At 38.3% G+C, this 288358-nt stretch overlaps 4 protein-coding genes across 6 annotated transcripts; 2 read left to right on the forward strand and 2 right to left on the reverse strand.

The window, feature by feature from the left end:
* Positions 1-52769: 52769 nt before the first annotated feature.
* Positions 52770-62581, forward strand: TRIM59 (tripartite motif containing 59). Its single transcript, XM_061193487.1, has 2 exons — positions 52770-52877; positions 60608-62581. Exon 2 carries the CDS (start codon positions 60611-60613, stop codon positions 61817-61819), a length of 1209 nt encoding a protein of 402 aa, XP_061049470.1. The 5' UTR covers positions 52770-52877; positions 60608-60610; the 3' UTR covers positions 61820-62581.
* Positions 62582-65354: 2773 nt separating this feature from the next.
* On the reverse strand, positions 65355-97885 carry SMC4 (structural maintenance of chromosomes 4). Of its 2 annotated transcripts, XM_061194511.1 has the most exons (24): positions 97804-97885; positions 96526-96669; positions 95457-95635; positions 94889-95080; positions 93156-93332; positions 86432-86596; positions 86032-86159; positions 85418-85558; positions 84606-84756; positions 82712-82876; positions 80955-81188; positions 78947-79132; positions 77799-77960; positions 75604-75829; positions 75444-75523; positions 74439-74591; positions 73475-73601; positions 69479-69668; positions 68214-68358; positions 67762-67935; positions 67148-67330; positions 66778-67010; positions 66066-66249; positions 65355-65584 (listed from the first exon to the last, which is right to left on the reverse strand). In XM_061194511.1, the coding sequence occupies exons 2-24, from the start codon at positions 96662-96664 to the stop codon at positions 65432-65434; spliced, it is 3867 nt and encodes a 1288-aa protein (XP_061050494.1). In that variant the 5' UTR covers positions 96665-96669; positions 97804-97885; the 3' UTR covers positions 65355-65431. The 2 variants fall into 2 exon arrangements, with proteins under 2 accessions (XP_061050494.1, XP_061050495.1); XM_061194512.1 differs by lacking the exons at positions 94889-95080; positions 95457-95635; positions 97804-97885 and having other exon boundaries at positions 96526-96595.
* Positions 97886-98307: 422 nt separating this feature from the next.
* On the forward strand, positions 98308-218073 carry IFT80 (intraflagellar transport 80). 2 transcript variants are annotated; one of them, XM_061193489.1, is made up of 20 exons: positions 98308-98385; positions 111094-111176; positions 113650-113872; positions 123045-123155; positions 124680-124748; positions 135195-135304; positions 146227-146316; positions 147621-147758; positions 174538-174717; positions 184582-184700; positions 188448-188522; positions 191783-191946; positions 197055-197119; positions 199115-199250; positions 199705-199852; positions 200963-201134; positions 202064-202153; positions 202244-202416; positions 210703-210826; positions 217720-218073. In XM_061193489.1, exons 2-20 carry the CDS (start codon positions 111141-111143, stop codon positions 217828-217830), a joined length of 2334 nt encoding a protein of 777 aa, XP_061049472.1. In that variant the 5' UTR covers positions 98308-98385; positions 111094-111140; the 3' UTR covers positions 217831-218073. The 2 variants fall into 2 exon arrangements, with proteins under 2 accessions (XP_061049472.1, XP_061049471.1); XM_061193488.1 differs by having other exon boundaries at positions 98313-98421; positions 217720-218072.
* Positions 218074-238618: 20545 nt separating this feature from the next.
* Positions 238619-239416, reverse strand: C6H3orf80 (chromosome 6 C3orf80 homolog). Its single transcript, XM_061193490.1, has one exon. It carries the CDS (start codon positions 239405-239407, stop codon positions 238685-238687), a length of 723 nt encoding a protein of 240 aa, XP_061049473.1. The 5' UTR covers positions 239408-239416; the 3' UTR covers positions 238619-238684.
* Positions 239417-288358: the final 48942 nt, after the last annotated feature.

Consider the following 288358-nt stretch of genomic DNA (forward strand, 5'->3'; position numbering starts at 1 on the left):
AGATACTTCCCAACCTAAAAATGAAAGTGCAGCCCTCCCTCCCCTTCCAGCTCCATCCTCCCCTTACCACCACAGCCAAAGTTCTTTTAAGAAGTTTGCTTCTTCCAATTGCTCAAGCCTCATTCTCAACCCATTAGTCTCTCATTTGCCCTCATCACTCCATAAAGCCCTTGAAAAATCACCAGTGCCTATATGTCACTAGATTAAATGGGCAATTTTTTGTCTTTATCTTGACTCAGAAAAACTAGACACTTGACCACTCCCTTCTAGATTTTCACGAATTCACATTATTTTTCCTCCTCTGACCATTGCTACCTCCTTCCCTCTCTCTCTCCCCTCCCCCGCCAAATTCCTAGCCAGCATTTTATCTCCTTTCTAGCACATCCTTTTCCCTGTCATTAAATGTTTAAGGGGTTTAACTCTCAACCCAGGGTTCTCCTCTCACACCAAACTTCCTTTAATCTATGCAAAGATAGAGTAATCACACTTCAAGGACCAGCTATGACATGCCACTGATTCCCAACTTAGTATCAGCTTTCTCTAAAATCTCCATACTGCTTCCTTGAAATTCCCACATAGATACCTGAAAGACAACCGCAACTGTAACTTGTCCAACACTAAGCCTGTGATCTTCCTCTCCTATCACCAAGCATGTCCTCTTGGATTGTTCCCTATCTCAGTGAGTATCAGCTCCTCTGAGTTCTCCAAAATGGCTCTTGCATCCTTTGACTTATCCCCATTTCTACCTCCTTAGTCCAACCATCATCTCTTTTCTTGAACCATTGCAAAAGTCTGTTAAAATGGTTTCCGTCGGCCACTGTGGCTCCCTTTCAATCTGATCTCTGCATTAAAGCCAAGAGTGATGTTTCTAAAATTCAAATCTGAGTGTGCCAGTGCTGTTACCTAGAACACTTCATATCTTCTCACTGCTCTTAGAATAAAAAACATTCTTTTTTCTCAAGTTATTGGAAATTTTATTTATTATTTAATAAATTTATTTATTTATTTATGGCTATGTTGGGTCTTTGTTGCTGCACGTGGGCTTTCTCTAGTTGCAGCAAGTGGGGGCTACTCTGTTGCGGTGCGCGGGCTTCTCATTGTGGTGGCCTCTCTTGTTGTGGAGCACGGGCTCTAGGTGTGTGGGCTTCAGTAGTTGTGGCACACAGGCTCAGTAGTTGTGGCACACGGGCTTAGTTGCTCCACGGCATGTGGGATCTTCCCGGACCAGGGTTTGAACCCATGTCCCCTGCATTGGCAGGTGGATTCTTAACCAATGCGCCACCTGGGAAGTCCCAGAAATTTTAATCATGTGCAAAAATAGAGTAAAATAATAAATCCTCATGTACCCGTCACCCAATTTCAACCATCATCAACACATGGTCAATCTTTTTTTTTTTTTTTTTTCCTGCACCGTGCTGCTTGCAGGATCTTAGTTCAACCAGGGATCAAACCCGTGCCCCCTGCAATGGAAGTGTGGAGTCCTAACCACTGGACCGCCAGGGAAGTCCCGACACATGGTCAATCTTGTTTCATCTCTGGCCCACCAACTTTTCCTATCTGCCTGGAATTATTTTGAAGCAAATCCTAGGCATTTCATTATGAATCTCTAAAAAATTAAGAACTTCTACTTCTTAACATAACCACAGCAATATCACATCTTTAAAAAATTAACACTTCCTTCATAGTATCTAGTCCATGTTCAAATGTCCTTGACTTAGCCAAAATCATTAACATGGCCACAGCCTTTCATTTTCTGGCCCCTGCCTGTTTCTCTAGCCGTTTTTTCATGCACACCACTCTTTGTGCTTTGACTCCACTGGCTTTTCAGATCCTCTTCTCATGAGGCCTTTGATTTTGTTTTCTCTGCTAGAATATCCCCTTCCCCCTTTCCTTGTTCATCTCTCAGCTTAAGCATCACTTTCTAAGAGAAAGTGGCACTTACTGCCCAACTTAAATTCCTTTATTAAAAGCTCTCATAGAACTCCATTCCTTTTGTTTAGCACACCTTGAAGTTCACAATTAAGATTCATACAACACTAGACTATAGCAGGAACCATGTAGCACATTGCCTGGAACATAGAGCACAAATACTCTTTTTATTTTTTAATATTTATTTATTTATTTATATCTTTGGCTGCATCAGGTCTTAGTTGCAGCGCGCGGGCTCTTTGTTGCAGCAGTCGGGCTTCTCTCTAGTTCTGGTGCGTGGGCCCTAGAGCGCGCAGGCTCAGTGGTTGCGGCACGTGGGCTTAGTTGCCCCGCGGCATGTGGGATCTTAGTTTCCCAACCAGGGATCGAACCAGCGTCCCCTGCATTGGAAGGCAGATTCTTAACCACTGGACCACCAGGGAAGTCCCAAGAGCACAAATATTCTTTAGATGAATGAATAAATGGATTTATGGGAGCAAAGAGGATGGGTACTTAATCCAGACTTGGGGAAGAGAAGTTGTCAGGGGAGGCTTCTTGGAGGAAGTAGGGCCCTCCTGACTGACTCAAGAGTTAGCCAGATGAAGTGGGGGGCAAGGGCCTTCCCCAATGAGCAATGTCAGGGATGGGGAAAACGGAATCATTTTTAGTCTAAAAGTTGACATCAGGGGTGGTGGGAAGGGACCAGAACAAGCAACACATAACATGCTTTATTTAGGAGGAGAGACTTAGGGATTTTAAGTGGGAGAGTGTCATTGTCAAATTTGAACTTTTAAGTAAATCACTGTGTCAACTTTGTTGAACATGGATTTCAGGAAGATAAGAATAAAGGCAGGGGCTTCCTTGGTGGCGCAGTGGTTGAGAATCTGCCTGCCAATGCAGGGGACACGGGTTCGAGCCCTGGTCTGGGAAGATCCCACATGCCGTGGAGCAACTGGGCCCGTGAGCCACAACTACTGAGCCAGCGCGTCTGGAGCCTGTGCTCCGCAACAAGAGAGGTCGCGACAGTGAGAGGCCCGCGCACCATGATGAAGAGTGGCCCCCGCTCGCCGCAACTAGAGAAAGCTCTCGCACAGAAACAAAGACCCAACACAGCCAAATAAATAAATTAATTAAATAAATTTATTTAAAAAAAGAATAAAGGCAGGAAGACCAGTTGGGAAGCTCTTAGAGCAATTGGGCATGAGAAAAGGAGGTACTGAATAGGGCAGTGCACAGTAGAAATAGAGAAGAGGGAATGGCCTAAAAAACATTTAGAGGTATATCCGTTATCAGTTGTCTTTCAGCTCCAAGTCCACCCTTCTTTGCCCTACTTTATGACACTGCAGCTGGCTGGTGTAAATGTTTTTCCATTACCAGCTAGCACAATGTTGGGCTTTGTTAATAAAGAGCCCTGGAGTAACACCACAAGACTATTGTGGCAGGATGACGCTTTTGGATGCCAATTGTCCATTTTTATTATTCACCACTAGAGCCCAGAGACCCTAAGGGACCAGTTCGTGCTGTGCCTTCCGGCCATGCTCTCTCAGCATGGCAGCTGCCTCAGGGCAGCTCCAACAGGCTACTTCCACAGCAATGTATGTATGTGTGTATCATACAGGAGATATGATGAAAATATATGTATAGTTGAAATTTTATCAGAAGAATAACTTTATAAGAAGTGTGCCAGATGAAGGTAAAGAAAACTTTAAATGCCACTGCAGGAAATCGATGTCATCTCAAACTGTATAAAAGCTCAAAACTCAATGATAAGAAAGTAACTCAATTTAAAATGAGGGGACTTCCCTGGTGGCGCAGTGGTTAAGAATCCGCCTGCCAATGCAGGGACATGGGTTCGAGCCCTGGTCCGGGAAGATCCCACATGCTGTGGAGCAACTAAGCCTGTGTGCCACAACTACTGAGCCTGTACTCTGGAGCCTGCGAGCCTACAGCCCCTGCTCCGCAACATGAGAAGCCACCACAATGAGACGCCCGTGCACCGCAGCAAAGAGTAGCCCCCTCTCGCCACAACTAGAGAAAGCCCGCGCACAGCAACGAAGACCCAATGCAGCCAAAAATAAATTAATTAATTTTTTTAAAACTGAGGAAAAATTTGCACAGACATTTCATGAAAAGTGATATGTGTTTTTTTGTTTTTTTAACATCTTTATTGGAGTATAATTGTTTTACAATGGTGTGTTAGTTTCTGCTTTATAACAAAGTGAATCAGCTATACATATACATATATCCCCATATCTCCTCTCTATCCCACCCCTCTAGGTGGTCACAAAGCACTGAGCTGATCTCCCTGTGCTATGCGGCTGCTTCCCACTAGCTAGCTATTTTACATTTGGTAGCGTATATATGAGTCCATGCCACTCTCTCACTTCATCCCAGCTTACCCTTCCCCCTCCCCATGTCCTCAAGTCCCTTCTCTACGTCTGCATATTTATTCCTGTCCTGCCCCTAGGTTCTTCAGAACCTTTTTTTTTTTAGATTCCATATGTATGTGTTAGCATACGGTATTTGTTTTTCTCTTTCTGACTTACTTCACTCCGTATGACAGACTCTAGGTCCATCCACCTCACTACAAATAACTCAATTTCGTTTCTTTTTATGGCTGAGAAATATTCCATTGTATATATGTGCCACATCTTCTTTATCCATTCATCTGTCGATGGACACTTAGGTTGCTTCCATGTCCTGGCTATTGTAAATAGAGCTGCAATGAGCATTGCAGTACATGACTCTTTTTGAATTATGGTTTTCTCAGGGTATATGCCCAGTAGTGGGATTGCTGGGTCGTATGGTAGTTCTATTTTTAGTTTTTTAAGGAACCTCCATACTGTTCTCCATAGTGGCTGTATCAATTTACCTTCCCACCAACAGTGCAAGAGGGTTCCCTTTTCTCCACACCCTCTCCAGAATTTATTGTTTGTAGATTTTTTGATGGCCATTCTGACTGGTGTGAGGTGATACCTCACTGTAGTTTTGATTTGCATTTCTCTAATGATTAGTGATGTTAAGCATTCTTTCATGTGTTTGTTGGCAATCTGTATATCTTCTTTGGAGAAATGTCTATTTAGGTCTTCTGCCCATTTTTGGCTTGGGTTGTTTGTTTTTTTGATATTGAGCTGCATGAGCTGCTTGTAAATTTTGGAGATTAAGCCTTTGTCAGTTGCTTCATTTGCAAATATTTTCTCCCATTCTGAGGGTTGTCTTTTTGTCTTGTTTATGGTTTCCTTTGCTGTGCAAAAGCTTTTAAGTTTCATTAGGTCCCATTTGTTTATTTTTGTTTTTATTTCCATTCCTCTAGGAGGTGGGTCAAAAAGGATCTTGCTGTGATTTATGTCATAGAGTGTTCTGCCTATGTTTTCCTCTTAAGAGGTTTAGAGTGTCTGTGAACTTACATTTAGGTCTTTAATCCATTTTGAGTTTATTTTTGTGTATGGTGTTAGGGAGTGTTCTAATTTCATTCCTTTACATGTAGCTGTCCAGTTTTCCCAGCACCACTTATTGAAGAGGCTGTCTTTTCTCCATTGTATATTCTTGAAAAGTGATATGTGGATAACAAACACATGAAAAGCTGTTCAACATCATTAATAATGAGAGAAATGTAAATAAAGACTGCAAGATACCACTACACTCCTATATTAGAATGGTTAAAATTTTAAAAACAAAACCAAGGCCAAAAAACTGACAACACCAAATGCTGACAAGGATGCAAAGCAACTGGCACTCTCCTACATTCCTGGTGAGAATGCAAAATGGCCCGGTCACTTCAGAAAACAGTTTGGAAGTTTCTTATAAAGTTAAACATACAAGGGCTTCCCTGGTGGTGCAGTGGTTGAGAATCTGCCTGCCAATGCAGGGGACACGGGTTCGAGCCCTGGTTTGGGAAGATCCCACATGCCGCAGAGCAACTAGGCCCGTGAGCCACAATTACTGAGCCTGCGCGTCTGGAGCCTGTGCTCCGCAACAAGAGAGGCCACGATAGTGAGAGGCCCACGCACTGTGATGAAGAGTGGCCCCCACTTGCCACAACTAGAGAAAGCCCTGGCACAGAAACGAAGACCCAACACAGCCATAAATAAATAAATAAAATTTAAAAAAAAAAAGTTAAACATACAATTTACCCTACAACCGGCAATCCCGCTCCTAGGTATTTACTCAAGTGAAATGAAAACTTCATTCACAGGAAAACCTGCATATGAATGTTTCTAGCTGCATTATTCATAATCACCCAGTACTGGAAACAACCCCCCAAATTACTTCAACTGGTGAATGGATAAATGAGTACATCCATATAATGGATTATTAGTCATCAATAAAAAGAAAGAAACTGATACAACAACATGAATGAATTTCAAATGCACTATGCTAAGTGAAAGCCAGATTCAAAGGCTTATACTGTCTGATTCCAATTACATGACAGTCTGGAACAGGCAAACTATAAGGATAAAACATTGGGTCAGTGGTTTCCCAGGACTAGGTGGGAGAGAAATTGACTATAAAGGGGCACAAGAGAAATTTCGAGAGTGATGGAAAAGTGCTATACCTTGATTGTAGTGGCAATTACACAACTGTATTCATTTGTCAAAATTCATAGAACTGTCCACTAAAAAGGATGAAATTTACTCTCTATAAAATATACCTCAATTAAAAAAAAATGCTACTGCTTGCTGAATGCAAATGGAGATTTGAATTAAAAGTCATATAAATTTCCTATATAAGACATCATAAATATGTCAGTTCCCTCCAAGTTGATCTTTTAAAAGAAAAAAATATGAAGAGAAATATGAAAATCCTGAAATGGAGTACTTACTAGCTCTGCCAGATTGTAAAATATAAATTTTTAATTAAAACAGTATAGAACTGGCTCATTAGTAATAGTTTACTAGAGACAAAGTTTCTGAAAATCCAGAAATAGACCTAAACACATTTAGAACATAGTGCTATATATTAAATATCTCGGGGCTTTTATTAAGTATCTCGGGGCTTCCATGGTGGCGCAGTGGTTAAGAATCCGCCTGCCAATGCAGGGGACACGGGTTCGATCCCTGGTACGGGAAGATCCTATGTGCTGCAGAGCAACTAAGCCCATGCGCCACAACTACAGATTCTGCGCTCTAGAGCCTGCGAGCCACAACTACTGAGTCCGTGTGCCACAACTACTGAAGCCCACGCGCCTAGAGCCTGTGCTCTGCAACAAGAGAAGCCACTGCAATGAGAAGCCCTTGCACCACAACAAAGAGTAACCCCCGCTCGCTGCAACTAGAGAAAGCCCACACGCAGCAATGAAGACCCAACACAGCCAAAAAATAAATGAATAAATAAAATACTTAAAAAAAAAAGCAGTATCTCAAATAAATGGGGAAAGATGAATTATTCAATAAATAGTAATAGAAAACTGAGTAGCCATCCAGAAAGAAAGTTGGCTTTATATTTCACACTGCATACCAGGAAAAATCCAAATGAATAAAAGTAAAACAACTCACTAATACTATAGAAGTACTAGTGGAAAGCCATGGGAGGATCATTTTACAAATGTAAAGGGAGGATTTTTTCGAATGTAATATGAAAACTCAGAAGCACCATAAACAAGAAATTGATTAATTTACTTACATAAAAAATAAAAATCTCTGCAGGAAAATCTTCATAAGAAAGAAAACTTCAAAAGAAAAACAACTAAGAAAAATATTTCTAATCATCTTAGAGAAAGGACCAATTTTTCTAACATGAAAAGATCCTACAAATCAGTTTTTAAATGTTCAATGGAAAATGGATTAAATACATGAAGTTTAAGAAAATATAAATGGCTCTGTTTTAACTTGAATTGTGTCCTCCTAAAATTCATATGGTGAAGTCTAACACTTCGTACCTCAGGATGTGACCTTATTTAGAGATAGGGTCTATAAAGAGGTAATTAAGGGGACTTCCCTGGTGGTCCAGTGGTTGGGACTCCACTGCAGGGGGCACAGGTTCAATCCTTGGTGGGGGAACTAGGATCCTACATGCCTCGCAGCATGGCCAGAAAAAATTAAAAAAGGTAATTAAGTTAAAATGAAGTCATTAGGGTGGGCCCTAATCCAATATGACTGGTGTCCTTATAAAAAGAGAAAATATGGACACAGACGTGTACACAGGGAGAACACTGTGTGAAAACTAAGACAGTGATATGCTTCTCCAAGCCAAGGAACGCCAAGGATTGCCAGCAACCCACCAGAAGATAGGGGAGGTGCCCGGAACAGATCCTTCCTCACAGCCCTCAGAAGGGACCAACCCTGCTGAAACATTGATCTCAGACTACTAGTTTCCAGAATAAGACAATACATTTCTGTTGTTCACGTCACGGACTCTGTGGTCTTTTGTTACAGCAGCCCTAGCAAACTAATACAGGCTGGTAAACATATCAAAATTTATTCAGTCTCACCCATAATAAGTGAAATTAAAAGTAAAACTGCAAGAAACCATTTATGGTCTAGATTGTTAAAGATCAAAAGAGTCTGGATAGGGCTTCCCTGGTGGTGCAGTGGTTAAGAATCCGCCTGCCAATGCAGAGGACATGGGTTCGAGCCCTGGTCCAGGCAGATACCACATGCCGCGGAGCAACTAAGCCCGTGGGCCACAACTACTGAGCCTGCACTCTAGAGCCCGCGAGCCACAACTACTGAGCCTGTGTGCCACAACTACTGAAGCCCGTGCACCTAGAGCCCCTGCTCCGCAACAAGAGAAGCCGCTGCAATGAGAAGCCCGCGCACCACAGCAAAGAGTAGCCCCTGCTCGCCACAACTAGAGAAAGCCTGTGCGCATCAACAAAGACCCAACGCAGCCAAAAATAAATAAATAAATTTAAAAAAAAAGAGTCTGGATAACACCTAATGTGTTGTCATTGGTGTTAAGAAAACAGTACACTCATGCCTTGCTGTTTGGAGGAGAAACTAGTACAAACTCAGTGGAGGGGAATTTGACAAAATCTCTCAAAATTGTAAATACATGTACCCTTTCCAAATGTGAGAAATGCCATCATACAACTTTATTTATGGCAGCATCATGTGAAAAATCAAAAGATTAGAATTAACTGTCAATCAACATTCATATAATGGAATATTTTACACCTACTAATAAAATTAAGGAAGACTCTGTGTATTGATATAGAAAAATCTCTAAAATATTGAAAGACTGAAAAAGCAAAATATATAACTGTGTATAGTATTCTTTGTGCGTGTATGTTTACATATAAACTTATTTGCTTGAATACGCTTAAAATATCTCTGGAAGAATAGGCACAAAAAAATTAACATTGGATTCTCTATGGAGAGGAACTGGGTTTCTGAAGGACATGGTTGGAGAGACACTTTTTAACACATGATGCTTTAAAAAATCTTTTTGAATTTTGAACCATGTGTAAAATATATAAATAAATATATAATTTCTACGTAAAAACAATTTTACTTTTTTCTGCCACAAGGTGGCAGTGTTAAAAAGGCTTTATGGAAGAGCACAGTATTTTGAAATTGGTCTCATGACAAATTTTTATTTGGCTTGTAATTTTCAAGGATCTAATCGAGGATAGAAAATGTATAAAATGTATTTTCAGGCAAGACAGCATATTTTGGGAGCCATGTAAATATTTTTTTCTTTAGTTCCCTAGTTTTTCATAGTCAATTTTGTTCTCTTTTTGCTTTAATCAAAGCGCTATAGGCCCATGGTACAACAAAACAAACAGATAGTACAAAAGGGCTTTTAATGAAACATCACAGTCTTTCTCTCCATCCCATTTTCATTCCCCAGAGGCAGCTACCTTTTATTATAATTGGGGTTACACGCAAAACTTTGAATAATATGGATATACCTCTAGTTTTTATTTTACCAACTTTAGATAGTATGTGCTCCCTATATATGAAAGACAGACTTAACTCACTCATATTACCCCCACTTCTATTCTTTTCTTACCAGTTCTTGATAAATTATTTTTGAATGCTTCTAGTGGTTACCTTTATACTTTAAATTGTTCATTTAAGCCTCCAGTTCTTATTCTGTCGGTTTTCAACATTATCTCTTAACCACCTGCTATGTTAGATAAGGTTGTTACCATCTCAACTCTTCTCTTCTCCTCTCTGCCCCTCTTGTCCACCTCCCAACTTTTGTTACCTTTACTTTTTATTTTTTTTCAAAAAAGCTTGATTGAGATATAATTTACAATCCACAAAGTTTACCCATTTAAAGTGTACAATTCAATGGTTTTTTGTGTATTTACAGAGTTGTTCAACCATCACCATAATCTAACTTTAGAACATTTTCTTTACCCCCCAAAAACGAACCCCATTCCCATAAGCTGTCCCTCCCCAATTCTGCACAACCTTACACAACCACTAACCTGCTTTCTGTCTTCATAGATTTACCTATTCTGGACACTTCATGGAAGTGGAATCATACAATATGTGGTCTTTTGTGACTAGCTTCTTTCACTTTGCATAATGTTTTTGAGGTTCATCGATGTTTTAGCATGTGTTTTATTCCTTTTTATTGCTGAGTAATACCTCATTGTATGGATATACCACATTTTGTTTTTTCATCTTAGGTGACATACATTTTGGTCTTTTCTACTTTTTTTTTCTTGCTATTATGAACAATGTTACTATAAACTGTTAGATGTATTGTTCATTTTATTCTGTAACTGTATTCTACAATCATTTTGTCTGTCTTTAACCATATTTTATAATCGTCTTGTCTGTCTTGATTATGGTTTGATTCTAAAAGTTGAAAAATACCTAATTTGATTACCTTATTGTGTACATGTTGCTCACTACAAGAGCCAAATAGTGTGCTGGGATTATATTTACTTCTCTGCAAAAGTGACATCACGGTCTCCTTTTTTCCCCTGTGGCATCTCTTCCAGAGCCTTCCACTTTCTGCCCCAATGTAAACTCATTACAAGAGGTAATCTGGGGATTGATAATTCCTGGGTGGATCCCATGTCTTTCTCTTTTTTGTTGATTCCTTTTGTTTTAAGGACATTCATCCTCAGGTAACTTCCTCAGAAATAGTTCATGGAGGTAACTTTCTGACGTGTTTGTACATCTGAAAATATCTTTATTTTACCTTCACATCAATTTGGCCAGGTATAGAATTCTTCATTCAAATCTAGAATTCTCAGAGCCTTGAAGAAATTACTTTATTGTCTTCTGGTACCTAATATCACTGATGATAATTCTTGTGACAATTGGGTTCTCATTCCCTTGTTGGTACTCTGTTTATCCCCCTTCCCCCTCTGAATCTTTTTATGATCTCTTTATACTTGGTGTTCTGAAACTTCATGAATCTTGCTTCATTTATCACGTTAGACAGACTCATGTCTTTCTTCAGATCTTGGAAATGTTTTGTCCTTTTTTTAAAAAAATAATTTCTTCTCCATTTTCTCACTTCCCTTTTTTTTGAGGACATAAATGTTGAATCTTAGATGCTACTTTTCATCCCTTTGTCTTTTTTTTGCTTAACATTCTGGGAGGTTTTTTGACTTTATCTACCAGTCCTTTAATTAATTTTCTTTTTTTACTTTGGCAATTTTTGTTTTTAACTTTCAGTGGCTTCATTTGTATTCCTGAATGTTCCTTCTTCTTTGCATTCTATTCTTGTTTTATGGGTTACTGACTTGTTAAATCTCTCTAAGTATTAATTAGAAGGTTATTTACCCCTCTATTCCCCAAATTATATTTGTTTTTTCTGTGATCAGGTGTTTTGCTTATCTGGAACCTTATCTTTCTTGCCACTGGTATTCATAAATGCAGTGATCCTTGGTTTTCTGTTCATCTTTAAGACTGAAGGATCAGGTTGATTGTTCTAGGGTGCTAGTTTGAGTTTTCTCTGCCATTGCATTGTAGGTCTTTTTCCCCAAGAGGCCTCTTCTTAAACTGATGAGGCTGAGAACTTTGCATGCTTTGGGTAGTTCATGTTGTCTGCAGACTGCTTTAAAGTGTGTGGACAGGATGCTGATCATCAGACTGAGAGCCTGAACACTTCAGATTATAGAAGAGGAAGCCTTAGTTCTTCCCAAGCAGATCAATTTCTTTGGGTAAAAGCCCACTTATTTTTCTTTTCATTTTGTTGCACTCAAGATAAATGTCAATTGTTTTACACATATATATGGGTAGGGAGGCATTTAAGGGGCCAAATGTTAACCTTCAGTGTATCCTTGTTTTCAGACCGCCCTCATCTCTCCATCCACCAGCCCTCTCCTGGCCTAGAGCCTCCCCAGCTTTCCACCCCTAAGAGTGGCTCTCATCTCCACTTCAGTCTCTTCAGACTTGGACTACAGGCTTCCTCCACTCTGATTAACCTGTTCCTGCTTCTCATCTTCCTGAAATCACTTGATACCTCTCTTCTGATGACTCACCCTTTCATTTATTCGCCTTACCTTTAAGGGTTTATTTCTTTTTGCTCTTTCACATGGTCATTTTCATTTCAGCATTTCAACAGGTTCTCATATGGGAACACACATGTTCCATTACCATACTGAACTGGAATACTCTGATGATGATTCTTAGTTCTGCATTTTTTCTCTTTTCCCCAGATCGTGTGTGTGTGTGTGTGTGTGTGTGTGTGTGTTTATAGCAGTAGTTTGCAACCCTAATACATGTCATATAAAATTTGGAAATGTGGGAAAATGAGAAATGTCTGTTACTCACCAAACAGAAATAATCACTGTTACCATTACAATGTATTTATTTTCAGTCTTTTCAATATGCATATGATGTATTTTTAAAAACAAACAATATTATACCAAGTAAAATTTTATATCCTGCTCTTTTCACTTATATCATGAGCAGTTTCTCAAATCACAAAATGATCATCTCCGGCATGATTTTTTAGTGTCTACATAGTATTTCACAATAGGGATAGACCATCATTCACTTACTAATTCTCGTTTTGTTGGCCATTTTGCTTGGTCCTAGGTTTTTCTTTGTTTTTGTTTTTGTTTCTTTTTGAGTTCTGCCAGTTTCTCTTTTTTTTTTTTAATTTAATTTTATTTATTTTTTTATACAGCAGGTTCTTATTAGTCATCCATTTTATACATAGTAGTGTATACATGTCAATCCCAGTCTCCCAATTCATCACACCACCACCACCACCACCCCCCCCCGCACTTTCCCCCCGTGGTGTCCATAAGTTTGTTCTCTATATCTGTGTCTCAATTTCTGCCCTGCAAACCGGTTCATCTATACCATTTTTCTAGGTTCCACATGTATGCGTTAATATACGATATTTGTTTTTCTCTTTCTGACTTACTTCACTCCGTATGACAGTCTCTAGATCCATCCATATCTCTACAAATGACTCAATTTCATTCCTTTTTATGGCTGAGTAATATTCCATTGTATATATGTACCACATCTTCTTTATCCATTCATCTATTGATGGGCATTTAGGTTGCTTCCATGACCTGGCTGTTGTAAATAGTGCTGCAATGAACATTGGGGTGCGTGTGTCTTTTTGAATTATGGTTTTCTCTGCATATATGCCCAGTAGTGGGATTGCTGGACCATATGGTAATTCTATTTTTAGTTTTTTAAGGAACCACCATACTGTTCTCCATAGTGGCTGTATCAATTTACATTCCCACCAACAATGCAAGAGGGTTCCCTTTTCGCCACACCCTCTCTAGCATTTGTTGTTTGTAGATTTTCTGATGATGCCCATTCTAACTGGTGTGAGGTGATACCTCATTGTAGTTTTGATTTGCATTTCTCTAGTAATTAGTGATGTTGGCCATCTGTATGTCTTCTTTGGAGAAACGTCTATTTAGGTCTTCTGCCCATTTTTGGATTGGGTTGTTTGTTTTATTTAATATTGACCTGCATGAGCTGTTTATATATTTTGGAGATTAATCCTTTGTCCGTTGATTTGTTTGCAAATATTTTCTCCCATTTTGAGGGTTGTCTTTTCGTCTTGTTTGTGGTTTCCTTTGCTGTGCAAAAGCTTTGAAGTTTCATTAGGTCCCATTTGTTTATTTTTGTTTTTATTTCCATTACTCTAGGAGGTGGATCAAAAAAGATCTTGCTGTGATTTATGTCAAAGAGTGTTCTTCCTATGTTTTCCTCTAACAGTTTTATAGTGTCTGGTCTTACATTTAGGGCTCGAATCCATTTTGAGTTTATTTTTGTGTATGGTGTTAGGGAGTGTTCTAATTTCATTCTTTTACATGTAGCTGTCCAGTTTTCCCAGCACCACTTATTGAAGAGACTGTCTTTTCCCCACTGTATATCCTTGCTTCCTTTGTCATAGATTAGTTGACAATAGGTGCATGGGTTTATCTCTGGGCTTTCTATCCTGTTCCATTCATCTATATTTCTGTTTTTGTGCCAGTACCATATTATCTTGATTACTGTAGCTTTGTATTATAGTCTGAGGTCAGGGAGCCTGATTCCTCCAGCTCTGTTTTTTTCCCTCGAGACCGCTTTGGCTGATCAGAGTCTTTTGTGTCTCCATGCAAATTTTAAGATTTTTTGTTCTAGTTCTGTAAAAAATGCCATTGGTAATTTGATAGGAATTGTACTGAATCTGTAGATTGCTTTGGATATTATAGCCATTTTCACAGTATTGATTCTTCCAATCCAAGAACATGGTATATCTCTCCATCTGTTTGTATCATCTTTAATTTATTTCAGCAGTGTCTTATAGTTTTGTGCATACAGGTCTTTAGTCTCCCTAGGTAGGTTTATTCCTAGGTATTTTATTCTTTTTGTTGCAAAGGTAAATAGGAGTGTTTCCTTAATTTCTCTTTCAGATTTTTCTTCATTACTGTATAGGAATACAAGAGATTTCTGTGCATTAATTTTGTATCCTGCAACTTTACCGGATTCATTGATTAGCTCTAGTAGTTTTCTGTTGGCAGTTTAGGATTCTCTATGTATAGTATCATGTCATCTGCAAACAGTGACAGTTTTACTTCTTCTTTTCCAATTTGTATTCCTTTTATTTCTTTTTCTTCTCTGATTGCCGTGGCTAGGACTTCCAAGACTATGTTGAGTAATAGTGGTGAGAGTGGACATCCTTGTCTTGTTCCTGATCTTAGAGGAAATGCTTTCAGTTTTTCACCATTGAGAATGATGTTTGCTGTGGGTTTGTCGTATATGGCCTTTATTATGTTGAGGTAAGTTCCCTCTATGCCCACTTTCTGGAGAGTTTTTATCATAAATGGGTGTTGAATTTTGTCAAAAGCTTTTTCTGCATCTATTGAGATGATCATATGGTTTTTATTCTTCAATTTGTTAATATGGTGTATTACATTGATTGATTTGCATATATTGAAGAATCCTTGCATCCCTGGGATAAGTCCCACTTGATAATGGTGTATGATCCTTTTAATGTGTTGTTGGATTCTGTTTGCTAGTGTTTTGTTGAGGATTTTTGCATCTATATTCATCAGTGATATTGGTCTGTAATTTTCTTTTTTTGTGGTATCTTTTTCTGGTTTTGGTATCAGGGTGATGGTGGCCTCATAGAATGAGTTTGGGAGTGTTCCTTCCTCTGCAATTTTTGGGAAGAGTTTGAGAAGGATAGGTGTTAGCTCTTCTCTAAATGTTTGATAGAATTCACCTGTGAAGCCATCTGGTCCTGGACTTTTGTTTGTTGGAAGATTTTTAATCACAGTTTCAATTTCATTACTTATGATTGGTCTGCTCATATTTTCTATTTCTTCCTGGTTCAGTCTTGGAAGGTTATACCTTTCTAAGAATTTGTCCATTTCTTCCAGGTTGTCCATTTTATTGCCATAGAGTTGCTTGTAGTAATCTCTCATGATCCTTTGTATTTCTGCGGTGTCTGTTGTAACTTCTCCTTTTTCATTTCTAATTTTATTGATTTGAATCCTCTCCCTCTTTTCCTTGATGAGTCTGGCTAATGGTTTATCAATTTTGTTTATCTTCTCAAAGAACCAGCTTTTAGTTTTATTGATCTTTGCTATTTTCTTTGTTTCTATTTCATTTATTTCTGCTCTGATCTTTATGATTTCTTTCCTTCTACTAAATTTGGGTTTTGTTTGTTCTTCTTTCTCTAGTTCCTTTAAGTGAAAGGTTAGGTTGTTTATTTGAGATGTTTGTTGTTTCTTGAGGTAGGCTTGTATTGCTATAAACTTCCCTCTTAGAACTGCTTTTGCTGCATCCCATAGGTTTTGGATCATCGTGTTTTCACTGTCATTTGTCTCTAAGTATTTTTTGATTTCCTCTTTGATTTCTTCAGTGATCTCTTGGTTATTTAGTAACGTATTGTTTAGCCTCCATGTGTTTGTGTTTTTTACGTTTTTTTCCCTGTAATTCATTTCTAATCTCATAGGGTTGTGGTCAGAAAAGATGCTTTATATGAGTTCAATTTTCTTAAATTTACTGAGGCTTGATTTGTGACCCAAGATGTGATCTATCCTGGAAAATGTTCTGTGCACACTTGAGAAGAAAGTGTAATCTGCTATTTTTGGATGGAATGTCCTATAAATATCAATTAAATCTATCTGGTCTACTGTGTCATTTAAAGCTTGTCTTTCCTTATTAATTTTCTGTTTGGATGATCTGTCCATTGGTGTAAGTGAGGTGTTAAAGTCCCCCACTATCATTGTGTTACTGTCGATTTCCTCTTTTAGAGCTGTTAGCAGTTGCCTTATATATTGAGGTGCTCCTATGTTGGGTGCATATATATTTATAATTGTTATATCTTCTTCTTGGATTGATCCCTTGATCATTATGTAGTGTCCTTCCTTGTCTCTTGCAACATTCTTTATTTTAAAGTCTATTTTATCTGATATGAGTATTGCTACTTTAGCTTTCTTTTGATTTCCACTTGCATGGAATATATTTTTCCATCCCCTCACTTTCATTCTGTATGTGTCCCTAGGTCTGAAGTGGGTCTCTTGTAGACAGCATATGTATGGGTCTTGTTTTTGTATCCATTCAGCGAGCCTGTGTCTTTTGGTTGGAGCATTTAATCCATTCACGTTTAAGGTAATTATCAATATGTATGTTCCTATGACCATTTTCTTAATTGTTTTAGGTTTGTTTTTGTAAGTCCTTTTCTTCTCTTGTGTTTCCCACTTAGAGAAGTTCCTTTAGCATTTGTTGTAGAGCTGGTTTGGTGGTGCTGAATTCTCTTAGCTTTTGCTTTTCTGTAAAGCTTTTGATTTCTCCATCGAATCTGAATGAGATCCTTGCTGCCTAGAGTAATCTTTGTTGTAGATTCTTCCCTTTCATCACTTTAAATATGTCATGCCACTCCCTTCTGGCTTGTAGAGTTTCTGCTGAGAAATCAGCTGTTAATCTTATGGATGTTCCCTTGTATGTTATTTGTCATTTTTTCCCTTGCTGCTTTCAATAATTTTTCTTTGTCTTTAATTTTTGCCATTTTGATTACTATGTGTCTCGGTGTGTTTCTCCTTGGGTTTATGCTGTATGGGACTCTCTGCACTTGCTGGACTTGGGTGGCTATTTCCTTTTCCATGTTAGGGAAGTTTTCGACTATAATCTCTTCAAATATTTTCTCAGGTCCTTTCTCTCTCTCTTCTCCTTCTGGGACCCCTATAATGCGAATGTTGTTGCGTTTAATGTTGTCCCAGAGGTCTCTTAGGCTGTCTTCATTTCTTTTCATTCTTTTTTCTTTATTCTGTTCCGCAGCTGTGAATTCCACCATTCTGTCTTCCAGGTCACTTATCCGTTCTCCTGCCTCAGTTATTCTGCTATTGATTCCTTCTAGTGTAGTTTTCATTTCAGTTATTGTATTGTTCATCTCTGTTTGTTCTTTAATTCTTCTAGGTCTTTGTTAAACATTTCTTGCATCTTCTCGATCTTCGCCTCCATTCTTATTCCGAGGTCCTGGATCATCTTCACTATCCTTATTCTGAATTCTTTTTCTGGAAGGTTGCCTATCTCCACTTCATTTAGTTGTTTTTCTGGGGTTTTATCTTGTTCCTTCATGTGGTACATAGCCCTCTGCCTTTTCATCTTGTCTATCTTTCTGTGAATGTGGGGTTTTTTCCACAGGCTGCAGGATTGTAGTTCTTCTTGCTTCTGCTGTCTGCCCTCTGGTAGATGAGGCTATCTAGGAGGCTTGTGCAAGTTTCCTGATAGGAGGGACTGGTGGTGGGTAGAGCTGACTGTTGCTCTGGTGGGCAGAGCTCAGTAAAACTTGAATCCGCTTGTCTGCTGATGGGTGGGGCTGGGTTCCCTCCCTTTTGGTTATTTGGCCTGAGGCAGCCCAACACTGGAGCCTGCCCAGTCTCTTTGGTGGGGCTAATGGCAGACTCTGGGAGGGCTCACACCAAGGAGTACCTCCCAGAACTTCTGCTGCCAGTGTCCTTGTCCTCACGGTGAGACACAGCCACCCCCCACCTCTGCAGGAGACCCTGCAACACTAGAAGGTAGATCTGGTTCCATCTCCTACGGGGTCACTGCTCCTTCCCCTGGGTCCCGATGTGCACACTACTTTGTGTGTGCCCTCCAAAAGTGTAGTCTCTGTTTCCCCCAGTCCTGTCGAAGTCCTGCAATCAAATCCCGCTAGGCTTCAAAGTCTGATTCTCTAGGAATTCCTCCTCCCATTGCTGGACCCTCAGGTTGAGAAGCCTGACGTGGGGCTCAGAACCTTCACTCCAGTTGGTGGACTTCTGTGGTATAAGTGTTCTCCAGTTTGTGAGTCACCCACCCAGCAGTTATGGGATTTGATTTTATTGTGATTGTGCCCCTCCTACTGTCTCATTGTGGCTTCTCCTTTGTCTTTGGATGTGGGGTATCTTTTTGGGTGAGTTCCAGTGTCTTCTTGTCAATGATTGTTCAGCAGTTAGTTGTGATTCTGGTCGGTCCCAGGTTTTTTTGTTTTTTTGTTTCTTAATTTGTTGTCATAGAACATATCTATCACCTCTGGCCTTTCTTCTGTGCTTTTATACTAGTCTGTTTTTTTTTTTTTTGGCCGCACCATGTGGCATGCAGGATATTAGTTCTGCGACCAGGGATCAAACCCATGCCCCCTGCAATGGAAGTGTGGAGTCTTAACCACTAGACTGCCAGGGAAGTCCCTGTACTAGTCGTAATGGCAGTTCAGAACTGTACTCTGTTTTACGCAATAAGGAATTTATTGAAAGGAAAGCAGATAGCCCACAAAATCACTACAAATCACCTGGAACTTATGATTTATTAACGTGTATATGCACAAGTTCAGGTGAGGGCTTCTCTTTTCTTAGTCATGGAGAATAAGAACTCATCTCCTGTCGCCTTCCTGCACGTTCTGAGAGGTCCACTTTACCCGCTGCGTGGAGCTCACTGCACAGCATTTCTCCTAGATGTTCCCTTTTCATTCCACTCCCCTCCTTCCCCTTCCCCATCCTTTCTGGTCAGACTTGCCCCTGATATTTGTCAGGCCTGGGGCAAAAGTACAAATTTGAATCAATATTATTATATCTAAATATTTAAATGTTACAAATTAACTTAAAATAAAAAAAAAAAGTTGTGTTCTATCTTCTTCTTGACCTTCATAGTAACCTGGAAGGCTGAGTTCTAATTTAGAATTCTTGTTCTGTGCCAGGATGTGATGATACAGGAAGAGCCAGCCGCTCGTCCTCAGCCTCAGGCCCTTGGTCCACCCTGCTTCTTTTCCACCTTCTACTCAATCCTTCACCTGCCTGTGGCTGCCAGGAGACGAGACCCTGGAAAAGGGCTCAGTGTTTCGCCAGAATCCTGGGGTCCCAGTACACAGAGCATGGCCCAGAAGAGGGGGGATGCAATTCCCTACACTCCTCACTCTTGTAGGGAAGTGTGACCAAAGAAGGAGTGGAGGGAATCCTTCCACGCTGGGTCCAGGGTGGAGCTATTTGGTCCACCTCAGACTATTATTCTTCCTGAAACCTCCTTTGTCTCTTAGAGTTCACAGTGACCTCACCTTTGCCTTTCATGCTCCCAGAGCATTCACCACTGATATCATTCATTTGAGCATTTAATCACGTATTCACTGTGTTGTCACTTAGCTATTTCCTTACAGTGTAGGTTTCCTGGCTCCCCAACTAAGAAGACCTGGGTTCATATCTTATAAGTGTCAAATATTTCAGTCATCACAACTGATGCTTTATAAATACTTGATAAATCAAACGACGAAAAAAAAAACACAGTAGACTAAACCAATGTTAATAACTTTGTTCTCAACTTAATGTCTTATTTGATATTTCAAATGTGACCATTTATGTTTTTGCCATAATTGCAGGATTACATCTTTTGATTGTGGGAAACACACATACACATAAAACACACACACCCTGGCAAAGCATCTTTTAATAGGTGGAAACTAGCGTTGTGATAAAAGTTTTTATATATCTAAAGTATGGCTCCAAAATGTAACTATTACATGGAAAAATTTTAAGTAAGCCAATACACTAGAATTACTGCCTTCAGTATAGGACATGCCAAGAAAAGAGTTTCAACATAGCATAAAATAATCAGTTAATCAGGCCACAAATATTTCCTAAACACCTTCCATTTACTAAATACTGTACAAGGCTCTAGGTCCTAGGAGTACTCAGTAGTAAATAAAATAAGACAAGGTCCCTTATCTCATGGAGCTTATATTCAAACTGATTATAGCAGAGGACTGTTTTATATATATATATATATATATATATATATTTATTTATTTATTTATCATTTATAAATGATGTAATGATAAATGTATCAGATATATTTATCATTAGGTATTGCAGTTGCTACTCTAAACCCGAATCCAGGCCAATAAGTGTGCAAGGGTGTGAGAAAGAACTTGACAGGATCAGTGTGGAGTCATTGCTTACACAGTAGCTACATCCTTCCTGCTGTTCTGAATTTGCTATAAATACCAAGAGGATAACAGGAAGAGTGGCACCACCTCAGGACGACCTGCTCACCTCTCTTCATGTTCCATCTCCTTTCCTTAGGACTGTAGCTCCAATTTTTCCAATGACTATTTAGGTTACACAGTCAAATTCTGTGTTGTCTTGGGTTTGATTTTGAAAACCCTAATTAAGGCTCCTTAACGTTCCTCCCTAGCAGTTTGCCTAAAAGCTTTTTAGGGACCACTGAGAACAAAGTTAGTCTCCTGGCTGCTCTGAATGGTCTTTATTATTCCGGTTCTTCCCTAAATCTTTCAAGTGGAAACAGAAAGGAAATAGGAAGGAGGAGGAGGAAGGACACACAACTTTGTTCAGGCTCTTGGAAAGCGCCACCTCCCAGGCTGCCCCATGCCAGCAAGGGAGCTTCTGTATCAGAGAAGTGATGCAACATGGTTACCTCAAGTTTTGCTGCCTGATCCACCGACAGCTCCCATGGGGTGCAGACCCTGAGTTGGTAGCGGAATGTCTACCCTGTGGCCCAGTGAGGCAACCCACCCAGAGGCTGAGGTAGAGAACAGGCAGAGAGACTGCAGAGAGAGTACGACAGAGACTCGGGGGTCTGCAGGCAACAGGAGTTGGGGAAAGCCAGGCGGCCAGGGGAGCCCCATTGGGAGCACTGCCCGCTGGAAAGAACCCAGTCACCACTCACACCAGCCTCAGACTTGAGCGACAAATTCCAGAAGCACAGAGAGGCTGAGTGGACAATGGATTTTGTACAGCTTCCAGGTACAAAACCAAAAACTGAACATGACTGCAAGGACCTTGCCTTACCCCAACAAGTTGCACAAAGTCACAGAGGAACAACTGTCTCCCCATCATCCAGACCCACCTTAAGGAGAGGAGGAGCCTCAAGAGACGAGTATTACCTAAAGAAACTTTTTAAAGTATAAGATTGAACTAAGCTTTAAATTGGCATTTCTTTTAAATACATTGTTTTTGTAAGAACTAGTGAGTCAAAGCTCGTGGGGAAGGTCTCCAGATCTGCTAGATCAGCTAGAGTTTAAAATGAAGAAGGTACATTTTATCTTCACATCCAAGTTGCAGAATGTTAAGTTAGGGTTCTCCAGAGAAACAGAACTGAGAGAGAGAGAGAGAGAGAGAGAGAGAGAGAGAGATTATGAGGAATTGGTCAGTCAGTTATGGAGGCTGAGAAGTCCCAATTTGTTGTGTGCAATTTGGAGGCCCTGGAAAGCCAGTAGTATAGTTTCAGTTTCAGCCCAAAGCCAGAGAACCAGGACCCACTGGTGTAAGTCCCATTGGGTGCAGGAGAAATGTAGGAGAAGACTGATGTTCCAGCTCAAGCAACAGGCAGAGTGAATTCTCCCTTCCTCTTTCTTTTTGTTCTGTTCAGGCCCCCAGTGGATTGGATGAGGCCCACCTACACTAGGGAGGGCAATCTGCTTGACTCAGTCTACTGATTCAGATGCTAATCGGAAACACCCTCACAGACACACACAGAAATAATGTTTAACTAGATATCTGTGCATTCTATGGCCTAGTCAAGTTGACACAGAAATTAATGCATCAGAGATGCATTCTTTTGAACACTGAAATGGGGAAGGATCTATTTGTGGTCCTTCCTCTTCCTCTCTGGACCTCCAATCATAAAGCTGCCTAAGCATGATTCTTGATATGCTAATGGAAGAGACAAAAGTTTTATAGGTGCTTTGTTTCTCAAGACAATAGTGTAGCATGTCTTACAAAGCTATTGTCTTATTTCAGAATTTTATTTTTGAATGTCAGAAGCTAATATTACCAGTAATATTCCCAATTTCTCTTCCAGGAAGACAGATGTCCAGGGCCAACTGCAATGGTCATTTATTCATAAAGACAAGGTATAATGCTCACTAGTAATTTCAAAATATTGTTTCAAGTATAAAGACATGTTATTACTTACGCAAATTTCTTTTGAAGCAATTTTTGCATACAACAATCCTTACTCCCTCACACTCTTGAACTGAAGGTATAGAATCATTACAAAGTGTTATAGGCAGAAAAAAAGAAAAAAAAGAACAAAAGAAGAAAGAAAAGAGAAATAGGTAGCCTCTAATGAAGTAGAGACTGTCCACCAACACTGTGCACTTGCAGACACTGGTTCTTTGGTTTCAGCAGGCCTGGGTTTGAATCTTACCTCTGCCTTCTTTACTACATGAGAACAACTCAATCAATCTAAGCCTCAGTTTTTTCATCTGAGAAAAATACATATGTTTTGTCTCCTGGTAAAATTAAATGAGGTAATAAATAATATATGCTAAGGGCCAAGCAGGAGAAGAAGGAGAAGAAGGAGAAGGAGAAGGAGAAGAAGAAGAAGAAGAAGAAGAAGAAAGGGAGGAGGGTGGGGGGAAGGGGAGGAGACAAAGAGGAAGAAGAAAAGAGCATAGCCAAAGCTATGGCTTTTTTTTTTTTTAATTTTTTTTACATCTTTATTGGAGTATAATTGCCCCACAATGGTGTGTTAGCTTCTGCTGTATAACAAAGTGAATCAGCTGTACATATACACACATCCCCACATCTCCTCCCTCTTGCGTCTCCCTCCCACCCTCCCTATCCCACCCCTCTAGGTGGTCACAAAGCACCGAGCTGACCTCCCTGTGCTATGCAGCTGCTTCCCACTAGCTATTTTACATTTGGTAGTGTATATAAGTCCATGCCACTCTCTTACTTCATTCCAGCTTACCCTTCCCCCTCCCCGTGTCCTCAAGTCCATTCTCTACGTCTGCATATTTATTCCTGTCCAGCCCCTAGGTTCTTAAGAACCTTTTTTTTTTTTTTTTACATTCCATATATATGTGTTAGCGTACGGTATTTATTTTTCTCTTTTTGACTTACTTCACTCTGTATGACAGACTCTAGGTCCATCCACCTCACTACAAATAACTCAATTTCATTTCTTTTTATGGCTGAGTAATATTCCATTGTATATATGTGCCACATCTTCTTTATCCATTCATCTGTCGATGGACACTTAGGTTGCTTCCATGTCCTGGCTATTGTAACAGAGTTGCAATGAACATTGTGGTACATGACTCTTTTTGAATTATGGTTTTCTCAGGGTATATGCCCAGTAGTGCGATTGCTGGGTCATATGGTAGTTCTATTTTTAGTTTTTTAAGGAACCTCCATACTGTTCTCCATAGTGGCTGTATCAATTTACATTCCCACCAACAGTGCAAGAGGGTTCCCTTTTCTCCACACCCTCTCCAGCATTTATTGTTTGTAGATTTTTTGATGGCCATTCTGACTGGTGTGAGGTGATACCTTATTGTAGTTTTGATTTGCATTTCTCTAATGATTAGTGATGTTGAGCATCCTTTCATATGTTTGTTGGCAATCTGTGTATCTTCTTTGGAGAAATGTCTATTTAGGTATTCTGCCCATTTTTGGGTTGGGTTGTTTGTTTTTTCTGATATTGAGTTGCATGAGCTGCTTGTAAATTTTGGAGATTAAGCCTTTGTCAGTTGCTTCATTTGCAAATATTTTCTCCCATTCTGAGGGTTGTCTTTTTGTCTTGTTTACAGTTTCCTTTGCTGTGCAAAAGCTTTTAAGTTCCATTAGGTCCCATTTGTTTATTTTTGTTTTTATTTCCATTTCTCTAGGAGGTGGGTCAAAAAGGATCTTGCTGTGATTTATGTCATAGAGTGTTCTGCCTATGTTTTCCTCTAAGAGTTTTATAGTGTCTGGACTTACATTTAGGTCTTTAATCCATTTTGAGTTTATTTTTGTGTATGGTGTCAGGGAGTGTTCTAATTTCACTCTTTTACATGTAGCTATCCAGTTTTCCCAACACCACTTATTGAAAAGGCTGTCTTTTCTCCATTGTATATTCTTGCCTCCTTTATCAAAAATAAGGTGACCATATGTGCGTGGGTTTATCTCTGGGCTTTCTATCCTGTTCCATTGATCTATATTTCTGTTTTTGTGTCAGTACCATACTGTCTTGATAACTGTAGCTTTGTAGTATAGTCTGAAGTCAGGGAGCCTAATTCCTCCAACTCCGTTTTTCTTTCTCAAGATTGCTTTGGCTATTCGGGGTCTTTTGTGTTTCCATACAAATTGTGAAATTTTTTGTTCTAGTTCTGTGAAAAATGCCATGGTAGTTTGATAGGGATTGCATTGAATCTGTAGATTGCTTTGGGTAGTATAGTCATTTTCACAATGTTGACTCTTCCAATCCAAGAACATGGTATATCTCTCCATCTATTTGTATCATCTTTAATTTCTTTAAGCAGTGTCTTATAGTTTTCTGCATACAGATCTTTTGTCTCCTTAGGTAGGTTTATTCCTATATATTTTATTCTTTTTTTGCAATAGTAAATAGGAGAGTTTCCTTAATTTCTCTTTCAGATATTTCATCATTAGTGTACAGGAATGCAAGAGATTTCTGTGCATTAATTTTGTATCCTGCTACTTTACCAAATTCATTGATTAGCTCTAGTAGTTTTCTGGTAGCATCTTTAGGATTCTCTATCTATAGTATCATGTCATCTGCAAACAGTGGCAGCTTTACTTCTTCTTTTCTGATTTGGATTCCTTTTATTTCTGTTTCTTCTCTGATTGCTGTGGCTAAAACTTCCAAAACTATGTTGAATAATAGTGGTGAGAGTGGGCAACCTTGTCTTGTTCCTGATCTTAGTGGAAATGGTTTCAGTTTTTCACCATTGAGAACAATGTTGGCTGTGGGTTTGTCATATATGGCCTTTATTATGTTGAGGAAAGTTCCCTCTATGCCTACTTTCTGCAGGGTTTTTATCATAAATGGGTGTTGAATTTTGTCAAAAGCTTTTTCTGCATCTATTGAGATGATCATATGGTTTTTCTCCTTCAGTTGGTTAACATGGTTGTTCCCATTGATTGATTTGTGTATCTTGAAGAATCCTTGCATTCCTGGGATAAACCCCACTTGATCATGGTGTATGATCCTTCTAATGTGCTGTTGGATTCTGTTTGCTAGTATTCTGTTGAGGATTTTTGCGTCTATTGTCATCAGTGATATCGGCCTGTAGTTTTCTTTCTTTGTGACATCTTTCTCTGCTTTTGGTATCAGGGTGATGGTGCCCTCGTAGAATGAGTTTGGGAGTTTTCCTCCCTCTGCTATATTTTGGAAGAGTTTGAGAAGGATAGGTGTTAGCTCTTCTCTAAATGTTTGATAGAATTTGCCTGTGAAGCCATCTGGTCCTGGAAAGCTATGGCTTTTGAGCATAGCATGGCTACCAAGAATGACCATAGTTAATCCTCTCACAAAATCCTTCTTAGCAAGCTCTGTTTCCTTTATGTCTCAAATATTACCACTAAACATATCTTCTGTATTCTCCATTTTGATTTCCCTTTTTAATCTCTTTCACCTTCTTTTGGACAGCATGGGCCTTAAGGTTTTTAGGAAATTGAGCAGGGGAGAATAAAATCCTTCTGCATGTAGAATTACTGAAAAATAGAATATTCCTAGTTAGTTCAACATTTTTTTTTTTTAGAAGCTTAAAGCAACACACATTTATTATCTCACAGTTTCTGTGATTCAGAGTCTAGCCCTGGTTTAGCTGGGTTCTCTGCTTCAGGATCTCACCAGACTACAACCAAGGTGTTAGTTATGCTGTATTCTCATCTTGAAGTTTGACTGTGGAAGGGTTCACTTTGAGGCTCACTCAGGTTGTTGTTCCTTGAAGCTGTATGCCCTTAGCTCCTACAGGCTACCTGCAGATCCTTGCCATGTGGGTCCCTTCACAGGCAGTTCATAGCATGGCTGTTTGCTTCTTCAAAGTCAGCATGAGAGTGAGGGCAAGATGGCCAGCAAGATGGAATCTTATAAACCTAGCATAATCATGGAAGTGACATTCATCACCTTTACCATAATCTATTGGTTTGAAGCAAGTCACAGGTCCTACCCACACTCAGGGAAGGGGATCATACAAGAGGGTGAACACCAGAAGGTGGGGATCATAGGGTCACTAGATAGTTCAACTCTTAAACTTGTTTTCACAGATGATTTCCTTCCTCCCTTATGGATTCCTCAAGAATCAGTTTTTAAATTGTGAATTAAGAATAATGGTTTGCCTTAAACCTTTTGTGAAATGAGATGGGATGTCCACATAGCTAAAAAGAACCAAAATAATTTGCTCTTCGTGTATTGAGGCAACTGAGACTACTTGTTCAAGGGGATGTATACTTTGAGCTATTTCTCAGTCACCTTCATGCTTTTTACTGCTAGCTTCCCTTGATCACAGGCACAGTTCAGAAGCACTATGGCTATAAAAGCAAACAAATCTCTGTGTAATGAGCATCAGGTAGTTGTCAAACGCCTGGCCTCTTAGCACCAAGATTTCATTTATCCAAAATTAAATCCACAGCTATTAATATTTAGTATACTAAATATTTAGCTATACTAAAATTAAAATCCATTTGTAAACATTTATCTAGTTCACAACTTCTTCAATACTCTCAAATAGTGTATAGACAGGAGTGATAGAATTATTCATTAGATTTTTGCCTGCATATAAAACTACATACAGTGACTCCCTAATAACCTTGGATTTGCTTTCATGAGGAATCTAATCACTGCTTTTCTACTTGTGTGTGAAGGAATAGGAAGAAAACATTACCTGTTAAATAAGCCAATGTGCTGCCATTAAATAACTAGAGTGATGACTAGCATGATTGTTTAGTTTTTCTAAATGTTATTCTTATAATTTGTAATAATTGTTATTCATTCACAGCAGACCTGGAATGGTGAGAGAGAACTGTGAATTGAGAGTCATTTAAGGCAGATGGATCTATCTACTCCTTCCACTGTGTATTTGTCCTAAAAGATTAGGTTTTAATATAAATGATGAGTGATAGTTTATGACACGCTAAACAACTTTTAATATTTGCCTTTGAAATAAAGTTAATTTTAGAACAAAATTTCATTTAAAATAAAGATGGTTCCATTAAAAAATCCTTCTATTCATTGGAAGATAACCTAATTTAAATAGCTCTAGGGTGCAAAAAAGCTTCCCAGGTGTATTCTGAGGCTATGTAGATTAAAAGAAGCACAAGGAGTGTCTGAGATCTGTGTATATAAATAGAGGTTACCTCTCTCTCTCTAGGTAGAGTCAAAATATGGTGGTAGAGATATTCCTCTAGCCTGAGTCAGAAAGTTCCTTTCCATAAAAGTAAGACTTCTGTTGCACCCTAAAGGAGAAGAAGGATGGATTGTGCCCAAAATAAACGAGGCGGGCTATTCATAGATAAAGAAGATTCTGGGCAATGCGTGGAACTAGAGAAGAGATTCTGTATGAAGTTTAATCACACTGGAGATCAGAATGGTGACTTTGGACCGCATATGCAGTGATGACCAAGGGACACAAACCTGAGGTATAAAAGGCTTTTGTATGAAAGCAGACGGCCACACACTGTCTCACGGAGGAGGTGGCTACCCAGCCCCCCTGCAAGGCCCTTACTCTGGAAAGTAATCAAGCTGTTGTGTGCTCTGTGACCTACCCTGAGAATTGCTCCCACTCTTCCCTTGTTTCCTTTCTTTTCCTCAAATTCCATAGCAGCAAGTTGTAATGCCAACTAGTTCAAATACCTAGAGACGCACTTTTTTTCCGTGATGTTCCTCTTCCTCATTTCTCTAGTTCTTGCCACATCTGTGGGAAAGCACATTTTGAATTCCAAACAGTTTAAAAGCAAACATCTGAAATATGCCAATTTGGAAGACGAGAATTTTCTCCCTAGGCTCAAGGAACTCATACTGTTATTTATTTTAATATACCTTTATCCATCTTTTTACACCTGCACTTACTAGGTATTGAATACATGAAAAAATAAAAAGAATTAATACACTTCCTAGTAAATACACATATATTATTCTTATTTATTTATTATTCTTATAGACCTGGGGCTATAAATTCCATCAGGACAATCACCTCACAGGTATAATATCAAGGACCCAGTTGAGATATTTTAAAAATTTTGTTTAAAGTTATTTTACAATTACTTACTTTCAAACAGAATTATAATAATTGATCTATGACCCCTTCCCAAAAAAGACTGGGGAAGAGAGAACAGGCAGAAATTCAGGGCAATGTTTTACTGTTTCTAATGTTTCTGTCTTTGTTACAGTGAGTGGTTTCATTGCGACTTAATCACCGGATACATGGGGGAGATTTCTCCAGAGGGAGAGAAGGTGAAGGAGAGGTAACGGCTTCTGAGTGACCCCAAGTAGCCAACGCAGGGTCCAGGTGGCCACGGCATTCTCTTCAGAGGTTAATCCCTTTTTTTCTCTTTTAAACAGAATGGTAATCACCTGTGATAAAAACCAAACCAACTCCACACTGCTTCCTCTCCAGCTCTACCTCTATCCGCAGTCAGCCAGAGGTTTGACTCTTCAAACTGGATGTTTGCCTCTTCAAACTGGATGTTTGCAGTGAGACAGACAAGAAGCCCCCAAAACTTTAACTCTCTAAATTCCTGAAGATGAGCTTTCACATGAACCGAAGGATTTTAAAGCATGTAAGTCTTCTCCCTCCTCGTTTGCCAGACACCTCAGGGCCCACCCTGTTTGCAAGGGTCTGGCCAGGAAAAGGACTCATGTCCGCTCTGTCCGGATGGCCGTTGTTGCTATTGTGTCTCACTGGCACTCGGTGTGTTTTTTTGAGGCTGGCCTTCCATTATCACAGGTGGTTACTGCTGTCCACTGAGTGATTGTGCCCACAGACCAGGTGGGGCACAAGCCTGAAGTGATCCTTTTAATCAGGACTCTCCTTCCCTCAACGCCAGGCTTAGCCAAAAAGGACCCTCAGTGGGGCGAGCCCCGTGCAGGACATCCCCACCCTGGAAGCTCTGTGTCACTGCTGGTCCTGGCATTCACCCCTCGGGGACCAAAACCACTGTCCCCACTCCCTCTCAGGCTGGTCAGTTTCTTCTTTCCAACTCTTGAAGCACAGGGGACTGATGACCCCACTCCCTAGGACATAGGGCTCTGGGCTCATCCTTCTGCAGGCAGCCACCCTGGGAGGCAGGCGTATCCAGACCACCCTGGCATCTCTCACTCTAAAGCTGGAAGAGGAGTCATTTTATCTGCAGGGGCACATATGGCAGATAAGCTGCTGAAGCAGGAACTCATTTTAACTTTCATGCCTCTCCCTCACCCACTTTTCTGGATATCACTCCTCATTCTCACTTCCCACCCCCAATAACTGTCATGTTTCTAAAGTTTCTCAGTCCATCAAACCTCAATGCCTGTCTACTACTCTATGGGGTGTATTAGAAAATTTTTAAAGAAGCAAATGTGATTGAAGGTGAAATAAGAAATATAAACCTACAAAATTAAAAGGACTATAGAAATAAAAATAATCATTAGTATATAGATTTATATTATATACCAGAAGGGTAGTTATGTGTATATATGTGTGTGTATAGGTGTATGTGGTTATTTTAGTGATAGTTTCTCTCAAACTAAACAAATATGTAAATGAGCAAGAATACTATAGCATAGGCTTCAATTTGCCCACAGTGGATACAACTCAGTGGTTAAGAGTTCGATGGCCAGCATCATGATGGTCAGCAGTTATTAGCAAGGCCTTTGAACTATAAAATTTCTACCTGGAAGAAACCCTAATAGCAGCAATCACTTTGGTTTGAGACTTTGTTCAAGTCCTAAACACACCAACAGAATTTCAAGATGAATGATCCTTAACAGTGGCTGAGTTTCTTAGGTTCTTTTCCATGGGAAGATTGACATTTTCCTTTCTTCTTGCATTGAGTCATTTGTTAGCGTTGTTTTCATCTAGAGTCACGACTCAATATAAAGTGTAACATTAATGTAACCCATTTTCTTCATGATGACTAGAGCTTTTTGTTTGGTGACTATGGTCTGGGAAGATCAGTATAATCTTGAAAGGACTTACTGAAGAGCCTGCCTCAGACCTTGTGTTTTACCCAACTCTCCACCTCTCTCACTTGGGCCTTATTTCATAGTCAGCCTTGAAAGAAACAGTGTATCTGTTTGTTTGTGGGACCAAACGACTTGGGTGGGGGAGGGAGGAGAATGGAATGAAGGCAGGAAGAGAGGAGGCATAGGGACTCTGGAACTATCTCTCCTCTGCAGCCCTGTACCTCACTTCCTCATGCTAAATACCAAACACTAGGGGTGGGAGGGTGGGAGAATCTAGGTTTGCTGCCCTCCCCAAATTTGGAATTTTGTAAAAGTATTACTTAAAAGATTTAAAAGATACTACTTATATTTAGTTACTTTCTTATTTCTGCTAGTGCAGATATTTGTAGTAATTGTTACAAATTTAAACCTTCATGTATTTGCAAAGGGGAAAAACTGCATGGCTTTGCAGAACTGCTGGGATCCAAAGAGCCCTGGGAGTACCGGCCTTTAGAGCTTCGGAAGGGAATTCAGAGATCAGTGCTCTCATTTGACGGATGAGAAGTGTGGGGTGGTGCAGTGGGTTAGTGGCAAGGCAGGGACCCAAGTTTCTCCTCCCCGGGTTTAGTGCTTGATCACAAAAGCTGACTCACTCTTTAGGAAATGTTTGGGTTCTCACCACGTGCCAGACACAGGTCTGGGTTTAGTCCCCCTCCTCAGTGAATGTACATGTTAGATGGTAGTGAGTGCCAGTCTTAGGGGAGGTACAGGGTGCTGTGCGAGGGGCGAGGAAGTCTAGAGGCAGGAGCTCCAAGCCTCTCTAGGTAATAATGGCAAGTCATTTGGTGTGATTGGAGCACGAGGAAGGAGAAGACAAGAGGGAGTGCGGGGGCTAGAGAACGGGGCAGAGTAAGATCTGGAAGAGCTGTGCAAGCTGGTGGGGAGCCACACAAGGATTCTGAGCAGGACAGTGACCTGGTAAAGTCTGTGCTTTAGAAAGTCCTCTCTGGCTGCAGAAGGATGAAGAACTTACTCCAGAGCTTCCCAGTGTGGAAAGAATGGCTTTCAAGTAAGCCCAGATTATGAACCCTCTAGCCTCTGGGCCAATAGACAGAACCTGACAGCTCTTCCGGTAGCTTCAAATGGTTGTCCCAGTGTGCTAGATGAAAGTCGTCATTTTCTGTGTGTGTACTATGATGAGAGACAGATTGGAAAGCACTGCCTTGAAGGAGAGCCAAACTCCAGGTGGTGAGCTGCTTAGATAGGAGATCCAAGAGGGAATCATATTGACCTGACCCAAGAGGTCAGGACCTGACTCGAGACTTTGTAATTTACTGGTTATAGAGAGTGAGGGGGAAGTAGGAGTAAGAGACCCCTAGTCTTGGGCAACTAGAAGGGTGATGTGCCTTTCACTGAGATTGGGAATGCAGGCAAAGAGCTTGTTTGTGGGGAAGGACTATGAGTTAGGACGTGTTAATGGTGAGGTGCCTGGAAGACATGCAAGAAGAGATGTCCAATGAGCAAGAAAATCTGTGGCTCTGGAGCAGAGAAGGAAGTCTAGGCTAAAGTGTAGATTTGGGAATCCTCAGCCTGTCTATAGGAACTGAAGCTATGACAGTGAATAAGATTGGCCAAGACAAATGTATGGAGTGAAAGGAAAATGGGCCCAAGAAAGGAGCATCAGCATATAGGCGTGGGCATAGAAAAGGACTTCCAAAAGAGAAGACATGGCCAGAGTTAAGGAAGAAGATCAAAGGTTGGGGTGTCCTGAAAGCCAAAAATAGAGCTTTTCTAGAAGATAGAGACGGTTAAGGGTGTAAAATGCCACCAAAGCTTGTTGTGTGGGGCTATAAATAACCCCCAACCCCTGGTATCCATTTGTATTCTCAATATGCATGGATATTGGGACTATCGGAAAGAGGAAAAAGACCAAAAAGAAGTACTATGTGAGGTGATGTATATCAACTAGCCTTGTTGTGGTAAACATTTCACAATATGTACATATGTCACATCATCACGATGCACGCCTTAAATTTACACAACGTCATTTGTCAATTATATCTCGATAAAGCTGGGGAAAAGAAAAACAACAAAAAGAGGAAAAAGACATTGTTGCCTAAGTGTGTGGAAGAGATGGAGAAAGATAAAGGAAATGGAGACCCCGAGAGTGTCAGGCAGAAGCTGTGGGGACTGGATAATGAGGGACCTTATGAGACTTTGGGTCTAAGGGATACAGAGCTGGAGACAGGGGTCTCACTTCTATGCAATACCAGGACCACTGTCTGCCTGGGCTCACCGAGCAGCTTGGGGGCAGCATCAGGGCCAGCCTCTAATGACTTGAAGAGGCAGTGATCTCAGTTTAAGATCTTGGAGAGAAGAGCAAGAGTGCATGTGAGTTGCTCTCTGGGGAAATTTGGGGGCGGGTGCTGAAGTTTTGCTGGGGTGGGGGATGAAGGAGCAAGAACAAAATGTGTTCTCTGTGTCCACACTGATGAGATGGGGGTCTTCAGGTACCTGAGTGTGGGAGAAAGAGCGGCATTCTTGAAGAGATCTGCAGGAGACAAGTTTCCTCAGGGAAAGGCCAGTTTTCAGAAGTGGAGGGAACTTTCAGAGGAAGGATGGAGAGTATGGGGGAGTTTGTTTTCTCAGAAACAGAAGTTTTAGAGGTCACAGTGGAAAGAAAAGCTCAGGAGGGAGTGGAATGGTAGAAAACTAGGTTGGGGAAAGAAAGACCGGAGAAATAAGGGGTTGAACAGGCATAGAGGAAGGATGATGAGAAATGGCACTGACCAAAGATAGTCAGGACTGGAGGCATAGATGGAAGAGAGAGTTTGGAGGTGGGGGGAAAGCAAATTCAGATCTCATAAAGAGCCAGCCATGCCCTGAGGAGGGCCTCAGCCCTGGGAAGTTCCAGCTCTCTCTCCATTCTTTGGAAAGGACATCAGTCTCTGGGAAATTGGGTATCCTCTTCTTCTGGGGAGCATTTATTCATGACCTGGTCTGTAGGCTTCTGGGGCTGGGTGGGGGTTGGGTTGCTGCCATGTCTCTTCCTTTCCCGTATCTCCTCTGTCCTCCAGGGTAACTCAAAGCCTTTAAGTTAATTACCTGCTGATAGTGGGAGTACCCATAGTTTATGTTAAGCTTTCAACCTCTCATCTTAGAGTTTGGTGTTTGCTAGTTAATTCCATGCACACCTTATCCTCACATGCTCTTATGCTAAGTGTCCTGTCGTGAATCCCCTGCCTATCAGTTACCCACAGGCTGGACCCACCCAGGTTACTCTGGAGTGGCTTGGCAACTTGGTGAATCAGGCTGCCTTCAAGGGGATGGTCAGGCCCCTGGCTCCACCTGTGTTCTGTAACAAGAAAGAGAGAGAGATCAGGAAACTTGCACAAGCCTCTTAGATAGCCTCATGAACCAGAGGGCAGACATCGGAAGCAAGAAGAGCTACAATCCTGCAGTCTGTGGAACAAAAACCACATGCACAGAAATATAGACAAGATGAAAAGGGAGAGGGCTATGTACCACATGAAGGAACAAGATAAAACCCCAGAAAAACAACTAAATGAAGTGGAGATAGGCAACCTTCCAGAAAAAGAATTCAGAATAAGGATAGTGAAGATGATCCAGGACCTCGGAAAAAGAATGGAGGCAAAGATAGAGAAGATGCAAGAAATGTTTAACAAAGACCTAGAAGAATTAAAGAACAAACAGAGATGAACAATACAATAACTGAAATGAAAACTACACTAGAAGGAATCAATGGCAGAATAACTGAGGCAGGAGAACGGATAAGTGACCTGGAAGACAGAATGGTGGAATTCACAGCTGCGGAACAGAATAAAGAAAAAAGAATGAAAAGAAATGAAGACAGCCTAAGAGACCTCTGGGACAACATTAAACGCAACAACATTCGCATTATAGGGGTCCCGGAAGGAGAAGAGAGAGAGAAAGGACCAGAGAAAATATTTGAAGAGATTATAGTCAAAAACTTCCCTAACATGGAAAAGGAAATAGCCACCCAAGTCCAGCAAGCACAGAGAGTCCCATACAGCATAAACCCAAGGAGAAACAGGCCGAGACACATAGTAATCAAAATGGCAAAAATTAAAGACAAAGAAAAATTATTGAAAGCAGAAAGGGAAAGATGACAAATAACATACAAGGGAACTCCCAAAAGGTTAACAGCTGATTTCTCAGCAGAAACTCTACAAGCCAGAAGGGAGTGGCATGGTATACTTAAAGTGATGAAAGGGAAGAACCTACAGCAAAGATTACTCTAGGCAGCAAGGATCTCATTCAGATTCGATGGAGAAATCAAAAGCTTTACAGACAAGCCAAAGCTAAGAGAATTCAGCACCACCAAACCAGCTCTACAACAAATGTTAAAGGAACTTCTCTATGTGAGAAACAGAAGAGAAGAAAAGGACCTACAGAAACAAACCCAAAACAATTAAGTAAATGGTCATAGGAACATACATATCGATAATTACCTTAAATCTTAAATAAACAATCTAACCTTACACCTAAAGAAACTAGAGAAAGAAGAACAAACAAGACCCAAAGTTAGTAGAAGGAAAGAAATCATAAAGATCAGAACAGAAATAAATGAAATAGAAACAAAGAAAACAATAGCAAAGATCAATAAAACTAAAAGCTGGTTCTTTGAGAAGATAAACAAAATTGATAAACCATTAGCCAGACTCATCAAGAAAAAGAGGGAGAGGACTCAAATCAATAAATTTAGAAATGAAAAAGGAGAAGTTACAACAGACACTGCAGAAATACAAAGCATCCTAAGAGACTACTACAAGCAACTCTATGCTAGTAAAATGGACAACCTGGAAGAAATGGACAAATTCTTAGAAAGGTATAACCTTCCAAGACTGAACCAGGAAGAAACAGAAAATATGAACAGACCAATCACAAGTAATGAAATTGAAACTGTGATTAAAAATCTTCCAACAAACAAAAGTACAGGATCAGATGGCTTCACAGGTGAATTCTATCAAACATTTAGAGAAGAGCTAACACCCATCCTTCTCAAACTCTTCCCAAAAATTACAGAGGAAGGAAAACTCCCAAACTCATTCTATGAGGCCACCATCACCCTGATACCAAAACCAGACAAAGATACTACAAAAAAAGAAAATTACAGACCAATATCACTGATGAATATAGATGCAAAAATCCTCAACAAAATACTAGCAAACAGAATCCAACAACACATTAAAAGGATCATACAGCACGATCAAGTGGGATTTATCCCAGGGATGCAAGGATTCTTCAATATACGCAAATCAATCAATGTGATACACCATATTAACAAATTGAAGAATAAAAACCATATGATCATCTCAATAGATGCAGAAAAAGCTTTTGACAAAATTCAACACCCATTTATGGTAAAAACTCTCCAGAAAGTGGGCATAGAGAGAACCTACCTCAACATAATAAAGGCCATATATGACAAACCCACAGCAAACATCATTCTCAATGGTGAAAAACTGAAAGCATTTCCTCTAAGATCAGGAACAAGACAAGGATGTCCACTCTCACCACTATTATTTAACATAGTTTTGGAAGTCCTAGCCACGGCGATCAGAGAAGAAAAAGAAATAAAAGGAATACAAATTGGAAAAGAAGAAGTAAAACTGTCACTGTTTGCAGATGACATGATACTATACATAGAGAATCCTAAAAATGCCACCAGAAAACTACTAGAGCTGATCAATGAATTTTGTAAAGTTGCAGGATACAAAATTAATGCACAGAAATCTCTTGCATTCCTATACACTAATGATGGAAAATCTGAAAGAGAAATTAAGGAAACACTCCCATTTACCATTGCAACAAAAAGAATAAAATACCTAGGAATAAACCTACCTAGGGAGACTAAAGACCTGTATGCACAAAACTATAAGACACTGATGAAAGAAATTAAAGATGATACCAACAGATGGAGAGATATACCATGTTCTTGGATTGGAAGAATCAATATTGTGAAAATGACTATACTACCCAAAGCAATCTACAGATTCAATGCAATCCCTATCAAATTACCAATGGCATTTTTTACGGAACTAGAACAAATCATCTTAAAATTTGTATGGAGACACAAAAGACCCCGAATAGCCAAAGCAGTCTTGAGGGAAAGAAACGGAGCTGGAGGAATCAGACTCCCTGACTTCAGACTATACTACAAAGCTACAGTACTCAAGACAATATGATACTGGCACAAAAACAGAAACAGAGATCAATGGAACAAGATAGAAAGGCCAGAGATAAACCCACGCACATATGGTCAACTAATCTATGACAAAAGAGGCAAGGATATACAATGGAGAAAAGACAGTCTCTTCAATAAGTGGTGCTGGGAAAACTGGACAGCTACATGTAAAAGAATGAGATTAGAATACTCCCTAACACCATACACAAAAATAAACTCAAAATGGATTAGAGACCTAAATGTAAGACTGGACACTATAAAACTCTTGGAGGAAAACATAGGAAGAACACTCTTTGACATAAATCACAGCAAGATCTTTTTTGATCCACCTCCTAGAGTAATGGAAATAAAAACGAAAATAAACAAATGGGACCCAATGAAACTTAAAAGCTTTTGCACAGCAAAGGAAACCATAAACAGGACAAAAAGACAACCCTCAGAATGGGAGAAAATATTTGCAAACGAATCAATGGACAAAGGATTAATGTCCAAAATATATAAACAGCTCATTCAGCTCAATATTAAAGAAACAAACAACCCAATCCAAAAATGGGCAGAAGACCTAAATAGACATTTCTCCAAAGAAGAGATACAGACAACCACAAAGCACATGAAAAGATATTCAATATCCCTAATTATTAGAGAAATGCAAATCAAAACTACAATGAGGTATCACCTCACACCAGTTAGAATGGGCATCATCAGAAAATCCACAAACAACAAATGCTGGAGAGGGTGTGGAGAAAAGGGAACCCTCTTGCACTGTTGGTGGGAATGTAAATTGATACAGTCACTATGGAGAACAATATGGAGGTTCCTTAAAAAACTAAAAATAGAATTACCATATGACCCAGCAATCCCACTACTGGGCATATACCCAGAGAAAACCATAATTCAAAAAGACACATGCACCCCAATGTTCATGGCAGCACTATTTACAATAGCCAGGTCATGGAAGCAACCCAAATGCCCATCGACAGACGAATGGATAAAGAAGTTGTGGTACATATATACAATGGAATATTACTCAGCCATAAAAAGGAACAAAATTGGGTCATTTATCAAGATGTGGATGGATCTAGAGACTGTCATACAGAGTGAAGTAAGTCAGAAAGAGAAAAACAAATATTGTATATTAACGCATGTATGTGGAACCTAGAAAAATGGTACAGATGAACCGGTTTGCAGGGCAGAAGTTGAGACACAGATGTAGAGAACAAACATATGGACACCAAGGGGGGAAAGCGGCGGGATGTGGGGATGGTGGTGTGATGAACTGGGAGATTGGGATTGACCTGTATACACTGATGTGTATAAAATTGATGACTAATAAGAACCTGCTGTATAAGAAAATAAATAAAATTAAATTTAAAGAATTAAAATAAAAAAAAAAAGAGAGAAAGAGTTTGATCAGAAGGGAACAGTGAGAAAAGCAGGAAGCCAGTGTAGTATAATGGATATGGAATGCGGTAAGAGAGGGACATATTTATTCCCTCAGTAGCTGGTGTGAGATTCCTCTTTTGGTGTGTGAGGTGCTTCTCTGTTCATAGAATTACTTCAGAGGCAGATGTGGGGTAGAGTTTAAGCCCTGGATCTGAGTGCAGAAGTTCTTAAACTTTAGCAGGCGTCAAAACCCCTGGGGGGCTTGTTAAAACCTGGATTCCTGGGCCCCTTGCCCCAGAGTTTCTGATTTGGTAGACCTGGGATAGGGAGAGTTTGTGTTTCTAACACGTTCCTGGGTGGTGCGATGCTGCTGTTTTGGAGACCAAATTTTGGAAACCAGTAGCTTACAAGAAACAGGAGACTGCCTGGTTAACTGAAGAGGAAGAATTTGGGGCTGGGGGAAGGGAGATCAGGAGTAAAGGAGAGAAGAGGGAGGCAAAGGAGGTGGTGGAAGCCCGGGTCCTATGTGAGACAATCCTCCAAACTCCGCTAAAGTCCTTTCAAATATAACATGTTTGGGGTGAAGAGATTTCTTGTGGAAACTGGAAATGAGGTTGAGCTCTGCATTTTGGGATGAAATGAGGGTGAAATAGAGACATCACCCATGGGCCAAGAGGACTTTAAATCCATGGAAGTTTTCAGAAATCTCAGGGGAACCCTTGAGACTCTCAGGTGTTAGAAATTGAGGGTGAGAGGTGGTTTAAAGGAATTGCATTTTAAAACTCAAGGGATGGGGCTTCCCTCGTGGCGCAGTGGTTAAGAATCCGCCTGTCAATGCAGGGATACACGGGTTTGAGCCCTGGTCCGGGAATATCCCACATGCCACGGAGCAACTAAGCCTGTGCACCACAACTATTGAGCCTGCGCTCTAGAGCTTGAGAGTCACAACCACGGAGCCCAAGTGCTGCAACTACTGAAGCCCGCGTGCCTAGAGCCCGTGCTCCACAACAAGAGAAGCCACCACAATGAGGAGCCCGCGCACCGCAACAAAGAGTAGCCCCCGCTCACTGCAACTAGAGAAAGCCTGCATGCAGCAACGAAGACCCAACACAGCCAAAAATAAAAATAAATAAAATAAATAAATTAAAAAAAAAACAACTCAAGGGATGGATAAACAAACAAAGAAATACATGAAATTCAAGGGATTGGGTGGGGTGGTTTTCACCCCCCACTGACGTCTACACTGCATGTCTTCTAGGAAGTAGTACTCACTGGGGAGAAAGAAAGTTTCTGGGAGGAGAGAGCATTACACATTATCTGTCCTTGAGGAGAATGTGATAAAGACAACGTTCACAATCCATCACATGTTAGCAAATACATAGAACACTGGGAGAATACAGAAGCCGCTCCACTTATGAATAAGAAAGGATTCAAAAGCCTTTTAACAAGGTCATGTGTTCATTAAGTCCAAGGTGACATTACTATGCAGGTGTCCACTAACTTCATCCCTTGGTGACTGGGAGGGACAATGGGGTTTTTACTCTGATGCCACTTTCCCCCATGTTTGTTGAAGTTTGAAAGTAGAGACAACTTTTTACATTGTTACATTACAACTTACCACATTGTTAATAGTGGCTACTCTAAGAGGTGAGATTACTACATTTTCCACTTTCTCCGTTTCTGTACCCATTTTTAAAAAAATAGGGAGTTGTATTACATTTGTGAATATTTTTAGAAAGCAGATTTATTTCATACTTTAGTCTTCAACTGTTCATGAACCTAGAGATTACTTTCTCACTTGAAAAGGGAAAAAGCATAAAACAGCTTTATCGTAATGATGAAATTGAAATAAAATTTAACTTTACCGTGTTGATACTCAACAGATATAGATGATGCCTTGCAAGTGTGTTTTCTGTAACTGAACTGAACTAACCTGTCTGGTAACAAGTTTATTTTAACAAACTTCCGACAGAAACTTGTGATGAATGCGGCCTTGTGGGCACACAGACTGCCCTTCTAGCTGGGGATTTCACTCCACAGCCCACAGACGGACTTCCCCTCACTGGGACACAGGTCAGGGCTGACTGCTAACAAAGACAGGCAGTTTAGTAACAACATTCAGAACTATCAATGCAGTTGTAACACCAGACAGTTATCCTACACACATCCAGTTCAAGCAGGGACTAATGCTGACTTTGCTCTTGTATTTCCACCTCCTTCAAATTGACGTTCTCAAAGATGTATTATAAGTAACAACATTTGTTTCATCACATATTTAGTTTCTTTGATAAAGAAGTCCAGATAACATCTCATTGATAGAGTAAATAGCCTTCTTTCAAGAATCACTGTTACTTCATTGCATTTGTAGGATATATTTTGTATACATATTTTTAAAAACTCAACTTTGGCAGGGCTATTGGGGCCCATCCCAGCCCCCTTGAGGTAATTCTGGCTAAGAAGACATGCATAGAAAAACGCTGAGGAGTTTCTGGAAGAGCTTTTCTCTCCTGATAAAAGGGACAGCCATGGCTGGCACCTTCCTTCCTCCCTTCTTCCTTTTCTAAAATTCAGGCAGACATTATGTCTGGAGCCTAAGGCACCTTCCTGCCGCCCTGGAGGGAGAGGCTGAGAGAACTGCTGAGGTGCCGGTACTGATATCCTTGAGCTGCTGAACGAACACAGGGGATGACCACTCACCTCAGATCTCCGGTTATGTGAGAAAACGAAACCCTTATTTGTCTAACATTTGTTTATCCTTACTTGGGAGCTGTTTTCTCTTACTTGCAACCAAAATAATTCCTAATTTATTTAGAATCCCATCTGGGTGTCATGGCAGTGAGACTAGAAATGGGCAATCAATGCAGATCCAGGCAGGCTGGGCATTGGTACCAGGAGGGAGAGTAGCAGGGTGTCTGCCACAGGATGGCAGCTCAAGGGGAGTCAGCAGGTAGGAAGCAGAATTTCTCTGCTGAACTGGAACCCTGATGTGTTATCAACCCGGGGCTTCAGGGTAAAAAAAAAAAAAAAAAAAAAAAATGCTCATGGGCCTAATCACAGGGATAAGTTGCTAGAGTGAAAACAAAAGGAAAACTCACTTCATGATAAGATCCTGAATTCGAGTTCTCTTTAAGCTCTCCAGGACTTAGAGGAGGACTGCCAGTAGATCATCAACTCTGGATGATTGGAAGAATGTAGGAGTTGACTGTTCCATTCGTTAGTCAGGTCTAGTTCATGGCCCAGGATCTGATAACCCTCAACAAATTGTTTGTGGACTACTTAGCCACATTGTAATAATCATGGCTTAACCATTTTCTTTAAACAGTTCTAGTTTCTTATATTGTGTTTTGGACACGGTTGGTATTCAAGGATAAGGAGGATTATTTATGACATTTGTTACCCCACTGATTTTAGAGTTATTTTGTGCTCAGGATTCATTTGGTTGCAAGTGACAGGAAATCTACTCAGACCAGCTCAGGGGGGGGGAAAAAAAAGTAAAATGATTGGGTTTTGTAACTGACTGACAGATAGATGCAGTTCAAGAATAGCTGGATCCAAAGATTTAAATAATGTCATTCCTTCTCTCTCCCCATCTTCCCATTCTACTTTCTTCTGTATAGATTTCATTTCTCATGGACTATCTCCAATAGAGGCAGAGAGGGCTGCATGTAGCTCAAGACATATCACACCAGTGGTGTGGGGATGGATAGGATATTTTTTCTTATAGCTCTGGCACAAGGGACAAAGTCTGGGGAGGATTCTTTTTTTTTTTTTTTAATAAATTTATTTATTTATTTAGGGCTGCATTGGGTCTTTGTTGCTGCTCACAGGCTTTCTCTAGTTGCGAGAGCGGGGACTACTCTTCATTGCAGTGCGCAGGCTTCTCATTGTGGTGGCTTCTCTTTGTTGCAGAGCACGGGCTCTAGGCACGCGGGTTTCAGTAGTTGTGGCACATGGGCTCAGTAGTTGTGGCTCGCAGGCTCTAGAGTTCAGGCTCAGTAGCTGTTGTGCACGGGCTTAGTTGCTCCGCGGCATGTGGGATCTTCCCGGACCAGGGCTCGAACCCATGTCCCCTGCATCGGCAGGCAGATTCTTAACCACTGCGCCACCAGGGAAGTCCTGGGGAGGATTCTGATTGAACTGACTTGGATCGTGGGCCTGTACTTGAACTAATTAGTGTGATCTAAGTGACAGAGGATGCAATGCTCAGCTTGGGCAGGCCTGGGTCACAAATCTATTCTTCTAGCACAAGTGGGAGTTGTCATTTATATTAACATTAGGAGGGAAAACAAAAACACAACTCATGAATTCACTCATTCTGTATTTAATTATGAATTGCACTTGCTTCCATCTATTTCCTTTATCCTTTTTTTTAGAGCTTTACTGATTCATAATTAACATACAATAAACTGCACATATTTAAAGGATACAGTTGGATAAGTTTTAACATGTATGCACCTATGATAGTAGCACCACAATCAAGACAAGGAATATTAAGTTGTCCTGTCTTCTTAGTCTCCTCCAATCGGAAACAGTTTCTCAGTCTTTGTTTTTCATGACGTTGACATATTTTTAACTTTTTATCTTATTTTATTTTATTTTTTGGCCATGCTGCACAGCATGTAGGATCTTAGTTCCCCAACCAGGGATTGAACCTGTGCCCCCTGCAGTGGAAGCACGGAGTCTTAAACGCTGGACCGCCAGGGAAGTCCCTAACATTTTATTTTTGAGTTAATTTTAGACTTACAGACAAGTTGCAAATGTAGTTTAAAAAGTGTTCATATATCCCTTACCCAGCTTCTTCTCCTAATGTTAACATATTTGCATGACCATGGTACAATGATCAAAACCAGGAAACTGGGGCTTCCCTGGTGGCACAGTGGTTGGGAATCTGCCTGCCAATGCAGGGGACACAGGTTCGAGCCCTGGTCCTGGCAGATCCCACGTGCCACGGAGCACCTAAGCCCGTGAGCCACAACTACTGAGCCTGAGCTCTAGAGCCCATGAGCCACAACTACTGAGCCTGTGAGCCACAACTACTGAGCCCACATGCCTAGAGCCCGTGCTCCGCAACAGGAGAACCCATCGCAATGAGAAGCCCGCGCACTGCAACAAAGAGGAGCTTCCACTCGCTGCAACTAGAGGAAGCCCGTGCGCAGCGACAAAGACCCAACACAGCCAATAAATAAATAAATAAATAAATAAATAAAATCTATTAAAAAAAAGAAAACAGGAAATTAATGTGGGTATTAACTGTTAACTAAAGCCCTTATTCAAGTTTCTTCATTCTTCCCACGACTGTTCTCTTTTTGTCCCAGGATCCCACATTGCTTTCAACCTGCCTTCTCTAACTGTTCCTCAGTCTTTCCTTATAACCTTGACTTCTGAAAAGTACAGTAGAGTTATTATGCATATTGTCTGTCAATTTGAGTTTGTCTGAAGTTTTCTCTTTTTGGCAAGATTAACACAGAGTGATGCTGTGCCCTTCTCAGTGGATTGCATCCTGAGGGCCATCATGTTGCTATGTCTCATTACTGGTGATGTTAACTTTGATCACTTGGTTAATGATGTCCGCTAGATTTCTCCACTGTAAATTTACTCTCAGACTGGGAAAATATCCTCTTTCTCATCATATTTCCACTTGAATTTTAGCAGATCTCGATGGCTTTTACCTGCAGCAATTATTCCTGTGGTGTTTGCCAAATGGTGATTTTCTTTTTCCATCATTCCTACTCCATCTATGAGTTGGAATTCTACAGTATTGAAGAGCTAGTGCTTCTCTTCTATTTACTTAATTATTCGATTGTTTTATATCAGTATGGATATATCCAAAATATACAAAGAACTCATACAACTCAATATTAAAAATAAAAAACCTGATTTAAAAATGGGCAGAAGATCTGAATAAACTTTTTTTCCTAAGAAGGCATACAGATGGCCAACAGGCACATGAAAAGATGTTCAACATCACTAATCCTCAAGGAAATGCAAATCAAAACAGCAATGAGATACCACCTCACACTGTCACTATGGCTATTATCAAAAAGGCAACAAATAACAAGTATTGGCAAGGATGTGGAGAAAAGGGAACACTTGTGCACTGTTGGTGGAAATGTAGATTGGTGCAACCTCTATGGAAAACAGTATGGAGAATCCTCAAAAAATTAAAAATAGAACTACCGTATGATCCAGCAATTCCACTCCTGGGTACTATCAGTAGAAAATGAAAACACTAATTTGAAAAGATACATGCGCCCCAATATTTATTGCAGCCTTACTTACAATAGCCAAGACATGGAAGCAACCTAAGTGCCCATCAATAGATGAATGGATAGAGAAGATGTGGCACATATATACAATGGAATATTAACCACAAAAAGAATGAAACCTTGGCATTTGCAACAACATGGATGGACCTAGAGGATATTATGCTGAGTGAAATAAGTCAGAGAAAAACAAATGCTGTATGGTTTCACTTACATGTGGAATCTAAAAAACAAAACAAATGAACACACATAACAAAATAGAAACAGAGAACAAACAGGTAGATGCCAGAGGGGAGAGGAAAGAAATAGGTGAGACAGATTTAAGAGTTACAAACTTCCAGTTGCAAAATAAATGAGTCACAGGTATGAAATGTAAAGTGTGGGGAATATAGTCAATAACAATCTATGTAATATTTTTAAAAAATGAAGTGAAAAATATTTAGCTGAGAAAATATTTTGAAAGTTATAATAACATTTGAGAAAATTCGAAATATTCTGGAATATTACAATGTGAACTAGGATCTGTTTCAGTAGGTAATTTTTTTCCCGTGGTAACTATCTTGTCAATTGCAAATGATTCTTCATAATCTAGGATCACTAGACTTATAAAAATAACACTGTCAATCATTTCTGACTGAGCAGAATATCCTTCAGCTGAATAATTTTATTTTTCTTAATTTTTAAAAATTTTATTTATTTATTTATTGGCTGCATTGGGTCTTCATTGCTGCATGCGGGCTTTCTCTAATTGTGGCGAGCGGGGGCTACTCTTCGTTGCGGTGCGCGGGCTTCTCGTTGCGGTGGCTTCTCTTGTTGCGGAGCACGGGCTCTAGAGCGCAGGCTCAGTGGTTGTGGCTCGCAGGCTCTAGAGCGCGGGCTCAGTAGTTGTGGTGCACGGGCTTAGTTGCTCCGCGGCATGTGGGATCTTCCCGGACCAGGGCTCGAACCCGTGTCCCCTACATTGGCAGGCAGATTCTTAACCACTGCACCACCTGGCAAGTCCCTGAATAATTTTAAATAATAGAAAGCTTCCCAGCTTTATGAAACATGGACCCTTGTCTTGTTGGAAATGTCATCAAATGAATTATTGTTGGTAACAGGCCACTAACCTGGCACTACCTACTTCTGTCAATCCTACAACTGGACTGAGTAAACTTTGTGAACAAGAGTTCAGCAGTTGTGAGTGAATTTGAAGCTTATAACTCCCTAATAACTGCTAGGAACCAGAAGCATTGAACTTTAGTCAAGCAAAGTCTCACCACACATGTGAATTTCATGGTTTTGACAGCTACATAACTTTTGCCTAGAAGATTATCTTTCTAAATGCACACAGCAGGTTATCTTTCTAAATGCACAACTCATTTTTGTTGCTATAAAATGGGTGTGGAATGAAAAACATAATGTCTCTTCAGTGGATGCCAGAATTGCTAGTAGAGAAAGAACGTTTTATTCATTTTAGGGAAAATAACTTGACCCTGTGAGTAGGGAAGTCAGAAGCTTATTAATAAGAAATGGCTAACCTGCTCTACATGGGAACGTGAATAGACTGTATTGCTGCTGGGAGAGGGCAATCAGAAGACAGGGCCCGTGAAATGAGGGAGGCAATGGTGAACAGTGGCCGTCTGCTTAAGCTGTCACAAGCTGGGACCCATCTCTGCCAACACTGTCCTACATAACAAACATCTTTTTGTTTAAGAGTAATAGATCTCCAATTGTTCATGACAGGCAGGGGAGATTGGGACTTTTGTTTTCGACGCAATATAATTGGTAATTTGAATAAGAACATATCAGCTCCAGAGCAACTTTAATTCTGTTCTTCAATGGTTCCTTTAAAATGTACTCCATGGGGAAAGTTCTTCCCCTGATCCTTCATGAATATGCCAGGAGGCTTGACTTTTCTGGTCACTGCTGGGGAACACAACAAAGCCCTGAGGCTCCTTCAAATTGCAAAATACAGTCTCATTTCAGAAATTAGTCCCACTGTCTAAGCTTCTAACTTCACTTGAAACTGCAGCTACACCCTCACTCTCAGCCAGGGAGGTAAGGTCAGCTACAGAAGGATTGCTGACTCCTGGGGAAGGTACAAGGTTGGCTCATTTCTGAATTGCTTCCTCCCCTCCCCCCCATCCCAACTACTTCAGTCTCTCCTGTCTCTAGTCCCTCCTGCATTGGGGCAGAAGGTGGAGAAGAAAGTTCTCACTTGACTGATGCTCTGGGAGCCTGGATGGCCTTCCCTGGTCCTGGGTGATGTTCGAAGCTGATTCTCTTCTCCTGAGGCTCTTTGTGCACTTTGGGGTTCTTTCACAGGTTCTCTGGAGTCTATCCTTGGGGACGTCTCACCTGAGTTTGCTTGGGCTGGTGGATATGCTCCCCTCGGCTCCTTGTTCACTCTTTCTGCAGCCTGTAGGAGGGCTGGGACACTTTCAGGGTTTCTCCACTGAAGCTTGCTTTCCCCTCTAGTTGGTTCATTTGGGCAGGGCCTTAGGGAAACCCACACTGCTCATGTGATCCTTGGGGAGCACTCATGCTTCCCCAGCGCCCACCAGCTTGGGGGATGCAGGCCAGTCCCCATGCAGCAGCAATTCTCCTTCTTTCTGGGTGTCACCTCTTAGACTTCCCAGGTGCTTTTAGTGTTTAGTAGATGCACTCAATCCCTCCAACACAGGGTAGACATAGCCGAGCCCTTCTCTCCAGGCTTGAGGTGAGGGGCAGACACTAGGGGAGGGACGCAGGACTGAAAGTGCCCCCCACAAGCCTTTCCAAAGGGAGTCCTCCTCACAAACCCTCTCCGCAACCCTGCACACCTTCCCTGAAGGTGAGAGGGAGGTAAAGACTCCGAGCCCCCGTATTCCATAACTTCCCCAGAGTGATCTGCCTCACGGTTCACTTCAGTGTTTGATATCTTGTATCTTGAAGCTGCAACTGAAATGTCTAATACAAAAGCTATCTGAGGAAAAGTAATTTATTTGGCCTAGAGAGGAGGAAATTGGTCCAGTTCTAAGATTTGGACATGATACCGTACATATAGCAGTTGGCCACAAATAGATACAATTATGTAGCTTTCATAGCTATGTGAAGCTTAGTCTAGCTGTGAAAAAAAAAAAAAAAGTTTTTCCTGGCCCTGAGATCTGAGAGAAATTTGTCACAGAGACATACTGATAATTATTATTATCATGATTCTTCGACAGATGAAAAACACTATTAACCACACAATGACATATATTAGTCATTCTCTGGTCACGTGAAGTGGCCTTTGGATAGGGCATCAGGGAGTTTAAGTGGGGCCTTGAATCTGCGATGCACTTGGTGTGTTACCTTGAGTGAGAGGCCCCTCTCCTTTGGGTGCCTCTACGTTCATCCTGCTGAAAATGAGGAGGTGATCTCTGGGATTCACTCTCTATCTAGTTTTCTGTGAGTCTGTGAAGCCCTGAACACTGTATAAGTGACAACTACAACCCTCGGAGGTCTCAGTAGGAACGTACCGTGGGTTAAATGGTGGTTCCCGCCAAAGGTATGTCCACATCTTAGCCCCCGGAACCTGTGAACGTGACCTTATTGGCGAAGGGTCTTTGCAGATGTAGTTAAGAATCTTGGAGAAAAAAAAAAAGATCTTGAAATGAGATAATTCTGGACTACCCCGGTTGACACTAAATCCAATGACAAGTGTCTTTATATGAGACAGAAAAGGAGAAGGCCACGTGAAGCAGAGGCTGAGATTGGAGTTATGCAGCCAGAGCTGATCTGGAAGATCAGGCAAGGAAGATCTTAAGTTATTCAGCCAAGGAAGATCTTGAGTTATTCAGCCAGAGCTGAAAGAGATGAGGACAGATTTTTATCTGGGGCGTTCAGTGGGAGTGTAACTTCTAACAACTTGATTTTAGACTTTGGTCTCCAAAACTGCAAGAGAATAAATTTCTGGTTTCAATTCACCAAATTTGTGTTGATTTCTTACAGCAACCCTAAGAGAGCAATACCGAAGGTGTGGAAGAAAATGAAAGCATACAGCCTGGCATGAAGAGCACCTGCCTTGGGGTCAGGGAACCACGCTGCATAGCCCTGAGGGAGCTATTTCAACTTGCTGGCATTTAATTCCCTCCTTTGTAAAATTAGGATAAAAATAGAGACACTGTTTTTTTATACTTCATTTAAAAGTTTACAAAATAGTAACATTTATAGAATGGTTGTGAGGATTGAGATAGTGAATTACTTAGTACAGTGCTTGGTTCATAGTAAATGATTAATAAAGGTTAGCCATTGTAATTAAGGTTATTGCATATGTGAGATGACAATCTCTTCCTCTTTCCAATGCTGTCTCTAAAACTTGCTTGGTGTTTACTCATATATTGCTAGAAAAATCTCAAAAATGAGACAGGCTACAAGAAAAATCACACCATATGCTTCTGTCTCCAAATCTGCCTAAATGTTAAAAAAAGGGTGAATTCTGGTTATTATGAATGTTAATAGCATCCTCAAAAAGGAAAGAAAAGGCACTATATATTGTCATCCACATAAACTATTTCAGGGCCTTATCGCACACATGTATTCAGCATTTGCCCTCTGAATATACAGGATGACATGTACATTGTTGTGTGCCAAGTAAGAGGAACTTGGTAACTAGAAAGACCCTAATCTTTCTCCTTTAAAAGAGTATGGGGCAGTGTCTCAGCAGAGGATTTAAACAACACAGGTGTTTTATTCCCCTGGCTCCAAAACTTAAAAGTTGAATGTTTCTTTCTTTCTTTTTTTGTATTGAATTGTAGTTGATTGACAATGCTGTGCCCATCTCTGCTGTACAGCAAAGTGACTCAGTTATACAATATAGACATTCTTTTTTAATATTCTTTTCTATTGTGGTTTATCACAGGATATTGAATGTAGTTCCCTGTGCTATTCATTAGGACCTTGTTGTTTATCCATTCTAAATGCAATAGTTTGCATCTGCTAATCCCAAACTCCAAGTCCATCCCTCTCCCTCCCCCCTCCCCCTTGGCAACTACAAGTCTGTTCTCTGTGTCTATGAGTCTGTTTCTGTTTTGTAGATAGGTTCATTTGTGCCATATTTTAGATTCCACATATAGGTGATATCATATGGTATTTGTCTTTCTCTTTCTGACTTACTTCACTTAGTATGATAATCTTTTGTTGCATCCATGTTGCTGAAAATGGCATTATTTCGTTCTTTTTATGGCTGAGTAGTATTCCATTGTATATATGTACCACATCTTCTTTATCCATTCATCTGTCAATGGACATTTGTTTCCATGTTTTGGCTATTGTAAATAGTGCTGCTATGAACATAGGGGTGCATGTATCTTTTTGAATTATAGTTTTGTCCAGGTATATTCTCAGGAGTGGGATTGCTGGGTCATATGGTAATTCTATTTTTAGTTTTCTGAGGAACCTCCATACTGTTCTCCATAGTGGCTGCACCAACTTACATTCCCACCAACAGTGTAGGAGGGTTCCCTTTTCTCCACACCCTCACCAGCATTTATTGTTTTTTTTAAATTAATTAATTTATTTATTAATTTTGGCTGCATTGGGTCTTCGTTGCTGCGCGTGGGCTTTCTCTAGTTGCGGTGAGCAGGGGCCACTCCTCGTTGCGGCGCGGGCTTCTCATTGTGGTGGCCTCCCCTGTTGTGAAGCATGGGCTCTAGGGTGCACGGGCTTCAGTAGTTGTGGCTCGCGGCCTCCAGAGTGCAGGCTCAGCAGCTGTGGCACACGGGCTTAGTTGCTCCGCGGCATGTGGGATCTTCAGTAGCTATTAAAACCCCAAATCAGAAAGTGTTTTAGCTTGCCTACGGGGCACCTCTCTGTGACTGAGGCCTCCTGTTTTGGCTCTTGAGACAGAAGTAGAGAGTCTGACCTAAGCACCAAAGTTTGTCATAAAATTCATGTTTTATTGCCTCCTCTTTGTATCACCTGTTAATAACTACAAAAAATTTCTCATCTTTTATCCTTTTCCTGTATTCCATCAAAAGGAGATTGGTGCAAGTATATAGGCAGAGACCCAAAGCAGCTGATCTTTCTCCCTCCTCACTTTTTTTTTGGGTGGCCGAGCGCCTTAGCACCTCAGATTTTTAAGCTTATGGATTTTAAGCATGTACTTCTACACCTGAGTGTCACTCTTGTCTAGTCTTTCCAGGCCAGCATTATCTTCTGGAGAGTGCATGAAACACAGTCCACAAACCCACGTATGCCAAGAGTTGACTGTTATTGCTGAGGCTGCTGTTGTTTCTGTAGGCTTCTGTAGCTCTCTGCCACTTCCTGGTCATGCTGGGTTATAGAAATCTTTGGTAGAGTTGGGAATCCATGGGCCTCTAAGCCAGTCTCCCTGTAGGAACAGATGTAGCCCTTCCTTTTAGGTGTCATAGCTTCCCTCCACTAGGTCCGATTAATCTCTATTTGGGGGCTTCTCTCTTTTTACTTCTCCCAAACATTCAGCCTCTTCCCTTCAATGTTATTTATCTCAATGGATTGAGGGGACTGAGGCTTTTTGGAAAACAAATGCCAGTTAAGTCTAGTGAAAGGTACTTCTGCTTTCTTGCTACATACATAACTCTTTAGGTAAGGAAGTGCAGAGGGAAAAACACAGGTGGGAGAAATTATAGCTCAAAGCATTATTCAGCACTATTCATGCATTCTAGAGGCAATTACACTTAAAATTAAAAAAAATATTAAGACTTTATCTTATTTTTAGAGAAATTTTAGGTTCACAGCAAAATTGAGGGGAAGGTACAGAGATTTCCCATATATTTCCTGCCCTACTCCCCATGCATAGTCTCCCACATTACCAACATCCTCCACTAGAGTGATACCTTTGTTACAAGTGATGCATCTACATGGACACATCATAATCACTCAAAGTCCATTGTTAACATCAGCCTTATACTTTAAAAAAAAAAAGAATATTTTTATAGAAGTATACTGCATTTATTGCTATGGAAAGATTCATAACCTATTGTTTTGACAGCAAGTTAAAAAACTGTTTATCAGGATGACTGCAATGTTTAAATAGAAAACCTATGTGCATAATAAAATCTAAATGGATATATGCCACCGTGTAACAGTGGATATCTTGGATATCACTGGAACCCACACATCATAAGCAAACTCTTCAGCAGCTGAATTGGTGAAGACATCTGAGATTGACTCAGGACTCACTGATATTACTTTTATTCTGTTTAATATTTTTCTGTAATTTACTGTATAAGAAGCTAAGACCTGAAAGTACTGGCAATACACAGTATACAGAGGCTCATAGCTTTATTTAGCACAGCTGTAAATGACTTCTAACTACATTTTAGAGAGGGAAGCTGTGATGAGTGTCTTGCCATACAGCTGGATAAAGTTTCTGAAGAGAAAGAAACTGCGAAGGGACTACTGAACTGTTTGCTTTCTAATTCTAAGGGTTAAGAAGGTGAAATAGGGACTTGGAGGAGAAATTGAATTGGAAGTCAGGACTTCTTTGCAACAGTCATTGCCAGGCAATAATTTCATAACGTGGAAAGAGGGGGCAGAGGTGGGAGGAAGAATAGGGAGAGACAGAGGGAGATAGTCCTAAATGAGTCCTAAGGTCCCAACAGCCCACAGAGATAGCTCTCCTTAAGTACAAGAGAATTCTCAATAATCAGAAGCCGTCTCCTCCTATGCTGAACCAATTACTCTGCTGGGTTTATGTCTCCAGATGCCGTAAACAAAAGCAAACCCGGGCTTAGGGGAGGACGGCGCTTGCCCACTGGGGTGCGTGTGCGCTCAGGAAGCCTCAGGGAACCTATTAAGTCACAATGCAAGATGCTGCGCTTTAAAGTCTAGAATCAGGACGTGCCAGCTTGGCTCCAGGTTTAAAAAAAAAAAATAGCCCTATGAATCCTTTTTGTAAATATCGTCTGCCTCCGCCAGGCCCCGCCTTTCCCGGGACGCCATCCCGCGGCCCCAAGAGGGACTCCAGGCCAGGGTCACGGCTGCCAGAAGCGCCCCCGCACACTGAAGCGCCCCCTGCGGCGCGCCTCTGGAGCTCCGGAGCGGCAGCCCGCGCCCAGCACGCAGGCACAGAAAGCTCGCCGCGGGCCTCGTGCCAAGTCCTAGCGATCACGCCCCCGCCTCGGCCCCAGAGGTCGGCGGTTTACTTTCGAACACCGGCCCCGCGCTCTTCCTATTGGCTGATGTTACGCAGTTGAAGGTTGCCGGGAGACCGCGCCTGCGTCTGGAGGCTCTCAAGCCCCGCCTCATCTGGGAAGCCGAAGGCCCTCAGGGCGGAGGAGGGAGGGCGGGAAACCGAGCAGCTCTCAGCGTCAGCCCGCAGGCTGTGGACCTCTGTTTCTGCTGGTGGAGTTGGCTGGTTTTCCCGTCCCCACGGTGAGTTTATAAGGAGCTTCTCTTCGGTCCGAGAAGGCGGCTCTGGGTCCCTCTTCTTTCCCTGTAGCGCAGGCTGGTGTACTGCATGTGTCTGGGGCTTGGTGATGGAGAGGGCTGGCTTGGGTCCCGCGTCTTGGGTCCCTCTTGTCCCAGGTGGAGAGTTTGGGGGACCTCGTTTTCCTCCCGCCAATAAAGAACAGCATTTCCGTGAGGGAAGAAGGCCCTCTGTGGTGGGGAGGCGGAGAGGAGCTGGACTCCGCCGAGCTGGGCGGCCTCGCGGCGGCTCGGAAAGGAGGGCGCCGAGGCGCGTTGGGAGAGAGGCCCGGGAGGATTTGTCGTAAACCTTCGGGAAGGGGAAGGGCAAGGGCACTGCTGTTTCCAGCCGCTTCTCTGGGAGGCGTTCTCATTGGACTTAACCGCGTAGGTGTAGTTATGCCCATTTTACAGATGTGAAACGTCAGTTCTGAGAGGCACTAGGTAAAACTGACCCAGGGTCTCAACATTTAAATGGCAGAATTGAGAGATGAACAGACGTATTAATGGGTATAACCTAAATCAAGATTTATAATTTTAAGCTGGCAAAATAGTTCACTCTCATGGGTGCTTCTTGTCTTCCAGTTAACTTTCAGCAGTCTAAAATGACCGTGAATGTTTGCTCCGTCATCACCATTGTTGGCTGATATTTTCAAGAGCTCATAAGATACTTGACGCTATAAAAAGAGGTCCTTTGTGGCAATTTATTTGATCACAGACTTGTTGGGATTTTCAAGGTACAGGTGATACCTCTCCTGCTGCACCACAGCTGTTGATATTTGTCGCTACTTTAAAAAAAACACAGTGACGCTTAGGGAAGGTAAACGTCAAAGACAGTGAAATTACCACCATTCCCTATGATATCGTACTTAACATACGTTTTGAGAATATAAGTCTAGAACATTAAGATAAAATTATTTTTATTTTAGAATAAAAATAAAAGAATCTGAAAAAGTTGAAGATACATATTCAGTCTCCAAACCAGAAGGTCAATAAAGTGGTAAGTTCTGGGAGATTAAGTAAATACCAAAGAAATTTTCAGTAAATTTTTACTGAGTGTATGATTTAAAATGTAAGGGGAAAGTTTTAAATCTTTTGAAAAAAGGTGTGTATGTTGGTGGTGTATAAAATTCAAACCATATAGAAGGATCATAAAGTGAAAAGTAAACAACTCCCTTATCTGACCTATATTTTAAAGTTAGTCACTGTTAACTCTTGTTTACCTTTCTAGAAATCTTACAAGGATGTGTGCATCTTAATACAGACACACACATTTAACACATACAGATCTGCAAGTTGAATTTATTAAGTTATCTGGATACCTTTTTACCATGTATTTTCATATTGATCTGCATTCCATTTTAATGACCAAGTAGCTATCCTTTAAAGTAAGGTACCATAGCTTATTCTGGCAAGACGAAATTTTGGTTTTAGGTGATGTTAGTTTTTTTTTTTTTTTTTTAATATTTATTTATTTATTTATTGGCTGCACTGGGTCTTCACTGCTGCGTGTGGGCTTTTCTCTAGTTGCGTCGAGCGGGGGCTACTCTTCGTTGCAGTGTGTGGGCTTCTCACTGCGGTGGCTCCTCTTGTTGCGGAGCACGGGCTTTAGGCGGGCGGGCTTCAGTAGTTATGCCATGCAGGCTCAGTAGTTGTGGCGCACGGGCTTAGTTGCTCCACGGCATGTGGAATCTTCCTGGACCAGGGCTCGAACCTGTGTCCCCTGCATTGGCAGGCGGATTCTCAACCTCTGCACCACCAGGGAAGTCCAGTGATGTTAGTTTTAACATTGCTTTTCAGCAAACATATTGCTGAATTTTTCCCACCAAATATATATATATTTTTCACTTTCAAAAATATTTAAAAAAAGCAAAGAAAATCTTAACTGCTCGTATCAGTTCCTGGTTAAATTGCATTAATAGTTTCTTTTTTAGTTTGGGGAAACAGGTTGATGTCAAAATGCAGGAAAACAGTGCAAATGGGCAGAGTTAAAATCAGATCTGACCGTAGGATTTTTTTTGAAAGAGTTAGGTGATCCTTCATTATTTTTGTACATTTATATGTACAGAAGTATTTTTAAAATCTTGCCCCATATTTATAGATGGCACAAATGTAGTATTTCTAAAGTAAGTCTTGAATTGCATAAAATGTGCTTTTTATCAGTTAGGGCCACAAAGATGTGAGACCCAGCCTGGGAAGTGGCACCTCTTGAATTTTCCCAGACTTATTATAGCTGACTCACTCTAAGTCCTAGAGCAAGTCATCTAACTACAATGTGGCAAATTTCTCTTCAGAGGGTGTAAAATGTAATGAATGTTTTATAACCATTCATGTTTAGAGATGAAAGGCAATAATGCATTAGGGAATTAAAACTTAAAAAACAGTTTACACAGGAGAATGGGTAATGATATGTTTGGTACTGCCCAGTTCTCCATCATCTGCTCTCAGGGCTGACCATCCATAATATGCTGGTTAGACATTATGGAGGCTCCATAGGAAATCGGCCCTCTGGAGAAAGACTGCATAAAAAGTTTAGAAATTCAGTAATGTGTTTGTTTTTGACACTTAAGCACAATAAATTTGTGAAATAATTTATATGTAGATGATTTAGCTTCAGGTTTATTTCCGAAAAGATTTCTTTTTTACGTTCATATTTCTTGGTGACTTTTAAAAGGGAAGCAGGAAATCTTGAACTAAGTTATCAATTTGTACTTGGGCTTTTAGTACCCACTGGAGGAAAATAACATTTTACATGGGTTATTTTAATTTAATTTTTTTGTTTTTTAAATTATAGATTAATATAAATCAATTCTAAAATTAATTTGATGGGAAAGGCTGGTTAATAGGCAAGACACTTAAACATTTTTAAAGTTTTTTTATTGTTTTGAAACATACATAAAATTTACCATTTTAACCATTTTTAAGTGTGTAGTCAGTGGCATTAAGTACATTCCACATTGTTGTGCAACCATCACCATCTATCTTCAGAACTTTTTCATGTTTCCAAAGTGAAACTGTGCACTCATTAAACAATAACTCTCCAACGCCCCCTGTAGCCCCTGGCTTGTTTATTTAAAAAGCCAGCTCTTGGGTTTATCAACTCTAAGAATTTTCTATATTCTAATTCATGGTTTTCTTCATGCATTAGAATTGTTTTCTTCTGGTTTTCCTAGGTTCATTTTCTTTTCTCTCTTTTTTTTATATAAATCCTTTTTATACTACTTCTTTTGTTTGTTAATGAAAGTATATGGCTTCAGCTCTGCCCTGTAGAACTTTTTTTTAACCCTGCAGATTTTGCTAAAGAGTATTTTTACTATTTCACATGGATAAATTACATCTTGGCTGTGTAGAGAATTCTTAGGTCATATCCTTTTCTTCCAGATCCTTGTGGATATTGATTGCTATATGTCTTTTAGCATTCCTAGTTGCTTTGGAGATGTTCTGGTTATCTACTGCTGTGTAACAAACGTCTGATGGTTTGGATCGCTGCATGTCCAAGATGGCTTTTTCACTCACATGTCTGGCACCTCATTGCTTCTCCTTTTGGCCTCTCTCATCAGCAGAGTAGCCTAGACTTTTCACATACCGAAGAGGCAGCAATCTGCTAGGCTAGCTAAGGGCTATACCCAGAACTGTCATAGTGTCACTTGTACTGTATCAGATTGGTCAGAGCAGTCACATGTCCTGTCCAGATCTTTTTTTTTTTAACTATTTATCTATTTATTTGGCTGCATGGGGTCTTAGTTGTGGCACGCGGGATCTTCGTTGCAGCATGTGGGCTTCTCTCTAGTTGTGGTGCAGGCTCCAGAGCACACGGGCTTAGTTGCCCTGCAGCATGTGGGATCTTAGTTCCCTGACCAGGGATCAAATCCGCCTCCTGTGCACTGGAAGGCGGATTCTTAACCACTGGACCACCAGGGAAGCCCCAAGCCCAGATCTTTTTGAGGGGAGAATAGATTTCATCTCTTGATAGGAGAATACCAGCAAAGTCACATCACAGAACAACATGTGGGAGTTAATTGTTGTGGCCATCTTTGGAAATTATAGTCTCCCAGAGAATTCTGAGACCATTATGTTTTTTGTTTTCCTTTTTTGGGTATCTTAGTTTTCTTCCTGGATGCATGTGGGATTGTCTTTATTTCTTTATTTAAAATTTTAATATTTTTAATTGTATGTTAATAGTTGAAAGTAAAACAGAACTTAGGCTTATAATGAAAAACAGCAGCCTCCTGCCCTCACTCTCCCCACTCTTGATTCCTGCTCTCCAGAAGCAGTCACTTCATTTCTTTTAAATATCTCTTTTAGTATTGCTTCTCTATTCATAAATAATTTGCTTTTAATGTGATTTCTTGATTTTTTCATTTTTAGGCATGTATTGACTTCTTATAAGAGAAGATTAAGATAAGTTCTTAAACTTTGTTTCCTTCCCTTATTCCCTCCTCCCAACATAATTTTGTCAGTTTCTTAGTTTGGGCTGTTATAACAAAAATACCATAGACTAGGTGGCTTAAACAACAGTCATTTATTTTTTTGCAGTTTTGGAGGCTGGGAAGTCCCGGATCAGGATGCTGGCAAAGTTGGGTTCTGGCGAAAGCTCTCTACCTGCTTTGCAGATGGCCATCTTCCTGCTGTGTCTTCACATGGCCGAGAGCAGAGAAAGAGAGGCAGCAAGCCCTGTATCTCTTCCTATAAGGGCCTAATCTCATTCATGAGGGCTCTACTCTGATGACCTAATTACCTCCCAAAGGCTCTACCTCATTAATACCATCACACTGAGGGTTACGATTTCAACTTATGAGTTTGGGGAGACACATTCAATCCTTAACAGTCATGCTTTTTGGTAAAATCAATATTTAATATTTAAAATATTATAAAATAGGACAATTGAGCTATATAGTGTGCTGTAGTATTTCCTCTTTTCATGATTCCATCACTTTTCCCTAAATTTAGTTTTCTCATTACCTCTCAATATGTTCAGACACGTGAAATATTCTGTCAGTTCTATTTATTTACTTAAAGGCATTCCTTCTGGATTTCTGTCTTCTTCCTCCAGACTACTATTTCTCTAGGCTTGCTGCACAGTTATCCAGGACTTCATTTCATAGTTATCCTGGTGAGAATTATTGTTTTTCTTTTCTTCCTGCAGCAGCTTCTTTAGAAAGGGTGGGTGATGGGTGGTTCAGTTTTGAGACCTCTTGTGTTAAACTATCTTTAGACTACCTTCAAAATTTATTTACTTTGTCTGGGTATAGAATTTTAAGTTGGAAGCCATGCTTTCCCGAGAATATTGAAGAATTGCTTCATTGTCTTCTAGTTTCCAGTGTTGTTACATACACACAGCATAGCTAAATCCAAGATGTTCATACCAGAAAATATTCATAGGAAAAATTTTTTGCTCCTTTATTCCCCCTCAGGAGTCTAGGCTGGTTATAGAAAATTTCTGATGCATAAAATTTCATACTAGTTTCTGTAAGAACTAGCCCCTAAGCATGATAGCCACCTTTATCTTCTGTTTCTCAGGCAGCAACCAGAGTTAGAAAGTTCCTGGCCTTACATAGTTATTTTCAACCAGGCTTACTTCTATTAGCCAGTTCTGACTTACAAATTTGTTGCCTAAAATCAGTTTTTCATAAATCAGCCAGAAGAGGGTAGTCTTAGATTTGATTTCTGTATCTTCAAGTTATCTACACGTTTCTGATTAAATTTTGTTAAAAATTTTATGTGCTATGGAAGTAACTTTTGAGACCAGGATATTTGCTTCCACTTTATGTAAGTTTAAGAGATGATATTTTCTTTACAATATTGTTATTGAATATCCTCATTCTAAAGAAAGTTGAGCTTTTGGGTCCTTAAATGAGTTCCCAGGGAAAATGATTTCTAACTTTTTGACAAATACAGGACTTTGGAGGGAAAGGTTGGGTTCTGTTTTAGGGTTGATTTTTGGTACTTACATTAAATAACTCTAATATTAAATCTAAATTGAATATATGTCCAATGCTCAAATTTTATTCCTTTGCAAAGTGCTATTCTGTTTATTCCTTCATTATGAATTCTGACATCACTGAAATAAACTGAGAAACGTTTGTTTTTCTTGGGTGGTTTTTCTATTTCAGAGCTCTCTGTAGGTAAAGGATAGTCATAAAGGCTTCCCACCATGTAGGCACTTAAATTTATCTGCAGTGAATGTCATCTTCTGTTGTCCAGTTACTTTTGTTTCCTGGAATGCCTCACAGTTCAGGCTTATTAGTCTCTCACATCTTGGCTCATTATGGTTCTTAATGTTGTCAGTCTGAATGGAGTATTTTCTATTTTCTGATGGACTCTTGATAAAAGCTTTTCCTAAGCAGAGATTTTGCTATTTGAAAAAAAAAAAACCCAAAAAACTAAGGTCTGACATTTTATTAACATTGGTCTCTTAAGAGGCAGTGTTTATTCAACCAACATTGAGTGAATGCCTATTGTGTGTCAAGTTCTGTGCTTAGACACAATTCCTGCCTTATTGCAGGCTTATATTCTAATGTATTGAAAAATGTTACAAAATTCTTTGTTTTTTTGACTGCGCCACGCAGCTTGCGGGATCTTAGTTCCCTGACCAGGCATCGAACCCAGGCCCCGGTAGTGAAAGTGCTGAGTCCTAACCACTGGACCTGCAGGAATTCCGACAAAATTCTTTTAAATAAAATCCATATAAAGTGCTTGCTATAAAGTAGAAGTGCAGTGTTCAGTGAGATTAGGGGACCTAATCTGGGGGAGGAGGTGGGACTCAGGTTGAGACTTGAAGAATGAATGAGTTTGGTTTTGCAAATGGTGAAGATGAGGCGCATAAGAGCTATAAAAAGTCTGAAGAGGTTTTTGTTTCTTAAAAGTACAATTAGTTATTTGTAGATACTCTAACAGTTTTTATAGAGGAGGATTTGGTAAGCTTTAGATTTTGCATGAATGGCACTTGGAAGGCTTGTTGGAAATATCAGTAATAGCTTGCCAAGATGTCAAGTTACTTGTGTCAGAGAGGGTCTCTGAACTGTTGCTGGATTTCTTTCATGAAGGAAAGATGACTAATGATGTTCTTTACCACTAATGCTCTAGTGGTCTGTAATTCATAATTACCACAATCAACACTTCATCTTTCACACTTTTTTATCACAAGGACTAATTCAGAAATGTTACTCCCTTCCAAATCTTCAAATTAACATTACTTGAGACTATTACACTGTGCTGATTCAGGGCTTTAAGCATACACACTAATATTCCAATTCAAGAAGCTTGAAATTTATACAACAGTTAGAAATTTAATAACTTACTTTAGAAACTGTGGTTGAGCCAACTGGGAGTGTGAATTGAAGAATGTAATTTTGCTAAGAATTAACTTTTTATTTCATAGAAATATTTAGTCTTACCTATTCATGATTTGTGTATAGTTTTGATTTTAGCATCTTAGAATGTAAAAAGTTGCACAGACTAGTTATAATCATTAAATAGACTTCAACAGAACACACCAAAGTAAATAAGCTCTTAAAGGTGATCAATTATTCAGTGTTAGGAATTGCATTATATAGAAAGCTAATTTTAAAAATCTTACTCTTTTAAATGACAAGTACAGTATATTAACAATTTGGAGGTTAACACCTAAAACTTTACATAATATGTGCATGTGTCTTTGTTATATGTAGAATTAAAATACTTTTTTCTCTTGACAGGAAATGCACAATTTTGAGGATGAGTTAACATGTCCCATTTGTTACAGTATTTTTGAAGATCCTCGTGTACTACCATGCTCTCATACATTTTGTAGAAATTGCTTGGAAAATGTTCTACAGGCATCTGGTAACTTTTATATATGGAGACCTTTACGCATTCCACTCAAGTGCCCTAACTGCAGAAGTATTATTGAAATTGCTCCAACTGGTATTGAATCTTTACCTGTTAATTTTGCGTTAAGGGCTATTATTGAAAAGTACCAGCAAGAAGACCATCCAGATATTGTCACCTGCCCTGAACATTACAGGCAGCCGTTAAATGTTTACTGTCTCCTGGATAAAAAATTAGTTTGTGGTCATTGCCTTACCATAGGTCAACATCATGGTCATCCTATAGATGACCTTCAAAGTGCCTATATGAAAGAAAAGGACACGCCTGAAAAACTGCTTGAACAGTTAACTGACACACACTGGACAGATCTTACTCGTCTTATTGAAAGGCTGGAAGAACAAAAATCTCATTCGGAGAAAATGGTCCAAGGTGATAAGGAAGTTGTTCTCCAGTATTTTAAGGAGCTTAGTGATACATTAGAACAGAAAAAAAATTTTTTCCTAACTGCTCTTTGTGATGTTGGCAATCTGATTAATCTAGAATATACTCCACAAATTGAAAGAATGAAAGAAATAAGAGAGCAGCAGCTTGAATTAGTGACACTGACAACATCTTTACAAGAAGAGCCTCCACTTAAATTTCTTGAAAAAGTTGATGATGTCCGCCAACGTGTGCAGGTCTTGAAACAAAGACCACTCCCTGAGGTCCAACCTGTTGAAATTCATCCTCGAGTAAGCCAAGTACTGAAAGAAGAATGGAGCAGAACAGAAATTGGACAAATAAAGAAACTTCTCATTCCTGAAATGAAAATTTCTTCAGAAAGGATGCCATGTTCCTGGCCTGATAAGGAGGAAAAAGAAGTTGAATTTTTTAAGATTCTGAACATTGTTATAGTTACACTAATTTCAGTGATGTTGACGCTGATCCTCTTTTTTAACCAACACATAATGACCTTTTTAAATGAAATCACTTCAATATGTTTTTCTGAAGCCTCTCTATCTGTTTACCAAAGTTTATATAAGAATGTGCATGATTTAAAGAATATACTATGTCACACTTTATATTTACTGAAGGAATTCATGTGGAAAATAATTTGTTGAAAATTCAAATCTGAATTGTTTAAGTAGGCTTATTCTGTACAGCAGACTAATGACCATTGCTAAATGGAGCAATAGGGGTAGCATGGGTAAATAAAATAGCAAGCTAAAGTTTTATTAGAGTTGCAACAAATATAAATAATCCCTTTCATGCTTCTGTTGAATAGAAAATATGTCATCAAAAGTTAGAAATGAGACGGAATGTCTCTCGTTTTCTGAAAACCAGAACAAAATCTAATAATTACTTGATTTTGAGTATTATCCCATTTTTATTGGTTTGAGAGGTTGACTTAATATCACTGTGATATTTAAATATTCTTGTACCAATATTATCTCTTAGCATTAATATACTGCAGTGGTTGGCTCTGCAGTTCTTTGTGTATACGTAGCTTTTAATTAAAAGATGGCAAAATCCCGAAAGGTAATAAGCTTGACACTTTTGAATGGACAAATAAGGATGGTGAGAAGAGGTTTTAAATTCAAGTAGCAAAGTCTCATAGTGAGAGTGGATTGCTTACATTAAAGATGTGTTTGATCAAATGTACCTGATCCACACACATTAATGTGTTTTAGGTAGATTTAAGAGCTCTAAAATGTTTATATCAGCATTCATTCCTAATAAAACTATTGCTTTGGGAAATCTAAAGTGCCATTAGGGACCAAACAGTAATATTCCCTAGTACTTATTCTATGGTTTGTGTAAATTTATTTTAGGATTGTATTTAACTTTTGTGTAGTCTTAGTCATGTCAGTCAAATCAGTTCTTGGCTAAAAACTCTAAAACAAACATGTTACTAGAATGGAATATTATTGATATATCCCACCCTCATCATATTTGAATGGCATCATGTTAACTGTTATGTCTAAAATTGTCTTAAATTTTCTGTTGAACTTTCTCTTATGCTAATGCCAAAGTACCAATAATTCGATCTTATTTTCTTGAATTGTATTATAAATGGAGCCTACTTAGTTATTAAGTCAAATCCCTTTGATTTAGTTTTCTTTTTATTAACAGGGACTGAACCGTGGTGCTTGTGGTAGGACTCTTAGCCCTTTTGTCCTTGTAACCCTAAGTACAAGCTCACTCACTTTCCAGAAATTCCAAGTTGGCTGTAGCTCTTGGATCACATATTTAGGAGCCTTACTTAGTTCACAGATTTTCCAGGTCAGATTAGGTCCTATAGCTGTGACTGTACTCAGGGCACTAGTTCTAAAATACTCCTTATGTCTTATCTGCTGAGAGCAAGTCTGAACACTAAGATGGCTGGCTGTATTGTCAATTTATGATCAGAATCAGAATATCAGAATCAGAATAGCACAACTACCTGTTGTGTGGGCAAAGAACATCTGGAGGTGGAGGAGGTATATATTCAGCTTACCAACTAACTTTAGACTGAAGTCGCATCAACTTGATTAAAGTAATAGTTACAACACAAAAATGCCACATACTTTTTGGAATACATATAAATATTAGTAAGCACTGAAATGTTAGGTATTATGTGTCAAAAATGTAATCTCATATTTCTCGTGTGTATTAATCCTTTTTGTAGATTAGGAAACAGACACAAAAGTAAATTGCCCAAGGCCATGTATCTAGTATATGAGACTCCATGTATTCTTTTCAGAGTTCATCTGTCGTGCTACCTTTAAAGGATTTAAGCCAAGATTTTTAAATTAAATTAGGGTTTCTAATATATGTCTATGGATCACAGCTAAAAACTGAAGCATTTTAAGTTTGACCCTAATATTTTTTGTAACTTGCCAGTTTTTAGTAGAACTTTACTGCTGGATAAATTTTATGTAGTGTGCATGAATATAGTCAAATATACAAATAACTGAGTCTTATACATGCTCTTTTTTGTTTTTTATCATCAGGAGGATGAGACTAAAATTTAAAGTATGTAATCCTGAAATATTTCTAAGTTTTTATGTATAACAAAAGTATATATTTTAATAAACTCATTTTGATATAAGCATTGAGTGGCTTAATAGGGCAGTCAAACTCAGGAGTGGTTGCTTTGGAATTTTCATATGGGCTACTGGGCTACAGGCATTACCTATCTATCTACTTTAACTCTTTAAAAGTTAGTACTGGGCTTCCCTGGTGGTGCAGTGGTTAAGAATCCGCCTGCCAATGCAGGGGACACGGGTTCGAGCCCTGGTCCGGGAAGATCCCACATGCCGCGGAGCAACTAAGCCCGTGCGCCACAACTACTGAGCCTGCGCTCTAGAGCCCGTGTGCCACAATTACTGAAGCCCACGCGCCTAAAGCCCGTGCTCCGCAACAAGAGAAGCCACCGCACCACAACAAAGAGTAGCCCCCGCTCTCAGCAACTAGAGAAAACCCACGTGCAGCAGCAGAGACCCAATGCAGCCAAAAATTAAATAAATGGATAAAATAAATTTAAAAAAAAAGTACTAAGCTTTACTACTCCATTGGTTATTAAAATATAAAAATATTAAATTCCATTCACCTCTGTTCTCACCAATGAAAAAGCCCTTGATTATGTTGCTACTTTTTTCTAGTTACTTTTCCCTTGTATAATCTTGATTTAAAACAAATGACCATACTTGAGTTATAGATCTTGCTTTATTTAAGTCCATGCTAATGTATTTACACTTGAACGGTTATATTATGAAACAGACTGTCTTTGTTGGGTTTTAGTACCTAAACAATACTGCACTGAACAACATGGTAATTTTTAATTTTAATTCCTCAGGATCAATATTCTAGAAACTGAATAGCTAGGGCAGACTTTTGATTCAATACCAAAATTTCTTCTGAAAACCAAGTGGTTGCTGGCTTACTTCCAGTAGCATTATAATATTCTTGGGCTAATACAGTGTAACACAACAACAAAAAACCCTTGACAACTTGATGGGCAAACAGCACTCCATCTTAATTGCCATTTATACTAAGGAAATTAGTCCTTATACACTTTATTCTTTTTCTGAAGTGGGTATTTTTCCTTTTCAACTAATGAGATATCCAAGTTATTTCAGACATATTTGCTGACCCTTTTGCAAGTGTTTTAAACAGTCAAGCATATCAAGTTTTAGAAAAGAATACAATATTTAAATTCTCATCCTTATAATTCAGGATGACGGTTTAAAAAAAAAATGTTCCTTGTATTTGGGTAATAAATACTGACTATCTAAATTACTAAGTGGAATACCTTAAAAATTTTACTATAGTAGCAGTTGATAGGCTTCTCCAGCGTAGGTCAAAAGTCCATGAGAGTATGCTGTGTCTTGATAACATGATCTAGTTTAGAACTGTACTGTTCATAGAGTAACATACTTTTAACTCTGCAGGTAGCAGTTTGGGGCTAAGGGTAAGTCACCTGACCCCCCCCAGGCATCTTATTTTCTCCACAGTCTGCTGCTTACAAAGTTGTCAGTTTCTTAAAATCTCCTAGAAGCAGGTATAGAGAATATTTTATTAGACTTGTAACATGTCTCTTAAGTAACAGCATAAAATAGAAACTAGTTATATGATCCAGTTTAAGAACATGTATTTATATAATTTATAACCCTTTACAAATAGAAAGTCAGTAAATACAGTACGCTGAATCTGTGGTGATTCAATCTGAGAAATCTTCAGTATAAACAAGTTTAGCAAAGTCCTTTAGATGCAATTTCTTTTGGGTTTACTGCAACACTTTTTGTTATATTGTATGTCTTGTAAATTCCAATAAGTCTATCTGAAATCTCAAACATATTATTTCGAAGAGAAATTATTATGAACTGGGCATTTTTTGTTTGTTCCTAAAGAGAAAGAAAGAATAAATTAGAAAAATTATACATATATTGTAAATATATAAATCATATAATAAACATCTAAGCTTTACTTCCCTGAAATATTTCTTGACGGTAAATTCAACATGACATTGATAATTAACATGAACAAGAATGACAACAAGGATAATTCATGAAACAGTATTTGGGTTTGAGAAGAATTTGGGTATTTGGAAGGATGGTTGCCTAGAATTCTTCTAGTAGAAAAATGGTATAGAAAAAAAATTTCTAGCTGTGTTTCTGCTACTAATTTACATTATCCATTTATATTTCACTTTTCCAAAATGGAACTATTTGGCTCAAATAAAGGATGTGGTCTCCTTTAATACCATGGGATGTGGGATTAGAGAACAGGGAAAAAGCTCAAAAGAAGTAAGTCGAAGAATTTCATCTGTAATGTTTAGGGAACCCATAAAATTTTCAGAATGAAAAGCTCTAAATGATTACTTACATATATATAAAATGCAACAATGGAAACATTTTTGAAATCCAGGGCTGCATCAATCTCATCCATGAAGTACAGGGGAGTGGGTTTGTAGTGGTGAAGAGCAAATACTAAAGCCAATGAACTAAGTGTTTTCTCTCCTCCTGAAAGGTTGAAGATCTTCTTCCAACTTTTCTTAGGTGGTCGGACACTGAAATAATTAAGAAAATCTCATTAGTCAAATTACTTGTAAAGCTAAATTAAGACTTCGTGATTTCTTTCCCATAACTGGCTTCTACCACCTTCCTTGGGAATCTCTAATTTCCTTTTCAAAAATATAAACTTCTGAGGGGTTCTTTTATAAACATGTTATTGGAGGATGAACACATAGGAACACCTGACAAAAATTTAAGATTTAAACAGCAAGCCAACAAGTAATTCTTGGTATTTTCCCCGTTTCCAATGCACTTTTTGCTTTGCAATTTTAAAATCCATGTTAGATTGAAATGGCTCAAAAATTAAAAGATGAACTAGACAAATATTCTGTAAAATCAAGTATTTACTGTTTGCCTAGAATTTATGCTGTAAACTAATATCTAGGCAAACTAGTATTTATGAAATAAAACAAGTTGTACATCTAACCTTCACATCCCACCCCTAAAAAAATACTGAGTTTGGAGAATATGTAGAGAGATATAACAGAAGAACCCGAAACTCAGTATACAGCATAATTACAAACCTGAACATGATTCCTTCAGAGAAAGGATCCAAGCTGTCTACAAGCTCCAGCTCAGCATCACCTCCCAAAGTAAGCATTTGGTAATTTTCCTTTAATTTATTTGTTATTATATAAAAACCTGCCATGAATTCACTAAGCCTTTGTTTCCGAAGATCTTCATATGCCTGTCTAAAATTATCTCTTTCATAAGTAATTTTGTCCAATTCTGCAACCCGTTGTAAATATAATTCTTCCTACGAAAAGAATAAGAAAAACATCAATTCAGTTATACATTTGAGATGAGAAATAACACTGCTAATTATATAAAATAAAGGCCACAATTTAGGCTAAGGTCTAGAGACTTCCTGACTATTACACAGTTTATTTGTACCTTCTTTTTATACTCTGCAATGGCACCAAGGTTTGGTTTCATTTCATGACACTGGGCTTCCAGAAGTGCAATTTGATTTGTTATAGAATCTGGGTTCTTGATTGCTTCAAGATTTTCTGGGCTTAGAAGTGGAATCTCTTCAACAGGATTATCTTCTATGGGATGCAATGATATTTTTGAAATCTAAAAGTTTAAGTTAGATCAGTGTTAGAAAAGGCATAGTATTATAATTCATTGTTAAACCTCACAAATTAATATGACAAACTGCCTATCAAAACGACATATACTAAGGAGTGGTAACTAATTTGTGTATCAACTATTTTTCAAAGGACTTCAAGAAAAATAGTTGTAGTGTTCAAGGTGTTCATGTAGCCATTTGTTAAATCTCCGTTATCAGCCCTGGGGTGAAAATGTTGACTAATTCTGACCATTATGCATATTTTTCTGTATATAATAACTCCTATATACTGTTCATTTTGTCCCCTATAAACCTGAGAAGTGATTATACACCATGAAATTAAGAATCACAACATACCTCAAAAACAAAAAAACCCTAACCTTTTTTCATAAAGGATATCTTAAAGTTACATTTAACTAACCATAAAAATTCTCACCTCTTTTTGCCAGTATTTTATTTTAGAATTATGTTCACCAATATGACCATCTACTTGTTCAAGTTTCAACTTAATACTAAGTGCATCTTTTTGAAGAGCATGTTCATTTTCCTGAATTACTTTAAGTTCTTGAAGTAGGTTACGGTGTTCTGTCTGGATATCTGGTAAGGACTCCTAAAAACCAAGAAGAAATGCTACAGATATGATCTTCTCAAACAGAACAGGGATTTTCACATTACAAAGATGAAGAAGCGAGCAGTCTCTCCCCACGTCCCTTCCACTTTAAATGAAAATGTTTTTATTTACAGAAAAGTTACAATACAGTACTCATTTTTATTGTACAGATGAAAGTTAATATAAGTTTAACTTACTGAGTGCTTACTAGGCAAGGTATTGATATCTATAAATCTTAATTGCTTTAAATACCATCCTCTCCCCTCTCCATGTCTTACCTCTGCAGCATTTGTATTCTTTACGACCTCTGTTGCTTTGTCTTCAAGACTTTTTAGCTCTGCTGTTAAGTCATCTACTTCTTTCTCAGTATCTTTTATTTCTTTCTCTGTGCGAAAGACAGAGTCTTGTGCTTTTTTAAGATTTCTAAACAAGCAAAATCATATATTAAAAATGTGGTAATGTGTGATTTGTTATTCTGCTTCTGAAAACCTACCAAAGAACTTTTCATTACATTAATGTAACATTTTTTTCTATCATAGATTTTAAAATTTATGATTTACTAAAATCCTTGAATTGGTTTTTTATGTTTATACATACACTTGTGGGATATTGTATATTTCATTAAACTCTCAGTATAAATTAATAAAACTTCCTTATATAAGCTTTTAGACTTAGACTATGAAGCAAAATTGTCCACTGGATTATTATATTCTTCTCATTTTCTTGTCAGATTGGAGATTCTTAAATCTTTACACCCATGAAGCTATACCATCAAGTAAATAAATACGCCCTGGTTCAAGTCAGGGCAAACAAGCGTTTTTGGCAGGGTGGAGCGGGGAGGAAACGGGACACATGATAACACACACAAACACACACAACTATTTTTTCCCTTAATAAAGTTACTTCTATTTTGACTGATAACTGTGTTTAGGCAAAACATATGGCTTATTAGCACCTTATCTTTGAACAAAAGACATTGTAATAACGGAATAACCAGATAATCAATATGTGACTAATGTTATAATTTTAAGAAAAAGAAACAGCTGTTTACATTTCAACATTTTTATACATACTTAATTATTTTAGAAATACTTTAATACTCTGAAAATTAATTTAAAAACAAGATCTATGTTATGAACGTATTAAAAACTTTTTGGGACAATGGAATAATCTAGTTAATTAAAAATTTAAGTTATTAAAACAATTTTGCTAAGAAATCTCAACCTTCTTATTCTCCTAAAACCTAGATCTATTTCAATGAATCACCCTCTACTCCTTTAAGCCAGAGAAATGAAACTCTGACTTCTTTGTCCTCACAACTTGGGAATTATATAACCACATTTTGCCAAAGCATACCCGTTTATGTTTTTAAAAACTAGTCATATGATGTTTATTATAGGTGTTCACCTATTAAACTCCTATTAGGTAACAACATGTCAGAAGGGCTTAATAAGTAACAGTAACAGAAACATTTAATGGACATTAAGTTTAAATACTAATGGGATGTAGGGAAGAGGAAGACAGGGTAGTATGCATACTCTACCTGTCAGCAGTCTTGATTGCTACTTGGGCTTTAGTAATAGCAGAAGCACATTCATCTAATTGTTTGTTTATTTTATCAAGTTTGTCTTGTTGGGCCTTGAGTTTATGGTTATTGATTTCTACGATAATATTGTGTAACCTTTTAACCTCAGCTTCCACTTTACCAGCTCTCTCAGCCACATTGTTATACTCTGGAAAAAAAAAAAAAGTGAAATTAATTTGTGTTTCTACGCTAATGAGCATCACTTGTTAGATGTAAATTTCTTCAGTCAATATGACTTAACCTGATGCATGCCCAAGAAATTTTAGACATTTAAGGAAAAGTACCTCAAAAAAAAAACAACAAAAAACCCCAAAACACAAAACCAGAATGCCCTATGTCAAAACAAATGGTGTTATATAACAACACATGGTTAAATTCTCTGGCTCAGCTGTGAACATAACCCACTTATCTCTTACTGGCTTCATGCCCTGAAGCTCTTTTCAAAAGTTTTTAGGGTATTTTATTGACTATTGGTCTCATAATGATTTTTATCCTGAGATAGACTATGTGCCTGACTACTGCCGTGGGGGAAGAAAATTGTGGTTGTTTTATTCTGCTAACCTAGAGTTCTCCTCCATATGTTATAACAAAAAAAAAGTGGGGGGGGATAGGATGAAGTGGCACTCTTCTCTGTGGCCCAGAAAGTTGTGACACTTCCTAGAGTCCCTTGTACCTAGGGTTCAGACATAATTAAGTCCATTCAATCAAAAAAAAATTCACACAATTTGGACGGCAAAACTGATGAATTAAGTTCCGCTGGCAGTCATGGAAAAGTCTGAATTTTCTTGGTGGTGTTAGAGGCTCTGGTGTCCTGTCAAAAGCTTTGTGAATATTGACAGGCAATGGCATTAACTTTGACGGTGTAGATTATAGTAGGTACAATGTGCTTCTGTTGTTGGCAGTTGTAGTGTCATCTTCCCAATTTGGTATTTATTTATTTATTTAGCTGTGCCAGGTCTTTAGTTACAGTATGCAAACTCTTAGTTGCAGCATGTGGATCTAGTTCCCTGACCAGGGATCGAACACAGGCCCCCTGCACTGGGAGCGTGGAGTCTTAGCCACTGGACCACCAGGGAAGTCCCTCATCTTCCCAATTTGAGAGATGACTTTCCAGTTGTAGAAGAGGCAGTATGGTTCCTTTCATGGTTCTACAGAGTAGCTCTGGAAATTATTCTTGATGTTCAACCTAGAATTTCTTAAGCCATCACAGTGATTCTATAAATAATCTCTTACTCTGTTAAACACACACACACACACCAAATCATATCTGTACTAACCAGAGTGGATTCTGTTCTCCATATTTGAATCCTAATCACTATACAATATAGGAAGGATGAAAGGTGGCAAAAAGGTAAGGAGTTCAAGCTTTCAATATCTATATCTAGAAAAGTAAGCAGAAACAGAGCCAACTTATGGAAAGCGACTCCCATAAAGCTCCTATGGGAGGTGTGTATCAGTACATTTAGCATAGGGGAAAGGAGGTAGGATGTGCTAAGAGGAAAAAATTAGATAAAGACTTAACTGTTGTTCCTCCAGATTGTCTCTTCTCTCCTGTTAGGTAGATTGGAATTTCAATATTCTCCAAATCTCACAACTTAGTATTCATCTTTTTGTCCTACATTATCAGAGAATTCTTTAGTCTGATCTTTCAAACTCATCTAGTGAGTTTAACTCCAACCTCTGTTCTTTATATTTCTGAGATCACCACTTGGCTTTTTAAAAAAACAAAGCAAAACAAAACCCTGCCTTTTTTTGGTCTTCTGAATCCCCTTTTCCCCCTAAGGATACTAAGATACTGTATTTATTGAAGGTATTGTTTTGCTCAAAGTGGTGATGTTCTCTGTGGTTTGTATGCTTAGCTCCCTCGTGGGGTAGAGTACCAGCTGCTGTGGGGTCTGGCATCATGACTTATACTGGGGGATGGGCCAGGTATGCAACTGGGAAGGGTTCCACCCTTCAGAACATCTTCTTCCTTATTTTCAAGTACCTAACATGCATTAAAAATTCTTTTCCCTGTCTATCGTAGCATGTCTATTAGAAGTAGGAGGGGAAAACTAACATCATATAGTCTATAATTTTGAAGTCACTATTTTATACCACCTTGCTCCCCTTACTCTATTCTCTACACAACAGCCAGAGATTTTTAAAATCTAAATTAATGTAAAATGAAATATTTAATCTTAAAGATATGCTTGCAGAAATGGGCTTCCATATTAGGTATTAACAGAGTCTACTAATAATAGCCAGTGTTTCCAAGAGAGGAAACATATATGGGGCTCCTAATAAAGTCAAGGATTCCCTTTCAAACAAGAATACAGATTCCTGTAGTCTCTGTGAAAGTGCTGCTATAAATGACAAAGATACACATTTTTTGTTTTAATTGACCATTAGGTTCCATCAAAGCAATCACAACAAATATTGTAGGTATTCTGGGGAAGGAGGGGTAGGGTGAAGTCCCTGTGTCTCCAAGGACAAAATATATACCCAAAATAAATGCAAGGAAAAAAAAGTCCTGTCAGATTATATCACGTCCGTGTATATGACTTTCCAATGGCTTTTAATTTCACATGGAGACAGGGCTTATAAGGCTCTACATTATCTGGATTCTTCCATCGTTTAACTCTAGCCACTCTGGCTTCCTAGTGTTCCTAGAAACTTCTGGCATACTCCTTCCTGCCCCAGGGCCTCTACTTACTCCTCTACATTCTTCCTGAAATGCTCTTCTCCCAAATATCCACATGTCCACTCATACTTCCACTGGGTCTCTGCTCAAGTATCTCTAGCGGTGGCCTGTCTAACCACTGTGTCTATCTGAATCCCCATCCCATCCTGTTTTCCTGGTTTTACTTTTATCACCTAGCACCACCTGATACAGTATGCAATGTATTTGTTTATTATCTTCCCCACCTCTTAAGTGTGAGTTCCTTGAAAAGAGGGACTTTATTTTGTTCACTGCTTGATCAACAGCACCTAAAACAAAGCTTGGCCAGTAGCAGATGCTATCTGAATGAATGCCTCAATATTAAAAACGTAGGTAAGTATGACCACAAAAATAAAAAAATTAATACAGCTATATATTAATAGTCAATGTGCCCAGTGGACATCTGTCTGCTTACAATCTGTATACCTCTTTTTCTTTTGGAAGAAAACGCGACCTCATTTTTTGAACATTTGGATAATTGCTCCAATTCCAGTCCATCTAGTTCTTTCGGATGAACAATCAGTATTTGCCTTCCTTTGCTCATGAACCAGACTGTAACAAGGGTCTTTCTTGAGGACATGATGAAGGCTCACTGTGTTTGCTGGTGTCCCTAAGATACTGTGTAACTCACCATTACCTCCTCGTGCAATAAGATGCACATCTACCTATGTTTAATTGAAGCCAACATGGAAATAGAAGCAGGGGTGCTCAAGTGCATGATCAGAGGATTTTAATGTCAAAGTCAATTCTGACTATGAGCCTATGAACTAATTCCCTTTCTTGCTGAAAGATTTTGGTAGAACACTTATATGTTTATATACAAGAAGAAAAAGTTCTGGAAGGAAAAATGTGTTTTCTCTAAGCTCTCAAACAAATAAAATAACTTACTATCTTGAAGGGTCCTTAGGAAGACTGGGCCAAAGTATACAAAATATAAAATTAAAAGCATGGGTATCAGAATCAGACTGCCTTGTTCCTGAATTCCTATACCACCACCATATGCTATGTGACCTTGGGCAAATTATATAAACCATTCTGTGCCTCAGTTTTCTTATCTGTCAAATGAAGTACTTAATAGTACTTTATAACCTTCTGAGAAATAAAAATAAAAACCATAAAACAGAGTGGTCACTTGTCTATAATATATGAAATCTGCTTTTTATTCTACAAACTGCTATCTTAAACATTCAAAATATTACAAACCTGTTTTCGACCACACAGGGGGAAAAAAAGGTGTATATCCTTAAACATACCTGTCTTGAAAGCAGTCACATTTTCTTCTAGCAATTTCTGCTTTTTTTGGTCAGGGGCTGTAGCAAGTACATTAGCTTCAAGTTCCTTAACTTGGACATTCAAATATTCTTCTTGCTCTGATAAACGCTACAGAAATGTTTTAACATTCAAAATTGTTAGTATTTTAAACTTACTAACAATAACATTTGCTTTAAACATTCTGAATTAAACGCTTAAAACACTGTACACATACTGGGTAATAATTATAGTTTTAGAACTCTAACCTAAGGAAATAATTGGATGAGTGTATTAAGGTCTGCCTAACAAGGATACTTAAAACACAGCAGTGTACATAGTCAACACAGAAAACTATTTATCAAATCGTGATACGAACAAAATATGCCAATACAATTGCAGACAAAGTAAATGTACATTGGCTTGGAAAGAAAACCGTAATTAGTAAGTGAAGAAAAGTTAATAAGACTCATTAAAAATCCATATGCAAATTTAATATGTATATCAATATCTACCATATACATAAACACATACATGCAAACTAGACACACTAAAAGTTGAAGGACATACATAAAAATTTAAGGTGATAATCTTTTGGGTATTTTCTAAAAACTGTTTTCAGATTTTGTTTTTTAAAAGAGACTGTGGGCATGTATTGCTTTTTCATAATTAAGAAAACATTCCACTTTGAGAAGAGAATGAAATAAAGGGTCACAGAGCTGCTAAGGGAAGACACATTTCTATGGAGTACAAATGGAAGCCAGAAATAGCTGTGGCTGGAGCAACACTGTGACAGGGCATTTATCCATTAGTACTCAGGGAAACAAAATCAAAAGATGCGCCTTACACCTAGAGACCCAGCTTCCTCCTCCCCCCTTATATTTTAAAACTATAAGCAAACAGCAAAATGCTTCTGCCAAATTGCTGTTGAACTCCAATAGTTTCAGCTAATATTGATTAAAAAAGTACCTGGATGCTTGCAGTAAACTTTTCTAGTGTATTCCTCATTTCTCGTTCACTATGCCTTAACTTAACTACTGCTTCTTCCAGTTGTACTTTCTGTTCCTGAATTTGCACTGCTTTTTGAGAGTCTCTCTGCAACTGTGATTCCATTTTATTTACCTACAAAGAAGAATACCAGTGAAATAAGTTTATTCCAAGAGTCATTTCAGATTAACAGCAACTTATGAATGAAGAAAACCCAAATTTCTGATCTTAAAGACTAGAAACAAACCAAACAACCCAGTTCCAATTCCAAAACCTAGGAGATGGTCAACTAATTTCTGCATCATAGAATCAGATGAAAAGACAATTTTTAAGTGTTGTATAGTCAACTATTACAATGAAGGTATACTACGCAAATATTTAAGTGGAAAAATATAAACTATTTCAAAATATGAAAAAAAATCAAGCCACAACTCTTCAGAAAAAGTTAGGTATCCAGGATATCCAAGTACATATTTTTAAGGAAGAAAAAAGTATAGTGTTCCGAGGGTGATGATGGAACAGAGCAGTTTTTCCTGAGCATTTTGACATTCTCTTATACTTCTGGACATATAAAATATTTTGAAATAAAATTTGCAAACATGTATCAGAAGTCTTTGCTATATTTACAACTTAAAGAATTATGTCAAAATAGAAAAGATAATTATATAATACATCAGTAACTATGTGAAGAAACAAATTAAATGTCAAACAGTAAGTAAATGGTTAAATAAATTATGATATGATCCAAATGTCATAACAGAGAAAGATATATATGTTGAGCATATATTTTTAAATTAACATACTTTTAGAACTTTAACAGGTTTCATATAAAATCCCACAGCTTATATACTCGTCATTTAGAGAAAATTCAATCTGTTAATTGAAAATTTGATTACAGTACATTTAAAATAGAATTTTACAGTATGTTACATATCAGTAAAGCTGCTTTAACAAAAATGTCTTGACTATAATTTTGTACACGCTGACCTCTTCTTCTGAGATTTCAACAACAACTGATGAACCCATCCTTCCTTTCATTACTTTGCTTCCACCACCAGTCATTGTACCTGGAGAAGAGAGAAGTCAGACTTAGATGTCTCCCCCAACAAGATTAAATAAACTCAATGGCAGAGAAAAAAAACATTACCTGACTGTTCTATGATTTGCCCCTGTAATGTTACCACTCTCCATCTTCTATCTTTTTGATATGCTACTCTTGTGGCTTGATCCAAGTTGTCAGCTACTAAGGTATCCCGTAAGGCAAAGTAAAAAGCTTGGCGAATTTCCTCATCTTTTACATTTACTAAATCAAATAATCGAGGAGTATTTTCAGGAGTTTGAATTTTGGTCATTTTCTTTGTCCACACTGCCATCTAAACATAAAAAAGAAAAATAATATATATATAAAGATATCGTTTCTGTTAGGTATCATTTATAGAAGTAATACACATGTATTAAACATAAGGACATGTATACAAAGTTCTGAGTATCTACATAATTATTACTTTACTGTTATTTTAAAAAAGAAGTTATTGTAAAACTATCTCTATTCACAGATGACATGATCTTATATGTATTAAAATCCTGAGGAATCCATACATTAAAAAACTATTAGAACTAACATGAATTCAGCAAAGTTGCAGAATACAAGATCAATATGCAGAAATTAATTGTGTTTCTATACACTAGCAATGAATAATCTGAAAATGAGATTAAGAAAATTCCATTTACAATATACTAAAAACAAAACAAAAACCCCAGGACACTCTTGATATTAAAGAACAAAATGAAAGGACTCCTTATTTTAAAGCTTACTACAAAGCTATAGTAATCAAGACAGTGTGGTATCAGTGTAAGGACAGACATATAGATAAATGAAGAGTCCAGAAATAAACCCTTACATTTATGATCGGTTGATTTTTGATGAGGGTGCCAAGAAAATGCAACAGGGAAAGAAAACAAATGGTGCTGGAACAACCCGATATCCAAAAGAGTAGAGTTGGACCCCTACTTTACACTGTATTGTAAAATTAACTTAATATGGATTAAAAAACTAAATGTAAAACCTAAAGCTGTAAAACTCTTAGAAAACAGAGGTAAACACCCTGCCATTGGATTACACAGTAGTTTCTTAGATATGACACCCAAAATACAGGAACTAAAAATAAATAAACTGGACTTCTATCTAAATTTTTTGCTTCAGAGAACACCATCAAGAATGTGAAAAGACAGCCCACAGAATGGGAGAAAACATTTGCAAATTACGTACCTGACAAGAGCCTTGTATCCAGAATATATAAAGAATTCTTAAAACGCAACAGTAAAACAAACCAATTAACAAATGGGCAAAGAATGTGAACAGATTTTTCTCCAAAGATAAACAAATGGCCAGTAAGTAAGCACATGAAAAGATGTCGTACAAAAACCTGTGTACACGAATGTTCATGGCAGCATTAACCATAATAGCCAAAACATGGAAACAACCCAAATGTCCATCAATTGATGAATAAACAAACTGTGCTACATCATATAATGGAATATCATTTGGCAGTAAAAAGGAATGAAGTGCTGATACACATGTATGAGCCCCACCCCCCACAAAGAGAAGAGAGGGAACTTATTTATTTATTTATTTTTGGCCACACCGCGCGGTGTGCAGGATCTTAGTTCCCTGACCAGGGATTGAACCTGCATCCCACAGTGGAAGTGTGGAGTCTTAACCACTGGACTGCCAGGGAAGTCTCAACATGGATGACCTTTGAAAACTAAGTTAAAGAAGCCATACGCAAAAGGCTACATATTATATGATTTCATTTATACAAAATGTCCAGAATATGTAAATCTAGAGACAAAAAGTAGATTAAAGGTTGCAGGGGGATGGAGGGGTGGGAGAATAGGGGTAGTGACTCCTAATGTGTATGGGGTTCCTCTTTTGGGATGATGAAAATATCGTGGAATTAGACAGTGGTCATGATTGAACAATCCAGACCATGTGAATGTACTAAAACCTGCTGAACTACGTATTTTAAAATAATGAATTTTATGGTTGTGAATTGTATCTCAGTAAGTGTCTTTCTTTTTTTTTTTTTTTTTTTTAAAGTAGTTATTGATGATGGAAGTTAGAAATGCAAACTACCAGTCACTGTAACATTGGAATGTATATTCCTTTAGGGGAGGCAGTAGAGGATTTTTTTTCACAACCATGTAACCCCAGGGCCTAATATAATCCTCAAAACCTATCAGGTGTTCACTTAAATAACTATGAAAAAAAAAGCTAGGATTCAAAATTAAAAAACACCTGGCACTTAAAAACTAAATTACAGGTAGATTATGAATACCCACCTTATCCAAACCTATAAAGGTTGCAACTCCAATATTTTGTCTTTTAAGGAAGTTTACACATTCTTGGGCCGTATCGATAGAATCAACAACAATGTAGTCTAATGCATGACAACAGGATGAAATAGCAATATCATATTTTTCATCAATTGCTCCTAAGTCCCCCTAATAATTGAGAGGAGGGGGGAAAAATCAATGCACAATCAGCAAGGAATTAGGCACAGGATCATTTTATTAGTATTTCATATAAATTTTTCAAGTTGCGTTTAACTGAACTATACCTACATATGGTTTTAAACAGTACAAAAAGGGTACACAATGAAAAATTGAAGTGTTCCTCACATTCAACCTTTCTCTTCTGCAAAGGCAATCACTACTAGAGTTTTTAATCTACCTTAAAAAAAACTTATGAAAAACAAACAAACAAACAAAAAAAACTTATGGATATACAGAGTTTGAATTTTTAATGAGCACAAAATGAGAACTGTTTTCACTGCATGTAAATGAAAACGTATAATGTGAAGATTTGAAACCTAAAAGTATTATAAGCAAAATAACTTATAGAATAATAAAACTCTGAATTATTGAAAGCCATTTAAGATTATGTAAATCTGCTTCTCAGTCTATTAATAAATTAGCTATCCCCATTTCCTTCCAGCCACCTTCTAGCTGGCCACAGCTCCCTTCCTTCTTCAGGCTCAGGAGCTCAGGCTTCAGGTACCCACTATCCCTAGCCTTGGGTTTTGACATCATCCCTTGTTGATTTTCCTAAACTCTAGCCGCAACATTTAGTATAATGGTATAAAACCCAGAATATAATTTATCAAGTTCTTATTTTTTTTAAAAAAGAAAAAAGGAGTTTGTTAAGTTTATCACTAGAGTTGGATCACTTTCTTAAAATGACTATAATTATACAAAATTTAAAAAAACCCCCAAAACTATCTGTAACATGAACAAATCCATACCACAAAGAATTTTATCATGCCTGAGTGTAAGAGCAAAATGTTTAAAAATGAATGTCCTTTAAAAGAAACAAAAGTAGATGTTATTTTATGTACAGAGACACTTAATATACAGTTCTTTAAGTCAAGGTAAGAAAATTATAATATCTGAGAAAAATGTATAGTCATTTACAAATAAATTTACTTTACCAATCTTCCATATATTCCTGGAATTCTGCCAGATTTTTTTTCTTGAATTATTGCATCAAGGACTCTCCCCCTACTTCGATTCATTGCTAAGGAACTCTTCGCTTCTTCAACTTTTTGGAAAAGATCACGAACCAAACTTTTGAAATTTATTTCTTCTTGTGTAAGTTTTTGAAGTTGTTTTTCTTTCTAAAGATGAAAGTAAAGAAAATGAATCCCAGAAGGTTACACCCTATCACAGTATAGAATTAGTTGTAATACCTAAAAAAAGGAAAGGCCAATAATCAACACTTGAACCAGGACTAAGCTGTCACATTGCAACCGTTGGTTTGATTTTGAAAAATATGGATGGGTTTTCTGTTTTAAAGGGGGCATAAATTATTTGGGTCAATAATAAGGAATATAAACACAATATAGACCTAGGAGCAGTGCACTGACTGCTAGAACTAGAAGAGTTAGGGTTGTGGAAATCCCAGTTTGGCACCACACAGTTACGCATAAATGTGTCCTAATTCTTATATTCTTACACTAATCAAAAACAGACCTCAATACAGGTCTCTAGTTATAGGTGACCGGGCAGGGCTATGATTACACTGTGCCTTGCTTTTTAAATAAAAGGAGATTTATTATATAGTATTATATAGCATATATTATTATATCTAATTAAATAAAGGAAAACAAAGAACAAAAAAAAGCATAGCTCTGAAATGAAGGAGAGCATGATGAGTGAACAGTACTATTGCTAAACAAAAACATCAGGCTGCCAACAAGAGGAACCACACACATGCACACAAAAAGCCTAATTCTCAGTTTCTCAATCTCCAAGTTAGAGCAGCCATTTTTCTAACTGACATTTTCCTTCACTTCCTGGCTTTAAGTTATTACCTCTATTACCAGTCATACTGGTTTAAAGTATTGATAAAAGCTCAAGTTACAGATGTAATTTATCCAAAAATAAACTGAATCACGAGGAAGATAGAAGTAGTCACTGAATATAACTTAAGTTTACATTTAAATTCTACACGGCCATGAAGTTCTCTGATGACCAAGTGGTGTGCATTTACTAAAATGAAAAAGACTTCATTTTCAGTGTAATTTCTCTCCAAGCAGCATTTTCTATTGCCATCTTGCCTAATGATGCTTTGGAGATTAAAGTTATGAAATTCCTTAGATGTCGAATTCACTCAAGGATAGCAGAGGACATGGATGAGCTAATAAGCCAGATGTCTTGATTAGTTTAACACCTTGCAGTCCCAACAAAGAAAATACATTCATAAATTCAAAAACAGAAAAAAATATACTAAGATAGTTGACTTGCATATTTGTTCACACACACACTTACACTTATTTGTGATTTTCCTTTACCATTGCCGAAACTGTCTACACTTAGATTTAGGGAAACAAAAAACTTTCTTTTGTTTAAATTTTTACCATGGGAAATAATGGTGGCAGCAGCGATATTATTTGTTGTTTGACACTTGAAGGGAGAACGCAGCTTCTTGATAGTCTCGATTCGTATCAGATAGAATACTGAAATATTAACCCCATTCTTTTGGGAAAGATTACACTAAACAATAACAACAAAAATACCTATGTACCAGTCACTTAAGATGTTGAGATCAGGACTTCCCTGGTGGCGCAGTGGTTAAGAATCCGCCTGCTAATGCAGGGGACACGGGTTCGAGCCCTAGTCAGGGAAGATCCCACATGCCACGGAGCAACTAAGCCCGTGCGCCACAACTACTGAAGCCCATGCGCCTAGAGCCCGTGCTCCGCAACAAGAGAAGCCACCGCAATGAGAAGCCCGCGCACCGCAACGAAGAGGAGCCCCCACTCGCCACAACTAGAGAAGGCCCATGTGCAGCAACGAAGACTCAGCGCAGCCAAAAATAAAATAAATTAAAAAAAAAAGATGTTGAGATTAAAAAAAATATATGTATGTAAATATAAAAATAAATAAAACCAGGGTTCATAAACAATGTTCAGATGAAATACAGAAGAAAAGATTTACCTCCTTTAGTTCATGTTCAGTTTGAGGGAGTTTTGCCTCTATATCTCCAATTGCAGCTTTCCTTTCTTTGAGAGTCTCAGAAGCTGCCATTAGAGCTTCATTGGCCTTACTTAATTGAGACACTGCGGTATTATGACGACTGAGATAGATATCAAGTTCTGATTGGGCTACATCCATCTTTGAACGTGCTTCATTTACGGATTTGCTGAAATCCATAAGTTCTTTCTCTCGACTCTGTTAAAATATGATAGACCCCATTAAATCCGAAATATATGTTTTCAAACCTAAACTGAAATGGAAACCATACATTTTGAATTTAACTTAATAGATTCTACAAACACAATATACAGAAATAAATCTCACAAGTGGAATGGACTAACAGTTTTTGCCTAGTTGTGAATGTTCATGGTATATAAAGTCTTTTCCCAACTGATTTCACAAGAGCTTAACGAGGTAGATACCATACTAATATCTAATATCTCAATTTAGAGATTAAAATGACAAAGAAAGAGTGGTTGAAAGAGAACAAAAATTTGGATCTGAAATCTAGATTCCATGGTCTTTCCACATTACCTTACCTAAAACGGTAAGGTATAAGGACTACTCAGCAGAAAGTTTCCTCAAGTATATTTATGTTGGAAATCTTTTTAAGTTTTAGAGGTAAGGTGAGGTAATCCCCAACACAAGTCATAATTTGATGAGTGAGTAGAAATTTTGGACTACTGTAGTTGACTGTGTAGAAAGGATCTACTTATTAGAATAATGGAATAAGAAAAGCCCTTACAAAAGCCTAACCCTTTTATTTCACATACAAAGCACTGGCCCAGTAATACAGTATGATATTAGAACATGTCCATATTTCAAAACAGAATCAATTTAGTCTGTAAAGAAACTCCAAAACACTTCATGGAGGTATAATTAACAAAGGTCTTATGTAACTGACTTAAGTAATGTAAGTCAATTCAACTCAATTACTGTCATCTATTAAATATCTATTTAACATGCTCAGTGTTGTCTAAAAGGCTGTGGTGAATATAAACAAAGATAGCTAAACTCTGTGCTTATACTCTTGTTGGGGAGACAAGACATATCAATGAGACAATCTCACACTCTTGTTTTAGTGAAGCACTAACATAATGTAGTAGTTAATATTTATTAATTCCTTACTTTCTAGGCACTTTATGTAAGTAAACACAGGTTTTATTTTCACAAAGATTCACAAGATGGGTAATATTTTCTTCCGCATTTTGAGGAAGATAACTTGGAGACATAACCTGAACAAGTTCAGAGATATAAGTGATTGACCTAGGATTTGAGCCAAGAACTGACACATGAGCCATGGTTTTAAAACTATTACAGAAGAGCTACAGAAGCAAAGAAAGGAGATGTCATCTATGGTTAGTGTGGTCCCAAGCATTTATAGGTAGTAACCAATAAATTACCAAGAAAATAATTTAAGAGAGGATGAAAAAGAAAATTTGATGATGAATTCAATGTGTAACGAAGAACTGCACATAAAACAAAGTATTTGATGAGTATTTTCTTCTACCACTATAAGTTCTCGTTAACTTTTTTTTAAAACGAGAAAGCAAAAAACAAAAAAGGCAGTCTAGGCTGACCATTTTTAGGAATGTTAGATATTAAAAGTCCAAACTTTCTCTTCTAACAGTTCATTTTTTAATATTACTATAAAAACGATCTTCAAGATTAAAAAAAAAAGCCACCAAAATATATGCCAACCAATAAAGAAATCTTACTTCTTTTTCTTTCTGAAGCCCTTGTGTTTCCTGTTTAAGGCTATCCATAACTTTCTTTAATTTTTCTTCTTCTTTTTCTTTTTCTTTCTCAAGGGCATTGTTTCTAGTTGTTGTCTCAGTTATGATATTCTCACTCTTGGCAGGTATACTTTTAAATTCTTCAACCTAAGATTATAAAACAAATTAAAGTTACTAGAAGCATGTACCTTTAGGCTATCCAACACCATCAATATCTGGCTTATTTAAAAGCATTTCTCAGGATCTTCTAGATCTTAGCGGTTTTCATTGTAATTAGGTTTGAAGCAGCTAGCTTTAGCAAGTACTTCCTTAACCATCTGCTGCAATTTCTATGTTCTCTCAGTCTAATGGTAAAACTAATTCTACGAATTCCTGATTCCTTATGGAAGACAATTCTTCCTCGCTGAGCAGTAGATCTTCCTTCTGCTCCAACTTTAGGCCGTAATTATCCTTCTTCACCTGTGAATATGGTCTGAGTACATGGAATTCCCTAAAGTACCCTTCAAAGTACATTACAACTTACCACAAATTACCCATACACCCCTAGTCTCCCTCAAATCCTAAGATCTTTCCCAACTTTACCCTTCCAGAGTCACCACATAGGACTAATATTTTATTCCATTAATACCTTCCAGTAGTAATCACTTCTCCACAGTTGATGCCTAAAGGCTAATTATCTCTACTACAGTTACATTTGGCTTAATCTGCCCAATTCAGGGGTTTCTATCAAATCCATGCTATTTTGTTTATTCTGATTTATTACCAGAGAAATTAAACGTTTCCCAAAATGGTGTCCCTCAGACACTGATTCACATAGATGTGTTACTGTACTGAGCATAAAGTATTTTGTGAACAAATGCATTTGGAAGAATGCTTACAAGGTAAAGCAGAGCCTGTCTTATAATTACCATGTAATTATATGGTACAAAACTTTTTTTTTAAATAAATTTATTATTTTATTTTTGGCTGCATTGGGTCTTCGTTGCTGCACGTGGGCTTTCTCTAGTTGTGGCGAGCGGGGGACTACTCCTTGTTGTAGTGCGCGGGCTTCTCATTGCAGTGGCTTCTCTTGTTGCAGAGCACGGGCTCTAGGCGCGTGGGCTTCAGTAGTTGCAGCACGCAGGCTCTAGAGCGCAGGCTCAGTAGCTGTGGCACACGGGCTTAGTTGCTCCACGGCATGTGGGATCTTCCCGGACCAGGGCTCGAACCCGTGTCCCCTGCATTGGCAGGCGGATTCTCAACCACTGCGCCACCAGGGAAGCCCGGTACAAAACTTTTTTGAGGGGAGGGGCTTTATGTGTCTCGTCTATTAATATCTGATTAAACTATGAATATAGTTTGAAACACTCCAAATTGATTGATTTATTAGTCTGGCTCCTAGCAAGTTAGACATTCTGGTCTAAACCTCATCTTTCTTTTTTTGATACCTCAGTCTAGCTAATCAACCACTTGCTGTAAATTATGAACTTCCCCTTCCCTCCTTTTTAAGGGGAAACTCCTGCTGATACTCTTAACTTGATTTCTGCAGACAAAGGTACTATTTTAAAAAATCTATGATATGTAGCCAAAAACATCTTTTTAAATCATACACTCTAGGAAGAAGAAAATTATTTTGTCACCAAAATAGAATTGCTGATTTGGTAAATATTTTGCCAACAATGTATATCAGAAACATAAGCTCTAAAACTCGAAGTCAATGGATACAGGATTTCCCTTTGGGGAAAAATCAGGTTGAGATAAATCCTAAAACACTTAACATTCAGAATCCCAACGCATTCTCTTAGGTAGTATGGGGTAAGAACATTCATGAAAAATAATAAAAACTACATGTGATATTCAGACCTGAAATTTTAAGAATTTCCCCCCTATAACTTACCTTTTCTTTATCTTTTTGAAGTTGTTTTTCCAGTTTTCTGGCTTTACTTGTAGCATGTTTTAATTTTTCCCTAACTAGAACATCTTCCAAATCTAGTTTTGTAAATTTTTCTTTGTTCTCCTCAATAAATTTTGTAATTTTGTTCAGCTTCCTAGCAAAGTAAGAAAATTCTCAGTCACTATGTTGGATATTCCGATATTTCAAAGCCACCTTATATACCTTGCCTGGTTATAAATGTATCCAAGTTCTTATAAGGTAGGATCCTGTTTCAAGCTGACCCTCTCCTCCACCCATATTTGAGGGAGCTGTTAAAATGTGTGACTATAGGAGTTATTTTGTCCTTCTAAGCTGGATTGGAAATAATGACTATGATGTCTAGGTATAGAAAAATTTGACCATAAAAAATAAGCAAAACTCATTTTAAAGAATAAAAAAGAAAACTGCATAGGTAAGGGATATTGGTGTCATTGAAGACTGATATGAGAAAGGTAATGAGAAAACTTTAAGACAACTAACCTGTCAGGTTAAATGCTTATGTTTGCTATGATGTTTTGTGTTATTATGTTCTGCCACTAGGGGGTAGCATCCTGCATTATTTTAAGACCAGTGTTGGGCACTCAAATCTGTGATAATCATCATCAACTAGATGTAGGTCAATTAAGTTTTTTGTTTGCAAAAGGAGACCATTTTATATGCTGGCAAATGTATTACACGCATGTGCTGGCAGTAAGTTTATATACAGACACACATACATGCAATAAAATGTAATTAAATAATCTAAATACTTTTAGTACTTTCCAAAAGATTATTACTTCTCTACATCTTTTACATCTTTATTCTTAGCTTTCATTTCGTTTGACAGTATATTGCTCTTCTCATTAATTTCTTTGGTATCTTCATGAATTTTTTCCTTTTGAGTCTCCATTTCAGCAATTCGTTTCTGCAGATCATAACTAGAGAGAGGAAAAAAAAGATATCAGAGATCCTAAAAGACCATTTCTAAAATTCTCTTATTTTAGTAAAATCAGCTGTTTCTAAAGTATTCTTAACCACAGTCAATTAACAATTACCTAGGATTACTGACAGGGAAGGGGGAAACCAAGCCAGGGTCAAGGCTAGAATTAGGAATAAAATAGGCTCCATATAAACAAAATTAGATCTGCTATTATATGAATTCAAAAGAATGTATATGCAAAACTATTAAGCATAGTAATACTTGTGAACCCACCTCCCAACTTAAAGTAGGATACTTAAAAGTCAACGTCAATACTATGGTAAACAACCCTAATTTAATGAATTCATCACATAAAATAACTTTTAGAATTTTTTTAACTTCGGTCTTCACATTTCTCTAATATGGGAAAAGAGAAGGGCTTAGACTTACTGTCAGAAACTAATACAAAAATTGGTAAATTAAGGTACTTACATGTAATATTGACAAACATGATTCTTTTTTCTAAATATTTCATTTTCCAAGGTAAGAAATTCAATGGCTATGTTTTTCTCTCCTTCTAAGGCGTCCTTTTCCTTTTCCACCATCTTAACTCTGTTTAACTACAAAAGTTAAAAGTGTAGAGATTGTTCATATGAAGTGTATTTGAACAATCTGAATTTAAAATATGCCAACATTAGATAAAAAAATATAAACTACATTAATATAACAATGTTCCTCTGAAATGCCAATAAGAAAAATATAAAATTCAACCTAAAACACTAAACTTTGCCTGAATAATTATGACTGTAACTTGAATATCTGGCTCAGTAAAATTAGTTAATACAGAAAACATGCTGGTTTACAATACAACTAAAGTCTACAGAAGATTCACCTTCTCTCCTCTGTGTTCATTTAATATTTCAAATCTCCGACACAAGACTTTAATAGGTTCATTTAGCCGTCCACAACCAATTATGTCTTCTAAATATTCAAGCATACCCTCATCATGTTCAGTCTGGCCTTTTGGTTTCATCATAGCAATTTGTTCAACTTCACCCTTTAAAAAAAGTAATATTTCACACTCATTGCATATGTTTAGCTACATCAACCTTAAGTGAGAACTAGAAACAATGAACAAATCCAACAGTAATGAACAATTAAATGATTTAAATCAGTAGCTTAAAGACATTTAATAAGATAAAAGTAAAAATGTTCTCTCCGCTGATACTCAAAAGAGTTTTAAGCAAAATTCAGCAAAGTATTCATACAATCTACAATTAAATCATTGTGGCAACATTTTTAACTATTAACAACAGAATTACAGCTCCTATTCTAAAACAAAGAATTTTCAAAAAGACCCTTAATGGTTAAACTGTAGTAGGAATCCTGTCCCAAGATGGTTAGTATCATTAAGGTTTCTCTATAAACCTGGTGTTATGAGTTCCTCAGCAAGCACTGGGCTTTGTAAGAATGTCTCAAACTTAATGCTGTAACTTTCTAAAAACAAGACCATTAAATGAAAAAGGAAATATTACTATTTCTCATGGTAATAATATTAATAGAAGAAATCCAACTGACTGGAAACTAAAGATCCTGGTACATACAACATTGGAAAACTTTTGCTTGCAATCATTATTACAACTTTTGAACTGTAATTAAAATCTTAGATTAACATTATATATTTATATTTATGCAGTTTAATTACAAAGAGAAAAGAAGAAAAAAATCCACAATCAGTAACTTTCAAGGCTGACTGCCAAGCAGCCGTTTGATGGGGAAGAAAATTTTGTCTGAACAATGCTCAGGCAAATTGCTACTTTACTTCACACCAGTAGCCTGCTTGTACTCTATTATTATTACAACAGAAGAAAAGGGATAAATAGAAAAAAAAAAAAACCCTTTATTTCTGCAAAATAGCAAAGACTGAAAAAAATTTTTTAAAATTATATATTAAAAAAAGCATATAGTCTTTCTCAATTTAAATATCTACAATATGTATTTATGAATGAACCTTAAAAATCGGGTAAAACTTGCTAATGACAAAGCGTCATATTTACCAAAATCCTCAACATAATTTTACAAGGTAAAAAATTTAAAGATAAAAGAAAGGATAAAACAGCTAATTTTAAAATCTACTCATTAGGGACTTCCCTGGCGGTCCAGTGGTTAGGGCTCCGCACTTCCACTGCAGGGGGCATGGGTTCGATCCCTGGTCGGGGAACTAAGATTCCGCGTAAAAAAAAAAAAATCTACTCATTAAAGGGCATAATTTTAAACATTTTTTACAGATGATCACTTTTCTGTACTCTGACAACAGGACATGATTATAAAATACAAAGTGAAATGTTATCCTAAGAGCCTGTTATTTTTTAGATTTCTCTGCAACCTTGGGTATGTATGAATTAGTTTTAACTAAATATTAGTGTTTAAAATATATAGCTATTTATATAAAATGTTTTATTCTGCTTTCAATTATCAGTTCTTTCCAAATATTTTCACAACAGTTTTAAGTTTCAGACAGGATTTAAGCCTGGAAGAATGTCCAAAGCTTTGGATTACAACAGGGACTCCAGCCACTGAAGAAGCCAAGAGACTTATTCAGTTGTTATCTAGACAGGGTTTATCAACAGCAACATTACTGACATTTTGGGCTGAATACTCTTTGTTGTGGGGAGCTATGCTGGGTATCACAGCATGTTTAATAACATCTCTGACCTCTACCCACTAGATGTCAGCAGCATCAGGCTTCCCCCAGCTGTAACAGCCCAAACTATCTCCAGACAATGCTAAATGTACTGGGAGTGAGGATGCAAAACTACCCCCAGCTGAGAATCACTGATCTGGAGGTAGTCAGTTTAACTCTTTTGTATTAGTGTTTACAGTCCAAATATCTGACACCTGATAGTCTAATATTCTACCTAATTCAATTTGAATATCTGAACACTTATCTTAAGAAAAATGAAAAACCATGCCAAGAGAACTTACATGTCTGAGTCAAATCACTATAAGGTATTATTTAAGTATACACTTTTCAGATAACCAGAAGTTATGATTTGGTGTAAGAATGATAAAAATATTCCTAAAGGCATCACACTTTTCCTGGCCAAATTACTTATTGAAGAGATGGAATACCACCATTAAGAGACTGCCTAGCTTTGAATAAAGCATAGTGGTTGCTTGTTTTTGGTTACTTGTTCCTCCCTTTCCAATTAAAATGAAGGATATACAGCTCTGATTTCTTTTCATTCTAACAAGGTTGCCCAATAGAAAAAAACATTTTCAAGTGAAAGACAAGGACGTTTATGAATCAACATAGTTCCACCTCAAGTCCCATATAACATTCAGTTTTATTATATGGTATTCATTAAAAACAAAAAACCCGGTTATTATCAGATTAGCTCTATTGAATCAACAGGTTATTAGAACATTTAGGCTTCTACCTGTCACGTGACAATTAGGACTGTTGTGGTATTTCAATGACAGACAACCTGGGACCTTTCTTGTGGTCCTGTTCCTTGATGTCCTCTGCCTTACTACCTGCTACTATTTGTTTTCTTCCTTCTTTTTCCATTTTGTGTCATTTCATGTATAACCTGTGGGTTGACAGTCTGCTTAGAGGACCACTCATATTTCAGAAAATGTACCTATCCCATGTGAAATTATAGAAAATAGTTTTAATTTAGGGCAATGCCTTCAACACATTTCAGAAATAATTTTAAAGCATCAACCTGAATTTAAAGTCACCTTACCACTCAAAGCTCCAAATCACAAGTAGTGGTAGCATGATGAGACAAAAAGAAAGTTTCAAGTTGCTATAATGCTACCATCTGAAGCTGGCAAAGTTTTGTAGGCCTCCACATGGTTATTTCTATTTTCTATAGCTTAATTATACTAAACAAGGTTTTAAACAATTTTTTTCACTGTTGTTTACTAGTGACTTCCTATGTTTTAATTTATATTCACACTATATCAGAGATACTAAGCAACTGTGGAAATACCATCTGTGGTTTTTTAAAGTAACATAAAAATAGCAAACATACTTCAAGAGGATATTTATAACATCCAAGGCCTAATCCATAACTTATTGAAGTGGACGGCAAACCAGGGTATTGTGATTCATTTATAGCATTCCTCAATAATCTAATTTACAAGAATACAGCTTAAAAATCGAAGAGGAATGAATAGGTACGATGCTTTTTTATCTTTACTGAAACAGAATCCAAATTTTAGCAAGCAAGAACCACAGGCAACTGAAGTATAGTATATAGCTATAACAAAGCTTTTTTCCTAATAAGACCTGAAGGTTTAAGGTAAATATGGGCGTTTGAATCAAAATTAAATGGCCCAGATTTACTAGGCTTTGAAATTTTATTTTGCCTTGGTAATATTTTTATTTTCTCCATTTTCCACTGTAATGTAAGTTATTGTTCTTTCTCTTATTCTGATAAATTTTATTCTAATTGCTCTTTGTGAACTAACAGAGGGCAAGAAACCAAATGATTGAGGTTAGTATCTGTCTAAAATAAGTGCATAAACAGAAAGGACAATGCTTTAGGAGGTAGACTGCTGGATATCTATTTTGGATGCTTAGGGGTAGTTTCCTATTTTCTTTCATATAGTTGAGGCGGTTGAACAAGACACTTTTGGATAACTAAAGTACTATTGATAAAGCTAAAATTCTTTTGATATAGCACAGACTTATTTCTACAGGCTAAAAGACCAGAATCCAAATAAGTTTGTATGTTATGCCAGGCTTAGAAGAAGTATACTGAAAAGAAAAAGGGAGAGATGACTAGGTAACAACTCAGATCTCGGTTAATCCAATCTCCAAATTACTAAACAATAAGAAAAAAATTTTGGTTCTTGTTTTAAATCTTAGTTTAGATTTTATAATATGAAGACAAAAAGCATATGAAGTTGAAAATTGTGACAAAACTAGCTACCCATGAAATGCTACACAGAGCTAACAAAACCCTACTTGTTTATACTGATAGTTATTAACAATGGGAAAACAGCTCCCGAACAAGGTATATATAAACAGGGAAATGTACAAACATAAAAAGCGAAACGGCCAATTATAATCTAACACTTTTGGAAGGCATGTGTATAAGTGCCTCTAAGGACAAGAAACAGAATTCTACCATTTTTGTATCATTTATAGCATCTCAGCATATAGTCAACAATGAAATTTTAAATGACTTCAAATACTAGAAATGCCTACTTGAAGACCCTACTATACCATTATAAATAATTAAAAAAAAAAAGTTTACCCTTATGGACTTCTAAACTTTAGTGCTTTTTAGTCTTAAAAATAAGTTTTCACTTTAGCTGGATTTATATTACTTAGGTTGTTAATCACTACCACTGGCCAAACAGCCTATACATTTTATTCAAAGTAATCACTTATGTCTTAGATGATGATATTCTGATGTCTCCAAGTTCCCAGCCTCCCAAACCACAGCTAGTTTTTAAGATGTTATTTAGTGGGAGATAAGGTAATGAAAATTGCAGTCTTACTTACCTTCAAATGCTTTAAATCTCTAGTGCAGGAGTCTAAGATTTTGATAAGGAACTAAATAAAAATCCATAGAAACCACTGCCACTTTCCCTCAAACTTTTAAATAGGGCATCATTAGTTCTATCTAGTCCAATCCCTGTTTCTTCTTCCTAACAGGTGAGTTTCTAAGGTTCTTATCTGTAAATTTAATCAAATGGAATTCAATTTGTTAACGTGGAAATTTTATCTCGGTATTAAAAATGATTTAAACAACGTAACTGTTAAGATAACATAAAAAGGTTGAGATTATTATGAGGACAAATGGCTTAAGCATCCTGGGCACTTAAGAAGCACATATTTAATATAAAGTTTACAATTTAAAAACTACTCTTATTTATATCTTTGGGAAGTTACTTTATTTAGGTCCCTTTATTTACTGAATTATGTATAGAGAGGCAATATCAAGGGAAAAAAAATCACCCTTTCAAGGGTTAAAACGCAGCCTATTTTGATGAGTCTATGCACAGGTGTAAAACTTTGATTATCCCTGCGTGACAGTAAATAAACAGCAAATAATAAGATAAACACAATGATAGGTTCCTGCAAAATGGTATCACTATCAAATTTAGTATTCTAAAGGGGCATCTTTAATCCATAATTAACCAAATCAAATCCCAGAATACAAAAAGTCCATAAAAGTTAAATCTGATTAAAACACACACACACACACACACACACACACACACACACACACAGCTTTAATCCCACATATATGTAAATTCAAATCTTATTTAGAAATATATCTGCTGATGATTTCCCAACATCCATTTTAAAGTAAGTTTGGGTTATAGAAGTATTACAAATGAACTGAAGATATTAACATAAGTCATCCCAGAATATTTCTTTACCTTCTACATACACTATGTACGTCTAAAAGTAACATTTTTTTTTTTAAAAAAAAAGCAGTTGAAGAATATAGACTAAAATGGAAATAGAGGCTAACACTTTATAAGTTTCTTACGGGGAACACTCAGTCATACTAATCAAACTTTTAGTATCAAACCAAAATTCCCAAGTTAGTTTAAAATCAGTAGTACAGGACACTAAAGAATATTAGCAGCTATTTCTATATCACAATATAGTTTTCCTCTTATTATTATGCTCTTGGTGATTGTAGGTAGGACAAAGGAAAAGAAGATAGCCTCAAATCAAAAGGAAATTTTAATATGTCTGACAAAGCCATGTTTTACACTAAGAACTTTTTTGAAAGGTAAGACATAGAGAAGATAAGGAATTTTTCTTACCAAGCAATGCTGGTAGAAAATATCTTTACTCAAATAAAGAATACAGGGTTTCTAATAAAAATCAGCTTAACACCAGGTACTTAATTTTATACCCCTTTAAAAAGACTTTAAAAGCTGTGATACTTAAGAATGAAATATCAGTTACTTTCTGATCTTCCAGTAGAAGTGGTTCAAGTAGGCCATTTGAAACAAAACAAAGAGCTTGAATAAGCTTTTAATTGACCATTCTAAGCATTAAAAAAAAAAAAAAGTTAAATCAGTTAGGTGCTCAGGTAAATTTGTGAAACACCAAGTATACAGAGTTTTTTTCTTTCGAGTGTATAATAGTAGAGATGACAAACAAGAACAAAAGTAAAGGAAAAGAACTATTAAAAGATAACAAATCTCATTTAAAATGTTATCTTAAAGAGAAATACAAACAGAAATGATAAATAGTTGCTATGTCCCTGTCACGCTAAAGCAGCACAATAATATTGGTGTTTAATATTTATTTTACTACGCCAATATTTACGTGCTGCTAGAGCGGAACAAGTATGTCAGTCCATCCAAACATAAAATGAGCATATGATGATGAAATTACAGTTCTGAATGAATTTCCTTAAATTTCTAGAGCAGCAAATAATGATTCGCATCTTGACTGTAGTATGTAAACCATGATGTGCTGCTACAGTACTTTAAGGCCTCAAAAATACAGGATTCATCCAATAGGGAAAATTCCTTACACTTTATTTTAAAAAAAGGAAAAAAGAAAAAAAAGGGAAAAGAAAAAAAAAAAAAAAGAATGAGAGAACCTCTAATATCTTTAATAAATTTACCTGTAAGATTAAAAATCTATTATGGTCCAAGTCAATTCCATGGCTTCGAAGAAGATTTCCAACATCCTTAAATGTTTTCTTCTTCCCACTTATGTGATAAACAGAAGTATTATCTCTGTAGGCCGTTCTGGATACATAAAAGTTACTGTTAGGAACTACTTCATAATCATCCCCTTCCTGTTTTGAGGAAAAACAAAACCAGAAAACAATTGTTGGTATTAAGTCAGAGGTTTGCTCCAAATTTCACTCACTTCATACTGAAACCAATTCTATGGCTTAAGAACTTCAATTGAATATGCACATAAACTGACAATAGTTCTTAGAATTAATCTTAGCAAAGATTAGAAATAATTTTTCAAGTTCTTTGATTCCTTCCTCATAGATCACAAAAACCAAAAAGTCAAAGCAACCAAACAAACAAAAAAGAAAACACCCCACCTTCAAGCCTAAAAACATATTTGACTGAGAAAAGAACTGATGAAGGGGCACAAGAATCCCACTGTATCCAAAACAAACTCACCGAAATTATTAAACCATGTTGACAGATTACATTACTAGTCCATTAAAAAAAAGCTGCAAGAGATGATTTGAGGAAAAAGGAAGGAAGGTATAGTAGTGGGATGATACAGCTTAGTTTTTTTTCTTTTTTGGTGAAGAATACGTCATTAATTGAAGGTAAAAAAAATTGCAAAGAATTGACAACTACTGAAGTGCAAATCTGCTTTAACATTAAAACTTGCTTTCCTTTAAAAGCTATGTCATTTTGAAATCGTGGTTTTTAAAATTTACACAAATCAAGTGTAATTAATAAGCAATGGAATCAAATCTGATTTACTGGCAATCTACTTTCCAACCCAAACTGTACAATAGAAAAGCACTAAGAAACAAAATTAAAATAGATACCACCATGTAGATTTAATTAAAGCTGTGTATATTAAAATTAAAAAAAAAACAAAAAACAAAACCAAAACAAGACCTAGAGGCCAAATCACATCCTCATTTCATTATGTAATTAGTTTTCTACTGGTGATGCCTGGGCGTCATTTTTAGGTTCCAGTCAGTCATTTTTGAACCACGTATTTCCAAAGTTAATTATTAAATAGAAGAGAAAATAAATCCCAATACCAACAGAGCCATGTGAATACTCTAAATAGGCATTTTACCTATAATTGTCTCCTCTTCTAGAAAACAAACATGTTACCTTACCCTTCCCTGTTTTAAAAGGGTAGTTTACTTCAAACTGAAGCAAAGCTCTTTCATATCACCTTTACAGATGACTACTAGTTAACATTAAATTTAATGCGAATTGAAATAAGGGAGATGGTAAAGTTAGTCAAACTGTTAACATTTTCAAGTTTAGGTAACTTATCTGAAAGCAATAAAAACATAACTTTAAAAATGAATCCAAAATTTATAGTAAAAGAATGCTTACTTGGTACTCGGGATACTAAAACTGCTCAATGTTTTACACCAAAAAGGTAAGCATTATTATGAGCTACTAATAATTCATTTCCCTGGCTAAAAATTTTAATATTTTAAGTTTAACAGCCACGACCACCAATCCTCAAAAAGAAAATATGGTCATGGAGGTAATGAAATAAATATTGGTTCTGCTTTAACCATATACTAATTTTTACGAACCAATTTAAGCCAAAAATAATAAAATGTGCAACGTACTGAAATCCTTTGTGTTCCTTACTTGAAGTTGCAAATATCTAAACAAAGCCCCTTACCTTATCAATTATCTTTTGAAAATGAACTTCTACAGTACAACTCTGAATATCCTTGTGTTCATCAGAATTGTGTATTAGAACTGAGAGTTTTTTAGATCTTATTTTTTGTGCTCGATAGCCAAACACAAAAAGCATAGAATCAATAACATTGGATTTGCCACTGCCATTTGGCCCAATAATACAGGAAAAGCGCTGCATAAAAAGAACAGGAAAAAAAAAAGTTAAAGATAGCTGTTTTCATATATCATGTCTCTTATATCACAAGCTTCAACACTTTAAGTAAGACCATACTCTAATTTTAACTCAGACTTTTTACAAAATTCATTCTTATAAAGAGAAAATACTCCTTTCAAACATAAAACCCACCAATTCTATTCAGTGAGGAAAACCTTATAAAGAAAGGTACCAAAAAATAGCCAGATAAACAAAAGCTAATTTCAGTTGTTAAAAGCACAGGAAACATACCGTATTTTTAATCAATCAGGATAAATACAATAACTACAAAATTGAAACATTTTGTAATAAAGACGCATTACCTTACAACGGTTATTTTAAGAAGGTCAAATACCTTATGGAAAGGTCCCAGAATTTTTTCCCCAGCATAGGATTTGAAGTTCTGGTTTACAATATGAGTTATCATAAGACGAGGAGCTCCAGCTTCATTGGTCATTGCTGGAGGTGGGGGAGGAGGGATGCTATTCAAAATCTCTTCTAAACTTCTATTATCTATTTCCTCACTTGGAGTCTCTAAGTCAGTCAAAGGAAAGGGAAAACAAGGGGAAAAAAGCCTGCATTAGTGCAATTAGTTCGGAGGACTACTGCCTGCTAATCTCTGGAGAGATGTTATTTATGAAACCTAAGAATCTGTATTTTCACTCAAATATAGTATTATCCTAAACTCACAGGGGATGAGAACCTTTTGGTTTGGTTTTATAAAAAAAGAAATTCTTGAAAGAAATGCCACCAGTCACAAAATTCTATAGAAATATACCTTTTAGGAGCCGAAACACTACTTCGTCATGCAAATCTGGGAAATCCACAAACACTTGATTCCCTGCTCCCTGTCTAAACAGGTGGTTAAATCCTAAGGCTCTAGATCCAACTCTCTCCGTATCTGTGAGAACCTGGAACCTTAACTTTGGACACTCGCGAGCTCTAGAGACACTGTCACAGGGGTTTCATGTCATTCAGTTCCTGGACTCACAAAAGCTACGGTAGTTTCGAGTACATTATCATCTTCTCTTAGCAATTAAAGACCACGAAGGTGAAATTACAGGGTCAAGAAACTTTTCATCATATTATAACATACAGTCAGGTTGACTCTGTCTGAAAAACAGTCCACTAGCTCCTGGCTGACCGTGTCGATTTCCGTGGAAATAGAAGACAATGAACAGAAATTCAGAATTGAAGCTATTTACTCGCCCCCATCCCCTCCGGCACCGTTACACCGATACTGCACATTGTCTAATCTGTGAAAATCGCCAAATCGCTTTCTTGAGCGGCTCTACCGGACCTTCAGATGTCAACCCCGCAGCCCCTCTTGTCCGCGCCCAAGAACACCAGCCAGTCCTGGGTTGGGCGCGGATGCACCCGGGTCTCCCCCGCGCTTGCCCGCGGCGTCGCGAAGGGCTACTCACCTGCGGTGGCAGGCGCGAGGCTCCCCGCGCGGCCGGGCGGCGGCTCGGGCTCCGCGTCGCTGCTGGCGCCGTCCGGGGACTGCGGCGGCCCTTCCTCTCTGCGCCGGGCGGTGGAGGGCTGGGTGCCTTTACGGGGCATGGTCGCTGGGGCCGAGGGAGAGCCGGGAGCAAGTCGGGCCGCGGGCCCGTGCCGGTACGTTCCCCCCCAACCCCCGGCCCCGCGGTGAGACGGGCTCAGCCCCCCACCCCGTCCCACTCGGGGAAAACTCCGTCCACCCGTTTTTGAGAGCCCCGTCGTCAAACCCCGCTCAACGCCAGCGGGTCCTCGAGAAAGAAGGCACAAAAAACTCAAGTGCCAAGAAGGCGGGATTCGTTTTCTTAAGTCCTAAGCAAGTGGGAAAACCTAGACGTGCTTGGGGATCAAGCAAGAATAGAGCAACTGCTTAGGTTCTTTTTACTTTTTAATGCCCCCCCGCCGTCGGCCCACAGTATAAGTGTGAAAGACTATTCTAATGTAATTTCTAAATGAAGCAATTCCCATACGCTAGCATTTGCGGACATTCCCACGCTCTCTGGGCTACGGATGCAAGCGCACAGATTCTGAGAGACAAGAGTTCGTTTGAGGGGTTATCTATCACCTCTTCCCAGAGCAGCGAACACCCAACTGGCGGCGAGCCGCCCACTTTCCTCTCCCCGCCATTTAGCCCTCGGCGCAGCAGACGGCCCGGGGGCTTTGAGGTCTGCTCTCTACAGTCCGGCCGGGTCCGACCACTAGCGATTTCCAAATCGGAAGCCGGCAGCGCCGGCTCCGGTTCAATCGCCTTGAGGTGGCAGGGGTCTGTCCCTCCGGGGTCCGCGGCAGAATCCCGTTGGACAATAAACTACGAAAGGTCACCAGTTAAGGGCTCAGACCCGGTGGTTAGTCCCTTGCGGGAAGTAAGACGGGCAGGGAGCCACGCTAGAGTCCGACCAAGACCGAGATTTCTGAAAAGAGGTCCGCGAGGCTGAGAGGCTCCCCCCAACCACCCCCCCCCGGGCCCCCAGTCTCCTGAGCAACGCTTATGTAGCTCAAAGAAGTGGCGCCCGGGAGAAGCGCGCGGGAGCCTCGACTGCCGGGGAGCGGCCGAGGGGGGAGGGGTGACAGCGAGAGAAATCTCCCGGCGGCAGCCTCAGCCTAGACTTCGGCTGCTCCAACTCAAGGCCTCTACTTTCCAGGAGCCCGCGGACGGGGCAGGAAGTAAGAGTGTGACAACCTGATCAGGAAAAGAAGTATTTTACCTGCGAGATAGTCCCCTCAGACCAAGGTTGGAAACGGTTGCATACCCCCCCGCTCCTACCGGTGTTTCGGCTTCGGGTCCTTCACTCGAAAATGGCGCCTAAAATACAAACTCGAACGGAAATTCGTTACAAATGCGCGCAATGCTTTCTGGGAACCACTAATTTGAAAAAAATGCGGCGATTATTGCCGCCATCTTCTGGTCGCTTACGCGCATGCGCGAACTGCTGGCGGGACCCAGGCGGCAGGGGACGTTTTCTATTAAGTGACAAAGAAAAGCGAAACAATGTTTTCCGTGGCCTACGGCAATAGCACTCTTATAAAAAATATGTTTTAAAAAACCTTGAGAATTTTGAAAAAGATAAAAAAAATAGAGTGGGGTTCCGCCCACAGCTAAAGGCAAGGCTCAGTCGTCCAATGACGCCCCTTAAGAAGAGGGCGAGCTCGCTGAGGGGCGGGGTCTAGGGCCTGCTCGGGTGACGCCCGGCAGGGAAGTATCGCGGGAAGAGGGAGTGAGCTTAGCTCTTAGGAGTCGCTATGGTGACAGGGAGGTCCGAGGCTTCTTGGTAACTGGTCCCACTTCTGTGAGTACAATCGCCACCGCTTTCCTGGCACTTAAGGTAAATCTCTTTACCTCTAGGCGAGAGGTGAGGAAAGGGTTTGGAAGTTGTAGCCATTACTGGATCCACCTTCCCTGCTATGAGGGTGTGTGCGGAGTGGAGCATCAGTTATTTTCCGTCTCCCTGGGGGCGGTGCAGCTCTGGACGTAGCTTTTGGGATGAAAAGGAGGAAGACCTGAGTTTGGAGGGACTAGAGGGGCAACAAGGAGAAGAGAAGACCTGGATTGGTGAATGATCGTGTAGTGAAAAGCAAAATAATGATTTCGAATTATTGGTGTTAGGTCATTAATGTCACTAGTGAAAGGGGGGTTCGCGTTTTTAAAATCATTTGGCTGAAAGACTGTAATGGAAGAAACGATTTGCTGGTGTCTGGGTATGAGAAAATTATTGATCAGCAAATATTTCTTAAGTAGCTTTTGTATACATTGCACTGTCAGGCATAATCAGGATTATTAAGCAAGTATTCCTGTTCCCAGAGAATCTAGTTTTGCTAGTAGGTTTTTAACCAGGAGTTTGTGGATGTGGTGGTAGGTGATTGGGCTTCAGAGGAGTTCATACCACCTCTTCTCCACTTCCCCCCCCGCCCCGTCCCCCGACCTCGAAATCGTATACAAAATTCTGTGTGCTTGTGAATTTTTCTGGGGAGTTGGTGTTCCCTGAACTTTGATCAGGTTCTCAGACGTGGTCCTAATCCCTCACGATGTTAACCATTAATTGATTTGACTATGTCCAACAAGCATTTATTCAGCGGCTCTTAAGTACTTGACATTGAGAACTGGGAGCCTCTTTTATTCCCCCTTTTAACTTTTGCATACTTAGGACTTGGCATACTCAAGGCCCAATAAATCTGCTTTATGAATGAATTTACATTGTCATTCTAAGTAAGTAAGTATGACTGTTGCCCTGAGGAGCATATTCAGGTTCAGTGTTTCTCAAGAGGAGGTGTGGAGGACACTCCCCTCAAGTGTAAGAATTTGGTGAGGTTGGGAGACTGGTGTGATTTGAATAAACATTGACTTGATATTGTAATATACCTTTATATTTGAAGTTGAAAAAAATTATTGTTTTCATAAGACAAACTACAGACAATAGAGCTCAGTGAAAAAAAAAAATTGGCTGGTAGGTGTACCAGAAAATGTAGCAATCAGTTCTCTTCGAAAACATCTGGAATCTTTTGGAATTTTGCAGTCTGTAAAACACTATTAAAACTGCGTTGGAGAGATATTAACCATGAAAAAAGCAAAGACTAGACCAAATTGAGTTATGTATATGGGAGACAGCATGATGTAGTAGAAAGATGTTACAGATAACAAGAATCCCAAATCTCATCATTTTTTAAGCTACATGCTTAGACAGTTTACTCAATTTATCAATCTCTGAGATTGTTTATTATAAAACCAGCATATAATACCTACCTCATAGGATTGTTTATGATTGTCTAGTACACACACTATATGCATTTGGTACTGCTGTGTTTATGACATTGACCTTATTAGGGTATGTGCTAAGGATGAATAATGGGATGTCAAGTTAGAAGATTAGTTTATGAAGGGTTTTGAAAGCCAGGTCAAGGATGTTTTCAAAATATTAGAAAAATTTTGAGCTAAAGAATGACTTGGTAAAAAAAAAAATTAACAGTAGTTATGTGGGATGTGTAGAAAGGGAAAGAGACTGAGATCAGGCATGGCTTAGTTAGATTATTACTGTCCAGTCCTCCATGTAGGAGGTGCCTATGCAGTAGAAAGGTAAAAATCTGGACACATTTTGGGGGAAAATCTATAGCTTTTGTAGATTTTAATGGTTAAGAGTCTGAACCCTTAAAGTTAGTCAGATTCTATTTTTTGTGAATCCCTGGATTAGTGATGAGGGGATAAGAAAGATAAGTCACAAATAAATCCTAGTTTTACTGCCTTTGATGGTTGCTGTAAATAATGATTGGTCTTAGTGACTGACAAGAAATGTAATTTCAGTAAATCAATAAAGTGACCAATAGCTTTAGATTTAGTTGAACCTAACCATGCTCCACTCAGAATAAATATTTTTTAAACAGGCTTAAACCAGGTTGTATAACATAGGAAAGACATTCATAACAAACAGCTACAGTGGAGACAAATCTAGAGTGAAAGTAGGACACTAAGAAAAAGTGAAGAAGTGATTTGAGAAGAGATTAGGATCACAAGAAATAAAGACTTGATTGATCCCTGCCAGTACTTTGGATAAAAAGAAGCTGGTCCAATTGGGATGGACTAGGTTACAGTGATCCTGGAAAGTATAACCAAGTCTCATCTCTCTCGTCCAAAATCATCTACTAACAACCATTATCTATAATTTCAGGCAGACTGAGAAGAGAACGCTTACTTTTTATATTTCAAAAAGTTGTACCCCACAGGAAGAAATAAGAATAAGTTCAAGGGGAAAAATTGGAATAGAATTAAAATTAACATTTGCAATTCTTTAAGTGCATAGTTAGATTTTGTCATCATTATAATAATATGTTTTGTCTACCTTCTAATGTGGTTACAGCATTTCATAAAGTCTGAAATTAGATTTGTGGGTAAATGTTTAAAATATTAACAAAGTTTATAATTAATTGTAAATATTTGGATTAGACATTAAATAATAAATCAAAATGAATAAACATGAATTTATGTAAGTAATGTATAAATACTTAGAGAATATTGTTCAAGATGAATAAATTGGATATAGAGACAGGAGAGATAGTAATGAATATTTCTCTTGATAATATAAGCCCCCTAGAACACTAGTCTTGTTGAAACTCTCACCTATCTTAACATACAAAAAAATGGGAAGTGAGGAAATGGAGCAGTTTTGGGGGATGGACAGTTTTGAAAAATGAGTTTGTTTTTATTCATATAGGTTGAGATTAGGAAAGGTATATACAGTGGGCATTAGAGGTGGAGAATATAGTTCAGGAGAGAAAATAGGGTGGGATAGAGTTACAAGAATAGTTGGGACACTAAAAATAGATTAGATTTTTAAGGTTGTGAGTAGAGAGAGGATAGCACTAAAGAATGTACATTCTTAGAATATAGGAAGAAGAAATAATTATAGTAATGTCTCAGATGGGACTTTGTAGATTACAAGTGACAGAAAATCCGGACTTTGTAGATTACAAGTGACAGAAAATCCAATCCAAATTGTCTTGAGAAAAAAAAAAATTAGCTTCCATAACCAAAAAGTTAGGTGAGTATAACTGGATTCAGTGTTCAAACAAAGACACTAGGATTGTGTTTCTTTCTTTGTTCTGCTTTGCATTTCCTTGTCTTGGCATTATTCTCAGGCTTCACATAGTGGTCTCTGACACCTCCAGGCTCTCCCCTTGCCGTGGTAAGGTGTTACAGTAACTCTAGCCTCAAATTTCCTAAACTTAAAGACCTAGGGGTTAAGAAGTGTCTTTCTTCCCCATCTTTTAGTTAAATAAAAGTTTCTATTGGAGATCTCTAATTGACTTAAGCCTAGGTCTCATGCTAGCTCCATTAAAGCCATGTGGGCTAAGAGTGAGGAAGTGGTGCTCCAAGAAGAAATTCTTTGTAGCTAGGAAAAGAGTGAATATATGCAGGGTGACAAAGACACCAATTTTCACTATAAATAGCTAACAATTATTAAGTTCTTGCTATGTTTCAGGCACTCTACTGGACATTTGTAAGATGCCTTTTTTTTTTTTAACCTCATGTCTACTGTATCGCATTTAATCATCATAACCAACCTGTGAGGTAGGCATTATTAACCCCATTTTGTATAGAGAAGAAAACAGAGTGCAGTATTTGGAAGATCTCTAGGTGAGAGTTTCAGTAAGAAGTGGGTCAAATGCAACAGAAAGTGCAAAGAGAATGAGAATGGTGATCTTATGAAAAAATAACATTTATTAGGTTTTTTTTTTAATGCAGAAATGCATAAAGAAGAAAGCAAATTTGGGCCATAATCCTATCATTCAGATAATTCTATATTAAAAATATAAATGTATAGGTAAAATATTATGAACATGATAAAAACTTCACACAGTATAAAAACATATAAAATGAAAATTAAAAGAGTCCCTTCTCACCCCAGTGTCCCTAACCTCATGAAGGTCTCCGTTAAGTGTCTTGCATATCTTCCGACAAAAATGTTTTAGTATCCACTAACTTGAATATATATCCCTCCCTTTTTTTTTAACACAAAAAGGATTGAGTTATATAATACTGCTGTATACTTTGTTTTTGTTATTTAACATATTATAGACATCTTTCTGTATCAATACATATAGATTCATCTCATTTTTTAAATAGTTGCACAGCACTCTAGTTTATCAGTTGAGTGTGATTTTTTTCTATGCTAGTTGATGAATTAAAAGGATAAATTAAAGATGACTACTTATTTTTAAATTTGTCAATCACATGGTTTATTGGCTAGAATTTATTAGGCCATCCTGCAAAAGGATTATAAATATAACCAATGTGAATAATATTAAAGTACGGTTGGCAAGAGCTAGCTCTAATTATAGCTAAAATTGCAAGGAAATGTAAATACCACTGCATATATCAGTACATACACTTCAGATACCTACAGGAAGTGGAGTGGCGTGGAGGTTGGAGGTCTTTAGTAAGTGAACTATACTGCCATTCGTAAACCTGTTCCATTGCTTGTTAGGTGTTTGAATAACCTGTCCCTGGAAATGGTGAACCTGCCTCTGCCTTCCCTGCCGTATAAGAGATCTCAGCTCTAGTCTACAAGTGGTTTTATGATGGGACCAATCTGAATAAAAGATCTGCTTCTCTCTCCCTCCTCTCTTTACTGGAAAAGAGACATAGGAGTCTAATCAGAGCTATCAATTTGGAAAACTGTTGATAAAAATTGTACTTCTAAAAATAGGGCCTTGGGTAGTTATCAGCAAACCATTAATTTCAACTGTTAATATCAACACCCAAGGGTTAGCCAATATGCAAATGACCCAAACAGAACTCGGTATAAATGCACTTGTGATCTAGCTCTTGGATTTCTTATCTCTCCTTCACATTCTTGTTTACTTCCTAGGCTTTCTGCTACCTCTTATCTATAGGTACATTCTTGTTGACAAGTCTTACCTTCCCTCTTTCCTGCCTAAAATTTTTCCCATTTTGTTAGTGCTTTTACATTTTAGTTTTATTTCTTAAATCTAATTCATTTCTTTTTTCTTTTTTTGTAAACCATCTTAACAACTTTTAAGTGTACAGTTCAGTGGCATTAAGTACGTTCATATTGTTGTGCTACTGTCACCTCCATCCATCTGCAGAACTCTTTTCATCTTGCAGAACTGAATCTCTGTACCCATTAGATAGAAACTCCCCTTTCCTCCTTCCCCCTAGGCAACCACCATTCTACTTTTTGTATCTATGAATTTGACTACTTTAGATACTTCATATAAGGGAAATTATATAGTATCTGCCCTTTTGTGACTGACTTCTTTCATTTAGCATAATGTTAAGTCTAATTCTTAACATTAATTCTTTTTTTTTTTTTTTTTTTAATTTATTTATTTTTGGCTGTGTCGGGTCTTTGCTGCTGCGCGCGGGCCTTCCCTAGTTGCGGCGAGCGGGGGCCACTCCTCGCCGCAGCGCGCGGGTGTCCCACTGCGGTGGCCTCTCTTGTTTTGGAGCACCGGCTCTAGGCACGCAGGCTTCAGTAGTTGTGGCACACGGGCTCAGTAGTTGTGGCTCACGGGCTCTAGAGCGCAGGCTCAGTAGTTGTGGCACACGGGCCCAGCTGCTCCGCAGCATGTGGGATCCTCCCGGACCAGGGCTCGAACCCGCGTCCCCTGCACCGGCAGGCGGACTCTCAACCACTGTGCCACCAGGGAAGTCCCCTTAACATTAATTCTTAATTCTATTTTCTTGGTTCTAATTCTGTTCCATGTTATAAATACTTATATCTGGAACATGCGTGTGTAATCTATGATGAATATTTAAATTTCTAGTTTTTGATAGTACTGTATAGAGTTCTGTAATAAACAGGCTTGTATAGTTTGTATATGTATCTTGGTGTACATTTATATGTATATGACAAATTCCTGTGACTAGGAATTCCTCCCAGGGTAGGTTCCTTATATATATTTCCTTTGAATCAGTAGCTTCTAACTCAAAATACGACACAGGTGTGTCAGATTGGCAAAGCCTAGATAATTTGCCTATGTCCTAGCTGTAAGGAGGGCTAGAGAGGAAATAATTTGTTTTTTATTTATAAGGTAGGAAATTCCCCAAAGGTAGAAAATGTAGTCAAAAGTGTTGGTGGGGGGGGGGAACAAAAGAATCAATGACCGTTAGCACCAGTTTTCCTGCTCTTCAATAATGTATGTGACTGTTTCTCTGTATGCCAGGGCTGGGTTCTGGCTGGGTTTTTGCATTTGGCCACTTTGACAACAGAAAAATGGTATCTAGTTGTTTTCATTTTCATTTCTTTAATTAAAATTGAGGCTGTGCCTTATTTCATGTTTTTGATTGCCCACTGACCATCTGTATTTATGTTTCTGTGAACTGTCAATTTATAAGTGTTTACAAAAAGAAGTACCCCATTATCAGTGTCCTTGATCAAATGACTTCATAGGGGACCATGCTGTCTTAGTTATCTTCTGTTTCTATAGTATTGCCAATCGATCCCTGTCCACTGGTTCCTTCTCCTTTACCCCCAAACATGCTTCTTACATAGTATGTAAGAAGAAAAATGCAGAGCCTAGTGTGCCTGGAGAAGTTTGAGTGAAAAGAGAGAGGAAACAGGAGATGAGGTCAGAGAAATGATGTTGTCTATTAGTGCTCTCCAGAGAAAGAAGAGTTAATGTTGAAGTCATTAGTCTTAGGGCTGGAAACTCGGGCAAAATTTCTGTGTTGTAGTCTGGCAGCAGAATTCCTTCTTCTTTGGGGAATCTTGGTTTTTGCTCTTAAGGTCTTCAACTGATTGGATGAGGCCCACCCAAATTATGCAGGGTAATCTGCTTTACTTACGTTAACTGATTGTCGGTGTTAATCACCTCTAAAAAATAGTTTTATAGTAACGTTTAGTCTTGTGTTTGCCCAAATAACGGAACCATCTTGCAGCCAAGCTGACACATAAGATTAACCATCACGATAGGAGTCCATCGTGTTCAAGGCTTTGAACACCATTGTAAGACCTTTGTTTCAGGGACTTCCCTGGTGGTGCAGTGGTTAAGACTCCGCCTGCCAATGCAGGGGACATGGGTTCAAGCCCTGGTCTGGGAAGATCCCACATGCCGTGGAGCAACTAAGCCCGTGCGCCACAACTACTGAGCCTGCACTCTAGAGCCTGCCAGCCACAACTACTGAGCCCATGTGCCACAACTACTGAAGCCTGCGTGCCTAGAGCCCATGCTCTGCAACAAGAGAAGCCACTGCAATGAGAAGCCTGCAAACCGCAGTGAAGAGTAGCCCCTGCTCGCTGCAACTAGAGAAAACCTGTGCGCAGCAACGAAGACCCAATGCAGCCAAAACAAAACAAAACAAAACAAAAAAACACCTTTGTTTTAACTCTGAGTGAGACAGGAAACCATTGGAGAGTTTTGAGTGGAGAAGCACCATGACCAATTTTAAAAGTCACTTTGGCTGCTATGGTGAGCATAGACTGTGAGGGGTTAGGAGGTCAACTAGGAGGCTATTATAGTTCAGGTTAACAGATGATGGCACCTTGGACTGGGGCCATAGTAGTGAGGGTCATGAAAATCAGGTATTTTGAAGATAGATCATACAGGTTTTGTTTTTTACAAATTGGATTTGGAATGTGAGAGAAGAGTCAGTGATGATTCCAAGGTTTTTGGCCTGTGCAACTGGAAGGATGGAATTGCCATTTACTGAGATGGGTAAGGCTGTGGGAGGAGCAAAGTTGGAGGAAAGATCAGGGGTTTGATTTGGATCTTAAGTTTGAGATGTCACACATTCAAATAGAGTTGTCAAATAATCAGTTAGCTATAAAAGTCTGGGATTCAGTGCAGAGGTCTGAACTGGAGATATGAAATTGGGAGTTGTCACTAGGTAGTCAATAAATTTAAACATATTAAGCCATGAAACTGGGTGAGATCACCATGGCAGTGAGTACAGATACAGCAGAGGTACAAGGATGAGTGCACAGTTTAAGGTTAGGGAAATTAGGAGAAAAGGCTGGGGATATTTATTCCCTCTATAACTCTGCAATTCCTTTCCCTCCCTAAACTGCCTATTAAAGTAAATCCTAACAACCTTATTAGCAGGATTGAAAAGGAATTCCCGCAGAGTTACATGTGGTCCTAGCAAGACTGCCCTTTCCTGTCTTATAAAACTCTTCATCAACACTACAAACCACCTAAGACAACAGTTCCAGGAAGAAGGCTACAATTTAAATTGATTATACACCTTCCTTTATTCGATCATTGGGACTATTCCATCATACCTTACAACCCTGTTTACCTCCATCTCCACATTCAAGACTCTTAATTCCCTGCATTAGTTCATTATTAGGTTTAGCTGTTGATGACAGTAACTTAAACACGATAAAACTTTATTTTCTATCACTTAAGAGGCTAAATAGGACTGATAGGACTCTCTACAAGGTCAAGAATCTTGGTTCCTTCTATCTTGTTGCTGCATTATATATGGTCTTGATGGCATGACAGGGAGAGGGTTACTCTTATTTTCCAAGTTTTTATTTGCCAATAATGCTGATTTATATAACATTTATAAGAGGTAGTAATGTGGATTTTATAAGAGGTAACTCATTTACTTTTCATATTACCACTGTGGGTAACCAATACTGTTGGGTAGAGTTATCTACCCCCCTCAAGATATAAGTTCCAGATTGGGCCACGAGGTTGATGGTGTTGTAATATCCCCATTGGGTTTAAGAATTGTTAATGTCCTATGTGGCTACACCCAGTTTCAAGGGCAGTTGAGAAATGTAATCTTTATTCTGGATGGCCAGGTATGCAGCAAAAATTCAGATTCTTCTACCACAGAAGTAGGGATGAATGAAAGAGGACAGCTGGCTGTTTTTACCATCTCCCACCATCTGTCCCAAACTCTTAGCTCTTCACCATTTAAATCTTACTACTCTACCTTTTGGAACTCACAGTATGTCATTGGCCAAATCTGTGTTCTCAACCTTTACTCTAAAACTTCATAGTTTTACCCTGTAACTTCACAGTCTAACTTAAATCTGGTTGTTTCCTAAGGAAACTACTTTCCTCTTGGCTGTTTCAAATGGAGGCTGTTTTGCCTTCCAGACTCCCATGTGTCAGAGGGCCTTGTTTCTCATTAGTGTTTCTGCACAACTGATTGTCTTCCCCTTTCCTCTCTACAATCCCTTAGTCCCTTTGAGATAAGTCCTGTGAGATCAAACCGTTAGCTACTCTGCCTTTTTGTAGTCGTCTATAGATCTCTGCTTTTTTCCTCGTTCAATGAATAGTATTTTAGCACCTGGGTAACTGTGTCTATCTCCACCACTGTTCTTGTCATTATTCTCAGTGATTTAACATCCTGAAATCAATTCTTCCATTCCCTGGCCTCTCAGTTCCTTGACCTTGGCCACCCACTTTGACAGTCTTAACCTACTTCATCATTACCAATATCTATACTCTCTCCCAAAATCTGTTTTAAGTATCTCATTGTATATCTCCACTTGTTTTTCTCTAGTTTACTTCCTCTAGAATCTTAATGCTGACAATTCTTCAGGCTTCAGTAGGACTTCTAGGCCATTGAAGCTACTACCTTTTCAAGTTCTGCTGGGTAGTCTCATCCCATGGCTTTGAACATGATCTTTGTGCTGATAACCCTCAAACTGACATCTCAGTGATATCTCCAGCTCTGACCTCTTGCTTGACTCCAGACTTGTATATCCAATTTCTCCTTGAATTCTTCACTCGGATATCTAATAGGCACCTTAAACTTAGCATACCGAAAACAGAATTTTTATATCATCCCTTTCAACCTGTTCCTCCCTTAGTTTTCTTCATTTCAGTAAATGGAAACTCTTTTGTACCTGTTGAAACTTTAGAGTCATTTTTGACTCCTCTTTCTCTTAAACTGAATTCATCAACAAATCCTGTGGAATCTTCTTTCAAAATATATTAAGAATATGACTGCTTCATATTATTTGTACCACTACTGCCTTCCTCATCAATCCACTTTCATTTCTCTTCTGATTATTGAAATCCTAACTGGCCTCCCTGCTTCCAGTTTTGCTCATTTTTGCTTTTTTTTGGTCATACCATCCATAGTGTCATCCATAGTGACACTTTAAAAAATGTAAGTCAGATAATATCACTCTACTGGCTTCTCCGTTTATTCAGAAGAAAAAAAATGAAGCTTTTATTGTGGTTTTCCAACCTCTATGTGATCTGTGTCCCTCCCTCCTCTTCCCCAATTTCCTGCCATCCTCTTCACTCACTCTGTATTGGCCATACTGGCCTTCTTGATCTGACTTAGCATTAATGATTTAAAAGCATAACTAGCTACTGTATTTAGAAGAGTTTGAAGGGTAAACGTAGGAGCAGGAAGATCAGTTCTGGACCTACTGAAATAATTGAGGATGATGGTGGCTTTAGACTTATGGTGGCGGTACTGAGAAGTGGCCAGATTTGGAGTATATTTTGGTAGTTTGGTGATCGGATTTCCTGGGCGTATTTTTTCCTCTTAAGCGCCATGAATGTTAACCCACGCTGGACCAAAGATGACTTATAAATGATTTTCAGTAGCAAAGGCATAGTTGCTCCTGTCTGCTCCCTATATAAAGTTGCAAAATAGATTTTTCAATACTCTAGAAATTTTCTTTTATTCCCCCTCCCACCCCACCTACCACTGACTAGTCAGATCCTTGGTGACCAATGCTTTTGGGCAGATAAAAACACCGCAGTGCATCCTCAGGCAACTCTGCACTTCCCTGAATTGGCTGTGCTCTAATACTACTTCTCCTTTATTCCTCTATTCAGACTCACATCAGAATGCCCATATCCTTCATGCAGATGATCTCAGCTAAATAGGATGTATGCGGAAGAGCTTTCTGAGCGAAAGAGAATCTTCCCAGTGTTAGGATGCCAGCCTCCTCTTTCTCTGATTCCTTGGCACCATGTTTCTGAATAGTTGCAGATTACTTTCTCATGGAAAACATACTGCGTTTACTATTTATATGGGATAATGATTTCTTTTGGTGAGGAATGATTCCTAATTATTATGGATTTCAGCACTTTGAGGTATTTTGATATAGGCTACATCATGCCTTTAAAGTTTCTGAATGTAATTGTATATTCAGACTGTATATATATATTTTTTTCTTGTCTATTATGTTGTTTCTTATTTCCAGAATCAACAATTTATCTGCCTTTATTCTTTTAAAATCCTTATAAGCTTGGTGAATTTGAATTATTGTGAAAAAGCAGCATGTTTTTACCTTTTTCCCCCCTCTAATTGAAGGAGGTCTAATAGAAAGAAGGAAGGAGGTTTGAGAAAGGTGCTAAAACTCCTAAGGACGAAAAGTGAGCCTTAGAAGTGTGCCTAGGAGAAATTGTTTTCTTGCTCTGGCTGCTATACACAGATCCATACTTTTAAAGTTGAACATAAATCTTGTTAAGTGAACTGGAGGAGAGAGGTTTCTGACCTTAGCTGCATATTGACTGGATAGAAAACTTCAGATTTTTTTCTGTGGTCTTAACAATTTTCTCCCCATTCTCACAAATTTATGAGTACAATAAGTGAAAAAGGTGCTTTGAGATAAAGCTGTATTTAGCACCTTGCTAATCTAAAAGTCTTCTGGATTTGAGAGAATGAGAAATTATCTAAGGTAGGCCCACTGAATTCTTATCTATAACTCACACCGTCTTTGATGTAGTTAGCAGTAATTTTCTACTTGGTGAAGAGGATTTTTTTCCTTTAATTACACTTTCATTTATTTTTTTCTCTAGGCTAGTGATATTACTCAGAAAGAATCCCACAACTATAAATTGGATTCAGACAATTTAGCATTTTCTTGATTTGTATCTTTTGATAGCATGGTTATTTGAGAGAGTGTTACTCTTGTTTTTCTAAATTTTTGTTTGCCATTTACATTGTGATTTTTATATAGCTTCTATAATGGATTTATTACCTCTTTTTTAAATAACTCGTTTATTTTTCACTTTGCCACCATGGCAACCATAACTGTTGGGCAGTGTATCTACCTCCAACAGAATGTAAATCTCAGATGGATCACTAGGTTGATGATGTCATTAGTATTCCCATGTGGGTTCTATAACTAAAGCTCATAAAAATGTATCTTCGCCCTCGATCAGACCTTTGGAATTTATTTTATTGTATATCCATTCAACAGGACCATCATTGATCTGCCATTGAACAGTTCCCAGTTTAAAAAATCTTTTGATTAGGCCTCAGGACAGCCCTTGGAAATTATTTACCTGGCCAGATTTAGTGGCGTTCTGTACTTGTAGGACTGTTTTAGGCAGGTTGTAGAGGACTTCTGGCATCCAGCCCAAGGCCTCCAATCACTCACTGACAGAACTAGCACACTGACTAGTTTTCTTCCTCTTTCCATGTATTTGTTGCCAGCAGGATTGAAAGTGTTTTGGTGTCCTTGGGGTGCTAAGATGTTTTGTTTGCTTTTAATTTTTTGTGTATATATGTTTGTTTTTAATGCAGATTCTATATTTTCCCCCTTTTATTTTTACAGTGAATACAATCAAGTGGCATTTTAAAATTTTGCTGGAAGGTGGAGACATGAGACTGAAGATATCTCTTTTAAAAGAACCAAAGCATATCCTTTTAATACTTATAAACCTTATTGTGATACCCTTACTATAGTATTATTAAAAGTTTTCTTCTATTTTTGTAGTCTAGTTGGATAATGGATTTTTTCATTCCTTTATTGGGAGTTTCGCTAAATTGTTTCTGAAATATTTGAGGTCTTGTGTTGCAGGTAATTCTCCAATGCAAACTATTTGCTCTAAATCTTACTTTCAAATTTTTATTGACATTTTTCTTACTCTACTTAAGTACTACTATACCTAAGTACATAAAAAACAGTTTTTGTTTAGTCTAATAAAATCTTAAAGAGAAGTTTTTTAAAAATCAAGTAATTTATCTGTTGGTATGATCTAGTATGTTTTCATTGAGTTCTGCTCTATTTCTTCTTACTCACGATAAAGTGGAGGGTAAGCTGGGGAAATCTGAGCAGTTAGACCTTTATTATTTCACGTGGGAAGGGGGCAATTATAAATATTTCGCAAACGCATGACCTTATATTTTGTCAGCAAGAACTCCCAGTTATGTGTCAGGAAGATATGATAGGCCCCTTTACCTTCATTCTGAGTTATTTAGACCAGTGCTTCTAAAAGTATCATCTGTGGACTTTATTGCAGGTCTGTGAAGGGATAAGTACAGAAATTGAAGGTAAGAAGGAAGAAATTTTTGTAGCAATTTGATAGTCACAACATCCAAATATAAGATCATTTTTCTAGTAATTCATTTTTATTTTATCTTAGAAAATGTTGCAACAGATTTGAAATAAAGAAAAATAGGATCCTTCAGAGATAGAGAAGCACTGTTTTAGACATTTGATCAAACGTTTTGAATTAATATTGTCTTGTCTGCTTTTTTTACCATTTGAGTGAAGATATAATTCCTTTTATTTCTCCTTAAATCATTTTTATTCTCTTTTAAAAGTGTGCCCTCAGGAGTTCATGCTGCTTATAATCTTATAGATTTTGACTATGTCTACTGTCTGCTTTTACCTTTTCAAGCTGAAGAATAACAGACTTTTTAGACTTTCTTATTCTGGCAGTCCTCTCATTTCTCCCGTAATTTTAGTTAACTTATTAGTTTGAAGACATGTCACGTATGTCTGATGTGTACTTACATCAGTTTTTATGAGGATAAGCTTAATATTTTTTGTTTTGGGGCGTGTGTGTATGTGTATTTTCTTTCTTTCTAGATTATGCCTGACACTCTCCCTTTTTAAAGGTTTTACCTAACATTGTTTAAGCTATAGCAATTATACTGGAAGAATTTTTTTCAGTAATGGTCTAATGGCACATCCAGATCCTTTTGTTTAGATTCTACTTTGAATTCTGAGTATTCCAATGCCACTTTATTACCTATTTGTGCAGTCTCGTAAGAACTTTCCATAATTTCTTTTGTACCTTTTTGGTTATTTTGCTTAATCTATCATATTTTGAAGTATTAAAAAAAAATCTTAGAACATCCCAGAATAATTTGGCACATAGTCTCTTTCTTTTTCCTTAGAGTTTACTGATTGCTTGGATGAGCCAATAGAAAGCATTGGTGAGAAGATAAGGCAGTAAAATGATTATACAATAACAACAAAAGAGCAAACAACCCAACCAGGATAATGTGGTAATACAGAAATCCACATATAAGCAGGAGAAAGCATCTCAAAAATGACAAACTGAAGTGCCTTCTCTAGATACACAACTCTGCTAGGGTAAGCAACCTGTTCTGATGGTGGAAGTGAGGGCTACTTGAACACCTCAATTTATAGAAATCCACTTGATAAATCAGAGACCGAAAAAATAGGTTAAAGTGAGAATTTTAGGGTTCATATCTTACCCATATTACCTTGTAGGTGCAGTAAATTGTAATTGAATTACTTCCTGAATTTAATGTCAGGAAATTTGGTAGGATTTTAGTTTCAGCTGTTAAGCTGTAGGTTTTTTCCTAGGTGAATTATTATAATGTGTCATTTAAGCAGGTATTTTACTGTTAGATTTCAGTCTTATTTTAACGCTTGATTTTTGAAAACTTTTATCAAAATAATACATGCTTATTCTGATAACTTAAATGAAACAGATATATGTAAATAAAAAAAGCATAGTTCCCTTTTCTCCCCACTTATCCCCCAATGGGTTAGAGTTGATCCTTTCAACCCTTTCGTTCTGTTAGATGTCTTTGTGTATCTTTTGCCTCGTTTATGGAATACTTTGTAACACAACTAAAAATTTTTCACATAGTCAAATCTTTCTTTTTTTCTCTTTTGGCACCTGGGTTTCTTATCTTGCTTTCCATTCTTCTTACAACTGTTTTGATAGATGCTTATTTTCCTTTCCTTATATGGAAAAAATATGAAAGTCATAAAATGAAAAATAGGCTTAGAAGCTTGAAACATTTGACCCTATTTTATACTCTTCCTATAATCTGCATCTGAAAAATATTGTATTTATTAAGACTGAAGACTTCCGTGTGTGTTTTATGTCTCCTTAACATGGTGACACATCAAGAATTAGTAAGCTGTGTGGGCTGGAATACTGCTGAAGAACTGTATTCATGTAGTGATGATCACCAGATAGTGAAGTGGAACTTGTTAACTAGTGAAACAAGTCAAATAGTAAAGCTGCCTGATGATATTTACCCAATAGATCTTCACTGGTTTCCGAAAAGTTTAGGCATAAAGAAACAAACTCAAGCAGAAAGCTTTGTTCTCACAAGTTCTGATGGTAAGTTTTAAATAAATGTTATATGCTAATCTTTGTACTTAAAAGACATAACATTTTAGTATGACATGTTTTGAGTTGTTTATCCATTTCCTATGTAGTCAGTTCGTCTGTGTATAGGCTATAAAACTATTGTCATAGAAGAAGGTGAATTAAACTGGCATATACTGGGATTGAATCTGAACCTCTGGCTTTACTTTTTCTGTGCTCACAGGTATTGTTAGGCTTTTATCAGTTTTGGTTTCTAATTTTGTCAAATTTAACTGTATAACATAACCACACTAAAAATAGATGGTACAACACACACTCATTTAGTAAGCTATCAAATATAGTCTTTATTTTCTAGTACATGTTAATTTCTACTTACAGAGCTGGAGATTAATTTGACCATAGTTTTATTATTGGTGAGTAAAAAGCATGATTTTTCTATTTTTTAAGGATATGTTTTAATTTTCAGAGAAATAACTTGAACTGTTTTTCATCTGTATTACACTTTACCTACTATATCAGTTAAGAGTACATTCATCAAAAGTAACAGAAACTTACTCGGCTAACTTATGCACAGATGGAGTTTTCTGGTTTACCTAGCTCCAGGGGTAGATCTTGAAGCACAGCTGCATGAGACCCCTATTCTTTTTTTTTTTTTTTTTTTAATAACACATACACAACCCCTTGAGATTTTATTTATTTATTTTTTATTTATTTTGCTGCGTTGGGTCTTAGTTGTGGCATGTGGGATCTTTGTTGCGGCATGCGGGATCTTGCGGCCTGCGGGATCTTTCATTGCGGTGTGTGGGCTTCTCTCTAGTTGTGGTGTGCAGGCTCTTTAGTTGTGGCGTGCAGGCTCCAGAGCGCGCAGGCTCAGTAGTTGCAGCACGTGGGCTCTCTAGTTGTGGCGCACAGGCTCTAGAGCGTGCGGGCTTAGTTGTCCCACAGCATGTGGGAACTTTGTTCCCTGACCAGGGATCAAACCCGCATCCCCTGCACTGGAAGGCGGATTCTTAACCACTGGACCACCAGGGAAGTCCCCAGGCCCCTATTCTTGCCATCTCTTGGATAGACTCACCCCAAAAGGTGAGCATGATGGCAGCCAGCAGCCCAAGGCTTACCCTACAGGAAAAGAAAAGTCAGCAGAGAGAGTGCTTCTTCCTCAATATCACTTGCAGTCAACATGCAGAGAGGTCCTGGACAAGCTTGGGTCACGTGCCCGTCACTGAGTGAATCATTTTAGTCAAGGGACTGGGACACTGATTGACTGAGCATGGCAGGCCTTAGGCCACCGTGGAAAGGGAAAGAGAAGAGGGCTTTTGTAGCCAAAATAGGAAAGGGATGTTATGGCAAACAATCACATCAGATTTTAATTCTTTTACGTGTAATTTTTAAACTTAGTTTTCTGAATCTTGATTAAATGAGATATTGTGTGAAAGTATTTGGTACAGTGCCTAGCACTTACAAGACTGACTCTGAGCACAGCTAGAATTTAGTTTACCTCTTATGATAAAATGAAGGGTTGACTTTAAAAAAAGCTTTTAATTTTGTTATAATTTCACATTTATAGAAAGGTTGCAAGAATTGTACAAATAACTGCTGCATATCCTTTATCCACATTCACTAGTTGTTAACATTTTGTCCCATATACTTTATCATTGCTGGTCTTTTCTCTCTCTTTCTCTCTTTCTCTTTCTCTCCCCCCTCCCCCCCACCCCGCCACACATATACTTTTTTCTGAAACATTTGAGAGTAATTTATAGATATGCCACTTTAACCATAAATACTTCAATGCATTTCCTAAGAATAAGGATTTTCTGTTACTTAACCACAATACATTGATCAAAATCAGGAAATTTAACATTGATGTAATACTGTTATCTAATCTACAGTTTATATTCAAATTTTAACAATTGTCCTAATGATATTTTTTATAGAAATTTGTTTTTTTCTGGTACAAAATAACACATTGTTTTTGTCATATCTCTCTAGCCTCCTTTAATCTGGAGCAACCCCTCAGTCTTTCTTTTATGATCTCCACTGTTTTGAAGAATACAGGCCTGTTATTTTTACAGAATGTCCTTCAATTCATGTTTGTCTGATGTTTCTTAATGATTAAAAACAGTTATACATTTTTAGCAGCAGTACTCAGGGCATCAGATTGGAAGATTCATGATGCTGGTTTGACCCATTATTGGTGACTTTAACTTTGATTATTTTGAAAGGTTGTGTTCACTAAATTAATCTAGTGTAAAGTTAATGTTTTTCCCTTTTAATAAATAATTTCTGAAAGGATACTTTCAGACTATATAAAAATATTCTCTTCCTCCTCAGATTTCCTCCCACTGTCTTGGCATCTATTGATGACTCTTGGCTGAATCATTTATTACTAAGATTGTTGCCAAATGGTGATTTTTTTTTAACTCCATAATTTCTTTTATATTGATTTGTTGGTATTTTACTGCAAGGAAGAGCCTTCTGTCTCCTGCCCATTTATTTATTTGTTTACTTAGATTAGACTCATAAATTCTTATTTTATATCTTGAGCATCCTATTACTACCATTTAAAATTTTTGATGTTACAATTGTCCCAGGTTTGGCCAGTGGGAGCTCCGTGAAGCCAGCTCAAATGAATTTTCTTTTTACCTGGGGGGTATGTTTCCTCTTCATCCTTTGAGCACTTCTTTTCCGGCACAAGATGTTCCAGGCTCATTTTGTACTTTCCCAGTCCCAGCTTCCAAATCAGCTGTTTCTCCAAGGAGACTTGTTCTTTTCTGGGTGCTTAATGGTATTTAAAAGCCAAGATGAGTGTGCCAGGTGTGCTCATTTCAATGGGATGTGTTTACTTCAAGGCCCTTTCACAGGACAGAGCTAAGAAATACAAATAGAAATGTGTATTAAAATATACATATCTACAGTAATTTCTTCCTCCCTCCCTCCCTCCCTTCCTCCCTCTCTTCCTTTGCTTCCTTCCCCTTTCTCCCTTCCTTCCCTTCCATGATAAAAACCATGAGTTCATTCTGATACCGCCAGTTCTAATTCAGCACCACAGGGTTAATTCTAGTCTTTTTTCCCCATACTTGGAAACAGTGAGGAAGCTTGGGTCCCATTATTCTCAATATATTTACTTACTTGTTTAATTCTACAATACACAGTAGGTTGTTTCAGAATTGCTAATCCATACTATTGCAAAAAAAATAGAGTTTAATATTCTACTGTTTTTATCTTTACACTGAGGATATAGAGTCAAAGTCTTGTGTTCAAAGTTACTTGGCATTTCCCCCCGACTAGTGTTGTTGCTATTCATTTAAAATATAGTTAAGTGTATTTATTTCTGTTTGTTTTCCATTTAAGGTCTCCTCTCCCCATCCTTGTTGATTTGATTATTTTTTAAATATGTAAAACATTACATGGATGGTTCCACAATGTCAAAACTATATAAAAAAATATACTCAGAGCAATGTCACTACTCCTACCCACCCAATCCCATACACCCTATTTTTATTTATTCCCTGTATGTAACCAATCCCTTTGGTTCTGGTTTATCCTTTCTTGTTTCTTTTAGCAAAAAGAAACAGATACATGTATATTTTCTCATTTCACCTTTTTTTTATTACATAGAAGGTGGCATACCATATATTTTCTTTTCTTTTTTTTTTTTTTTAACTTTATTTTTGGCTGCGTTGGATCTTTGTTGCTGCACGCGGGCTTTCTCTAGTTGCAGCGAGCGGGAGCTATTCTTCGTTGTGGTCCGCGGGCTTCTCATGGTGGCTTCTCTTGTTGCAGAGCATGGGCTCTAGGCCCACAGGCTTCAGTAGTTGCAGCATGCGGGCTCAGCAGTTGTGGCACGCGGGCCGTAGAGGACGCGGGCTTCAGTAGTTGCAGGGCGTGGGCTCAGTAGTTGCGGCGCTTGGTCTCTAGGGCACACGGGCTTCAGTAGCTGTGGCGCTCAGTAGTTGTGGTGCACGGGCTTAGTTGCTCTCTGGCACGTGGGATCTTCCCGGACCAGGGATTGAACCCGTGTCCCCTGCATTGGCAGGTGGATTCTTAACCACTGCGCCACCAGGGAAGTCTACCATATATTTTCTTTTCATTTTCCTTTTTTTAAAAAATTTAAATTTATTTATTTATTTATTTTTATTTTTGGCTGTGTTGGGTCTTCGTTTCTATGCGAGTGCTTTCTCTAGTTGCGGCGAGTGGGGGCCACTCTTCATTGCAGTGCGCGGGCCTCTCACTGTCGCGGCCTCTCTTGTTGCAGAGCACAGGCTCCAGACGCGCAGGCTCAGTAGTTGTGGCTCACGGACCTAGTTGCTCCGTGGCATGTGGGATCTTCCCAGACCAGGGCTCGAACCCGTGTCCCCTGCATTGGCAGGCAGATTCTCAACCACTGCGCCACCAGGGAAGCCCTCATTTTCCTTTTTAAAGTCAATAGTGTATGAAGATTGACCTTTATCTGGTGAATATGGACAGTAAATATAGTTAGTCTTGATGCTTTCTGTTATCTGAGTGTTTCCCTGATTTATTAAGACTACTTAGGTACACTTAACTAAAGAATAGTTGTTTGGGTCTCTATTTCACATTGGCTTTAGGTAAAATACTTTCTGATAGGGAAAAAAGTCTAAAGTAAGACAAATATCATTTAAAGATAAATTTGCAAGATTAAAAGTGGGAAAATATATTATGACTCTTGAGAAACTATAGTGTTTACTTTTATTTTTAGGTTTACTACAAAAACAAACAAACAAACAAATAAGGTAACATAACATGCCACAACTAGATGTAGGAAGAAGAGAGAACCAAAGCAGGGTAGTTGGGTATTTTCTCTTAGGCTGGGATGAGGAATATCTGGGATCTTGTGAAAGTGAAGGCAAAGGATGATAGTTCAAAGAAAAGAAGTAGAAGAGTAAGACAAGAAACAGAATCCAGAAATGTTCAAAAAAACAGAAAAAGAAATGTTCAAAAAAAAAAAGTGGATGCTATTGAAAGGTGGTCGGTCAAGGGGTTTCTTGCCAGATAAATGTCTGAGATCATTTTATGTATCAATGCTGTATTCTCTGTTAATCAAATACTATAAAAAAGTATTATTCTGGTTTAAAAAATATATGAGATCCACCCTCTTAATAAATTTTTAAGTATGCAGTGCAATATTTAATAATTTAATTTTTGTATAAGCACAATATTGTATAACAGATCTCTAGGACTTTTTCATTTTGTATGATGTTAACCCAGTACTTAAAACATTCTTTTTCAAAATTTAGTTCTTTGCCTAAGAGGTACCCTCTTCTAGTTGGCACCAACTCTCTTCTCTTGATTTTTCTCCCCCAAGGCTGGCAAAAATGGTTACGGCTTTTGAGTTTGTTCATCACTCCTCCAGTGTTCCCTTTGTCATACCCCCTCCATCTTCTGTGTTAGTGGTAACATTCAAAAAGATCCATGGGATTTGGGGGCAGGTCCTGAAATACATAAAGCAGACTTTTGCAAAGTATTTTGTCTCACCAATAATTCTCTCTTCAACATTATTACTTCTTTTTGAATATTTCATGCAGCTGTATCCTACTTTTTAGAGGCGATATTTCTTTCTTTGACAATGTATTGCAAGATTTACGTTTAAAAAAGAATGATTTAAAATGCATTAGGGGAGCTGCTATGTAAAGGAATTCTGGTATAAAGTCTTTTGTAAAGCCAGTAAACACTCCTTAAATTATATTTAGTGAAAGTTGAATTTTTTTATACATTGTATTAGATATCTCAAAGTAATCCTCATATTCTCTTATTAGTTAATATGTACATTTAAAATCCCACTTTAAAAAGAATTTATGTGTTCACTTCTTTCTGTCAGAAGTTAGTGGTTACCTATCTCTGGCTTTTTGCAACCATCTGCCAAAACATTTCTGCCATTAAGCAGTCTGCAAAAGTGCTCATGTGACCTTTTTCTTAGCACCCTATTTCAAGCCTTCTCATGTTTCCATAGACATTTCTTAATGCATTTCTAACTTTAAGAAATGTGTTTCGTGTAATTTTAATCTACTTACTCTGTTCTTTTTCCCTTTTATAACATTTTCCTCTTTTTAGTTTATCTTTTATTTAATAATAAGAGATGAATTTTATACCCTAGGATTTAAATATCCATGTTTTTTACCCAAATCATCCATTGTTTAATCAATGAATTGTATCAATAAAAGAATAAATGTAATCAAATGTATCGATTATACTCTCTTCCTGACCCCACCCCTAGCAAATGATTGGAAATAAATTATTTGCTTTCTAGTTTTAGTCTAGCATTTTTAAAAGGTTATAGAAAAGCTGGAAAGAAGAAGAACCAAAATAGTTAAAAGGATAACTGTGTTTTTAAAAATTTTTGATATATGTAGTTTTATATTTATGCTTTACTCTGGGGGTGCTAGTCAAGCAATTTGTAACAATCAGACAAACTACAAAGACCAAAGATTTATTGAGTGTCAAATCTATGCAAAGAGTTGGCCTTAGTTGTCCCAGTATGTGTCTTCTGTGAGGTCATGGGAAGCAAGAATAATTTCAGCGCTTGTCAGAAAGTCAGTATTAGATATTTTAGGATAAGAAATATCGGTGATCAAAAATACATAAAATTTCTAAAATACAAAGAAAAGAAAAGAAATTTTCGGACCCTTCATTTCAGGTTCAAGAGCTATTTGGTTAATCTCTTTGGTGATAGATTCATTCATTACATGCAACAATTTAGTATGTGGATATTTTGTGCTAGGCAATATGCTAACATTTATTGAAACAGATTTGGATAAAGTAAATAATGGCCACTCACTATATGTCATCTTTATAGTTTCCTCTTTTGAGATTTTTTTCCCCCTTGTATTTTCTTTCTAAAGCAATGCATTAAAAAAAGTATATCCAAATTAGTTTTAAGTTAGTATCATAAAGAACGTAATAGCACAGTTGAATTCAAAGTAATCTTGTTACATTGAAAAATAACCCAGAAGTAAATATAAAATTAAAAGGAAAAAATATAATATGAGGAAAAGTAGATGGCGCTAGTGGGTGGTTAGATGAAGGAAAGGGGTAGTTTATTGATGAGGGCCTAGAAAACGAATGATGGGAAAAGACGGCTCTCAGATTGAATGAGAAAGAAAAGAATGTCAAAGTAGTCCGTTTTTTTTTTTAAGTTGCTAAGTATGGTTACTGAGTTGGTAAATTTAACAAATGCTGCTTACGTAAAGCACTATTGCAAATAAAAATATGACTAAGACATGGCCTTCTGAAAAGAATCACAGTCCAATAAAAAAATGCTGCAACAGAGCTACAAATATTGTGCAATGTGTGTAAAAAGAGAGAATGACTTTATTGATGTGAATAGGTTGGTGGTCAGTGAAATAGCCACAGGGTGCTAAGTGTAAAATATTTTAAAGCCATCTGTATTAGAGCTCTCCAGAGAAATGTTTTAAAGCCATCTAAAGCATCTGACTTATTAAATATATATTTTTAATGGATTGTTAATATTCTTCCAGAATCTTGAAAAGCCTTAAGTTAAAAATGAATTCAAACAAAATAAATCCTCTGAGGCAAAATTTGATTAGGCAAGCCACATTATTCTTTTACTACAAAAAATATATACCTTTTTTTTGATTTGGGGAAAAGTTTCTAATTTTACTGTACAGTTATCCCTCTGTATCCCAGGGGTTTGGTTCCAGGACCCCTGTAGATACTAAAATCCACAGATGCTCAAGTCCCTTATATAAAATGGCATAGTATTTGCACATAACCTACACACATCCTCCCACATACTTTGAATCATCTCTAGACTACTTATAATACCTAATACAGTATAAATGTTGTGTAAATAGTTGTAAATACAATGTAAATGCTATGTAAATAGTTGCTGGTACAGGGTAAATTCAAGTTCTGCTTTTGGAGCTTTCTGGTTTTTTGTTTTTATTTATTTATGTATTTTTTTAATCAGTTGGTTGAGTCCAAGAATGCAGAACCCTTGGATGTGGAGGACCAACTGTACTTAATTATTTTATTACAAACTATATATTATTAGACTTCATGATCATTCAAAACCACACTGATTATTTTTTTGGCTTCCTGTAGCACTTATTCTTTGTACAGTTGATTTGTTCCCTTGACATTTCTTATATAGTTTGCTTAGGTCCTTTAAAGTTGTAAGCCTTTTGCTGTTTGCCTATATATGTGTGAACTTTTTGAGAACAGCAACCAAGTAACTTGCTTCTTTTTGTCTACCTGGTGCCTGGTACAGTGTAAAATCAAATAAGGCAAGAATTTGAAAATTTGGGATTATCAGTTATTAAATTAGTTAAACAAGGAGGCCTTTAGACTTGAGGTGACTCTTATGCTGTATACCTCTGCAAACCAAAATCTAAGCCTGTAAATGAATGCTTCAAGATTATGAAATTGAAACCTAAGGAGAGCCAATCACAAACAGCCAACTAGGCTTTAAGTTGTAGTCAATCAATAGTATCCTTACTTTACTTCTGCCTTTTCTCTGTAGAAGTCTCTCCCTGAGCTCCTGTCAGTGGAGCGTTCCTAACCACTTAAAGTTTGGCACTGCTGGATTGCAATTGATTTCTGCACAAAGTCCAGTTTTTGTTTTTGTTTTGTTTTTTTGCCAGCGTGGCTTTTGGGATCTTAGTTCCCCAACCAGGGATCGAACCTGGGCCCCCCTGCAGTGGAAGAGAGGAGCCCTAACCAGTGGACCACCAGGGAATTCCCCAAAACTCAATATTTTTTAATATGCCTCAGTTTATCTTTTAACACCATTTAACTATCTTGGTTCCTCTCCTCTACACCTTTCCTAACTTGTCTATAGCCTGTTTTTAAGAAAAAAAAAAAAAAGCACGACTGCAAAGTTCTGCTTAAATAGAAGGCTTTCTTGACATTCCTCTTAGCCCCCTTTGGCCATATCCCAGCAGAATTTTATTGTCCCTCTGAACTATCATAGTATCATATATATATTTCTGTCACACCACTTGTTTCAAGGTTTTATAATTTTGTTTTTGTGCCTGTTTTCCAACGGATTTGAGTGTCCCTTGAGAGTTAGAATAATTATATTATTTGCCCTGGTATCTCCGATGCCTAGCACTATGCTAACTAGTCTACTAGTAGATACTCAACAGATGTTTGTTGATTGGATAAATTAATTTAATAAAATAGATTTCTCAAGTTTAATTTCTTTTAGGCAAATTTCATCTGATTTCTAAGTTAGGAAGAGTGGAAAAAACTGTGGAAGCTCACTGTGGAGCAGTACTTGCTGGGCGATGGAATTATGAAGGAACAGCATTAGTTACAGGTAGGTTATCTGCAAAAATCACATTTAAAATGAAATTTTTAAAGAAAAATTTCCAAAGGAACAGAATATTTTCATTTAGCAATAGTGTCTTTCATTGTCTAATAGCAAATAATTGGCACAGTATTGATCTAGACTGCTATATAATGTTATCATTCAGAGTGTCATATTACTTTTCCTATATGGCTTATGAAGAATGTTCTGTCAAGAAGGTTTTGGAATGGTCAAGTGTGGGGTAAATAAAACTTTTAATTCTTTAAAATTCTAAAATTCAAAATATTCTCATTTAACTTTACCCCCCTTCCATCTCTTTTCTATCTCCTGCCCTACTGCAGGGATTCTCATCTTCACCTATTATATTAGTTATCTATTACTGCATAACAAGTTATCCCAAAAATTAGTGACTTAAGATAGTAAACATGTATTATCTCACAGTTTCTGTGAGACAGGGAACAGTTCAGTTGGGTGGTTCTGTCTCAGAATCAAGAAGTTGGATGGGGCTGCAGTTATATGAGGCCCCATTGGGGCTGGAGGATCTGCTTCCAAGATGGCTCACTCACATGGCTGTTGGCAAGAGGTCTTACTTCCTCTATGACTGTTGTAGGAAGCCTTACTTAGTTCCTTACAACATGGGCCTCTCCATAGGGCTGCTTGAGTGTTCTAACAACATGACAGCTGGAGCTTCTCCCTGAGTGATCCAAGAGAGAGCAAGACGGAAGACACAATATATTTTATGACCCACCATTGGAAGTCATACTCCATCATTTCCACCATATTCTGTTAGAAGCAAGTCACTAAGTATAGACCAAACTGAAGGAGAAAGGAGAGAGAAGTTAAGCTTCACTTCTTAAAAGAAGGAATAACAAAGAATTTGTGGATATATTTTAAAACCACCACACCTATCCCCTGGGCCTTCTGTAGGACTTTTATCAGTGAGTTTCTCTTCTCTTGCCTGTTTTTTCGACTTCTCCTTTTCCAGTGTTTTTTTCTTTCCCTTTTTTTTTTTTTCCAGCATATAAATGTGTTCAGATGTCATTCATCTTGAAAATTGAGAAAAACGAAATAAAAATCCCTCCTTTAACAAATAACTCTAGCTACAACTTCCTCTTTCTTTCTTTCCCATCAGGCAAACTGTTCAAAAGAGTAGTTTATTACTTCACTCCATTCAGTCCCCAACTCACTGGAATGTGGCTGTAACTCTTCTAATTACACTGAAAACACTTTTCTTAGAATTCTAGGATGGAGACGTCAGTGAAAATGAAAGCATTATTTGAATAATATACTCATAAGTCTTCTAAGATTAAAGGAAAAAAATAATTTTGTCATTGAAGTCAGCCTACTTTGATAAAATCGTTTCAAAGTAATTTCAGTTAAATTTTATATTTAGGAAGCAGTGATATCTAAGTAGAGTAACTCGTGTCTGAATTTTAAATGTGCATTAGTGTAGATACTGCTGATTTTTATATGTAAATTTAATGTTTGCATTTATTTCCTATAGATAAAAAATCAATTCTTTTCTCTTTATAGTTGGAGAAGATGGACAAATAAAAATCTGGTCAAAGACTGGAATGCTAAGATCAACTTTAGCTCAGCAAGGTATGTATTATAATCAATTAAATGTCTTTGCATTTTCCTGTAAAAATAGTCTAATATAGTTAGTCTAATATAGTTCCTCAGGCTGATTTTGGTCAGGTTCAAAACCTGAAATCTCTTATTTCTATTTACACTTTTTCCTCTTACTTTCATGTTGCCTGATGGGCCATGGTAACTGTGTTGTTTGAGCCAAGAAATATAAGACACACTCAAACGCTTTTTCTTTGTTAGTGAATCTATATAAATGGAGTTATAGGCTAATGATTCTTTTTAAAATAATTCTGAAGCATCATGAGCATATCCTATCTAGAACAGGATTGGGTGTCTAGTTAAGTAAATAATAATAATAGAAAACACTGAGTATCTCCTTACTTAAAAAGTTCTAATTACATCATAATAATAGCACCCTTTCTAAATTATGTTGTACATCTATACTAATGGAGGGGAACAGATACTCTTATGATCCAAAACTTGGTAAACTACAACTACTTAGAGCAGCAGCTTGGTTTTCCATGTTCATTGGGAAGAAGTGCCCATAAAGTCAATCCAGTGGTTATACCTGTTGGGATTTAAATTACATATGATTTTTTTCCATGTAGCAGATTTATTTTCCAAATTAGGTTTACTTAGGAACAATAAAGCAGTTTTAATGTTGTCCTGAGCCCATATCAGCTGATCTTCAGAGACAGGTTGCCAAAACGTTTGCAGATTATTCTTCGGAAGTATATGATAAAGTCATTTTGTGAAGCATCTCTAACAACTGACTTCCAAAAATTTCCAGATTTCATTTTTTTAAATCATGTTTGCTCTTAGGATATGTTAAAATAGTTACATTTCTTTAGCTACACATCAACCAAATGTTAGCAAAGGTAACCATAAGTAATAGGTAGTGGTTATCTCCTGAGGTTAAATCTTTGGTACAGATGATCTCCAAATAGAATATTTATCCGTGAGTGGAAAATTTAGAGTTCATAGAAACATTCATCAGTAAATTTGTTAGGGAAAGATGTCAATTTATTGTTGCTTTAGTAATAAAGTATACCTTTAGAAAATAAATTTTATTTTAATCTTCTAGTAAGCATGGGCATTTACTTTTGGCTTTTTTTTTTTTTTTAATTTATTTATTTTTGGCTGTGTTGGGTCTTCGTTTCTGTGTGAGGGCTTTCTCTAGTTGCGGCAAGCGGGGGCCACTCTTCATCGCGGTGCGCGGGCCTCTCACTGTTGCGGCCTCTCCCGTTGCGGAGCACAGGCTCCAGACGCGCAGGCTCAGTAGTTGTGGCTCACGGGCCTAGTTGCTCCGCGGCATGTGGGATCTTCCCAGACCAGGGCTCGAACCCGTGTCCCCTGCATTGGCAGGCAGATTCTTAACCACTGCGCCACCAGGGAAGCCCTACTTCTGGCTTTATAATTTTTGTTAGAGCTAATTATTTGGCATTCTTACCTTATGATGTCTGACTTATGAGCAACTACACAATTCGTTTAGAGATCATCACCACCCCCTTGGAGGTGGGGCTGCAGTTCTTTTCAGCTGTTGCTGCTACTGAGACATATCCTTTTTTCCTTTTCTCTTTTGCTAAATATGTTGTCTATAGAAGACACAGATCTTCAGAGAAATTTTGAAAGCGTATCTCATTACCCATTATAATAATCTGAATTCTTGCCTAAGATCCTTCACCACTGTCCCCCTACGGCTCCTTCTCTTTCTTTAAATTCTTCCCAATCATCTCCTTCCCTTTTATTACCCCTTGGATCTACCGTTTTGGACTTTACAAAGTCTAAAGTTGAAACTTAGAATAAGTTGTTTAACATGAACATTGTTAATCATAGAGGGTAGATGACATAGTGCTGTTGGTTCAGTACTGTAGTTTACGTGTATAATGGGTCTGGAAACCGGATTGCTACTTATTTTACTCTTACAGAGAAAATGCATTTAGAATTCCCAAACATGCAGAGGCAGTTTGGAAGCCCAATATATTCATAAATTAAGGACTTTTTATACATAAGAAGTCACAATCAGATGGCCCGTGGGCTGAATCTGCCCCACTAGCATGGTGCAGGCCCAACATTAAAAATTAGGATATTTTACGTACATATTTGGATTTCTGGTGTCTTGAAAAATTGGAAGAACTGGCAACATTAAGTCTGCTTTCCAGAACAAATACAATCAGCTGGAGTTCAGCAGTGGCTGCTCCATTTTTAGTTGGATTTTAAGCTTCTTTTATTTTTCTTACACTCTACATACTTCACTCATTTATATTACATGGTAGAACACAACATAAATCTCTGAAGGGATTTGAGTTTGCAACTCATATTTTCAATAATAGTGATCATAAAATTTTGATTGTTAGTATGTGCCTTGCAGGGAGCACTTACATCTTTTTAAGTATTAATTTTTAATAGATACTACATTCACATGGTTCAGAATTTAAAGCATAAAGAAGGGTATAAAGTTATCTATTAAATACTACCCATGTCTCTCATATTACCCCTGTCTTCCAGCCACCCAGCAAACATTCCCAGAGGCAACTGGTGTTACCATTTTCTTGTGTAGGAAATTTGGTTTTATATGTTCTTTTTTTTTTTTCCTTTTACAAACAAGTGGTTGCATATTGTATCTACTATAATATGCTCCTTGCATTTTTTCACTTGAATTGTGAACTCTCTTGGAGGTGGTTTCACATCAGTGAATTAAAATCTTCTTCAAGTTGTTTTCCAAAGTGAATATACCATTTTACATTCCCAGTAGAAATATATGAAGGTTCCAATTTCTTCAAATCTTCAACACTTGTTACTGTCTTTTTTATTACAATCATCCTAGTGACTGTAAAGTGCTATCTCATTGTAGTTTTGATTTGCATTTCCCTGATGACTAATGATATTGAGCCTCTTTTCATGTACTTTTTGGCCTTCTGTAGGTCTTCTTTGGAGAAATATATGTTAAAATCCTTTGCACATTTTTTAATTGGGTTGTCTTTTTATTGTTGAGTTGTAAGAGTTCTTTATATATATTCTGGTTAATAGACTCTTATTGGATATATGATTTGCAACTTAGATATGCAACTTCCCAATTCTGTGGGTTTCCTTTTCATTTTGTTGATGATAGCTTTTGAAGCACAAAAGTTTTGATGAAATTCAGTTTATCTATTTTTTTCTTTGATTGTTTCTACTTTTGGTGTTATATCTAAGAAACTATTGCCTAATCCAAAGTCTTGGAGACTTGCATCTATATTTTCTTCTAAGAGTTTTATAGTTTTAGTGCTTACGCTAAATGTATGATCTTTTTTTGGTCTATGATCGATTTTGAGTTAGTTTTTGTGTATAGTATTTATTTTGGAGGGGGATGGGTGGTGCTCTTTTTTATTTTTTCTTCCTCTCAAATAGATGGATAAATAGGATTTTCTTAAAAGCTAAATTACATATTATGTCTTATAAGATAGGTAATTTTATTATGTATTCATTGGATCATGTAATGGTATTTTACATCAACATTCCAAATAGCTGTAATTTCCTTAACATCAAATGGCTGTGAAACTGCTGATAATTTTTATCCTGTTTGAATCTTATTCTTCTCACTCAAGGTTTATGTTAATTATGAGATTAATGAACAAAACTAAATTAGGTAGATTTTATTTTAGTTAACTTATTGGTATTTCAACTGAATAATCTGATATCTTTTTCTAGATTAAGAATTATAAATTCACTATAGAACTATGCTTTTTTGAATTTTTTAAAATTAATTAATTTTTGGTTGTGTTGGGTCTTTGTTGCTACACACGGGCTTTCTCTAGTTGTGGGGTTTGGAGGCTACTCTTTGTTGTGGTGTGCAGGCTTCTCCTTGCGGTGGCTTCTCTTGTGGAGCACGGGCTGTAGGCGCGCGGGCTTCAGTAGTTGTGGCACATGGACCCAGTAGTTGTGGCTCGCGGGCTCTAGAGCACAGGCTCAATAGTTGTGGTGCACGGCCTTAGTTGCTCCACGGCATGTGGGATCTTCCCAGACCAGGGCTCGAACCCGTGTCCCCTGCATTGGCAGGCAGATTCTTAACCACTGTGCCGCTAGGGAAGTCCCTAATTTTTGAATTTTTGATCATTGTTGCCACCCACACTTTCCTAATAAGGCATAGATAGACTTCGCCTGTTTTATCTCTGGGAAAAATCATTAGAGAAGTTAAGTTATAATGACATTAACCCTGAAGGAAAAATCCCTAGTTATTTATAAGGTTTGATTTATTATAGGCTACAAGTTTCAAGGGTGATTATAAATCTGACCTACTGAGAGCTAAATGCTAAAGGTTCAAGTAAAAAGACCAAGGGAGGTAGAGGTGGGGGACTCCTGGCTTCTTTGAGGAGAAAAGCTGTAAATTTTGGCACAAAAATGAAATAACGTAAGCCTGAATTACTGTAAGACTCAGAATTATGTAAACAATGTTGAAAGCATCCTGTGATTTTTACTACATGTTTATGTTAATTGTACTTATTCCTTGATGAGTAGAAAAATTCCCAAATTCATTTCTTGATGATTGGAGGCAGATATAAAGATAGAAAAGTCATGGTCATCACCTTCTCTTCCAATACAGAAAAAGCATTAATCTTGCTTTTTTTTGGGGGGTGGGGCAGGGTGTGGAATTTGACTTTGTTTAAAAACGATTCTTACTGGTGCCTATCAGGAATTATTTTTCCTTATTAGAGAAAAATAATGTGTAAGCTGAGGATAATTATAATGAAGCCCTATCTTGTGTTACATTGTATATTTTAATTATAGGTTAAAATTGGAAGAGAGTAATACTGCAAACCTTTAAGGACATTTCCCTTATACTATATTCAAATAGAAGAAGGAGATGACAAAACATGGAACCTGTTTATAATGAATTTGGTAAAGGAAATATAAATGACTGTAACACAAGGCAGAATGTGCTCGTTTCTTTAAGGCATTGTGGGAGGATAGGAAAACAGAAATGAATGCTTTGGGGGGAGAGAAAGTATCAGAAAGGCTTCCTGGCAAATATTGCAGCATCTTTTAATTAGGCTTCGAAGGATAAAGAAATTAGGAAGGATAAAGAAATGGGCTTGTTGGCAATGAAGTGGAGCTATGGAAGAAATTAGATGATCAGAAGCACAGAGGCAGAATGGCGTGAGGCGTGGAAGTCAGGTGAGCAACCCCCTTGGGCCAGGGTGTAGGCTCTGTGAGGGATGGTACTGCCAGAGGGACCAAGACACTGATATTCGCAGATGCTAAATGAAGGGGGTTGGAGTTTATTCTATAAGCATGTAAAATCTTTTAAAAAATGAGCAGGAGAGTAAGAGATAAAGTCTGCCTTTTTAGGAAGATTACCTTAGCAGTAATATATAAGATACATTAGAAGAGATAGAGGTTAAATTGGGGTCGCTGGTATGGAGGTTACTGAAATGTTCTATGCTATTGTGCAGTAAGGCTTGAACAGAGTCAGTGATGAGAGTAGTTGAAAAAAGTGAATAGTTCTCAGTGGCTAAGAGGAATGGATAATCCTGTAAGAGGTAAAGAATTCAGAGGAAGAAGAAGTGAGGGGATACGTGTGGAGGGATGATATATAAATATGTAGAGTTTGAAGTTCTGGCATGTCTTTGGAGCAAGTGGAAATGTGTTAGAGCTCAGAGGTAAAGGCTGAAATATTATTGTGAGTGTCAGTTACAGAAAGGTGAAAGGTGAAGCTATGGAGGAAGTTGAGATCCCCAAGGGAGAGATGACTGAGGCTAGAAACTAAAGAAACAAATGCCTTCATTTCAGCTTTTTTCTCTGTATTGACCCAGTGACATACACAACCAAAAAGTTGTTTTTCTGAGGAATAAATCCCACTTGATATTACTTATTTGTTAATACATGTCCCTACAAATAGAATGAAAGGGAAATAATTCTTTGTTTTTGAATTCTTAATGATTTGGCAGCCAAAAAACTTGAGTGTCTACTCCCATGCACAACACAATAACAAATGGTTGCTTATTGCATTACAAAGTAGTAGTGGTAGTAGCTAACAGGTCGTGCTTATAGAGTGCCAAACTCTGCTCTAAGTTCTTTACTTATACTCACAAGGTGTAGACCTATACTGCACTCAAGGCAAAAGTAGCTAATGCTTCATTGTAATAGTGAGAGTTTGTTTCAAAAGCATTCTTAAAAGCATGCAAAAACAACATTTTTTAGGGGATACCTCTTAGTACGAATGTGAAAAACATGGTATATTTGACCATGTACTTCCTTAAAACAATTGAAATACATTTTTGTCTCCTTTTCTGTGGTTTAAAATGCCTTCAACAAGTTGAGAGAATTTAGATAATTTGTTTTACAGAGAGATAAGGGTCTGACATTTAACACAACCCCAGGTGCATGTGGTTTCTTAAAAAATGTCAAAAAGGTCACATGATCTTAGTGTACAAAGTCAGAAAAACAAGATCTTTTTGAGTGTCTTAACTGAAATGGAGCATAAATAAAAATTCCCAATATAAAAAACAAGAAATTAATTATTATAAAACGACTTTTGTTTTTTGTCCATTTTTGTTAATAAAGAAATTAGTAACATCTTATTATATAATTTGCTAAACTTTTTGTTGTAAAGTTTTTTAACCTGAAGGCTATATTATTATTTCCATACTGACTTTGCAAAGTGAGGTGTAGCATTGGGAGTAATTCAGTGCTTTAATAAATACGTTTTTTTAAAAAAATTTATTTATTTATTTATTTTATTTTTATTTATGGCTGTGTTGCGTCTTCGTTTCTTTGCGAGGGCCTTCTCTAGTTGCGGCAAGCGGGGGCCACTCTTCATCGCAGTGCGCGGGCCTCTCACTATCGCGGCCTCTCCCGCTGCGGAGCACAGGCTCCAGACGCACAGGCTCAGCAATTGTGGCTCACGGGCCTAGTCGCTCCGCGGCATGTGGGATCTTCCCAGACCAGGGCTCGAACCCATGTCCCCTGCATTGGCAGGCAGACTCCCAACCACTGCGCCACCAGGGAAGCCCAATAAATACGTTTTTTAAAAACATTTTAAATATTAAAGATTTGTTTCAAATGCTAGTGAGATGGATTTTTTATAATAGAAATCATTTTCTCTGCGAAGCTAATTCATCCACTTTCAATATGGCCTTCTCCAGAACCACCCAAATCAGAAGTTGTATAGCGATAAAAACATATATACAGGAGTTTCACACTTAACATTTTATTATAAATATAAAGAATGAATATAAGGAAGAGTTCTCTTAGTTCTTGATGTTATATTCATTTATTTATTCATTCATTCATTTATTTATTATTTTTGGCTGCATCGGGTCTTCGTTGCTGCGCGTGGGCTTTCTCTAGTTGTGGTGAGCGGGGGCTACTCTTTGTTGCGGTGCATGGGCTTCTCATTGCGGTGGCTTCTCTTGTTGTGGAGCATGGGCTCTAGGTGCACGGGCCTCAGTAGTTGTGGCACGCGGGCTCAGTAGTTGTGACTCACGGGCTCTAGAGCGTAGGCTCAGTAGTTGTGGCGCATGGGCTTATTTGCTCCGCGGCATGTGGGATCTTCCTGGACCAGGGTTCGAACCCGTGTCCCCTGCACTGGCAGGCGGATTCTTAACCACTGCGCCACCAGGGAAGTCCGTTATATTCATTTTGAATATTGGTGATTAGGAAGCTGGAACTTCCTTAGCTATTGATCTTATTTAGGATTGCTTATTTATCATAAGTAACTCTATATTTGTTTTTTGATTGAAGGAATGTGGTTAAAAACCACATTAAGGAATTACTTAAATTTTCCTCTATAAGCCTATTTTGTTTTATTCTATAAATTACTATACCTGTTTCTTTAACAGCATTATTGTTTAAAAAATTGTTTTATAAGCAGGAAATGAATAATCTCCATGTCCTAACAGGAGAGTTAAGTATTCTGAAGATTTATAAGGTTTATAAACAAGGAAATGGTGACACAGTTGACTTAATGGGGCCACAAATTCAATGTGAAAGAGGACATAAGAGTCCCTAACTCCTCATCCTATACCCCAAACCATGCCTTTTACCACAACTAAAGGACTAGAGTCACATCCTGTATAACTCAATGGGAGCTGTGTTTACTGAATTATTTCCTTGGGGGTAGATGTTTGTCATAGTTTTGTATACACTCAGGAAAGTGTTATTTTACTGAGTGTATTCATGAAGATTTGATAGTCTATAATTAAAATACATAAATTTACTTTTTTTGCACAATACTTACACCTATAATAATGGAAATAAAGAAGGCACCTATAATTCTACCACTGTATCAAATAAGCTTTCCTCTCTTATTCCCTTACTGTCCTCACCAAGAATCACGTTTGGAATATCTGAAATTTTGATTTACATTTTCTGGGGAGTTTATTAGACTTGAACTCTGTTCATTTGGAGATTTACTTTGAAGCCCAGGTCAGCTCCTGGCTACTCCCAGAGAATGTTTCAAGAGAATATACTTACTAAGTTTAGAAGAAGTACCCTCTGAGGTCAGCCATCTCATTGGTCATCTGTAGGTTCCTCTGATACAGGACAATCCTAGATGTCACCGACTGAACAGGATGTTTAGACCCAATATAATATCTAACCTACACCATGAAAGGAATGCTTCAGGAATTTTTTGAACTAGGTCTAAATCAGACTTTCTAAGTCCTATAAACCACTGAGACTTGCTCACAGTTGAATTACGTTCTGGTTGGGAAAAAAATGGCACTGAAGGAGTAGGGTGCCACTTAAACACAGCATTTATCTTTCTGAAATTTACTCCCTGTTGATTACTGATTACTCCCTGTTGATTAGCATCAGTTGGGTTTTCCATTTAAATAAACAAATCTTACTGATTGCTTATAAATCCTCAGATTCAGATTTCATTTTACTGAGAATGTAAATTACTGAAAGATTCATTCAATCATTCACATAAAGTCAACTGCTACAATAGTCTGACTTAGGAATCCTAGACAATTTTTAAAAGTTTTGTTTTATAAATATAAATAGGTTAATATTTCATAGATTAATTGTATAAACTTGATTCACTTCCCTAATGAACAGGTTCTAATGAATAGGTAACTGGGTCAGACAGTGGCGCACAGATAATTTAATGCTCTCAATTGATATGATATTCATTATTTATTTATTTATTTAAAAAATTTTTAAAAATTTTTTTAATTTATTTTTTTAAAGATTTGTTTTGTTTGTTTTAAATTTTCCCCATTTTTATTGAAGTATAATTCATGTACAGTGAAATGACAGCTCTTTTTTTTTAAATAAATTTACTTATTTTATTTATTTATTTTTGGCTGCGTTGGATCTTAGTTGCAGCATGCAGGATCTTTTTTTAGTTGCGGGATGCGGACTTCTTAGTTGCGGCGTGAATGCGGGATCTAGTTACCCAACCAGGGATCAAACTCGGGCCCCCTGCATTGGGAGCACGGAGTCTTACCCACTGGACCACCAGGGAAGTCCCCAGGATAATGTCTCTTAAGAAGCCAACAAAGAAATATTCTCCAAACCAATGATAATAAAGAAGTCCAAATTTAGTTGAGTTGTACCTTTTTACCAGTTGGTTCCCGGGAGAGTTGGCTTAGTCAACCACAAGATGAAGGCACAGAAGCAAAAGTCGAATGTTGCTGCTGGAGCACACTACTAGGGAACGAAGACTCAAGTGTTGACCGATCAGTGTTGAATGATCTTGGTGGGGCCGCTAAAGTGTTTTCACCGTTGCTGGTAAAGGGTCTTACCCTGGCAGGAAGCTAACGCCCCAGGGTCTTCAGAGACCTATTTTGATGAACAGAGTCGCCTTGCTGAGGCCAGACATTCTCAGATAGTCCTCACGATTCTGGATATTTATAGTCTAAATGTCCCCTCGCCATAGTTGCTTATTCACTTGTTCTTATTGATTAGCCGCCAGTGGTGCCCCTCAGCAGCTGAGCTACAGAGTGCTTCATCAGCAGCCTCAGATGTCCATGATGATCTCCTGACACAACACCTTCACTCTTATAGCAAAATAGCTTTCCTTATAAAAACAACTTCATTCTTAGATCAAAACAACTTCATTTTGTCATGAACGAGTGGATTTGAAATCATATCAAACCACTACACAGGAGTTGTTGATGATGGGAAATGATAAATCATGACTTTTCTGATACCTCTTTATATCTTAACATAATGAAGTATATTTATTTTACGTATTTCCATAGCACACTCTCGAAGTCCTAAAAGCTCCGTATTTTCTCAGCAAGCTCAAAATTAGTAAAAAATATAGTTTATCAGTTGCTCACAGTAGATTTTCAACAGTCAATCTTAACCTGGTCTATGTTTCAGTATCAGGCTATATACTGCAGTTTGGATGGGCCATTGACTAGGAGGAAATGACACCCCAAATTGCTTTTCTGATTTTCCTAACAATCTCCCTTTTATAAAGCATAATAATTAAACTTTATCAGGTTTTTTTTCTTTTCCTTTTTACAGGAACACCAGTGTATTCAGTAGCATGGGGCCCTGATTCGGAAAAGGTTCTCTACACAGCAGGCAAACAGCTGATCATTAAACCTCTTCAACCAAATGCTAAAGTTTTACAGGTACTTCTCAGGCATTTGTAAGTTGTTATTGGGGTCTGCCAGACTGCTAAGTGAGAGGTCACTTTCTTAGGAGTCCCTTTTTTCTGGGTGGTCTTGTTACAGTTGAGGCTCTTAAGTGTGTGGTTTTATCAGCCTTTGTTACGGAACAGGGAATATCTGGTTATGTTTCCAACGAGGTTCACTTCCCCCTTTTTCCAACTCACATTATACCAGTAAGTCATAAATGTGTTCTGAGTTACTAAATTATCACATGGTTTGGCATAATAGCCATCTTTAAATTTAACAGAGTCAACCTAACATCTATAGATTTGAGACAAAACAGGACTAAATTATAAAACTTTTAAGAGGTTGTTTAGACTGTATTTTTTATCATCACCTCTAGCGTCTTCCTCCTCCTCCTCCTCCTCCTCATTGTCTGTTCAGTACCCTTGAGCTTTCTCTAAGACCCTAGAATTCTTTTAGTATTTTTAGAGTGGAGGGGGACAATTGGGTATATATAATTTTACCAATTATAGGGAAGCAAAACAATAGTGGCAGTTAAGACAGGTCAGGAGAGGACAAATTAATGAAAAACCTTTAAGCCTATATCCAGGATTGTGATGTTTGATTTCAGTGCGAAGAGGCAGAATCATTTTCTTCATATTTTGATAATGACACAGTGTAGTGTGGGTAATAAGATTACAGGCTTTGGAGTTAGTCACCTGGGTTCAAATGTTCACTTACTTTTATATGTGACTTTAGGCAAGTTATAAAATATCTTAGAGCCTCAAGTTCTCATCTGTTAGATGTGATGCTAATACCTACTTGATAGGAATGGTGTGAGGATTAAATGAGTTAAATTGCAAAGTGCATGGGACAGTGCATATAATCAAAATATTGAGTGCACACAATGAAGAGTAGTTGTTGATATTGCGGTGTTACTATATCATCTCTACCTTTTAGTCAGCCCTTAATAAATTAGAGCCATGGAAGCCAGTTAAAAGGTATCGAATGACCACGTCCTGGGTAAGGGATTTGGTGCTGGAGATTGACTGGCTACAGCAGGTATAAAAAGTGTTTTAAGAAGAAGCATTAGGTTTAACAGTGAGTAGATGTAGGATTTGGAGAGTAAGGATATAGAAATGGCTTTGAGAGTCCATATTAATCACTTCTATGTAGATTATGCTATACATATTCCACACAGTCATCATGCATTTACATTTTTACTACATGCAGAACACTCTGCTAAGAACTGTGGAACAACAGAAAGAGAAGAATTTGGGCAAAAGGAATAAGCTAGGAAAGAGGACTGGCTCTGACTGCCTTTAGTCAAAGTCCTTCTAATACCACTTATATTCTGAAAATGTGCTTTGAAATCATACAGGAAAAGCAGGCCAGAAGAATCTTTTAGTTTATAGTTATGTGATTTGTTAAGATACCTGTAATTAGGCATATGTAAGTGAAACTCAAGAAGATGCTTAAATCACCATTGATAAATTATCGTTTTGTGGCTCGGTAGAACCTTTGGCCCAGGAGGTAGTGGAGGGAAAGAAAAGTATCCATTGCCAAAATTCAGCTAGAGTGGAGAAGGGGTTAAAGTATGATTAGTAACTTTGTGCAAATCTTCTATTCCTTTTGGAAAACTAAAGCTGCCGCAATTCTCCTTGGGCATAAACACATACTCAAATTTGGATTATTCACAAAAAAGAATGCTTATTTAATTCTTGCTTGTAGAATACAGTTCAAAAGTATATATCTCATTTCCCTAAAGAGCTTTAGGGACTCTTCTAGAGACCCAGAACTTGGTTTCATAATGAGGAGACTTTGTTTATTTAGTCATTCAGTGGGAATGTAGTGCGTACTTACTATATCCTAGGCTCTATGCTGGGGTGTAAGGTATTCAAAGTGAAACAGAACATAGTTCCTGCCTTCTGTGAGGAGCTCACGATTCAAAGGAATTTTACAAAATGCCTAATACATTAAGAAATAATTGAAAACTGTCTATGCATTATATGTAATATGTGAATGTATGTAATGTATAATTGATATCCTAAATTATAGTATAAGGAAAATGTAAACCATATTTTGTTCCTAACTTTTGAATATGGAAAATTTTATTTTTTGTAGTTTTAAAATGAAACTCTTGAGAATCTCTGCATGTGTGTATCTCTACATATCTATATTTTGTTATTTTTGTCTTTGCAGTTTATTTTAGGACATTGGATTAATTTAGCAGTAAATTGTGAAAATTATTGCTTTATCAAAACATTCATTTTTGACAGAGTGTATTTTTATGTATCTTGAATAAAACAAGCTATGAATTATTGCTTATTCTTAGGGCTTATTTGACCCTAATTTGATGCTTTTTTCTTTTTTTTTTTTTTTTTAAACATCTTTATTGAAGTATAATTGCTTTACAATGGTGTGCTAGCTTCTGCTTTACAACAAAGTGAATCAGTTACACATATACATATGTTGCCATATCTCTTCCCTCTTGCATCTCCCTCCCTCCCACCCTCCCTATCCCACCCCTCTAGGTGGTCACAAAGCACCGAGCTGATCTCCCTGTGCTATGCAGCTGCTTCCCACTAGTTATCTATTTTACATTTGGTAGTGTATATATGTCCATGACACTCTCTCACCCTGTCACATCTCACCCCTCCCCCTCCCCATATCCTCAAGTCCATTCTCTAGTAGGTCTGTGTCTTTATTCCCATCTTGCCACTAGGTTCTTCATGACCTCTTTTTTTTTTTTTCCCTTAGATTCCATATATATGTGTTAGCATACTGTATTTGTTTTTCTCTTTCTGACTTACTTCACTCTGTATGACAGACTCTAACTCCATCCACCTCATTACAAACACCTCCATTTCATTTCTTTTTATGGCTGAGTAATATTCCATTGTATATATGTGCCACATCTTCTTTATCCATTCATCCGATGATGGACACCTAGGTTGCTTCCATGTCCTGGCTATTGTAAACAGAGCTGCAATGAATATTTTGGTACATGACTCTTTCTGAATTATGGTTTTCTCAGGGTATATGCCCAGTAGTGGGATTGCTGGGTCATATGGTAGTTCTATTTTTAGTTTTTTAAGGAACCTCCATACTGTTCTCCATAGTGGCTGTATCAATTTACATTCCCACCAACAGTGCAAGAGTGTTCCCTTTTCTCCACACCCTCTCCAGCATTTATTGTTTCTAGATTTTTTGATGATGGCCATTCTGACCGGTGTGAGATGATACCTCATTGTAGTTTTGATTTGCATTTCTCTAATGATTAATGATGTTGAGCATTCTTTCATGTGTCTGTTGGCAATCTGTATCTCTTCTTTGGAGAAATGTCTATTTAGGTCTTCTGCCCATTTTTGGATTGGGTTGTTTGTTTTTTTGTTATTGAGCTGCATGAGCTGCTTGTAAATCTTGGAGATTAATCCTTTGTCCGTTGCTTCATTTGCAAATATTTTCTCCCATTCTGAGGGTTGTCTTTTGGTCTTGTTTATGGTTTCCTTTGCTGTGCAAAAGCTTTTAAGTTTCATTAGGTCCCATTTGTTTATTTGTGTTTTTATTTCCATTTCTCTAGGACCTGGGTCAAAAAGGATCTTGCTGTGACTTATGTCATACAGTGTTCTGCCTATGTTTTCCTCTAAGAGTTTGATAGTGTCTGGCCTTACACTTAGGTCTTTAATCCATTTTGAGTTTATTTTTGTGTATGGTGTTAGGGAGTGTTCTAATTTCATACTTTTACATGTACCTGTCCAATTTTCCCAGCACCACTTATTGAAGAGGCTGTCTTTTCTCCACTGTATATGCTTGCCTCCTTTATCAAAGATAAGGTGACCATATGTGCGTGGGCTTATCTCTGGGCTTTCTATCCTGTTCCATTGATCTATATTTCTGTTTTGGTGCCAGTACCAAACTGTCTTGATTACTGTAGCTTTGTAATATAGTCTGAAGTCAGGGAGCCTGTTTCCTCCAGCTCCATTTTTCGTTCTCAAGATTGCTTTGGCTATTCGGGGTCTTTTGTGTTTCCATACAAATTGTGAAATTTTTTGTTCTAGTTCTGTGAAAAATGCCAGTGGTAGTTTGATAGGGATTGCATTGAATCTGTAGATTGCTTTGGGTAGCAGAGTCATTTTCACAATGTTTATTCTTCCAATCCAAGAACATGGTATATCTCTCCATCTATTTGTATCATCTTTAATTTCTTTCATCAGTGTCCTATAATTTTCTGCATACAGGTCTTTTGTCTCCTTAGGTAGGTTTATTCCTAGGTATTTTATTCTTTTTGTTGCAATGGTAAACGGGAGTGTTTTCTTAATTTCACTTTCAGATTTTTCATCATTAGTATACAGGAATGCAAGAGATTTCTGTGCATTAATTTTGTATCCTGCTACTTTACCAAATTCATTAATTAGCTCTAGTAGTTTTCTGGTAGCATCTTTTGGATTCTCTATGTATAGTATCATGTCATCTGCAAACAGTGACAGCTTTACTTCTTCTTTTCCGATTTGGATTCCTTTTATTTCTTTTTCGTCTCTGATTGCTGTGGCTAACACTTCCAAAACTATGTTGAATAATAGTGGTGAGAGTGGGCAACCTTGTCTTGTTCCTGATCTTAGTGGAAATGGTTTCAGTTTTTCACCATTGAGGACAATGTTGGCTGTGGGTTTGTCATATACGGCCTTTATTATGTTGAGGAAAGTTCCCTCTATGCCTACTTTCTGCAGGACTTTTATCATAAATGGGTGTTGAATTTTGTCGAAAGCTTTCTCTGCATCTATTGAGATGATCATATGGTTTTTCTCCTTCAATTTGTTAATATGATGTATCACGTTGATTGATTTGCGTATATTGAAGAATCCTTGCATTCCTGGAATAAACCCCACTTGATCATGGTGTATGATCCTTTTAATGTGCTGTTGGATTCTGTTTGCTAGTATTTTGTTGAGGATTTTTGCATCTATGTTCATCAGTGATATTGGCCTGTAGTTTTCTTTCTTTGTGACATCTTTGCCTGGTTTTGGTATCAGGGTGATGGTGGCCTCGTAGAATGAGTTGGGGAGTGTTCCTCCCTCTGCAATATTTTGGAAGAGTTTGAGAAGGATAGGTGTTAGCTCTTCTCTAAATGTTTGATAGAATTCGCCTGTGAAGCCATCTGGTCCTGGGCTTTTGTGTGTTGGAAGATTTTTAATCACAGTTTCAATTTCAGTGCTTGTGATTGGTCTGTTCATATTTTCTATTTCTTCCTGGTTCAGTCTCGGCAGGTTGTGCATTTCTAAGAATCTGTCCATTTCTTCCAGGTTGTCCATTTTATTAGCATAGAGTTGCTTGTAGTAATCTCTTATGATCGTTTGTATTTCTGCAGTGTCAGTGGTTACTTCTCCTTTTTCATTTCTAATTCTATTAATTTGAGTCTTCTCCTTTTTTCTCTTGATGAGTCTGGCTAATGGTTTATCAATTTTGTTTATCTTCTCAAAGAACCAGCTTTTAGTTTCATTGATTTTTGCTATTGTTTCCTTCATTTCTTTTTCATTTATTTCTGATCTGATCTTTATGATTTCTTTCCTTCTGCTAGCTTTGGGGTTTTTTTGTTCTTCTTTCTCTAATTGCTTTAGGTGCAAGGTTAGGTTGTTTATTCAAGATGTTTCCTGTTTCTTGATGTAGGCTTGTATTGCTATAAACTTCCCTCTTAGAACTGCTTTTGCTGCATCCCATAGGTTTTGGATCGTCGTTTCTCCATTGTCATTTGTTTCTAGGTATTTTTTGATTTCCCCTTTGATTTCTTCAGTGATCACTTCGTTATTAAGTAGTGTATTGTGTAGCCTCCATGTGTTTGTATTTTTTACAGATCTTTTCCTGTAATTGATATCTAGTCTCATAGCGTTGTGGTCGGAAAAGATACTTGATACGATTTCAATTTTTTAAAATTTACCAAGGCTTGATTTGTGACCCAAGATATGATCTATCCTGGAGAATGTTCCATGAGCACTTGAGAAAAATGTGTATTCTGTTGTTTTTGGGTGGAATGTCCTATAAATATCAATTAAGTCCATCTTGTTTAATGTATCATTTAAAGCTTGTGTTTCCTTATTTATTTTCATTTTGGATGATCTGTCCATTGGTGAAAGTGGGGTGTTAAAGTCCCCTACTATGATTGTGTTACTGTCGATTTCCCCTTTTATGGCTGTTAGTATTTGCCTTATGTATTGAGGTGCTCCTATGTTGGGTGCATAAATATTTACAATTGTTATACCTTCCTCTTGGATCGATCCCTTGATCATTATATAGTGTCCGTCTTTGTCTCTTGTAATTGTCTTTATTTTAAAGTCTATTTTGTCTGATATGAGAATTGCTACTCCAGCTTTCTTTTGATTTCCATTTGCATGGAATATCTTTTTCCATCCCCTCACTTTCAGTCTGTATGTGTCTCTAGGTCTGAAGTGGGTCTCTTGTAGACAGCATATATATGGGTCTTGTTTTTGTATCCATTCAGCCAGTCTGTGTCTTTTGGTGGGAGCATTTAATCCATTTACATTTAAGGTAATTATCGATATGTATGTTCCTATTCCCATTTTCTTAAATGTTTTGGGTTTGTTATTGTAGGTGTTTTCCTTCTCCTGTGTTTCTTGCCTAGAGAAGTTCCTTTAGCATTTGTTGTAAAGCTGGTTTGGTAGTGCTGAACTCTCTCAGCTTTTGCTTGTCTGTAAAGGTTTTAATTTCTCCATCAAATCTGAATGAGATCCTTGCTGGGTAGAGTAATCTTGGTTGTAGGTTTTTCTCCTTCATCACTTTAAGTATATCCTGCCACTCCCTTCTGGCTTGCAGCGTTTCTGCTGAAAGATCAGCTGTTAACCTTATGGGGATGCCCTTGTGTGTTATCTGTTGTTTTTCCCTTGCTGCTTTTAATATGTTTTCTTTATATTTAATTTTTGATAGTTTGATTAATATGTGTCTTGGTGTGTTTCTCCTTGGATTTATCCTGTATGGGACTCTCTGTGCTACCAGGACTTGATTAACTATTTCCTTTCCCATATTAGGGAAGTTTTCAACTATAATCTCTTCAAATATTTTCTCAGTCCCTTTCTTTTTCTCTTCTTCTTCTGGGACCCCTATAATTCGAATGTTGGTGCGTTTAATGTTGTCCCAGAGGTCTCTGAGACTGTCCTCAGTTCTTTTCATTCTTTTTTCTTTATTCTGGTCTGCAGTAGTTATTTCCACCATTTTATCTTCCAGGTCACTTATCCGTTCTTCTGCCTCAGTTATTCTGCTATTGATCCCATCTAGAGTATTTTTAATTTCATTTATTGTGCTTGTCATCGTTTCTTGGTTCCTCTTTAGTTCTTCTACGTCCTTGTTAAATGTTTCTTGCATTTTGTCTATTCTATTTCCAAGACTTTGGATCATCCTTACTATCATTATTCTGAATTCTTTTTCAGGTAGACTACCTATTTCCTCTTCATTTGTTAGGTCTGGTGTGTTTTGACCCTGCTCCTTCATCTGCTGTGTGTTTTTCTGTCTTCTCATTTTGCTTATCTTACTGTGTTTGGGGTCTCCTTTTCACAGGCTGCAGGTTCGTAGTTCCCGTTGTTTTTGGTATCTGTCCCCAGTGGCTAAGGTTGGTTCAGTGGGTTGTGTAGGTTTCCTGGTGGAGGGAACTAGTGCCTGTGTTCTGGTGGATGAGGCTGGATGTTGTCTTTCTGGTGGGTTCGTCCACGTCTGGTGGTGTGTTTTGGGGTGTCTGTGGCCTTATTATGATTTTAGGCAGCCTCTCTGTTAATGGATGGGGCTGTGTTCCTCTCTTGCTAGTTGTTTGGCATAGGGTGTCCAGCACTGTAGCTTGCTGGTCGTTGAGTGAAGCTGGGTCTTGATGTTGAGATGGAGATCTGTGAGAGATTTTCGCCGTTTGGTATTACGTGGAGCTGGGAGGTCTCTTGTGGACCAGTGTCCTGAAGTTGGCTCTCCCACCTCAGAGGCACAGCCCTGATGCCTGGCTGGGGCACCAAGAGCCTTTCATCCACACGGCTCAGAATAAAAGGGAGAAAAAATGGAAAGAAAGAAAAAAAGAGGATAAAATAAAATAAAATAAAGCAATTATAATAAAAAATAAGAAAAAAAATTATTAAGAGTAAATTTATTAAGAAAAAAAAATTTTTTTTAATTTTTAAAAATAGATTTATTAATTTTTTATACTAAAAATAAGAAAAAAATTATTTAGAAAAAATTTATTAAGAAAAAAAATTTTTTAATTTTTTAAAATAAAAAATATGAAAAAACTTAATAAAAATTTTTTTAAAAATAGAAAATAAGGAAAAAATTATTAAGAAAACATTTATTAGGGAGAAAAAAAAAATTTTTTAAGCCCAAAAAAAAAAAAAAAAACGGACGGACCTAACCCTAGGACTAACGGTGAGAGCAAAGCTACACAGACAAAATCTCACTCAGAAGCATACACATCTACACTCACAAAATAAAGGAAAAGGGGAAAAGTTAATATATCCTGCTCCCAAAGTCCATCTCCTCAATTTGGGATGATTCGTTGTCTATTCAGGTATTCAACAGATGCAGGCACATCAAGTTGTTTGTGGAGCTTTAATCCGCTGCTTCTGAGGCTGCTGGGAGAGATTTCCCTTTCTCTTCTTTGTTCGTACAGCTCCCGGGGTTCAGCTTTGGATTTGGACCCGCCTCTGCATGTAGGTCCCCTGAGGGCATCTGTTCCCCGCCCAGACAGAACGGGGTTAAAGGAGCAGCTGATTCGGGGGCTCTGGCTCAGTCAGGCCGGGGGGAGGGAGCGGTACGGAGGAGGCGGGGCGAGCCTGCGGCGGCAGAAGCCGGCGTGACGTTGCAGCAGCCCGAGGCGCGCCGTGCGCTCTCCCGGGGAAGTTGTCCCCGGATTACGGGAGCCTGGCCGTGGCGGGCTGCACAGGCTCCCGGGAGGGGCGGTGTGGAGAATGACCTGTGCTCGCCCACAGGCTGTTTGGTGGCAGCAGCAGCAGCCTTAGCGTCTCATGCCCGTCTCTGGGGTCCGCGCTGATAGCCGCGGCTCGCGCCCGTCTCTGGAGTTCGTTTAAGTGGCGCTCTGAATCCCCTCTCCTTGCACGCCGCGAAACAAAGAGGCAAGAAAAAGTCTCCTGCCTCTTCGGCAGCTGCAGACTTTTTCTCGTGCACCCTCCCAGCTAGTTGTGGTGCGCTAGACCCTTCAGGCTGTGTTCACGCAGCCAACCCCAGTCCTCTCCCTGGGATCCGACCGAAGCCCGCGCCTCAGCTCCCAGCCCCCGCCCGCCCCGGCGGGTGAGCAGACAAGCCTCTCGGGCTGGTGAGTGCTGCTCGGCGCCGAGCCTCTGTGCGGGAATCTTTCCGTTTTTCCCTCTGCGTCCCTGTTGCTGTGGGATCCGCGCTGATAGCCGCGGCTCGCGCCCGTCTCTGGAGCTCGTTTAGGCGGCGCTCTGAATCCCCTCTCCTTGCGCGCCGCGAAACAAAGAGGCAAGAAAAATTCTCTTGCCTCTTTGGCAGCTGCAGTCTTTTTCCCGGACTCCCTCCCGGCCAGCACCGAAGCCCGAGCCCCAGCTCCCAGGCCCCGCCCGCCCCGGCGGCTGAGCAGACAAGCCTCTCGGGCTGGTGAGTGCTGGTCGGCACCGCTCCTCTGTGCGGGAATCTCCGCTTTGCCCTCCGCACCAATGTGGCTGCGCTCTCCTCCGTGGCTCCGAAGCTTCCCCCCTCTGCTACCCGCAGTCTCTGCCCACGAAGGGGCTTCCTAGTGTGTGGAAACCTTTCCTCCTTCACAGCTCCCTCCCACTGGTGCAGGTCCCGTCCCTATTCTTTTGTCTCTGTTATTTCTTTTTTCTTTTGCCCTACCCAAGTACGTGGGGATTTTCTTGCCTTTTGGGAGGTCTGACGTCTTCTGCCAGCGTTCAGTGGGTGTTCTGTAGGAGCAGTTCCACGTGTAGATGTATTTCTCATGTATCTGTGGGGAGGAAGGTGATCTCCGCGTCTTACTCTTCCGCCATCTTGATGCTTTTTTCTGTATACATTAAGAATAATAGATTTTCCTGGGAAGGCTCTGTAGAGAGAAAACCCTTAAAATCAGTCACTCTTTGAAACAAAGTTAGTTGGTTCAGACATTAAAATGTACCTTGTAGTCTTCAAGAAAAATTAATTCTTTTTCAGTTATATTATTCTGCTTAAACCTAGTGAAAGATTAATGGCTTTTAATTATGTGTGTGGTTAATAGCTAAATGAGCACATAAATTATATTTAAGATCAAGAAGACATCCACGCTTAACTTCTAGATTGCCAGTTTTTGGGTGACTTAGATATATACACAAATATGTGTGCATTCTATATATGTGTAGAATATATATCTGTGGGAAACCTTTTGTTATATGGTAAGTGCAGCAGAATTTTCTCAGAGTAGTTAGTGACTACTCCAGGGACATGAAGGTAAAGAGAATGAAGCTTAGGGGAATGTACAGAAGAGGATGAAGAACTAAAGAGGATGTTCATGTAGTAGAAGCTTTTTTAAAAAATAAAAGAATTAGTAAACAAGAATGAAGGCAGTATCAGTAATGGGATCAACTGTGCAAAGGGAGCAAAATTTGGATTCAAGTAAGTTTTGGAGTACATAACATATTCAGTCCATTATTATCACACAGATGTCACGCTTGGAATAGTTCAACAGCAAGTGATTTTCCATCTGGAGTCCAGGCAAATGAGGAAATTGATAAGGATGTGAGTTATATAGTGGATGTCATAGTGCAAGGTGCTTTTCATTAGTTTAAATTGGAAATGAAACAAGCATAATGGTTATGAAAGGAAGATAGGAGTCTTCTCCAAGAAGAGGACAAGAGAATCATTAGAAAGAGGCAAAATGCCTTTTCTTATTTAAAAAACTTTTCAGTGCTCTTGAAGTTATAATAAATATCTTATTTTTTTTCTCATAGTGGAAAGCTCATGATGGCATTATTTTAAAAGTAGACTGGAACTCAGTCAATGATTTAATTTTATCTGCTGGCGAAGACTGTAAATATAAGGTATGTAATGTTTGAATAATGTTTGAATTTATCACCTGGTTGAAAGAATCGAATTTCGGTGAAAAGTATTTGGCATATAAGAGTATCCTTTTAGTCCTTCACTTTAACCATATCTTTTTTTTTTTTTAAATTAATTAATTTATTTATTTTTGGCTGTGTTGGGTCTTCGTTTCTGTGCGAGGGCTTTCTCTAGTTGTGGCGAGCGGGGGCCACTCTTCATCGCGGTGCGCGGGCCTCTCACTATTGCGGCCTCTCCTGTTGCGGAGCACAGGCTCCAGACGCGCAGGCTCAGTAGTTGTGGCTCACGGGCCTAGTTGCTCCGCGGCATGTGGGATCTTCCCAGACCAGGGCTCGAACCCGTGTCCCCTGCATTAGCAGGCAGATTCTCAACCACTGCGCCACCAGGGAAGCCCCTAGCCATATCTTTTAACTCTAATAATTTAGCAAATTGTTATTTTATAATTTTCAGTGGCATTTTGAAGTGTTGCCTTTCTAATTTGGCCTATTTCATTGACCTATAGAATTTTTTAAAAAATTTACCATTTTAACCATTTTTTAAAAAATATTTATTTATTTGGTCACACGGGGTCTTAGTTGTGGCAGGCAGGCTCCTTAGTTGTGGCATGCGAACTGTTAGTTGCGGCACGCATGTGGGATCTAGTTCCCTGACCAGGGATCAAACCCCGGGCCCCCTGCATTGAGAGCGTGGAGTCTTATCCACTGCACCACCAGGGAAGTCCCTGACCTATAGAATTTGATTTAATGAGTAGCAACGTGAAAACAACTCCTAGTTTTAGTGACTCTTTAAATCAATTTAAGTTTTAAAAAGTCAATCTTAACTGGTTTATTAATCATTAATCAGCTTCAGACCAAAATAATTTGTGAGGAAGAATAAGATTTAAGTTAACTATAGTTAGAAGGAATTTACTGAAATAAATACTTTCAGGGAACGTTGATAGAGTACTTACTGGACAAAAAAATTTAAGCAAAAAACTGAGCATCTCAAAACTTTATTATTAAATTTAAAAGGATTAAAATGGGTGGTTTTTATGATTAATTAAAGAGTTAGTAAAATCTGAAATTATCATGATGATACCATAATATTTTTTTGGGAGATATTTAGGTTTCCAGGAATACAGCTTCCCTACCCCCACCTTGCCTTGTTGGATAGTAAAGACATGTAATTGCTAATATTATAAAGTGATGACTTCTAAATCGTTACTTGATACTTTACTAGAAGCTACAAACTTGTCTGTAATAACGTGGTGACTTATAAAAGATTTTTTAAAATTTGCTTTTTGTAGGTATGGGATAGCTACGGCCGCCCTCTGTACAGTTCACAACCTCATGAGCATCCTATTACCTCAGTTGCCTGGGCTCCAGATGGAGAATTATTTGCTGTTGGATCGTTTCATACTTTACGCTTGTGTGATAAAACTGGGGTAAGTTATAGTGGTAAGCAATCACAGATGTGCTGTCATAATGCACAACACACCTGGTTCTCAATCTTTAAAAAACATTTTCAGTGATGCATTTGACTGCATCTTTCTGGTTTGTCTTCTTAATATACTGGTTCAATCAATTCCAGATTTATGGGACCATACAAGCTCTTTAAGTTCAATCTGAAGATTGGGTATGTTCTCTACTATCTTTCTGGAAATACTTATTTTAAGCATGGTTGTGAAAGATGGTAAAGTGTTAAAATTTATGCCCAATCAATATAGAGAGTTCAGTTTTGAACCTTTTTTTTTTTAACTGTCAATGTGTTTCATACAAAAATTTTGGTTGCATATTTTTGGTAAGGAATTGATACTAAATTTTTTTAATGGTCATTTTAAAACCAAAGAATTCATATTTGAATGTGTGTGAGATTTTTCCCTCACAAGAGAATATGCCCTCTATATAAATTCTGTTTAGAACTTAGGCAAACAGCCAAGCTCAGCAGTATTTACCCACTGTACTTGAAGAATGAATTGTTTCATCAGAGTGCTCCAGAGGTGGCAGCATTATATGAGTGCGGCTATTCCATACTGTTCCTAACTATGAGGAAATCACATAATTTTTCTGTGGCTTATTTTCCTCAAATGCAAAACAAGACAGTTAATTTAGAATTCTTAGAGCTTTTTAAATGACCTATTAAGTTTTCTGGTTGCTTGTTTTTTTATCGTATGAAATATAAAGTCCTCTGCCTGACTTTGAAGCTGTCTGAAACCTGGTGCCATAAAACCTCTTGTCTTTTCTCCCCATAACTCTCTAATTTGTATCCATGTTCAAATTAGACTCATGAATTTTCTCTGCCCCTCACTAACGTCCTCATCTTCTCTTTTCATGGAATGCTCTCATCTCTTATACTTAATGAGTTCTTCCTATTTTTTAAGGCTCACTTCATATTTGAGTTCGTTTCATGATACCTTCCATAGATAAAGTTTATTTATCTATTTTTCTAACTTCCTCTCACCTAGATCTCTTTTCTTAGTTTTAACGTAAGGATGTTGTTAGACCATCTCATTTTCATCTGATTTTCTGTCAATGATTCTCAGCCTATAGAGTATATATTCTCATTTTCACAGTGTATTATACTCTTATATCATCCATTTTAGTTTTATGTATATTATTTTTGACTCCATAGATAGTTTATAAGATCCTATAGCTTAATGATTCTCTATTATCTGTACAACGCAGTAGATACTCAGTAATTCACTAATAAGTCAATTTAAGCATAATAATTTAAATTTGCCATTTTGATGAAAATATTTAAAAATTTTAAAAACTTGGGGCATTGAATTAATCTGAATAACTGAATTAAAGATTTACTTAATTAAACACCAAACCTATTTTTAGAATGTCAACTATTCGGGAAAAGTAAATTTTCTAAAAGAATTTTGTTCTTACCTTGTTCAACTGAATAAACTGAATATATTGTAATAATTTTTTAAGACTTGAGATTAACATTTTAAATATATTTTCTTTTATTCAATAGATATCAAATATATACTAGTCATCAGAGAGTATTTTGGAAACTGGGGATGGGAAGATGTAAAGATTTTCACTCAAGTTGTTGACAGTGTAGTGGAGAATCAGACTATAGGACTGTGTAAGTGCTATACATGAGGTTGCTGTGTGCAAGCACAAGAGAGGAGTGGCAGAGCCTAACTCTGCCTGTGGGACACTGACTGAGAGCTGAGGCTTGAAGAATTAGTAGTTCTTCAAGGAGACATGGTGGGAGAAGAGAGTTGTAGGCAGAAGGAACCTCTTGTGCATCAAAGTATGGTGCTTTTTGTGCAATGTCAATAAGATTTTGCATGGGATGGTACCAGGAGGTAATACAGAAAAGATATTCTCAGACCAGATCTGTGTTTGCCATCTAAAAGAGTCTAGATTTTACTATTTTAAAATCTAGTTATTCTATGTGGAGCCCCCTTAGGGGTTACTGTGGGGTAGAAAAGAGGTGAGGAGGTTGAGCCCCTGGTCCTCCTCCACCCAGAAAAGCTCTACATTAATCAGCTTTGATATTTGAGCATCCAATATAAGATTTCCTTTGAACAGCTAAAACAATGAAGTTGGAAAACCAATATGTTAGTCAGTAGAGAGCCATGGATGGTGGGTAGTAACATGATAATATTCAAATACTGGAAATATTGATTTGGTATCAGGAACAGTGGTGCAGAAGAGGGAACAGAACATGTAAAGGCAAAGAATTATTGTTTGTTAGACAAATTAAAATGTCAGTGAGGTTGTAGTAGTTTGGATTTTATCCTCAGGGCAGTGGTGAGCCATGGATCCATGTTAAGTGACCTTTTAGATGTGGAATTTTAGGGAAGCATACTGTGAGGTCAGCAGGGAGGTTGGATTAGAGGGGAGGTAGACTGAAGGCAGGATGGCTAATTAGAGGCTATTGCAGTAGTACAAGAAAATGATGTTAGCCTGAATAATAGAGAATAGCAGTGGGGATGGAAAGAAGTGGGCAGGTTTGGGGGATAAATTCTTGCTATAAAAAGTGGGAAGAGTCAAGAATAATTATTTGGATTTCAACTTGAGTACCTTACTGTCTTGGTGCTGGCCTGAGGATAATGTCCTCTTATGGTATGGTATAATTTGTGCTGGCTTTGTGCAATATAATTTTATTCGATCCCTGTGTAATCATTACAGTAATAAATCAAGTTACCTAAATTTCAGAGTTCATAAGTATCACCTGGGCATTGCTAAAATACATATTCTTGAGCCCCCATTTACAATGTAATGAATCGAAATTTCAGGAGAATGGGGTCCAGAGAGTTGTATTTTTAAGAAGTTCCCTGGTTATCCTCAGATCATACTGGAAGGAACACTTAAAACATGTGAGATGTTTGATAGTCCTTCTCAGTTCTGAGAGTGATAATGCTTGCCCTACTGTAGAAAAAATACTTTTATTTTAGAGATGAAATAGTAAATGACAATGACGGTGATATCAAAAGGGTAGTCTAATTGAAAAGATAAACTTAAAAAAAAAAACTCATATAGTAATTTATTCTTCTGATTCTTCCTTAGCGTCTGCTTCATTTAAAATTACTTTGGGGATATAATTATTTTATCTCTCATAATCTGTTACTTAAAGTTGTATAATTAATAGTAGCAGTCATTTATCCATGAGCCATATTTTGTGTCAGAATTTCAGTATTAGATATTATAAGAATCTGGTCCTCAAGAATGATCTATACCCTATCATTTTGCTACAGGGAAAATGTTTATAGTATATGAATAATGTGTGTGATGATATTGTCTCAACTTTCTAAATTGATTCTTTCAAAATAACTGGTTTTAAATACTATTGGAGCATTTACATTCATTGAATTACCAGTGGAGTTTTTTGTTTTGTTTTACTTCTGTTGTGTATTTTCACAGAAAATATTTGGAACTCTTGCATGCAATTATTTTTTCTTTTTGCATGATTTTTATTAACTTTATAAGATCTCCCTTCATATGATTATCATTTAGATTTTATGAGTTATTTGATTAAACTACGTTCTCTCTATTCCTAGAATGGTATCTAGAAATAGATATGTATGTTGATTTGTTCAAAACTTTCTGGAGGATAATTTGACATTGTATGTTGAACCCCCAAGAAATGTACATATACTGTACCTCCTCCCAGCAACTCCAGGTCTAGGAATTTATCCTACAGAAATAGTAGGATAAAGAATGCTCAATGTGGAATTTCCCTGGCAGTCCAGTGGTTAGGACTCGGTGCTTTCACCGCCGAGGGCCTGGTCAGGAAACTAAGATCCCGCAAACCACGCGGCGTGGCAAAAAAAAAAAAGAATGCTCAATGAAGTGTTATTTATAGTTTAACAAATGAAAAGCAACCTAAATCTCCAACATTAGGACATTATTTAATTATGGAATATAATTATTATGATGATTGTTATGTAGTTATTAAAAGTGATAATCTGCTTTCATAATGCCATGAAAAGATTTTTAAGATATATAGTCAGAAAAAAGTTACAAATTTTATGCATAGGATGGTCCTATTTGTGTAAAGATATGTGTCTATATATGAATAGAAAAATAGTGTGACGATATAACACATTTTAACAATGGTTATCCCTGGAGTTTGAAGTGATAGGTGATTTTTTTTCATAACTGCATTTTCTAAAATTTTCAAATAAAAGACATGCTTTGTATAATTTTTGAAGAGGGAAAAAACTAGATTTATCCTTTAATTTTATTTTGCTTGCAAAATTCATTGGATTCTCTAATCATGTAATTCAGTTTTCTTTCCTTTTTAAACAAATGTTGAGTTTTGAAGCTATTTAATTTATATGTATATATAATTAAAACATGGAAAATTGTTTTTAAGGTGATATAGAACATATACATCTTTATTGGGAAGTAATTCTGTTCACTAAGATATAAATGCTATAAGCATTTTGAGTCAAAACCAAATTACCTACTGCACAATTACTTCCTGCACATCTTTTTAAAAAATGCCAAGCAAACATTCCCCTTGTGGAGTTTACTTTCTTGTTGCTAAGACAGGTATTAAATGATTAATTACCCACTCAGTTATTTAATTACAGTTGTAATAAATTTTACAAGGAGGTACAGGCTGTTCCTAGTAATGAGAACTAATCTGTTTGGAGGGTCAAGGCAAGTTCGTGTGGTGAAAGGTAAGAAGGGCAATGCTTATTGAGATTCTTCACCTTTTCTACTTACTGAGTAAGTGGTGTCAAGTTAGAGCCGAAAATTTAAGTCAGCTGGTGCTGCATACTTTTCTCACACAATTGTTTATCTGTTGAAAAAAACTTATTAAGGCTTCTTTTAAGAAGTAAGTACATGTTCTCTTCAGCCTAGAAATGTCACTCTTAAATGTAGCTCCTTGCTTCTTTTCTTTTCCTCAAAATCTGCAACTTAAAGTTGTATGATTAATAGTAGTAATCATTTATCCAGGGCCAGATTCTGTGGAAGAATTTCAATATTAGATATTATAAAAATCTGGTCCTGAGGAAGGATTTGCTACAAATTTATCAGATTTCTATCTTGAGAGCTCTGTTTTGAGAGCTCTTCACAGATTTTTAGTTGAGTGCAGTGTTCTTAATCAACATTTTAAAGATTCTTATCTAGGCTTCCTTGACAGAAATTGGACAGTAATTTTTTAACATAAGGCTTAAAGAATGATGTTGGTGTAAACTTTCAGGTTATCTGTGAAATAATAAGCCTAGAAAAATGTGATTTTTGTAAATATTTTCTTTTAATGTTTTTCAAGAAATATTTCTAGTGGGAGAAAAAAGCTCAAATGCTTGGAGGCTGTAAATAATAGGTTTTGGTTTGAATATATTCCTTACTATGCATGTATGTAAATGGACTGATGAGAAGAATATTTGAAAAAGCAGAAATTTTTATATTTTTGTATAGGTACATTACTCCAACTCAGTTGTTATATAGTAAATCTAATATTCCCATTAACTTTCATCATAAAATTGGAATTTTCTAAAAAGACCCTCACTAGGCTGATACGAAACTTCTGTTCCTATTTACATCTTCTATTTAAGCAGGCAAGTTACCTGTATTGGTTCAGAACTCACATCCTGGCTCACTTTTGTGGATTGTTGTTCAAATATCAATTTCATTTTCAAAGCCATTTTAAGTGGTATTCCATAGTCCAGTTGTCATGGTTTTACTGTGTTGATTCAAGTCAGTTGCATGAATAGGCTGCTTGATGGTGTTCCAAGGGCTTTATACACAGACTTAAAGAATACCGTTCTCCAGTTCCCTCCTCTCCATAATCCTACCCCAACTCTTGTAGCGAGGGGGCTGGGTGCTGCCTCTTTTCTGTCATTAGTGCAAATCAGGGATGGTAGATGGGGGCCCCACTGGGCAGCCTTCACGGTGCTCATTGGAGAGGGCCACTGCTTTGGCATTGCAGGGCTGGAATGGTCTGAGGGACTCTGTCTCTATAGCACCACGTGGGGAGGTGGAAAGGTGCTACCTCTGCTCACTTGAGTGCAGAGCGGGAATGTTCCACAGGGCTCCATCCCACTGTTTCCACAGCACACAGTGCCTGGTGGGGAGAGTGCCATGGTTTCTTTCATGGTGTGTGTTTGGAGAAGGGTAGTTATGTCCAAAGGGTTCCGTCCTGCATTTCAACCCCTCTACCTGGCCCCTTGACCAGAGAATGAGCATTACTTGGTGCTTGTTTTGTCTCACATACTACTTAGAGTTAATATAATACCATTTCATGTAAAATATAAGAACCTTGCTTCCATGTTATTCCATTTACCCACCTTTCCTTTATGCTATAATTGTATTACATCTATCACAATATGATACAGTTTTTGCTGTTAAAAGTCATATTCATTTTAAAGAAATTAAGGAAGAAAGAAATGTTTAGCATTTCTAGTGCTCTCATTTCTTCCTAAAGATACTAATTTCCATCTGATACAATTTTCCTTCAACCTATAAATCTTCTTTTAGGCATATCTCATAGTGTATAACTGCTGGTGATGAATTTTCTTTCTTTTTGTATATTTGAAAATGTTTTTATTTTTCTCTTTGCTGGATTTACAATTCTGGGTTGACAGAGTTGTTTTTCCTTTCTTTCAGCACTTTAAAGATATTGTTCTACTCTCTTTTGGTCTTTATTGTTTTTGATGAGAAAAAAGTGACTGTTGGTATCATTGCTCTCCTGAATGTAAAGTGGCCTTTACCTCTGGCTGCTTTGCAGATTTTCTCTTTGTCTTTGGTTTTCAGTAGTTTGATAGTGTATGACTTTCTTTGTATTTGTCTTGTTTGGGATTCTTTATACTTCTTGAATATGTAAATTTATGATTTCACCAAACTGGGGGAAATTCTGGCCATTATTTTTTCAAATTTTTTCTGCCCCATTCCCTTCCCTGCTGGAAGTCCAATTACAAATTTTTTAGACCTTTGATGTTGTCCCACAGTTCAACAAGGCTCTATTCTTATTTCTTCAATATTTTTCCCCCTCATTTCTAGGAATTTACTCTAAAGATCATTGGACAAGTACACAAAGATGTATGCATAACAATTTCATCGCAGTATTATAATGGTAAAAATCAGAAATAAAGTGTCCACAAGTGGGAGGCTGATTAGGTTAATATTCTATATACCTAAAATGGAATACCCTCAAGTCATTAAAAGCGGGAAAGAGGGATTATGTTTAATAACCTGGAAAGCTATCTATGGTAAGTTATTTAGTAAAAAGACCAGGTTTTATTCTGTGATCTCACTTGTATAAAATTGTATACCCATATCTCTAACTACCTCTAACTACTAAATATTGTGGCTAAAGGTACACCCAATACTATATTTGGGTGATCTTTTGCTTCTTTATATGATTTTGTGTAGTGTGAACCTTTTTTAATGACTGTGTATCAATGGTACAGATGCAGTAAAGGTCTTTAAAAAATTCTTCAATAAAAATAAACGAAAGAGAAGTGATGTTGCAGAAAATGGTAGAGTAGGGAGCTCCAAGAATTGGTCCCTCCACTCAAGCAACCATTAACTGGCAAAAAAAAAAAAAAAATACCAGAATCAACTTTTTCAGAGCTCTGGAATCTAATCCAAAACTTTGTAGCAACCAGGGAAATGCTTAATGAAGAAAGAAAGAGGGTGCTAAATTTTGGTAAGAAAGCATTGTGGCGTTTTTTGCTTACCTGCCTACCATCCCCCATTCCCAGCTTGGCAGTGGCCACGGGAATGGCAGCCTGAGTTCTGGTACAGCTTGTTGGTGCCAGGGGAACAATATGGACCATGTTCTCAGAAAACTGTAGTTATGCTTTTTGGTTCCCCTGAGACACCTGCACAGAGGCTTGTCTTTGTTTTGCCTTCCTTGGAAATCTCTCAGAGCTGGAGTAGCTTCCCAGGTGGCATCTGTTGAAAGCATGTAAAGACATACTACCCACAGCCACTTGGGGCAAGGGATGGTGAATGGGGCAAGCTGCAGGTAGACCAAAAAAGCCTGGGAAGGAAGAGGCTGAGGAGGAAGATGTATGGAAAAATAAGGGCTTTGGACAGCTGTCACATATACTGAGGAATTCAGTGTGCAACACACATGCTCAGGGCCAGACACACAGAAAAGACTTTAGAGGAGTATTACTGGCAGGTCTTTGGGCTCTGCACAGGCAGGAGGTGAAGGCTAAGGCTGAATTATAGGTGGCCTGGCTAAGTGTTGAAGGAGTGCCCCAGCTCAGAGCCCATTGGCAGAGAGTATTTTTTTCTTTGTTTTTGGCTCTGTCAGGTTGGTAGCTGACCACTGAGACAATAGAATGAAGACTTCAGTGACCATCCATGAAAGGAATACAGTCTTTGCAAAAATAATTTGGAAAAGTCACTAAATAAACAGATGACTGTATCCCTCAAAAAGAAACAACATCAAGCCCTGGTGAGGGGGGAAGAATTTGATTTCCAGAGTTTACCACATAATAATACTCAAAACGTCTACTTTTTAACAAAAAATTACAAGTATACAAAGTATGGCTCATTCATAGGAAAAAAAGAAATAGAAACTCCCTCCAGAAGCCCATCATTGGACTTAACTATACAAAGACTTTAAATCAGTGGTCTTATAGAAATTATAAAAAAGAACCAAATAGAAAATCTTTAACTGAAAAAAAAATGAGCAAAGGATAAAAGAAGTGTATTGTAAATGCCTCCAGAACCCCCAAGTATATTCAGTTTCTTCATTTTTTCATTTTTTCTAATGCCATTTCCCACTCATCAGAAAATGGGAAAATGGGCCTCCTCATAAAGTGTTGAAGTACAGCTTTTCTCAAGCATAATTTGGCAAGGTCTATCAAGATCCTTGAAGTCTTTGACACAGCTATTATACTTCCAAGGAAGCTTAAAAATGCACTGCATATTCATTTGTTCATTTATTTTCATATTCATTAATTTCTTTGCAAATGTTTATTGAGAATCTATTATGTGCCAGGCACTTGCCCTAGGTGTTAAAGAAGCAGCAGTAAATGGGACTTCCCTGGTAGTCCCATTTGGGTTCAGTGGTAAAGAATCCGCCTTCCAATGCAGGGGATGTGTGTTCTATCCCTGGTCGGGGAACTAAGATCCCACATGCCATGGGGCAACTAAGCCCACGTGCCACAACTACTGAGCTCGGGTGCCTCAATGAGAGAGCCCGAGTGCAGAGTGCCGCAAACTACAGAACCCACGTGCCCTGGAGCCTGCGTACCACAACTAGAGAGAGAAAACCCACACACCACAACTAGAGAGAAGCCCGTGCGCCGCAGTGAAAGATCCCACGTGCCGCAACTAAGACCCGATGCAGCCCAAAAAAAAAATAATAAAGATAATAAAAAGAGGACTTCCCTGGTGGCGCAGTGGTTAAGAATCCACCTGCCAATGCAGGGGACACGGGTTCGAGCCCTGGTCTGGGAAGATCCCACATGCCGTGGAGCAACTAAGCCCGTGCGCCACAACTACTGAGCCTGCGCTCTAGAGCCTGAGAACCACAACTACTGAAGTCCACGTGCCACAACTACTGAAGCCCATGCGCCTAGAGCCCGTGCTCTGTAACAAGAGAAGCCACCTCAATGAGAAGCCTGCGCACTGCAACAAAGAGTAGCCCCCGCTCACTGCAACTAGAGAAAGCCCGCGCACAGCAACGAAGACCCAACGCAGCCAAAAATAAATAAATAAATAAATAAATAATAAAAAAATAATAATAATAAAAAGAAAAAAAAAAGAAACAGCAGTAAACAAAAATAAATTCCCTGCTCTTGAGCGTTTTTATTCCAGCAGACCAAAGACTATAAACAAACAGAATGAATACATGATACGTTAAGTGGTAATAAATGCTATAAAAAAATAAAGGTAGGTATGGGAGATGGCATTATTCTAGGAGAAGTGGTCAGGGAACATCAGACACAAACTAAAATTTTCCCCTGGATTCCATAATACATTTTATTTTTACCTTTGATTTTTTTAAATGCATGATTCAAATATGTAAGGTAAAAACTTTAAAATTAACATAGTTATTATAAATAAATACACAGAATATATTAATGAATTGCATTATATTACGTTAAGTGGAACAGAATTCAAGGGAAAAGATCTGAATATATAAAGTACCTTTGGCCAGATTTTAAATTAACTGACGTCATTGCTTTTATTTATCAGCAGGTGGTGCTATTGCTTATGTAAGAGAGAACTTTTTTCATTTTCTCTGTTCTTGAATATCAGTTAGTCATTATAATAAAAAGTCTTCCCTCCATTCATTCTCCCATTCAGTTAAAATAATTGCAATGATTCATCATCTGCAGTAACTGGTCATACTGCTATATGTAACTTTTCATTGTCAATTATGTATGTCAACACGTAATTTAAGACAGCTTGCAATTTGCTAATTCCTGGTATATTAGAGAGAATATTGATATTAAAAATCGTTAGTGTACCTTAAAGAAAAATAAGAAACTTTGCGTCTATTTTCTTTTCCTCCTAAACTTAATTTGTGAATGCATAATTTTATGAATTGAATTAATCCAGCTTGGCTAAAGATATGCTTTTGAGGATCCTTTTACTCTAGTATATTTATATAGAAGTAGTAAAGAGAAGAGTGAAGTTGACATTTAGGAAGTACTTTTAAAAGTTGTTATAATCAAGTCATGTTTTTTTTAGTTTAAATAGCTCTCATTTCCCTGTTGGGAATTTGACAGAATACAGAGAAAAAAAATGGTATCCTAAGCAATTTGACAGAATACAGGGGAAAAAAATGGTATTCTCCCTCAAAGAGATGTAATATCCTTTAATACGTCAACAATTTGAAGACGAATTCTCATTTGTTCTCTGCATTGTGCTGTCCAGTATGATTGCTTATTTTATTTTATTTTATTTTATTTTATTTTAATGTAGGAATAGTATTGATATGTTTGTAGAGCCCTGGAGTCAAGACTCCAGTGGTGAATTTACAAAGTTAAAGGTTTCTTCTGGGCCTTCAGGTTCTTCATCTATAAAATAGATGATCTGGGCTAAGTGATCGCCTCTCTCCTTTCAACTCCACAGTTCTGTGATGCCTTTTCCATGGGCACTGGACATATAGCTTGCTTCCTTTCCTGAGTAGTATTAGTGTGGTGCTTCTTTGTTTTTTAAAGTAAGGTTTGTAGAGGAGGAAGTAGCACTCTACATGATGTGCCAGAAGTGGGAAAAACTGAGGTAGTGCTAGAGAAGTGTGGCTGATCCTAGAACTTCAGCCTTATCCTACATTTTTTTATAGTTGGGTGCAAGTAACAGAAACCATTAAGCAAAAAAGAGCAATTTGCTCTAAAATTACAGGGTTATCTTCTAGAAGCCAGAGCAAGGATGTAGCTAGGCCTCAGGAATCAGAAACTGGAATGCTAAGAAAACACACAAAGTGGTTCCCTTGTGCCTTTTGCCTCTGCTTTTCTCTCTGCATATCCCTCCTCTTTTTCCTTTCCCAGCAAACTGACCCCTCCCCAACCCTCCCCAGTTTACCTGCTGGAAAGTGACAAATGTCAACAGTTCTCAAGTATACATCTCTACTCAGGAGAGTAGCCAGACTGAGATAAGACTCTTAGTCCTAGTTTTAAATACCCTCAGGGAAGGGGTCACTGGCCCAACCTTGGTTAAGAACTCATGCCTGGTCAGTCAGGTTGGGGTATGTTGTATAAACATGGCCATCAGGACTCTAATGCAGTAACCATAGGGGTTGCTGGAGAGGGCCAGGTCCTAGAAAATAGAGGAGGTTGCCATTTGTGTTTCAAAGCCTCCTTAGCCATATTTGCCAAAAATTTTCAGTTTAATTCTCTGAGAGTTTTTCTTTCTACATGAATAAATTTCTGTCTTTATAATGAAAATTAGAATTGTATTTTCAGATTTGCTATAAAACCAACTTTGCTAGAAACCATAAAGCCATAAAATATAAACATAAAGTAAGGGAACTGGGCTGCCTTTACAGTAATAAGACCCTGTTGTCCAGAATTGAGAAACTTAACAAACAGTACAACATCAGAGTTCTATTACAGAATTTACTTTTAATCTTTTTAAAATCAACACTTAAGGGCTTCCTTGGTGGTGCAGTGGTTAAGAATCGCCTGACAATGCAGGGGACACGGGTTCTAGCCCTGGTCTGGGAAGATCCCACATGCCGCAGAGCAACTAAGCCCGTGCGCCACAACTACTGAGCCTGCGCTCTAGAGCCTGTGAGCCACAACTACAGAGCCCTCATGCCACAACTACTGAAGCCCGCGCGCCTAGAGCCCGTGCTCCGCGACAAGAGAAGCCACTGCAATGAGAAGCCCACGCACCACAACGAAGAGTAGCCTCCGCTTGCCGCAACTAGAGAAAGCCCGCGCGCAGCAACAAAGACCCAATGCAGCCCAAAATAAAATAAATAAATTTATTTAAAAATAAACCACTTAACATATAGATGTTCCACAAATGTTGCATTTTTTAAAAAATTATTTTATTTATTTATTTTTTTGGCTGTGTTGGGTCTTTGTTGCTGCACGCGGGCTTTCTCTAATTGTGGTGCACAGGCTTCTCATTGTGGTGGCTTCTCGTTGCAGAGCACAGGCTCTAGGCACGCAGGCTTCAGTAGTTGTGGCACATGGGCTCAGTAGTTGTGGCGCATGGGCTTAGTTATTCCACGCCATGTGGGATCTTCCCGGACCAGGGCTCGAACCCGTGTCCTCTGCATTGACAGGCGGATTCTTAACCACTGTGTCACCAGGGAAGTCCAAATATTGAGTTTTAACGCATCATTGTACAGACAAAATATATTGTTTTGGTTTTTAATGACTTACATTAACTCAACTGATGTAATTCAGTTAATGACTTCCATTGTAGCATTTTGACTAGTTTTACTAGAATTGATCCATTTAGTCAGTTTGGTTGATGTTTTTGAGATGGCTAGTTTAAAATTTGTAAATCTTTGGCTTTTAATTTGCTCCTTGGATTTTTTAAAATTTTAAAAGTCGTGTTTGGTTGAAGTCATGGTTAAGCTCTGGGAAGGAAGGCTTGCTTAAAGACACAGGCACATTCATTCATCCATTCAACAAATATTCGTGTGTGTTAAGTTCTGTGTGATACTCTGACTATTCAAGGAATAACATCCATACCTGTACTCTAGGAGTAGCTCACCTCTTTTGAGAGTACTGATATGTAAACAGATAATGTAATAACATAGTTATTTAATGGCAAAGGTTATAATTGTGGGAGAATGAATAAAGAATAGAATAATGGTAAATTTTCAGATATGTCTGTACTTATTTTGGATGAGGCTAAATTGGTTAAAGTAAAATTCCTCTCTGGTGGAATAACTTAAAAAACATTAAAAAACCTTTTTTTAAATGAACAACAAACCATGTGTTGTTGTTTTTCACCAAGAAGCACAAATATGAATTTGCTTTTTTCTGATTTTGATACCTAAAAATCTAAATATAATTCTCTATTTCTAGAAACACAGAACTTTACTTCTGTTTGACAAATGTTCTCTAGATGTGCATATGCTAAAATCACACAAAATACATGGGCCTTTCCAGCTCTGACTCCTCATACGCAGTATGTCATTGTTCCTCTGCCCTCCATTTGGGGGAGAAGCTGTAGTTTCCTCTTCTAAAATATCTCTCATATTTTCTTTTATTTATAAATACCTCATAAATCAAACTTCAATATTCACACATTCTGATTAGTCATTGCCAGAGATACCAATCATGACAAAAAAATCCTTTATTTTGATCTAAGAAAAGATGTTGTTTCCTTTTATTTCATTGTCTTTAGTGAAATTATCTTCCCCTTACTTACTCTTCCTTCTTTTAAAGAATTCTACAGATTTTTTAATTAGTCCATATCTAATTATTTACAGTATTATTTGTTAGGGGCCATAGATTTGACAATTTAAAATTGTTCCTTAAGGACTTTTCCCCCCAGTATTCCAAGATTATCCATATTTTCTCTGAGGAAGGCTCTGTCTCATAGTCTAATTTTTCATACTATTAGGAAATATTCCTGAAAAATGATAGCTTTCTTTTTCTTAATATAATCTCAGTGCTTTTTGTACAATTCACATCATGGAATATTAAATGCCTATTTTGCTTGATTCTATAAACTCATTTTGTTCTTTTTTCTTTCTAAAGGCAACCTGTTCAAAAATTTTAAAATATTTTATATATATGTGTGTGTATATATACATATACACACATACACATACATATATATCCTTGATCATTCAGTCCCGCATGAATAATACCAAGATCCTACTACCACTTGGTGACATGGTCAAATTAATGTGACTAAGCCTTTTGAAAGTCAAAACCACAAACCCCAAACTACTTTTTTTTTTAAAATTAATTAATTAATTAATTAATTTATGGCTGTGTTGGGTCTTCGTTTCTGTGCGAGGGCTTTCTCTAGTTGAGGCAAGTGGGGGCCACTCTTCATCGCGGTGCGCGGGCGTCTCACTATCGCGGCCTCTCTTGTTGCGGAGCACAGGCTCCAGACGTGCAGGCTCAGCAATTGTGGCTCACGGGTCTAGTCGCTCCTCGGCATGTGGGATCTTCCCAGACCAGGGCTCGAACCCGTGTCCCCTGCATTGGCAGGCAGAGTCTCAACCACTGCGCCACCACAGAAGTCCCAAACTACTTTTTAAAAGTGGTAAAAATATTGTTTCATGTGTTTATGCTCATATGTGAATCTTCAGTAAAAAAATGAACATGCTTTTAAAGTACCCAAATTGATTGCTATAATTTTGTGGTAGGCCAAATAATGGGCCCCCAAAGATGCCCATGCCCTAATCCCCAGAACCTGTGAATGTTACCTTAAATGGCAAAAGGGACTTTGCACATATAGTTAAGGGTGTGGACCTTTAGATGGTAACACCATCCTGGATTACTCAGGATGACCCAAACTAATCATATGAGTACTTAAAAGCAGAGAATCTTTCCCAGCTGGGTTAGAAGATGAAGGACGAGGAGACATTCAAAGTTAGAGCAACTTGACCTCTGTTGCTGGCTTTAAAGGAGGGGGAAGGGGACCCACAGCCAAGGAATGCAGGTGGCCTCTAGAACCTACGAATGGCCAGCATGGAAATGGGGACCTCAGTCCTACAAGTGTAAGAAACTGAATTCTGCTAATATCCTGAATAATCAAGGAAATGGATCCTCCCCCAAAGCCTCTGAAAAGAAATGCAGCCTTGCCAACAACACCTTTATTTTAGCTTAGTGAAACCCATGTTGGATTTATGACCTATAGAACTGTAAGATAATAAAGTTGTGTTGTTTTAAGCCTCTAAGTTTGTGGTAATTTGTTACAGCAGTAATAGAAAAACATCTATGTAACTGAGGTACGGAGCCAATCTTAGCAATGAGTTACATGGGTGGAATGTTTGGAGAAGGCTTTCACCACCTCTTCACTGGTGTCAAATTTTCTCCTATTAGCTTTATTGCTTTGCTTTAAGAACTTGTTATTTCTTAAAATATAATAGTATCATGGGAGTAACACATTGAACTTGTTGTTATCAGGTTCTTTTCTAGGTAATTTGGCTAGCCGAGAGCAGATTTTGGATGAGAGTGTGAAAAGAGAGGCATAGATATTATTACCCAGGGAGATTTTTTTTTTTTTTAAGAGCTTCTTTTTATTTATTTATTTATTTATTTATTTTTGGCTGCGTTGGGTCTTCGTTTCTGTGTGAGGGCTCTCTCTAGTTGCAGCAAGCGGGGCCCACTCTTCATCGCGGTGCGCGGGCCTCTTACTATCGTGGCCTCTCTTGTTGCGGAGCACAGGCTCCAGACGCGCAGGCTCAGTAGTTGTGGCTCACAGGCCTAGTTGCTCCGTGGCATGTGGGATCTTCCCAGACCAGGGCTCGAACCCGTGTCCCCTGCATTGGCAGGCAGATTCTCAACCGCTGCGCCACCAGGGAAACCCGGGAGATGGGTTTTTATGGGGAGAATTTTTGGCTAGCCATAGAACACCATCAAGGTCCTGGATATTTGGGGAGGTGCCAGTGATATTTGCCCATAGCCAAAGCTAAACTGGCCAGCCTGACAACTTTTAAAGACTGCCTTTGGACAAAAATACAGGCATACCTCAGAGATATTGCTGGAGATATTTCGGGTTTGGTTCTAGACCATCACAATAAGGCAAATATCAAAATAAAGGGAGTCACATGAATTTTTTGGTTTCCTGGTGCCTATAAAAGTTATGTTTACACTATACTGTAGTCTGTTATGTGTGCAATAGCATTATGTTTAAAAAAAACAATGTGCATACCTTAATTAAAAAATAATCTGTTGGTAAAGAAATGCTAGCCATCATCTGAGCTTTCAGCGGTCATAATCTTTTGCTGGTGGAGGGTCTTGCCTGGATGTTGATGCTGCTGCCTTATGAGGGTGGTGACTGCTGAAGGGTGGGGTGGCTGTGGACATGTCTTAAAATAAGGATCGATCGACTCTTCCTTTCACAGACAGTTTCTCTGTAGCACGCAATGCTGTTTGACGGCATTTTACCCGCAGTAGAACTTCTTTCAAAATTGGCGTTAATCCTCTTAAACCCTGCCACTGCCTTATTAACTAAGTTCATATTATATTCTAAATCCTTTGATGTCATTTCTATAATCTTAACAACATCTTCCCTAGGAGTAGATTCCATCTCAAGAAACCACTTTCTTTGCTCATCCAGAAGAAGCAACTCTTCATCCGTTAAACTTTTATTATGAGATTGTAGTAATTTGGTCACATCTTCAGTCTCCAGTTATAAAATGGTAACGTCAAAAATCACTGATCATAGATCACTGTAACAAATACAATAATAACGAAAAAGTTTGAAATATTGCTAGAATTACCAAAATGTGACACAGAGACATGAGGTGACCAAATGCTATTGGAAGAACATTGCTTGATAGGCCTGCTCAACACAGGGTTGCCACAAACCTTCAATTTGTAAAAAATGCAATATCTACAATGTACAAGAAAGTAAAGTGCAATAAAACAAAGTATGCCTGTATATTGCGAAGTCTCTCAAAAGCATAACAGCAGCTGACTGTGTATTCTTGTTCAGTGACATAGTGCTTCTTCACAGACAGCTCAAAATAACATTGGTTGAGTAATATTCCATTGTTCAACCAGTATTATTTTGAGCTGCCTGTGAAGAGGCACTATGGAATATTACTCAGCCATAAAAAGAAACGAAATTGAGTTATTTGTAGTGAGGTGGATGGACCTAGAGACTGTCATACAGAGTGAAGTAAGTCAGAAAGAGAAAAACAAATACCGTATGCTAACGCATATGTATGGAATCTTAAAAAAAAAAAATGGTTCTGAAGAACCTAGGGGCCGGACAGGAATAAAGACACAGACATAGAGAATGGACTTGAGGACACAGGGAGGGGGAAGAGTAAGCTGGGACTAAGTGAGAGAGTGGCATGGACTTATATACACTACCAAACGTAAAATAGATAGCTAGTGGGAAGCAGCTGCATAGCACAGGGAGATCAGCTCCGTGCTTTGTGACTACCTAGAGGGGTGGGATAGGAGGGTGGGAGGGAGATACGAGAGGGAGGAGATATGGGGATATATGTATATGTATAGCTGATTCACTTCGTTATAAAGCAGAAACTAGCACACCATTGTAAAGCAATTATACTCCAATAAAGATGTTAAAAAAAAAAATTGGTGTTTTACTTAGATAACGTATTGTGAATACAGATCACATTTGTGTTCCATAAACTTTTATAATAATTACTTTTTCTGTTGTTTTTCTTGTTTTTTTACTCATTCATATTGTTATTTTTTTTATAAATTATTTTCACTTATCCAAGTCAAAAGTAATTTATGTATACTTTTTCATATTCTGTATTCTAAGAAAACCGTGTTAGCTACAATTTATTGCTTGGAATTATGAAAGAAAATAGAAAACCGTACCAGTATTGTGAAGGCACAAATAGTAATTAGTATTAAATAGTTTAATTAAATACACAAGACAGCTTATATATTGAAGAAATTTATGGCAAAAAACAGTATAACAAAAATAATGATAACAAAAAATAGAAAAAATAATACCCATAACCATAACATACAAAAAAATCAAATATTTTCATTTTCTGTGTACCTTACAAGTCATTGAGCAGACATTTTTACATGATTATGATTACTATAAATATATATTTTTATATATATCCTTTTATTTTTTAGTATTGATGTTTACTTATTTTAGATCAATATTATGTCTCAAAATATGAAAACAAAGTATAATTTCAATAAAATAGGTTGGGGGGAATGAAAATGGCAGAGGCAGCATTTTTTAAAAATTGAGATAAAACATATACAGTATCTTATGTGTACAGCTCAGTATTATTTACATATACAAGTACCCAAGAAACCATCACCCATATTGATATAGAACATTATCAACAACCCAGAAATTTCCTTTGTGCCTCCCCCCATCAGTTACCCCTCCACAGTAATTACTATTCTGACTTCTGTCATCACAGATCAGTTTTGCTTGTTTTGACCTTCATATACATGAAATCATACAGTATTTACACTTTTGTCTGACTTTTTCCATTCAACCATATATCTGTGAGATTTATCCATGTTGTTGGGTATAGTGGCATAGTTTCTCAATCCTCTCAGATCTCCTCATAAAACAGAGAAAGGAAAAGACTATAACCAAAACCTACAGATAGCAACCACAGCAAAAGTGGGTGGTACTCTATCCCTACAAAACCCTAAATACAAGTGATTTTCCCAGAAGTACCATTGACATGTATACATGGTATCAGCATCTGTGTATGAGGAAGCAGAGCAAAGGTAGCCAGGTTTCTAAGACCACAAGAAAAGAAGAACTCCCAAATCACCAACAAATACCTGAAAGTGAGACACACCAATCTGAGAACAGCAGCTGAAGCTGGAAAGAAATTTCTGTAGAATCCAATTCTGAGTAAGTGCAAGGGGATCATGACAGGATCTGACAGTGCTGGAGATGTCTGGGTCGAATGTACTCTTCAAACTAACACATCAAGCTTCCTTTTGGGACAAAGCCCTGTACTGCAGAAATTGCTGAGATTAAAATCCAGTTTGATTAGAACACACACAATTGAGCAAAGATGAGAATAGATCCAAATAAAATAGGAGAAGAAGCAGAGAATGCTAGTCTCAAAAAATGGAGGCTTTTTTTTTTTTTTTAATCACTGTGAGAAAATAACAGAAGAGAGAGCTCTAGAGCTATCCTTCTGGAACATCCCTTCCTCCCAAAAGTACAGCAAAACCCATTTCACTTAAAAATGAGCAGATCAGGATCACAGTCAAATCACATAATGTTGCCAAAGACAACAAAACCGTGCCATAAACAGACAAGCACTGCAACCAGTTAATTCAAAAGAAGTTGAAGGATGTTTTAAAACCATGACAAAAGCCATGAAATAACCATAGAAATCAGAATTAGAAAAACTAGGAAATGAGGTGATGGGAGAATGGGAGACTTTTAAGGAGAGGTGACAGAACTCAGGAGGGAATTATTTAAAAAAGGAAAAATTATTACAGAAATGAAGACCAAACTAGAAGTAATATAAGAGCAAATGAACACAGTGGATGATGCCTTAAAATAAATAGAATGTGAAATGGAAGCAAGGAAATGGCAAAAGACATATAAAGTTTGATAGAAAGTGATAGATACAGAAGATTGGCAGAGAAAATCTGAAATACATATAATAGGAATCTTTAAAGGAGAAGTCCAAGGCAATGAACAGAAAAATACTGAAAGCCACTATTCAAGAAAGATTTTCTCAGACCTAAGGGATCTGAAATTGATATTGAAAAGGCATAACAGATACCTAGGAAAATTGACCCAGATGGCCAACACCCAGATATACACTAATAAAACTGTAGGAGTTTAAAGAAGAAGAAATAAGTCCTGTGGGCATCCAAGGAAAAGAACAAGTCACTCATAAAGGGAGGAAAATCAGAATGCCGTCAGATTTTAATAGCGTCACTATACAATGCTTAACATAGGATACTACAGCTATTCTGACTTTTAAGTGTAAAGGTCATAAGCATACTGGTATAAACATGCAAGAACTCAAGGAATGTTATTCCCATGAGTCTTTCAAGGAGTCTACTGGAGAATTTTAGCTTCAGCTATAGCAATCAGGAAGTCACATGTATGGATATACAGAGTACGTAAAAACATATTGATCATACTATCAATAGCTATAAAAGAATATGTATATCCATATACTACAATAGATAATGTCTTCATATTGGACATATTTGTATCACTACTCCTACCCCTTTCTTAGATAAATGCTGGTGCGTGCACACACACACACAGAGACACACACACAGCTGTGCACATACACACTTATAATGAAGGAAGATATAAGGATAAAACAAAATTAAAAAATAATTATCAATATTGAGAAGGAGAGAATAGGAGAGAGAAAAGGGATAGAAGTTGGACTTCTTTGATTGTACCTTGTTTTATATACTTTTTGAGTAAATTTAATTTTGATACCCTGTAAATATTTTACATAATTATAAAACAAAATTAAATTTTTAGAAAGCAATTCCTAAAACCAAAGTAAATAAAAAAATGCGCCTAATTGTGTATTCAGTCATTTGTATACCTACCCGGAGAGGAGCTAGTCCAAATGACTTTAAATGATTTGATTGTCTGTTCCTTGTACTTACAGTAGAGACTCAACAGAAAATTATCCTAAGACTTTGGAAAACATTTTGACAGTTCCTCAAAATGTTAAACGTAGAGTTACCACAGACACAGCAATTCCACTCCGAGGTATGTTTACAAGAGAATTGAAAACATGTCCACACAGTAACCTATACACAGATGTTCATAGCAGCATTATTCATAATAGTAAAAAAAGTTGAAAAACTCAAATGCCCATCAAATGATGAATGGAGAAACAAAATATGGTATATCCATACAATACTATATTACTTGACAATAAAAAGGAATGACATACTGATGCATGCTACAACATGGATGAACCCTGAAAGCATTATGCTAAGTGAAAGAAGCCAGTCACAAAAGGCCACATAGTGTATTATTTCATTTACATGAAATGGCCAGAATAGAAAATGAAAGTAGATTAGTGGTTACCAGGAGCTTGGGGGTGAGGGTGGGGGGAATGAGAGTGTCTGCTAATGGACACGTGTTTCTTTTTGTGGTGATAAACATGTTCTGAAATTAGTAGTGGTGATGGTTGCACAACTCTGACTACACTAAAAAAACTACTGAATTCTATAAAAGGGTGAATTTTATAACGTGAAATATATCTCAATAAAGTTGTCAGTTTTTAAAAAAGGGAAATAAGCTTAAGGGCAAAAGAATGAAAAAAAATTTTTTAACTCTTTTGTAACTATTTGCTTGTGTTGATGTTGTTATTCTGAGTATTTATATTGATGCTCTTAAGAGCTGGGATTTTTGGCTAAGTGAAAGCAGATACTGAGGTAAGATTGGAGAGGGTAAATAAAAATCCTACAGTTCCTGGATTTGAATTGGAAGTATCAGTTTGAGTTATTGAAAAAATTTCTTAGTTCTGTCTATTAAAAAGGCCTAGAAAAGGCTTTAATGATCAACTCAGTAACAGCAAGCGCCCTTAGCACTTGGGGGGTGTTTTTCAGTACCATTTTCCGTATTTCCATAAAGTGCACCATGACTCACTGAAGAAAAGACTGATGCCAGGTGTGGGTCAGGAAATATAAAAATGAGACTGGAACATTTTGTCATTGTACAAAGCAGGGGAAGTGATCAAAGACTACAGGGTTCTGTCAAAAAGATTAAAGAACCAACTGAAAGGGGATTCCACTCGCTAAAATTGGGCCAATTGGAGCACTGTATTTATAAAAACACATCAAATATGTTAAAATTAATGAGTTCTTGATACTAAACAGTAACATTTCTTGGTTACATTTGGAAGTTACAAGGGAACCAACTGGTATAATGAATCTTTATTTACCCATTACTCAACAATTATTAACTAATGGCTAATTCTTATCTCATCTATACCACCACCTACTTCTCCATGGCTCAGATCATTTAGAGCAAATCCCTGACATTACATCTTTTCATCACTAAATATTTCAGTATATATCACTAACACAAAGACTTCTTTTTTAACCTAACCTCAATACCATTATTACACCTAAAAACAGTTAACAGTACTTTCTTAATATTATCAATTATCTACTGATAATATTGTCACTATTCAAATTTATATTTTTGAAAACTAATAATTAAGGGGAAATAATCAAGAATTTATTCTGCCTTTGATATATGAACTGTATCCCAGGGTAACCAAATAGTTGAGGAGACGTTTCTTTTTGTAGTACTATTACAGTTAGTAAATGAAGAAAGAAGGATTGGAATATTACCATTTTGCAACTGTAAGTGAATTAGTCCTCCTAGGCAATGGTTATCATTTGCTAACAGCATAAGAAGACATTCGGACATTAAATGCTTCCTGCTGGAAGTACACAACATCACTTACGAAGTTTTCTTGCCAAAAAAATCAAACCTGAATCTGATCAAGACTCTAGATCTACCTATCAATTAACAGGAAATAAAGGGGACAGACTAACATGTTAACACCATGAGAATACAGATGGTAAAATCCAGACTATGGGAAACAACAGGACATGACCCAGTTTCTTCAACCACAGAAAATTTCAAGGGAAAAGAACATGTGTAAGGGGAACTTATAGATCAAAAGATATCTAAGAGACTTCGCAACCAATCAAAATGATAGTACCTTATTTGTATCTTAATTCCAACAAACTGAAGACAAAAAAGGACAATTGGAAAAATTTGAACAGTGACTAGATACTATGATAATATTAAGGAGTTATTGTTAATTGTTTTTAGGTTTAATAATGGTATTGAGGTTGGATTAAAAAATCTTTGTGTTTTTAGTGATATATGCGGACGTATTTTGTGATGAAATGATATGATGTCAGTGACAGCTCAAAATGATGTGGGCTGTGGTGGTAGTACACATGAGATAAGAATTACCTATTAGTTGATAATTGTTGGAAACTGGGTAATGGGGCTTCATTATACCAGCCATTCTCAAAGTGTGGTTGCTGGACCAGAAGCTTGAGCACCACCTGGGAACTTGTTAGAATGCAGACACTTTGGCCCCCACCCTAGATCTACTAAATCAGAGAAACTGGAGCCCAGCAATTTATTTTAACAATCCCTCTAGGTAATTCTAATACACATTAAAGTTTGAGAACCACTGCTTTATGTTATTCTTCCTATTATACTTTATGTTTGAAATTCTAATAAAAAGTTTCAAAGAAAAAATTTAGCTTGATGAATGTAAGAAAAATTTATACATAACAAAGAGAAGCTGGATTAGAGGATAAAACAAAGGTCATGTAATTTTCTCAAGTGTTAGCAAATTAATTGGCTTGGTATTAACAGTGAGTCAGCAGCTAATGATAGTCTTAAAGCGAATCACAGATTTTGCTTTTCTCTTAGAACAGTGGTTCTACATTAAAATCACCTAGAGAACTTTTTTTAAAATTAATTAATTAATTTATTTATTTTTGGCTGTGTTGGGTCTTCGTTGCTGCACGCGGGCTTTCTCTAGTTGCAGTAAGTGGGGGCTACTCTTCTTTGCCGTGTGCGCGCTTCTCATTGAGGTGGCTTTTCTTGTTGCAGTGCATGGACTCTAGGCACGTGGGCTCAGTAGTTGTGGCTAATGGGCTGTAGAGCGCAGGCTCAGTAGTTGTGGCGCACAGGCTTAGTTGCTCCGTGGCACGTGGGATCTTCCCGGACCACGGTTCAAACCTGTGTCCCCTGCATTGGCAGGTGGATTCTTAACCACTGCGCCACCAGGGAAGCCCCCAGAGAACTTTTAAGAACATATCCAGACCCCACCCCAAGAAATTCTGGATTTATTTGGTTGTATTCCTGGTTTTTGGTATTTTTTTTGAAAAAAGCTTCCCAGATGATTCTAATGTACAGAGTTGAGGACCAGTGTCCTAACTTTATGATGCTTAAGAATCTCCTGAAGAGCTCATTAAAAGTTTCCTGAACAACCTAAATGTCCATTGACAGATGAGCAGATAAAGAAGATGTGGTGTATATATATACAATGGAATACTACTCAGCCATAAAAAAGAACTAAATAATGCCATTTGCAGCAACATGGATGCAACTAGAGATTATTATACTAATTGAAGTAAGTCAAAAAGAGAAAGACAAATACCATATGAAATCACTTATATGTGGAATCTAAAATGCTGTATGACACAAATGAACCTATCTACGAAACAGAAATAGACTCACAGACATGGAGAACAGACTTGTGGTTGCCAAGGTGGTGGGGGGGGGTTGGGGTAGGGATGGAGTGGGAGTTTGGGGTTAGCAGATGTAAGCTATTATATACAGAATGGATAAACAACAAGGTCCTACTGTATAGCACAGAGAACTATATTCAATATCCTATGATAAACCATAATGGAAAAGAATATTTAAAAAAGAATATTTATATGTATAACTGAATCACTTTCCTGTACAGCAGAAATTAACACAAGATTTTAAATCAACTATACTTCAATAAAAAAAGAAATTAAAAAAGAAAAACAGACTAACAGCAACAAGAAAATTTCCTGGTCCTCATCCCCTAGAGGGTCAGATTCAATAGGATGGTGCGGGGCCTATTAATTTGCATTTCTAACAAGATCACAGGTGATATAGATGGTGCTGGCCTGAGCACATTTTGAGTAACACTACCTTAAACAAAGGGATAGTTTGGTCAAAGAGATTAGCATAAGTGAGAGGGATAGTTAAAAATTCATCTTCAGGGTTCTTGCTGCTAACACCACTAAATTACATCCAGGGAGGCTGCTTCATTTCTTTCTAGTGGTTGGAAATGCAAATGTGAATCCAGTGTTCCATGGCTTATTTGGAGAAGAAAAGAGACTCAGAGCATTAAAAGTCTCTTTAAAGGCACAAATGATAAGCACAGGGAATGTAGCCAGTATTTTATAATAACTTTAAATGGAGTATAATCTAAAAAAATTTTGAATCTCTGTGTTGTACACCTGCAACTAATATAATGTAAATCAACTATACCTCAATTTTAAAAAAAAGGACAAATGATAAATCTTTTTGATTTACCAATAAAAATTATTAACTTTACTGATTGGACAAAATATAACCCTGTCCCCTCAAATTTAGTAACTATTCAAGACTCCTTCTCTGATGATTTGCTTGTGCTTGTATTTTTTTTTTTTTATTACTAGAGTAATTGCAAAGAGGAAGAAATCAGTTAATTTTTTAGAGAGTAAGAATTTAATATAACTTGGGTATCATGGTTCATGTGGACTCTGAAAGAAGTCAGAGGAATGTAGGGTGATGATAATACCTAAAATTTCTTTTCATTTTCTCTTCTTAGGATCGGGCATCATGAGTTCTTAGATAAATATTTGTATGTTTAATTTTAGTAAGATTTTTCTGGGTGATTCAGTTCTTTGGGTATTTTTAAATCATGCTTTAAAGTAAATAGTTTAAAAATATGAATTTTATGTATATATATTTATGCTGCTGATGAAGCAAAGCTTACAGTTTGTTCATTACCTTCTTCATAGTAACGTTATCATAGAGCCTTTTACTTAAGCAATAGTTAGAGATTTGAAGGGGGATGGGAAGGAGTTGAAAAAAAGTGTCAGTGGGTAGTAAGAGTCATACAGCCTTTTTATTGTATATGTGAACTTTTATTGGGAATTTATAGTCTTGTTTTATAGTAGTGTGGATTAGTGAATTTTTTCTATATTTTTTCTATTTTCTCCAAATTTTTTGTCAGTGAGCCCATAGCTGATAATGAATATTAAAACAAACAAACAAAAAACCAATGTAGAACAAAAATAAATACCCACCCAAGGGCAACAACAACAAAAAATCAAGACTTAATTTGACTATAGTCTGTAAGGTTAAAAGAATGGAAAGAGAATATAAATAAATTTAGTCAAATAAATAAATCATCCTTCTAGTAAATATGTGTGTTTCAAGTGAAAGAATGAAAGAAAATGCATATAATACCATCTATGAAAAAGTTTTTTTTTTCTTACTGTCTTATTCACACACACACACACACACACACACACACACACACACGAATCTCCTTTTTCCAGTTGATGCTTATTGATATTGCTAGATTGCTTTCTCAGACAGATAGATTCTAGAAGAGGTTATACTTAACTGCACTGTGAGAAAAAGAAAAAAGGAAAAAATCTATTTACCTGTACTTTCATGGTTTAAGATATGTGTTTTAGAGGTGTTTTAGTTACATTGTGTGTTTAGTTTCAATTTTTAGTGACACTATTGAAATATTGTAACAAATTTTTAGATGTGTGGACTATAGAGATCCTTACGAATTAATAGTAAGATGTCTGTTTTGTTCCTAGGTAATCTTTGTATTTACCTGTTTAGTATTAACTGCTTAAAATTAAATGATGTAAATCAAAATGCTTTGGGTGTTTTGCAGTTCTTGAGCGATTTCATACTCTTTTATCATATTATGTATTCTACTGTATACTTGAAAAATCACATCTGTATCTTCCGTTTCAGTAGGCTATCATTTTATTAAGAAAAATATTTCTAAATAATTCTAGAATAAAGACACATTCTTTAAAAAAATATCATCCTAGTATGTTAACATATGCTCAATTTGAAACTTCTTTAAAATGTTTTTGAAATAAATTGATTCTATTCTTGTTCTTTCTTCCCCAGTGGTCATATGCTTTAGAAAAGCCCAACACTGGCAGCGTATTTAATATCGCATGGTCAATTGATGGCACCCAGATTGCTGGAGCCTGTGGAAATGGACATGTTGTTTTTGCACATGTGGTGGAGCAACGTTGGGAGTGGAAAGATTTTCAAGTAACATTAACTAAAAGAAGGACCATGCAGGTATGATTATGTTTCAGGCTGATTAAATCTTCTTCTTTTCACATTAGTTTACAATACAGAAAATGGAATTATCTTCATTAATTATATTTAAATCAGGTTTATAAAGATTCAGTCATACTAGAAATATTTTAACTATACCATTAGTGACTTTTTCATGACATAAAATAAGAACCTTTCACTGACATAGAATATGAGTGCCCACAGGTACTGAAATTATGGTGTTGAGGCAGGGATGAAATTGAGGCCCCCTAAACCCGAGTTTCTCTGCCAAGTTTATGGTTAACCTCTCTATGCAAAACATTATTCCCTTTCTTGTCCCTCACCTGTTCCCCTCAAGGTTGAGGAGTATCAAAGAAAAGAGGGGATTGAAAGTGAGCAGGACCCTGTGGGGCCCTCCCTGGTACAAAAGCCCATATCTTTGAGTAGTTCTACAGAAACTAAGACCCCAACCCAGCTGGAGGATGGTGACTACATGCTTGACCACAAGCATGTAGACCCCAGACTGGTTGGAACCAGAAGGTTGAGATTCCAGAAACATCACCCTGTTACCTCACCACCAACCAATCAGAAGAAAGTTACATACCCTGCAGCCCTCATCCCAAATCTTATCTTTAAAAACTCTTCCCCCAAAACTGTTGGGGAGTTTGGGCCTTTTGAGCATGAGCTGCCCTTTCTCCTTGCTTAGCCCTTGCAATAAATCTTTCTGTGCTCCAAACTTCAATGTCTTGGTTTGTTTGGCCTCACTGTGCCTCCGGCACATGAACTTGGGTTTGACAACAGGGATAGTGAAACTTGAAGCATTGAGGGAATATGTGGATTCAGTTGAGGAAGAAGGAAAGAAGCTGTAACAAGTTAGATTTAACTGCTGGAGCTGACCTCAAGGCAGACGTAATAACCTGCTGATCACTGTCAGGGTTACATTATTTTATTTATTTATAATTGTATGAGTTTATTTAACCTGATTAAAAAATATTTTTTCCCCCTTTTAAGAATTACCTAAGACAAGCTAAAATGGGAAAAAGTTAGTTGATGAAAGTTAGGAGGAGTGGCCAAAGACAATGTGTTGATGGCAAACTCTCTCCCAAAGGAAAGGGAACTCTATCTTCTTCCTTTCTTTCTCCTGTCCATAGCAGTTGCCTCTATCTTCAGTATTCCGAATTCAGATGATTATAATTACTATAAAAATTTGAGGGACTTTCCTGGGAGTCCAGTGGCTAAGACTTCGCCTTCCATTGCGGGGGGTGCGGGTTCCATCCCTGGTCGGGGGTGGGGAGCTAAGGTCCCACATGCCTTGCGGCCAAAAAACCAAAACATAAAACAGAAGCAGTACTGTAACAAATTCAATAAAGACTCTAAAAATGATCCATATCAAAAAAAAAAAAAAAGAATCTTTGAGAAAAAATTTGGAAGCATGTATCTTGTGATTTCTTGGATGTGTCTGTTCAGGTATTCTTTAGACTAAGTATCCAGATTTTCACAGACAATCTGGATAATGGTCACCAGATTGATAATAATTAGGTACCTTATACATCTTCTTTGTTCTACTTTTTAAAAAAAAATTTTTGGCGGCACCTTGTAGCATGCAGGATCTTATTTCCCTGACCAGGGATCGAACCTGGGCCCCCTTACAGTGGAAGAGTGCGGAGTCTTAACCACTGGCCCGCCAGGGAAGTCCCTCTACTTTCTTATTTAAAAAATTTTAAACTTATTATGGATAATTTAAACCACACAAAAATAGACAGAATAGTATAATGAATCTCTATGTACTCATCTCCCAGCCCTAACAGCCGTCAACCCAAGATCAAGCCTGCCCCATCCATGTCCATATCTACTTTCCCCCTCCCCCAATTATTTTGAAGCAAATTCAAGTATCATTTCAGCTGTGAAGTTTTCAATATATACAGCTAAAAGATAAGGACTCTTTTTAACGTACCCACAATACCATTACCATACAGTAAAAATGATAGTAATTCCTTAATGTTATCAAATATCCAAGAAGTGTTCAAATTTTTGATTGTTTCCGCCATGTCACATTTTTTAAAGTTTGTTTGTTTGAATCAGAATCCAGAATGGTTTACATGTTGCAGTTGGTTGGCATACCTTTTAAGTCTCTTTTATTCTGTAGATTCCCCTTCCATCTCTATTTTTCCCCCTGCGGTTTATTTGTTGAAACCAAATTGTTTGTCCAGCCCCACAGTGTGGACATTGCTAATTGTATCCCCATGGTGTGGTTTGACGTACTTCTCTGTCTTTTGTATTTCTTGTAAATGAGTGTTTGGATCTAGGTGATGGTGTAAATATATATTTTTGTTAGTCAACCTGGGAACCAAAACATTATTTATAGTATTGTGTCTATGACAAAGAATGCATTGTGAGTTCTAATCAACTGATTTGGGGACACACTTTTACTCATATAGTGCTTGGTGGCTAGCTAATATAGTATTGCCTTAATTTCAGAAATGCCCCAAGATGAGAATATATTTAAAAAGAGAAGTTTTTCTTTCATAATAAAAAGGAATCATCCTAGAATTAGAGGATTTTTACATAAGATAAGATGAACAGTGGAGGTTTCTAAATAGCTTATCTAATCCAAATTGTCTTTATACTTAAAATAATGTTTGCAAATAATCTTTCAAAATTTTAGGACTAGAATAGTATTTTTAGTTTTGTAAAGGGGTCTTACTCTCTCGGTGATTATAAGACATTTGTATTGCATTTTTGCTAAGCTGGGTCTATTCATAGTTTTTTCTTAGAACAATTTCATTTATTTATTCAATGCCCTACTTGCCAGGCATTGAGCTAGGCAACGGGAAGTACAGCTGTGAATAAGACAGGTTTGGTTCCTGTTCTCATGGGACCTCCTAGATTAATATGTTGAAAATCTTTTGTTTTTTTATAAGTTCTTCTCAAATTGATTGAATGAAGGTAAAGAGTAAAGAAACAAAAGAAATTTATTGGTCCATGTGAAGTCAAGAGATGGGACTTACGAGGCTGTATTGGATCCAGAGGCTTAAATAAGGTCAACAGGAGTTCCATCATATCTCTTCCTCAACGGTCCTTTTTTCTGTATTGGCTTCATTTTCACAAATGCTGTCTCTCTTTTGCGGCCTTGGTAGCTCCAGGCTTACATTCTACCAACTTCAAGTCCAACAGAAAGAGTGCTTTCCCCTCCAGCCCCTTAGTAATTCCAGCAGAAGTCTCAGCATTGGATCTCATGTGCCAAGTCTGGGTCAAGTATGTTTCATTGGGAGGTGGAGGGAATGATGAGTCAACCCCATCTAAACCACTTAGTCACTTAGAATAATAGGGGGAATGGTTTCCCAAAGGAAAACCAAAGCATATTTACCAGAAAAGATAGCATTTGATTCTGGGCAGACAGAAACCAACAGATATCCACTATAGTCTATCTTTTTTGGCTGTTTAGCAACCATAACTGTATTAGTTATCGATGGCTGCATAATAAATCACCTGAAAACTTAGTGACTTAAAACAGCAACACTTATTATCTCTCAGTTTCTGTGGGTCAAGAATCCAGGCATGGCTTAGCCAGGGTTTCTGGCTCATAGTTTCTCACAAGGCTGCAATCAAGGTGTTGGCCAGGGCTTAGTGGCACCTGAAGGCTCAACTGGGGAGGATTTGCTTCCAAGCTCACTGATAAGGTTGTTGGCAAGATTCCATTTATCAACGTCTGTTGAATTGAGGGCAGTTGACTGGAGGCCACCCTCAGTTTCTTGCATGTAGCCTCTTCACAGGGCAGCTCACAAGTTGGCAGCTCTGTCAGAGCAGTTACGAAGGGCACAGAGAGTGTGAGCAAGACATAAGTCACAGTTTTTTATAACCTGAACTCAGAAGTGTCATCTCATCACTTTAGCCTTTTTCTGTTCACTGGAAGCAAGCTACAAGGTCCAGTCTACACACAAGAGGAGAGACTTACATAAGGATGTGAATACGAGGACATAGAAATCACTAATCCCCTTACAATCTACTCACCACGCGTACTTTCTCTTATTCACATGTATGTATAATACAGAAATGCACTACTTAACTTTGCAGCTATTCTATATGTAACTGAAAACAAACCCATCCCCTCTCTAAAAGATGATAACCTAGACTAATCCAGTCATTCCAGCTCCAACTCTCTGGTCTGGAAAACTATAAATAAATGTGAATTTTAATTATTCTCCTCTCCCCCATATTCCCAGTTTATAAAGACGAAGGGAAAACAGGGCAGCTGCAATGAAAACAATTTGGAAAATGGGAGAAGGGAAAACAACGCACTGTGATTACCAGGTTCCTAGCAAAAACCCGGCTGGCCAGGAATATCTTGAGAACTCTTTTTCTTAGCAATAAAGTTAGTTGCTTGGTTAATTAGGCAACTCTAGATTGCCTTTCTGGGAAGATTTCCCACTTGGGAGGATTCCCTTTCTGGGGTCCGTACATTTTAGCAGCCCACTTAACGTTGTTGTGAGGTGGAGCCACAGATTGCTATAGGGACAACAGTCACAACTTTTTGTTTGCCTGGTTTAGAGTTTTACAGTTTTCTCAGAAGCTTGGTAGACTTGGTTGATTTGTGTTTTGTTAACTCAGAAACCAGAGATCATGTTGAGTCCTAATTATTAAATCTAGACCTTGACCTGGCAGTTGCTACCTGGCAATAGGCTTCATTGCCCTACCTGTCTCTCTGGACCTCAGCTTTTATATGATACAGTAACCTAGAGTGAGACGGTTTCTTAAGTTGTCCCTTGTCTCCAGGCTGAATCCCAGTGGATGATTCTTTCCAAAAGGGATAGTTGATGTCTTTGCTGGGAGGAAGTGCCTAGGAGGGAGAGGGTACAGGTGGAGGAGATGAGGCATTCCTCAGGTCTCAAGTTTACCGTTTTCTCTTTCCTGCCTCTCTCACTTTAGCATGGGGCACAGCTTTGGCTTTTAATCGTTGCCATAGTTCAAGATTATTTGATTCCTAAGAATCAAATAGAGTGACTAATTACTCTATCTCCTGTAAAGATAAGAGTTAAAGAAAGAGTGATTTTGATGATTAAATGAGATAATGTATGTAAAACAAAGATAAATGGTAACTATTGCTATGGCTATATCTATGTTTAGGATTAAATGAGTATTTGGAAATGTGGAAACAGAATTTTTGGACTTATGTCAGTCTGAGAAGTCTAAATATTGTGGTCAGATGGAAGTATTAGGTGATACAAGTATGAACAGGTTAGTCCTGAAGCTGCCCTGAATTGAACAGAGTAAATGGGTGCATTTTAAAATTTAGCACAGGACATTTCTGATGTTGGATTCACCATAGCTTTGAAATTATAACAGCAATTATCAGTGTGTCTTTTGTTTATTGTCATGGCCAGGATGTTTTATTCCTGTTCTAGTGTTCCAGATTCACAAAAAAGAGAATTCCCCCATGTGAAGCTTTAGGCCAATATGAATTTTAAGAAGTCTGCCTATAATTTGAGTAATGACAGAGGATTATACATCGGATTTTTTAAATATTGAATTTTCCTAAACCTGTGTTAACAGCCAGTTTATTTCATTGGGTATCATGTTGCTATAAAGAAACGACCATATAACTTCCTTTAGAAAATTCTATTTCATTCCATTAGCTTTAAAATGCTTCTGGGAGAGGATGGCATTTTGGACCTCTTAAAAAGTCTCTGGGAGCTCAGACTTCTGGTGAAAATGGTATCATAAGTTCATACTTGGAAGGACGAGACATACATTTGGCTCTAAAGAGATCAATAATTTATGAAATATATTTTTAAAAGAGACTTATCTGGACTCAAAAATAGGATAAACATCTCTGTGGACCAGAAATGGAACAACAATGCAGAGTGTGGAGGGAAACCTCCAACCTGCTTGACTCCTCGTCCAGAAGCAGGGAGGCAAAGGCAACGCAGAGAGGGGCTCCTGTAGGCTGATGGACCTGAAAGGACTCGAAGTGAGACAAGTGGCCTGATCCAGTCTCTGTCTGAAATCAGAGCATGGGGCCTGTGGGGTAGCTCTCTTCTCCCCTCCCTGAAAGAAAAACCTAGAACAGCCTAGGATTTAAAGAGAGACTCACAGGGTCACCACCTACAGTCATGGTTTGCTCAATTCTAGGGGGCCCATCACTTAGACCTAGAGTTGTGCAGTGCACAGCCTGCAGCATGTACCTGTGGCCTTGCAGACAGAGCTCAGCCTTATCACTGAAAGTACACTTCACATTTTTATTCTAAGTAAAAAACCTGCTGACTCCTGAGACCAGTGTTTCTCCTACAGCCTTCTTAAGTAGAGGTGTTTTTCTTCTTTATGCCAAGTATTACGGGGTCTGGGGGTCGGGTAGTTGTCTCCTTACCCCTCATTGCTGATTCCAGACCACAATAACTTCTTCTTCCCTAAAGAACTCCAGCTCCTTTGAGGCACCTGCCATCGGACTACTCCCCTTTTGCAGTCATTTCACCCACTCTTCGAAGAGTGAAGCAAACATATCAGTGTCTTTTTCTTTACCACTAGTCCTGGCAACAGGACTTTTTTTAAGTCTTAAAAAAAAAGTCTAAAAGATAGGAACTATTTTTATTTTAACATAATCATAGTGATATTTCACATTTCTCCAGTTGTCTCCTAAGTCTGTCTACAGTAACAGGTCCCATTTCTCCAATTATTTTCTCTCTCTCTCTATATATATATATTTTAACATCTTTATTGGAGTATAATTGCTTTACAATGGTGTGTTAGTTTCTGCTGTGTAACGAAGTGAATCAGCTATATGTATACATATATCCCCATATCTCCTCACTCTTGCATCTCCCTCCCACCCTCCCTATCCCACCCCTCTAGGTGGTCACAAAGCACCAAGCTGATCTCCCTGCGCTATGCGGCTGCTTCCCACTAGCTATCTATTTTACATTTGGTAGTGTGTATATGTCAATGCTACTCTCTCACTTCGTCCCAGCTTACCCTTCCCCCTCCCCGTGTCCTCAAGTCCATTCTCTACATCTGTGTCTTTATTCCTGTCCGGCCCCTAGGTTCTTCAGAACCATTTTTTTTTTTTAGATTCCATATATATGTGTTAGCATACGGTATTTGTTTTTCTCTTTCTGACTTACTTCACTCTGTATGACAGACTCTAAGTCCATCCACCTCACTACAAATAACTCAATTTCGTTTCTTTTTATGGCTGAGTAATATTCCATTGTATATATGTGCCACATCTTCTTTATCCATTCATCTGTCGATGGACTCTTAGGTTGCTTCCATGTCCTGGAGATTGTAAATAGAGCTGCAATGAACATTGTGGTACATGTCAATATATATTTTTATAGTTGGTTGGTTTGTGTCAGGAACAAAGTCCCATATTGCATTTAATTTGTCTCTTCAATCTTTTAAAATCTGGAACAATTCCACCTCTTTATTTATTTATTTATTTGTTTGTTTACAAAACCAGGTCATTTGTTCTGTTGAATTTCCCACATTTTCCTGTTTGCATCCCTGTGGTATGATTACATTTAACATGTACATCTAGCCCCTGTATTTCCTGTAGACTGGCTATTAGATATAGAGCCTTGATAAATATAAAGAATACTTTGTGGGTGATGCTGTACACTTCCTGTTGCGAGACACATGTCTTCTTATCTCTCTTTCAATAATGATGAGATTTATCAGTGTGTTCAGGCATTATAAGTCTGATTCATATGTCATATAGTTTCCCATTAGGCTTTTACTTTAATATTTTTAGCAGCCATGGATGGTACTTGTTTAGAACCATGTTTCATCAGGAGTTGCATCTTGTAATTCTATCATTCCTTCTGCATTTATTAGCTAGAATCCTTCTGTAAAAGACTTTGCCTAATCAACTATTTGTTACTCTGAAGTGAGACAAATTCTGAATTATTTTCCTTTATTTACCAGTTTTCAAATAGCGAATTGATTTCCTGGTATGCCCAATGAGTTTCTTTGTTGTTGTTGTTGATGTTATCATTATAAACTTGCAGATTTTAACATTTTTGATATATTTCAATCCATTGCAGTCATTATTCTTTCTAATGCTCGAATGGTTCCATCTTTGGCTATTTGACTCCTGTGTTCTTTTGAGATGATTTCAACAGCTTGCTTGCATTTCTGACAAGATGTTCCAGGTGTCTTATATTGATACATTTCCTGTCCCAGACTTGAAATCCACCATTTTTCCAAGAAGGCCTTGTTCCTTTTGGAGGGGAATGTTATTTAGAGACCATGATCCAGGTTCTAGGTGTGCTCATTGCTACTGGTTTGAGCATTACTTCTAGATAAAATGTATTTGTTTTTGACAGATAAAAATATATCATGAGTGTATACTGAGGTTTCAAGTTCAGAATTCAAGATTATGGAATTTTACTCTTGATTTTTTTATTTGCAGTTCTTTTACAAGAAAATTTTTGTTCTTAAAAACATTAATATATCCTAGAATATATCCTAAAATATAGTTTAAAATAACAATCTCAATATTATTCTAATAATATATTATTGAATACTGTTTTACATTTTTTGTTTTTTTAATATAAACAAATCCATATATCTTCATATCCTTCCCTTTATAAGATAAAACGTATAATACTATACACACTGTTTTGCATCTTGCCTTTTTTTGTTTTACAATATATCATGGAGGTTGCTCCATAGATCTTACTCAGTCCTTTTTATAGCTGTATATTATTCTATTTTGTGAATGTAGTTTATTCAACCTATCCCCTGTTGATAGATATTTGGGCTATTTCCAGTCTTTTGCTGTTACCAATAGTGCTGTATGTAGTAATAGCCTGTGTATATGTTATTTCATAGTTTTGCTTGTTTATTTTGGTATGGAATTCTAGAAGTAAGATTGCTGGGTCAAGGATTATATGTGTATATAATTCTGCTATCTCTTGTCATGGCGTTAATAGTTTGGTGGGGATAGGAGTTGGGGAACAGGTAATAAAAATATAATATGCCTTGTAGGTATATTTGAAGAAGTACTTAGAAGAAGTTTGACTTTTATCTTCCTCTTTTTCCTTCCATACCCTTTTATTCTTCATTAATACTATAATTGTCATGTTAATTTAGAAAGATGATAACATTTTGAGGGGAATTTAAAGAAACACTAACTTCTAAGTACAATTAATCTCTTTTTCTCTAATTTTCACCTCTTACTATAATGTATTACCCATTCTGGTAATACATAAAAACTTCAAAAAACTTTATCAGTTAACAAACTTTTATAATAATTTTGACTATCATAGTCAAGTCGCCATTTGTTAGTTGGTGCTTAGCTTTTTTATATATTATCTCTGTGTTTTTATGCATGGAAATACTTTCCACCTCTCCGCACACCTTGGCTTCTTCACTATGTAGTTGGTTTCTTTACTAACACCTCCTACTCCACTTTTGATTTTTAAAGTTATTATATCTCTTTTCTTAGAACTTAAATTTTAAAGTAAAATCTAACCCTAAAAACCCTAAAAATTTAAAAATATATTTCATAAATTATTGATCTCTTACTGTTTTGGGCAGAAATCATATAGTCTCTTTCCAGCTCCTATGTGCCATACTCCTTTGACTATATATCTCACTGTTATAGCAGTTTTCACCTTGTTGCTCCACTGCCACATCATACAGATTGGCTTTCATGTTAGAAATCTCTATACGTAGATCTTTTTCTACTTATTTCTAAGTTTTCTGTGTGTGTAGTTTTGTTGGTTGATTTTTAAACCCAAATCTTATGCCTGGTTCCTATTGAATTCTTCTTCTTTCTATGATTAGATAATCAAGAGTGCATTGAAATTTTTGTGTTTGCTAACTTATCTAATTAAAATTTGATGTATTTTAACGTTGTTTGTTGGTATTTCATTTTCCCTTGTTTAGGTTCGTAACGTTCTTAATGATGCAGTGGATTTACTGGAATTCCGTGATAGAGTCATTAAAGCCTCTTTGAACTATGCACACTTAGTTGTTTCAACGTCTCTTCAGTGTTATGTGTTCTCGTAAGCATCTTGCATTTCTTTAAAATCCAGAGTTTTGTCTGTGAGGAGGAATTTATTTTCAAGGTTTCATATCAACATGGTTTGGTTTAAACTTAACTTTCTCAAAACCTTGCCTATCTTGAACTTACTACCAACCAAGAAGTGATAAAAAGTAAGCTATGAGTAAGGAAAGTAGATCTAATAAAGTTTGTGCATCAACGGTTAATAATCACTTTTATAATACAAAATACCTTCTCTGAGATAGTGTTTACTCTTACTTTACTCATAGCTCTAAGGACTTCAGTATAATTTGATTTCAAAGCCCAGAGAAGGTTAGGAGCATGTGATAAATGATGGGAAAAGGAACCACCTAACCACTGGCAGGGGGGACAGCTAGCAGCCTGACAGCAGGCTGAAAGATGTTCAGTAAGGACACAAGGAAGTGTTCAGGCTTAATATCATAGTCCAGGGTAATCATAAATGTTCATATTGATAATCCAGAGTTGTCCAGAAATGATGAAAGAAAATATGTTCAGTATACTTTGTATTAAAAAGCAGGAAGTGACTCTACATCCAAGAAACTTGCACCTAAAACTTTAAAAACTTACTTGGTATTTTTATGTAACTCAGTGTGTGCTGATAAATATTGAACTGGCTTTCTGGAAACAAACCAACCAACCAAACAACCTGATTTGCAGTGTTAGCTCATTTCTATTATATAAATACTTCTACCATGGCCGATTTCAAGCTACCAATATGATGTCACAGAATTAAGAAGAGATGCACAGTGGCAAACCATTATATAGAATTGCCACCATATAGATAACAATAGGTGTAAATAATCTCAAGTGCATAGATAATAGTAAAATGTAATAAAATAATCTGGAAGTGATCAGTTTGAGTGTTTTGAATATAATTTGCTTAATTATGTTTATATATTTTAATTTTAAATAATGGCTTTATCTAACAGTTGGCTTTCAAAATTCCTGAAAATATAACAATCGGTACAAACTAGCTCTAGTTTGCCACCAGTTGATTTCTCAACTATCCAGAAAACTCAAGGAACCACTATGACACTTTCAAGAGTTGTGAATAAAGATTTTTTTTTTCACATTTTGTGCTTATATTTATAACATTATGTGGTTATAGTTTAATCATTGAATAGAAAATTGAGGGTAGAGTATGTATGTGTCTTACTCACCACTGTATACCCAGTACATGTAGTAAGTACTTAAATAAATAAATAAATAAATATTTTGGGATGAATAAATGAATTGAAAAACATAAAGTGTACTCTTGTCTTGGTAAGCTAAAGCTCAGTGATACACAACACAAAGGTATCCTAAAATTTAATTAACAGTATCAGTTGCTACAAGTATGTATTACAAATTGCCACTCACTTATGTGTAAATCTGCTACTAATCAGAATCTGCAACTTAGAATAACAGCCAAGCCTGCAGTAATGAAATGGGAGAAGCAAAGGAGAAAGGGGATAAAGAAATAAGCAGCTCAGTTTTACATGAAAATTTTTTTCTTATGTGAAAGAGAAGGGAGGCTTTGGGTAAAGTCAAGAAAGCTACCAAGTTAAACCATTGAGGTAAGGAAAGGGACTATAGAATATGAGGAAATCTCACAATCACTTAGTGCACATGGATTTTGAATAATTTTCACGGGGTTGAGGAAAACAGAGAAGATTTCCTCAGTTTAGGGTTTGGTCGAAGAAAGGTAGGGCTCTTAACTGCCCTAAACGAGGGATTTATTCTACTAATTTTAATGGCAAAGACATAATGTTTGAATCTGTAGGATTGGTATCATTATGTGTTACTTGTATTAGAGAGGTTGCTTTTTAAAATATTTACCAAAAGTTTAGAAGCTGTTATTTAATTTTTTTGTCACTCTACCTTTCTCATACCAGTTAGTATGTGTCAAAATATTAAATTGCTTTTTTTCTTTTCTGATTTAACATTACCTCCCCTCTCTTGTTGTCAAGACATTTGTGAAGGTACAAAATATTTATTAAAGTGAAATACCAGGGAGCAGTAGTGGGAATGAAGTAATGCTGAGACCCATCATGCTGAAATATAGTTCATTAAATTAAAAATACCTAGTATTTTAGATAATAACAACTATTATTTACTGAGCACTATTATACTATCTTTTATGTTCATGATCTAATTTACTCTGTGTGTTGAATATTATTATTATTATTCCCATTTTACAAAATGAAGAAACTAAAGGACGCAGAGGTAATTAAGTAACTTACCCTAGGTGAAATTACTTAACTTCTTTACTAAAGGAAGAGCTGGGATTTGAATCCAAGTTCCTAATAACTGTTGCCCCTTTTTTAGTAATAAAAATATAACTTTAAAAACAAACATGCAAGCCATATACTGGTTTATATGAAAAGAAGTTCCAGACAAAGAAAATCATATATGAGCGTTCTATGTTAAATTTTCATTTGATTTTTCAAATAGTTGTATAGAAAATTCTCTTGTTCTGATTTAGGGAGTTTATATTTCCATGTCGTATATATATATCTCAGTTGTCATAAATCTCAGATATTTTGTAAGGGGACATTAAAAAAACCTCATACTCACTATTTGTATCAGCTCTCTTGACAAAGAATGAAGGTTAATTCTGATGACTGCATAAATGAGCATACTGTGATATTTTTTCTAAAGTACAAAAGTACATAGCTTTATCATACCTGTGAACCTCAGACTTACTAATTATCAGTAGTGATTTACTCACTGTTTGGCATTTACTTATTGAAATGGGTATCAGGCTCTGCATTAGCCAAGATTAATTTCCCCCAATTTACTGCAAGCTTCCCCTTCCCGCCATCTCCTGGATCAATATGAGATTTAATCTGAGTTAAAGAATTTGTTCTATGAAAGTAATTGAGAGAAATTCAGAATATATAGGAGTAATAAAACATTTTAAACGTGAAACACCTTTGATTATTTGGGGATGGGTTTTTCAGTTTGTAAATGTTCTCTCCACCCATCCTTATCTTTGAATCATATTACATCATAAAAATCATAGGAGTTATTTTTTCATTCATTCATCTGTTTATTCAATAAGCATAGTCATAGCTTACATTAATACAGTATTTTACAGTTTACAGAATGTTTCACAGAAATCTTCATTCAGCTCAACATTTACATTGGGAGACCTGCAGGAAAAATTGTTCATCATGTTATTGTTATTATAGTTTTTGTTTGTTCAGTATCTGCTATGCAGTAGGCAGTTAGCTAGATGCTTTAGTTAAGTCATCATTATCTCCATTTTAAAAATAAGAAAACTGTTCTTTAGGTCAAGCTTATTAAGATCATACGGCCGACAGGTGGTGAAACCAGATTTCTACTCCTGATTTGTCTAGCCAAAACACCATCCTCTTTTCACTATACGATGCTGCTATTATTTTTCAAAAGAGAAACATTAAATGACATGCCCAATCACAGAGCTAATAAATGACAGAACTTGAACTTATGATTCCTCAATTCGCATCTTGTGGCTCCTAGAATAAACATTTATTGAGTACTTACTATGTGCTAGGTGCTAGGGACACAGAGTCCGCTTTCTAGTCAGGGATACACACATGTTAAGTGAATAATTTCAAAACAATGCACCAAGTGCTGTAATAGAAATATATACAGAGTTACTGTGAAACTAAATATACTTCATTTTAAATGAGTACCCATCTACTTATTAAAAAGTATTTGGCATTTCAAGTGTTAATAAATATCCATTTTATTTGTCTTTCAGTACGAAGAACTGGAATACACCACTTATATTTGATCTCAAAGAAGGAACTGTTAGTTTAATTCTGCAGGCAGAAAGGTAATTTGTTTATCATGTTTCACTATTGAATTTGGGGTTAAAATATTTTAAACTTCAGGAAAGCACTCTTTAAAGCATGCCATTTACAGAATGGTACATTTGTCACTTGGAATCAATCTGTTTCTGCTATTTATTTTAAAAGAAAAAAAAGTAAGAAAATAAGCTCTTAGATCAGTGGTTCTGAAACTTTTTGGTCTCAGAATTTCTTTACATTCTTAAAAAGTTATTGAGGGCTATATGTGGGTTATATATATTGACATTTACTATACTAGAAATTAAAATTGAGAGATTTAAAAGGTCTTAATTTATTTAAAAATGATGAGAATAAACTAATTACAAGTAAACATCAGAGTAATGATGAGAGAATGAGTGAAACAGGCCAATTACTATAACATGGTTTTGACCCCATTGTTCCTGTATTTTCTATTCTCTTCTGTTTTTGTTTTTAAATACTGGTTGAAACTCATTAATTTTATGAGCTACTACTAGGCTGTGTGATCTGAAGTTTGAAAAACAATATTCTCTACCAAGACTTTGTGTATACAGGACTAAGAAACTCTGGGTCAATTAACTGGAGTAAAGTAGGAGTAGCTATTACTCAGGAACCCACACTTTTCCATGGAAGTTATCAGTCTGTCAAGTACAGTGATACCCTACTGAATCAGAGATCAGAGTTAGATAACTACAACTCAATAAAACCAGGAATAAAGTATGAAAATATAATCAGCAATTACCTAAGATAGGTACCCATGAAATCTTTTCACTAAAACAATTTACTTTATTCCTCATCCCTTTACTCACCACCTAGGCAGCTCTTAATAGTGTTATTATCAGGTTTTCTAGCCCATAGTCTTTTTTTTTTAAATAAATAAATTTATTTATTTATTTTTTTATGGCAGTGTTGGGTCTTCGTTGCTGCACGTGGGCTTTCTCTGGTTGTGGCGAGCGGGGGCTACTGTTCGTTGCGGTTCGCAGGCTTCTCATTGTGGTGGCTTCTCTTGTTGTGGAGCACGGGCTCTAGGTGCACAGGCTTCCGTAGTTGTGGCACGTGGGCTTAGTTGTTCCACGGCATGTGGGATCTTTCTGGACCAGGGCTCGAACCCGTGTCCCCTGCATAGGCAGGCGATTCTTAACCACTCTGCCACCAGGGAAGTCCCCCATAGTCTTTTATAAATAGCATACCAGAAGAGGAATACTGGTGAGTTGTTAGAGGCTGGCACAATGACAGGAAGAAAAGTGACTGCCTGGCAAGGGAGCATGAGAAAATTGAAAGCAGAGAACCGTGTAGCTGAATAGCATAATTATTCTGATGCACCATCAGATTCTCCTGAGTATCAAAGCTATCAGTTACATAGTTACTGAAGAGTATGATCATCATATTGATGACCTTGAGTGATCAAGAAAATAGTTGTGTCAAATTTTCTATCAGCTGTTTAATGAAGTTGAACCAGTGATTTATTTATTTATTTCTGAAATTCTTTTTACTTGAAACAGTTCCAAATAAATTTATTTCTTTATATATTATATATAAATATATGTTGAATATGCTCTTAGTTAGTAAAGGCATATGTTAATGGCATAAATGATTAAGTAATTAAAGAATATTTTATTTACTGCCCATTTCTGGTCTTATTTGTACATTTAGAAATGTTTACCCCTTGAAACAGTGTTTACTCACAAGGAAGTTAAAGCTTTAGTATCTTGTTTAGAAGAGAAAATGCTTTTAGTACTGAGACAAAGAAAGAATATATACTAATATGATGTGTCACTTGTCAACATTAGCAAATACTGTTTTCGTACACTAATGTGTAAGGGCCAAAGCCTTCAATTAAATAAGCTACACACCAATACTCAAGTATTAATTTAATTCAAGTGTACATATTTGGTATTCATTATATACTAACTTTTTGTTTGTTTTGATGTTTATTTTCTATTTGTTTCCAGAGCAAAAAAGAACAATTAGCGATTCTTGAATCAAGAAATAGTTCTGGGGAATCCCCTGGAGGTCCAGTGGTTAGGACTCGGTGCTTTCACCACCCAGGGCCCTGTTCAATCCCTGGTTGGGGAACTAAGATCCCAAAAGCCACCTGGCGTGGCCAAAAAAAAAAAAAAAAGTTCTGAATCAAGGATATTAAAGTCTTGAACATAAGATTTTAATAAGTAATAATGTGTTCAGCATTGAGGAAACAGGCTCTCCAATATAGCAGTAGTATGAGTGTAAATCAATACAACCTTTCAAGGGGCAGTTTAACAATATATGTTAAATTTTTAAAAGTATATGCCCTTTGATCGAATTATTGCATTTTTAGAATTTATATTGTACTAAGGAAATAAGTAATGTAAACATAACAGAGATGTGTATATACTTTAGACATTCTTTAAAACAGTGAATAATTTGAAATAAAATAAATGTCCATGAGGAATGAGTTAATTAAGTAAAGTTAAGGTGTGTCCATACTTTGCCGTAAGTTATCTCTATGGAAGTAGGAAGATTGCAGGAGATCTTTTGCTTTCTCTGTATTGTTTGAATTATTTTTTGCAATGTTCATAAATTTTGAAAGAAAAAAATAGCAGCCATAAAATATTTACATTTTGACTTAATAAAAAATAAACTATACAGGGCCCTATGCCTTGAATAGAGCGGTCAACACAGCAAATCAACCAAAGTCCCTGATACAAAAAATGTGTTTTTAGATATGAACACATTTACTGATGGTTACCATATTGTTTTAAAGTCAAAACATCTTATTTTAATAAATGCTGGCTCTGATGTTAATTTTTGAGTCATTTTCGCTGTTTAGGACTTTAACCAGTATTTAATCTAATTTAGTACTGTAATTTAATTTTAATGATCCTTACCATAATCTTTAACTCTGAAATATGTATTAATACTGTTTCATGAAACAAATAGCATCTGGCATTAAAAAAATCACTGAATTGTAAATTACACGATTTTTTTATTGCCATTGTATAGAGATGCTTCTTTAGGAAAGGAAATGAATTACAATTATAATATTAATGGGCCTTTTCATTTTTTCTTCTCCTACCTCCATCAAAAAACAAAAACCTAGAAAACAAACCAAACAACCAATGTTGACTTTTCAGGTTGTTTTTATATTTCATTCTTTATATATTTATGTTTTACTATTGTTTTAATTGTAAGATTTAGATTTTTCCAAAGCATAAACTATTTTCTAATATAAAAATGAAATTATAGTAAACTCCTATTTGAAAATATATTTTTATTCTTTATTTTTTAGACATTTTCTTCTTGTAGATGGTGGTGGTATCTATTTATATTCTTATGAAGGGCGCTTCCTTTCCTCTCCAAAATTTCCTGGAATGAGAACAGATATTCTAAATGCACAGACGGTCTCTCTGAGTAATGATACCATAGCAATAAAAGACAAAGCTGATGAAAAAAGTAAGTGCATTTTTATAATTTTCCATGAAATTTGTTAACACTGTAAAATTTTCATCAATTAACTTTCATTTTCTCATCTATTATTATGTTAACTTTGTATGAAAGAATTATGAGCTTCCTAATTTGTCCTAAGTATGAATCAATTAAAGAACTAAAGTTGTCATCTTATTCCCAATTGATGCAACAAATAGATATTGTCACAGCATCAAAGCTTAGTGGTAAGGAATAAATCTCATATATTCAGTAGCTGTTGGTATAGAGTTTGAATTCAAGACTGTGAGTCCTAAAAATGTATGTTAATTTTTAAGTTTATTGATCTTTTAAACTATTTCCTTTTTCTTTATTTAGTAATATAGTAAATATTGTGCTTCATTGTACTATTTATTTTGCTTATATATATTCATATTTTTATGTTTACATATTTTTAAACTAATGAAGTAGAACAAAGTTATGAATAATTTTAAATTTTCATATAAAAATCTAGGCCACATTAGTGTTTATAGAATGTGTCAGGTGTTTTGGAATTCCATAGTAGAGTGAAACCATTTTTTTAAGGCAATGCTGTATCAGAACATGTATCCAACAAATAGTATTGAGTGCTAACTGTATGCCAAGTACTTTTCTAGAAGTTGAGGATACAATAGTGCATAAGACACACAAATAATCAAACAAATATAGTCAGCTACTGATATGTGCTGTGAAGAAAATTAATGCAGGATGAGGGAATGGAGAATTCTAGAGGTGGGGGAGGGGAATGACCATAGGACAAGCAGGTGCAAATGGGAATTGTTGGCACATAAAAGGAACTGCCGGGGGCTTCCCTGGTGGCGCAGTGGTTAAGAATCCGCCTGCCAATGCAGGGGACACAGGTTCGAGCCCTGGTCCGGGAAGATCCCACATGCCGCGGAGCAACTAAGCCCGTGCGCCACAAATACTGATCCTGCGTGCCACAACTACTGAAGCCCACGCGCCTAGAGCCTGTGCTCCACAACAAGAGAAGCCACTGCAATGAGAAGCCTGTGCACCGCAATGAAGAGTAGCCCCCACTCGCTGCAACTAGAGAAAGGCCTGCATGCTACCACGAAGACCCAATGCAGCCAAAAATAAATTAATTAATTAAATAAATTAAAAAAAAAAAAAAAAGAAACTGCCAGAGGGCCATGGGACTTAGGTTAACACGAGCAAAGCAGAGAGTGGTAGGAGAAGACAGAGAGATAGATAAGTAGGAGCCAGATCATGTAAAGACTTGGCCATGGTAAAGATGTTGGCATGAGAGAGTGGAGGCAAGCATATTACCCTAGGGTTTTTCCTGGATGAATGAGATGAAAGATGGGGAACGAGGAAGTTTAGAGGAGGTCCACAAACCCAGAGAGTTCTATTTTGGTCATGGTAAGTTTAAATGCTTCTTAGACATCCAAGCAGGGTTGGAGAGGAAACAACAGGGTAAAGTCCAGGGCTCAGGAGAGAGTTGGGGACGAGATATAAATGTGGGAGTCATTGGTGTGTAGATGGTGCCACGACACTACATGAAATCACCTAGGAAGTGAGTATAGACAGAGAAGAGGACCAGTGACTGAGCACATCAATATTTAGAGATGGGTAAAAGGAGGAGGAGCCAATGAGGTAAGAGTGAGAGTGAGATATCCCTAAAGCCTAGTGGAAAGGTAGGAAATAATTGTTATTCTCTGTTCATAAATATTGCTGAACAAACATTGTTCATTACTGTGACATGTTACAAAAAAAAAAGTCTGACCTGATTGTTAATTTTGTTAGGTCATGCCATGGAAGACCTAATTCAGGAGCTAGAAAACTGTCCCACTTTTTAATTTTCAGTACTTTCAGATAGCATCGGCTCTCATACTGGTAGAAAATATAATTCTCCTAAATAGAGCTATTCTCTCTCTTTATGCCTTAGGCTTTCTCTGAGAGAGGACATTTGGTAATTGTTTTGTTTTTAAAGGACTTCCTTTCTGGCTAAATGAGAGGAAAGAGAATGAAATGAAATACAGTAGTATCTAGATAGTGGACAGATTCAAGATGGCTGTGTAATTGTTAATAATAATAATTTGGAAGTCAGATTTTTGTCTTCAGTAAACTTAAATTTGAAAATCCCAGTTATCACTATGAACTTTCTATACTTTTCTTATTCAACACCACATATTTTATTTTTATTTACTTATTTATTTTAAAAAATATTTATTTATCTATTTATTTATTTATTTGGGTTGCACCAGGTCTTAGCTGTGGCAGGCGGGCTCCTTAGTTGCAGCTCCAGGGCTCCTTAGTTGTGGGTCACCGGCTCCTTAGTTGTGGCATGCAAACTCTTAGTTGTGGCATGCATGTGGGATCTAGTTTCCTGACCAGGGATCGAACCCGGGCCCCCTGCATTGGGAGCTCGGAGTCTTATCCACTGCGCCACCAGGGAAGTCCCAACACCACATTTTTTAGATAGAAACTATAATAAAGTATGTATGTTTCCAACTGAATATACCTTATTCTGAATTTTTCTACAGTTAATTCACATCTGAAACATATTTCATTATTCTTTAATCCTTTCATAATTCATAGAATTTTAGAACCAGAAAGAATTATGAACATTTTCAGAAATATAGATTTACCTACAAATAAATTATGGTTTACTTACATAAACTTTGATTGTTGAACAAAATAGTCATGTAATTCCATCCTGCCATAAACAGAAAATTTTAAAAACTAAAATAAAATTATTGTAGAACTGATACAAAATGAGAAGGAAAATATTTTCCTTATGTTTAAAGAAACTGGTATTTATTGAAGGCTAGGTAGAGGTATATGTTAACAATAGAAAGAACAATTGAAGTACCTGGAATATTTAACCTGTAAAATTTTCTTTCAAGGGGACCATCCATATATGAAATTAGTGGTTCCTTCCTAACTTGGGAGTTCCTTTACAGGCAGGATTCTTTATACCAAGCACAGTACTCTTATAATATAGTAGGTGCTCCATAAATACATGTTAAATGGATTTGAATACCCCTTCCAATGATTGATTAAGTAGTAGAGGTACTGCTTTTGACTTCCTTCTTCTCCCCATCCACCTTGCACAGATGCCCTATGATGTTAGTGTGGGTGATTTGAAACACATGTCTGGGTATAGCGGGGGAGGAGAAGTCAGAGAGCAGTTTCTTATGCTTAGAAGCAACTCTTTCAGCTTCCAGCTCCTTAGTTGTCCTTTCTGCCAGTTTCAGTTACATATTAAAATTAAAATACAGGTTCAGCCTCCCATAGATCAGGGCCACTTACAGTTGTGGAAATTAGATAAGTTCATCCATATACCTCCAGCTCTTTATAATATGTGCAGTCAACAAAAGGATGGAAGGCTTTTATTTTTTTAAAAAGTTAGTTTATATAGCTATGAAAATAACTGGGCTTAGTCACGCCCAAAGCATTTTTTAAAATGGAAGCAAAATTTTTCTAATTTTTGATTCTATACTTAATTAAAAATTCTGTGACTATTTTTCTTTTTCATTTCTTTCAGCAAAATTGGCGATTTTAGAACATAACTTATTATGAAGACATGATTTCCTCTGTGAATATAGCCAGTGACCTCAAACTTAACATCCTAAGGTTTACTAACAGCTATAAATCAATATACTAAAAGTGTGATCCTCTGGAATTTAAATATCATGTTATATATATATTAGCATTTTTATGATCTGTATAAATTGTCCAATTTTTTGCTGACTGCACATGTCACTTCTGTCTTTTCAGTTTTGTAATTCTATGTGTGTGTTCAGTCATATGAAATTACTCTATTTGGGATGAATCTTGAGCTGGAGTAGTTTGGGAATTACTTAAAGAGAATCACCAAAGCACTAACAGTCTTTTTAAAAGAGCAAAGAACAGCTGGCAATACGGCTGTCATTTATGAGACTAGGAGAAGCCTTTGGTGAAACAGAGAAAGGGACAGAGACCGTTTTTGTTCCTGGCTTCTTCAATACAATATCTACTGTAATTTTTACAACTTGGCCTACTCAGAACATCTAACATGGGGTTGGAAACAGAGAACTTTGAATTATCATTTTTTAGATAATGATTGATGTCCTGAAAATAATCCAGGAAAGTATATAGCATGAAAAGGTGACCTAAAACAAAACCTAGGAAAAAGGATCACCAAATGAGGAGGAACTAGCAAAAGAGAATTAGGGATGGTCCAAAATAGGAGAGAATCAGGAGAAAACAGTGTTTTTTGTAGCCCACATAAGAGTTTCAAGAAAGAGGATGGTCAGGAGTATCCAGTGCTGCTGGGAGGTCAAGACTAGAAGTAGATTCCTGAAGACTGAAAATAGACTCTTTGATTTGGCAACAAATCAAAGTGATCATTGGTGATCCATGCAAGAGCCTTTGCATCAGTGTAGTGAGGTTGAACATCAAGTTGTAATAGGTCGAAGAGTGGCTACATGATTGAACTCAATTTCCAGCTCCCCTCCCATTTCAGGGAGCTGAAAGTCCAAACTCTATAATCACGTGCTTGGTCTTTCAGGTGACCAGCCCCTATCCTGAAGCTATCTAGGTAATCACCAAGAGTCTCTCCGTTAGCATAACAAAGACACTCCTATCACTCAGAAAATTCCAAGGGCTGATGAAGACCTGTGTCAGGAACCCAGGACAAAGACCACACAAATTATTTATTACACATTAGTGTACCGACCACAGGGAATTGAAGAGTACATAACACATTGCGTGGTAGTATAGTATGCACTCAACATATTTTTCCTTCGTAAAATGATTGTCTGGGTTGTTATGTTGGTCTAAGTCAGAGTTATGAAAATTACAAACTACATCCAGATTTGGACTTGCCACTGTTGATCCTGTGGTGCGGTGATGCCATACCATTAATAACAATTCTAATTAGGGAATGTATGTTTTAGGAAGACGTATTCAGTTCCACTGAGAAATATGACCTCATTACTAAGTAGGAATTTGATGCTGCTGCTCTTCTGTGCTGATAGGTATGCTATGGTCCAAAGAGCTAAATAATTTCTCATTAAGAGTATGATAACTCCATAGAAATTTACTAATAAAAATTCTAATGTAACACATTAACTAATGCTTTACTTTTTTTCAAGTAATCTTCCTCTTTGAGGCATCAACTGGAAAACCACTGGGAGATGGGAAGCTTCTTTCTCATAAGGTAATGGATATTAGCTATTTTTAATGTAAATAGCCATTTACTTTTTTTTTAACTTAATGTTTTCATTTTAAGGAGGAAAACATGGAAATTAGTTTTATATTTAAAACCAGTGTGGGGCTTCCCTGGTGACGCAGTGGTTGAGAATCTGCCTGCTAATGCAGGGGACACGGGTTCAAGCCCTGGTCTGGGAAGATCCCACATGCCGCGGAGCAACTGGGCCCGTGAGCCACAACTACTGAGCCTGCGTGTCTGGAGCCTGTGCTCCGCAACAAGAGAGGCCACGATAGTAAGAGGCCCGCGCACCGCGATGAAGAGTGGCCGCCGCTTGCCGCAACTAGAGAAAGCCCTAGCACAGAAACGAAGACCCAACATAACAATCAATCAATCAATAAAATCTTAAAAAAAAAAAAAAAGGATACAAATTTACAAAAAACAACAACAAAAACAAAACAGTGTGTGTTCTATATAGAGTATTTTGCCTAAAATATCATAAAGACTAAACACGAGTAAATTCTGTAATAGAAAGCTATATTTGCAAATTAACTGAATAAAAGAATCTGACTTATATGTTTTTTGTTCAGGCTCTTTACTGCTTTTCAATAAAATGTTCTATCTTGATTAAACTTTTAGCACCTATAGTATCAGTAAATAAACATGTGTTTTTACTTCAAAACAGCTTGTAGTTTTCCCATTGACCTGTTTTTTTTTTTTTAAATAAATTTATTTGTTTGTGTATTTTTCCTTTGGCTGCTTTGGATCTTCGTTGCTGCGCGTGGGCTGTCTCTAGTTGCAGCGAGCGGGGGCTATTCTTCATTTCGGTGCGCGGGCTTCTCATTGCGGTGGCTTCTCTTGTCGCGGAGCACGGGCTCTAGGCGCGTGGGCTTCAGTAGTTGTGACTCGTGGGCTCTAGAGCGCAGGCTCAGTAGTTGTGGCACACGGGTTTGGTTGCTCTGGGGCATGTGGGATCTTTCCGGACCAGGGCTCGAACCTGTGTCCCCTGCATTGGCAGGCGGATTCTTAACCACTGCGCCACCAGGGAAGTCCCCACTGACCTGTTCTTAGCCAGCATTTTCTTTAGATTTTAAGACTGTAGTTAAACTGAAAAAGAAAAATCTATAGAAATACAAAAAGACCCTGAATTGTGAACTGTTTATTGGTTTCTGATTTTTAGCCTTAAAATAAACAAATGAGCACATTTTATTGAGTTATCCTTCTAATAAGTGATGTATTAGGGTTTAAAGATGCTTTTAACTTTATTGTTCAGTGCTACCAGTGAAGTGTTGCCCTATCTTTTATTTTCTTCTTTTTGTAATTATTAGTTTTAAAGTTAAATAACAAATATATTCAATGGTTCAGAAACAGAAAAGCATAAATAAGCATACAGTGAAAAAGTATTCCTGCTACACCTGTCAATACAGTTCCTTTCCACCAAATAAGTAACTATCACTATTAATCTCCTTATATCCTTCTAGAAATTTTTAGTGCATACACAGACAAAACTGATATATATTCTTTTCTCCTTCTTTTACAAAAATATAACATATATATCTGCACTTTGCTTTTCTCACACAGCACTGTTTCTGGAGATATTTTCATATCAATACATAAAGTGTTTTCCCAATCCTTTTTCTTCCCACCATATAGTGTAACATTTTATGGATGTATCAGAATTTGTTTAACTTGTGCCCAAGTGATGGACGCACATGGAAATGTGTTTCAGCTTACAGAATTTCAAAATATACATTATTTTATAGTGTTTTAACAGGCATCTTTCCCTTGTAAATTAAGAAAAAAGTAACTGTACTTTAGCTTTTGAATTATTAGTATATTAGCAGTTAAATTTTTTAACAGGGACATTTTATCATTATAAGTAGGTAAGTGATATTTAATTGATCTTTAAATAAACAAATGTTCTTATAATTAAACAATTAAAACAATCTAATGTCAAGCACTAAAACTAACCCAGAATTTTCATTTTTTTTTTTTTAATTTTAGAATGAAATTTTGGAAATTGCTCTAGATCAAAAGGGACTTACCAATGATAGAAAAATTGCTTTCATTGATAAAAATAGAGATCTCTGTATCACTTCAGTGAAACGATTTGGGAAGGAAGAACAAATTATCAAACTTGGTAAAATAATTGTAATACATTTAAATTTTTGATTACTTTCAGCTTTCTTAGATCTACTCTGTCTTATATTATACTAAATAGCTTACTTGCTTGAATGAATCTATGAATAATGCTTTGGTCTCATAACATTTCTTATGAAATGTTACTTCAAAGTATGTTCTTATGAAACGCTACTTAATTCCATTTTAATAGCACGTCTTTAGCTGCTACAGCTAACTTGGCATTGAAAGAAAGACATGCAGATTAAAAATATAATGGTTCTGGGTAAAATATTCAAATTTATTTCCATAAATTTTTATGTGAATTTTTGTACGTTTTCACCATTATATGATCAGAAAATAGTCATACCTACGAGCAGTTAGTTAGGGTCTTGTACATCTGCTGATTTTAAAGGTGTATTTTTAATACTTATGTAATGGAACTAATAGTACATTAACATTCTTTTTAAAATAAGGAACAATGGTGCATACTCTGGCGTGGAGTGATACATGCAACATCCTCTGTGGACTTCAAGATACTCGATTTACAGTGTGGTATTACCCCAATACGGTTTATGTGGACAGAGACATTTTGCCTAAAACATTATATGAAAGGGATGCAAGGTAACATTTTACTGCATAGGATTGTTTATTGTTGTAAATAAAACTAACAGAGTGTTGTGTTTCTGCCTCTAATTTAAGTCCTGCAAGATGTCTTTCACTTCACTTAGTCAACCAAATAAAATTGTTCAGCTAAAACTAGTTTAATGAGATTTAAGTGATGGAATCAAGTTGAAAGGGTCAGATAATACTATTTTATTTATTTATTCCTTAAATGAATATAATTTTTCCTTATATGGATATAATTTTCAGGTTTACTGTTGTTTAATGGTAACTCAGGTCGTTTTTTCAGTGTGGTTTAGTTATTTTAATATAGGCACTCTTAAGATTTTTCTGTGATATATAACTTTGTGACAACCTTTACTCTTTCCCAGATTATCATTACCTTGAGACTTTCAGGAATGTATGTCTCTCTAGAATTGAATTCTTAAATTAATATTAAATATAGAAAAAATGTATACTGAAAAGCTTTTAAAATTTTTTATATTCTTCAGAAAATCAAATGCATTTATATTCCTAAATTCTCTAAGAAATAGCAAGGAGATCTCTCACTCTTGACAAACTAGGTATACAGAGGCTTCACAACTCCAAATCTTAGCTTAATTTTCAAATCTATTTTGAGTTCATTTTTAATATTCAGGCTCACAAATTAGCAAAACCAGAGAGGTATCCTATAAAAAAAAAATTTTAACTAATGAAAAGAAGTTAGTCTCTTTAAAGTTCACCTCTTGTTATTATGAGAAAATAATCTTGGAATCAGCTTAATTTTTAATGTTTATACTTTTAAAAGCTGAAGCTAAGTGCTTTAATCATTTGTGTGATTTACCTTAAGACTTAGAAAAAATCACTTCAAATGCTTTTAGGCATAGTTCTCAAATATGTAATAATTTTTTGCCATGTTAAAATGTTTGTATATTTTGCTCTAAGTGTGTATAGCTAGTTAGATTCAAATATTTGTTTAATATACATACATTCTCCCTGGAGTTTACTTTCTTGGGAGTGCATTTTGGAGGTTGGAGATTTTATATGTATGTCAGGGGTCAACTCCCCAAATTTAATATATATGAAAAATTTTGCTCAGAATACAAATTGCACTTTTCCTTTTTTCAACAGTGAATTTAGTAAAAATCCCCATATCGTGAGTTTTGTTGGAAATCAGGTAACTATAAGAAGAGCTGATGGCTCACTGATTCACATCAGCATATCACCATATCCTGCTATTCTCCACGAATATGTAAGCAGTTCAAAATGGGAAGACGCTGTAAGACTTTGTCGTTTTGTTAAGGTACTTTACATTTCAAATCCATAGTTGTGTATATATGGTATATTAGTTTATACAACATCTTTGTGCAAAATGAGAAATAGTAAGAGCTAAGGGCTGGAAAAATTGCAAATGGGATCACATCTTTTTTTTTAATAAGTGAAGACATGGGTGATACAGAGAGATAGGTGTTGTGTGATTTATTCTCTGAAGAAGCTATACTTTAAGTGAGTAGTTTCTTCTTACTGGTACATATAAAAACCTCTTATGGAACTTTTTTTTAAAAGTCAGATTCCCAAGTTCTACCCCCACAGAGATTCTAATTTATTAGATCCAGTGAGCCTGGGCATATTTTTAAGTTCCTCAGATGATTTGTACAACTAAGGTTAAGAACCACTCACTACTTTAGATCAACATTTCCCAACCTGGTTGAATCAAGTATTTTCCAAGCATATTTGACCACAGAACTCTTTTGTTTTACATTGGTTAATTCCCTTAGACTACACTTTTGTGAAAAGGCTTTTAGATGCTTTTCCTTACAATGGGTTGTTGGCGGCAATCTGCTATAATAGCGTTGTCTGAGAAACTCACTGTTTCTCTGGTTCCCTGTAGTTGCATTCTTTGACATCTCATCAAAAAGACTGGAGGGCTTATAACCTTGAGTTATGGTAAAAGTATATTGTAAGTTCACAATAAACCTTTGATAATTAGAAATGAACATTTTCAAAAAACTGTATTCAAAACTTTCTCTATGTGTTATTAATATATTTTAACAAAGTAGCCACAATGAAATTTCCACATCATTAACCTATTAAATTATTGGTTTTTCAGTGCCATGCTCAGTGATTTTTTATTTTCCATTAAAATATAACTTTATTCTGTTTTAATTCACTGTTTATTTTAAGGCAGTTCAGCCCTGTAGTTGAAATAATTGTTCTCATTTTTCACTTTAGGAGCAAACCATGTGGGCTTGCCTAGCTGCTATGGCAGTCGCTAATCGAGATATGACTACTGCAGAAATAGCCTACGCAGCCATTGGTGAAGTAAATAATGTTTACTTACGTGTATATGTTTGTGTGTTTTTCTTACCGTAATTTGTTACTATTCACTTCAAATATTTTTCTTTTTTTTAGATTGATAAGGTTCAATACATCAATTCTATAAAAAATCTTCCATCTAAAGAATCAAAAATGGCCCACATATTAATGTTTAGTGGGAACATACAGGAGGCTGAAATGGTTCTTCTTCAGGCTGGCCTTGTTTATCAAGCCATTCAGATCAATATTAATCTCTACAACTGGGAAAGGTAATAAAAATGTTTTTCATCAGTTCCAAAACCTGATTGATCTTAATGTATTCTTCTACCGACCACTTAGTAAATTACATCTTCCACTGTACTTAACAGTTTCCTAGTATCATAGAAGAATTTATTCACATTTATATTTGTGAGTAGTTTGCCATTAAAGATTTTTGCCTTCTCTGAATCATGATTGATTAGAAGTTGTCTGTGAAGAAGGAAAGAGAGTCTAGGATGTCTCCAGAATTTCTGATTTCAGTAACTGGATAGATGGTGGTAAGAATATTAGCAGATTTGGAAGAGATGTTGGATTTGAAATATTTGTGAAGAGATAAGTGATAATAGTTGATTATTGGACCTGGAGCTCAAGAAAGATTTGAACTAGAGATGTCGATTTAGGAGTCATCAGCAAATGAATGGAAGCCAGAAGAATGGATGCAGTTGCCTGGGGAATGTGAGGAGTGAGAAGACATAAACTATATTTATGGGATGGGTGAAAAAAAAGAGAAATCCGCTGAAAGATTGGGGTAAAGCAGTCAGACAGGCAGAGAGAGGAGCCAAGAAAGATTTGTGAAGCTAAGGAAGAAATACCAAAGGATTTGTAACGAGGAGTGGTCAGTAACCTTCCCCGCTACCTTAGGCTTTGGGACAGATAGCTTTCTGAGACTGAGTGGCAGGCTGCTCTTCTCTATGACATATTAGGTTTCTCTACTCATTCTCTCAGGTATGTCTCTCTCAGTGAACAAGGTTGTAGTGCTTATATGCACCTGAAGTTACCGTGTTACAAAGCTGGCATGTTGACTTTTCCAGGTTTGAAATGTCTTTCATCATCTTCGTCTCTCTCTGTGCTCAAAAATAACCCATAAATCTTTCAATTACTGGCCCCTTACTTATAATCCCCTCAGATTGGAATTTTTATAGTCCTATCTCCATCTTCCCCTTGAATAGAAGTAACAAAATGGCTAAAAATGTAACAAAAGGTAGTTAATTTTGTTATGGACATACTATAGTCTATTTAATTTACACATTAATTATCTACACTCTTCATACAATTCAGCCACCCTGTTTCTATCCTTTATTTTCACAAATTTGTTGTCATTGTTTGGCTATACAAAGGATCATGAAAGATGTTTTAGGTTCTACAAATATGAATAGGCCATTGTTCTTATCCTCAATTTATTCATAATTCACAAATATTAAAGTAACTATTTTGGAAAGAGACAGTATGAATAATTTTTTAAAAATCTGTATTAAAGAACTAACAGAAAATTGTATATACCATTACAAAGCCATGAGTTCCATGAGAAATAGGGAATAGTGTTCACAGCATATTTTCAACTGATACTTTTGAGAAAATGTTTATGTTGATAAATGTTAGGCATTACTATTTATATAGCACTCTGAACACCATACAGTATAACAGATATTTTAAAAATCATCCTTATATTAAAAAGCTTGCAACCTACTTAGGAATTCCATTTTATTGTCATTAATAATAGTGAGGCTTCTATTTATTGAGTGCTTATCATGTGCCAAGAATTGTGTTAAACACTTTCCTTATATCATCTCATTTGGTCATCACAACATTATACAAATGAGGAAGTTGAGGTTTACTCATAAGTAGGTGGCTGATCTAGGATTTGAACCTAAGTCTTCCAATATCAAAGAGGACCTGAATTTTCTGCTATTACCGCAATAAAATATATACTGCTGATACTACTACTTACATTGTTTTATAGGATTGATGTTTATCTCTTTTGTTATTTATCTTTGTAAATTTTATGTCACCTTTCGCCTTTCAGATTATACACTTCTAGAAGGATGGAAACATTTTATCATTTTATATTATCTATATACATAGTAGGTACTTAATATTCATGCTCTTAATCTTTATGCAATACTCTTAATCATTTTGCCTGGCACTTCCTCTACAAACATTGGGTGTAGATACATACAGTATATAAGTATCAGAGCAGGTCTGTGAAGCATTTACCTCTGATGGCTTCTATTGATGGCCTATAATACAGCCCTCTGAACATTTCTCATACCTCCTTGACCTAAGTGAAAATTACCTCTTTCCAGAGGACACTCCTTCCCTACCAGTCCTCTCAGATGGAATCAGTTTATTCTCTCTGACTCCACATTCCTTAGGTCTGGGTGTGAGTGCAGTTGGTGTCCTTTTTGCCTCCCCCATCTTTACTTCTCTTGTAAAATCTCTGATCCTTTGAGACCTAGGTCATGTGACCATACTTATTCTCTGCTGCTAACTTCACATCTTCCCTACTATCCCTACATCCTGCTGTCTGTGCCGCCTCTTCCCCTCCTCCAGTTTTCAGCAAATGACTCTGCCTTAAGGTATTAGATCTCAGGGAGAGGGAAAACAAGAGGGACAAAGAGATATAATGGGGAAAGAGAACGAATGCTGGGTGCTCCTCCATTCCTCCTATCTACCTGGCATCTCCTTTTCTTATGCTTTGTGTTTTTCATTTAAACTATAAACCAATGGGTTGGTCAAATGCTGGTAGACCTATATGCCTGCCTGGTAAGTCGATAAAGGTCAAGGAGCATTGTTCAAGGCTCCTGATTACTATTTACACACTTACGACTCCCAAATATGCATCTCTCTTCTAGCCCTCTGTCCTGCCCATGTTTGCTTCCAGAACCCAGTTATCCACCTGCCTATTCAGCATTTCCATTGGCTGTCTCATATGTTTGAGTTCAAATTTATATTTATTCCCTCATAAACTTGGTCCTCTTCCAGAGTAATCTATCTTATCTTTTCAGTCTACCCAAAGCTGGAAATTTAGGAGTTACTTTTGACATTTTCCTTACCCTCTTTCCCCCATACTCCAATTACCAACCATTTTCCCTCTCAAATACCTCTGGCACTCATCCACTTTACTACCAGCACCCTTATCTAAGCTGATCCAAGTTTTTCTTTTTTCTTTTTTTTTTTTTGGCCACACTGTGCGAGCGTCTTAATTCCCCGACCAGGGCTTGAATCCACACCCCATGCAGTGAAAGTGTGGAGTCTTAACCACTGGACCGCCAGAGAATTCCCTGATCCAAGTTGTTCTTAATAAAACATCATCATTGGTGTCTCTGCACCTACTTTGTCCTTTTCCTATCCATTCTTCACACTGTAGTCATAGTGATCTTTTCACAATGGAAATCATCATGTCACTCTTGACCCCTGACTCACTTAAATGAAACCCATAGTTTCCCATCACTTTTAGCATAAATATCAAAGACTGGATAAGAATGACTTCAGATAATCAGCAGAAGTAATTATAACTGCTAAGAAACTCTTGAAAAACTTATGTATTGTCTTCATTTCCAAATTCTGCAGATATTTCTGAAACCAGTTGGAATATTTCTTCCTAATGCATATTCATTCATTCAGCAGATATTTATCGAATGTCTGCCATACCAGGCATATTTAGATATTACATGGAGATCTGCTTAAAACAACAACAACATCAGTCTTTTGGTGAAACGTCTGGTCATTTTTTTTAAAAGTATTTATTTATTTATTTTTAAATTTGTTTGTTTGCGCTGGCTCCTTAGTTGCAGCACGTGGGCTCCTTAGTTGCGTCATGCTAACTCTTAGTTGTGACATGCGTGTGGGATCTAGTTCCCAGACCAGGGATCGAACCTGGACCCCCTGCATTGGGAGCACAGAGTCTTAACCACTGAGCCACCTGGGAAGTCCCACGTCTGGTCATTTTTAATGACTTGTTCAAAAGGGCTGCTGAATGGGACAAAGACAAATGTAGTGGTTAAGAATGGGGGCTTTGAAATAAGACCTGGGTTTGATTTCTGGTTCTGCATTTACTAGTCCTGTGATCTTGGACAGATTAGTGAGGCTCTGTAAGCCTCTGTTTCCTTGTGTTTAAAATGGTGATAATAACAAAAACCACATGTTTGTTGTCGGGATTAAATAAAATAGCATGTGAAAATCTCTTAGCATACTGCCTGATACATAGTAAGCCTTCAATAAATGGTAGCTACTATTCATTCTTTAATTATTTATTGAATGTCTCTAGTGTGCCAGGTTTTAGGCACGGGGGGATACAGCAATGAACAAAACTGACAAGGTTCTGTGATGACAATTTTGATTCTAAATGATATAGCTAATATAAAAAAATAGAAGTAAGAGGGATAAATACTTGGATCCAATATAGGAATCAGCTTATAACAACATAATCCGAAGAATGGCTTGCTTAGAGAGTAGAATAATCCCCGTCTGCGAAGATATTCAAACATAGGACGATGATAAAATTATGTGACTGATTAATTAATAATAGACTTCTTGCATGCCTATCTATGTAGATGGTGTCCTTTTAAAAATGATCTTATTTTTTCTCCACATGTATTACCCTCTTCTGGGAGTGAGTAAATAATTGTTCTCATAAACTAAGACTTCCAGAACTGGTTTATGTTATCGAATAGTGTTTTGAGTTTTTAAAATTTTTTGAGTGTTGTGTATATTCCAGGAAAGTCTGGCAGGGTTTTAATTTGTCTGTGTCTTTCATCAGGAGGGTAAGCCCACATTTGGTAACTGTGTAGAACCAAAGCTGTACTGGATGGTAAATTTTTGTGTCGGGGTGAGTGGGGAGGGCGGGGTGGTGATTAAGCTGTCTAACCATTTGGATTTGTTGAGTTTTAGTCACCTTTATCTATCCAGTTCATGAGGTCCAGCAGGAGTGGGATATACAGGTGTGAGGTTGAGGAGAGGTCCTAGACATTGGGGGAAAGCCACTGAGGGAATTATCAGCCTTTGGAGTAGCTGCGGCCATGAGTGTGGCTCAAGAATTTAAAGAAGGAAAAAGAAAAGAGGGCTGCAGGCAGATTTCCCCTGAAATTCAACACTTAATGATCTGGTTGAAGAGGAGGATTCAGCGAAAGAGATCAGGAGGGACCAAAAAAGATGGAATTTAAAAACTATTTATTATGGAAAATTTCAAACGTATACAAAAGTAAAGAGAATAGTATAATGAATCTCCATGTACCCATCACTCAGCTTCAACAGTTACCAATTTGTGAATTATCTCTACTCCTCCTCTATCCCTCCCACAATTTTTAAAAGCAAATCCCAGTCATCATATCATTTTATCTATGAATATTTCAGTATGTATCTTAAAGATTTTTTTAATCCAGCCACAGTAGCATGATCACACTTTTAAAAGTTAACAATAATTCTATTCAGTGTGCTTATTTCTCTGATTGTCTCATAAATGTTTTGTTTTGTTTTATGGTTTGTTTGATTCAGGATTCATAAAATATTCATACATTTTGATTGTTTGATACATTCTTAGGTTTCTTTTAATCTATAGGTTCTCCTATTTCTTTTTTGTGTTTTCTTGCTATTTTCCCCACTGGGCCTGTAGAATTCCGGAAGGATAGAATTTAAGTATTGGATGATAAATATATTAGATTGCTTTTAGGATCCCTGAATTTCTATATTTGTTTAAATCCTTTAGAAGGGAACAGATTTTACTTTGTTAATATGGGTTATTCTATTTGAGAAGCATAGTCTTGCTGCTTTGTGCTTCCGTCATTTATATTTGAACTTGAAAATTGCCTGCAACCTAATAAGATGCAGCCCTTGAGGAGTTGTAGATATGCAAGTTATCTATTTGACATTCACTTTGGACATTTGGTGGTAGTCTGTTTTCAAAAACTGAAGTTAAAAGAGGTAGAAACTAGAAACTCCAAGTATGCATATTGATCCTTTATGTAAGTATTAATAAAAATAGTTTTTCTACTTATACCAGTTATATAAAGTGATTTTGCTTCATTCCAGTTATGCAAAAAAATTATACTTTGAAGTTATAACATCTTTTAATGTAACTTCCTTCTGTTTAAAATCAGAGAGGATACATGGATTTTTTCCAGCCCCATAATCTAATGTTACATTTGTTTGGTTGCTGAATAACCATTTTAAAGCTAGGGACATACTGTTCCCATAACTCTTAGATAATTTGGAATAAATTCCCTCCTAAATGTGGTAGAGAAACATTTTTTACCCAGTGTATGCTTTTAGAGAACATTTAAAATAGCACATATCATTTGAATGTTTAACTTTAGCTATTGCTTTTCAATCAGATAATTAATATATATTTTATAATAATAATAATGACTGTAATAGCAGATAATTCTTAGCATCTAAATGCAGGATTAGGAACTTCCCTGGCGGTCCAGTGGTTAAGACTTTGCCTTCCAATGCAGGGGGTGTGGGTTCGATCCCCGTTGGGGGAGCTAAGATCCCACATGCCTCACAGCCAAAAAACCCAAAACATAAAACAGAAGCAATATTGTAACAAATTCAATAAAGACTTTAAAAATGGTCCACATAAAAAAATCTTTAAAAAAAAATAAATGCAGGATTAGACATCATAGTCTATCCTTTCTACATAATTAAATGTGTTGATGTTCCATAACAAAGTCTCTCTTTGGAATTTTTGAAAAGCCCCAACCCAGAATAGATGCTTACGTATTCCCCACTTAGAACACCTCCAGTTTGGCACAGTTGAGAACTCCTTCCCCCATCATGTACAATCATAAAGAAAGAATGGGAACTGGAACTTCTGAGGTGCTGGTGAGGTGGTTCACCAGAGTCTCCACTCACACATACAACACGGGAATCAGAGCCTTAGGGATGAAGAGGGGGATGATGTGAGAGAGGGCTAGAAGAATTAAGGCATCTTTACTTCTGTTTCTCATCTTTTGAGCCTCTATAGATCGTTTTTTGCCTTCTCTTGTTTTCTACTTTTGTTCCTCTGTATCCTAATACCTCTACATTTTTTCTGTGTGTCTTCTTTTTCTCTGAAAGACATAAAGTCACAGAGGAATGAGGGAACTTTGTGAGGAGTTTGTGATGGGTAGCAAATACCCTTGGATTTAGCAATATTGTTTATGGCAATATATTTTTGTAAGAAATCATTGTACTGAACTTTGACATTATCATTTGTATTATATATGACTTACATTCATAATTTATCATATTGTCTTTAATATCTCAATTGTCTATCATTTGTCAATTAATACACACATAATATCTAAAATACTTTTTAAAGTGACTATTTAGTTTATGTCAAACCAAAGCATGCTAAGAATCAAACAAATTTTCCTACTAAACAGTCACACATTGCAAAAATTCTAGTCAGTAGTCAGTTTTGTCTAAAACAACAAGTTCATAATAGTTGGCTCTGATAAACCATCACTGGCCTATTCAGAAATCATGTGTTATATTAGAAAGCAAGAGAACTTGACAAATAATGCACTTTGACTATTATGATGACTGTTTCCCATACTTTAAAACAGGATAACAATGAACAGTGTAGGAGAGCTATATTCTACTAGATTGTTCCTGGCTCAGCTAATATGAGTTATGCATAGGATCACGGGCTGAGTTGCTGTCCAAAACCTACATGCAAAAATAGGCCTGGAACTGAAGAATAATCTTTTCATCTCCCTCCAAATTATCAATATATAGATTTTATGTCTTTGGTGTTATACCACTGATTTTAGCAATTCATTTAGTTCTTGTCTGCTATTTAAATAAAATATTACCTTAAAATAACTTAGTTACATAGATAGATATTAATTAAATTATAAAATTTAAATGGCTATTAACTTTTTCTAAGAATCAAATGGCAAAAGGCATTTTGTCAGACTTTTATTATCCTCAAATTTTATTTTCATAATATTTTTAATTTACTGTACTAATAATAAGGATAAGTAAGGATATCAGTATTTAGTTGAATATTGAACAGAATAAATTCATTACTGACTTAAAAAATGGTCAAGATAGTCGAACCACTTACATTAGGGGAGTTCATTCACTTGAATTTTATTATGATTTCAATGAATTTTTCAATGAACATTTATGACACATACACTCTGTAGTACTCACCAAAGAGAAATGAAACCCAGATCTCCCTTCAATAATTGTATAGGTTAGTGGAAGGAACAGATTCATAATAGTTACAATACACTGTAAGCAGAGCTGAAATAATAGTATGTATAAAATGTTCTGTAGCACAGATAAGATATAATGGTCATTTATTTCTACAAGGAGAGCTGGTCAGGGAGAAGAGATCATGTTTGGTCTGGACCCTGAAGTATAAATAGGAATTTGTAAGATGGATAAGGTACGGAATGACGTACCTTTCATATTGAAGGATGAGTGGAGGGATCAACATAGACTGTCCCACCCTTTCACCCCGAAACTCCACTGCCCATAGAGGCTAACACAGCAATGCGGATAATCTGTTTTATTTCTCATTGTAGGGCACTTGAATTAGCTGTTAAATACAAAACACATGTTGATACAGTGCTTGCCTACCGTCAAAAGTTTTTGGAGACATTTGGTAAACAGGAAACTAATAAACGATACCTGCAGTATGCAGAAGGTGTAAGTATTATGCAGTATTTGATAATAATGTATATGCTTTATAAGTATGTATTATTCATCCTAATGTGAGAAAATTTGAATAATTCTTACCATAATCTCTAAAAAAAACTACTTGTTGCCTTTCGATGTTAGTCTTATTTTGACTATGTAATTATATTACTGAATATTTTTTCTGGACTCTTATAGCCATGTTTTGATTAACTCAAGTCTGGTTTTATAATATTCGATTTGTGTTAAGGTTGTGTGCTAACTGATATTTTTAGATAAACATTATAAATAGCAAGGATAAAGGCTTCTAGCTCCTGAATTTTGTCTTCTACCAGCTGCCCTTTCTGCTCCAGGGGAAATACATAAGCACAGAGGGCACTGGCCAGAAAATGGATACTTTGCCACTTTGCAGATTCTAGGGAGCTCAGTTGCACTTCAAAAGATGCCTGGCCTGGGTAGAGTTCGCCGCCTAGAACAAAAGATTGCTAACCATTTGCCTCTCAAGTTCCTACCAGAATATAAGGTTTTATAAACCCAATTAGAAAAAAGCCATTCCAGTACATATCAGCACACAGGAGAGCCAGAACAAGGGCGTTTGTCCCAGTGCCTAGAGCAGAAAAGATTGTGGCCACCTGCCCAGATCCTTCTATACTCAAATGGCAGAAATAGAGCTCACCTCTAGCCATGCAGATCCAAGAGACTTGTAATCCCAAAACAGGGCCAACCTTGCTCCCAGCTCTGTAAACTAGTTGATTCCTTTAGCCTTTTAGTTGTTCATTTATTCAAAAAATGTTTATGAGTAGTAACTCCAGGCCAGGCACTATGCTATGTGTTGAAACAGATATGGCTTCTGTCTTCATGGAGCTTATAGACTGTGGGAGTGCTCCTCCTTGGGGATAGAATAAAATGGAATGTTCTGATTTATCATAGGGGGCAGAATATATAAGAGGAAGCTTGGGAAGAGGAAAGAAGATGTAGAGAGAAGGCACCTACTAAAGGCCACATTATCCATTTGCCGTATTTAGAATATTGAGTGTCATGAACCACAGTTTTGGACTTCAGACCAGTTTTCAGGGTAATGAAGCCTTTGGGGCCATTCTTAGTTCTGCAGTGCAACTTTATCATCTGGATCCAGGATAGACACAAGTTGTGGGTTTCTTGGTGGAAAGGGATGTATTTTATAGAAGCTCCACAAAATTTTTTTTGTTTGACTCAGAACTGTTTACGACTGAAATGGATCCTTTGGGAGTTTGGGCTATGAGGGCTTCCCTGGGAGCTCTGAGGGCTATACTCTCAATTCACAGACTAGGACAGCAGCCACCAGCACTGAGCGCTAAGCAGCCCAGAGAATCAGTAGTCACCTCATCTTTTTTGTCTCAGTTTTGAAAATATGACAGTATGTTAAAAATGAGCACCCACCTTAAATTTACTTTATTGTATAATTTTTAAGCAGATTAATACTACTCTGCTTCCTCTTCATCATCATTACTAATAATATTATTTTCACTGTGTTCACATTAGGTGCTTTTGAGGACATAAAAAATATAGTTTTTACCCTCAAGGAAATTATATTTCAGATATTAAAAACTTAACATTCATACCTTCTTTTTCATTATATACGTATTCACCTATAACTAACATATGATACTTCAGTCACAAGAGTAGTAGAAATGTTCAAAGTGGGAGAATCAGAACAACACAGCTTTTTTTGGGATTTTGTTTTCTTTTCATCCTGAAACTATATAGGTTACTTTGACTCTCTATGGCACTATGTTCTAGTTTCCTACTTTTCTTCTTCACAAATGTAATTTGGAAGTTAACTAGAAATCATAAAGCAGTATTTTAAGATGAAAATTATCTTTGACTTAAAAATTGTCTTAGCCAAAATTGTGATTATATAAACTCTTTATTTCAGAACTAAGAATTGAATAGAAAAAGATCATTCTTAAAAAGAAATTTATTCTACCTCTCTGGTGAACTCAAATGGGCTCACAATGCATAACGTAAAAGTTTATAAGAAGTGAAGTTTGACATACATTCATATTTATGAGCCGTGAAATGTTATTTGGGCCTTTCTAGTTTAAGATATGGAAATCTGAGATCCATACACGGTGTACTATCTTCTAAGAACCCCATTAGAGTCATTATACCTGCTCTACAAGGGTGTTCAGTAAGTATTTGTAAAATAATTTATGAGTCTGGCAAATAAAGTCCACTTGAGGAATACATTCAATCTACTGAATACATACTCTGTGCAGGAAGAGAAGTAGAAGAGACAGGAAATGTTTAAAGCATTATGCTAGGAGAAAGAAAAAAAGAGGGAAAAACAGGAGAGTAAATAACAAGAGATTGTTAAGTGATAGCTCATTTGCTGGGTAATTAGTTACCTTTTATTCATTCAATATTTACTGAGCACCTCCTGCAGACAATGTACTCTCCTTGGTGGTTGGGATATAATAGTAAACCTGGCAAACACTGACCCTCGTGAAACTTATATTCAAATGGAGGTGATAGTTAATTATACAGTTAATTGTTCATTTCAGTTGTGATAATTGCCTCAAAGGTAGTGTACATAGTGCTGTAAGACTTTATGAATGACAGGCCTGACCTGGGGTGGGGGGGATCAGCAGATTTTTCTAAGCAAAGCAATTGCTGTTGGAGCTGAGTTGTAAAGAATGGATAGTAGAAGCTGACTGAGGGTGTGGGGGGAGGGTGTGGCGATGGCCGTGTTCTAGGCAGAGGGAAGGCTCTGAAGTGGGAAAGAGTGACGAGCAAAAGGGAGATTGACCTGAGGGTTTCATAGGGCAAATTCGGTATATTGGATTTACCCTAAGATTAATGTAAAGATACTGAATGGAAGTGACGTGATCACTTTTCCCTTTTAAAATCCCAGTTCCTAAGTGGAAACGGAAACTTGGAATTTTCCACCAAAGTATCCTTTTTTTCCCCTTTGGAAATTGTATACTTTGTATTTGTTAGTTTTCATTTTTAAAATTTATCTATTTATTCCACAGAATTATCTTGAGTAGGATTTTGTCAGTCAGTTAAAGGATATGATAATAAGAGCAAATGCATGGGATCTTGAAAGAATGGTGAAGGAGTACAGAGTGACTGCCCTGGGTCCTGGGTGCTGGGTCCTGGGTGGCTGGAATATTGATGGGACCAGACATTAAAGAGTCTTAACACTGTGATAATAGACTTTATAATGGAGGCAGTGCAAAGACTTGGAGGTTTGTAATCAAGAAAATGACCTGAAAGATAACTTCTGATGTGGAAGACGGATTGGAGGTAAGGGTGGTGACTAGGAGACCAGTTAGAAGGTTACTGTAATAATCTCAGCAGGAGATGGAGACGGTAGGATTAATGTAAGAAAAAGTAGCAGTAAAATTAATGGAACATTGTGGTTGGGGGTGGGAGGAGAGGTGATGAGGTAAGGCAAGACATTTGAGAACAACTTCAGGATTCCTAGTGTTGGTGACTGGTAGAGGAACATGAGCATATACGAGTTTTGGACCTTTTGAGTTTGAATACATGAAAATAGGCCATTTTTTGAGTTTGAAGTCCCTGTGGGCTGGCCCCTATCGAGGCAGAGATGTCTAGTGGGCAGTTGGAAATATCAATGTGAACATCAAAGGGTGTTGATAAAGGAAGAATCAGGGCTAGATAAATAAATTTATGGTCATGACCATTTAGGAATAGTTGAAGCTATGAGAGTTGAGTAGATCTCCTAGGGAAAGTATGAAAAAGCTGTGGTTGGAACCCCAGTGAATACTAACAGTGAAGAGGTTACTGAGGGGAAGGATATAGGAGAAAAAGAAAAAGAAAAAAAAAAAGACTGAGGACATTTAGAAAGGAGAGCAGAAACCAGAAGAGAACGATATTGTACTGAGAGAGATATTTCAAAGAGCGGTGGTCAGCAAGGTCCAGGGGATGCTCCTACATCAGGACCTTTTTCTTCCCTCTGTCTGTTAGCATGCTCTTCCCCAGATACACCCAGAGACTCACTCACTCATCATCAGGTCCTCATGTCAGCTTCTCAGGGAGGCCTTCTCTGATCACTCTGTTTGAAATACAACACCCATCCCCCCTCCCCCAACTCCACCCTGGCTCTATCTCCCTCCCCTGTTTCCAAAACTCTTACCACTATTACTTGTCTTTGTTTATCTTTCTATGAAACAGTGATTTTTATCTTTTTGTTCACTGCTAAATCCTTGCTCCTAGAGCAATCCGGGGCATAGAGTGAGCGTTAAATAATTGCTCGTATAGAGAAGGTGTACAGGATGAGGGATTAAAACACTTAATGGTGGCGTTAGTGAAAAGCTTCTGAGGTGTAGTGGGAACAGTCATATTACAGTGGTCTGGGGAGAGGATGAGAGTCAGGAATGAAAAGAAGAATGAAGGTGGTAGCTTGTAGGGAGACAGAATAGAGAGGGAAGGATGATGAGGAGCAGCCAGTGAAGAGAAGGAAATTGAAATATGTAGGTAATAATTGAAGGCCGATGTCCTAGAGGAGTCAAAGAAGATGAGATCAGGGACTTATGTGAAGAGGTTGCCCTGAGACAGAAGGGAAAGAGATAAGGATGGATACCCTACTTTTATGAAGGGAAGGAAATTAAGTGAATTCATGCCTGATGGCCACTATATTCTCTGTAAAGTAGGAAGCTGATTTTCGGCTGAGAGTAAGAGAGATGGGGTAGAGGATGGAGAGCCATTTGTTATGATTTCAAAATTATTATTATGTGAATAGGAAGAATTGACCAACTAGGGACTAGAATAAGAAGTGCCAAATAGTATTAACACTCCCTAGACTAGAAAAGGATGTGTTTTAGTGTAGAAGTCACTTGACAGCTGTCATGAGTACATCCTTATCTAAAACTCACTATTAAAAATACTCCATTCCAGAGACTAAATTATCAAGAGAACATTGTTCTAAAACTGGACAAATGCCAGAGTGAAAGTGAAACATTTATTTTCAGTAGGATAGCTGTCAACTGACACCCTCATTTGTACTATAACAAGTAACTAATATAGATGTCATCAATCTGCTCGATGCACTTCTGGTGCAGCTGAGCAACAGTTGTTTAGTGTATCATCAATATATGGTTTTATTGTGATTGATTTGAAAAACGTATGTAAGTCAATTTAAGCCTGGAAGAAGGCCAAGGCATTCATCAAGTTTTGTCTTTCTCTTTGCAAATGTTTTCTTAGATGAGTTGTTTTGCCATTTAAAAAAGTTCTGACCTGATTGAAAAATGAGTCTTTCAAATAACCTACCATTTGCTCTGCCTTTCAATAAGCTGTCACTTGCATCTGAGCACAGACATTCATCTTCTATGAGTAAGAGGGATTCTTTTAATTCATCAATTTTATGTATTATAGACAAGTATATGGAATGATTATCTAAAAAATATCCACAAATTACTTCACAGAAATTTAGAGAAAGGATATTGGAATAAAAAAGAACCAAATACTTAATTCTACCTACTTCCAACACAAAATAAAAGAGGCGTGAAGTCCTGTTAAGGTTAAATTAGTCTCAGTTACTTAAGGTAAATCTGTTCAGGCAGCAAGTAGTAACGCAGTCTGCTTTAATACTGCTTATTCTACTCAGCTCCCCTACATGGAGGTGAAAACCTATTCACTTTTGGCTCAGTCTCAGGAGTTTGGGTTTATTTCAAAGTAAATCAGAGTTAGTTTTAGGTAGGACCCAGTTTTTCCCATGTCTTGCGTGAGAGGACACACATTCCTTAATTAGTGATCTCCAAACTTTTAAAAATAGTAGAAGGCTTTTTCCTAAAGAAATTGTTTATTGACTTCAGAGCAGAGTCCATTCCTAACACTATGCCTGTTGACTTAGTGGAGGGGCAGGGCTGGATTTTGGGGAGTCTGGTGGTTGGCTGAAAACAGATAAAAATATTATCACTTTTCAGTTATTCTTTTTATGTGTCTTTCAGCCTTGCTTTCCCACTACTTCCTCTAATATCTTTTCATCATTTTCTTTTTTTTCATAAATTTATTTATTTTTGGCTGCGTTGGGTCTTCGTTGCTGTGCGCGGGCTTTCTCTAGTTGCGGTGAGCGGGGGCTACTCTTTGTTGCGATGCGCGGGCTTCTCATTGCGGTGGCTTCTCTTGTTGCAGAGCACGGGCTCTAGGTGCATGGGCTTCAGTAGTTATGGCTTGCGGGCTCTAGAGCACAGGCTTGGTAGTTGTGGCACACAGGCTTAGTTGCTCCGCGGCATGTGGCATCTTCCCGGACCAGGGTTTGAACCCGTGTCCCCTGCATTGGCAGGCGGATTCTTAACCACTGCGCCACCAGGGAAGCCCTCATCATTTTCTTACCACCAAGTCTTCATATTATTTTAAGAGTTGTGAAGGAGCCCCTTTTGCAGAGTATGCTCTGGGGAAGCAGATGCTCCCCTATCTTTCTCCATAGGTAGGCTCCTAATGGAAACGTCAGTATAAAAGCGGTGAAGAGTTGACCCATTTGAAACATGGCCTACTGTTTCAAAAATGGAGCCCTGTCCATTCTCCCTCTTGTTTGGAGGAGAGCAGTCCATCTTCACTCGCTCCTACCCCCTCGAACCTGAGGCACCGGAGCAGAATCCTAAGGCTCCATGGGACAGTTTAGATGTGCCTTTTATAAATAGCTACACCTAGATTTTGGTCTTTGGTATCACAATGAGAGTCTTTGCTTTTTATTGTGATAATTGTTCTATTAGGTCTTATTCTTAACGCTATTTCATTTTTTTGGAGCATTATTTCTTCTTAACTTTTCTTTCCTGCCCTCTTTTTTCTCTAATGTTTTGGAAGTCATGCGTTCTGTTTTTGTTTACTCTTAGTTACTTTGCATTAAACAAAAATGTCTTATACTATATATGCATGTTTCTTCTTTTCTTCTACTGCAGCTCGAAATAGATTGGGAGAAAATCAAAGCCAAAATTGAGATGGAAATTACTAAAGAAAGAGAGCGATCCTCAAGCAGCCAGCCCAGCAAGAATATTGGTCTTAAGCACTAAATGCCATGCTTACCTTTAAGAAGTTTTACCTTTTGAAACTGATTCTGATTAACCAAGGATAAGCTTGTTTTCCTTGCTTAAAAAAAGGCAGAATCTCTAAGTATAAGCACTTGCTGTGTATTTAATACCAAAAGGATATTCAGAAAGACTAAGCACAAAATAATTGATGTAATTTCATCTTTTATATTTTTAGTCCAATAATTAGCAAAACATCCTATATATTTACGATGCATCTATGTAGTATTGCTTACATTCCAGTTTTCTGTCCATTATTTTATCCCTGAATCTTCAGTATGAACAATATTAATGCTGATAATAAAACATTGGACTCTTTAAAATGTATGTTATCATTAATTTCTATTTGATCTCAATTGTAAAGTACTCCAAAAGTTTATTTATACAACAACAAAAAAATGAAGCATGACTTATGAAAGTATAAAATAATACATATACTTGTATACCAATGTTCATAGCAGCATTATTCACAATAGCAAAATGGTGGGCAAAAAAAGATGGCCATCAACAGATGAATGGATAAAAAATATGTGGTATTTACACACAGTGGAATATTATCCAGCCTTTAAAGAGAATGAAATCCTGATACATGCTACAACATGGATGAACCTTGAAAATACTATGCTAAGTGAAATAAGCCAGACACAAAAGGTCAAACATTGTATGATCCCACTAACATGAGATACCAAAAACAGGCGAATTCACTGAGTCAGAAAGGCGAATAGTAGTTGCCAGGGACTGTGGGAGGGAAAATTGGGGAGCTATTGTTTAATAAGTTCAGAATTCCTGTCTGGCATGAATGAGTTGTGGAAATGGATAGTGGTGATGGTTGCCCAACATTGGAAATGTACTTAATGCCACTGAATTGTACACTTGAAAATGGTTAAAATGGTAAATTTTGTTATATATATTTACCATAATTTTAGAAATATATCTAGAATGGGCAAGAAATATTTTCCTCGTTCCTCTTCTGACTTGAGAATGTTTAGGCACTAGGCCCTAGAGTCTGAATTTGTGAAAATCTCCTTAAATGATCAATCTGTTTGACTAGCCTTAATTCAGTATATCCCAAAACTATTATTACCACAAAGCTTTTTAACATTGACACAAATAATCCTTAGAAATTCTTCCATGAAGCCATTTTTGGAAATGGTATATTATAGAGTGGGCATAGGCATTTTTTAATGAAAATGTTCCTATCTTTTCAACATATTCCTTTTTCTTTCTGGAATGTTGGCATGTTGTGTTCTTCATCCAGATGCCGGGTACAAAGGTGTGTCAGTTTGTGAAATATGATGGAGCGGTTTACTTATAAGTTGTACTTATACATTTATATATGTTTTCTATATTATGTTATATGACAATAGAAAGTTTAAAAAAAGATGGTCAAAAGAGTAAACTTTATATTATGTTTATTTTACTACAATTTAAAAACTGAAAAAATATAATGAAATGTGTCTGCATTCTACCAATTCTCTGATAACCAGCTAGGTGCCCTACCATTCAATTCAATTCTGACACTACCCAGAGTTAGTGTAGGTCGCACAAGTTAAAGGGCAAAATCCTCAGCTAGACTGCCCTTACTTCAGTTGCTAGTCGCTAGTGGGGACCCCAGGATACCCACATCTCTCCGACTTGGCTCCAAATTTGTGGGTTCTTACCACCCCCCTTTAGGTTTGATAATTCACTAGAATGACTCACCAAACTCACTGAAACATTTTCTATTACAATTTTATTGTAAAAGATACAACTTAGGAACAGCCAAATGGAAGAGATGCATAGAGCAAGGTCTAGGAGGAAGGAGAGATCTGGGGGGAAGTGGGAGACACAGAGCTTCCATGCTGTCTCCTCCTCGTGGAACCCCGGCACGTCATCCTCCCAGCACATCAATATGTTCACCAACTAGGAGGCTCCCCCAGGACTTGCTGTCCTGAATTTTGTATCAAGAGTTTTATTATGTAGGCACAGTTGATTAAATCACTGGCTATGCCATTGAACTCAATGGCCAGCTCCCTTCCTCTCCCTGGAGGTCAGGTGGCTAAAAGTTTTAGCCCTCTAATCATGTGGTGACCAGCCCTCATCCTGAAGTTCTCTAGCCATCCCCACTCACTAGCATAACAAAGATACTCCTCTCACTCTGGAAATTCCAAGGGTTTAGGAAGCTCTTTACCAGCCCCCCTCCCCAAGACCAGATACATCCTTTATATATCATAGGCTACTCCCTGGTCTTTGATCACGGGATCTTTTATAGCAAAAGGAACATACCTGACTGAGCATGACAGATACAGCAACACTTGGAGGAGTCAATGTGGAGTAAGGATAGGAAGCTATTAAACTCAATTTCCCAATACATTTGATGATCAATATTGGCATTTTCTTTCCAATAATGCCAGTGTTATAACACATCACATTATGGTAGATGTAACCTGAAAAATAAGAATCAAAGATACTGACACATTTCCTGGAGTCTCATCCAGTCTCAGATAATCAGCCCAATCCATCGTCATATCATATGATGGGATGTCTCAGGGTTTCCATTCAATCTTGTCAGGTTCAAAAGCAGAAGTGGTCTCAGCAATATATGACTTCACACTTTCAGGCACTTGGTATAATTGGACTTAAGAGACAATATCATTTCTTGCTCTGAGCTTCCTTCCAAGCATTACCATTGGAATTCTCTCATTGCATAACTCAGTTATTATTCACTTACCCTTGGCTACTTAACTATTTCTTCTGTTTGTACCCAAACCTTTTCTCCTTGGAAGGAACATTAGGTTCAGCCACTGTGCTGGTCTAGATCACAGGCAGCAGTAAGAGTCTAGCCAAGTGCCTCCCGCTCTGTCCACTCCCATCCACGTAAGATAGGGTTACATAGGTACAGAGTTAGTGGGCTATTTCTTCCAATAGGCAATGTAACTGTATTCACTGTTAGCCCCAGTATTGCCCGATGGAGCGAAAACACAACCCACCCCGTCAGGCCCTTAGGAACTCTGACATAGAGGACCTTGTTGCTCAGGAATCATCCCTGCTTCCAGCAACATAGTTGCATCCTTGGTCCAGGGACCACTGCCTCAAGTAGGAAGAAGAAAGGTAAGGTGATAAGGGAAAGAGAGAAAACAGTAGAGTTGTCACATGAGCATCCTCACCCACCCCCTCATCCCCACATCCAGAAAAGCAGAGGGATTTGTCCAGTGAGGACAGTCCCTCAGCCCCGCTCATGTTGTGAGCACACATTCATGAGGACATGTAAACCAGCCTTTCATGCCTCTCTCTCCTCCCATTTTTTTTTTATAAATGTCTGTTGTTTTTGTTGTTTCTTTGGTTTTTTTTTCTTTTTTGGCTGCGCTGCTCAGCTTGTGGGATCTTAGTTCCTCGACCAGGGATCGAACCCGGGCCCCTGGCAGTGAAAGCGCCAAGTCTTAACCACTGGACCGCCAGGGAATTCCCTATCTCCCCCCTTTTAGACAATCAATGTTTTGATTGCCCCTTCTTTACCAAACTGTTACTCTGAGGAAGATATCTCTCTGCCCGTTGTTGGACACAATGGTCTGTAAATAGTGTTCCTTGGTCTGAAGAAACGTGACGCAGCGGTCCAAATCAGTGCAGTATCTTCTGTTCCAGTTCTTTTGCAGTACTCCGATTATTTGCATCTACCCCTGGGGAAGCAAAGCCCAGTCCAGAGTCAGAGTTATTCCTGTCAGGATCCACTTGCCGTCCCCCAGGGCTACCGGCATCAGCCTGACTTGCCAGCTCTGGGCAAGGACTCCCCCTCGGGAATCTGCCCCAGAGCCAGCTGTAGTCTCTGTGTCTCTTGTTGGCAGACAGAACAGTTCTTGTTGGCGTTTTGTGACTCAGAGGATACCAGAGGAATATGTCTAGATTGAGCCCATCTCTGCATTGCTGCAGCCCACCCCCCCAGTGTCCACCCGTTTCACAGACCCAGGTGGCTACATCAAGTGAGCACACTAGGGTATCTGCTTGTCGATTCTAATCGCCTTCTGATGCAGGAAGGGGGTTCTTCTGATGGCATTGACGTGGCCTACTTTAATGCACCCCTCAAATTCCTATAATGATTTCCATAGAGCCATGCCCTGTTTCCATTGACCTCCCAATAGGCCAATCTTCCATTGACCTTCTGCCTGACCACATGGCCAGGTCATTGGCCACTGCCTATGAGTCGGTAAAGATCCAAACATAAGGGTAAACAGCATGCAGTGCAGTTCACCAAGCTGATTTGTCTTCATCTTTTTCCATCAGAGTGGTAGCCTTCCAAACAGAATGTTGTCTGTTCATGTTGAAACTGCCATCCATATACCAAGCAGCTCTTTGTTGGTCAGTTGAGAGCTGTTTATAGGGCACTGTCCAAGTAATCATAGAATCTGGCGGCTCCTCACATGGTTCCAAAGTCCTGGGGAAGAGAGTCTACCCACTCGTGGATACACTTCATTCCCCGGTAGCATGTTCCTGTACAAACCATGTCTATTTTATTACAGAACTCTTCTGGGCACTGCCTTCTTCATTAGAGCATTTCTCTGACATCACCAGACATCATGGGTATTTCAGGTTGCAAGATTATTTTATGCCTTTCAGTCACATGGGCATTTCCAGTTAATGTCTGGTGGCAAGCTAGTAATTGCCCCTCAAATGGAAATTTTCTAGTCCACAATTCCAGTAGTCATTGCTGGGAGGTGCTTACAGGCTTTCGCCATAAACCACAGTTACACTCTGTACACAGCTACTGTACAGAGGATTTGTCCAGACAAGCACTCCAGCTTCTATAAAGTGTGGGCTTGGGCAATCTTATTCGTTCCCATTTAGCATGTGACTTGAAGGAAGGGTTTACATGCCTTCTGTTTTACAATACTACGTAGGGGAAATATTCCTCAGTCAGATGCAATATCCATCCCCATAATACATGCAGGTAAAAAAGTCATAACCACTTCATATAAACCCGTTCACCTGATGGGATTAAACTACTGCATTTCAATATCCTTTCAATATACTTTGCCTCCCATTAGAACTTTACCAACAGATTTTGGTACTATAGTGCACAGGGCTCCCAGGTCAAGTGTCCCTGAAACCTCCCCACCTTCTAGCCATTTTACTCACGTGCATAAGGCTTTTGGTCCCCAGTGAAGGGTTGAGCCAAGGGACTGAGGCCCTTTTATCAATCTTTATCTTGATTCATCTCCCTATTACTTCAGGTATTTTCAGGATGAGTACCTCATTGTAATCTTGCCTTGCAGTTTTTAAAATTCCTCCAAATTGCGAAAAATAAAGCAGGCTTTGGGAGGACCTTTAATGTTGAAGGTCTAGCAGGAGGTCCTCCCAAATTTCAGTAGTGCTGTATTAAGACTTTTGTTTCAATTCCGTCTATGTCCATTTTATTCTTCCCATTTCTTAATAACCATGAAAAGATTTCCACCCCACTGGAGTGAGTCCCTCGATTCTCCCATCTGTCTCTCCCACTTTCTTTAATGTTTTTGGTATTTGTAAGACACACGTGAGCAAGCTGAGGAAGCAAATCTGATAAGGCTTCTCAGACTGTTGTTCAGTTTTGCAGCAGTAAGATGACATGCAGTGCCCATGGAAAAGGGGCCCCCTTAATCACAGCATTTACCATGATGTGGGTGGATGAATAGTCCCATCATCACAAAGCCAGTTCCACATAGTTTGTATGTAAAGCATTTCAGCTGCCTTATCTGGGGTATTCTACTTGGCATTTATTTGGGAAGCTGGAAAGTCCTCCTCAGGGTAAACACACTTTACAGCAGTTTTATTTAGTCCACTAGGCTGGCTGTTCCCTTGGGAATAACCTGCTGTGGGTCTGCGTCATGTATAGCTATCTATGACTGTCCCATACTGAGCTGTGGGTCCTGTATCCACCCAAATGTGCTTGTTCACTCTGCAGTATTCAAAACTAAAGATACTGCCCCTAAATTTGTCACTCTCACAATCCGTTTTAGCAAAGCTTCTGCAGGGAGCCGATGATAACTATCCACAAAATGAGAAAACTCCTTCACACCGTACCTTCAAATTTCAATAGTTTCTTGGTTTTGCCCTCCTGCTACATGAGCTACTTTCTTGGTGACCAGAGGTCTTGGAGGTACTTTCCATTGTCCCACCATAATTTTTCCTTTGGGGGCAGGTTTGAGGCTAGTGACCATAGTCCTGAGTTTGGTTCTCAATCAAGATTCACCCCAGCATTCTCTTTTACTCTCATTTTAGCAGTTACAGATAACAATACCCAAGAGATTGTATGTTTAGTATATTTCTTGTTTTGCCTTTCCTTAAGTATCCACATGTCTAGCGTTAAATGCTAGAATGTAATCAAATAGAGATTAAGTAATATTTACAATGTGCTAGAGAATTAAATTAGAATTTTTATATACCCATAATAGTAGAATCTACTGCCAATTTTCCTGTGTTTTCTCCCCTGCCTTTCAATATCTGCCATTAACATAATATTAATTTCTCTTCATTTTCTGTGTTTTTAATGTAGATGAAAATATGCACAATGAAATGCACAAAATGTAATTTTTTTCTCTACCTGCTACCTGTTCTGATTAGCTATCTGTGTCACAAAATGTAATCCTAAAAAGGATTATATGAATGGATTCAGGACTATAATGAATTTGTCTTTGACTTAAAAGAAAATACTAGATAGTATTTGCAATGAAACTAAAATTTTTATCTTTTAAGTCCAATGACATTATTCAGTCAAAACTGTTAGAAAAATAGTTATAATTTAAAAATTGTAATTAAGTCAACAAAATTCCTTTTTGTGGCACTTGTCTTCCCAGAATAAAAATCTTTTTCCCCCATTCTTGATGACTACCTGCATTTCAAATGGCAAAATTCATTTATTAAACAAATCACTCTTGAGCACCTACTGTGGCCTGGGCACTGTTCTAGGTGACAGAGGCCTTGTAACGAGCAAAACAGAGAAATATTCCTGCCCTCTGGTGAAGCTGACATTTTGATGGGAAGGAGACAGACCGTAAGCAAATAAGCAAAAAACATACAGTATTTTAGATATAAATGAGTAGAGACAAAGCACAAAGGAGATAAAAATGATGGGGGGGGGGCGGGGATGTGATTTTCAATAGAGTGTATGAGAAGGTGTCACTGAGAAGGTGCAGTTTGCGCAAACACTACAAGGAAAGTGATGCTCAATTTCGATTTCTGCTAAATAACATACAGGAAAATCACCAAATAAAATTCCTATCAAATGAGCTTATGTCATCCCTCCTTAACCCAATTTAAAATGTGCTCGTCGACAAAAGTAGTTCTACATGTTTTGACATTAATAGTCATCATCGCGCAGAATATGGCTTACTTGTGAATAGAATTTATTTACGTAGTCATAATAATGTAAACACTGAATGTTTATCTAACCAAATTATAATTATTCAGGTCCACAATCCCATATCTGAAACCCTTGGGCCAAATGTTTCAGAATTCAAATTTGTTTACAAAATATAGTGGATATTAAATTTTTTTTTTTTTTTTTTTGGTAATACAGCTCCTAGATCATTTATTACAGAACAACCCCAGAAGGGTCTCAGCTAACACTTCCTAATCAAACATATTACTACTTCTGCAGTGCAGCATAGGGACATTTACATTAAACAATATGAATAAAGATTAGGAGTAGTTTCTCACCAGGTTTTGCTGCCAAATGAGTTCAGTTTGGGTCAATTATGAAACATTTTTTGGATTTAGAATTGTGGAATGAGATCGTAGCTTTGTTTTGGAGGGATTGGGGTGCATATGTTGGATGGGGATAGACGAAAGGTTGAAAAAAGAATTAAATCTTCATTTTTCATAGTGGAAAGGCAATAGATAATGCTAAAAAAAAGCCCCAAATCAGGAAATAATAAACATTTTATTTAGTGAGATGGCAGTAAAAACTAAAAGAGCCAGCTAAAAGGGCTGAAAGTGGTTGCTTTTCGGGAGAGGGAGATTGAGAAGGAGTCCATTCCCACTGTTTTTCACAACAAGCCTCAGAGAGCTATTTGCTTACTTAAATATGTGCATGTATCACTTTGGTAAAAAAAAAATTGACTCAAAAAGTGACTGAGTGGAAAAAAATATGCAAACCACATATCTGACAAAGGACTTGCACTAGAATATATAAAGAACTGTCAAATCCGAACAGCAAAAAACAATCCAATTAGAAAATGGGCAAGAGACACGAACAGACATTTTACCAAAGAGGATATGCAGATGGCAAATTATGCACGTGAAAAGACGTTCAAAATCTTAGCCAATAGGGAAATGCAAATTAAAGCTACAACAATCAGAATAGCTAAAATAGAAATTGGTGATAACACCAAATGCTGGCAAGGATGCAGACAAACTGGATCACTCATATACTGCCCATGGGAATATAAAAATGGTATAGCCACTAATGAAAGGAGTATGGCAGTTTCTTGCAAAACTAAACATGCGCGAACCGTACGACTCTAGTTGCGGCGAGCGCGGGCTACTCTTTCTCACTGCGGTGGCTTCTCTTTCTGCGGAGCACGGGCTGTAGAGCGCAGGCTCAGTAGTTGTGGCTCACGGGCTTAGTTGCTCTGAGGCATGTGGCATCTTCCCGGACCAGGGCTGGAACCCGTGTCCCCTGCATTGGCAGGCGGATTCTTAACCACTGTGCCACCAGGGAAGTCCCTGTGGTACATTTATATCATGCAAAACTATTCAGTTGTAAAAGAAAACTAATGCTACACACAACTTGAGTACATCTCTAGAGAATTATGCTAGGTGAAAAAAAAAAAAACAATCTCAAAAGGTTATATACTGTATGCTTCCATTTATATAACATTCTTGAAATAACAAAATACAGATATGCAGAACAGATTAACAGATGCCAGGGGTTAAGGATTAGTGAGAGGGAGGGGGTGTGTGGCTATAGGGCTATAAAGGGTGGCACCAGAAAGCTCTGAGGTGATGGCACAGTTCTGTATCTTGATTGTAGTGGTGGTTACACGAAGCCACACGTGATAAAATTGCATAGAAACAAAAACATTAAGCGCAAAATAGTACTATATATATATTTACTATAAATACATCTATGTGTAGTAAAAATACACAGAGAGTATTCTGAAAAGATATTGGAGGAGTGAGCTGGGAATTGAGAGAGCAGGGGTGTTAGAGGGGACTTTGCCATAACGTTTTCTTTTCTTTTTTTAAAAAGAACATGTATTTGTTATTACTGGAGTAACTGAAAATTGAAGCAAAAAATGCTGGAAGTTTCTATACATTTGTTGGCATATCTCAGTGTAATGTCATAAAAGATGGATTTTAAAACTGAATTTCTGGGAATTCCCTGGTGGTCCAGTGGTTAGGACTTGGCGCTTTCACGGCCAGAGCCCAGGTTGGATCCCTGGTCAAGGGAGTATGATTCCACAAGCCACGTGGCAAGGCCAAAAAACAAAATATTAAAAAAAAACAAACCTGAATTTTCTCCAGTGTGTGTGTGTTTCTATTATTCTATTGCTAGTTCTTTTCACTTAATGACATATATCGTAAACATATGCCCATATTAATACATGTCTTATCACATCATTTTAAAGGTTGAAGAATATCTCTTTGTATGAATGGAGCGTAGTTTATTTAATCGGTGTCCTACTATTGGATAATTAGGTAATTTTCAATACTTCACCATTAGACCAGTGCTTTGACGGATATCTCTGTAATCCTATTTTGCACAGGGCCCTGACTGTTTCCATGGGATAGATTCCCAGTGGGGGAACTGCCGAATCAAAGCTATGTACATTTTAGGGCTTTTGATGAGTACTAAAGGTCTGCTTCTGATACATTCTGGAATTCAGAGGCTCCTCAAAGCTCAGTGAAGAAAACTTTTTTCATGGCTGCCAAGTCAACCTTGACCTTTCCTCTCTCTCAAATCCATTCACAGTGGTAACACCAACCACCGCATATATAGTCTTCACTGGGTGCCAGACTCTAAGAGCTTTACCCTCTGATGTGCTTTTAGCTTCCTTTTCAGAAGTAGAAATCGAGGAACAGAGAGGTTAAGCAATTCAGTTGGAAACACAGCCCTGATAAACTTTGGATCTGGGGTCAGAAGCCTCAAGAACCTGGTCCTAGAATCTATGCCACCCACTGCTTCTTGGGAAATGCTTTTTTTTTCCTATTGAAATATATTGACATATAACGTTGTATTAGGTTTAGGTGTACAGCATAACGCTTTGATATCTGTATATATTGCAAAAAAATCACCAGAGTAAGTCTAGGTCACAACCATCACCACACATAGCAACTTTAAATTATAAAGCACAGTATTGCTAACTATAGTCACCATGCTGCACATTAGATCCCCAGGGCTTATTTAAGTTATAACTGGAAGTTTGTATCTTTAACCATCTTCACCCCCTCTACCACCCCACCCCGGCCTCTCTCTGGCAATCACCAATCTGTTCTCTGTATTGATGAGTTTGACCTTTTTAGAGTCCACATATGAGTAAGAACATACAGTATCTTTCTCTGTCATACAGTGTATTTCATTTAGCATAATGCCTTCAAGATCCATCCATGTTATCACAAATAGGAAGATTTCCTTCTTTTTTATGGTTGAATAATATTCCATTATTATAATAATATATATATATCTATAATGGAACACACACACACACACACACATATATATATATATATATATATATATATATATATATATATATATATAACACAATTGTTTTATCCATTCACCTGTTGATGGACACTTAGGTTGTTTCTATCTTGGCTATTGTAAATAACGCTGCAATGAACATGGGGGTGCAGACATCTTTTTGAGATAGAGATTTCATTTCCTTTGGGAAAAAGCATCAGGAGTTAAAGAGTTCCTGTGCTACATTTTTTAGATCTCCTGAAAAATTGTAGTGAGCTACAATGTTATGCCATTGACCTATACTGAGGATCTCATTCTTAGAAGCTCTATGGAAAATGTTTAGTGTAAAGATGGTTGAATATGTTATTCCTGACATTACAGCATCTTCTCTATGAAAACTCACAGAAGCTTCTCCGAGATCTCAGTACCAGGAAGACTGTGCTCCTCTCAAGCAGCTGGTCTGGTTTTGACTTACAAACGCTGAATCCTTTAACTTATCTGCTTTTTCTTTGTATTTCCTGCTACAAAGCTCAGAACCAAGGTATGGCCTTATTTTTACAACATTGTTTTCCCCCTTTGCCTTCAAATCTTTTTCGGTGTAAGTTACAGAATAGCTGGATGTCTAGATGAATAGGTGCATAGATGAGTGGATGGACAGATGGAATAGTTGATGTATTTGTAGTTTGATTTCTTTTCTTTTTTTTTTTTACCTTTTTAGTTCTATCTTCTGGATACCTGTAAAACAAGATTAATTCCATTTCTACAAGTTTGCCTTTTAAAGGTTTAACGACAGTTAGTTTCCCTGGGCTGTCTCTTCTTCAGGCGAAAAATCAGAAATTAAAAGCTTCCATATCAGACTCAGTTCCACCATACCTGGGGTGGGTTTCAGTGTCCATGGGGCCAGTGCCTTTGCCCTCATTGTTTGACTTGCCTCCTCTACCTGCCTTACCTTTTATTGCCCCGGAAACCTGTGCCCTCCTCTACCCCGACAACCCTGATGTCCATTCTCCAGGACCCACTTCCAAGGCCACTACTTCAACCTGGCCTCACCCACAGCTTCTCCATCTACGAAGTCTCAAGGTCCAGGATCCCAATCTCCTACTCCAATGGCCTATCTTTCTAGCTCTTCTTACCTTTCCCCTACTATACTTGCTCTTTGACATCAAGATAGACACACTCTCAACCCGTCCCATTTTATTTAGTCTGCCGCTCCCCGTCCTCCCTTGCTGTTCCCACCCCATCTCTCTTTTCCCACCCAGGCTTTCACCCACAGTGTATCATCTCAACCGAAACCAGTCATTAAGACCAGCTGGCAGTTTTGTTTTTCTTTTTAAAGGTAATTTCTGTTTTTCTTTAAAATGTTTCTATACTTTTTTTTTTTTTACTGAGGAATAGTTGATTTACAATGTTTCAGATATACAGCAAAGTGATAGATATGTATGTATGTATTCTTTTTCAGATTCTTTTCCATTATAGGGTATTACAAGATATTGAATATAGTTCCTTGTGCTATACAGTAGGAACTTGTTTATTTACTTTATATATAGTAGTTTATATCTGCTAATCCCAGACTCCTAATTTATCCCACATCCCCCTTCCCCTTTGGTAACCATAAGTTTGTTCTCTATGTCTGTGAGTCTGTTTCTGTTTTGTAAATAAGTTCATTTGGATCATTTTTTAGATTCCACATATAAGTGATATCATATGATATTTGTCTTTCTCTGTCTGACTTACTTCACTTAGTATGATAATCTCTAGCTCCATCCTAAATGTTTCTATTCTTAATTCAAATCATTAACGTCCATGATTAACTAGAAAAGTTTTTGAATTTCCACAGGTTTATCAACAACCCAGTGTCAACCAATATGTGTGCACTGGCACCTGCATACATTTTTATGTCGCAGGCACAGTGTTAAGTGCTTTCTATACATTACCTTAATATTCATTACAACCATCTCTCCCCACTTTACAGATGAGAAAATAGGCTTAGAGAAGTTAAACAACTTGCTCACGGTCACATAACTAGTAAATCTCGAGTCCAGCGAGTCACCCAGGCAGTCTCACTCTAAACCACTGTTATTCTTCATGAAGTCTTAACAATCATACTCTACCACAAGAACAGAAACAAAATCTTCATTTAGGAAGCTATTTTTGTCCCTGTTTTGATATTAGCTGGCACTGGGTACTTAGTTGTAATGTTAGCCTCTATGGTTCTCATTTTAGGCTGAGCATACAAAAATCTGTTTCTTTTTCTAAATATTGGAAACAATTTACCAGCTGTTTTAAAGAAGTGTTTTTGAATTTTTAAAGTTAGTGAAGCCAGACCAGAAAGGAGGCACACTTGGCACTGAAGGAACTGGCTGAATGAAATGGAAAAAACCAGTATCTGAGTTGCTTTTGTTGACCATTTCAGGTTTTATCCACGAAACATTTCTGCATGCCCACAAATAACTGTTGAGTCATTAAAGATTCCCGGCCCAGATTCTACTGTATTTTTAATAATAATTCCTTTAAACAGCAAATAACAATAGCTACTTATTCACTTGTGAAAAAAAGAAAGTGATGCCATATGATGCTATGCAGCTAAGCCATAGCTCTAACGATAAGATATTCCACAGGGTTAAGAGCATGTTGAGAAGTTTAATGGTTGAGAGTCCCAGCTCTGGAGTCAGACAGGCTGGATCTGCCCCCTGGATCTTCCACATATCAGCCATGTGACTTTGGACACACCACTCAGCCTCTCTGGGCTGCACCTTCCTCATCTGTGAAATGGAACTAATAATCCTTAGTTACTCCTTTTATGAATTTTAAATGAGATAATACACATAAAATGCCCAGCACAGTGCTTGGCATATGGAAGCATTCAATGAATTACAGTTATTACTGTGATAATCATCATGATAGCAAATGAAAACTGTCACCCCCAAAGCAACTGCCAAGCTTATATCTAAAGTTGTGCACATGCTTACATTTTATTCTTTGGAAGAAAGACTAAAATGTGAATTGTTACCAAATTTTAAATCAGAGCTTGCTAGAAATAATGATATGTAACTTATCAAGATGAATTGCCAGAACTCAAACATAGCACTATAAATTTCACGAATTAACTTATGAAATTATTAATTATAGACCGATGACAGATGTTTACTGAAATAAAATTGTGTCCACAAAAAGCTTAGGTGCACTCCGGAGCAGGATCAGGAACCTCTGGAAACTCTAGCAGTCCTCAGGACACTGCTGAAAACGCGTGAAGAAAAGGCAGAATCTGTGGAAGACTCGGCAGGTGTCAGAGAGCTCCCGGAAACACCAAAAGAAACAGGGACAAATAAATAGAGGTAATGTCCACAGAAGGCTTAGGAGCACGCCAAAGCATAAACTAGACCCAGCAAACACCCTCAGCAGCCTCACGGGAGTGCTGAGGACACCTAAAATACAACAAGAATTAATGAAAAACCCGGCAGCTCTCAGAGAGTGCCTGTAAACACCAAAAGAACCAGAGGAACAAATAAATGATGATAAATGCCCACAGAAAGCTTAGGAACACTTGAAAGCAGAATCAGTAAAAAATCTAACATGCATCAGGAGGCTGCTGACAACATCTAAAGTAAAAGCAGAACCCCTGGAAGACCTGGCAGGTATCAGAGAGTTCCTGCAAACACCAGAAGAACCAGAGGAATAAATAAATGGTGGTGATGTTCACAAAATGCTTAGGAACACTCCAAAGCACAAACCAGAACCAGTAGAACATCTAAGAATATTCAGGAGACCACTGGGAACAACTGAGGGAAAATGCAGATTCCGTGGAAGAAGATCTGATAGGCATCAAGAGTTTACACAAACACCAAAGGCGCAATACAACCAGAGAGTGAAAGCAACAGGAACTCCCTATCCCCCGGTGGAAATGTAGAAAAGGTGAAAACGTCGCAGGTTTAAAAAACAGAAAAAAAGATTGTTTAGGATGCTTAAAGAAAGGGCAGAACCAGTGGAAGACCCAACAGGAACCTACGGCCCTATGAAAACTTCACAGCAAATTGTGGACCCAGAAGATAAGACAATAAGAAATTCGGGACAGTTCCCAGGGAGAAACATGAATCAGCTGAACTCCTGACAACAATCAAGAAATTTCTGAGAACTTCTGTGGAAAAGACTGAACCCATGGAAAACCCAACAGGCACCAACAGACAAAACTCCTAAAGAAAAGGGAAACCAAGTAGAAGACTTGACAGGTCTTCTACAATTTGCAAAACTGTAATACAGTGCGACTCTTCTCACTAACCTCAGGACAACTCCAAAGCAGATATGTGAATGGACAGGTAATCCTACAGGCATGAAGAAACCTAAGAAACTCCTAAGGCACATGCAGTAGAAAATCTGGCAGACATTACATTACTTAGGGCAACTCCAAATTTTAAAATCTTGTTCACAGGAAACCCTTAGGAAGGAGTCAGATATATCAGGGGAATTACAAGGAAAACCAAAACATCTGTAGGCTTTTAGATGTGGAAAATACTACTCAAGAAAACCGAGTAATAGAAAAAATATTAGAACATACAGAGTGTACATGTTTTTCAATCAAAAGAAAATGTAGAAGGCCATACAAAACTTTTTCTTAAAACACCAAAAGAGGGACTTCCCTGGTGGTCCAGTGGGTAAGACTCTGTGCTCCCAGTACAGGGGGCCCAGGTTCGATCCCTTTTCAGGGAACTAGATCCCTCATGCATGCCGCAACTAAGAGTCCGCATGCCGCAACTAAGACCCGGTGCAGCCAAAATAAATAGATAGATAATACATTTTAAAAAAAATAATAAAACATCAAAAGAAAACCTGGAGCCAATAGTTATCAGTACTTGATTGAAAACACCAAGAAAAAAGAAAAATGCAGTTGAAGACTTCTTGGAACGCAAACACTTATGGCAGAATCCAAGCAGAAGACATGCTGTTTGGAAGTGGACTATAATGGATTTGAAGAAATGTTTGATTCAGTGAACAAAAATAAGGATGGACCAGGAGATCTCAGTCAAGAAAACTCCTCTCGTAAGCCTTGTGAACATGAACCTAAAACTAATGCCTCTGAAATTGAAGACACGTAGCCAAAGAACATTCAAGATAGTCAAAGAACAAGATCTATCCTAAGAAACAAAAAAGATTTAAAAAAACTAAACATTTGCCTAGTCAAAAAGAGAATGTGCAAAGAGAGAGAAATGTAAAGAAATATGAGCTTAATTTTCAAGAAAAGCTGAGTCAGGGAATGTCCCTATATCCCAGGCACAGATATAGAACTGATACAGAACTCAAGTCTCAGTTGCTTATATTAACAGAAAAGATTCAGATAAAGAAAGATGAAAAGAATACTGTGAAGAGTTTCCAAGAGAAAAACTCGGAAGATGGAGCTATGAAACAAAAGACAGAGACTGTAACATCAGAGGAAGAAGTAAAACTGGTGTAAATCTACAGGAATCTGATAGCTTGGCCAGTTCAACAAGGGTTATGCACATGGTGACAAACCAGTGAAGAGTTTGCAAGAGAAAAGTGAAATCTAGAATGAAGGGAAGATACTTTTAAGACCCAGGAAAATAATCAAAAATTAATTTTGATATGGTAGAATCTTTGGTCAATACAGAAGAGAAAATTCACACAAACCAAAATAAAACAGGAGCAAATCTGCAAGATTCTAATCCTTTGTCTGATGAAACAAATGTAGCCAACAAAGAGGCAGCAATAAGACAGGGGTAAATAAAGATTTATTGTGTTTGAAATCTAGAAAAATTGAAGTCTTTGCTAAAAAGATGCAAAGATTTGATCTTTGCCCCAGTGTGACAGAGAAAATTCTGTAGATAAGAACAAAGAGATATGTTTACAGTCATTTAGTGGATAAAAAGGAAAAATTACCTCATTCAAAACTGGAAAACTACAGAAGTCACATGCGAATAGAACACAAAAGAAACACTTTGGAAAATACTGTTTTACCAAAAGAAGAAACTTTGTCCAAAAAGCCAAGGCATAACCAGAGTGATATTAAATTACAGCAAAGATTAACCTGGAGTTCTAAAAGATGAGTTTGGGAGAAAACATCTACTGAAAATCCAAAGCAGGATAAGAACAACACACAAAGAAAGAAAATAAGAACTAGAAGATATCAAGACAATGAAGGTGCTTAGCTAGGAGGGATAAAAAGTGATAATCTTTAGTTTAATGGCAAGCCTAAATATCCTCCATAGAATAATTTTTGCCATAAAATTAAAAGTGAATTCTGTAAGTAAAAGAGAATAAATAAATAAAATTAGGTTCTATATGTGTTTAAGTATAATCAAAGTATTGGTTTTATTTGACATTTAATTATTTTATAGGCAAAATTTTAAAAACAGAATGAAGACATCCTTTCTATCCCTATGGAAGAAAGGATGTCTTAATTTCTTGCAATTAGCTGGTTACTGATTTAACCTTTGGTTGACAAAATACGTTCCCTTAGCCTACCACTTATGAGCCTTTTCACCAATGGATGAAAGGAGAATGAAAAAATAAATTGTAAACCAGTGAGGTCAGACATAAACTTGTCAAATATTCTATTATTGATTGGTTGTCTGTAACTTACGCTTTTGGAGAGATGGTTAATGCTGGGTTGTTCAAAATAAAACAACTCGTTTCTCTCAGTGTGGAAATCCAAATTAATTATGATTCACGTAATTTTTACAAGTCAATACAGAATATAGTATAAATCTCAACACCACATCATGTTTATAACATATCAGTTTCAGCTCTGGATTGTCTCCTTTATTAATTCCACTTGAGAGAAACTATATACAAAAAGTACAACATAAAGATACTTACCATATTGCCTTTTAAACTGTTGAGGCCATTTCCTTAACGTTCCCTTTGGCCTTCACAATTGAATCTTGTTTTCCTTATATAGTACACCTCATGCCCTTTGGCGTAATTGCCAATGCCATTTTCCATGGCTGAAGCACACGCACATTTGCAGAATGTGGCAATTAATGGCCTCTTAAAACTATCATTACATCTCAAGAAGACATTTTCCTCTTGGTTATGATACTGAACAACACCATTACAAACTGCTTTTAAGCAACTGGTGATTATATACATATACACACACGATTTAGAAAATCAATCATGTTTTCTCTCATTCCAGATGGATTCTTACCATATCCAGGGCCATTATTTCCCTACTCATGAGAAGTCAATGAAAATAAAAATGTTTGAAATGTTTTAGTACGTGAATTAGTTTGATAACTGAAAACCAGGAGCGAAAGTTCGTTAGTAGTGGAGAACCTGGCATTTCCAGGTGGCTTTAAGATAAGGTATGTAGCAGCCTTGCAAAAGATATCAGTCACAGACTATATATCTATATAGATATGTCTGTATCCATATAGCTATATCTGCATTCTATACTATATATAGAATATTAAAAATAAGTAAAATCAGCATCTCATCATGATTTATTTTCAGGTGAAAGAATAAAACTATTTTCTACATTTCTATTTTCTACTAGTTCTATGTAATAAATAACTTCCAGGTGAAATCTATAAAACTGACCACCAAGATATTGCCGTTAGTGCTTTAAAAATGTTTCTATCCAGGTATTCTAGTGTTGTGAACACATGGGTTCTGTGTGTATTAAATATGGTGTGTTAAATATGTGTGTGTATGACCATGAGATATGTTAATTTATCACTAATAAAAATAGCTTTTCAGGATTCCGCCCCCCCGACAAAATTATGCCTGAACAGAATCATGCTTGGTAAACCAATGAATTACAAGAAAAAAACCAAAGTAAACTCATTTTTTATTGAACTGGGGGATGTGAATAAAAGCTTATGTGACGTGTAGGAAAAAACAAGTGTAAAACTTGTTGTAACTTTAAAATTTAGTAGAATCTCATTGCATGATTGGTGTCGAAGTATAGACATTCTGAATTTTAGGGAGAGAAATGTTCCATAGCTGGTACAAGGAAAACATCTTGATTCATATTTTAAGTGTATTTTCACAAGATTTTGTTGTACACTTCTAGATGTTGGTAGTAACAACATAGAGGATATACTTTATATACTGGTACTTGGATATTCATGTTGATGTTGCAGATATGGGTGAGTTTTTAAAAGTGTCTAAAACAGTGTTCCCTCAAAGAATAAATCATTTAAAGGAATAAGGCAACTTTCCGGTTTGTCTGAACGGTGGGTGGTACTGACAGCCATATGTAATTAAAATGTAGTGTTTGAGTAACATTAATATTTGTGATTATTCAATATAATGTGATTTCATTAAATCCTGTACCATTCTCAAAAAAGTTGATATAGTCTCAACTGCTGATGCTTTCGCCAATTCACTGCTTAAAATTGCTTTTAAATGATAAAGACACACATTTCATATTTTAATACATTACCATATAGTCACACATCTAATACAATTTGCACAGAGAAAGATTTTAATGTTTTCTGTTTTAATACACTTCAAATGATTCTCTTTAATGACAGGGTCATTAGCTTTTAGAAGTTTAGAGTAAACCATTCTCTTCTCTTACAATTCAGACATCTTAAGATTTCTTAGAACTGTCAGACTTTTTCAATCAGCTTTAAAAAGTTTAAAGTAATCAAATCATTTTCTTCTAATACAATTCAGATATTTTAAGATTTCTCAGGATTGTCAGAACTTTTCAATCATAAGAACAACTTGTCTAGATACATGTGTGAGGTCCACTGTGTAGTTTTTCTCAATATAATACTCATCCTTCCCCAAGAAGAGAAACCTTTTGTATTTGTTTTCCTTCTTTTTCTTTCTTGATAATCACAAACTGGAATAATTATATGATATACAATGTGTTTACTGTACATAGACGATATGCATATGTACGTTATACATAATGCATTTTAATATATTACTTTATATTACCATTTGCTGAAAGGACATTTCACAGAACGGTAGAACTGATACAATCACACGTTTTTTTCTTAAGATAGGTTGAATCCTTCTGTAGTACCTTACTGCACAATTATGGCTTTAAACAAAAGTTACAAGTCACAACAAATTGTGCTTTGTATCATGTTGTGAAGTGTATTCCAAATGGAAAATGGAGGGAAAAGTGCATGACATCATGCTTCGTGGTATGGCATACATGTATCAATCCTTTTTACATATAACTATGACCTTGACTACATACATAATGTATGGTTATTATAAAAAGTTATATATTATGCCACAGTACTAAAAATAAAATATATTCTTCTCAAATAGTGAAAATAAGGTATCCTTCATGTTTTTAATCACACATGTTTTCTCGTTTGACCATGCCTCTTCTTTTTCCCATTGTAAATGAAATAACGTCCAACATTTTATTAAACAGTAATGCTAGAGTGTAGACCATTTCTGGGCCATTAAGGCCTAAAAAAGGGGCTAAGATGATTATCTTGTCATTAACTGTGGAGATACCCTCCGGATGCGTTTACTACATGGTAAAAATATAAAAATAAAGGACAAATAAATATAAATATCTTCTCAGTTATTGAAAAATCAAAAGTTCAACTGTACCTTATTACGAGTATGGTCCTGGATACGCGTAATTGCCGCATAAGTACGGCAACTAACCGGATATCACGGCTCTCCCCCACCAACCTGTGAGCTGTGACTATGCTTGCCCAGGAGGACACAGAAGGGTTTTCTTGGGTTCTCCGCAAGGGAGGGATTCGACCATACCTAGGTGCTGCTCTTCCAGACCCGCGCGCATCAGTCTCCAGTCATGGCTCACCTCCTCGCCCTCCGCCCATCCTGGGAGACCGTTACCTGTCCAGGCGAGAGGGAAAGGAGTGGAACTGCGTCCCTCTCGCTTTATCCTTAAAGGTTACTGCCCTTCTCCCGAAGCTCATATGTTCTCTGATTCAGGAAGCAGGCACTTACAAGTGAACTCAAGCCGAGGCGAGGCTTAGGGCGGGGACGTCCTCCAAAGTTGCGCTCTGGGCTCGTCTGCTGCTGTCGCCCCCGCCGCGCGTGCCTAACGTTTCCTTGAACCGAATGAAACGTAGGGAAACTTAACATCCCGGGGGAGGCGGGGGTGGGGATGGCCCCAACCCAGTCTCCGGGCGACAGGCGGGGTCTGAGACAACTGGCGGCGGCGGCCGCGGCCCCCCCCGGCCTTGCGTCCCACCCGTAGCCCCCGGCCCGGTTCTGTCCGGGTGGTCCTCGCGAAGCCCCGGGCGCTCAGATGAGCGGGAAGCGGCCCTCGCCGCCGCCGTCGGACTCCCCGGCGCCTCCACCTCGCGGGCGGCCGAGCACCGACACGGGCAACACGACCTCCCCGGGACTGAGCTGCTGCAGCCGCATGGACTCCTCGTAGGTTGGCAGGTACTTGACCTCCTCGTAGCTGGGCAGCTGCAGGAAGACCGGCGAGACTACGCGCAGCTCGTGCTCCGAGGCGCAGGAAGGGGCCCGACCCCGGCCACCGCCTCCACTGTCCAGCAGCGAGTCCTGAGAGCCGGCGGCCGCCTCGTCCCGCAGCAGCGCGGGCGAGTCGTCGTCGTCGTTGTCGTCGGGCGGCCGCGCGGCCCCCGGCTGCCCGGCGCCCCCCGGTGGCCCCGGCCGCGCCTGCCCGCGCGGGTACCTGCGTGGGCTGGGGCAGATGATGCGCTGCAAGAAGTAGCCGATGGCGAAGAGCACCAGCAGGATGAGCAGCCCGGAGAGCTTGCGGACGAACCAGCCCACGTTGTCGAGGAAGGCGTGCAGCGGCAGCTTGCAACAGCGCACCGCCGTGGCGTTGGCCGCGTCGCAGCAGCGCTCCCGCTCGCCGCACGCCAGCTCCGCGCAGCCCCCGCCGCCCCGCGAGGGCGCCACCAGCGCCAGCGCCAGCAGTAGCAGCAGCGGCAGCAGGGGTGGCGGCGCCGGCGCCACCGACAGGCCCTCGGCCGTGACCCCGGGTCCCCACATGGCCCGCGCGTACCGTTGCTAAGGTCCGGGGGCGCGGGGGGATCCGTCTGTCCGCGTGTCCGTCGGTCCCTCCCCGGGCGCTCCGCTCGGGTCCCGCGCGCCGCCTCCCTTGCCTCTGCTACCTGCGGCCGGAGCAGTCCTCACTTGGCCACGCTTGGGCGGAAGGAGGAGCCCGAGGCGCGCCGAGGCTGCGGGAGGCGGCCGCTTCCCGCGCCTGAACAGCCTCCTGAGCTTCTGACCTTAACCCCGCGCGCCCAGCCGCCCAGGCCGGGCGCAGGGCGTCCGGAACCGCCCAAGATGGCAGGGGCAGCCTGCGTGGGGCTGCCGTGGGCATCTTGGCCCCGGCCGGCCGCGCTCTTCCAAGCCCCCCTTGGCACCCTCCGGGGCTGGAAGGGTTAACGCTCTGCGCTCAGCCTGGGAGCCCCCTGATCTTGATTAAGTCAGCCGTCTCGCTCTTCCCCGCCACTCGGGCAGGGGCTCTTGCTCGCGTAGGTGTTTCAGTTTTAAATGATTGGATTTCCCCAGGAATGTTATTTAAATTGACTTGCGACTGGGATTCGCTTACCATCCTTCTTGTGATCTTTCTGATTAAAAATGGATGATGGCCATTAATGGCTAGCGCAGCCCCGCAGCAGTCCCAGAGCTTGGGGGGGTTGGAGACCGCCGGATGGTTCTGCTTTCAGGCAGATCCAGGGGGCTGGAAATCCGGTACCCACAGGAGACCTCCAGAACAGAGAGAGAATTCTCCGGAGAGGCTAAGGTCACAGCACCACGGAAGTATTCCCAGAGGGACAGGGAGGACTCCGCCAAAGTGACCCAAGTTGACGAAGGAGAGAAGGCGTGCCTATTTCCCCAGGGGCTCATCCGACAAGCCCCCACTGAGCTCAAGGGACAGAGCAAGGATTTGGGCTTGGGGTAGAAGGAGGCCTCTTCTCCAGCATAAGTAACACATCTGTGAAGTGTCAAAGGGGAGTGTAAGTGGTTGGCAACGTTCCTGAGCGTTGATCTGCGTCTAAAGGGTCTTTTTCAAGGTTACTCTTGTTTGCAAAGTTTGCCTTAAAGGGAGTCTGTGCTCCCATTTAGCACATGGAGGCAAGTAGTCACCGCTCCGTGGTTAAGCTCCTTGGCACACACGGGAGGGATGGCAGTTACGCGGTCCCTGACACAGGCGCATCTGTTGGGTGGTGGCCTTAGAGCACCAGGAACCTGTGCTTTTATTAAGGCAGACTGAAACAGTCATCTTTGTAGGATTAATTAATTCCCTCACCCCTTAAACACTTGGTCGCCTTAAACACTTGACCAAACGGGAAATTCCATAGTCATTGAGAGAAAAAAGTAAAAGCAAAGGAAAAATATAGGAAAGCAAATATAATATAGGAAAGCAAAAATATAGGAAAGCAAAAATATAGGAAAGCAAAGGAAAAATATAAAAGCAAAGGAAAAATCTCCAAAGTGTCACTCAGACAAAACTACTTCATGTGAAGCTTAGTAGAGCACAGGTCCTTCTTTCTAAGCTCTCCTAAAGCCACAATATTTCTCTGTGCCATCATCTGTTTCTCTATAGGGAGGCCTAAAACCTATTTTGTAAAGACTGACTGACAAGGGGTTTCAAACTGTAGTAAGATAACAGGGTGGAAATGATTCATTTTAAAACAATGAAAATTGTATTATTCTTTCATTCACCCATTCTTTTGCCAAATTTGCATTGAACATTTTCTATATTCAAGGAACTCTGCTAGGTGCTCAGCATTATGGAGAAATAAATGATTCCTCCCGAGCATGGAATAAACCCAGGTCTGCAGTCCTAGCCACTGCTAAATGGAGTACAGTAAAGGAGAGATTCCACAGAGGGAAAGAAACGGCCGTTTCCTCTGTGATCATGACTTGTTCTTACTTTCCCAAAGGAGGAATAAAATTAATGGGTTTCAAACAGTCTCAAAGGTGAAAGCAGTTCACAGATTGAGATGGACTTTGAGTATGAAATTGAAAAAAGTGTGAAGATCTCTTTGGGTTTTTATTATCTGATCTTTTAGGATTTCTGCTAGTCATAGTAGGAGCAATGGCGAAAGTAAAGGGGAAGTTGTACGATTGATGATGCATAAGTGAAAGTGTCCTGCTTATTGTTATTTTGAAATTACTTAACAAACAGCATTTAATTTGTTTAATTTCTGTTTGCCTTTAAGAGAGTTAGAATTTGTTTGCAGACCATTAGGACACAGTAGAAAAACAGTATAGATCTTATATAAAATAAAACATTGGCAGAGTTATTTATGTGAAAACAAAGAAAAGGATGAGGTCTGCAAAATGAGTATAGAATGGATTTTTATTTGATTTTTTTTCTTTCCAAATTGATAATCCCAAAGCATCATCCATTAAAGACCCTCTACAGAAACCGGCGCCTCTTTACTTCTTCTCTGATCTCTCAGTCTCACTTAATTCATTTTTATTTGCAATGTAATTTATTGTGTACAACCTTTTGAAGGAAAGAAAAGAAACTCTATAGCTTTAAAAGCCCCAGAAAAGACATGATCTTCACTACTCAGCGTCCTTATTCTTTATATTTGTTTAACACAAAAATAAATGTGTTAGCTCTCAGGAAGTCATAAATTCAAGCCACTTAGTGAGGAAGATGGTATTTAATTATATGTTCCATAGAATAATTGAAAGATAAAGGAAGATCACAATGTAAAAATTAAAAAGAAACCTTATTTTGTTGAAAATTGGCACTAAATTGTGTGTAAATAAGTGTGTGCAAGAGTAAAAAAACAGATGGAAGGGGGATGGGGACTGACTTTTATCCAAAAAGCATGGTCTCTTGGAGTACAGCTTGATAAAAATTAAGAACAATTAACTGCTTTATCTTGCTGTGGTGCTTGAAGAATATTTTTTGAAAAATGTATCTTCCTCGTTATTTACATTCATGTGAATGAATGCCTAATGAGCCATACTTTTCAACATTTTAGAACAGAAGAAAGTAAACAGAACACAACCAAACTGGCTGCTGTTTCACCTGTGCTTCTGGAAGCTGTCCTGATAGCTTGAGAAAGAGTGGGTGGCCCCATCATGCAACTTTCTGTTTTGTCACATCGTGCCTGGTCCAGAAGGGAGTTTCTCTCTGATGTCTGCTGACTGGGAGTTCGTGCCTTTAAACCTGGGAAGCAATAGCTCTGCCCTGTTCTCGTCCCTCCTTCTTAAGGTCTAAACGTGGGCAGTTAGGACCTTGTAAACCATCCAGTCTCTAAGAACCCCCTTTTCAGGTGTGCAGCATTTTTCCTTCCTACTAACTTGCCTGCTCATTTTATGGTCTCCCTCCATTTGCAGTATGGTCTCCCTGAGCAACAGTAAATGGAGGGTTTTATGATAAATAGTGTATATTTGCATAAATGGGCCTACCTAGAAATGATTTGTGATCTGAAATATTCTGCTTTGAAGTTCTCTTCAAATCGTATTTCTTTCATCACTCATTTAATACATATTTACTGAGGGCCCACTCTGAACTGGGCATTCTGCTCTGTTCTGGTGACACTATGAAATCAAAGCGTTCCCTGTTTTCAGGGAGCTTGCTGGGGGAGGGGAGAGAGAAAAACAGACTGCTAATCAGTCAAATTAATGAATCACTAATTCCAGGTGAAGATCAATGATTATAAAGGAGAAATTCAGGGGCTCTGAGTTTTTACGCTGGATGGGGTCTGGGCTGGGGTGGGGTAGAGGTGTCAGCTGGAACGGTCTCCCTAAGAAAGAGCTCCTTAGGAAAGGACAAGGCTAAGAGAAACGATGTGCTCCAGGCAGAGGAAACTTCATGGGGACCAGTTCCCCAGCTGGGAGGACCCTTCACACGTCATCTCTTATGCTTGGGACAAAGCCTGTGTAATTTCTACCTCCACAGTTGAGACCCTCTCATAGGTTGGCTTTAAGAAGCGTCAAGCCACGCCTCACTGTTGTTCAGTTGTAAGCCAAATCCGGTTCCCTGCAGGGTCTGTAACCGGTTGTGTGAATACAGTTACCTCTGCAGTCCTGCTCAATCTTTCCCTGGAGACCAGGAAGGTTCCAGCACTCTTTCCTGTTTTCTCCACCTCCACTCGCCAGACTTGGAGTACAGTCTGGCTTTCCTTTCAACTCTATGGGTTGGCAGCTCGCTGACAAAAGGCTTTCTTCAAGCCAAATGCTTGAAGTAGGAGAAAAGTCAAAGTGAGATGGTTTGTACCTTTTGTTCAATTTAGGCACAAAAGGAAACAGAAATCTTTCTCCCATGCTTGAAGTTAGAAACAAAAGATTGAGTATATTCAGGCTCTTAGGAAAATAATAACATCTGTGTTTGTATTTGGCCTTTCAGCTTTCAGAGTACTTCTCCATGCATTGTTTTGTTTTCTCCTTCCTACATTCCTGTGAAATGGGTTGAAGTTTTGAAGTTATTCTTATCCCTTTTTCCAGGTGAAGAGAGGTTAAAAACGTCCCAATCACAGAGTAAGTTGGTGGCTGTGCTGAGGGTGGGATCCAAGGCTTGTGAATCCAAGTCTGGTTAAAAAGGGTGGGAAGACTCTTACTTCCTCACTGACTTGGGCCGGGCCAAAAGGACCCCTGGGGTGAGGCACTTGTGTTCCCTCTGACAACTTCGGGTGCATTAAGAGGCCATTTACAAGGAAAATAGAGCCAGACTCTATTCCAGACCATGAATATGAGATTCTTCTGAGGACGTAAAGCTTTTATTTCTGTCACTTTTGTGGCCACTTTCAGTAACCCATTAGTAATGGTTTAGATAATAATGTGATAGGTCAGCTATTTTTGTATGCATTTCTGAAAACAAAAAAATAAATTCCCTTCCTTCATTATTTTACACTCTTTACACATGAACTAGGCCATCTAATGCGCATCAATATGCTAATGGTACATGCCGGAGAAAGTAGGTATATACTGGGTTCTAAAATGTCTATATGACATTATTTATCAATGACTTAACTTTCTCTATTTAATTTTGCTTTATTACAATTTATCAGCTAATTTCTCATGGCTAACTTTCCTTTTTATTGCTGGAAATATAAAAATCAAACCATAAGTATTATGAGAGATATTTAGTGAGGCCAAGAAGATCTGAAATTAGAACTGCAGTTATATCAGCTGAATGAATTTCTTTCTCACTCATACTTTTTAAAATGGTCAGATTGTTGAAGTTAGAATATATCTGTCAGTAGACTGATGTACCAGCCAAATGCTCGCACTGGCAGACAAATCACATAGCATGAAATTATTTCATAATGAAATAATTTCATAAGGATGAAGTAATTTCATAAGGTGAAACATTTTTATGCTCCATTATTTTGACTCGAAACTAGTAATATGTTCTGCCTCCCTTTCATTACAAAGAAAAATTGGCTGTTAATACCCCCTTCTGAATATTCTCTGTAGAACTGGATGGAGCGTGAGGTGCCTGCTATTGCTCAGGATCCTGCCCAGGACCACACAGTTCCAGGGCAGCGGGACCAGGCGCACTGACTCCGAGCTGCCCATTGGTCCCCGGGCAGGGCTGTGGTCCGTCTACCCACTACCCTGCTTCTAATGTTAAATGGCATGGAATAACTGTCTTCCAAGACACTTGCCTTAAAAGATTGTGCATATAGCCAAATATCCAAAATTTCCCTTAACAATTTTCATTTATGCAGATCTACATTTATGTAGATTTATGCAATGATGAATTTTTAAACAGCCTTTTGGGTCTAATCTTAAATTTCCTTTTCATTTTGATTTTCTACCTCTTTCCTTCCTACACCCTTTACTTCCATAAATGACTACCTGAGACAGCGGCCAAGCCCCCTGCTTTAGAGACGTTGTCTTTTCCCTTTGGCTGTGCCCTCCACCAGGAATTCTCTTTTCCCACCTCTGTAGGTCAAAACCGTGTAAGACACAGATCCAATGTCACTTCCTCTCCAAAATGTATACTACTTATCCCCAAATCCACTGTCCCCAGCTAGAAGTTATCTCTTTCTTCTCAGAATCCCTAACATCATCTCTCATTTGTGGCAATTCTCATTTTCTACCTCATATTTCAGGTGGTTGTGTATATACCTTAATCCTGGGGTTTCTAGAAATCCATTCACGGCAGTAGGCTTTGTGTCTGGGCCCCTGTAGAATAGTGGTTTCCATCTCTCTGTGGACGGGCACCATTTTGACTAGTACTTTGGGAAGCTCACCTGGAGAGTTCCCCGGCTCACACACTACCTTCCCCCCATTGCTATGTTGTCTGAATGTTAACTCCTGCCTGCTTTCCTGTGCACAATTAGAAATTCATGAGGCGAAGTTCTCAAATGTTCCTGTCAGCACACCATCTTCCTATAGTCCCGATTGGCTGTTAGGTCACTCTTCTTACTTCCCGCAGCAAGGTTTATCCTGCTGACCACAAGTCACAGGACCCTCTCTGTTCATCATTCCCTGGGACAGGCATCGCCGTGCACACGTGGTCCTCAGCTGGGGCAAAATGGATTGATCAGAGTTGGGAGCACGTCTATGAAGAGCTTACAGCTCTCCAGAATGCCATGGCCACATCATTTAGGAATCTCTGCCTTGGCAACTTGAACATCATAGGTGCTAAATGCATTTTTATGGAATTAATTTACCTAAGTGTATGACTCTTCATATTTTCAACACGTAGCCCTCTCTTGAGTAACAATACCATGGTTTTGCTACCTGCAGAATGAAGTATTTTACTTACGTATTCTTTCAAGCAGAAAGAGGATTTTCCCCCTGTTAGAGTGACCAGAGATTTAGAGAACAAGCTTTTATTTACCCAGTGATTTGCCTCCTGAAGCCCATTAGCTCCAGCTACTGGAAGACACAATTTTCACATTTTAACTGTTAATACCTGGGCCAGTCTTGGGCATTTTAACTTTTAGATCCATTCTTCAACATTTACAGCTCTGCCCTGTATCATAGGAGGGCTGATCCCTAGAGGGTACCTTTCCCTGTTATTGGGATTCTGGCAGGGTTCAGCCAGTGGGAGGCTGGAGGGGGGATAAAGGGAGAAGCTAGTGGGGGCTCTGGCAGCTCTTTCATGGCTCCCATAGGTGTGTGGAGGGCAACCCCAGTCCCCAGGGTGCCGTAAGGACACCTCCCCTTTCCCACTGTTGCTCATCCCCGGGCTGCTCCACCATCTCCTGGGGGTTTCTTAGCTCTTCCTGTGTAACTGGTCACTTGTATTTAATTCCTTCTGTTTTAAGTGCTCAGAATGGTTTGTTTTTCTGCTTGGACCTTGACTGATACAGTGCCCCTGAACCACCTTCTCCAGTTCTAGGTACGCAAAGATGACAAATTACATGATTCCTCTGCTTGTATAGATTGAAGGGAGTAGTGTTCGCCACTCTGTTGCCTAAGACTGGCACCCATCCATGTGGAAAAGTTGGCCTCAATTGCAAGTGACAGCAGACAGTGTTAGTGCTGCTCTGTGACCTTAGGCACATAATCTCTGGGTCTGCATTTCCTCATCTGTAAAATAAAGGGTATAATAATACCTACCTCGTAGAGCTGTTGTGAGGATTAAATGAACGAACACATATAGAGGGCTTAGAACACTGCTTGGCACGTAGAAAGCTCTATATAAGTGTTAACTATTATTATTTACTAAAAAGAGCTCATTATCTTTTCTTGCCTGTTAGTTTAATTCTGAAAATGGTGAAGTACAAAGCTAATTTGTTTTAGGGTTATCATGACTTTATTAGATTTGTAACTTGTCTTCCTGAGTCAGCCAAAGACAAATGGAACCCATTAACTTTGCAGAATTTAATATTTGGCCTGAGCTTTATCATTGGCAACGCTATAAGAATTAGCCACATAAATTTGTTACTGCATTTGGAAAATGGTTGGAAGCATTGTGTCGCCTATGAAATTCTCCCTTTTGAATGATTTCTTTTAGAATTCAGTCCAAAAAAGCCTTGTTTCCTTATGAACTTGTCAAAGCTTTCTCCTTTTTCATCATGGTTATTATGCAAATAGCCATGAATCGCTTTTGGTTTTGGTTGCTGGGGAGTTCAGAACTAAATTTAAAGTTTAGTTATAACGTTTGTGCTGGTTCCTGCCCCCCATATTTATGTTTCTACTTTAATATGGCCTTGGTTTTCTAATTCAATTTATTTTTTGTTTGATTCCATTCATATTTCGCCATTTGTATAAGTGTTATGAGTTATAGCAAATTCTTTGTGGAATAGGATGTGATATAAATAAATAACACTAAATTTAATTTGTAGAGTTTTTGGAGTGTGTTGTGAGTTTTCCATCAATATGTTATTCTGCATTGCCAAATTCCTTTTAGAAATTAATCTCACCAGGGCGGGGGAGAGGGGAAGGGATGGGTTGGGAGTTTGGGATTAGTAGATGCAAACTATTGTTTATACAATGGATATAAACAACAAGGTCCTACTGTATAGCACAGGGAACTATATTCAATATCCTGTGATAAACCATAATGGAAAAGAATATGAAAAAGAATCTATATATATGTATAAGTGAATCACTTTGCTGTACAGCAGAAATTAACACAACATTGTAAATCAACTATACTTCAATAAAATAAATTTTAAAAAAAGAAATTAATCTTAAGGTAAAAAATTATGTTTGTAGGTAGCTGTATTTCTCAGCACGGCCCATCTTGGGAAGTTGAAGTGGTTTGGTCACATGCCTCAGTCATTTTTATTTCAGAATCAATTATAATAGACTGCCAAAGTCTTACAGAGCATGAATTCTATGGAATGTTATTGTCATTTGGAAAAAGGGTTTTGTGGTCAAGTAAGTTTGGGAAATGCCCAGTTACAGAAAATCATGTGAGTTTCACTGCTTCAGGATTTTTCAGAGCCTTTAATTTGTTAAGGTAGGTTGTGATTCTCTAAGAGGAAGCAACATAAAGTAGCATTTTCCCAACTTGTATGATCAAGGAACTCTCTCCACACTCCTAAGCTGGCATTTTTTTTTTTCTTTAGTTGAAACTCCAGTTAATATTTTGAGGAGTTAGGGTTCTCTTATATAGACTAATTTCCCATAGACTGGGTTTTCCCTGCATAATTTAGGCAAGTACCACTTTTTAAATAAGTCTACAAGAAAATAAGGCTGTTCACCATCAACTAAGAGCATTCCTTAGAATCAGGAATCTTGAAGATTTCTTAAAAATTCATCTTATTGTAATAATAAAAGCAGATTTTTTGGAAGTAAATGTACATTTTTATTGCTGGGGCCTCGATGTTTCTGCTTAAAATCTACTAGTCTGGACAGAAATATAAAATCAATGACCATGTCACTAATGTGACATATAAACTGTTCAATATCATGGAGCCATAATTTAGTTTTAGACAGAGTCAGTTTAAAAATAAGTCTAAGAGGGACTTCCCTGGTGGTCCAGTGGTTAAGACTTCATGCTACCAATGCAGAGGGTGCAGGTTCGATCCCTGGCCAGGGAACTAAGATCCCACATGCCATGTGGCATGGCCAAAAAAAAAAAAACCTAAAAATGAGTCTAAGAATAGAGTTAAAAGGATCAAGCTGTGAATATAAGAATTTTTTAAATGACGTGCTTGGGAAATAAAATTAATTACTTTTTTTTTTAACATCTTTATTGGAGTATAATTGCTTTACTATGGTGTGTTAGTTTCTGCTTTATAACAAAGTTTATCAGCTATACGTATACATATATCCGCATATCTCCTCCCTCTTGTGTCTCCCTCCCACCTTCCCTATCCTACCCCTCTAGGTGGTCACAAAGCACCGAGAGCTGGTCTTCCTGTGCTATGCGGCTGCTTCCCACTAGCTATCTATTTTACATTTGGTAGTGTATATAAGTCCACACCACTCTCTCACTTCGTCCCAGCTTACCCTTCCCCCTCCCCACGTCAAGTCCATTCTCTACATCTGCGTCTTTATTCCTGTCCTGCTCCTAAAAAGTAATTGCTTTTGAGCACTTTTCCATATATAAACCTCAAACACAAGGCATAATTTTATTAAGATTGACAAGGCTAATCTATAATTAAAGCAGTTCAGAAAGACATTTAACAGTGATTTACTTTTTCTTAAAGCTGAACAAAACGGATCCTGTTAAGTGGAACAATCTAATAATACAGGATTCTGGCTGCCTGTCTTTGGTTCCAGAGAGTATAGTGGTGCTGGCTCCAGAATTCTACATTCCTCTGTTTATGTGGACGTTTATTCCCAGAGAGCCTCTCTTCCAGCACGGTTTTCCTACCATAACCAGAGTCAAAACAGCTAACAGAAATACAACAGCGTTTGTTTCATGCTTAACTTTTACGAAATGCTTGCACATATATCATCTTGTTCATTTTAACAAGATGGCTCAGAAAAGTGTTAGTAGGGGCAATTATGCTGCATGGTTAGGAATTTAAGCCATGGAATCAGACAGACCTGGTTTTAAATCTGGCTCTACTACTAGTTCTGGAACCTTGGGCAAGTCACCTAATCGCTCCAAGCCTCAGTTTCCTCCTCTATAAAATGGGAGTAATAATAGAATCTAATTTCTAAGGTTATGTGATGCTTAAATGAGTTAATCCAAAGTGCTTAGTGCAGAGTAAATGCTCATTAAGTACATTATTTTAGATAACATAGAAGAAAGTGAGATTCAAGAGAATGACTTGTTCAAAGTTGCAGAAAAATGAAGAGCTAGGGTTTAAACTCTGATCTTGTTATTCCTAGGAGGGAAACCAGAAGAGCCCTGTGCTTGCAGATGGCTGCCTGTCTGGTGAGCTCTCTGCTGCCCTTAACAAGGCTCTAGCACATGACCTACCATAGCATTAGTAGACAGGGTGTGTGGGGTGGTTGAAAGTGTACACATTTTAGAATTAGGCAGACAGGAGTTCAAATCCAAGTGCTGCCACTGGTTTGCCCAATTAGCTCAGTGAAATTGTGATAATGATACCTCTTTTCAGGATCATTGTGAGAATTCAGTGAGATGATGTATGTAAAGTGGCTGGTACATGATAAGCTCTCAATAGAGGTTGGTCATTGTTCAGAAGTGATGTGAGGTTTTGGCGGGGGCCGGGGGGGGGGGCTCTGCATCAATCTGGAGAGAATAAGAATGGCCCCAGTCCTTGTCCGAAGGGGTGGAGATATAAACGTGAATTTTATTCCCTCTACTCAGATATAAAGAAAGAGATAGAAAGGCTTCTCATCCCCATTATTTTTTAACAGTCTTGTTTATAAACTTTATCTGCATAATCCAAAATAAAATATTAAAGCCCCTTAACAGGCCCTTAGAAGTAACATTTTGGCAAGCTCTTCCGAGCATGTTTCTGCATCTTGGGTTTTGTAGTTACAGTAAGTCAATATATACTTCTAGATATAATTTAAAGTTTACACTTAAAACTAGATGCTTAAAAGAACATCAGAGAATGGAATATTAAATATTGCCCCACTGAAGTTTGATGTTAACTACTGTCACTGGAGTAATATAAGCATTTAGGTGTTACAAAAGTGATATCTTGAATTCTGTGAACCTGACAAGGAGGTTAAGGAGCAGAAGCAGGATGTACTCCCCTGGGGAGGAGGGGATGGCTTAGTAAAGAGGGGAAATGGGGACTTCCCTGGCGGTCCAGTGGTTAAGACTCCCCGCTTCCATTGCAGGGGGCATGGTTCAATCCCTGGTCAGGGAACTAAGATCCCGCGTACTGTGTGGCCAAAAAAAGAAAAAAAAAAAAAAAGAGGGGAAATGTAAGCTGAAGCTTGAAGGAGGAGTTGGGACAGAAAAAGACACTGAGAACTGTGGGTCATTATAACGTAAAGTGTGTATAACAGTTCTTATAGTCTAATGATTTAGAACAAATGCACGTGTAATGGATTAAATGTTTGTATCACCCCCAAATTCATTTGCTGAAATGCTAACCTCCAGTGTGTGTGAAGATATCTGGAGACAAAGCCTTTGGGAAGTAGTTAGGTCATGAGGGTGGAGCCCTCATGGATGGGATTAGTGCCCTTTTATTAAAAGGGACCTCAGAGAGCTCTCTGCTCTCCTTCTGCCATGTGAAGATAAAATGAGAAGGCAATCTGCAACCCTGAAGAGGGCCTTCATCAGAACCTGACCATGCTGGCACCCTGATCTTGGACTTCCCAGCTTCCGGAACTGTAAGAAATAAATTTCTGTTGTTTATAATATACCCAGGCTATGGTACTTTGTTATAGCAGCCCAAACTGACTAAGAGAGTAAGAGCCTGAGAATACATATAACTATAAAATTGATAGGTAATTCAATTTTCCCCAGGTCTATGGCAATAATCATGTTTCCCTGCCTCTCACCTCTCCTCCCCTCCTCCACCCCCTGGTATAAAAGTAAGGCATCCAAATTCTTTCAACATTGTGGTAGATTTTATTTTCCAAAGACAAGTGAACCTATATATATATATATATATATATATATATATATATATATATATATATATATATATATATATATATTCCATCTCACATGCTCTTACGATGTGACATTAACATGCTTCCATCAAGACAAGCGCTGGGGTATACGGTCCCTCCCCTTGAACCAACAGAACGCAGCAGAGGTGGCGCTGGATGATTTCCCAGGCTAGGTCATAAAAGGTAACATGGCTTCCACCCAGCTCTATCTCTTGCAACACTCACTCTTGGAACCATGCTCAGGCCACCTGGAGAAGCATCGTGTGGACGCTCCAGCTGACTGTCCTAGCAGGGCCCCCAGCAGCAGCAGCATCAACCACCAGACATGTGAAGGAGTGAGCCTTTTAATGATTCTAGTTCCCAGCCTTTGAGTCTCCAGCCAAGGCTCTGGACTTCGAGGAGCAGAACCAAGCCAGCCTTGCTGTGCCCCATTTGAATTTCTGACCTGTAGGAACTATAGGAGATAATAAATGCTTATTGTTGTCCTAAGCCTCTGAGTTTTGGGATGATTTACTCCACGGCCATACTAATCAGAGCACATGTCTCTCCCCAGTTATTTCTGTGAATCCCTGGGGGTGTTTCAGTTGTGTCATGAACAGTTCTTCTCAGGCTGTTCAGCTATGTTTCCTGGGCAAAGGTTGCTGCTCAAGAAGCTGTGCAAAGCACAGTGCCTCACTATCGTCACTACTGCTAGGGCGCTGGTGTGATTAGACCAGGTTAGGCTCATTTTGGAAACTTCACATGGAGCTGGAGAATCTTGATTAGTTGTTTGAAATTAGTTGAGAGAAGATGAAAAACCATTATCTAAAAGAGGAATAACATGTGCCATGATTTGGCAGTTTAGGCATGTACATATAAGTGCTCTTCTGGGTACTTTTGGATACATAATTGGTTGTGTGCTGGAGGTGGGGTAGGGGAATTCAGTTGCAGTGGGAGGCTGGTGAAGTTCCACTTAGGGGTACAAACCACAGGCAATGTTATCCTTTTGGCTGGTGCCCATTCAGTCACGGGATCTTAGCCTGCATACTCCACATTCCCCATCCTTCTGGGAACCCTCCAGGGAAACTCTAGAGAATGTACTTTGAGGTACAAAAGGAGCCAGAAGATCCAATATATGTTTCAGCAAGAGGAGCTAGGAATCTACCACCGCTTCTGTAGTAGACTGATTCAAAGGGGAAACACCTAGAATCTTATTTGACTGGAAGTAACAGGAAACCTGAAGAAATGGTGACTTAAACAAATAAGTGTTGTTGCTCTTATTTATTACCTCATGTAAAAGAAATCCAGTGGGAGGCAGCACAGAGCTGATATGCAGTCCTATGATGTTATCCTGTTGCCTCATGGTTACAAACATCAACTCCACCTCCAGACATCACTTCTGAGTTCCAGGCAGGAGGAAAAAGAAGGGCAAGGGGCTTCCCTGGTGGCGCAGTGGTTGAGAATCCGCCTGCCAATGCAGGGCACACGGGTTCGAGCCCTGGTCTGGGAAGATCCCACATGCCGCGGAGCAACTGGGCCCGTGAGCCACAACTACTGAGCCTGCGCGTCTGGAGCCTGTGCTCCGCAACAAGAGAGGCCGCGATAGTGAGAGGCCCGCGCACCGCGATGAAGAGTGGCCCCCGCTTGCCGCAACTAGAGAAAGCCCTCGCGCAGAAACGAAGACCCAACACAGCCATAAATAAATAAAAATAAATAAATTAAAAAAAAAAAAAGAAGGGCAAAATATAAAAAATACATACAAATAAAGAAAAGTAAAGTATATTCTAGCTGTGGCTGCTATTGCCTTAAGGAGCTTTCCTAGAAGCTCTACCTGAACAATTCTATTTATACCACATTGGTGAGGATGAGTTATGTATCCATCCACCCCTAGTTGGAAGGGATCTGGGATATAGAGTTGAGTAGTTAGGCACATTCTGCTCAAACCAAAATTGGGCATCTGGTGGTTTAAAAAAGTGTCTAGGGCTTCCCTGGTGGCACAGTGGTTAAGAATCCGCCTGCCAATGCAGGGGACACAGGTTTGAGCCTTGGTCTGGGAAGATCCCACATGCCGCGGAGCACCTAAGCCCGTGCACCACAACTACTGAGCCTGCGCTCTAGAGCCCGTGAGCCACAACTACTGAAGCCTGTGCACCTAGAGCCCGTGCTCCGCAACAAGAGAAGCCACCACAATGAGAAGCCCGCGCACCGCAACGAAGAGTAGCCCCCGCTCGCCGCAACTAGAGAAAGCCCGCGCACAGCAACGAAGACCCAACACAGCCAAAAATAAATAAATAAATAAATAAATAAATAAATAAATAAACAAACAAATTTATTTTTAAAAAAGTGTCTATCACATGGGGTTTACAGTCTCCCGAGTGTGTCATATTCCTGGGGCAGATGTTAGAGAGGCTACATGGTATGCTAGAAAAAAGCATTGGCCTGGGGTCCAAAGGACTTAGACCAGGCACTGCTGTGTGATATTGGGTAAAAGACTCACTTTCTCTGGGCCTCATTATCCCTACCTTTAAGAGTTACATATCATTGGGGAGGGGATATATGTATACATATAGCTGATTCACTTCATTGTACAGCAGAAACTAACACAACTTTGTAAAACAATTATACTCCAATTAAAAATAAATAAATAAAATAAAATGTAAAATGTAAAATGTCCAGTACAACAGCTGGACATAGGACACTTGCAAAAAAATTAGTTCCTCTTTATTTCCTCTTCCTTACAAGGGTCTCTAAAGGATCTTAGTGAGGACCTTCAGAGCCCAGACTAGTCAGACTCTCCCAAGTTGCTCAGGTCCTTTTGCACAAGCAGGGAGTAAACCTCCCAACCTCCCTCGACCAGAATGAGAGCCCCAGGGAGCCTGAACACCACCCCTCCCCCACCCCATGCCAGGAAAGACTTGCAGCCGGACTACAGATATCACTGCATTGACTGTTCTGCAAACCCTTTTCTGAAGACGTCCAAGCATGTGCAGGCATTTTGGGGGTGCCCCGTGAACATTTCTGTGTACAAAGATGTGCCTAACTTAGATGGTTAGCATCTTTCCTTAGTCCTAGGATGTGGGCTATGTGGAATACAGGGTAAGAGTGGTCAGTTGGTGAGAGGTTACAGGCCTTGAAGAATTTCTTATGACAATGGAAGCCATTTACGTGATGATATGATTAGATGGGTGCTTGAGTGATTTGGGAGCCCAGGCTCCTTTCACCTTAGGTTCCTTCACCCTCACTTTATCTGCTGATTTGCCTAAAGCCAGTGGTGGGGGAAAGAGCTGGAAGATCCTGTGTGGGTGGTTCTTGTGGGCCAGCCCTGGAAGTAATGTACATTCGTTGACTAGCAATCAGTTGCATGGCTACGTCTTACTGCAAGAGAGGCTGGGAAATGCAATCCAGCTGTGTACACTGGATTGACAGGAGGAAATGGTGATCAGCTAGTTGGTATCTGCCATGGAGATGAGAACAAAGACCAGGTCAAAGAGATAGCTATTTTTTTTTTTAAGGTGGTGGTTTTTTTAAAATTAATTAAGTAATTAATTAATTTTTGGCTGCATTGGGTCTTCGTTGCTGAGCGCGGGTTTTCTTTTTAGTTGCGGCAAGTGGGGGCTACTCTTCGTTGTGGTGCGGGGGCTTCTCTTGTTGCGGAGCTCGGGCTCTAGGCATGCGGGCTCAGTAGTTGTGGCTCGTGGGCTCTAGAGCGCAGGCTCAGTAGTTTTGGTGCACGGGCTTAGTTGCTCCGCGGCATGTGGGATCTTCCCGGACCAGGGCTCGAACCCTTGTCCCCTGCATTGGCAGGCAGATTCTTAACCACTGCGCCACCAGGGAATTCCAAAGAGATAGCTTTTGACTAATAAAACCTTAGGGCCAGAATGGATTCTTAAAGTCATGTAGACCCCTATTTTGAACTTAGCTCCATTACAAATCAAGGCAACAAGCTTTAGACACTGTGGGAGACCCAAAGAGGAACACAATGCCCCTGTCCCTGCCCTGATGGAGCACACAGTGTGGCATGGAGGAAGAGGCAGGGGCAGGTGTGTTTATATGATATGTAAGGCAGATGGATGGTGCCAGATGACAGGGAGCCTTTCAGAGTGGTTAAGTCAAAGGTTAGTGATATATATGTGTGAAGGTAGTACTATAAAGCTAGGAGCAGTTAATAAACATGAGCTTTATTTATTTATTTATTTTATTGAAGTATAGTTGATTTACAATGTTGTGTTAATTTCTGCTGTACAGCAAAGTGATTCAGTTATATATATATATGTGCATTCTTTTTTTATATATTCTTTTCTATTATGGTTTATCATAGGATACTGAATATAGTTCTCTGTTCTATACAGTAGGTAGGACCTTGTTTATCCATTCCATGTATAAAAGCTTACATCTGCTAACCCCATCCTCCCACTCCATCCCTCCCCCGTCCCCCTCCCCCTTGGCAACCACAAGTCTGTTCTCTGTGTCCGTAAACATGAGCTTTAGACACGTGGTTCTTAAAGCGTGGTCCCTGGACCAATAGCATCAGGCTCATTTGGGAACTTATTAGAATTGCAAATTCTTAGGCCCCTTCCCAGATCTACCGACTGAGGAACCTGCGGGGTGGGGCCCAGCAACCTGTGTTTTCTCAAGCCCTCCACGTGATTCTAATACATAAAGTTTGCAAACCAGTGCTTTAGAGCATATCAGCTCTGCAGATTTTTTTTTTTTTGATGTTCAGACCTGTAAAACATCCTAGACTATGAAGGTTTTACCCGTTCTTCCCATGTTTATTCCAACTGCATAAGAGCATTTCATAATCAAATATCAGTAGCATCTGAAACCTGAAGAAATTCCATAAAGTTATATGCGTGTATTTTCAACAATTTTTCAAACTGTTATTTGTTATTAGTATGGTATTCTTTGGGGTCATGAAAGCATTTAAATCTAAAGATCAGCGCTTAATTGCATGGTTGGTCCTTGATGGTTTGTACACTTGCTATTTCATTTGGAATGAGCCATGGCTCATAGACTCTTCACTGCGTGCAATAGCAGTGGTAGCAGGGAAACAACTAAGCATCCATTGACTTTGGTCACTGTTTGAGGTCAGAAGGGCCCATTTCTTCAGTGGGTATCACTGCACATCACACCCTCGCCCAAATTTATTGTCAAAGCAGAGGTCAGAGGGCAGTGCCATGGGGGCGGTGCTGAGCCTTCGGTGGGGAGGTGCTAACAGCATTGCTGGATTAGGGGAAGTGGTAGCTTTTCTGAGAGGCAAGGAGGTGCTGGGAGGTATGAGAACCTTGTTTCTCAGTCCCACTTCTGCCACCACTAACTCTGAGACACTGCTGGTTTCTATTTCTATAAAATGAGAGAGCCAGGTTTGTTATGTGGTTCTTAACTTCTTTGGAGCCATGGTCCCCTTGGGAATCTCTGGAAGCTAGGACTCTTCTTCCCAGAAATATGTCCATGTACCCCCGGGTCCACAGGCAAACCCTGGATCAGATGGTCTCTCCAAGCCATTCCAGCCCTGGTCTTGTTGAAAGTTCTGATGCTTCTATGAACTATGTGGAAAGGAAAAGTCCATTACTTAAATTCTGGAGATTAAGAAATTTTTCCATCCTTCATGACTCTGTGGCTGCTTAAGTCACATGCTGTAAAGAGCACCTGTAATCTAGTTTAATTAATCTAGTTAATTAAATTACCCTGATTTGGTAAATGGTTGGTCTCCAGGTAGAGAAACGAGCAACTTATTCTCAGCCTCTGGATTCCAAAAAAGGCCAAGAGTTCATTCTTTATTTAGAAAGTTAAAATAAAAGTTTTACATTTTAAGTTTTCATTTTTGACAGTGTTAGATAGGAAGCAGCCAATCAGAATTCTGGAGCTATCCAGCAGTAATTATCCTTCATCTGCTAATTTCTAAGCAGGAAAAATATGATTAAAATGAGTTTCCACACAGCTGTTGATTAGGCATAATGGCAAAGTAATCATCGTAAAGCTAATAATCAGAGCAGAGCTAACATTTGGAAAGTTATTGTTGAGTAACCAGAAGGCTATAAAAGCCAAAGATGACATCCAACTAACTAGAAAATTACACAAACTGCCACACACTTTTTTGTCTGTAATTCAACATCAGTTAAACAGAGAAAACTAAAATCAGTTAATTACATCAATTTTGAGGTCAACTTGCAACAGCTCAAAGCTCCATGATAAACAAACCACAATATTGAAAGCTTTTTTGAAAAATCAATAAATAAACAGCCATCATACTAGGAAAAGCTGCAACACATTTAACAGCACGTCAATAAATTCTAAACCAGCCTTGTACTTTGATGAGCTCAAGCTCCCTGTTACCTGCCCTCCCTGCCCCCTAATATGCATTCCCATTCCACTCGGGCAAGTGTGCCTGTGGCTTGGTGATGCTGCCATTGGACAGCTATTATAGACCTCTGCTGAGTAGTTCTTTGTAATTTTACAGCTACCACTGGAAAACAGAGATTAATGAGCTCACAAATGGGACAGCACGTAATTTCAGATCTTGGGGTTGAAAATGAAGCTATTTAGGATGCTTGGTAACAGAATCACTTTCTTAAGTTTGTCGTCCAGAAGTCTGAAGTCAGTGGCATAAGTGGGAAGTTGGGCTAATGTGGAGGTACTCCAAACAGAGTAAGAGCAAATGGGGTTCTTGGCTTGTCTTTCATTGTGACCCTGATTGAAGACCATTGGACAAGATCTGTTAGGATTCTAACAGCAATCCATTGGAAATCATTGGAGAGCCAAGGGTGAACAAAGATAAATGTATATACTAGGGAGGAATGGTTAGATGCCCAGTGGTAGAGGAAACTGTGGCCCAAGGGTATACATGTTTAGGGTTACAACACCCGTTGTTGTTTTCTTTCTACTTTCACCTTCCCTTACTTTCTTTTTTTTTTTTTAACAACAAATTCCTTAGAATTCTCTCTCACTATCCTGGGTGGAAGCACTGGATTTCATCTACCAAGTGAACTAGGATATTTCCTGTAATGTCAAGTCATCCAGGCAAATTTTTTCAACAGAACCACCTCTACATTCCAACATCCTCCTTTTAATTTTTTCCTTTAAAAATAAATGTGCACTTTCAAAAGCCACTCAGCCTCCAGTACTCCGGTCATCCACTGCTTTGAGGCCATCCAGATGCTCTCACACATGATTTTATATGTTAATGGAAGAAGGCTGAATATAGATTGCAAAATTATCTATCCCCTTTCCCATCATAAGAACATGACAACTCATTAATCTTAATTCCTCCATAAATAGCAGTCTTCTCATGTGGATAAAATTCCATAATGTTAAAGTCACTGCTTTGCAAAGGCATGCATCACAAGACTTTAATTCCAGGGAAACTCTAAATTTCTAGTCCTGTGAGTGTGGGTCACTTTGATGGGAAAGGAGACCTGGTCAAATGTTTGAAATTTGCATTGAGATGTAGAAGCTCTGACTGTGAGGAGTGGGAGGGTGAAGACGCCACTGGGAGGAGCATAAACAAAGGTGACAAGATGAGGGGAATTACAGTGGGCACTCAGTTAGCAAGAGACAGGCATGGGCTTTCTTGAACAATGTTGGTCAGTGTTTCCCCTCAGTTCTGCACACAAGCTGTGGGCCTCATAGCCTTTCCTCTGGGTGACATTTGAAGCCAAGAATCATGGTTCTCCAGGACCAGATGGATGTTCAGGCCCCTCCCCATTCTTAGTTCCAGAAAGATGGTGCACAATTCCTACTCACCCCCTCTTTGGAGATGGCTCTGCTTCCCTGCCTGTTGTGGGATTCCCAGCAGTGTTCCAAGAGGTATTCCTGGAAAATTTTATGGGGTCTAAACTAGGGGAAAACTTCACTCCCCATTTCCCCCTAGTTTCTTCCCAACATCCTACACTCCCACCCTCATATTTTAGGACATCTCCATTAATGTCATTGTGTAGAATGGACTGAGGTTAACTAAGATAAAGTTACAATAATCTTGGGATGTTAAGATTATTGTTTCTATTGTAAGTCTTTTAGAAGCACTGGAAGCTTTGCCAAAGAGTATCCAGAGACCTCAGAACTGATCTTTGCTTCTCTCAGTCACCTTGTTTCAGGATCTGGGTGGCCTCATTTTGACTTCACTGAATTTCCCAAATTTCACCTGCTGTAGCCCAAATTAGACTCTCTGCCTCTCCTTCCCTTTCCATCACCAGGATAAGGATAGGAACGGGTGATGCTGAGGTTTAGGGGAGAAATTGAATGAACTTAACTTGATTTAGTATGGGAAAATAACTCCATGCCCATTCTCTCTGTGAGTCGGTATTAGACAATTAAGACAGTTGGATAGATTGATCAGATCTCACAACCCAGGCTGAGACCAAAGCCAATCATTATGCCAGTCATCAAAAGCCTGCCAGCAGGTCATGAACAAGGCTGGCCCATGGAGGCAAAGAGGAAAAGAGGAAGAGAGTCATGGTGGGTTTGTATCGGCTCCTCTTTCTCAGCCTTCTATACCCTTATCTCTACTATTATTCTCAGTTGAGGATCTCACTTCCTACTTTATTAGGAAAATAGAAGCAAGGATTACAAGTCTACTGACATAGGGCCCGTCTCAGCTCCTGTGTCAGTGGAGGAAGTGCCCTGTCTCCTCTCCAAGGTCAACCGTCCACTCATGCCCTGACTCAGGCCCCTTTCACCTTCTCAGGGACCTTGTCCCTTTGTTTCTCCTCTCTCTCTTCTGAATCTTCAGCCTCTCCCTCTTTACTAGATTACTGCCATCAGCAGACAGACATATCCTTAAAAACAAAAAGTCACCTCCCTCAACCCATAAGTCTCTCCTGCTGCTTTCCCATTTCTCTTTCTTAACCCCAGCTCCAGGGTAGGAAAGGCAGTAGGGTGACCCGGAGGAGGTAGTAAGAGCAGAAGCCATAATTTAGTAACTAGAACGGGTTGGATTTCTCACTGCACAGGAAGGGGACATGGTGGTGGGTACACGTAGACGAGTGTGAACAGAGGGTGAGGACAACTGTTTGTTCATTTAGTGAACACCTACTATCTGCCAGATACTCTGCTAGGTGCCTGTGACATAAGGGCGGCCAACACTTGGTCTCCTCACTGTGAGTGTGGAATGTGGGTATAGAAAGGAGATTTAGAGAAGTGAGAATGTCAAGGCGGCAAGAGAAGCGAATTGCTCCACCTTCACCCCAGCCACAGAGACAAAGTTATAAATCACTGCTAGGATCACGTCCTCCGAGGTCACCTCTCCTTAGAAAGCTCCTGAGGTTTGCTGAGCCCCTGTCCTGTACCACTCTATTTTCAGCTTCCTACCCTTGCGCCCTTGAGCCCACCAGGCCTTTTACCTAGCCAGCCTTGGTGAAGCTGACTGGGCTCAGGATGGTAGATAAGTGTTAGCACAGTTTTCCAAGAGCCATAACCTTAATCAAGTAGCAAGTCTCCAGATGGTTCTGTCAAAGTGCAGGCCCTTTGGGGAGCCTCCTACAGCAATAAAAACACACGGCTTTCCTGGTTTAATAGTAAAAGTAGCTTAGGTGTAACGACCATTTCTAAACTAAGGAAAATGTCTCTCACTCTGGGTCCATGCTATACAGTTGAGGAAACCTTGAGACAGTGAAGCATTTCTTGTTACCACCTTTCCTGTTCTGAATCACTTAAGGATAATGTTGAGCTGCATACAAGAGGAAATGGGATTGACAGTGGCCAAAATAAGAAGATTATTCATTTTAAGCATCAAGGAGTTCCAGGGTAGGCAGCAGGGCAGATATCACAGGTCATGGAAAGCCCAAGGATCAAGGCACCTTCCCTCTTCCTGCTCTGCCACCTTTACGTTAGCATTTGGCTCTCGTCCACTTCATTGTAATACGGCTGCTACAGCTCCAGGCATGACATCTATATCACAGGCAGGAAGAAGAAAAGAAAGCAAAGGGCAAGAGGCTGGAGGGCATGCCAGCCAGGTCAGTCTCCCTTCAAAAGCTTCCTGGATTCTCCACCCAGTGACTTCCACTTCCATCTCATTGGTCAGAACTAGGTCACATGGGCCTCTTAGCTGCAAAGGAGTCTGGGGAGGAAAGAATTCTACCTTTCTAGTTTTTTAATGAGAGGACAAGGCATTGAGCATAAATGACTTTGGGGTAGCTAACAGTGTCTGTGGCACACCTGAGGTAACTTTCTCCCTGAAGCAGAGGTTCTCAGCTTGGATGTGCACTAGTATCCTTGGGGAGCTTTTAAAATTAAAGCCTGGGCTACCCTCAGAACAATTAAATTAGGATCTCTGGGTGGGATCCAACATTGGTAATTGTCAAAGCTCCTCAGGTGATTCCCATGTGTAGCCAAGGTCTGGAACCACTGCTATGTTTCTACCTTACCTACTCTAGAGGCAGCCGGGAGTGTTAATTTTGACCTGATTCTCATTAGAAACAAGCAATAGATTATAACATGTTAGAGATGGGCAGGACCTTAGTGGTCACAAAACAAGATTTTCTCAAGGTCAAATACGTAGTCAGTGAAGAGTTTTCGGTGGGATCACTAGATCTTCCCATCCCCCCCTGCTGTAATGAGCAGTAGCCCTGATCACGTTTACCATTGCATCCAGTCAAATGCAACGTGAATTATGTGACTGTCTGGGAGAATTTAACCTTGATCCAATTAGCACTGAGGGTTGAGGAGAGCAGGTGACCTTAGGCTGCAGCTGTCTCTCCTCCACTCCAGTAATGACGCTCAGCCTGAAATCCAATTTGGGATGAGTATGTAATTTCAATGTTTATTTAATCCAGAGCCACTTCTCAGTAAATAGGATGCTTAAAGGCTTGAATTACTAAAGCTTTCTCTATCCAAGGCGCCCTTACTAATCTGCTGCCAGCACTGTTCACTGGGTATGCGATTGCCAAAAAGCCCAATGGTAAATGTCCTCTTGTTCATCTGGAGGTTCTGTCTTCTGAAGCCGAACAGCTGGTCCGTCTGAATCACTGGTGGCTGTTGATTGACATGGAGTTTTGTAGACTGTTAGCCCTGGAGGCAGTCTTACAGATTATCTATCCAAGCTGAAGCTTGGGGAGGTGGAGTGACTTGCCCAAGGTCACCCAACCTATTGGTTGCAGGTTACGACATTAGCATCAGCCTTTAGGTTAAATTGATTAGACGTTTTTATATAGCAGAAATGTAACAAATGTGACCAAAGATACATTGGTACTTAATTATTGCCCTTCAACTTTTCAGCATAAATCTTTAAATAATTCAGGACACAAAATACCCCATCTTGCAGGAATAACCCAGCCAGTGGAGGGAAAAACAAATGCGTATTTCTATATGCATTTCCTGAATCGGCTCAATGACGCAGGACACCCCTGCCAGCACCCAGCACATGCCTGGTCTGTGTAGGTTCTCTAGATGTCTGTTGGTCTGAATTGATCCCTGCAAGCCCTTTGCTTTGCTACCCATTATTTAGAACGCCTCTGCAGGGCCACATTATCACTAGCTGTTACATTTAGAGCAAATCAGCAAGAAATCAACTATCTTCGGGATTTCTGTGAAAAAGACTTGTAGCTGGAAGTCATACATAGACTGATGAGTGTTTTACGGTAATGTGCTCTCAAGTTCAATTTCTTAACTCCTCTAGGTGATGCAAAATGATTGATTCTGAAGATAAACGCTGAAGAAATATATTGATTCCTTTGAAGTAAGCGGACCATTAATTCTTGACCTTAAAATCTCTAAAATGTTTTAAAAGGAGTTGACTTAGCAGTTACTGCATTTTATGGAATTCACTCTTTTTTCTTCTTTTGTTAATATATTATCTTACTGGGGCTTATCCACAAGCTTCATTCTAGAAAAATAAGATGGAGCTGGCAATATGTCATAAAGTTCCCTAATGCCTTACTTTAAACACACATGCGGTCAATGGCTAAAGGCAGAGCGGGAGGAATTAAATCCATGGAAAAGCTCAAAGCCGCCTTCTAGGCCACCTTAGAAAATTATTTTGGCTACAGTTCTAATTTGATCTCATTAGTAAGGCTGATTCCGTCCTACATCAATCCCCAGGGCACCTGATTCGACCCACCATGGCACTAGCTCCGCACTGGGGCCGTGCACATCCAGACTGACTCAGGGTCAGCTTTAGTCTGCAAAACTGCTCCCGGCTGCCACTGTAGAAGCTCTGGTGTATGGACCTAAACTTTGTTCATTCCTTTGTACATTTATTTAGTTGATGTTTAATGGTTGTCTACTCTATGCTGGCAAACCTGCCCCTGACATTTGTCAGGCTCTAGGTGAGAGAGTAATTGGAGGCCCACATACCATATGTCTAAATTTCAAGTTATAAATCAAACTAACAAACTGTTTAATGATATACCCTCACAACAACATGGAAGAACAGGTTCAAATGCAGTTCTAGGGCTCCTTGGAGTTCTGTATGTAGGGGTCCTCCCCACCTCCAGACCTCAGCCGGACACCCCCCTTTTTCCCCACCCCCCCGCCCCATCTGCCCAGTGTTTTGAGGGGCCTTAGCTGCACGTGCTGCTCCTGGGCCCCCCCCCTCAGGCCTCGAGTCTCACAGCAGTGGTGTGATCTGCCTTTGAGAAGAAGAGGCCCATGCAGGCCTTGGAAGAGGGTTTAGGGCCATGTGGCCAGGAAATACACAGTTTCTGGGTAACCCCAGTGTAGTCTAGAGGGGAGGTGGTGGGCTCTGGGTGGGCACATCTTTGGCCCTGTGGACTCCTCACTCCATGGGGAGGGCACAGCTGCAGGGGCCCAAGGCAAGCCCTCTGGGCATTCATTCCATGTACAAGGGTCTCAACTGCCCGGGCTGAGGATAATGCTGTGTGATAAGTGTTGGGAGGCAGCAGTGAACACAATTCTTGAGGCTCTTGCCTTAATGAGGGAGACAAAAATTTAAAAAGATGACTGGGGTAAGTAAGCCATGTGAAGGCATTGAGCCAGGGGATGAGATGCAGAGCGACCGGTGAATGCTACTTTAGCATGACCAGGGAAGGCCTCTTGGAGATGGTGACACATACGCTGAGACCCAATGACATGGAAATGCCAAGCCGAGGGAACACAGGGAGTGCAAAGGCCTAGTGGGAGAAAAGGGCTGCTTTGTCTGAGGAGGGCTGGTGGCCGTGGGAAGTGAGCTATGTGTGTGGAGGTCAGCAGGGGCCAGGCCATGCAGGGCCTGGAGGAAGGCGAAATGGCCAGAGACGTAGAAAAACGACTTGAGGCTCAGGTACTCTGCTTGCTAACTGGCTGAATCTGAGCAAAGCTCATCCCCTGGCCTCCGTCACCTCACCCGTGAACTCTAGCTGCCTCGTAACTCTCCCGTCTCCCTCAGAGCACTGCGGGAGGACCAGATGGCATGTTGCTGCTTTAGATCTTGGGCATGAAGTAACTAAGCAGTAAGGAGCAGTGACAAGCTCCCTTGAGCTGTCCCAGGGGCTGTTGCTGGGGAGTGATTAATAGTCACAGGGAGTGTCTTGTTGGGCTGTAATGGGGGATTGTTTTCCAGGCAGACTCAAGGCCACCCCTCCCCTCCACTCCCAGATAGGCTTTGAAGCCCATCTTGTGTTCCCTGTGCCTTGGGAGAGAGCAGAGGATGCCAGCAGGCCATGGAGCTGACATCGTCCGCACAAAGTGGCTCTTCTGCAGCCCCTTCTCCCTGTCAACAAGTAAAACCCAACCTTCCACAGAACAAAAGGCCAGGAGCTTGAGCAACGACTAAGACTCAGCCCCTGGGGCTCTGAACCAAGATGTCGACAGCCTGCTCAGCACAAGGGCATCAGGGCCGCACCCCACCCCCGAATGCTGACTGGCCAGGACCAGCACTGGGACGGCTTGCCCAACCCCTCCCAGCTAAGGATGCTGCTTAGTAAGAGGAAAAAGGGACCGACATTAGATGCACATGTTTCTTTTATGGGCCATTGTCTATACTTTGTCTTGTGAGTCATCTATTATCAGTACAGACTGTGAGTTCCACATTTCCAAAAGATCCTTTTGCCATCTCTACAAGGTCTCAAGTTAAAGAATCCCTTGAGGACTGTGTAACAATAATGATTTCAACCAGAACGATAGCTACTCTTTGTTGACTGCTTACTAAATGCCAGGACCACACAAAGCACTTTAGTCTCACAACCATCATAACAGGGAGGCGTTCATTATCATCCCATTTTACAGATGAGGAACCAGAACCTTAAAGAGGTGGAGTAACTTCCTCAAGGTCATACCTCTGGGATTTGAACCTAAGTTTGCTTGACTCAAAAGTGACACTCTTAATCACAGTACTGTAAAATGGTCATCATCATCATCATCCTAATAGATTTTTAGCAGAGTTTTGCACACATTAGGTTATTTACTCTTTACAGTAACCCTATGAGGTAGGAATTACTAGCATCCCCATTTTGCAGAAGAGGAAACTGGAGTACAGAAATTTTAAACTTAAGTCTCGTTGCTCAGGGATAGAGAGTTTTTGAAATAAACATCTATCACCTGAGGGGTCAGCTGGGTGAGATGAAACATCTTCTCCAAGGTCACATGACCTGTAAGTGGCAAAGTGGGGATTGAACCTGAGGTTTATCTGTCTCTAGACTTGAGCCGCCTAGACGAGGAGCCCCCAGTCCGCATTCCACTGCTGGAGAGGGAACACCATGGGAACATTATCAGTTCCCATCTCTGAACTGATAATGTTTGGGCAGCTAAAGGTTTTATGACTAAAGACTTCCAAGGTGAAGGCAACCAATTAGGAAATATGACAGAAAACCCCTGGAAGCATATTCTATCGCTCCCTTTGTGGGCTCGGATGTGTGTGGGTCACAAGTCTGTGCCAGACCCCTGCTCTCAGCACTGTGTGAAACCCCCTCCCAGACCCCATCTCACTCCAGCTCTGGCCTGCCTCTCCCCAGGGGTCTTTTGGTGGAACTTCTCTCCCTTCCTGCCCCTCAAAGCCTCGTGCTCTGCCCTGAAACCTCTGCCAGTCCTGTCTAAAAGTCTTTATTTGCAACAAACCCTTTTTAACCCCAAATGCATAGATTCCTCTGTGCACTCCGTGGCACTAAAGTGTCATTCATCCATTCGCCCATTTAGTCAAACAAATAGCACTCATTAAATGCCCCTGTATCGGCTAAACAACACCCACCGCAGGACCCACTGATTTCACTCCTGGGTATTTACTCAAGAGAACTGAGTGCCATGTGTTTACAAAAAACACACTATGTGAATGTGTATAGCAGCTTTCTTCATAATTGCCCCAAACTGGAAACCAACTCAAATGGCCATCAAGGTGAACAGACACACAAATTGTATATTCCCACAGTGGAGTACCACTCAGCAAGGAAAAGGAACAAACCACTGGTACACGCAACAACGAGGATGAAACTCAGAGACATCATGTTGAGCAAAACAAGTCAGATACTAAAGAGGACCTACAGTATGGTTCTATGTACCATAAGAAGTTCAAAAACAGGCGAAACACACCTGTGGTGTCCAAAGTCAGAATGCTGGTTACCTTTGGGGGAAGAGGTTACTGCCTGGGAAGGGGCATGGGGAAGTCTTTTGGGGTGATGTAATTTTTTTTTTTTACATCTTTATTATAATCGTTTTACAATGTTGTGTTAGTTTCTGCTCTACAACAACGTGAATCAGCTATATGTATACATATATCCCCTCCCTCTTGCGTCTCCCTCCCATACTCCCTATCCTACCCCTCTAGGTTGTCACAAAGCACTGAGCTGATCTCCCTGTGCTATACAGCAGCTTCCCACTTGCTATCTATTTTACACATGGTAGTGTATATATGTTAATGCTACTCTCCCAATTCATCCCAACCTCCCCTTTGGAGGAGTAGGTCACTGGCTGGCAAGGGGCATGGGGAAGTCTTTTGGGGTGATGTAATTTAAAAAAAAACTTGACCTAGGTAGTGGTTACATCGGTGTATACCTACATAAAAATCCATCCGGCTGTACACATGTTCTGTACACTTTACTGTAGATAAGTTATATCTCAGTTTTATAAAAATGTCTGCTGGCAGGGCTCTGTGCTGAGCTGGCCCAGCTATTCCAGGCTAACATGGCTGAGAAGAGTCAGTGGCCTGGAAGGGGTTCTGGAGCGGCCCTTCCCAGAGGGTCCCTCAGGGAAGTGGGCAAGTCCTTGAGTGGCAGCGCTAACTCAGGGGCTCGGGATACTCGAGGGAAAGAGGGAAAGTTGTTGAGATAAAAAGAAGATGCTTCTGGTGGTCACCGCTGAGGGCCTACAGGGAAAACCGATCCAGTGTGGAATGGAGCGGGGGCCTGGGAGGACCCCGAGGCAGAAAAGAACCTCATTTCATCAGTGGTCAGTGACATGGGAGCCGGCAGGACCTTCGCAGTCAAGGACGGGCCAGGAGGCAACTACCCCGGAGCTGAGATGAAGGAGGTATACCGGGAAGGGGACACGTGGACGAGCAAACAGCAAAACGCATGTTCTTTTTATTTTGAATGTGTACAGGCATGATTTCATGTAAGTCTCATAACTGTATGACATAGGATATGTTAACCCCACTTTCCAAACAGGAGGCTGAGAACTAGGAGACTTCACATGATACGCCGAAGGGCACCCAGCTGGTAAGTGCAGCATCCAGCTCAGGGCTGTGAGACCCAGGACCTGCACCCCAACGCCAGCTAAGTGTGTAACCAGTTTAGTGACTGGTTATTCAACCTGTGCGGGTGCATACGTGAAATGGCTTTACTTTCCCAACGTCTGTTCCCATCTCTGCTCTGCTGCCGGATCAAGGGCTTCCTTCATATCAGCTCAGTCCAACTCTAAATCTGCATCATTTCAGTTATTAAAATAATGTGAGCCAGTTATCAAAACTCAGTCCTGCTCATTTTAAAGCTCCACCCTCACACTTGATTCAAATCTTTCCTCCTTTCCTGAGTTCAGGTTGCCTTGTGGCTGTAGGAGCCTGCAGTGGTGGCAGTAGGTGATCTACTCCCTTCGCCACTCACCTCTTTCTCCTGTGCTTTGCAGAGGGGGGAAGCCGTTTCCTTAAGCAAGAGGTGCATGGAGGTTTGCTTCCCTTTCCGATGGCTGTCACCATTGATCCAGTTCCACTGTCAGCAGCCCCTTGCTCCCAAGGCACTTGATCAACCCATGGCTTTGGTGGCACCTGGGAGACACACCTCCCCCGATACTCCTCAGCTGTGTAGACCGCCATGCTCCAAGCTCACCAATCTGGTACCCCTGCAGCTCCAGTCTCCTCTTCCTTCCCTAGCCTCCAAAACTGGGGCCTGAGGGCTTGGATCAGATCTTTCTTGTCCCGCCCATCCCATCTACCATGCCACCTCTCCCCAGTGTTCTTTGCCCAATCTGCAAGCACTTGGGCAGACTGGGGGCCCAGCAACCAAGACCGTCAGTTTTTCCTCCTGGAATAAAACCCAAACTTTATGAGAAAGTGTTTGGGGGACCTCCTTTCTTAACTTCAGTTTTTAACCAGAAGTCCCTAAGGAACGGTAATGAACCAGTACCCACTCTCTTTGTCATCTAGGGTGGGGAGGAAAAATGGCTTATCCTCATGAACGCTAGCCTCCCTCCTCCTCCTCACTCCCAGTCTTCTCTGCTCTCTCCAGGATGAAAGCCCCAAAGCCAGTGCAGCCACTGGGCATGTCTCCTGCTTAGAAGGAGGCCTTCTTTAAACTAAGTCCTGGAGAATTTAGTAATTTTGTTATCAGCAATGCCTCTACCCACCTGAGAGGTTATCTCTGAACTCTTAGGTAACCTCCAGGGGCAGGAAAATATTTCAGTCCAAACCAGCTCATAGTCACAAGTTTGCTACTGGAAGCCTTCTGCGTGGGAGCCCACAGTCCTATCTGAGGTAAGGGAAGCGGTTTGTTTCCTCTTAATTCGCTGTTCATCATGCTGCATTGCTTAGGAAAGATCAGCGCTCCAGGAGATACATCCTGGCAGAAACACCGCCTCTCCAGCCTCCCGCATCTCGGAGTCTAGCTATGGCTGGTGAAAGAACTCTGCACCTCCAGACAATACACATCCGCTAAAAGCACCAAAGATGCGTCGCTGTACCGTGGAAATATTGCTTCTTTCTAGTGAGTGACCGATTATTTGAGGTGCTTTAGAGTGTCAATAATAGGAATTGTTGTCCAGTCTTGTTTTCCAAGTGTGCTGTGTGTACAGAGGGAAAAACTTCCACGGACTACTTGTTGCAGTACGTTAAGCTCTGTCTCAGGGATAGAGCCATCACAGGATCCGGGGCAAATTTCGAGCTTAATGACTCCCCAGTGAGAAGGGGAAATAACCCTCAGGACATTATTTTGAATGTCTCTAGTGGGATAGGAACTGTCTGAATCTCTTGGTCCCCTTGTGTGTGGTGATCAGAAGGGGACCATCCATGAGGGTCCACAGACCTGGGGCTAGAGCACAGAACATCTCCCTCTGAATCTCATTGCCAAAACTAGAACGGTGCAGTTGAGCCAGAAAAGAAATGAGGTCAAAGCAACCATATGGGGGCTCTAGAGAAGAGGCGAGAACTATGCATCAAAGCTGGGATTGAGCCAGGCATCTGGGAGACAAAGATGAATGAGTCTGGGAGAAAATGGAGGAAAGATCCAAAACTGTGCTATCCAACATGGTGACCACTAGCCACCTGTGGCTATTTAAATTTAAATTAGTTAAAATAAAATTAAAAAATTGAGTTCCTCAGTTACATTAGCCACATTGTAAGTGCTGCACGTAGCACAGATTCTGGAACATTTACAACATCTTAGAAAGTTCTATTGGGCAGTACTGACTCTAGAACAACTAACTACCTATATCAGCTTGTGTCATGAACCAGCCTTAGCATGATGGGGGTCAGGGGTAGGGGGTGGAAGGGGGGCACAGAGATGGCCAGCTGAAGATAAAGGACCAAGAGGGGATTCGATTTTCCAAAACAAGCCAGAGCCATTTGGAGTCAAGTCATACGGTGGATCCAGTGCACTCATGCTCGACACATTTTTGTTGAATTAATGAGTAAGTGAGCTGGGCAGCATTCGTTGGTGGGGGCAGAGGGTGGGGAAGAAGACAGAAGGCATCTACAAAATAGAAGAGCTAAATTTTCTTGTGTTAGCTGCTCATTAACTAAATGAGAGACATTCTAAAAATGGAATTTCAGAGATGCTCTGAGTACTGTCAGCAAGACTGGAATAAGTATAAAGCCTCTCAAGGTAACTGCTTTGAAAGGGACCACGTTCAACTAGCGCATTGTGTGACTGTGATTAAGAGCCCTAGCCACTCTCAGCTTCAGTTTCCTCAACTGTAAAACAAAGACTCAGGACCAAAGACCGGCTCTTTCTGTGTGTCTACGATTTGGATATATAAACTCCATTATTATCTTTATTAAAAGAGCTTTCTTGTCAGACCTCAGAGTTGCCATGAGAACTGAAAAAAATCAGGGAGAGCAAATAGATTTCATCTCATGAGCTGGGTTTGACTAACTGGTAGTACTCACTTGGAAAACTGTGGGGAAGAGTTTCGAGGTCACCTCCAAGCTTGTTTGATTAGCAATGTCTGCCACGGGGATGGAGCCGTGGCGCACACGCTGACACCTGCCGTCCAGGGTTTATGGACTGCCCAGCCCAACACCCATTCTAAGCACTTCCTCCCCTGCCCAGGTATATAAATACTGGAAATTTTAAACATTTGCTTTCCCAGCCTTCCTTGCAGTTAGGGGTGGCCTGTAATACAGTTCCTGTCTGGATATGTGTTTGCAGCTATGGCAGCCATTTTGTGACCAGGAGACAGTGTGAGAGAATTACAGAGAAGCTGCCTCTGACCTTGTGGAGCTGTTAAGCCACTGCCAGCAGCTGCCTATTTCCAGACACCTTGTCAGGTGAGAAAAATACCCTCATATTCATTTCGGGTCTCAAAGCTTGGATTTCTGTTACTTCCAGCTGAACACTTCTCTAATGCATCCCGGATATCACATCCGCCTTTCCAGGAGCAAATACAAATTGTCTTTGCTAAATTTTCAGTACTCTTCTTTCTCATTCAACTTCCTACAATTGAGGGGTGTTGCCCTGCCCTTCTGTGAGATTTTGAATTTATGACACTGTGGTTGCTGAAGCCCCAGAGACTTACTCCTTCATCCACAATACTCTGTAAATATTAAAAGCCAGAGTGATGGAAAGAACACTGATGAGAATGTCAGGAGATGCAAATTCCAGCACCAGTACTGCCAGTACTCACTGTGTGTACTCAGGCAAGTCACTCGGCCATTCTGGACCTCAACTGCACATCTGAAAAAAAAGAACTGGGGCTTCCCTGGTGGCGCAGTGGTTGGGAATCCGCCTGCCAATGCAGGGGACACGGGTTCGAGCCCTGGTCCCGGAGGATCCCACATGCCGCGGAGTGGCTGGGCCCGTGAGCCACAATTACTGAGCCTGCCCGTCTGGAGCCTGTGCTCCGCAACGAGAGAGGCCGCGATAGTGACAGGCCCGCGCACTGTGATGAAGAGTGGCCCCCGCTTGCTGCAACTGGAGAAGGCCCTAGCACAGAAACGAGGACCCAACACAGCCATAAATAAATAAATAAAAATTTAAATTAAAAAAAAAAAAAAAGAACTGGATTAGGAAATCTCCAAGGTCTCTTTTAGCTGTAACTCCTATGGATGCTGATGGGAATGGATACAGACATTTTTTTTTTCCCCCTTTTGTTTTAAGCTGATCCCTGGGCATCTGACATATTTTGACATCAATAAACTCCAATAAATACATGTTGTCAGAATCCATTCTTGTTGGTGAAGTATAGCTCTTTCTTCATGTGGAGGCAATAGTTTTTTGTCTAGGAATAACCCAAGAGTCTTGGGATGAGACAATCCTTGGATAAGACACAGGGCTCCATCTCAGAACCGCAATCCTGACACATCTGTTTGCTTCTGTTCTGCCCTTTGCCTGCCTCACATTGGATATGTAAGCTATCCTACAACTTGGATTTGGGAACCTCACCCATGTTTTGGATTTCTGCACACCAGACTTGTCCTGCTGCCTTCCGCCAACTCCTTCCCCATTTCTGTTCGTCTCTGATTAACCCCTTCCCTTAGCGCTCAACAACTCTCCACCTGGAATCTGTAGGGTGAGCCCTGCTCTAGCCGCAGGCCCCAGTGACAGAAGGAAACAACGCTGTTGCCCACATACAGAGGCTGAGCTCTGTGTCTGTAAATGCTCCCTCAGCTTCCCCTTATCCTCAGTATTAGGAGCTCCAGTCTCCTTGTTATCATGAGCAAGCACCAGCATGCCAATAATGTCAGTTTTCTCCCTACCCAGGTTCTCAGAGGTGGCTAGACACATGCAGTCTGATCCATTAAGTAGCTGCCTTGTAAACATGCAGCAAGCCAAAGAAAGGCCTTTTAATCGTGCTTCCTGTGGACTTTGAAATTCAAGTTCTATTAGACACACAAATGATCCCAGCAATATGATCATATTTCTATAGCAACCTCCTCAGACTCATGCAAGGCAAGCACACAGGCACCTCGGTTCCACCTCTGAGGTGTGGGGTCGGGTGCTTATCTCCTGACATTTAAACACATCGACTGTCCCCAAGCATGTTTCAGTTTGCTCATTTGCTACTAACCAAGAAAGAGAACTGAGCTTAGGAAATCATAGGCGAATGGCCATAATGCATAATCCAATATATCCTGGTAACAAAATTCATTTAGGTGATCATAAGTCTACTTGGTAGTCAAAGGATCACAGACTTTGAGTGGGAGATTTCCCATTTTTCCTGGGGAGTGTATAGGAGACGTTCCCTCAGAATTAGATTTACAGCCCCTGCTCTAGTCCCGTGGGTCTTGGCTCATACCTACCTGCCCTGGCTTTCAAACGTTTAGTGCTTAACTTCTAGCACCTGACTTCCCCTTAAATGATGAATTAACTACCTGGGTTTCTGATCTCCTCTGTTACCTTGTTTTTAACATCAGCATGCTCTTTTATGCGTGTGTACTTTTATCTCTGATCTCTTGCATGTTGTGGCTCTGATAATTTATATTTTCATAATATTGCCGGTTTTTTTCAGGGCTAACATTTCCCTGTCGTAGCCCTGCTCGCTATAACCCATTTCCCAGGATAAAAGCCGTATATGTACAGTTATATATAATACACAATTGTATGTGTATATTGTATATCTATATATGTAAATGTTCAATAACAGGTTAGTAAATATTTATCTCAGATGTTGGTTAACATTTCAGAATATAATGTAAACTCCCACAGTAACTCAAACACAAAGTAATTACCTCTCCTTTAGCTTGGATTAGCTAAATCAATCTTGAAGAATAGAAAATAAAAGTGGAAGGAGTTCATTCACACTTGAATGGGTCCACCTCAGCTGTCCTTTCACCCTTTCCCTGCAGCATTCTCAGAACATCTGTACAGAAGGGGCAGAAGTTATTTATTAACACTGTGCCTGATTATTAGAATAACTCCTGTGGAGTCTTCAAACAGATGCTAAGTCTTGCTAAATATATCTGATGGAAACAAAAAGTTTTAGAATGTAGTTACACAATCAGCCCTTGGGGTTCAATTCTAAAAAGGTAAATACATATTCTGTAAAAACATATATTCTGGCCTGGAAACCTCCCATCTCCGGCTCTGAAACCATTTTAGAAGCAAGATGACTCTGCAAGTTGGAACCAAATAAAAGGGATGTGAAACATTCTGCTGTGAGCAAGTATTTCCTTTTAAGCTACGAAGAAAGGCGATTTCAGCACTTACACAAAATTGTGATACTTTCCTTTTCCAGATTAGGTGATTTCTTCTGCTAAGAAGTTAGATAATGTCCAAAAGCGAACTAAATTACTTTTAACTTCATTAAATCTTGAAAAATACTGCAACAAAATCACTTCAATGCCTTGGGTATTGTCCGAGTTCCCAGATTCTGGTCTTGGATGTGCTATTTAATGCATTTATTAATGTGTGTAAGAATAATAATGATGGTAATTTGAACCTAATAATATTCTGTCATACTAACTGGTTAGTGTTTAAAATAATAAACATGTCTTCACACCTGCTGCCAAAGATAACGAGAATCCACCTCAATCCAGAGCAACACACCAAAGGATAGCCTGAGTTGCTTTTCCTAATACATGATACGTATTAAAAACCATACATCTTGAATCGCTGGAATGTGCAAAACCAATTATTACACTTGTAAGCCTGGAAAAGTTCAGGACAATGACCTGATGTAATAATAACAATAGAAAAGCATTTGTTTTACAATGAACAGGTTTTGCAAACCAGAGTTTTAAGTAGTCACATTTCTCAGGCAGCAGTAATGCTATTGCCATGGATCTTCCAGAGAACATTTCACTTCACCATTATTTATAGCTTAGCTCAGCCTCTTTCTATTATTTATATTTAAATATAGAAAGAAATCTTTTCCCATTCCTCTTTCTTTGGATTTTTCTCTTCAACACCCACACAAATCCATGAGACATAAATGAGACTATGAAGATGAGTGGTCCCCATTGCACAAGAACACCCTTAGGCTACACATGTGAATTTAGGTAATATCATTGTCAAAGTAAGTTCAAAAAACAAATGAAACAATGTCTATGTGAATTCCATTCAGAAAAAACAGAAATGATGTAGTTAGCACGTTGTCTTTATGTTCTAATATAACAAAACAGATTTTATACACAAACACACCCTTTTCTGAACTCTCACGTACATACTGTACAATATGTATAACTGGGTGGAAGGGATTGTAGGGACCCAGCTTCTAATCTCAGCTCTCTGCTTCCTGGTTGGGTGATTTAACTATGACCGTGTGTGAAACAGACATAATAATGTCTCTCTTGCCTCCCCTACAGGGTTGCTAAGAGGGTTGAATGTGATAAAATATGTAGAAGTGTGAAGCAAACTGTAATGTGCCATCACAATTTTAAGATATGTTTATCACGTTTCTTCAGCTAAATTAATTGTATAGGAGAATGACTAGGCTGTGGAATGAATTGACAGGCAGATTATGAATTTGCTGCTGCAAACATATTTAATGCTAAACTTAGTCCCCAAGGATCCTATAATGAATTTGGTCCTGTAATACAAAATGACATAATTGATCACCATAAGCCAAGTCCAATTCAACCTAAATGATCCAATGATCAGTAAGTAACAAACGCCCAGTACAAAGAGATCTATTGCTTTTGCAGCTGAACTTAGTTTACTACTATCCAAGGGTGAGCCTTCCCTGCAAAACTCCATCTCAATGATTCTGCATCTTACAAAATCTTAAAAATGTTATTCTGTCAGTCTTCATAATAATAGCTCTGTATTAGAGGTGGAAAAATTGAAGCCTTCAAACAACAATCTTATTTAACTATATATTAAAATTTGGTCAGAGTTCTTATTGTATTTCATTGTTATTGTATTTGGACAAAAGTAGTTAAAGTATTTGAATTCCATTTTTTAAAAACGTATTAACTTAGATATGGTTTACCAAATGTAGGGGTAAAGCTGTAAAACATGGAAAGTTTTTTCAATGGATGATAAATATACCTGGTAAACATTCCAAAAGTATTAAAGAATATATACTGAAGAGTTAGCATCCCTACCAGGGCAAACTTCCAGGTACCTAATTCCCTTCCCTAAAAGAACACACTCTTACCAGTCTGGAGTATCTGTGCTTAGATACTTAAGCATATACAGCATTTATGTATATATTCTTTTAAAGACAAAATATAAAGGGTAGCATAATAATATGCTGTTCCACATATTTTTTTTACTTAATATATCTTGTAGGTAGCTCTACACCAATTCCTACAGATTTTGCTCCATATTTTTAATAACTACATAGTAATTTATTCCACTTTTGGGTGTATAATAATTTATTTAACCAGTTCCCTATTTATGAGCAATATCTGTTGCTACCCACAAGACTGAAATCCTTGTACATACATCCATCTGCATAATATTTTAAAAGGAAAGGATGAATTGGTACTCTCAGATTTCATGAAATACAAGTACATTAGATGTAAAATAGAAAAAAAGGATTATCCATAAATGTTGTAAGACTGGAAAAAACCTCTGAATTGCTTTTTTAGCCAAATGAGAAAAACTGGATTGAATGTCATGGTTTAAGTAAATTTGACCCTATGTGGATTAACATTTGGATGTCACATCTGACCACCCCAAAGTAAATTATTCTGCAGCCAACTTCAAGTGAAACTCTAGTGTTTAGACAATAGCAAACTTCCATAAAAAGTAAACAAATCAAGGTCACTTTCAGCAAGCAGAGGGGAAATAGGTAAGCTGGTAGTCAGCTTTGCTAAATGAGAAATTTGGAATTTTGCTATTTGGGGGCTCTTTTGTGGCAAGCCTTGGGACATTTAATTTTACAAAAATGATGCCATGCATGTCACTTTCTCTGAAGTGGCTCAACCCATGTTAGTAAATTTAGCAAGTTGCACGACTGTCACCACAATCCAGTTTTAGTCCATTTCCATCACCTCAAAGAGATCACTTGTGGGGCTTCCCTAGTGGCACAGTGGTTGAGAATCTGCCTGCCAATGCAGGAGACACAGGTTCGAGCCCTGGTCTGGGAAGATCCCACATGCCAGGTAGCAACTAGGCCCGTGAGCCACAACTACTGAGCCTGCGCGTCTGGAGCCTATGCTCCGCAACGAGAGGCCGCGACAGTGAGAGGCCCGCGCACCGCGATGAAGAGTGGCCCCCACTTGCCGCAACTAGAGAAAGCCCTCGCACAGAAACGAAGACCCAACACAGCCAAAAATAAATAAATAAATAAATAAAAAATCCTTCCCTAAAAAAAAAAAAAAAAAAAAGAGATCACTTGTGCCTGCTTACGGTTGATTCTCACTTCCACCCCAGCCCGCCATTAATCTACCTCTGGTCTCTGGAGATTTGTCTATTCTAAACATTTAATATAAATGGAATCCTACCCTATGTGGTCTTTTGTGACTAGCTTCTTTCACTTAACATGATGTTTTTGAGGTTCATTCATGTTGTAGCTTTATCAGCATTTTCATCCTTTTTTTTTGCTGAATAGTATTCCACTTTGTAAATGTACATATGCATTTTGGTGATCCATGGCTCTTGCTCAAAATCGTGCTCATAGATTTTGCCTATGGAGGAATCTGGTCTCCATTCATTAAGACAGCATGTCTCAACATCTCTGTTTTTAGGTTGTCCCAGTTGCTAGTGGAAAGAAATCATTAAGAAAACCTGGGTTCACGTTGGAGAAATAGATTCAGTATAATTTTTATTATTGTTTTCAGACTGACTGTCGATGCATTGATGTCTTAGTTGGGAATGTTGGCAAGGGAAAAGCCTTCCTCTGTAAAGAGCCCACCAAGGACTTGAGAATAAAATATATTTTTCTAGTTTCTAAAAACTGAAGTTTTGTATCTATAGTAAGGCATTAAAATTATTGAGACAATGTTGTCTTAAAATATGATACCCAGCTATTTTGCAAACTACTTGAATCATTTCTCTCTCGACCTTACTTTATCAATCTATTTAGTCCTTCTACCTTCTTTGGCTTAATAGAGTAATGAACTCGGCTCCATGTGAAAAAGGAAGGAAGGGTGGTGAATTAGAAAAAGAACAGTGGTGAGATTTGTGCTCATACATAAAATGGGAATGAAAATGAGGTGTGGGCTGGTCTCAAGTCCTCACTCCTTTCCATTTTGAGGTCTGAAGTTGGCTTTGAGAAAAGGTGAATTTTACTTTTGGTTTTGTCACAGAATCACCTTGAGAAACTTGCATAATGATTTTCCATCTTAATTTTTGCCTTTGTGAAACAAAATTGGCCTCCAGAGGTCATGGTGGCAGCTTCTTGGCTCCCAGGAGAGGAGGACGCAGCCCTCTAAATGAGACGGGGTGGGGAAGGGCTGCTTTCCCAGTGTCCCCATTCTCCTCACTGCATGTCGGGTCCATTTTGGTGGTGGCATGGTTGACATGGAGACAGAATAGAGAGGGCACAATGCCAAGTGCCCATAGGACTGAGATCCTCCAGAGCATTGTCACCACACCCAAATGTACTCTGAACCGCTCTCTAAGATCCAGGGGAAGACAGGCTGACCAATGCACCACCTTACCTATGGCTTCATTCATGGTCTCAGTTTCCCTTGCACGTTCTGCATTATCTGTTATCAGTCTTTCTTCTTTGACGGATGCATTGTTTATCTAGATCTTCAGGAAGAGATACATTTGCTTAGAAGTGAATAGTACTCATGATTCTAGCTAATTCCAGGATGATCTTCTTTGCTAGTGGGTGTGAGACATCCTGGGTTCTGGTTCCCCTGTATCACTTACTAGTGGCCTCCTCTTCTGAAAAACCTGTTTCCCAGAGTTTCTGGAAAGGGAAGACACACAATGTGGTGTAAGATAGATGTGAAAGACTGAAATTTGTGGATCACTGTTAAAATGTTAGCTATTCTTGCCATTATTTATCTTATCTCCGTTGCTTTTATGGTTATGTAGGTTCGGAGGCCTGACGGGAAGGGAGTTCTCTAAAGATGAACTGCACTTAATGTCTCTCCTTTTTTCCAGAGCCAAACCAGTGTGATTTCTTAATGATCCTAATTCCTTTCAATGGCTTAATGGCCGCATTTCCTACCATGGATGTAGGCTCGGGGCATGGATGATTTTATGGATTTTTCCCTTTGGCCATATTTCCAAGCTGAATGCCTCTTACGCTTTTGTTAGAGTTCTCTCAAGGAAGATTTCTAATGTCCCTGCTCGCCAATGTCCTGTTGGCAGGAGAATGCGTTGAGAGCCAGCCAGTCATAAAACTCTGCTGCCAGGAAATGAAGCAGCAGTTAACAGACTAGAGGATTAGAGCTGTAGCTTTCCCTGCTCCATTTCTGACAGGCTTTGCCTCTCTGCCTACTTAAACAATACATTGTTTTCTTCTGATATCAAAAGTGAATAAGTGCTTGTAAATAATTCAAAGGCTCCAGAAATGTATAATTTAGCAAGTCAAAAGCTGTCTGTTATTCCTTCCTTGCAAAGACTGTTAAGGGATTTGTTGCTTATTTCTCTAGATTTTGTTCTATGCATATACTAACATTTGCATTCATTTTCAAAAGTAGAATCAAATTAGACACAGAGTTCTGCATGCTTTTTCATGTTTTTTCACTTAACATTACATATGAGAATTTTTCCTCATCTTTAAATCCATCTCGTCCTTGTTAAGAGCTATACAGTGTTGAATGGCTGTACCACACTTTAATTAAACTACTACTAAAGGCTTGTTTCTAATATTTGAATATTATCAAAAGCACTACAATAAATATTTTTGTTCATATTTCTTTGCAGCCTTGTGTAAGTGTTTTGGTTGTATACATTCTTAGACATTTCTGCCTTCTCTTAAATAATGGTAAATTTTTAACTGCAAAATGAGACAAGTAAGTTTCATTTTATTATAGAGTAATAACTGGTGAGTGAAGGAAATTTGGTCAAACTAAAGCATGTCAATAAAATGTGTGGATCATTTTTCAAGCCTCTTGCCAGCTCTCATCTTTGTGGAGGATGTAACAATTCCTAACTCTACTGCCTTACTTCCTGGATTCCTTGTTAGTAAGGGAAATGGATCTGAGATAACAGATGGATCTGGTCCCGGGCCCGGTGTGATTCTATCCACTATGAGAGAGTCTACATGGCTCAGTGAATGGAAAGCAGGACTCTGTGGCCAGTCTGCCTCATCTCACATCCTAGCTCTGCTGCTTGCTAACCTTAGTGTTCTTATTTGCGACACTAGAGGCAATGAAAACGTCTACTTCCTAAGATGAGGTGGGGATTCAGTGAATTTATACCTATTAAGCACTTAGACCTGTACTGGGCACATGATAAGCATTCCATACATGGTAACTATCAATGTAATTAGTACCAAAAATAGCTAACAATTTACTGAGCATATATTCTGTTCCATGCATGGAGTAAACACCTCACTTATATATTGTCAACTTTAATCCTCCCCAAACTCCAAAAGCTAGGTATTACCACCCTCACTTTGCATATGAGGAAATTGAGACTGAAAAGTTTAAATAATCTACTAGTTTCTCTCCACCAGTCGATGGAGGAGTTTCCCATCTCTGGTGGATGAGAGCATCCACTGTATGTAATGTGGTCAAGAAATCCAGAGATTGTAAATGAGAACAAGAAGAGGATTCCACACTAAATTCTCCAGGGCCAACCAATGACATATTTAGAGATAGGAACAGAAACTGTGGTCGTCCTCCAGGAGCTGTTGGTTCAGAGTGCTATCAATAAACTTTAGCCTCAAATATTTAGGAGAAAACCTTATTTGTGTATGATGTTGGCTGTAGTGAATATAAGAGTTTTGTGAACTGATAGTGCAAATTCATCTCTCCCTGTTTTTATTCACATTGTTTCCTCAGGCTGGAGTGATATCCTTTCTCTCTCTATGAATCCTTCACCTCGCTTCTTCATCTTTGGAGGTCCAGTAGACGCCACCTGCTCTGGGAAGCCTCATCATTGAGAATGTGCTGCTTCTTCCTCAAAGTTCTTGTATTCATGAAGTGACAGTTCATATGGTGCTGTTTGTATTCTGGTGAGTGCTTCACCCATCTTTGGATTTGCTCACCTTGAGGAAAGAGTCCATCGCTCACCATTTTTATTAAGCCTATGCTAAATGCCGGTCCATTTGTGCACTGGATCCTACCTCCTCCTGCATGTGCAAAGGCTTTGCAATTGTCTTTTTTCTCTCCCACACCTTTGATTTCTCCCCTCTCTACAGGAGCCACACCATCATGCAAGCATACTATAGTATCTCTCCTGTAAACAAAAAACAAACAAAAAAGCTTCCTTACCATCAAGTTTGCCTCAGGCTACAACCCCATTTCTCTGCTCTGCTTTGTTGAAATGCCCTCCAGAAGAGACATCTGTACTGATGTTCCACTTCCTCACCTCCCAGCCCCTCTTTAATCCACTCCAGTCAAATTAGTCTTTCATCCTCATCACCCTCTGCAACCATGCTGGTCCAGGTCACCGATGACCCCGTCTTGGTCAGTTCTTTGCCCTCATCTTCCTTGACCTCAGCCATACTGGGCACAGTTGACCACTTCTTCCTTCTTGAAAGACTTCTCTGGATTTTTACAAGTCCATCTATTTTCTTATCAGAAAGTTTTTATTTTTTTTAAAATGTTATACGTGTTGAATCTTTTCATCACAATTCCTTGCCCTCCCACAGTTCATGTCTCATTCATCTTCACATTCTCTTTGGTCCTAGAGCACAATGTCTAGTATGAGGAAGATCTTATGAATCTATACGGAGTTACTTCATATACACATGAAAAAATATGCATGCAGGTGTGTTTTTTAAAAAACACAGATGAATTAACCAGAAATTATTTAAAATTGTTCCATCTAGGGTGTAGGAGTAAATAGAGTGGAGGGAAAAATTATGGGAATAAGATTTGTCTGAGTATACCTTTTTCAATAGTTAAAACTTCTTAAATGTTTTACATATTCAAAAAATAAACTTAAGGGTATAATAAACAAACACTAAGATTAAATAAAAACAGAAACAAATGAATCTAATTGCTTATCAAATTGACAACTTGGGAAAGAAAAAATAAATTCAAGTAACTTTTGAGGACAGCACTATGACTGCATGTTCTTAGTGGGGTATATTCTAAGAACAAAAAGAATAGCACAGAAATTTTGGACTTTACAGTAGCTTTGTAGTTAGTAGTGGTATCGGTGATGTAATTCTGAAACAATTTTGTGTGTATTATGGGATAGATCAAATTAATAGCCATATTAGTGTTTTGTGAGCCAGAGTTTTCATTATGGGTAAAGGCGGAGATACAAACAAACAAACACTAAACATATTAGTGTTTTGTGAGGGAAGACTGGGGAATGCGGTGCTCTTGGACTTAAACTGGAAGTATCAAATAAGCCTCTGTGTGCGTGTGCATGTGTGTGTTTCCTAGTATGCACACTGAAAAGGCTTAGAAACAAGGACATACACCTGAAATGAGCACACCTAGAGCTCAGATCCTGGTTTCTGAATACCATTGCCCTCTAAAAAGAAACAGCCTTCCTTGGGAAAATGGCTGACTCCATGTCAGGGGCAGAGAAAATACAAAAGTAAGCCTGAAAAATTCTGTTGTGTCAGAAAGTAAGAAAGGCTAATATCATGTCAAAAAAAAAAAAAAAAAGCCCATCTTGAAGGGGTCCATAAGCCAAATCTGACAGTAGGAGCATCAAAGGGAACAATGGCAGTAGTGGGTGATAACATATTGCATACGAAAATGTATGAGAGTATAATGATAATACACAAATAAGAAAAAGGGGAAAAAGAAGGGGAAGCTTTTCTCTAGAGTAGAATGCCAGCTAATAAATGAAAAACAATCAAATTATAAACTCAGCTTGCAACCTCTGATTTAATAATTGTGTGAAAGAGTGTTGGGAAACAGAATATTCACGTGGTCTCTCAGTATCACCACAGTTACTTATTAATTCCAAAGGGGAAAAGTATCTTTACAAAGGAGAGATCTGGCAACAACCTTAACCAAATGAGCAAACTTAGTTCCACAAATAGTGAACAACCCAGCAGAAACCCAGTGTTATGCTCTTCCTGATATGATGGGATAAGAAGTACATAATGTCACCTATGGAGTATTCCTGTCAAGGACGTTTAATCTGAATGTAACCATGAGGAAACAATCAGAGTAATCCAGAACACGAGACCTTCTACAAGACAACCAGACTCTTAAAGAAAATCAACGTCTTGAAAAGCAAAATAGGGCAGGGAGACTGTTCTAAAATAAAAGAGACTAAAGAGACATGGCAGTTAAAAAACTGCTGTAAAAATTTTTTTGGAGACAACTGGGGAAATTTGAATATGGATAGTATATTAGATATACCACTGAATTAAAATTAATTTTCTGGGAGAAAGGGGAAGTGGGGAGTTGTTTAATGAGTATAGAGTTTCAGTTTGCAAGATGGAAAAGTTCTGGAGGTCTGTTCCACACCAATGTGCATATACTTAACACGACTGAACTGTAACACTTCGACAGTGTTACAATGGCAAATTTTATGTTATGTGATTTTTTAGCAAAGTTGGAAAAAATTTTAATCCTTAAAAATTAATTTTCTGAGGTGTGATAATGTTATTTTGGTTATATAGAGAAACGTCCTCTCTAAGATGCATGTTGAAGTATTTAGGGATGAAAGGTCAGGCTAACTGCAGCTTACTTTCAAGTGGTTTAACAGGAAAAGAAAAGTCGGGGTGTGTGTCTCTGTGTTGAAAGAAAGATGAGTAAGCAGCAAAATGTTAACAAATGTTGAATCTAGATGACGAGTGTACAGATGTTCATTATTCTCTTCTGTCCACTTTTCTATAACTTTGAAAACGGTCCAACTAAAATTTTGAAAACCAAAAACAAGCACAATTACCCAAAACTGTATCGTGTTTTAATTGTCATTTCTTTCATGAGTTTTCTCATGATGATTTACTTATTCTCATTTTAATTATGTGGCCGGTCTGATACAATCCTTCACTCTTCAGTGGGGTCTTAATTGTTTCTTACCTACTTACATAAGCTCTTTGTAGATATAGATATTAAAACTCTGAGCCATAGTAGTGCAAATATCTTTTGCTCAGACTGTTTTCTTAATATCTGGGTCTTCTCTCTACACTCCTCCCTGAGTAATTTTACTTAGTCCCACAGCTTTATGGATCATCTGTATGCTAACAATTTCCAGTTTTATAACTGTAACCATGACCTCTCTTCTGTCTTCCAGGAACATCCCAGGGGCAATGACCACCTAGTGCCCAGACATTGATTTCTAAATACCACTTCTGACTAAAAGGAGCTAGGGTTCCTTGGAAAAATGGCTTATTCCATGGCAGAAGCAGGAAAGGCCTAGAAAATCCTGTTATACCAGAAAGCAAGGAAGGGTTCAAAGAACAATGGAAACCTGTCAAAAGGACACAGGAGCCAGCTTGAAGGGGCTTCCAATGGCCAAATCTAGGCCAATTAGAGAACCAAAGTAAATAATGATAGTAATGGAATAAAATAAGAATCCACAAGTTCACATGATATAAATTAGGAATTGGCTTTTCCTTTAAAGGGTCAAGTACTAAATATTTTAGGCTTAAGGAGCTATGCAGTTTCTGTCACAACTGTTCAACTCTGCCATTGTAGCACAAAAGTAGCCATGGATAATACATTAATGAATGAGTGGCTCTGTTCCAATAAAACTTTATTTATAAAAACAGACAGCAGGCTGGACCGGCCCATGAATCATAGTTTACCTATCTCTGCATCTAAATAAATAAATGAATAAACAAATGGGCAGAAGAGAAAGCTCTTCATCATAATAGAATGCCAACTAATAATCACAGAAGGAATCACGGAGATAAAAAAATTACAGTGTGGCAACCATCATAGTAATTGTTAATTCAGACAAGGAACATCATTGGATGCTAAAAATTGTGCGCCAAAGAATGACAAGGAATGGATTGTTAATACAGTTGTAAAATAGCTCCAAATCAAATACTTATTTTTTTATTACTTTTTAAAATTTGTTTATTTATTTATTTTTGGCTGCGTTGGGTCTTCGTTGCTGCGCGCGGGCTTTCTCTAATTGCGGCGACCGGGGGCTGCTCTTCGTTGCAGTGTGCCGGCTTTTCTTGTTGCGGAGCACGGGTTCTAGGCGTGTGGGCTTCAGTAGTTGTGGCACGTGGGCTCAGTAGTTGTGGCGCACAGGCTTCGTTGCTCCGCGGCATGTGGGATCTTCCCCAACCAGGGATCGAACCCGTGTCCCCTGCATTGGCAGGTGGATTCTTAACCACTGAGCCACCAGGGAAGTCCCAAATACTTATTAATTACAAAGGAGACAAAAGTATCTTTACAGTGAAGAAATCTGCAGACACTCTCTTAATCCAATGATCAATGTTAATACCACAAGTAACAAGGTGGATAAACATCATTTGCCACCTGACACGATGCAATGAGAGAAACGCAACATCACTCCTGTGATATTCCTGCCTGATATTCCATAATTTGGGTCTAAACATGAAGATACATTAGACAAACCCAATAGAGGGACACTTAAAGTGAGGGGGTTTGGGGGTTGATCAAGGAAAAAGATATGATCACAGAGTGACAGCAGCACACACAAGCTTTATTGGATGACACTTTGACAGATTTTCATGTGGGGAAAGTCCCTCCCAGAATGAGACTGTCCAGTAGGTCACTACCCAGAAGGGGAGGAGGACAAGGGAACTCCCTGAGGAAAGGGGGATTGAAAAGGGCCTTTCACGTCTAGAGGATGTCGCCCGGCAGCACAGCTGGGAGTGTCTGGGTCAGAGAGCTCTGAAGGACAGCAGTGGGTCGTTGGGGTCTTTTATATCTACAGAGTTTATTTTATTTATGGCTAGTAGATTTGGGGTGCAGGTTCACAGGGTATGCAAAGCAGGCAGGGTCTAAATAGCTAAAATCCTGCTTATTGGGCTATGTTGAAAACAACTGGATGTGTAAAAATTTGAGTTTGGTGTCAGTGGGCTTTTGAGATTCCTGTCTGCTACTAAGAAATAAACAACTATCTTTGGCTCACTTATATAACAGACATTCTACAAAATGACTGCCCTGTAACTGCCAAAATGTCAATGGTGTGAAACTCAAGGAAAGACTGAAGAATAATTCTAGATTATAGGTGCCTGGAGAGACACAACTGTGATCCTGGATTGGACCCTTGTGCTATAAAGGGCGTCACTGGGACAACTGGCCAATTTGAATGTAATCTCTAGGTGAATGAACATTTTGGATCCCTTCGTTCTATTCAAATTAAAATTACAGAAACAATTTTTTCAAAACTACAAACGAGGGTGCCTCTGTCACTTAGGATCCAGTGTTTAATGCTGGCACAGTGCAGCCTGTAACGTTAAGCTCGGGCTCTGATGCTTAACACTTTATTACGATAAGGGGATAGAAAATATTTTATTTTGAAGTTTGTCATCTTGATTTGTAACTTTGAATTATTTAGACATATGGAATGTGGGCCTTCATTTGTTTTCCTGATCCAGGTCCCCCAAATGTTTAGGGCTGGCTTGGGCTGGGGAATACATGTAATTGGGGAAACATTTTTTCCCCTCGGTCCTCGAAATATGGGACACATGCTGGGAAGTTTCAGGAGTTGTGCCTCGTCAATCTTGGAGATGGACACTGGTTTGTCATGCAGGAGGTTTCAAGTAGCAAAAACATTTTGGTCAGAAAAAAAAATTGACTTCCTTACAGATAGCTCAGTTACAGTAGATTCTTGTGTGACAAAGTATTTTCTAATACATAGAATGTTTTCTTGCTTCTATTCAAGTTCCAATTTTTGGTCACAAAGGTACTCATGAATTAATATGGGTTGCAACCGTCACTCACAGTAGCTGAGGAACATTTTGCAATTTAAAACAATTCATATTGAATTCCCTGGCTGTCCAGTGGTTAGGACTCTATGCTTCCACTGCAGGGAGCACGGGTTCGATTCCTGTTCGGGGAACTAAGATCCTGCATGCCGCATGGCGTGACCAAAAACAAAACAAAACAAAACAAAACAATTCATATTACTCTTAAATTTGTAAACATATATATTTGTGTATGTACATGTGTGTGTTTGTATATTATATAAAATTATATATGTGTATATATTTTGTATGTTATATATATAAAACTTTAGATCTAAAATACATGAACCGGACTTCCCTGGTGGTGCAGTGGTTAAGAATCCACTTGCCAATGCAGGGGACACGGGTTTGAGCCCTGTTCCAGGAAGATCCCATATGCTGCAGAGCAACTAAGTCTGTGCATCACAACTACTGAGCCCACGCACTGCAACTACTGAGCCCGTGTGTTGCAACTACTGAAGCCCGCGTGCCTAGAGCCCATGCTCCGCAATAAGAGAAGTCACCACAATGAGAAGGCTGTGCACCTCAACGAAGCATAGCCCCTGCTCGCCACAACTAGAGAAAGCCCGTGTGCAGCAACGAAAACCCAAAGCAGCCAAAAAAAAAAAAAAAAGAACTATGATACTGATTCTCTACATTGGCAGGTAGATGCATTTGAGTGCTAGCATTGCAAATTATGATTTTTAGTAAAAATACTAAATAATATTTTACTGGATCATCAAGAAATTAAATAAAATTTCATTTCATATAAATATTATTTTAAAATATTTGTTAACTTTAATTTGTATGTAGCCTTCTAATTTAATAGATAATGAGAATAACTTTTTTGCAATAATATGAAAAATATTTTTGATTTTATGTGTTTTATATTTAATTTATATTTTTATAAAATATATTCAAATTTTGACTACTTTGAATATAGTTACATTTTGCTTTTTAATTTGTTAAATCTTTACTGTTGATGGAGCATGAATTATGTGAAGTCTTAAGTATAAAACATAATTAGTGATTAAAAAATATTTTTTCTAGGTTTATTGAGGCATTATTTACACATAATTAATGATTTTGTTGAAATAAAGGCACTAGTAAATTTTATGAAAAAATCATATAATACTTTATGAACTACTTGTTTATTTTATTCATTCAAATATTGCTGACACATCCACAGAGCATCCAGGCTTATGCAATAATAAT

This window comes from Eubalaena glacialis, chromosome 6, assembly GCF_028564815.1.
Source record: "Eubalaena glacialis isolate mEubGla1 chromosome 6, mEubGla1.1.hap2.+ XY, whole genome shotgun sequence".
NCBI classification, from domain to species: Eukaryota; Metazoa; Chordata; class Mammalia; order Artiodactyla; family Balaenidae; genus Eubalaena; species Eubalaena glacialis.

Coding starts and splice junctions, on each gene's coding strand:
- TRIM59 (XM_061193487.1), top strand. CDS start 60,611: ATGCACAATTTTGAGGATGAGTTAACATGTCCCATTTGTTACAGTATT.
- SMC4 (XM_061194511.1), bottom strand. CDS start 96,664: ATGCCCCGTAAAGGCACCCAGCCCTCCACCGCCCGGCGCAGAGAGGAA. Junction 95,081..95,456: donor TTCTGGGACCTTTCCATAAG/GTATTTGACCTT, acceptor CTTTTTATGCAG/CGCTTTTCCTGTATTATTGG. Junction 75,524..75,603: donor GCAAATCATAGAACAGTCAG/GTAATGTTTTTT, acceptor TCTCTTCTCCAG/GTACAATGACTGGTGGTGGA.
- IFT80 (XM_061193489.1), top strand. CDS start 111,141: ATGAGACTGAAGATATCTCTTTTAAAAGAACCAAAG. Junction 174,718..184,581: donor CTAAAAGAAGGACCATGCAG/GTATGATTATGT, acceptor TCCCTTGTTTAG/GTTCGTAACGTTCTTAATGA. Junction 202,154..202,243: donor CCTACGCAGCCATTGGTGAA/GTAAATAATGTT, acceptor TCTTTTTTTTAG/ATTGATAAGGTTCAATACAT.
- C6H3orf80 (XM_061193490.1), bottom strand. CDS start 239,407: ATGTGGGGACCCGGGGTCACGGCCGAGGGCCTGTCGGTGGCGCCGGCG.